The 288,358-nt window shown below is 36.9% G+C and overlaps 4 protein-coding genes and 1 pseudogene across 6 annotated transcripts; 1 reads left to right on the top strand and 4 right to left on the bottom strand.

Moving 5' to 3' along the window:
* Positions 1 to 36,988: 36,988 nt before the first annotated feature.
* LOC148674798 (uncharacterized) lies at positions 36,989 to 38,110 on the bottom strand (annotated as a pseudogene).
* Positions 38,111 to 119,179: 81,069 nt separating this feature from the next.
* hadhb (hydroxyacyl-CoA dehydrogenase trifunctional multienzyme complex subunit beta) lies at positions 119,180 to 130,152 on the bottom strand. 2 transcript variants are annotated; one of them, XM_088625464.1, is made up of 16 exons: positions 130,054 to 130,152; positions 127,662 to 127,738; positions 127,235 to 127,276; positions 126,736 to 126,832; positions 126,162 to 126,206; positions 125,898 to 125,997; positions 124,674 to 124,761; positions 123,921 to 124,108; positions 123,512 to 123,692; positions 123,034 to 123,155; positions 122,725 to 122,804; positions 122,159 to 122,206; positions 121,858 to 121,945; positions 121,534 to 121,608; positions 119,883 to 120,047; positions 119,180 to 119,667 (listed from the first exon to the last, which is right to left on the bottom strand). In XM_088625464.1, the coding sequence occupies exons 2-16, from the start codon at positions 127,726 to 127,728 to the stop codon at positions 119,632 to 119,634; spliced, it is 1,422 nt and encodes a 473-aa protein (XP_088481590.1). In that variant the 5' UTR covers positions 127,729 to 127,738; positions 130,054 to 130,152; the 3' UTR covers positions 119,180 to 119,631. The 2 variants fall into 2 exon arrangements, with proteins under 2 accessions (XP_088481590.1, XP_088481591.1); XM_088625465.1 differs by having other exon boundaries at positions 130,020 to 130,093.
* A 180-nt stretch (positions 130,153 to 130,332) lies between these two features.
* On the top strand, positions 130,333 to 146,337 carry LOC148674796 (trifunctional enzyme subunit alpha, mitochondrial-like). Its single transcript, XM_088625463.1, has 20 exons — positions 130,333 to 130,487; positions 133,249 to 133,290; positions 133,376 to 133,446; positions 134,049 to 134,182; positions 134,392 to 134,530; positions 135,085 to 135,204; positions 135,311 to 135,413; positions 135,622 to 135,744; positions 138,457 to 138,575; positions 138,994 to 139,050; positions 139,583 to 139,692; positions 139,978 to 140,112; positions 140,279 to 140,450; positions 141,517 to 141,603; positions 141,700 to 141,840; positions 142,177 to 142,245; positions 143,114 to 143,309; positions 144,267 to 144,381; positions 145,459 to 145,604; positions 145,767 to 146,337. Exons 1-20 carry the CDS (start codon positions 130,421 to 130,423, stop codon positions 145,910 to 145,912), a joined length of 2,292 nt encoding a protein of 763 aa, XP_088481589.1. The 5' UTR covers positions 130,333 to 130,420; the 3' UTR covers positions 145,913 to 146,337.
* Positions 146,338 to 147,687: 1,350 nt separating this feature from the next.
* garem2 (GRB2 associated regulator of MAPK1 subtype 2) lies at positions 147,688 to 227,548 on the bottom strand. Of its 2 annotated transcripts, none has more exons than XM_088625461.1 (6): positions 225,288 to 227,548; positions 198,260 to 198,400; positions 175,065 to 175,195; positions 167,369 to 168,556; positions 158,802 to 158,986; positions 147,688 to 154,810 (listed from the first exon to the last, which is right to left on the bottom strand). In XM_088625461.1, the coding sequence occupies exons 1-6, from the start codon at positions 225,397 to 225,399 to the stop codon at positions 153,793 to 153,795; spliced, it is 2,775 nt and encodes a 924-aa protein (XP_088481587.1). In that variant the 5' UTR covers positions 225,400 to 227,548; the 3' UTR covers positions 147,688 to 153,792. The 2 variants fall into 2 exon arrangements, with proteins under 2 accessions (XP_088481587.1, XP_088481588.1); XM_088625462.1 differs by lacking the exon at positions 225,288 to 227,548 and adding an exon at positions 199,582 to 199,655.
* Positions 227,549 to 246,308: 18,760 nt separating this feature from the next.
* Positions 246,309 to 286,601, bottom strand: rab10 (RAB10, member RAS oncogene family). Its single transcript, XM_088625460.1, has 6 exons — positions 285,942 to 286,601; positions 258,192 to 258,252; positions 255,497 to 255,635; positions 253,067 to 253,156; positions 252,559 to 252,660; positions 246,309 to 248,294 (listed from the first exon to the last, which is right to left on the bottom strand). The coding sequence occupies exons 1-6, from the start codon at positions 286,066 to 286,068 to the stop codon at positions 248,208 to 248,210; spliced, it is 606 nt and encodes a 201-aa protein (XP_088481586.1). The 5' UTR covers positions 286,069 to 286,601; the 3' UTR covers positions 246,309 to 248,207.
* Between the last annotated feature and the right edge of the window lie 1,757 nt (positions 286,602 to 288,358).

Below are 288,358 nucleotides of genomic sequence, written 5' to 3'. Positions count from 1 at the left end.
TAGGATTCCTCTGCTGGCCACAGGATATGAAACAACAGCCTTCCAGCCACAGGCACAGAGCCTTGGCCTCAGAGCCACCGCACTGCCCTAATTAAACTGATTGATTTAATAACAGGATTAATTTGAACTGTTTGACTGTTTCAGATCTTAAACATGCCTTTTAATGATTGCATTTCATATGTAACATTAAATTAAACACTCTTGAGAAGAAAAACTTTATTGTTCCAACAACAACTTATTTATTCAATTGAAGCTTCAATTTAGTAAACCTTTGCAATCGTCTTTATGCAACGTCTTTGAACACAGTAGTTTGAAACCAAAGTCCCTAGTCTTTGCTTCTGAACATTAGTATGCAGATACATGGTATGGTAAGGTATTGCCAGGGTCCTCCATCCAAATAAAGTGTCATTAGGTTTGACATACAGTATGTTAAAATATACTGTATAACTATTCCTTTTTGTTGTGAATTATCATCAGCCCTACAGTATCACACTTCAGTATATTGCACATTTAAGTCATTTAATTAATTTGATTTATATATTGTTACTGGTAGTAGTCAGTAGTATAGTAGTAGTCATACTGTAGTATACTACGCATAGTAGTAGTCATCTCCATTTGCAAACATGGTTCCCAGCTGTCTGTTATTAGAAAATCAGGCCCATTGTTTTCTTATTTTCATAATTTGTTTTATCTGTTGTGTAGAAATAAATTAATTATTTACCCAAAGTTTGTTTTTTTCCACAGGGTACATTTGCACAATATTAAACTTCAATTGAAAATAAATCAATTGTTCAAATAGCATATACTTTTTAATAATCATAAATTACTCAGTAATTTTTAAGTATATTAATGAATAATCACCACAATAGTAACATTCATTTATTCTGAAAAGAACAAATAATTGTTAAATAAATAATATCTTATTATGCTATCATTGCCAGTCTTCCTAGAGGGATGCTTGAATTGGTCTGTAGCGGTACTGTATTTTCATGGGGGGGGTTCCTGCATATAGTATAGAGAAATATAGCTTCTCGCAAGACTTTCACCTTGTTAAAAATAAAACTTTTTTTTCACTAATTCAAATTATAAGGTATCATTTGTAAATGCAAAAGAAATTCAGGGCAAGTATAAGCTGAAATGCACCCGAGGGCACAAAATGATCTGAAACCCTAAAAACCTACATTAAATTATCAGACAGAGCCAAGTCTAAGGATGTACAGAAGACATGTACATCAACAAAGCTGAAGGGATTCTGTCCTAGGAAAATCATATTTTGGAGAACAAAAATGCAATACAAGCTGATAGAACCTGTTTAAGTGTTTACTTGAAGATGGGATGAAAGCAAGTCTGTGGATGCTTTAAGTCGAGAGGGCAGGACGACATTTTTTCTTCTGTGAAAAAGATGGAAGCTGACATGTCCATGCATCTCTTTGTCAGTAATACAAGTCTGGAAAAAGAGAGCAGAGTTAAAAATTTAATCTGCAAAGCTATTTAGAGAGTGGATAGGCCTTGACAGCCTCCCTTATGTATTAGTAGAACAAGCAATAGTCGAGTTATGGAAAAAAAAGCTGTTGCAGCAAACGGCATGAAAGTAAGTTTTCCTGACAGAATCAGTTTGCCAAATGAGTTTTAAAATGCAATGTGCCTTGTACTTTTTTTTCTTAAATAGCCTTTAATGTAAAAGTCTCTCAGCAAAATGGGTGCACTTTTACTGGATTGTAAAATCTAATGTCCACAGAGAGCTTGTCACCTTTGTGTTCATCCTTTATTGATCACACTTTCCTAGACTCAGAATGAAAAAAGGGCCTTTTAATTGTTTTATCATGAAAAATGTGGAGGAAATCCATTGTTTAGCCAAGTCCTCATAGATATTTGTGATTTACTCACTTGGGTTTTTCCAGTAGGGTTCAATGCTTTCATGGTCAGTATACTTTCATAGGATTTCTGTGAAGTGTTTAGTAATGTACTGAATTTGACAGGACTGCGGTCTAACACAATGCACTACTAGTCCACTTCATAGTAATGGCATAGAATAGTTACTGTATAGCCACATTTACTGCTCTTTGCGCAGGGGGCAAACAGTTGTCTTTTTTATAAAGGAAAAGCTGAAATGAGTTTTAAAATGGGGCTTGAGTGGGGATCTACATCAGCATTTGAGCTGCAAAGGAACAAGCAGAAGTTAATTCCATGTTGAAAAGTAGAAAGAGAAGAAACAACAAAAAGTATTAGTTTGTGGAGCCTTCTCCAGGTATGTGGGAGAAGGTACTGTAGAGAGCACATATATCAATAAGGTAAATAAAGCAAAGGGGCAGAATGAGGAAATAATAATTCTTATTCAGCTTTTATTTATGTCATTGGGAGCACAATGGTAATATACAGTATGTATGAATACCTAATTATTCATATACTTATGAGGGATGTCTAATAAAGTAAATAAAAACCAATTTTGCCCAAAAGAGTGGTAGAACATGACCAGTTATAAGAGAATGCTTCTTAATATCTCAGTTTAACTTTCTTTTGTACGATAAAGCTATTAGTTGATATTATAGAGAAACACTGTCAAACAAGTATTTCAGATTTTCCTCAATCATTTTAATACCTATGGGGTGCAACAATTAAATATTATTTCAGCCCAATAGACACAAAATTGAATTTTATCTGGTGACTAAAATCAATGGGAAGCGGGAGTGTATATTAACCCTGGGAAATTATTTGTAGTTATTCTGTTTTTACCTTAGCCCATGGCCTCAAACTTTAAAATCTGAAATCTTTTATGAAAGAAAGTTGTCTCCATTTTCTTCTGCTTCCTATATACTGTAGGATACCCAATCATCCAAAGACAATACTAATGTGGCAAATGATGAAGGCTACTGTTGGTTGGTTAAAAAAATAGAAATAATTACATGGTCTTATCATTTTCACTTTAGCAATATTTTATTGGAAAATCTTCTTTGTTCACACATTGGTAAATATGTCAGAACAGAGCAAAGAAATATTACGTCATGCCTTTTTACAATAAGTCATCCATCACAGTTTGTCTTAATCTTCTGTTCAATTCCCAATGTTATAAAGATGCACAGGGGAAAGGCTGAACATGGCAGAGAACTGAATGCTGGCTGCTCTTCCTCATCAACTGAAGGTCCAGCTTTTCTGCAAGGCTGAGCCCCACTCCTTTAGCTATATGGACCCACAGGGGCTTTTCCCAATACTCTCTGTTTTTTTTAAAAATCACAGAGTTTCCACTTTAATACTGAAGAATGCATCTACACTGTACTTGAAAAGCAAACTGAAGTGTCGGCATCTAAGTATGAAAACAGTATCACCCTGACCACATGGTTGGTGGTTAATACCATCAGCAAGATGGTTTACATTCTCTATATCTCCACACGAAAATGTGTATTTTCTGAAAATGGAAGCCATAAAGTATTTTTTTTTAAGACAGGGATCAAAAGCGAGTCTTGCTTTTGTCACCCCAGCCACAATTTCCACCTTGGGTTTTCATATTTTCAAATGATATTTTTAATCCAAAGCCATTAGCTTGTCCGGACAGATATTGCTCATTTTATGCATGGCATAGCAATCAGATCAATAGTTTGCTGAGAAGCATGTGCAGGCTATGCTGTCCAGACACTGCACCATTTCAGGCCTAATTAGCAGCTGTTCAGAGCTGGAAACAGGTGCACATTCGGGCCCAGGCCGTGCAGGCCTTCCTGTAATTAGCAGGAAGAAGAAGGGGCAGCTATTGGAAGGAATTTCAAATCTCACTCCACTGGGGATGCCATGCTGACCTCAAAGGCATAGTCACCTGAGATCTTAGGCATGCTAATGTAAATTATGCAAGCTTTCAAACAACATGGCTGCATAATGAATAGAGGCAGAGGAGTAGAATGGGGAGCTTTCAACAGCTCAGAGTATTGGAAACAATTTTGTAGCCGCACCATGCTGCATGCTGATATGTTTAACAATGCATGCTTTAAATAAGAAGAATTCAGATTAAAAGGGAAAATAAATATGTAAGAAAATCATAATGTCCAGAAACTTTCAACAATAGGATTTACTGTATAATACTATACAAATAAATGATCTGTTCTCTGTTCTTTTTTAACAGGTTTTCAACATTTGAGCTTTCAAATTCTGTTTAAAATCAGTAGGCATGGTTTTACCATGGTGTTAAATGCTGTTACAGTCTTGTACTATATGTACAGTAGATGGATGGCTATAAAAACCCTCAAACCTCTCCTTATCCTCATTTGCTTTTAATTGTGATTGTTAAAAAATTGATAAAGGTAAATTTACCAGCAAGGAAAATACCATAACATTTTGCTGGTCATAACAGTATAGATCTATGAGTGGTAAAAGTACAGTATACTGTTTTTTATTCCATTTTTGTGTGATTTATATGTAGGGGTTCTAACAAGTTGGTAATGTTTAATTTAGTACATTGCATGTTTTGTCATGCCAGTAAATTATTATAACAAATCAAGGTTTATGAAATCTTTCAAGATCTACTTCTGTCAGCCCATACATTAAATAACAAAAGTATACTTATCTTGCCACAAGAAAGGGCTTCAGCTCAACATAGAAAAAAAATTTCAATCTTTGTCAGAAGCTGCACAGACCGACAAAGAGTTAAACTGACTTGTGCTATTCTCTGTGCTTGAAAATGTGAACTACATTCCCTTGCTACAGATTGCAGGTAACTGTGGGATTACTTTCTAGGATGGGCCTACTGAATGGTTGTACAAGATCTAATGTTTCCATTGATTTCAGTGATAGTGCTTGTCACCGCCATCTATCTATCTATGATCTTGATTTGGCTAATACATATACTCCTCTTCCAAACTGTGGCACGCACAGATTTTTGGATTACATGTTTTAACGGTAGGACCAATGAGATTGGACAGGACTGTAAATATATACAAGTAGTCCCACCCCCACAGGACCTAACAAGCTTGTTATACTATGTGTGCGATTTGCTGCTATTACTGTTAGTGGGTGTTTGTTCTTGCTTTATCTAGTCTGTTCTTATTTGTTCTCCTCCAGTTTGTGACCGTGCCATGAGTGTGAGAGCTAATGTGGCCCCCTAGTGACACCAACACTAAACGACCCGCGAAGCCAGACACTGGTAAAGGAGAAGCCATGCCTCCAACTCTCTGCCAGGTGAAGCTGCCCCTCCACAGGGATGCGAGAATGAAAGAGGAAGCTTTCCTTAGGAGCGGGGCAGAGGAAGAAGCATGCCCAGAACAGGCTGCCACTGCACTTCCAGAGGAGCAATGAAGCAGGAGGGAAGTTTTTGCTGCTCTCACCCCTGCCTGCAAAACTAAATGTCTCCGTGCCCCTTCATATGGAAGAGGACACTGATCCAGAACAGTCTGAATTACAAGGGGACCTGACCAGTTACCCTGGAAGATGGATGCTAGCGACCAGGATGGCCCCAAGCTTTGCCACCAGCATCAAGCCTGCATCAGGGAGCTGGTCCCATGTCCTCCACCCAAGGGAAGATGGGAAACAGGCTCAGGCTAAGAGTTTTGACAAGACTATGGAGTGAGAGATATATTAGGTCTAGCTTCATATTGAATGACAGGGAGCATGCCCAACTGGTGAAAAAATTACTGGAGGATCCAATGGCTAGTCTTTTGATGTGATGATAGCACATCTGCGAGCCACAGACAACAAAGTTTATTCGCTAGACCAGGGGTCTCCGACCCTGGTCCTGGATAGGCCAAATCCAGTTAGTCTTATAGGTCACCAGTAAGCTGTTGACAAGTGATCTGTTCAATTTAGAGAGCTCTGTTCCTTAAATCCTAAAGAGTTCTTAATGTTTTGTCCTAAAAGAGTTAACACTTTAACAATCTATTTAATTGATCACAATTGAATTGTTCCATATCTTTAGAAATTGTTGCTTTAATGGCGATCTGCAAATACCTGCTGGACAGATAGCGCTGTAGTGCAACTAGCTACGACCTTCTTCTCCTAAATCCTGACTCCACGATTCACTCAGACAACTCATAGAAGTGTGTAGGAGGAATAGGTGAGCGCTGGGACCAGGTAGCTGTTGGTGGTTCTGAGTGCTCCCTCAGGACTCTGGTTCCGCAGACAGCACACAGTCGGCAGACTGGACACCTCAGAGAAGCCGAGGCCCAGCTGCATCTCCCACAATACATTTACGGAGGCCACTGCTGCTAGACACTATGTCCCAGCTCTGCCTGCCTGTGATGTTTATGTAGTGCAGAAGAGCCCCACTTCCACACCCAAGTGAAGCTACCAATAGATCAATTAGGGTGGATATGATGGGGGCCTTGCCTCACGTGGAAACCAGCAATGCTACATCCTGGTGGCTTCGGACTACTTTCCAAAGTGGCACAAAGCATGTGCGCTGTCTGACCCTAACCATTGCTGACTCCTCACATGTTCCTGGAGGGCATTTGTGACAATCTGGGGGCAATGGAGGGGTTTAATAGTAGCAAGGAACATAGTATTCAGTCAATTACGTGTTAGCAACCAGGGGGTCAAGATCTGGAACATTCCTCTGCTTGTCCTGAGTGATGGGCTGTTTGAACTGTTCTACAGAACACTTAGCCTCGTGGCTCACCATCCTGACAGCTATCCACCAGAAAGACTGGGACTGGCGGTTGCCTCTGGTCCTATGGGACTACTAACTATCATTTAGGGTTGTCCCATAGTTCTCATGCTTGCACACTCCCATGTTCTGGTATTCTGCCCCAACAGGATGATCCCAGCAGTAAGACCAGTATGATCTGAACCAAGCCAGATGGGACTTGGGACAGGGAAGGTCAGAGGCTTTGCAGTGGGAGTGGCTCAAACACCATGGGAGTGGTCGTGCTACATCTCCACTGGCTGGCATCTACAGGAAGTGGGGGTAGACAGGAAGCCCACAGAGGAATGTTGTATATTTTACTGGCAGGACACCTGAAATTGGGCAGGACTGTGATAGTGATATTATATAATTTTACTGCATTGTTCTTTTATTGGAGTTAGCTATTGCTGCTATTATTTATTCGTATTCTAGTTTGTTTCTGTTTGTTCTTCCCGAGTCTGTGACCTCTCTGTCAGCGTGCGAGTGAATGTGGCTGTCAGTCTCCCTGGATCTAGAAAGGGCTGATGACAGTGACACTTGATTGTGTGAGTGTGGGAGTCTGCTTCCTACTGTGAAATATATGAGGCATTTCCCCCTGCTGTGGGCATAGTATTCTATTTCTTCTTCAAAAATTCAGTTTTCTCCTGAATAACATACGACACTTGTAACTGGTACAATATGTTTGGAGTTCTTTAATATTGCCTGTTATTGTAACTTTAGAATATTATCGCTGTTTATCTTTCTCAGAAATACCCAAGGGATATTTTTTTCAAAAAGCAGATTATTTTTTTATTCCTGTTACAAAATGGCCATTTTGCCTGTATAACTGTTGTCAGTTGTTCTAACTTTTCATGAAATTTGTGTCATTTAGTTTGAGCTTTTCATACATTAGTAAATTCTGACTGAAAAAAATTCCATTGATGAAATAAAACAAATGAGTCTATGGTTTAAAAATACACCATTTCTTCAGGACACCCAACTATGGTGTGACTTAAAAAACACCTCTGTTTTATTAAATGACCAAGATCAGGCTGTGCCACTCAATTACTGTAATGTGGTGCTTTTTACTCGCACACTTTTGTGTATTCCACAATCTCCCTACAGCAAAGGGTAATTAATTATACTGTAGATAATCATGGGACTTTAACATTAATACTTATTTCAGTCAGATTTATTAAATCATGAAGATGGATAGTTGTCACCATCAACAATGATCGTGTCCAATACTGTATGTTTTCTTTCTTTTACAAATGCTTCCAATACTAACCTAATTTAATTGTTTCTGGACAGAATTTCTACTACTAGGTATAATGTTTCTCCTGATTGAACGACATATTTGGAACATCTTAAAAAGCCTCTACTTCAGTAACACGGCTATTTTTTAACAAGCCACTTCACTCTGAGATGATGGATTTAAAAGTTCAAATGTGAGAAACACTCCTTTGCACTTGTGAAGTTCATCTGGCCTAAAATTTGATTTTGTGAGACTATTATTGTAGATGTCTTTTACAGTTCAAAATGTCCTCTGAATCCATCCATATAACTAGGTGGTAAGAGAATCTAAACCATTATCTAACCGATTCTCCCAAATCAAGGTTGCAGGGGAACCCAAGCCCATCCCAGCAAGCAATGGGCACAAGGTGGAGTTACACCCTTGATGGAACACAGACAAGCACCCACACACTCATGCTAGGGTCAGTTCTCCCAGAAGCCAACTAACCTACCAGTCTGTTCTTGGACTTTGAGAGGAAACAAGATCACCCAGAGGAAACCCAGACAAACACAAAGAGAACATATAAATGCCACGCAGATAGCAAGGCAGCAGTTCTAACCACTGCACCACCATGTCAACCATTCTTAGAATGTACACGCCAATCTAAAATCTGACGGCAGATTACATGAATAAACACATAATCTGGCTTTGCGGCTGTTCCTTGCTGGGTGAGGCTTCGGCCCCCGGCAGCCCTGGACTGGATAGAGCGGATAGAAAATAGCTGGAAGAATGATGCCAGGATCCAAAAAAAAAAAAACAGATGTCAGAATCTCAGATCTCAGAATCAAACTGTTATTTTTAAAATCTGAGATGAGCATTTTTTTATTTACTATGAAAAAACCTCTTCTCAGATGCCATGGTGTGTTTTTTTTATTATACCCTAAAGTTTGAAACTTTTACAAGTAGCTTTCCATTTAAGTCATGTGACTCAAATCCCGCTTGTCTATGACTAATTCTGGGAAACTAGTCTATGCCTGTTTTCAAGATTGACCATTGTAACCCTTTTCCTGCCGGGGTCTCAAGAAATGCAATTGAAAGACTCCATCTTGTGCAAAACAGAGATGCTCATCTCCTCACTAAATCTACGTCAGGTTCTTACTTCACTGTTCCTTTGCAATCAATGCACTGGTTGCCTGTAAGTTGCCAAAAATTGTTCCATAGTCTAGCTCACCTTTATTTGAGAGACTATTTGAAAACTTCTACTCTCACTTCTCATGGCATTCATTCAGCATATGCTGGTCCATTAATAAATTGAAAAACCTTCACAGTGGATCGCGGCATGTTTCCTATCTGCGCACCAAAGCTGTAGAATTATTTTTCTGTTTCCATAAGAAACTCTTATTATACTTATATAATATATTCTATTATATTTTATGTTTTTTATCGCACATTTATTTTGCAAGGCATCCAATAGCACTTAATAAATACAATTTATTCCATTACAATGTATTCAATTTGTTTTATTGATTCATTGATTAACTTTCCTGTGAATTCCACAAGCTCCTCTCTTGAGTGGATCATTTTTGCATCCTTTGCCTCTATATCATAATCATTTGAATTCCACAGGCCATCTCCACAGAGCACTTTATTACCAGCTCTGTTGTCAGATATTCATTTACATCCTGACTTATATTGGTTGCCAATAATTATCGTCAATCTTAACTGTCACTCCAGCACGACATGGCCATAATTTTAGTTATCCTTATGATGTTTTTATGAAAGAGGTAAAAAAGCTGTCAGAGGGTTTTAATGGGGCGATATGGACGTTACAGGTTCATTACAGACACTGGTTTATTTCTATGAATAACCCCGTAAGTGGTTGGAATATGGACTCCGGTGTGTTCACATGTAATATCTAGCCTTCCCACTTAAATAGCTGGGTGGACTGGAGCAACTGGGTTTAAGTATCTTACCCAGAGAAACACCAGCATTGCCTACTGTAGGGATTCTAGCTCACATCCTAAAAGTCCAAAGGTTTACCCATTACTCAGTGCTACCTTCTTAGATTGTCCATCCATCCATTTTCTAACCACATTTTCCACTTCAGGTTGTGGGGGGAGCTGGAGCCTATCTGGGCAAACAACTGGCACAGGGCAGGGTACTCCCTGGATGGGATGCCAGTCCATCTCAGGGCAGAAACACAGACATCAACACAGACACAATCACACTCACACCAGGGCCAATTTTCTACTGTACTGTCAATTTTCCAGTTGTTCAGTTTGAACTTCAACAATAAATTGCATTACTGTCAAAACAACCATTGACTTATTGGAGACCAAAAACTTTCAATTCCATTTTTGTGGGCTTGTCATCATTAAGCTAAGGACACACCTGATGGATGTGCTTTGAAATCCGCCAGATGAATATGAGGATTGTGTTTGTGAGTCATTCATTGCATCTCTTTTCCCAATGAAGTTTGTATGTAAGCCATGCTTTTGGCTGCTATTAGATATGGCCTGCAGTATACAAAATATTTTTAAAGAAAATGATTCAACAATAAGTAATTGGACAACTCTTTAGCTAGGTTTTTAGAGCTGAATTGCTAGATATTATACGTAATTGTGTGCATGCTTTTTCAGATTATTTACAGTAATTACAGTTAAAACCTTCTGAATCTGGAGGCACAGCATTGATTCTCCCTTTTCAGCTATTATTTCCACAAAATATAAATCTAGAAATGAGCTCTGCTTTTTGCCTCTATACCTCATCAACCACTGTGTCACCTTTTCAATGGTGTGATCTATCTGGAGGCCAGTGACCTACAGCACCCTGCCTAAAGGCTTGACTGACGCCAAGCATGACCTCTTAGAAGACTGTTCCCTACTGGGTCTGAGTAGCAGCCCTGCGTCAGGTCACTGACCCAGTGTCTAAAGCACTCACTCTCAGGCTTTTGTCTGTAACAGTTAAACCTTAAAATACAATAGAGAAAAAAAAGACTTGTAACTGCCTGCAAGAGCTCTTGCACTTTGTGTCCTTACCTACACATTTATTAAATATTATATTTTGCATGTGTGAGAGCAGAGGAATTTCTTCCATATCATTATTATTATTAATAATAAATGCTTTGTATTGCGCTTTTCATCCTAAATGATCCAAAAGTGTTCTACATATAGGAGGGGACCTATTGCACCCACCACTGAAGTGCAGCACCAACCTGGGTAACACACGACATTCATAATACAATAGCAGTCCCACTGCACAGCAGATTAGGAGAAGTAACACATGACTTCACTAGTTGATTTAAGGAGGAGATTTAGTCACACCAGACTATGCAAGCCAAGAGTGGAATTTAACCAGGACATTCCTACATTTACATACAATGCCATGGTATCTTTATTGGTAAAGTAGATGGGACCTCACACCTCCTACAGCACTATCCCCTGTCACCATACTGGGGGATTAAACTGGAAACGCTGGTCAAAAGGGAAAAGTGCCACCTAGTGATCCAGCAACACCAGCAATCATCTTTTTGTTGGAGGCATCCCATTCCACTACTGAGCAGGTCTGACCTTGCTGAGCTTCTGAGATCTGAAGAGATCGGGATACAAGGCTGTGACACTTCTGTCTACTGTTATTATGAAAGAGGAAATAGAAAATGATTGAAAGTGAGAATGCGGCAGTAATACACTCGGCGTAAGTAGACATGCACCTACTGTATAAGGTACGATCGAGTAGGGAGCTGTGTAAGCTTGCACAGGCTGCAAAGGAATGAGTAAAGGTTCATTCCATGTTAAAGGTGAAGAAAAGAAACACTATGTTTCAGCTATTGAGTCTTTTTTAGGTGTGAGGAAGAGAGGGAAGTAACAAATAAATATGGCATGAGGGTAGGTAAGGAGGTGGGTACCAGGGGAGAAATGGCCATAAAGCAGGTGAGAATGGTTGCTACTATAAGCTACTATATCAGTAACTGTTCTGGAAGTTACAGTAGTCCTAAACGTGAAGTACAAATATACAAAAAAACAAATTCTTCAATCTTCATCCAATTTGCCTTGATATCCATCCATCTATATTTTAATTGCTTTTTCCCTTACAGGCGTGTGGGGTAGCCAAAGACTATCCTGGCCAGGAACAGTCACAAAGCAGGATTCATTCTGGATGGAATGCAGGTCCATTGCAGGGCACACACAGACAGACTCAAGCACACACACACTCACACCAGGGCCATTTCCCCAAAAGCTAATTATTCTAACAGTTTGTCTTAAGGGTTTTGAGAGGAAACCAGAGCACCAGGTGAAAACCCCCGTGAACATGGGGGGGACACACAAACTCCATACAGATAGCACATCCAGGTCTTGAAACCAAAGTACTGTGTCACCATGCTACCATTATGCTTTGATACATGCATTAAAACTGTGAGCAGATAAAATATATTTAGCTTATTTAACTGCACAAAAATAACAACATTTCTCGATCTGGAATGCAGTGACTTTTGCTTTGCCATCAGTTTTGCAGTTTTAGTTTCATCCCGTTTTTGCCTTGGCTTCTGTAAATTATGGACCGGAACTACAGCGGGTACATACTGTAGAACTTTGCAATTGTTTTTTTTTCTTGTTTTTTCCTAAAAGAGCAAAGGGCATCAAGTAACCTTAGTTACTGAAAGTCTTTGTGTTTTTGTATAAACTCCAGAACAGAATGAATATATGGGCAATGGGAAAAAATGAAACAGACACACAGTCTTGTTAAAGCTGAATTTGATATACTGTATATAAGGTGCATTAAGAATCTCAGTGGAGTTTTTTTCACAGGTTACCTTTCAAAAAGAAGAAAGACAGTTGGGACCTGGTGGTACTGACATTTATGCCTTTATGCAGTGCACCGCTTGCTAAGAATTTTCAATTTTTCCAGATCATACATATATATAACCTAAGTCTTCGAAAGAGATCTTCCGGAAAAGCAAAATAATGAAAGAGAATATTGTGAGCATGGGCTATTTTACCACACATACAAAAAAGAAAAAGAAAAAAAGAGCAAAATCAGTCTCCAAGAACTTTTCTACCGAATATGACCTTTCTTATTTATGAAGTGTCTGTATGTAGTTTATAAGACAGTAGAAGACAACCTAGCTGAATGACATTTGGACATCAATATTTAAAAGAATTTCCTGTGGTGCATCGTAAGAAATCAGATACCATGGGCTGCATCTGCAAAGTGAGGAAGAAAATACATATACAGGTTTAGACATTTTTATGCAGCTTCTGAATGATTTTAATTACACGATTAAGGAGGAAGACGAGAAGCATAGGAAGAAGATTTTGTTTGAAATTATTTTACAACTACATTTGGAAATAAAACAAACAAAAAAAGCTTTTGCCAGCATAATAAAAAGAACTGCTTGCTTCCTCAAAGGCCAATGCCAACAGAATTTGCTGGCCCATTAAAAGCAACATCCCTGTTTCTCTAAGTTGTGAACATATTGGTTTTCGTATGACTAACATAATAGTAAGATTTAATATTTTGCTCCAAGGCATTTTTGGTAGCTCTAAGACACTGAATACCTTATCCATATTAATAGCCTCATTCAAGTAATGGTGTAACAAAAAATGAAAGCATCTATATACATATTCACTGCTGTTACAGTCTCACTGCACATCATTTTTGGTTTTCGATGGCACACTCTCTCTTAACTTTTTTTCTTTTTGAAGAGAACTTTTGAATCAACCCATTGAGTCTATTTAGTAAAACACTTCCTATCACACAGAAGATCAGGTTAAAAAGAATTGAGATTAAACTTGTAGATTTTGTAATCCAAACCAGGTTTTTTAGATGTCTTTTAAACAAGACGATTAAGTATTAAAAGATTAAGTATTTCACTCAAGTGCAATTACGTTAAACTGTCTTTGCCAATCTGAACTCATCCAGGTTAATTTAATACTCATTCTTCCAAGAAAGTGTTGGCTATAAGCTATTTTGGAAAATAGTGTGATGCTGTCCGTGGCTTTCGACTTTGACTTTATTTTTGTAAAAAAAATGCAATGAGACGTTGTAAGACAGTTCTGTCTTGTGAATCATGATTTGATGAAGAAATAATTAACATTTTTATACCCGCAATTCCCTGTAATTAATTAACTCCCACCATAACTTTGGCAGGTAGTCATTCCAACATGTTTTTTTTCTGGTCAATAATGTAAAAAATACTCTACTTGGGTTACAGGCGTCAAAAGTCATAGTGTCATGCAGCCATACTCTTCTGCTGCTGCTGCTGAAGTTAGGGTTTTGTTGCATTGCTTTCACTGCTGTACAAATTCATTCCTGGTGTCAGAATATTTTGTATATTTGGAAAAATGGGTTTAAAAAATACTAAAAATGTATGCATGTTATAATTTTAAGCAGCACAGTGGAGTAGTGATTAGGGCTCTGGACTCCAGACTGGAGGGTCACGGGTAACTGCTCTGGGAAGGACATTGCTGTTCTGCCCCTGAGAAAGATATTTTCAGGTTATGGACTTCAACAACACTGCTGGGACACTTGCTCTATACTCCCACAACTGTTTGTGTAAGGAAGTGCCTTTGTGAAGAATGTTTTTAAAAACCTAAAAAAAACAAATGTGAGAAGGTCATTTGGTCAATCTAGGACATTTCATAGTTAAGATGTCATTTAGTTCATAGATCTATTGTAATGACATGATACAACCTGAAAAGTTCTGCATCCTTAGAGCTGGGCTGAATCCTCATGGTAAACTCAATGACAAAAAGTCAGGCGCGGCCAAGGCAGAGAACACAGTCCATGCACTGTATGGAAGATACAGAATTCGTAGTCAAACTAGTGAAGTTCAAAGGTGGGGGGACACAAGAAAACAAGCCAGGAAAATCCAGAATCACATGCGGGGAAGATGTAGAGGAAGTCCGAACACAGCAAACATGGTAAAAATCAAGGAAGCAAACAGAGCTAGCAGAGGCTGGCTGGGGAGGCGGAAAAACAGAAGGACAAAGCACTGAGCAAGAGCTCAAATACTGGAGCAAGGAAACCCTGTTAATCAAGGGAATACCCAGTTAACGAGCAGCAGGGGGGACTGATAAACTTCCATATCGGGTACAGACAGCCCCGGTGGATGTTTTAGAATGCATGGAGACTTGGCTGGTTGCCGTAGCGATAAGGGGGGTGAAAGCCCGCATTCGTATGGGTATAAAATTTATGTGTTGGGTTTGCATATACAGATGACAGTTCTCTATGACTTTGCTTCCTTTGTTTCTTTTTTCATATTGCCGTGATTGGGTGTGGGTACCTGAGTTTCAGGTAGATTAGCGATATTTGCACTTTCCAGATCAATTGCCTTACTCAGAAGGTTTGGAACAATGTGTATTGTTAGGTAATATTTAGGTAGTTGTGGTCTAAGAGGGAAGAAAACATGGAAAATACTAGAGAATTATCAAAGGGTGTTTCTAATGATGTATTTACATGATTTCACTTCACTGTAAATCATTAAGACTGCCAGATTAAAGAATGAACATTCAACAGTGACCTGGCCATTTCTAGGGAAGTCATGAAGTTGCTTTCCATAGGAATGGAATACAGCATTAAAAAAGAAAGGAATGACAGAAGAAGGAAAGAGATAAAGGGAGAACAGAACTTATAACTCATCATCAGCCATCATCTCCAAAGCTGTGACTGGAAAAGCATAGATTTCGAACCAAAATAGGAACCTGTTATGAAGCGTCTTTCAGGACCCTATGCAGACGACACAATCCGGAAGGGAGTGAACATACAAAGGGAAGATACAAGGAACAGGTTGACCTGTTAAGGTGTTATTATGTTTGTGCTTAGATTATAGTGACAGAAATCTGGAAACACCTAGGTCTAATGTAAAAGAACTCTGAAATGCACTGATTATACATATCTGTATACAGTATAATGTGTGTACTATACTTATTTAAATTATTGTTAAGAACCCTTCATTTGTTTTGTCGAAGTCTGGGCCTGATTATTACTCCATCATCAGAATAAATGACCTTGTGCCACAAAACCCGCAGCAATCACTGTCATTAGGGTACTGAAATTAATTTTTAATATTTGCTTACATAACAAACTAGTGCCAGAAACCTGGTTTTAACACCCATTCAGTTAAACTGTTTAATTCCAGTAATTCTGCTTCATAATTGCTTTAACTACAGTATATTAGTATTACTGTATTACTACTGAGATCAGAAAGACAAAATTGTTTTATTCCCCAATCATTTAGGTGTCATTAAGCATACTAAGGCAACTGAGTAAATATCCAAAAATATCAGTCATTTCAAATAAATTAGCAAGAGAAAAGATTTCGAGTAGGAAATCAAATTGCCCATAGTGTGGACATCCTACAGAAACCATCAGAAACTCAAAAATTATTACGAACTTCTTGGGCTATCAAACAACAACATTACCACTGGCCTCTTGGTAATGTAAATGTAAAATCAATGTGAAATAACCCATTGGGCACATGTGAGATCTGACATGTCTTCAGTGAATCAACAAGGAGCTCATTAAGCTAGGACAATAATGACCTTAACACTATGTAAGCACATTTAAAAATTTTAGCATTCAACACTGACAGACTGGCCATCTCAAGTGTCACGCCCCACACTCTCCCTCACAAACGACGTTACATTCCCGGAACCTCTGCTTCCCAATCTCATCCCTGATTGAACCCAGCACATTCTCACATGCATCAGATTCCTCAAATTCTCACTCCCTAACCAATTATCCAATCACACCCCTTTCCTTTCAGTATTTAAACCCCCTTCGCACACCTTCCCACGCTCACTATTGAGAAGCCTATCTTAGTATTCTCCAGTGCGTGTTTCCTAACCTTTTTGACTGATCTCCCGTTACGAATCTTCTGCTTCTGCCTCTTGACCTCGCCTTCTGGATTTTGCCTTTGAATTGTTTGACTATCTCTTGTTACCGGACCCTTTGCCTCCCTTATCGACCCTGCCTTTGGATTTTGTCTTTTGGATTGTCCCTTTGCTACTCTGTGTCCTGTGGGATTCCGGTCACGCATAAGGATCCTCCTATTCCACGTATTGGTTCCCTGACATCAAGGTCAGCAACAGAAATCATCAACCTTTTTGCAGCAGACTGTAAAGGAAATAGCCTTCCTCTCTGCCTTTGCCATTTCTGCTTCTCAGACAGTTATAGAAGCTTTTTGTTCTTGAAACTCGTTGTAGTTTGGGCTGATGTAGCCCACCCTCTGTTCCCCTTTCACTGCTTTTTTGATGTAACTTGTCGGTATCTGAGAATGAGCACCCCCAGCTTAGTTGGCTCAAGGCGAGAACTAGCTCACAAGCAAACTTAAACAGCGAACTCCAAGTGTGGCTTGACTCTGGCAATAGCAGTGAACAGTATGTCATCTGACATAATATAGAAGAAAATGACTACGCCCAGCCTGGTACACTTGTATTATATTGTACGGTCACCTCAACTGCCATCTTTAATAAGTAAAGCTGTTTTTAAGCTTTTCTTGAAAAAAAATGTTCAAAATGATAAGATTCTAAAAACATAACAAAGTTTATGATTCCAAATACACACCACAGTCCCCTGTTATCCAATTTATTGTTTCTCCACTACTTTTTGTTTGAAACAGACATGTTGCCGTGTTTTTTTGAGAATGAGGAAGAATTTTGTAATTCCCTGAGAAGTCTCACAAATAACAGGCAGGAATTTATTGTTGACTATGCAGCTAAAGGAAGCATTGTCTTTCCTCATTGCGTAACAATTTTAATACTCCTGTGACAAATAAGATTAAGTTATTGTTATTGATATTTGTTTCAGTAGGTTGCCTTGAATTCATTTACTCAGTAATTCAAATAAAGAATGCAGTGAGCCTGTACTAATTTAATGCCCTTAAACCTACAAAAAGATCAGATCATGTATAATAGTGTAATTGTAAGCCTTAATTATACTCACAATGTAATCAGCTGTTGAAATGATTAACAATTTCTATTATCTTACAACAAAAAATAATATTCTCACCATAAAATCCATATGTCAACAAGTAAGTCCTGAACTGATTAATTAGTTGTATCTGTGTAGAATGTGCTTTCCCACTTTTATTTGGATTAGAATGTTTCCATTTTATTAAAGATTTAGCTTTTTCTTTTTTCTTTTTTTTTTTCTTTTTACACAAGGCATTGGATGTGGTATGGAAAATGGTCTCCCAAGTGGAGTCAGGGCATCCATCTTTTCTCAGAAGTTTCAGATCAAGGCTACTCGTGAAGAGCAAGAGAAACCAGCCACCAAAAGCCTGAGCCTTTGATAACTGACAGGTACAGGCTCCTTCAGAGGCATGAAAAGGAATGTTAAATGATCTCCCTGACAGGCTACATCTTCTGTTTGTTTGGTCTGGACCAGTTGTGCTACAGGCTGCGGTAAAATGTCTGCTCATGCCAGCCTTACTGTACATCATTTCTTTGCCGCAAGTGAAGTCATAGAGGTAACACCCATATATAGACTGTGAATGATGGGTGTCTCATCCAATGAAGTTGGTCGTGGTCTTAACTCTTCTTGTGATGGCTAAAGTCTTCAGCCTACTGTGTGGAAGTTAATGGTTCAAATTCAATTTAGAAACGTATGAATGTTATTTTCACGTCTCAAAATAGTGTGTGTTGCAATTCTCAAATGTATTATAAATATGGTTGTATGAATGTTTTTCTTCACTTAAATGTGGTAGTGTTGCTGAGTTACATTTCTGTGAAACTTTGATGTGTATGTGGGTCCGCCTATATTGTGATGTTACATACTATTGTGTCCTTGTGAGATACACTTTACTGAAAAAATAACTTCTTTCAGACAGGGACAGGTGTGACAAGGTGATATCATACAGTATGGCATTATGAGCTTTCACAGATAAAAGAATGATATAAGATGCATGACAGACACATAACAGTTCACAGGGTGGTTCAAGGTTTCCATTTTGGAAGGGAGAAGCATATAGTCTCCAGCCATGAATGGGCTTACATGTAAAATCCGTGCCTTGAATGACAATAAAGGGATGCATTATTTGAATTGCTGGGCTTCTAGGAGTATTAATACACCTCTGAATTTAAAAAAGAATATTTCTTTGAATTGAAAAAGAATGTCAAGTACTGAGGAGACTCAAGATAAAAATAGAAATAAACAAACACTTTGTACAGCAGATTGATTCTAAAGTTTACAAGGTGTAAAAGGAATAAACATCACCCTGTAACAGTTTAGCATTCATCCAGTGACAGTATACTATGTACCTTGACTAAGCATGTTATTTTGTCACTTCTGACAGGTGTGTACTTTAGAAACAAGTGTTTTTTTTCCCTTTGATCATTGCTAGTGGAAGTCTGGTTTACTAACTAGCTTAAAGAAACATATTTAATGCATCCTGCTATACTAAAGGCAGCACCGATAAGTATTGTCTTTACCACTTAATAAATCAAATAAAATTTGAATAACTGCAAATTACTCTGCTGAAGACAATTTATTAGATTTTTCACATTTTTAAAATAAAAGCACAGGTAAGATTAAAAGAACAGTGGCTCTGATCAGTAAAAGCAGCTGCACAGTATTTAAAAAAATACATATAATTTTATATTAATTTTGAATTAAGGAATGCAATTTTAAAAAATATAATTATCACTAAACATGAGCTGTATAAAATACAATAAAAACTGCCTAGCAGTCAAAATAACACCAGGCAGATTAATATGTCATTCACAATTTAGTTTTAACTACACACCATTTTCTTTGTCAAGTTTCCGATCCATAATAAAAACACTATTCTGCTTCTACTAACAAGCTGCTTATCACTTGCAATAAGAGTTTTTTTTTCTTACCCATATTTCAAATGCAGTTGTGGAAACTAGTCTTTTTTAATTATTCAGTAAGTCAGGGAAGAGTGTGATTCAAATGAGTTGGATTTATTTACTTAAATCAATTGTCGCCATGTGGATGAACTTTGGTATAACTTCATTAATAGTGTACAGAATACAGAATTTTTGGCAACTACACACTTGTAGTATCACAATTGCATCATGTGATATTTATTATACCACATAATGCAATTGAATTTGTTGCACCACTGTTTTGAACTATTATTCCAGAAGTTCATACTGTACTTTGTAGCATCACGGACAATACTTTGCCAAAATGTCTAAATGGGTTGAAAGGCCTCCAGTTGTTTGTAATGTTTCATAGGCTCTCATGGTCCTGTATTCCCAGTATACTCAGGAACTGTGTTTTGGTTACATATGGAGTTACAGAGAGATAGTGTTTTGTTGTTATGTCCTTTTACAAGTCATTTTCACGATGCACTGTAGAACTCTGACAAAACCAAATAAACCCCTTAAGCATTTCCTTTATATGAACCCTCAATAGTGTGTATGTTGGCCTTGAATACTCCGTTTTTTTCCAGTACAGTATGTCCATGGATTCAGATCTTAGATGCAGGTGAACAAAGGCCTTTTTACCATGGATATTAGGAATGTGTCTGAAAGAACCCTTGTGTCACAAATGTTGTAATATTTTTTCAAACACCAAAAAAAAGTTTATTACACACTCAAAACCACAATCCACCATCAAACAAAACTTTTTTCATTGAACACATTGCATTCACACTTTAGGTTAGGTTATTATAACAGCTGTTATGTTATCACCCTGCAACTCACAACTGGCAACCCACTGAAGCTAAGCAGGTGTGAGCCTGGTCAGTACCTGGATGGGAGACCTCCTGGGAAAGACTAAGGTTGCTGCTGGAAGAGGTGTTAGTGGGGCCAGCAGGGGGCGCTCACCCTGTGGTCCATGTGGGTCCTAATGCCCCAGTATAGTTATGGGGACACTATACTGTAAACAGGCGCCGTCCTTCGGATGAGACGTAAAACCGAGGTCCTGACTCTCTGTGGTCATTAAAAATCCCAGGGCGCTTCTCGAAAAGAGTAGGGGTGTACCCCGGTGTCCTGGCCAAATTTCCAATTGGCCCTTACTAATCATGGCCTCCTAATAATCCCCCTCTATGAATTGGCTACATTACTCTGCTCTCCTCCCCACTGATAGCTGATGTGTGGTGAGCGTTCTGGCGCACTATGGCTGCCGTCGCATCATCCAGGTGGATGCTGCACATTGGTGGTGGTGGAGGGGAGTCCCCATTACCTGTAAAGCGCTTTGAGTGGAGTGTCCAGAAAAGCGCTATACATGTATAAGTGTAAGCAATTATTATTATTATTATTATTATGTTGACTGCTGGTCAAATCTGGGGACATGATATCATTTGTTATGATTCCATGTTCACCAGGATGCCTTGAGACAGAAGGTGATTTCAAAATTGACCTGAATCAGATTTGTGCTAACTTTAAAAGTGTTTCCTAAATTGAGCATAAATGCCTAATTATCTTATAAATCTTAATTGAAAAGCATTGTTTTTTTTCTATTTAATTGCTATTTCCTGAGATAAATTTAATTTTATTTGTTAGTACTATGATAAATCACTACAGTATGGTAGCTTTTCTTAATAATAAATTGAATTAATCCTAAATCCTAAACAGCAAAGACACTTCTGAACATTTTCAGCAACTTCAGCCAGATCTTCACTCTCATTGTCAGAGGGGATAAAGAAGAACATGTGCATTAAGCACCAAATGCAATTCAGCAAAGGTGTGATGTTTAATTTAAAAGTTAACATCATTGTTTTCTAGGGCAAATTTGAAATCTCATTATGTTAAAATTGAGTCATACGGTCTCGAAGCTTCTGGGATGCCAATTTCTGAAAAAAAAAGTATTTTTTTACTTCATGTGAATCAGTTCTCCTAACTTAATCTTAACTTTCCTTTTTTTTTAAATGTATAATGGTTAGTATAATAGAAAATCACCATGTACCCTTTCATTTTTGCAGTATTATAGAGTACATCACAATGTGATTTATTGTTCAGCTGAGTGGACAGCTCAAAGCAATTGCTGCATAAAATCTTTCTTTTTAATAGAAGCCATACAAGCCTCCCAAAACAGACCCAAAGCAAATCATACCTAGACCAAAAATACTACTGACACATATAGATATACTATACTAGTCATTAGCAGTTTAAAACCTCAATGTATTTCTCAAGGTAGTGGCTTCACACTAGTCAGAACTAGTGAGAAACTAATTCAAATGAACGTTCCAAACCTCTTCATCCAGTACAAAGTAATGGCTTGAGTTTTATTGCGGTGACTAATGATTACTTTCCTCTGGTTTACTTGACAATAAATTAGATTAACAAAATATTTCAATCAGAGTATAAGCACAAAAGAACGACTACAAACAAGAGAATGCCATTCTGCTTTTCTTGATCTTCGGTAGTTTCGCAGCTACAGTAAGTTTATCTAAAATATCATCCAGTCATATCCTGATGAAAGCTAAAGTCAGGGTCTTGAACACTTGGACAAGTGAAGCCTGTACCATTTCTTTATGTAAATAATCAGTTGCTATTCTTCATCGTATTATCATATTTTAGTTTCTAATTGTGACACCCATGTTTTTATTTCACCCCTTGAATTTGAAATACCCCCTGTATGCACAGCTTTGGATTGTATACTGTATACCTGGATCAATTCTCCTCTGCATCTCTTTTTCTCTAGACTGATTAGTTTAAGCTCCATTAACATGCAAATATTTATTGCGTAGTATACAAACAGTATGTGAGCTGTATAAGTCATAATAGGTTAAAGAAATTTTTTTTAGCACAGAAAATAGGAATTTATTAAGGGATTTTCCAGATTTGGACTTCCAGACTATAATAACTCCCTATGCTGCAGGCTATTCAGTGGTCTTATCACTCAAAGAAGTTCTCTCGTAATTTATCAGGCATTCAAACCCATCAGTGTCTATTCACGCACAGGTAACAAGACGTGTTATTTTTTGAAGATCAGCAATATTTTTTGTCTAAATACATTTAAAGATTAGAAATGAGAAATCAAAGTGAGTATTATAAACTAATTAAAATAAATTTGAAAACATAACAGAAAGCCAATGAATTATTTTAGAAATACAGTACATCGATGCAGACAGTACAGTATATACAGTATATATTGTCAGTGTGGGTGTTTGGTAAATTTTATAAATAGCTTATAAAATGTTGCATTTTACAAGACAAAAAGGCAAAGCTCTTGTCATTTTAAATGGCATTAGTGGATTTTCCTAAATTAAAAAACAAATTCCTAAAGAAATAAATGGACCAATTAAAAAGGAATGGCTCCGATAAGAGTAAAAAATACAAAAGATAAGATTCTTGCTTCCCAGTAGCAAACAAAACTCTAGCTGAAGGTTTTCTGGTGTCATTCTAACTTAGAATCAGGGATCTCAGACTCAAAACCCTAAGCAATTCTCCCTGATTCAGGCCAGTGGATCAAAAGAGGATGTGATCCAGTTCCTTAGAGTCACAAACTGTTTTACAGGTGCCTCTGACTTCAGTAGCTGTGGCAAATACTTGGAACTTAATTGGTGATGTAGACCAGTCAAGCTGACAAACTCAGTGGACAGTATGTATTGATGAGAGACTTAGATAAGACAAGACCATGGGCTCCTGCTAAATCAACAACCTAAGTGAAACAAAATGCTGAAAAGTTGAGCTGAATAAAACAAACAAATCTTGAAACTGATGAAAGTTCGAGAAGCTTAAAAAAATCACTGAAAAGCCCCAAAGAGATATTGTAAAAGCTTCCAGCGTTATGAAGGAAAGTACTTTGACAGTGAATGTATTTTGTGATTTTTTTTAGTTATTAGAACTTATATTAAGTAACAACGAAATATTTGTTAAAATATGCTATTAATTTGTTAACTCTTTCTGATGTCTAAGTCTAAAATGACCAACTGTTTTTCAACGTGTTCAATGTGTATGTACTGTAAGAGCAAAGTGCACAGGGTCCCACATTGCATTGTGTAGGTGCAAGGAACACAGTTACCTCAACAAGCCTATTCCAAAACGAATGGTTATAAAAATGAATACAGTGAGTCTGAATTAAAAATAAAATGTAATACAACATTAAGTAAAAACAAGGACTTGGTTTAATACCTGGTCGTCACAGCATCTTTTCAAAATTGTAATATACAGTATGTTATAAGCTGGAGACAGATTGTCTGACAGACCGATGTTATTTCTGATACTTACAAAATTGTATTATACAAGCATATTAAAATAGGTCAAACTGGCCTCAATTTCTGTGAAGATGGTGTGTGGAGCTTTCATGCTGGTAAATGTGGAGAAGACATGGACAAGCACAGCAGGCAAGTCTTTGCATTCACCAACCATGAACACATTTTGAAAGATCCCCCTGCACTTTATCTGGGCTCATGATCCTTACCTTGAAGGTTCCTCCAAGCAGTGAAATATCCAGATTAGCACAGGGATTTGTTACCCAAACCCAGAACATGGCTAATAAAATATGAAGTGATTAGCTTGTTAATTTACATTATCCACTTAGAGTATTACAGCAACCTTGCTGTACAATAATCAATTGGCAATATGACTGAACCTGTAAATCAAAGCAACATAATAAAAGAAATTAGATAGCCCAAGGGAGAACAATTAAATAATAATAGAAAAAAAACATAATGAAATAGCAATATATTTGTGTTAAAATCAAATGTACAATAAACCATTTTAACTAAGGTCTATTACATGCTGTATTGTACATCTTTAATGTTAATTTAGCTATTGTTTTTATCCTCACCCCTGCACTTATGGCTTAGTAAAAGCCTGCCTGCCATTCTAACTCTCTACAGGTACATCCAATTCTGTTTGAAGTTGGTGATCTGGGTTTGGCTCATAACATTCAGACTTGCTTCACCTGCAAGATCAATAAAGGTCTGTTCAAAGCTAGATTGGCTTCATAGAGCCTTGGATTTTTATTAATTTATAGAAAGTTCTTGAAACTTTCTCAAAAGGGAATCAGAAAACTTTATGTAATAAAAGGATGTTTCATTAAAGTGTCTTATAAATTTCCTAACATTAGTTAATATAACAAAAAATTAAAATAAGAAAGATTATCTTATTTCCTCTTAACTGCAACAAGAGTGATTGCATTATTAAACAGACTTCTTAAAAACAAAAACAGAAAATGGAGCAGGTGTTACTTGAAGACAGGCAGTGCATTAAAAACATCAGAATAATCCACAACGAGTACAAGTTATATTTTATGGTCACATATATATAAAACATATATTTGTATCAATATATGTGTGTGTTTTCACACTGTGTGTGAAAGCTACCATTTTGGCTCAAAATGCCAGCCCTGTGTTGGGGCCTTGAGCCAAGATGTCCATCTGTTAATTGAAAGAACCCATTGAAACAGACACAGCTAGTCTGACTGAGTAATTAGTTCCCAGAGGGAGTGAAATTCCACGCATGGGAAATGAGGTGGTATATTAGACTCTGCATGGAATTAGCCACTCTACACCAGGCTAATAAAGAGGCTTATAAAACGAACTAGGAGGAAAAAAAGGTTGTTTCTAGGCGTGAGGCATGATTAACAACAATGGGTTGAGCTGGCTTACTATCCTGCAGGAGTCAATGAGTTAGAGGCTTGAGATACTGATAGTTGGTCATTTGGTAGTTTGCTGGGCTCAATAACAATCCAGCTGGGTGGGCCAGGTAAACCCGGTCCAGTCTTTATCGCCACAAGACTTTTCAATGCACCGATAATCAGCTGTGAGGTAGTTTAAGGAAGTAGTAAATGACTTCTGAAAGTTGGCAAGAAACTAATTTGCAAGACCAAATATCTTGAATATCAGTATAGCCATACCATAAGTATTGTGGAAATTTTGAGTTTCCAAGCTGATGTCTGTAACCCACTGTGATTTGTGTTAGTGAGAAAATCCGAGGAGTGGGTGAGAAAGTGGCTTTAGCAAAGGCTGGCAAAGTATCTCAAATGATTAAACAAAATATTTGGTGGACTTAATGGGTCATACTTCCTGCGCTTATTGCCTCAGAGGAATATGTAACAATATGCTGACTTGCGTTCTCTGAGCTTGACTTAATGTGCCCCATCATCAATGGGACAAACCCGAAGTATATTTTTTACTAATGATCAACCGTACATTTTTTATTCCACAAAACATAATGCATTAGTTTTTACGTGTCTTTTGTATTAATATTATCATGCATACAAGTTTATTTTTGCTTTAAAGTCAGGCCGTTTTGCCTTTGTCCCAATGTTTTTAGAGAACAACACATCGCACCCTCGGTAGCTTTTCAGAATTCCTGGGCAGTAGTAATCGAGCTCCATGGGGAAAACTGCCAAAGCAACTTTTGACCACAGAGAAGTAGAATCCACAGAGTTTGATGAACACGAAGGAGAAACCGCTTTGATTAAAAAGGTGATTATGGATGATGTTTAGGGTATGACAAGACAGCCGATGGTGAATTTTAAAGTACTGTTGAAACTTGTGGTACTCATGCTTAGAATACAGATATTTTCCAGTGCTATATCATTCCCCCCACATTAAAGCAAATAAAAGGAAGTCCAACAAATATTCAGTACAAAAAATGAATGAATTCTAAAGTTATACCTTGTTTTATCTTATGATCCCCTTCACAGGTATATTCCCTTTTGGGCATTGAATCTGTTTTCTCACTGTCTATGAGGCCCAGTATCCTTGTGCTTATTCTCTCTCTGAAGAAGACTCCCAGCTGGGAAGGCCATGACCCTTGTGCCAAACCCTTGCTATTTTGTTTTTAGCTAGCTTCAGATTAAGCTCCAGCCAGCCGCAAGAACAACATATGACAAAGTAAAATCCCTCATGCCTTAGAGAAAAGCTGGAGTTTCTCTTTAAAAAAAAATACAGTTGTCAACTATTTTTCTCATGCACACAATCCTTCAATCCCCCCTGCCACTTATCTTTAATACTGTATGTCACATGAACCATAACTCCATACTGCAGGTTCAGAGCTCATTACAGGAGAGGTGTGTACCCTAATGAAAGTATACATGAGAGACTGCAGGGGATGCCAATAGCCATGAGAAACCTGGCTGATAAATCCCTCCCTTCACCTTGCAAATTTCACCCAATTGTATATGTATCAGGCAATCCTAGTCGTAAGCAACTACTGTACAGACATAAGCTAGGTTCAAACCCAAGATCACAGAGCTCAAGTTAAACTCAGGTGAAATCTGTTATTGGTTGAGCTGGAAAAAAATAGAATCTAACCCCTGCCCACACACACACACTTCTGTTATAAATTAAATTAGGCTATTGCACCAAATATTACATTGATGGGCATGTAAAAAAGCTTAATTTTAGTTCCATCTGATTAGAAGTCATGTTTCTAACTCTCATTCAGATGGAGTTTGGCAAATGTTTTTGTGGTCTGTCCACAGAAGAGGCTTCTTCCTTACAATATGGCCACGAATGTCACATTCGTGCTGGTAATGTCAAATGGTCGATTTAAAAAAAATATTTTGTATACTGTTGGTTTCAGTTTGTGGTTTGAGTTAAGATTTGTCAACAGTTGCTACCCAAAGCACTTGTTTCACGAACCATGGTGGCAACATACGCTTGTGTCCTCTTCATGTTAGGGTTACCACTATACCAGTAGCCTTAAATTTCATAAAATGGACATTACAGTAGGGAGTGATAGAATTAACCTTTTTGTGGATTGTTTTATAGAACCCCTCAGCTTGTGGTTGTCTATCACCATTTGTCTGCAGTCTTCAGGGAGGTCTCTGATCATTCTAGGACTATTTAATTTGTATTTAACCTCCTTTTTTATACCTCAGTGCAATAGGAAGCCTTCAGAAGCCTCCATAAACTGTAGTTCCATCACTCTTCAAAAGAGTAAATGTGTTTTTGTTGAGATTTATTTAAAGGCATGCTTAAATAAATGTGACCTTCGTGCCTTCTGGAATTACATTATTTATGACTAATCTCACTTCTCTGTGCTTCTCTATTATGATTGCATATTGTATTTTTAGAAAATGAAGCAAGACATTTTCCAGAGACATAAAGTAACTTTACCTTTATATGATGCTCCTACTTTTTCAGGCAGTAGAAATTAATCTAGGGATCTGTAAGTATGTAATAATTTTATCCTGCTGGCTTCTTTTTTAAATCACTGATGTAAAAGTTAAATACATTTATAATGATTTGGAAAAAATATTTCTTACACTATAATGTAATCAGTAACCAATTTAGACCGAAACCTAAACATCCTGTATTAATAAACTAAGTTTTGTCACCAATGTGCTGTATACATTTCTTGTTGTTTATTGCCAAATGTAATTCACAATTACTAAGTTGCTACTCTACAAACACATTTCATTTCTAAGCATACCATATTTCATTAGAGCAATGACTACAGAAAGAAGCTGTTAAAATGCTGTATTATCTGTTTACCTTATTGTACAGTATGTACAATAAGTAGTTACATGAGGCAGAAAAAAACTCACTCTTAAGAACAAAACAATTACAAATGAGACTATTCGTTCCATCTAACCCGTATGCTAGTGGATAATTGATCCAAAGATCACATCCAACTGTTTCTTGAAAATATTCAGGGTCCTAACTCCAAGTCCTAGCAGGGTAGCCTGTTAATCAGTTTTGTTGCATCATTGGGTGGTGATCCTAAAAATACAGCAGCTGTAATTTTTAGATGTTATAGATGATGAAATTTAATATTCAGAAACAATTTGTCATAATAAAGCAACCCACCCACCATCCCAAATCCATCCAACCACTTTCTAATCCCAGCAAGTACTGAACACAAGGCAGGATACACCCTGGATGGTCCGTCATAGGGCCCAACATCCCAAATCCTCCCACACAAGCATTCCTATTACCATATCTGGAAACGATCACAATCTCAAGTTACATTAAGGCAAGTTGCTGCAATATATTCCACACGCCAAAGCAATCCTACCATTTCTAGACAAATGTTAATGAAAACAAATACAGTGGTGTTCATAATAAGGTTTGAACTTTTTGTGAAAAGTTTATCCATCGAACCACAGTTGAACACCAAGTTTTTTCATATTCTAGGATTTCTTAGAATAAGGGGGCATGATGGTAGTGTGGCAGTTAATGCTGCTGCCTCACAAATCTGAGGCTGTGGGTCTGGGTTGGACTGGATTGTTTTCTGTGTGGAATGTGCGTGTTCTTCTCATGTTAATGTGGGTTTTCATTATGTGCTCTGGTTTCCAGTCCTACCTCCAACAACATGTTGGCCAGGTTAATTGACATCTCTAAACTGACTCTAAGTGTGTGAGTGTGTGCACAGCCTACAGCGTACTAGCTGCTTCCCTGTCCTGTACTTCAGGGATATACCCTGAAATGCCGGAACCAGACTTAAGCAGTTTTCTAATAACACATAAATTAAGTTTAGAATAAATGAATTATTTTATCTTCCTATAAACGAATTATCAGGACATTATATTGTAGTGGTTCTTGGGATTTCTGCCCTAGCCACCCCTGCCCCAGTTCTTCCACCTGCCTCAGGACCAAACCCGGGTCTCCAATGTCGTTCAACAAGGACATTGCCGGCTGAGCTAAATAAAGGCCTTCCTCTGCCCGGTCGGCCAAAATAATTGTAATGCGCAGGGGAGAAGAGGGCAGTGTTGTCACCAAACTGCAGCCGGCTTGTACAACCTGTGTGTCGACCGTTTGTTACAAAACAATATCATTCTATATGTAAAAATATTTTTTTCTAAACACTTAATACTAACATTGTATTCCCTGCTGTGCCCGTAATTGAAATTTATGATTCATCTTAAGACTCCAATCATTCTGACTTTTTCCAGGGTTTGGATTTCATCTCTGAAAGAAAATATCATTTTAACAGGAATACAGCCTGTTTTTAAGAAGATTGCCAATCATTTCCCGACAGCCCCAGTGGCCATGGATAAGTGACTAACTGTCCAGGCAGTTGCCAAACTTTAGCATCTGCCAGGAACAGATGGGCATTTTGTCAACTTCTACATCCAACTGTGACATATTGTTTCTTTATATTACATTTCCTGCATGTTACACACAGGATGGTGGTGGAGCCTGTGCTTACTACACAAAACGACCCTCTGCTTTAATTTTTATATCATGCATTTAATGGGGTTTATGAGCAAATAATTAAAGTACCAGTAACATTACAGCCTTTATAGTCCCTCTTTCATATTCCTCTCTTTATCTAAAATTCCAAGAAATACAGAAAAAAAGCACCCTCCATGTAAAAAAGCAGGAATGGATCTGATTCATATGGTGACAAGATGTGAACAAATATTATATTGTGTTAGAGGTATAAACATTTAACAGTGTATGTCTGAAGACTTCAGGCCTGCAAACAGAAATCTTGACATGAAACTGAGCAAAATACAGCACCAGAAATAAAACTCATCGTGCTTCACATGTCTCAAGGTCATTTGTAGGATTAAGTAAATTTTGTTCTGAAGACAATGGGATGCTTTGCTTATAGGCACCTCCAGGTCAAGAAGCATGCACAATCCAGGTCAGGTCAGATTTAATTTGTAAAAGCACCCAAATCCCAGAGTTTAAACCCAACTGGAACAGCATCCTGCACCTCCATGAGATATCAGTTTAATGCTCTAATTAAGTGCAAGACAATTGGGAATAAAATGCATTCCAAACGGAGGATTCTTAATGGGAGATATGACTGAGCGGCACAGTATTTTCTCGATCTGTTACTTCAATGTGAGTGATATATTCTAATGCATTATTTATACAGAAAATAAAAAGAAGAAGGAGGGCAAGAAGGGGAATATTAATTAGATCACAGCTTGTCACCAAGACTCAGAAAGTTGCCCCTGTTTACATTCCATTAAAAATTTTAGATTTAACAGGAGTACAGCAGAACCAGGGCTCTCATGCAATTCTGTTTTCAGGATATTTTCCCCCATACAGTTATTTTTAAAGCTTTGATTTAATTGCACGTATTCTGCAAAATACACAATCCATGGACAGTTATTCTACATGTTAAAATAGTGCAGTGTTTGAAAAAAGCTTTCATAAGATTTAAATAGGAGAACAGAAGTTATAATATTAATTTCTGAACATTTTCCTGTGGATAAATATGAGCATTTATCCTTCTTTATATACAGTAATCTTTATATTCAATTTTATATCTGTAATTAGCATTTTCTAAAAACATTGAGAATTATTATATATTTTACAAAAAAGCACTTATAATGACTGCTTATTTTTCAATCAGTCTGATATTTAGGGGGTGCAGATTTAAATATTATTGTTAATCAGAATATTCTTTTCTGACTGACAGGCCTTTATAAGCAAAAATCTTTTAAAATCTAAGTTCTATGTGGGTTATTTTCCATTACCGAAACAATCTGATTAAATGCATAATATAATAAATTGATCATTCTTCTCACAATCACATGCAAACGTTAGAAGATAAATGCATAGTGCTCGTATACACTATATCTGTCCAAAACGCAAACAAAAATTGAAACTGTATGAATATCAAAGTAACTTTGACATTTGAAATTAAAATATTCCACTCTATAGAAGAAGCAGGAAGAGTCCTGCTTTTTTCCCCATTTATTGACTTTTTAAATGTTCCTTGACCCTACGGAGGAACATCTTAGGGATATATAAATTGTCCTTCCTGACAAAGGCTGTTAATGTCAGTCTGAGAGACACCGAGACAGTGCCCAGTCCACAGACATCAGCAAGCCCAAGCTCTTGATGTTTCTTGGCTTTTTCTTGGTTTCCCGGAGGCATTTTGGAAAAAGTAAGGAAAACCCACATAGTCTTCAGGGAAACTCGGTGACATTTAAAAGCTGCTGGGGCCTGTCCCGTTAATATCTAAACTAATTAGAATCAAATTGTAATTGCGGATGATTGCTCACTAGAATCCTAATCAGCCTTGTGGCAGTACATCCAAAGTGTTATTTTAGGCAGAGGTATTTTGGCACTAGCAAAGCAAACACTGGCTATCACAGAGTCCTCAGAATTTAAATCAGCAGGGTTTAAACCTTCTTCTGGGGCAACATAAGGCTTAGTCTTGACAGGCAAGCAGTTTGAAAAAGACTGAGAAAACTACTACTGTATGTCTCTTCTCTTTTTTAGATTCAAGCAGGAGTAAAGAAACAACATCAAAGAATAATATTCACCTTGTACACACAGATAACAACAATATGATGTGTCTTATAACTAAATAATAATGCACAATTACTTGATATACAAGTTATAAAGTCATTATCTCTAGCTTAACACCTTGACTTCAGTATTAATTATATTGTAGCAAGGGGACCCTTAGGGTCCATTTAATATTTAATGCTTAGGGAGGTTGTTTCTTGAAAAATTCAAGGCCACCTCCACCTCAGACCACACCAACAGGAAACAGTTAAACACACTTTGCACAATGATAAAAAATGTGATTTATTGGAGCAAGCAGCACTGTTTTGCTTTAACATCTTTTGAAATGAGATTTGAAAAAATAAATATTTTATTTTTTAAATTTAATGCTACAGTATATGGGGCATTTTGTGCTACAGAGTCAAGACTGAAATGGAAGTGACAATGTTTACTGTAGATATGCACTGTATAGAAATCAATAGAGTGGATACAATTACATTTTGTAATATAAGATTATTTTTCTTGCAGAAAAATCTATTTCCCAAATGTACAGACATATTGAAAATAAGGGAATACTGATTTCACACAACACAGAGTGTACAGTAAAAATTCTCTAAAATACTACTGTATATATCTATGTGATATCACCAGATGGGATCTAAATGATATACAGTGGTCTCCAAAAATATTGATACAATAAAGTGAAAACTCTAAGTTTTGTTTTACAGTTAAACAATATTTATTTGTGATCCATTAGACCATATAACAAAAATGTACACTGTATTTAAACCAAAGTGATCATTAAGTATTATGACACATCCAATACAAATTAGCACTGTGAAAGTCAGTATCCCGTTGAGGCAATATCTGCATGAAGACTGTGACCTACCTATATTTTTGCATAGAATTATAAATGCTTGCTTGGCTGTAAAACAAAAATAACTAAAATAAAATAAATAATCAATGAAATATTTTGACTCTGGAAATACTTTTGGAAGTTATTATACATGCATCTATCCTCTGCATATTTTTGCCCTAGAAGTTTATTTGCTGTAGCGAAAACACAAATATATTTTTATGACATTTTTATGGATCAAAGTTTTTATATTAAACTTATTCTGGTACTTTTTCACATACAGTATTTTGCTCTCTATAGGAGAAGTTATGTATTTGACAGCGTTTCCTCTTTCCAATAAAATCTCTCTGATGGTTTCAGAATTTACCCCTACTCTCAGCCTCGTTAGTCTATATCTTACAAATAGCAGACCTTAATCATGACTGAAAGAGCAAATCAGATTTTACGTAATCCAGCAATGCTTTTGCTGAGCAATGAGAAATACTGGTCTTGGATGGGTATTTACAGTAGGTTTTAATTTATACTTTTCTGAATGTTTGAGCATTTATTTTTCTGTTGGAAGTTGTGGGTTACTACAGAAGCTTATTAATCACTGACACTGTGTTGTATTTCATGTATACAAGAGACAGTACATGTGCTCCTTTAGAGTAATACTATCTTGTATGAATGCAATAGGTTTCTTGTTTAAATGCAATCATATGTCATATAAAAGCAATATTTTAATAAGCTTCCCTAGATTACAATGTGCAAATAAAGATAAAATAAATTCACATACAGTATTAAAATGATTTAATGTGTTGATTTCAGGTTGTTAGGACACAAAATCAAAGGGAGTTATCTTTCTGTTCTGTTCATTATGGTTACAGACCCTCATAGTCAACGTTGTTCTATGCTTACTGTCACCAATATCGCCTACTTATTTACCACCTTAAGAATTCAAGTACTGTAAGAGCACTTTCAGCTCTATGGGTCTAAAGTTCATTAGAAAGCAAGATTTATGTTACAGGATGAAAAAAAGAAACTAATTCCCGGACCTAATGCAATCCTGAATACAGTACAGTGCCTACACAGCCTTTCCACTTTGTGGCTTAAAAGCCTGAAATCAAGACACATTAAATAGGAATTTATCTTTCCTTTATTTACACATTGTAACATACAACTTCCAAGTGAAGAAACGAATGATCAAACATTCTGAAAGTAATTATAAATATTAAATTATATTTTATGTGTGATACAACCTGCTATACACAACAGGACAAGCACATACTGTAGCTTTTGTCTGGGCTACATACAATATATTTAGGGGTTTTTTTATATTTGAAGTACTTATGGGTCCAATTGCCAACATAGTAAAAAAAAGTTAAACTTCAAGATAGTCTTCCAGAGTGATAAGATAAAACAGCTATTTATGTGTTCTTGCTTTGAAAGAGAGGGGGGAGCTTGATATACTTTAGAGAGGTATTGTGCTTTTGGAAAGTCTTATAAGACACTGTAGTAGCAAGTTTTTCTTTTCCTATGGGAGGAACATCTCAGTGACAGATGCTTTTTGAGTATGGTCCCAAATTAAATGAAAATCTCAATTAAAAAAAAACCTCAAATCTGAGTGGATTGATAAGGATTAAAGAAAGGACACAGATATTCACGGTCTACTGTGTTGAAATTGTTTAACCCAGCATAAGAATGTATTAAAAAAGAAATCATCACCTGTTTACACAGAGGTTATAGGGGGGGAAAATGAGAAGGGAAAAAAAAATCTTACCTCCTAGCCTGCCAGGGTACATATTTCCCTCACAGGTCTGATTTGCAGTGGAAGTTGATTTGAGAGTTTGTCATGGTTGTTTTGACAGCCTGGTCAACCTAATCCAGAGATCTGGTCCCTACGGTTTGTCAATTATACAGCTAACCCTACAGCGAGAGCAACACTTCAGGCACTGATCTGTCAACCGCCAGCCCAGAATGTCAATGTAGCAACTGAGAAGGCGGCTAGAAGATTTTTTTTCCTAGGCACCACAGAACAGACTTCATTTCATTCATTAGGAGGCAATGGCTTTTTTCTGGTACTCAGGAAGCTAATGATACTAGAAATTTCCTATTAACGGTCTAGTTTCTAATGAGAAGTCTGAGGTGTGGGCTTTTGGGAAATGCTAAAAAAATCCCATTTCGACATAAGCATTAGGTGAACTATGGAGAAAATTAATAAGGGTGCTCCCAGTAAGGTTACTTAACATACAGTTTTAATATTCTGGACATCTAAACTTTCCATAACAAGGGAAAAAGAAGTTTCACAGAGTCTGTCAAGACATGTTCCAATTGGAGAACTGACATAATAGGAACAAGTGCTTGGTACCACATAGAAAAGATATCCCATGTGTAATGCAAAGAGCGTAGAAATCTGTCAGGGGCTAGCCTGTGACTGGGAAGTTTGAAGACCATCAGGTTGAGCAGAAATTGCTTTTGTCATCTGCCTCCACCTGTCTCCGCTGTGGGTAGAAATGAAGTCACAAATGACATTCTGGGTGAGGTATCCATGGCAAAAAAGCAAAGTAGCAAAACTCCACATAATTTTAGAACAATGCTGTAAAAGAGCAAAGAGCTAACCTCTATTTTTGAAACAATTCAGCACAGGAAGCTTTTCATCAGTCTTATTTCAAATGGCTTTCTCTTTTTACACTCTTCACTTATATATAGAATGGATATATAATACAGTATAGCATGTGAAGAAAGAATAATATATTTATTTGCATTCATCATTGCACAATGGGGATAGAGTGCTATACAGTATATATAAATCAGTGGTCCCGTAGTTTTCTTAAAATGTTTATTGTAACAACAATAATGCATTTATTTTACTATGGTTATAATTAAAAATAGAAGTGTTGACTTGGTTTAGAAATAGTTCAAATAATGAAAATTAGGAATAAAATAAAAAAATCTTTAGCTGTGCTCTTAAAAATCTTCTAGAATTATAACAAGGCTGTATCCCAATCATTCTTACAAGAATGAAGACCACAATCTTGAAGTTGTGATCATTATTACATTGTGTAACTTCGTTAGTACCGTAAAGTTGATATGAACTTTGTTTGAAAGTTCAAGTTATACCCAAAATAGCTGAAAATAAAGCTGTAGGGTCTTAAATTTGCAATTTAAGTACAGTACAGAGAACAGCCACAAATCACCATATTTACATATAACGAAGTCCACACCTACACCATTGCATAATGTACTGCATTTTATAGCTCATATGGTTAAAAGACAGAAACTAACCCTCCCTATATATTAATTAAACTACTAATGTATTGGCTTTAATTTATTTAAATAATATTAATAAACTAAACCATGATCACAAACTTATGGTAATCAATAATAAACACCATGAATCCTTACTCTGTCTCTACCAAAAGCCTGAATTTTTCTCTCTCTGCCTTCCCAGCTATTCACCTGCTCTGTAATTAATATGCCCCACTCTAACGAAAGGGACAACCAAACTGTCAGTGAGCCTTTAAACTCATGTCCAGCCTGTCATTCAACACATACAGTAACAGACACCACACCGGGAGCATGTGTTACAATATGACAACAAGACCGCGTTCACGTGTGGATTTAAATCTGCAGATGTCAAGACCATGCTGTGCTTTCCTTGATACTGTTTATATTCTCATATGATATACATAAGTTTAAAAATGCTTAATGGTATTCAGAGGCACTACAAGCACAACAAATGAGTATTGGAGCCAATATGGGATAATGGGGTGGTAGCAAGTGTTGGTGCTTCACAACTTTTGGGGTTTTGTCAATGTGGAATCTACAGTAAGTGTTCTCCCCAGGTGCTTCAGCTTTGTCCTACAGTTCACAGGTCCTCTGGCTGATTAACCCCTCTAAATTGTCTCTTGTTTACATCTGCATTTCTCCTGCCGTGCAATTCTTTTATTCACTTTGTTACAACAAAGCCAAGATTGGTGGATAGATATATTATATACAGTATATTATAGAATGCAAAGGAATAAGTAATAGGTTTATTCCATGCTGAAAAGAGAAGAAAGAACACTCGACGTTTTGGCCATGGAGCCTCCTGCAGGGGTGAGAAAGACAGGGCAGTAAGCAAAGGTAATATAGTGGGAGAACAAAAGCTGGGAGAGAGGAGGAGCGAGGGGTGGGAGTAGGGGACAGAAAGAGAGGCCAATCAGGAGGTGTGAAGTCAAGGATAGATGAAGAGAAGTGTGAAATGAAACCTACTGTACAATGAAAAGAGAGAATTTAGAAGAAAAGTAGTCTGTCGTTAAGAGAAGGCGGAAGGTGTGATCCTAGCTGCAGGATAATTTTGGTTTATGTAGTCTTTCTGATGTATGAGTTCAGGAAACCGTCTTTCAGAACACAGACGGAGAGATTAGAGTGGTAATGGCCATCAGAGGTGAAATGAGAAACAATGGGCTTGGAGAGGTCTTTAATCTTCACAGCTCTAACATGTTTTCTGGAGCCGTCTCCGAGTCTCCTTCCTGTTTCTCCAATGTAGATGGCTGGGCATTTACTGCAAGAGATACAGTAAATAAGGTTGCTGGAGGTAGAAGATGCCATCTGGGTGATCCGGAATTGTTCTGAGGGGCCTAGAATGAGTGTGGTGTTAGATGTGTACTTGCAGGTGATACAGTGAGCTCTGTTGCAAGGGAAAGTGCCTGGTGTGGATGGTTTCCGAGGGCGGTCAAGGGAGCTGTGAAGAAAAAGGTTACGCAGATTAGGTGGTCAGCGATATGAGATGATGGGGCAGTCAGAAAAGAGGGCCCTAATGGAGGGATCATCCTGTAGGATGGAAAAGTTGTTGTTAATAGTCCTGGGGATAGGAAGTTTGTTGGGGTGGTAGGGAAGCACCAAAGGAATGCAGTTGTTACAGCAGGAGTTCCTGATTGAGTTGATGGTCCGAGGGGTGTTTTTGGCTCGGGCAAGGGCCCTGTCAATAGCACTGCTAGGGTATCCTCTGTTGATGAAAAAGGAGTACATTTTGAGGGCTTGGTTCTGGAAATCGGTGTCGTCACTGCATAATTGTCATAGCCGAAGGAACTGTGAAAAAGGGAGAGAGTTTTTAGTGTGTTTGGGGTGAAATTAGCTATACAGGAGATAGCTATTTGAATCTGTGGGCTTGTAATAGACCGTGGGGTAGTTAATGGAGACGTTGATGTCTAGAAACGGTAGAGTAGTGGAAGATATGTTAACTGTATATTTGAGGGATGGGTGGATGTTGGCGAAATGATGCAGAAAGTGCTCAAGCTGGTCGTTAGAGCATGTGGCAGCACCGACGCAGTCATCAATGTATCGCTTGTAGAGGTCAAGGACATAGCCAGTGTAGGAAGCGAAGAAGCGTTCTTCTACCAAGCCGACAACAATTTTACACCATCATTCCCCATAATGACGACCTTACAGCCTTCAAGCACACGCTGGACAAATGCACAGTGCTTGATCCACCCACCCACACCCTGGTACGCCTTGCAGAATTGGTTCTCACACTGAATGCATTCTCATTCAATAACCTTTTTTACCAACAGGTTAGTGGAGTTGCCATGGGCACCAGCTATGCCAATATTTTTGTTCTCCCGCTACATTACCTTTGCTTACTGTCCTGTCTTTCTCACACCTGAAGAAGGCTCCACTGCTGAAACATTGTGTTTTCTTTCTTCTCTTTTCAGCATGGAATAAACCTATTACTTGTTCCTTTGCAGCCTATACATGCTGATGCAGCTGCCCACCTGAACTACTATATTATAGAATGGTGGTGGAAGGATGTCATCAGCTAGATTGAGGTCCTTACCTCCCTCACATTTCCTAGACGTTTGTGAGGAATGAACCCACCCATTATAATCTGACCAATTAAAGGAAGACAATTGGTAGAGAGATGATTAAAAAACTCAGGAATTCCAGTGTCCTGAACCTGCCATTTGAGATCAAATAGCAAGTCCATCAAAATGTGCTACATCAATGGGAGAAGAAGCCAAAAGAAAAGCTGAGTGATTGAGTGCTCTTTCGAACCAGAGGTTTGAATGTGATACTGGTAAGGGAGAGGCTTTCTGTTATAATGCCAGTAGTTAGTTTAGCTGTCCTACTTTCTCTGTAAAGAGTGGCTGAAAAAGTGAACTAGTGCTCAAAGTGAGGCAGACTTCTGTTTTATGGCTTGGATAATTTCTTTGCATGGGATAGTCACCAGTTTTTGTACTTTAATGTCACCTTACTGTCTCTCCAAGACCCTGCATTCTTTAAAGTTCCTGCTACTCCATTTCCCCCTGTGGTGTTACTATATATAACTGTAGAAAGTAAAACACAATATTGGAACTCAATTTGAACACTACTAGTTTAAGTACTTGTACTTGTACTTCTACTTCAATTGTATTAAGAGTCGTGATGGAAATAAAGCATATCTTTAGGAAAATAATTTTGAATTGCAGAATGTCAACGAAGCATTAATACCTAAAATAATAAGCCACAAAGGAAGCTCATATTTATAAAAATGCTTCATTATATAGTTCTGGATGTGTATACCTATACCTCTGCAGCCTTTCTCTAGGAGTTGCAGGCATCTGGAACACATTCTGGAGCCATTTGTTGAAACTACAAGAAATTAAAGTTTATAGGTTTAAAGTTGAAAAGGCTTGACACTTTCATGGAACATTTAAGCTCCTAGCAACCATGCTAACAAAATTACCTGCATGATCTCCACTTGCTTGTGTTCTTTTTCTCGTTACTTCTATAAAAGATTTTTACATGACAAGTATAAACTGTGTCTAGAATGCACTTTTAGTGCTCAAGCCTGGAAAGAAGAATGTACAGTAAATGTTACAAACAAGAAGGGGCCATTTGTACAGTTTTGTTCATTTGCTTGCTAGTAGCTTGGTAATCCAAGCAAACCAATAAAAGATCATAAGAATGGTGACGAACGAGAAAAGCTCATTCAGCTCTTTAAGTTTTCTTAAAGCACGTAGATCCCAAACTTTTCTTGAAAGAAGTCAGGGTATTGGCTTCAACAATATGGCTTGTTCCAGTCTCAGACAATCCTTTAAGTAAAGAAAGTGCCTCCTGTTCTCAGTTTTAAATCTTCTTCCCCATAAGTTCCACTTTCCTCTATGTAGTGTTTCAATGCCGATTCTGAAGTCCTTCAGAGATGACGTCATAAATGCCTGTGAGGCTTCTGAATGCTTAAAACAGGTCCCTTTATCATTTGATAAATTCTAAAAAAGATTTGGTCTTTAAAAATATCAGTGTAGGATGTTCCTCTTACTCAAGAATGTATCTCGGTGTTCTTCACTGAACTGTTTCCAAAGCTCCAGTATCTACAGTATAGTTTCGTTATGTGCAATTAGTAGGATATCATTAGGATTTGGATATTTGTTAATGCTGAATGCTTGTAATACTCAAAACACTTTTGCCTCTTCTGTCGTAATAATATTTAATGTAGGACTTTGTTGCGCTGCCTGAGGCATGTTGTTGATTTCTTTCTTAGTGAACATCTGAGCGAAGTACTCATTTACTACATCAGTCTTTTCCCTTTCATTATAAAGATGTTTCCCTTTTCAGATTTTTTTAATTGCTTCCCACTCCTTAAATTAGGAGCAGAAATCACTACTGAAATGCTATATACTAGTATTAGTTATAGTCTTAGTTACAGAACTGAACATGTTTATAAATGTCTCTGTTAGTACAATTTTCACTGGGGCCACAAACATCTGAAAGGAGGATCCCTGGCATATAGAGTACATATCATGACCTAGTACATTGACTGAAAGTGTTTTTGGACAAAACATTGGTTCTTAAAAGAGCTATGTTGAATTTCAACCGAAATGCTGACAAACAACTGTTGTTTCATACAAGGGCTCTAAAACATCTTGATGTGTGAGGTGCAAAGCTGATTGGTAAGAGTTAATATTAACAAAGGTAATATTAATTTTACAGAGACAGAAAATCTACTTCTAATGAAGCACAAAGAACAAAACCTGAGCTTGCAGATAAGAATAAAGTGCCTAAGTTAGCTTTTTAAAGCTTTTGCTGCCATCTGAAGAATTAGGTGATAAGGTAAGATTCACAAAAACTACAAGCCTCTAGACTCCTTCCATTCTATACATCTATCAAAAAATCTCCAGTAACGTAGGGAATAAGCTTATAGCTTTCATACCTAGTGTGTGTAGCATTACAGGGTAATTGATTCTACACGCAAGTGGACAAACATAAAATATTGCTGAATTTCTAGAAATATTATACAATCTTCCATCTGACTTCCATCTTAAATTAAAACAGGATCTAATAGGTTCAAATATCCCTGTTATGTCTGATACCGGCAGATTTCAGGGTTATACTATATGCATGTTGTGGGCAATAGAATGGACAATAAAATTACCCGTCAGAACATACAGTATGTTAACATTATATACAGTGATTGAAAATAAAATGAAAATATGTTACAAGTCAAAACAGTATTTAGGATATTGCTATCACTTTTAGTTTTCAATGCAAGCAAGCATATCTGTAAAATGTGCTCTTTGAACCCAGTTTGAAATGACTAACCCTAATAAGTATTTCATTTTTTTGCTTTATAAACCTCTCTTACAACTCTAACCTTTGTTCATTATGTTTGGAAAGATAAGGATCAATGGAACTTTCTCATATTCGCTATCTGAGCTGAAAGTTCTTTGTGCAAGCAGGTGGTTCTGGACCTTGCCTGGAGCAAAAGTCATTGAACAGTTAAGGGGTTCTCGATGCACCCCAGGCTACTACAATGACACAGCTATTTGTAGCTGTTTAAAATTACTGCCTTTTAAGATAAAAAATATAACTCAATTCGTATCATGTATAGCATAACAGACAACTGATGTCCTCTGCTTTCAGTAACAATGATATATTTTTTTAACATTTTGATTTATTATACATATAATGAAACATGTACACCTAGTTTCAGTCTTTCATAAGTGAAATACAAATGTGCATTTTTTGTTACAAATCAAGAATAATTACAATTACAAAATCAAACTCAAGAAATATTTTCTTGAAAGTGATGCACTTTTAATAAAGTTTGTGTGATGTTCTGTGACATTCTGTGCATTTGAAACACATGTAAGTAAAACACTGTAAGTAACCTGACTGTAATGTAAGAGCTATAATGCAAAATCAATTTGATTTTGTGGTTATTTATTTTTTCTATTCTGTTTAATTCTTTATGCATTGGTTCTACTGGTTTCTCTTATATGCCTTCCTTCATTTGGAATTAACTGTTGCTATCAATTCATCTTAATATTATAACTGCTGTACTATCAACGGAGAATGAGAACTAGTGTATACATTGATCTAATATTCCCAGCTATCAGGGCCATTTTGGCATTTGACTTTCTAGGAGCTCCGCAGTGCTGAACTGAAGAGTCAACACTGATTGGAGAACCAGCTGTCTCTCTCTTACACCATAGCAAGCTTGCAGGCACCCAGATAGTTGAGCAAGCAGTGGTGTTGGATGCCTGATCATGCTGCTTAGCAACTCAAGTCCACACATGCCTGGCATAACTCACCCAGTGTCGTGTCACCATTGGAAACTCTTGTCATAGTGATTTAATTGCATGGCCTGAAACCTAAGATACAGTATACAGTATGTAGGGATCACCCTTCACCACTGAATTTGCTAGTAGCTCCTTAGTTTCTGCTTGTGTTGTTTGGTGCTTTGCTGGAGTTGTTAAAACATAACTTAAGACTTGGCCTTAAAATGCAGCTGTGTGTAAAGAGTTTGAATATTGCACATTCAGCATGGATGACAATATTTTGCACTAAATAGCCCTGTCATTATAATAAGGGAAACCATACAATAATTATTCATTTCACACATTTCTTGGATTAAAATAAAATTGTGTATGCTTGCCATGTCCTGCACATCTTTACATCTGCTTTTCACAACAACAAAAAAATCAGAAAACAAAATGGTATTTCAAAGTTGTTCATGGCTGACCTATATAGCACGCCTACTTTTGTGCAACAAATCGTCATCTATGCTCAATGTGCAATATGTGATCTCTTAACAAGGTCCAGTCTTTTGTAAGGTTTTTTAATACATTTTAGAGCTTCTGAAGCAATTTCTAACATGCACAAGGTGTTTGAATAATCATTCTCTGACAGCGTCATCATAAACAAATGCTTTGACCCTAATCTGCATATCAAAATACAACAGGCATGTGCCAGTTCTACAAATACATAAAAGTCTCTAAGAGACATTTTTAATGCCATGTGTAAGCCCAATGCTTAGAAGTGCAAATTGAACAGCTCTTTCTGTTCTGCAATTTCAGAATCAGCATATCTTCTTCTTTTGGTAGTGCTTTTATATATTTAGAATTACCTTCTCAATGATGCTGTGGCAGGTTTTTTTTTTTTAAAATGCCTCAAACTGGGCTTAAGGAAATGTCAGAGGCAATATAAAAGAGGTACAGTTTTTCTTATCTTATTTAATTGCTTAGACACTATAATAGATTTTCTTTTCACACAGTTCTTGTGTTAACATAAAATTGTTTATGCTGGCATGTCCTGAGTGTATCATGACAGTGGTTTTTCAGAACAAAAAAAAAAGCACTGTAAAAATATTCCCGACAATGCATGATTTTTTTTTCTAAATGTATGGTCTTTGATGGTGCGATCTTCTTCTCGGCTTCTATTTTACTTGTCGTTCTGAGCCTAACCTTGGCTAAGCCATTTGCTGCCCTGTCAGTGTGCCCGCATGGCTCGGCTTTGATTTTCCTTGAGTATCCACATATATAGTCACACATACACAGCCCACGGTAATATCTCTGCAGTGTAATAAAATCAATGGGTACATAGTCCTTTTTTGCCTGACAGTATTGTCATGGTATATTATCTGGTTTAGACTGTGGCTTCAAATCATAGCAGTCGTCAGTTAAATTTCATCCTTCTGAAGCTGAGCAAAGTGTGGTAATGTCACAGCCACAGGCGACTGCCGTTCACAGGACGGTTTACCAGTGAGGCACAGCCTCCCGGCCTGTCATAGTGTATATATCTCAGGGCCTATGTCTCCCTCCTAGTCAGGGGTTTTCAAGAATTTTGCCTGGAGCAGTCGCGGGACGCACCAAAAGAGGGATTTTTGTTCAACACTTAGCAACATTACCACACTTCACTCAGGCTTTTGATAGGGGAAGAATTTAACTGACTGTTCTAAACATGGCAGCCACAGTGTATACCAGATAATGTGCAGTGACAGTGCTGTGGTATGAGGCTGTGAAATCTATTAATTTATATTTTATTCTCGGCAGTCCTGCCCAGTAGCTGTTATCCCCTTTTTAAATACTTGTGGCATGGGGTAATCAGGGTGGAAAAACGTATCCTATGTGACTAAAAAATTAGCATTCAGCTAATGGCAATTTTGCAGGCGAAAATGATGGTCATGAAAAATAAAACCACCATTTTATAAGAAGAAGCATCAAAGGGAAATGAAAGAAATAAGCTATTGGAGCTGAATTTAAATTGAAGCTTGCTGGCTCTTACTTTCTCTGGACCACATTATATTCAGGTTTCGTGGAATCATGCAGATTATATCAAAAGTGCTATATACTGTATCTGAAGAGAATTTTCCTTCACTAAGAGCACACACGTAATCAGAAAAGAAATTTGCAATGGCGAAGAGCAAGGAATATTATTTGATGCAATTATCGTTCGTGCTTTATTTTCTTGAGGCAGACGGTTTGTTTCTATCTTTCACAAAGCATGTTCTGTAAAGAAATTATTTTTATATAGCAATTATTGCAAAGTTAAGGGGAATAGGCCTGAATATACAAAATGTTAAAAATGATAAATATAAAATTGTATGTCACATTGTTCTCCATCTCAAACTTTCTGCTCTTTCCAGAAGAAACAAGTGCAGATGTTCCACAGAGGCTGGGGAAGCCAGACCCTGGGTTGTTTTCCATCTGAGATTCTACTTGTCACAAAGAATAGTACATGAGCATTAATGCACTAGCAATCATTGGAATGAGCATCTCAAACATGCACACTACAAGTGATGTAGCAGCAAGCTGTCAGTCACTATAGCCTTTTAACCAACAGAAGGCCCTTACCATTAGGAATCGGTAACCTTCAGGATGCAGCTTTTCATCTGAATGAATGAATAAATAAATTAAACTACTTCTTGAGAGTGGCATCTATTTTTAGGTGAAGGAAAAAAAAACAGATTGGCAACATCAGGCGTGAATAAATGAATGACAAGTCTAATCCCTTCCTTGTAACCTTCAGGAAACAAAATAGAAAACATATGGAGATGAATGGGATGGGGCATGTGTGCCACTCTCCCTTCAGTTCCCCACGATGTAAATTGAACTTTCTAGAAAAAACAATAGGATCTCCTGCACTGTCTTTTGGAACATAAATACATCAAAAACAACAATACAGAAAATTGTCTCTAAACATGGTATATACCCATCCTCTCTGGCTTGTGGACTTGAGGTCTCTGTGACAATTAGTTTCTTTGGAGAAATCCGCTGTTTGAAGTATCTCCAAATGTTAAAAAAAAAACAAGAATGTTTTTTTTTTAATGAACATCATACATGATTCCAGTAGTGTTGAACCTTTGCCCTGATCTTGTGTTGGATTCATTGTTAAGTTTCTCCTCAGATTGCCTTTAGAAACAATATTCTGATATGAGTGCCAATTACTTAAGATAAACTTGGCACTACTTGCCATGCCCTGCACTGCTGTACTGGTACCTGAAAGGCATAAAATGACATCTTTTGAACAGAGCCATACCAGGGTCACTACACAGAAAAAAAAAGCCGACTTCATGCAAGGAGAAGCCCTAAATCTCCTCAGCAGAGATTACAACTTTACTGATGACACAACATTATTACTACAAATGCTTCTGCTTCTGTCTTTCACTGACTTTAGACCCTGGATTCCAGAAGTCACCACCTCAGGGCTGATACCTGTATCAGTGACATACAGCTAATGGACTAATGGACTTTTCATTTTAAGAAAGTATGTATATTTTCTGAAGATGAGGGGGTGGCACTCCAGCATATATTAAAGTGTAAACTCCATTACATGCATTGAAATCTTTGAACACTTAATAACTCCTTTATATAAAAGGAAAGAAAGTGGCAGCTATTATAAGATTAAGGAAAAAACAGATGAACCTTGGCTTTAATACAGAAAGAGCTGTATAAGATCCTTGGATCAATTAACTACAAACTATCATACAGGCAAGATAGGCCAAATACCCTTCACTTGTTTGTGAATATTCTTATGTTATGTTCATATAAACATTTTTATGACCACTTCCCAGGATGTAATCATACATAGAAAAACAAAGGAAAATGATAAATTACCATGATGAAAAAAGGATTAATTAAATTATTCTTAATGGGTTTGTCCAGTTATAGCATGCATGTATGTCACAGTTAATTATAATAATTCTGTCTTTATCCTTAACAAAAGCTTGGAATTCTAGAATTCAAATGGCAAATGAGGACCTGATCAAAGATTAAATGTATGGAACAGCAAATTATAGTTCTGTAAACTTTTTGTTTTTGTAGCATAAACAAAACCACACTCACAATATTGAGAAAGCTATTTAATATTATACTTTGTATATGCCCATTGTAAGGTTAAGTTAAACATGCATTTCTACATTTTGCTAGCAGAGAGTAGGAGAGAAACAAAATGACATAGCAGCAGCTTGCAACAACAGCCCCCCCACATACAGTAAATACACACCAAAAAATGTTTTATACAATAGCAGAGCATTCAGGTACTGTAGTTGTAAGAGAAATAACATTCGGCATTGTTTAAAAAGTGATAAACCCTGCAAAAAAAAGGATAATATCAAATCGAAATATCAAGAATGTTGATGAATGAGAACATAAAATCCACAATACTTGAAATCGACTTTTTTAAAATTTGGGATTAATATGCCATCTATCCATTTTCTAACAACTTTATTCAATACAGGGCTGCAGAAGAAACACCCTGGATGGGATACCAGTCTATACCACAACACAGACACACAGACACACACTCACACCAGGACCAATTCTTCCAGAGGCCAACTAACCTACTAGAGCTGTGAGGCGGCAATTCTAAGCACTCCTCCACCATGCCACCCACTGATTTTCCAATATAACAAAAACTCTACAAATGATGGTTAGACACAATGCTATACGTGGATCCAGGCCTCACGAACACACGAAAACTGAAACTTGTAAAATTCTTAACTTTTAAAATAGAGTAACTCAAGTAGAACTTTTTTCTTTGTTAATGAAGATGTGTTGAGGACTATGTGGAACTAACTGCATTTATTTGGAATTGGGTCTGTGATAAAATCATGTATACATAGTGTTTAGTGAATGTATATTAATGATTGTATTTTGATGTCATCTTATGGTCTTCAGGTTAACCAATCATGCAGAATTCTGTTTTGCTTTAATATAATAACATACCAAGGGATGTGTATCTTAGTAGGAGAGCACAATAAACACATTTTTATTTGAGAAAAGGTGTTAGTCCACAAAAACTGTTCTCAATGTAAAACCCCAGCCTGTTTTCTGCCTGGCACTGAGGAAGTTTGGTCATTCTTGACTGTGCCAAGATGCTAAAATAATAAAATAATGAATTTGTAAAAACATTTCCATCTTTGAAGCAAGGTATAAAAACAGATATTCTCAGTGCTGATGTCAATAGCTGTAGTTGATGCAGAGTGATGTGAAACTTTTGTGCTGCTTAGGTGTAGAACTCCAGTGAACACAAGGATGTAAAAGCGGTGTCTATTTAAACTGCTCAAGATGGATTAACTGGATAATACTGTGATGCAGGATACCTTTGAGTAACTTTCTGTTGTTTGTGACCAGCAGTGAAGATGAAAGCAATCTTTAATTTTTCAACATTTATCACACTTTACAACAGAAATGATATTTTCTAATTGTAAATCTCCAAATCTCATGTGGGTGGGGGTGCACATAGATTGAAGAAGAGGCTACTGCCTCACTGATGTGACCACAAAATCACAAGTGCCCAGGAAGCTGTGGGGTTGTTGTTTTACTAAGAGCCAAGAAAGATATTCCTAACTATTCCCAACCGTAGCCCAAATAGCTCTGGATTACCTGTATTGGAGAGTATATTAATCTAATGATATTTGGATCATAAATCTCAACCTTTGCTTGAAATTAATACCTTTATTGGTTAAATCCTTTGTAGCAATAAATATACAGTATTTTAAAATTGCTGTTCTACACTGCTTGACAATGAAAACAATATTCCATGGATAACAACTGAAGATTCCATAAACACACAACATGTTCTATATAACAGCTCTACGATACAGACTTTGTTGTGTGTGTGAGAGACAGACGCTTATTGTAATTTAAGGGACAGGACATTAACTTTGGTATATTTGGAAAAACTATGTTGAGCCTGATAATCTAATAAGGTTTTGTTTTTTTCACCTGAAATGAAATAATTGAGATGACTCGTCTTTCCATGAAAATTGCCCAAGGACACATTTCTGACAAACTCAGTAGAGAAGGTTAAAACCACCAAACTGCAGTCAGACTAATATTAATTAATAACATTAACATACAACTAGGTTTCAGGTTCCACAACTGCAGAATAAAATGACCTGAGGCAAGTGGAAGGTTCAAGGTTATTAAATTTTAAAAAACCCAACCTGAAGAGACCCTGGGGGCTGGAGGGAAAAAAAAGTAATAAAGTTAATTTATGAAACTCGGATTTATCAACTCCAAATATGTTATTGTAGAATTAGAAATGGGCCAGCATTTACATTTTATAATTTTGCAGTGTGTGATGGGTCTATACACACAACATTCTTTTTTATATACTCAGGATAAACAACAAAATGCAGAAAACATTAGGTATAATAAATAGAAGACAAGTGGCTCCATCCATTGCCTAGGACCTACAGTACTCTTCCATCAAACTCTCACCGACTGGTGGGACTGCACCATTGACCATATAACTTGCCCAGATTGCATAAAAAGAATCTTAGAACAAGAAGAAAGATAAAAAGAAGGATCCAGAGCAAATCCCACCTAAGAACAGACATTAAATGGAATATAATCTGGACATGACACCAGCCTATCACAGACATTCACCGACATAAACATGCACACGCTCACACCAGGGCCATCTCTGTGAGGCACGGGCCATATACAGTATATATACTGTATGCATGCGTGCATAAGAAACCATGATGCACACCTAAAGTTGTGACAGAATATCTAGACACTCTTTTTTCTCAATTTGATTTTCTTTTACAGAAACCGTCTTTTCTTTAGTTCATTTTAGAGAACTAAATTGTTTTTTTTAAAGTGATATGATAATGTGTGAAACAGTTCTTAATTTCCTGTAGATTTCTTGGGTACAAGATTCGGTGGTGGCAATCGAAGCAGAAAACTCAGCATTTTGAAGGCAGATGTTCGCTAATGGTCCACAGCTGCTGATTATCCTGTCATTCCGTATGAGCATTGTATATGTAATAAATTCTAATACACGAGTGCTCGAGGAACTTGGTTTAAAAGACTGTGCACTGCTTTGGGTCTGCGTAACTATGGAGACATGTACAGTACCACCACAGCATTATTGGAAATAATTAAGAAAACACTTAAGACATTTTACTGCAATAAATGTACTTTATAATTGTGTTGTTTTTCCTCCTATTTTTATTACAGTGATACCATGTTTTGCCATCACTGCTGTTATTAAACCTCACTATGCTTTTATGATGTTTACTGTAAATGATGACTGAACATGTATTACATTATTTTACTTTTCATTTGCCACAATACACTAGAATAAAAAAGCTTACACACACTTCATTTAGCTCTCATCATTTCCTATAGCAGGTAAGCATCACAGTATTTAAATTAACATTTCAATTTCACATTTAATTAAAACCTTGTTTTCCCACTTTTGCTGTGGTAGAAAGTAAGGTTTTTTTTGTAGAAATATTCTGACAAACACATGCCTCAATCATATTATTTCTATATACAGTATACTGTACACTACATCCTAATTTTTAATGGTAGTTGCACCTGGTAAGATACTGTACAATACTCACCAAGAAAGCTAGAATTCTTCTCGGTCTTAATCGCCCTTTTCTTTCTGATCAGCACTTGTGATGGATGGTCATTTTTTTGCCTAAGAAGTCATATCCAGGGTACCTCATGGCATTGTGTTGGGCCAATTACCTTTTCAACTATAATGATCGCCTGCCAACAGCAATTCCAAATGGATGTCTGTTGATCACATCATTGCATAACGGTCTGGTAATGTGGTAAATTGACTGTTTAAATAGCCTTTAGCAAAATGAATTTCCCTGTCCACCAATTACCCAAAGTCCTTTAGATATTCTTTTTAAAAAAAATGTCTGTGGTCTTTAAGAGACATTTTACCAGGAGATGTTGCAAAAATGGAATACCACAAAATGATTTCTGCTCGAGAGGACACAGTCGTTGTAGGGTCATTTTAAATGTTTTAAACACCTTTCTCTCAGACTCATCTTTAACCATTGATCCTACTCTTTACTCTGAGTAATAATACATTAATTGATTTCTAGGTTTCCAACTTTTTATACCTAATTCCAGGTGAGTCCAATAAAACCTTCACATACCTACTAAAATGGAGACATTTTTTGCAGGATCTACAGTACAACTGCAATCTGTTACTGTATATCTCTAACTTGTACATCTACTAATAACATGTAAAGGGTTAAAGAAACATATAACTTTTTTCTAACAGCATTTCAAAATGTATAAAAATTCCATATAAAATATATAGTGCTTCATTTTTTGCTTTTCCAAAAATCCATGCACTTGATTCACTGTACAGTAGGTGTCATTCAAAAAAAGTTTTTTGTGTTTTGCTTTATTGGTTATTTCTGAAGCATATATTTTCATATATTTAATAGTTCACTGCCAAATTCAGACTTCTCCTCAACAAACGGTGTATTACTTAACTCTTTGTTCAACACATTAAATCCTTTAGTTTTAATATCCAAGTTATATTTTGGATGTTTCATATTTATTTGAATTGATAGCTTGGGTCCACATAAGTCAGTTAAGTTCATGAACTATTCCACAAACCTAAAGCAAGGGTGATTTGGCCTAAATTCTATTCTTGTTTTTCTTTTTTCCTCTTTGTTCACTGTCAATCAGGATAAAGGCTTTCTTGTCTTGAGATCTGGTTAATATCCAGTTATTCTCGGTTCTTGAAGAGAAAATACAAACCTCATGGGTTATCTGCTTCTTCTGAGAATTTCTTGGTGTTTGGAAATGTATTCTGCATTCTGGAGAAAGAAAAAAACATGAAAACATGTTTAAAAAGAAAAAAATCCGTTTTCACTGCATTGCTTCATAATTCTATACCGAATTTTATTATGGTCTTCATTTATAATACTATAAAAGATCTAAAAAATAATCCACAGAAGAAAGGAGCATCTACACTATTTTTTAACTGTGAAACTGTGAAAGGCTGCCATCACCCAATGCTTTTTTGCAATATAAAAGCACAAGAATGATGATTCATCTAGGAAAACTGGGAAAAATAAAGAATAGTGAAATAAACAAATGTGTAAGATTTATAGTAGGAGAGAAGGAGAAGGAGTGTTTATAGAAGGAGAAGGAGAAATGTCCATATCTACATTTGATAATAGATAATTAGACATTATGGTCTTCACATATCATAAGTGCAATATCCATCCACAAAAATGATGACTTTAATGTTAGTTATATGTTAGCAAAGTTATATATATACAGTATACAGTACAATATATATGACAATATGAAAAAGGAAGTGTTTGAGTCTCCTATCCCTCTGGCTCACAATTCTTAAAGATTTCTTGAAAGATAAATAAATACAGTTTGTATAGTGCCCCTATCACTTCAAAAACTAATGATTATTGACTACCCTCAAGCAGGCATCAGGGAGCCTAGCCTCAGGGCCTTTCCAACCACCCCCTCCCCAACACACCAAACATTAAACACATGTTTTCTGGATTCTGCCAGCTATTGGACACAAACAAGGCAGACGGAATCAGCCATTTAGCATACAACTCATCTTGACAGATTCCCTGCTTTACACAAGAAGGCAAGAAATTCTCCTTTTATTAAAGCAGGCAGAAAAGCCTGGGGTGCTTTCGCCCTGTGACTCTCCAGCAAAAAGTGCTCGTGTCAATACGCGTCTGTGTCACCCGCTCAGAGCTGCCACACTGTATCGTGTCCAGGAACTGCAAACACAAGAGCTTGCTTTTGCTTTGCCCTCTTTATTGGCTGTCTAATGCTTCCATGTTAAGTGAAGTAGAATAGGGTAGAGAAAGGAGGAGGGGTTGTGCCAAAAATGCTGTCTTCAAGATGTGCACTGTGTTATTTTCCTTTCTATTTCTGAGAACAGCAACATCGTTCATTGTGCATTGCTACTGCCTCAGACTTTCCCCCCTTATGTACTGTAAATATATACACATACATACCTTCCACATTAATTGGGAAGCTGGGAGAGTCATAAAATTTAAAAAACACATACTGTGATTAAAAACACTAAAGAATGATTTGAACATGTTTTAGTCGTATTCACACAATGTACTGTATGGATACGATTATTATGACAATTATCAGTACAGTTTGATGTCTAGAATACTGAAATTGAATGAAAAAATTAACTTCTTTCTTTGATAGATTGTATTTATATATACAGGAAGAAATAATGTACAGTATCTGATAAATAATCTAGTCCTGAATATACAGTATGTCATATACTGTCCAGTACCTGAATAACAAGTTAACTATAGTGTGTTAATTTTCTTTCTACACAGCTGAAGAAGAATGTTGGCTTGGAACAGTCAGTAACAAATTATTTTTTAATCATTGCAACTTGTTTACAGGACTTTCTTGTTTCTTCCATTCTATCTTTTAAATCTATCTCCATACTTTATGACTGTTTTAACAGCCACATTCAAAATTACAAATTGTCTTGCACTGCTCAATATTGATAGCCTTCAATGGATTTGTGAGGCACTCTGCACAATACAGCCTACATGGTCAGTAGATTAAACATAGTGAAGTGTGATATGGACAATCTACAAATTGAAAACAGTGTATCACCGCAATCTTCAGGTAAAATGATGGGGGGTTTTCTGAAATTAAAAAACTCTGAAATCTGACAATCTTTTTCTGAAATCTGAAATCTTTAGTTCATTTCCACATCGACGTTGCAAGTTGTCAAGAGGAGCCGCCCAGTGAATCTCAGACATGATTCTTTATATACTGTAACACTTGGTGTTCAAAGCTAAAGGGGGCTTCCATTAATTAAGATCATTATATTGTACCAGTATCTTGCTCAGGCTCAAGTTATGATCACAAAATGTAAAGCACAAAAATTACTTTGATTTCCAGAAGGTGGAATGGAGAAATCACTTGCAAGCTAAAGTATTACAAGCCACAGATATTAGACTGACAGACAGATTTACTGTATATATACAGTACTTATACAACCTAAGACAAAACAATATATTTTTAACTTATCATTTATTATTTCATAATTGATGAAGGCATAAGCCAGTACAAATTCATCAGTGCCAATAGCTCTTTCTTTGATGTGGAAAAGAAGCATATTGAAGGGGGTAAATAGGGGGAAATGTGCCTTCTTTTAACCATTTTAAATCTGTCAGAGGAAGCTGGTTAACCCCTTAAGTGTTTTGCCCCGAAGACAAACATTAAAAGTTAATTAGCACCACCTGGGACAAGCACCTCAAGGACAAAGTTAATGTGAAACTGTTACCAATGAAGCATGCAGCGTGCAGGAGAAATGATGCATCAAGGAGTGCATCTCGCTGAGTGAGCACTACCGAATTTGACAATCCCACGTTGCAACTAACTTGACAGCACTTCCTGCCGAGCAAAACCCTGTACACAAAATGAAGTGTGGAATGCAGTAAAGCATTTATAATTGATAGCAACTTTCATTTGGAGAGCACAGGGAATGAAACTGGAATTTAATTTCATGAGAACTAGAATTCTGGTGGAGGCTGTGTGCTTCAACATGTTGGTTCAAAGCCTTTTATGTCTTTCTGTCTAGGTTAGGAACCTAGGCCAAAGTCTGAGGGCATCCTGCACTGCAGTATCTGGTAATGGGCTGACTTTTGACCTCTGTGAGTCAGAATACGTACAGTATGTGTGGTGTGGGGAGAACGATACATAGAGCTATTTTAGAAACTATATTGATATGATTTACTTAGTTATGACAAAAAAATGAAGGTATTGAACCATTTATAGTTTAACTCTATAATGTATAAGATACTGTATATTATGTCCCTTCTGTTCTAAAATGTCTTATTATTTTCATAATCTTGCATTTCTGTAACTTCTATTGATTTGAGAATTGCTAGCATAAAATTAAATAAGCATATTCATTACACACATAAAGTAAACCCATTCATTATTCATATATGCTTCTATGTTTTAATTAAGATTCCATAGAAACTAACTTCTAACATTTTCCCTTTTATTATACTATGCAGCATAAACTCCATGCATTTATCTTACCTTTGTCAGACTCCTGAGTTTTTTTAGTGTCATGGGTTCTTTGAATTCATAATATCCTCAGCATTGTCCTGAGAACATTTCATGAATAAAATTATCACCTTCTCAAAAAAGCAAAGCAAAACAATGATTAATTTGGGACTAGAATGTGGGGTGGTATCTTTCATATTTGCATGCATCAGATATAGACTGCCTTAGTTAGCCTTGATTTTATTGTTTTTGCATGTGCAAACTCCAGATATTCTCACAGGTGGTGTAAGGCATAAACCTCTTATGGCAGAAAGTGGAGAATGCCCTGAGGCTGTGGGCAGTTCAGAGGTGGCATCTTGATCCCATTTATCGACCGCCATTAGCCCAAGAAACCTTTCATTATATTTTATCCTACAGAAGTAAATACATATTTAATCAGTATACATTTTTAAAGACAAAGATCTTTACTATCAAGTTTCTGTGAATCTGACCTGAATGCTGAATGGAAATAAACTAACACTGGAAAAATGCTTATTAATGTATTTCTTTTACCTTGCAAGTAAAATTCTTAATAGTAAATGTGCATAGACATTACTTACATCCACATGTATAATTGTGCTATTTGGAAGTATTTATCATATCAGTACCTTGCCTACTCTTCTGAATCTATTTGTTAATGTGGAAAAAGTCTTGCTCATTTCAATTTATTTAAGCATTTTAGATTTCAAAGATTGATTCAAACGTGGAATTAAACAGATTGCTAATAACGCTGTAAGAATGTAAGAGAAGCTTGGTTCAAATTCATGTTTAACATTAAAAAAAATCAAATAACAGTATATAGTTGACTTTCATGGCTCAAATTATGTTGGTATCTACATTTTTGATAGTCCATCCCTTGAGTACTGCAAATACTGACAAGTACATATACAGCACTGTATAGCATATCTTAAAGGTCAGGAGCAAGTAATGATAGGCTGTATCCCAGCTACTAACTGGCTTGCCTTGAAAACATTTTAACTTTTGTAGCTCGTCAGACCACATTTGATGTCAGATTAAAAAAAAGCCTCATTTAGATGAAAATAATTCAAATATCTGTTGTAAACTGGAGGCTTCACTAAAATGTGAATTAACCTTCACATAGATATGACATGGGTCTTTGTTAAAGTCAAATATTTCTGAGGGATCAGCAAGTGACAGAACAGATCCAGCTGTATTGTACTGTATATTGGTGGGCAAGAACTTTTGCTCCTTATGTGAGAGAGTTTTAAATGAAATAATGGTTGGGGTAATAGGAGTTGGGAAAAAAAATCCTAGCATTATTTTCATAACTATTATTTTTTATAATTTGTAAAAAAAAGAGCAGTTTGGAAGCTTATCGCAGAAAGAGTTGGAGTGTGTGAGTTAATGGATAGCAGAGAAGGAAAGCAGAGGGAGATGGAAAAAAGTTTAAGATGCATCACTATGTATATTTAAACCTGCATATCATTTGTGTTCACTATGTTTCCTTGTGACAATGGATTTTAATAGCCCACGATGAAACACAGTGGCAGTCAGATCTCCAAGTTGGATTTTTTTTCCCATATACTGCACAAAAGCTTATAGCCATGCAAAAAAAAAACAGGCTGCGTTGTAATATTATCACAACATACTGTATGTATTGTCATTTCCAATATATTCTCAAAATTAAAACTATATATTTCTCTGATCTTATTCCAGTTACATTTTATTTCAGATAATAAATAACTTGTATTATTAAACTGCCTATCTACAACATTCTATAATTGCATTGTGGTGCTATAGTAAATCTCATCTTTGTCCATTTTTCCTCTATTTTGAGATATAAGCTTATCTCTTAACGTAACATGTTGTAAAACCTTTCAACGAGCATTGAGAAATTATTCATTATTTTCAAAATGCAGCACCTGCTCAGGTGACAAGCAGTATTCAGGCTAAAACATTATGCAATTTCTCCGCAAACCTCTGATATACTCCATCAGCAATGTAGGGGCAGTGCCAGAATGTTTGTGAGACATTTACATGAAGGACAAATCCATGCTGCTTGACTTGTTCAATTACTTTCTGTTGCTTTCAGTCACACTTAAACTCAACTTCAATGGGCTTCCCAGCACATCTGATAGAATCAATTTCAGTGGGCAAATGTGCATTTCTGTGCCTTTTGTAGATGAATTAAGTTTTAAATCCTGTTGAGAGCTAAGAACATGTATTTGTCAGGTTCTTGCCTTTTAAAGGCAACCCCAGAACTTTGCAGAGCTTGAGAAAGAACCCAACAGAAGAGGGAACACATTTCTCAAAGGTCAGAACTGAACCCTTGTATGTTATGACTGGTGCTGACAGATTTTGCTTCTCCTTGTCTTGACACAAACAGCAAGTTTACTGCTTAACCTGAAATGAAATGTGAAATTGCTTATGAATGAGTGAGGTTTACATTACAGTGTCATGTATTACTATGGAAAAACAAAACATCAGAATGCATCTGTGATATGTATGGTTTATATGGTATTATACATTTGGTAAAATGTGAATTGTACCTAGTGTTTTTCTTTATTCTATTTCTAAATGTATTAACAAAGATGAGGAAGGCTGCATTGCATTCAGATTATGTCATATTTACTTAACATCAATATACTCCTTTGAATATTTTTTAAAGTTGTCAAAAACCCCATTTCAAAATACATTAATTCTTAAGGCTGTGCACATTAATATCTTGCTAACCATCTTAATGGACACCCGATATGTAAATGAGTACTTTAAGATACACTGAAGACTTTAGAAAAAGATCTGCAGCTCATGGTAGAAAATCCTGTTTCTCCCATAAGCGTTTTTTTTTTCCAGTCTAAAACCAGACCATAATAACCCATAGGAATCACCCTCCAGAGGACAATATCTTCAAGTACAGTTCGCCCCTGACAGTGTAAAAAATACTGTGCTCACTTGCTTAATATTAACACACGCTTAAGGGCTGATACACCAGTTTTGATAGATAAAAGCAAATTTATGGAACACTGGTAATTTCTGCCTGCAAAAAAATGCATTTGGATTAATATTCAAAACTAATTCGTCACCTAAAGAAATGCAAAATGCAAATCACATGTTGCATGCTAATGCAGAGCCTCTGTTACTGACAGCTTTATGTGCTGAAATGCTTTACAATGACTGCACTCTCAATTACACAAAAACGGGACCTCTGTTTAGAATTAACAATATTCAGAATTATTTTACTGAATACTAACAATGGGATTTGTCTGTATTACTGGTAAGGAGCACATCATTGGACAACCATATTAAGAGCAAGTAAACAGAATGTAGACATTCTCACTATAGGAATTTATCTAACAATGCCAATTGTTCCTAAGACTGCTCAATTTCCAAAATTTGTTTTCTTTAATGTGCAGGGCGTGGTACATGCTTACTTAATAATTTCTTAGACCTATTTATGATTTAATCTCCAAAGACTGCTATTATGTCTTTCAGTGCAATTTGTACAAACATAATGTATTTTACTGTACATTTCTGAAGTATAATCTTGCATGGCATCACTAAATCTGCACATAGCAAAAGAACAACAACTCATAAGCAGGAACATTGAGTTGTAATGTAAAGTTCACATGAAGAGATGTTAACCTGAATATTCTGATTATATAGTTTGACAGGCTGCAAGGACATCCTGTCAGGCTCATATGTTCTCTTATCATTCAGTCTAGACAGATAATACACAGCTCAAGAGAACATGACACACAAAAATGTCTTTAGGATATTATGTTCTATTTCCATCCCTGGGAATGATGATATTTAAATTGGCTAAAAATGCAAATGTATTTTCATAGGTTTAAATAGCAGAGTCTCATTTAACATGGAAAGAGTCCCAGATGCAAAACATAAAAATAAATGCCTACAGTTAGGTTACAGTATGCAGTACAGGAAAAGCTTTATTGGACAGCCCCAAATTACTTTAAATATAACATACTGCAGTAATCAACAGCCAATAAACTAACATTATTTTAAACGTGTTCATGTTCATATTCTGCAAAATAAAAGTACAGTATTTGTTCTGGTTTCAAAAGTGCTTAAAATGAACATTTTCCAATTCCAGTGCACTTCTTCCAAAAACTAAGGACTTACTGTGTGCAGAGCACAACCTAAGAAACACTGCTCTTTTCGTTAAAGAATGGTACTAGGTAGGAGCGAACAAAGCAATCTCACACCGTAGGAGAAATCATATTTCCATGGGAAATCTTCAAAATCATGGGATATCTTCATGCAGGGTTATCAACCCCATCTTGGTTTTAGAAAAGCATTGGTAGAATATTGGAACACTGTCTTAACAAAGGTAAAAGGCTATGCAGTAAGCATATTTAACTGCATGCAGGTTTTAATCTGGGCTTCCTACATGGAACCGTTTCAAGCTTCTTTGCTATCTGAAACATGGTTTTACAGCCTTAGCTGTGCATTATTCTACCACAGAAAGAATGACAAATACTGTGAACTGGCTTACTTGATTGTATTGTCATTAGAATTAGTACTTAAATGCAATCCTTGGGGAGCAAGCCAGGTGCTAATTTAGCAGTCAGAGAGAAATGATTTAATTGTGTGACCCTTATGGTTCAATAACTAGGAAGTTTATTACATGCAAGCCACTTACTGTGCATTTGCAATGACTACTAAGTTGTCATCAAATTGCATTACTTCAAAGCAGCTAAAATAGAAGCAGCTGTTGATGATACTCAAGAATGGATATTGTCTGCACTTTATACTGTACTTTAAAGCCATATTATATATGTAACCACAAACATAATTGCATATACTGTAAGTGAACACTTACATGTAAGTGAAAAGTTGCATGCACTACAAGTAACATTCTGACAATGGCTTTACTTGCCTGTTAGTTTTAGTAATGTTTGCTATCATTATGTATTAGCTAAATTTTTCAAAAGGTGCTAGCAATTCACTGTCAAATTAAGAGAATTCAAGTGGAAAAGAAAGTAGATTTTTACATGTTTATACTTGGCCTTCAGTACTTCAAACATGAACGAAGTTTGTTTGATGAATTGATATACTGTAATGGTTAAGGTAGGTTGACCTTAAGGTACATCACCTACTGTATACCTACTCTTTACCCACCTTGGCATTAAGAAACAATTTTGCTTGCGTGTTCACTAAGCATTTCAATAGCGTTAATTAGTATGAATAATATTGACATAAACCCAGAAAGATTAAAGTTAGAGTTAAATGGAGATTTTAACTTGAAGGGTGAGTGAGAGAACACATGAGAGCTATTTTTATTAAAAGACTTCTGCATTACATCTTGAAAATGAGGCTCAAATCTGATGAGTGGTGCAATAATACTTAATTTTCTATGGTATTCTTCAGTCTTGCTTTTGCAATACAGCTCTTTAAAAGCTGTGAGCTATTTGCTTTGTGTTTATCACACAACTGAGCAGGACTTTCTGTCCTATATGAATTAGTCTGAAAATTGAAGATTATCCATAACACTGAAGTAATCGGGTGAAGAGTGCCCCGTATAAAAAGGATAACGGTTTTATAGACAGAAATAAAATGGCTTTTGAGGATATGTCACTATTACATTGCAATAGGAACTCCAAAGTAGTTTTACTTTAACTGCCTGATTTGATTCTCGACTGTGACATTATTGTTGATAACTTGCTTTTTGATGAGAGCTGTGCTGCCAGAAAAACGGGATTTAGTAGAACATTAAGCCATAAACCAGTATGCGGAGTGCAATTCAGGGCAGCTTCATGGCATCTTGTCCAACTGATAATGTACCATCTTTTTATTTTCCAATTTTTTAGAAACAAGAAGTGAAACTGTTTCTAATCTCCCCCCATGTCATAAAAATAAATAGGGATGACATTTCCACTAATTCCTGGAGACCTGAGATTGTACCTCTGATGTAGTCAGCCACTCATCTGAGAAAAAACACTTTAAGATCAAGTAATAGAGAGACACAAGGTGCATATTGAGAGCTTACAATGTTGTTATAGTTCAGTTTTTAATGGGGTAGGAGATGGCATTAAAAGGAATGAGCTTCTTTGTGTAGGTCAATTAAATGTACTATTTCATACAAGAGAACATTTATCCATTCATAATTCACACAACCATTTCAGCTTCAGCTCCAAGTATTTTTGTGGGTTTTTTTTTTGGTGTCCTTAAAGTAAATGCTTCCTAATATTAGTTATGGCTAAAATGTCAAACAATGTTTTACTTTTCCTTCCCACTCTTTATACAACATAGGTTGAAAAGTAAGTAGGGTTAAGAAGGGAATTTTCTTCAATTAAATACAGTAATTAATATGTGAATATTGTACATACCATTTGTGTTTATCCAATTTCCAGCTCAACATATTATTCAAAGAGATAAACCACCCTTACAGTAAAATATTTAAGTAGTGTTTGGATTATATACAGTATATATTATATTGTTTCAAATGCCTCTCAGTATTAACACTGAAATTAAACTAATTACAGCTGACGGTTTCTTTGGATAATATTTCCTACTTAGGTCTAGCACAGCTACAATTATTTATTGCTCAGAAATGGTTATAGCTAAGAAAGTTTTCTTTTCACTGTTATTGCTTGTTAATTATCCCTTTAAATTTTGATGACACAGCTTCATATTTAAAATTCCTCAAATAATTGGAAGGGGATTGAGAGAGTTTAACAGTACAGTGGGGGTCAGTTCCTTCTCTGGTGCCAACAGTGTTTTTTTCCAGCTCTGTATGAGACACAAGTCTGTCCAACTTGTAACGAAACAGAAATTATTTCAGTCATTTCAGTCTGGGCTTGTGCCTATCTTATGCACCAGAGGTGAAGGGGCCAGTGCACAAAGACTGCACATTAATCAAAGCCATTATTCCGTTTCCAAATAATAGAAAAGGAAATTAAAATATAGACATTGTAATGTCAATCTCTTCTTCCTCAAGGGGAGCAATTATTATCTGCATATTTATGTATGCAAACACAATATGAATAATTTTACTACCCAATTTTTCTCTCCGAAGGTTACAGTCTATTAATTAGTGTAAAACAATTAGTGCTAAAGTTTTTTTTTCTAAAGAGCTCCCTTTCCATAAACTAGATATGAAATTTCAGTCACCTCTTCAGTCAGAGAGTAGCTGTAATTAAAACTGCCATTATGATTCATCCTTTCGTTAATTGCAGTCTTTTAACATATATATCATTTTCAACTCCAACACTTCTGAGATTTTTTTGCTAATATTTTTGTCTAATATGTAGATTATCCTGATGAATTCATTTAAACAAAGTGAATTGCTTGCATTACCCTAACACCAAACTGCCATATTGGGAACAGAAGAAATGAATAGGTACTGTATTTGAGTAATTAAATTTTCAGATTTATGTTTTTTACTTCTATCTTTAACATAGTGGATGTGTTGACACTAAAATACATTTTCATTAGTTATCTTAGTTCTTATGTAGCGATAATTCTTTGAACTCTAGTATTGACTATAACTCTGGTTGCTCAGTTTGAGCAAGGGATCTGAGAATCTGACTCCAATTATCTACATGATCTTCAGACCTCAAAAGAAAAAAAAGTACATCAATGATTTTTTTTTATTTCATCTGGAAGTCCATCAAGTCATCAAGTATGTGAAGTCTCTCCTTAGTACCCACTTTTCTAAGCTGTCTAAATGCCTATAGTGTTCATATTCTTTAAAATTATTCAGCCAGCCAAACAGTTTGAAAAAAATATATGTGCATAATATTGATGAATACCATCAGACCAAGGACATTTCGATCAGTCGCTGTCTGATTTCTTTAACCACTCAGTTCAATCTAGAGCTGTGCTACAAATGTAAAAATATGGTTTCATGGAAAGATATTATGCACTTTTTTGGCATATAAAGAACTGTACCAGAATTAAAGGTCTATTTTTTGCATAGTACCAAGATTAGCTTCACGTGAAAAATCTGAAAACTTATTCAAGCAATGGTGCTACCCATCAGGTTTACAGGCTAGACAGACCCTAGCAGTAAGATTCTGTGCCTTTAGCTGTTTGTGACAATGGATTCCCCAAACAGTGATGCATAATTATCTGAGTTCTGGTGGGTTTGAGCAGGCCCAACTAACCTCTTACTTACCAAAAGCAACATGTTGTACCTGTCAGCCCTTCAGGGCATTTGAAAGTAGAATTCCAGTCTGAAATTCTGTGATTAGAAGCACTAAACCCCTTTGTAAGACTCAGTAGAACCATTATCCTGCAGCAATGTCCTAAATTACTTTTGTGTTGCCTAGTTTTTCCCGCAATGCCAAAATCAAAATAAACGGTTAGGGAGCTACTGACAAAGTTAGATTTTTTAATTTGACCATTTATTCCATAGGACAAGATTATGCTCATGCTAATATTTAATTTGTGGCAGTGTGGTGCATTACATTGTCCCCTGAGTTCTTTTAAAAATATGAAGTCATAGACCAAACCACGTAGGGCTGACACAGCATCACCATTAATAACTGTATTAAGTAGAAACATGGTCATGGTTGCTATAAGGGGTATTTCAAAGGCAGCTCAGCCAAAAAGAAAAAAAAAAGAATGAGTCTTTTAAAAATATCATCCTACTTGGTGATGTTACTATCTCTAGTGGTTGTAGGGGAGACATCTGAAACTATTTCTCATAGGATGTAAAAAAATAGAATGATTTTTAATGCACATTTTTCCAGAGGAATGCAATGCAGAATTGCATAGATATCTTAATTTTAGTATTTTTTAAGAATCCAGCTGTGTACTGTATATGTGTTTTTAATAATTGTATCAATGATACAGAATCCATTCATATCTATAATGGTTACTGAATCAATATGATATACGGCCATTTCAAGCTTGTTGTACTTTTATCATTTTAAGTGGGTTTTGTAAGATAAAATAATTGAAGCTGCCCATGGCAATGAAGTGTAAATAAATCAGAATGCTGACTTCATAATTTTCTATCATGAAACACTGTAATATTTCACATTTTGAATCTTGATTCAGGGTTATAAAATAACACAATTACTCTGTTTTCTATTTGTTCTATTTGCTTGATCTCTAAACAGATAGCTTGTAGTATAGAGAATTAGTTCAACTAGGTACTGTAGCTGCGTCAGACTGCAAAGGAGCAAGTGAAGGTTTATTCCATGCTGGAAAGAGAAGGAAAGAAACAATGTTTTGGCTGTGGAGCCGAAATGTCGTGTTTCTTTTCTTCTATTTTTTAGCATGGAATAAACATTCACTTGTTCCAGTATAGAGAATTAAACAATGCCTTGTCAGAACTGAGAAACTAAACAAGGTTGTGTCTGGTCAAAACTGGGATGAAATTTACATCATGCTGTTGTAGGCAGTGTTTGTAAGGAGGACCAGCAGTATTCCCTCTGTACCAGAAAGGTAACCTGGGAGATTGTTCTTTAGGAGGCACTGGACTTCAGGTGAGACATTAAACTCAGGTCCTGATTACTTAGTCTTTAAGGATCCTTTAGAGCTGCTCCTAGAAATAGGGGTGTTAACCCCAGGGTACTGGCTAATTTCCACTCTGGAATTTCAGAATCCAACATCTCTAAAATTCTCCCTTAATTCAATGGATGTATTATTTTCTCACTTCTCTATCCTATCTGCTATGTAAAGGACTACATTAAATGATTCATTCTTCTCATGATGGATGAAGCGGCTCTGCTCATATACTGTAAACGCAAGTTGTTGTTGTTGTTAATAACAGTATTAATAATATAATTTGAAATGTTCTTAAATGCAATTACAGTACCTTAATTGTGGCTTATATTTAAAGCAAATCATAGAGCTGCAACACATTTAGAATATAAAATGTTTGATACTGTTTGATTCAGAATGTGTTTTTCTTTGAGATGGGGAACTATAAAATTATGGATTAATTAAATTCTGTAAGTTATTTTTCACTACAGTGGTGTGGCTCATTAACATATCTAAATAAATGTAAATCAAAGAGGCAAAATATACCCGGTGCAAATTGACTTCTTATGTTTGAGGTGCTATCAGGGAGTTTGTATGTTCACGTGGGTTATCTCTGAGTTCTCTAGTTTCCTCCCACACTCCAAAGTCATATATGTACATTGGCTTCTGTGAAAATTAGTCTTTATGTGAGTGTGTGTGTTTGTGTCTGGGTGTATCCCTCCTTGCGCCTGTTGCTTGTCAGGTTAGACTCTAGCTCCCTCACGACCCAGAAATGGATGAAGCGATAAGAAAATGGATGGATGGATTTTGGTATCATTAAATTGTCTGTTCTTTGGCAGCTAGGCTTTCTGTGTGTCTACATTCATTTTAACTTAAGACATTAATGCACATTGGGAAGCACTATTTGCAGTTAAAGTAAACATCCCCAGGGAAGGACAGGGTGAATATCATTTACTGTATGAAATTTGAAAGCAAAATTTGAAATCATTGACCACTTTTCTCATTTGCATGCCAAATTTACATGAAAATCTTCACATGCTATACAGTACTTGTGCTGTTTCCTTATTTAAAACTATTAAGGACACAGGGGAATAGGTACATTTCCAAAGTATAAGGCCAAACTGTCCTTTGACTACGAATTAGGAATCAAGACCAATCTCGGAGACTGCGTGGACAAAGGATATCTGGAGTTTCACTATCTATTAGCAACATAATAAGAACAGTTCTCAATCCAGACAGCCTTGAGAACATATGAGGAAAACATCCTTGCACAGATTTTCAAATAATTGATTTTTCTGAAATACAGTACATGGGGTGGATCATTTTACATTTTAGTTTTACAAAATAATTTATTGAAACATCCTGTATTCCATCAATAATGCCACATGAAAAATACATCTGGACAACATATCTAAAAATAATATTAGATAGCTAGGAGTGAGCCACCCATCATTCACATTTTTTGTTTTACAGTGCCTTGCAAAAGTATTTGGACTCTTGCACAGTTTTCACATTTTGTTTACTTTAAAGTTTTCTGTCATTAAACTTTAAAGCAGCAATCAATATTTATTGCATACACAACCTCTGTATTACTCTATGCAATCATAGGAAAAAATAAAAAGAAGGAAGTAGATACTGTAGATAATTAAGATGAAAGAAACATTCAATGGTCATAATCAAATAAGTATTCAAACCCTTTTCTGTGGCAAACCTAAACCCATGTGGGTACACCAAGTTTCCTTAAAAACAATACAGTTACAGTAGTTGAGTGGCCTCAGTATGTGGGCATAAATGGTGGTTCTGATGATTTCACAACAAAACACCTGTCTTTATAAGGTTCTTCAGCCACATAGTGAATTTCAAGCAAAGATTCAATTATGTAAACCAAGGAGCCTTCAAAACATCTCATGGATCAAACGGATTAAAGGCTCAGATCTGGAAAAGTGTATATAACCATTTCTAAGTTCTTTTATATCTCTTTGAATGTGGTGAAGTTGATAATTAAGAGGGTTAAGACACAACCTAAATCAGATGTCCCTCTAAACTGAGCTGCCAGGCAAGGACGACAATAGGGGTGTGACTAGTGCCAACAGTTATTCTGAAAGACTTCAGTGGCTGAGATGGAAGAAAATGTCCATTATTCAACAATACCCCAGTTAATCCACATAGGGCGCTTGTATGGAACTAAAAACATGACTCAAATCCCACCTGGGATTTGTAACAAAGCACTTAAGTGATACTGAAAAAACGTGTAAGCATAATTTTGTAATTACACAAAATGGAACAACATAGAAATACTTTTTGCAAGGCACAACACAGTTAATAAGTAAATAAGAACAACAATATTTCTGTTATTATGGCATCACAATCAAATAAACCTTTATTTGCCGATCAAGTCATACAAAGTGACAACAATTTTATACTTTTTGGTTACAGTTTTGTAATTATTCCACAGAGGGACTCACATCAGAATCAGGTTACATACCTATGGGCTCTTCCACAAAATACAGTACACAATAAAATACACAACATACTGATATACCTGTGCAGTATTGGTGTTGTGTATATGTAAAATATAGAAACTTTAAAACCTCTTTGAAAAAGAATTTAATGAGATCACATGTCAGTTCTTCAGTCTGCTGAAGTTTCTGACAGCTTTAGGGTTAGATTTTCCATATTGATTGGAGATGTATGACGTGTGAAACCATTTTATATTTGATGTTTAATTGTATTATTATGTACTATGTTGACATCTGAGAATGAGCACTCAAATCATATAAGGGAAATTTATGCTTATTGTATATGTTGTTCCAAAAAAACATTGAAGATCAACTTCAATTAAGTAACCACTATGTCTTCTGAAATAAGGTTCACTAAGTTAATCCATTCATTTTCTAAACTATTTTACACTCTGAACAGGACACCAGTCCATTGCAGTGCATAACAGATGCAAACATACACACTCACACCAGGGCTAATTTTACAGAATACAATTAACCTCCCAGCATATCTTTGGACTTACGGGAGGAAACAATAGCACCCGGAGGAAACCCATGTGAACATGAAGAGAACATACAAACTCCATACAGCGCACCCCAGGAATTGAACTGTAAACATCTTCCTTTCAAGTACCGATGACAGATACCGAGTCACTCCCCACTGCTGTATGAGTCGGGGGTAAGGGTGTCCAAAGGTCGGCACCAGTGCTGTGAGGCAGCATTGCCAACTCATTGCTGTTCCTCAATGAGTTAATGCCCTTTTAAATCTTTCAAGTATCTCTGAAGCCTCACTAATCATAAATTTTGTGCTCTTGGATTGTACAGTAGCTCCAGTCCTTTGCAGCCTGTAAACAAGATCTTAGGTCAACTAGGTATTGACACATGGGGTGGACACATCTAGAACTGAAATTTTGACCTGAGGCTAGATTACTTCTCCTTCCTCATCACTCTTGCCTTGACAAGTTTTTTATATACAGTATGTGAAACATAGCATTGAATTACACCTAGTTGTTTTTTTAAATATTTGAAATCGCCAATTATTTTTTGCACACAACCCCTCAATTTGTAATGACCAGCTATCACTTAACTCTGCTGATAGATACAACCAGTAAGGAGAACTGAGGATCATGCATACTTTCCCTCAAAACATTTTCTACATTTTTTAACATCTGTCCTCGTTAGTTGGAAACGACATTTCCAAGACATCTGTCGTTTTTCACACTGTGAGCCTCTCAGCAACAATATAAGAGATGGTATCAGCTGAAGGAGTGACAAAGTTGTCAGTGAAAACCCTGAAAATGCACACGTGCCTGTCAGCCCTGAAAGATCAAAACCGTATAGCAAGCTGAGGACTCCTTAGCCAACTTAAAACCACCCATTAATTGAAGAACTTAACCATTTCTGGGCTGTCATTTAGGGAACCCTGGTCACAGTCAGCTAATGATAAAGCCAAGACTGTGCTGTAGAGTTCCGCCTGTACTTTAAAGATGAGTTTTTTATGGCATGAGCCACTTGGGAACTCTGGGTAAAACCGTAAAGCCTGAAACTGATGCTACCTTCAGAAGAGAACTTCCCTGTCTCACCATTGCCTGTTATGTCTCACATTTAAACTTACAGTTACATTAATCCCCACAGAATTTACCAGAAACCTTCAAATACATAGCTTAAAATACTGTGTACTACGCAAATGATCACATTTCTCTTCTAGTAGCTAAATCTTATGCTCATATACTGTAGCACTTCTAGTAGTTACATCTTATGCTCATTGCAACATATGTAACGAGTACAAATAGAGAAATAAAAAGAGAATGGTGTAATTTTTAATAATTGAGACTTTCCCTGATTACACTGCTAATTTATTAACTGGTAAAGGTGAATGATTCATAAATATCGTGTATGAGAGGTTTCTACACTGAAGGTGGTGTGAAAGGAATGTAGTCTTCCGCTCCTCATTTTAAATATATTTGTACATTTCAGTATGAATAATAACACCAAATCAATGCCATACATGACTTCATTGAAGAAGTCTTTGAAGTCTTCTTAATAAATTACCTCCCACTTTACAAAAAAAAGTGGTGCAATATTTATTAAGCTTCAGAAAATTTCTATTTGAATGTGGAAAAAAAAATCCTTGAAATTTTCATCAAAAGCATTCAAATCAGACTCTCCTCAGGTCAGCTAATGAGTTGGCATGAGCCTGCCCCTCACTGCAGTGTGCCTCCCGTAAAAAAAAAACATAGAAGATAGTTGGCCATGTTTCATCAAAGGAAAAGCTCATTAGTAGAGCTTTCAGGAACTGATTTGATTATAGTTTCACTTTTTAAAGTGAAAAATATTTCGCTCATTAGGATGATTATGATTCAAGGTCATCGTTTGAAGCCAAGCCTGTCAATATAAGATAAATCGACCTCTATCTTTCTTCACAGTACTTCTTCATTCCTAGGCCTTTTTAAACACCTCTCTATCCTTTTGGTCTAAAAAGTTTCATAACTGTAATTACTCTTTTTTTCTCCTGCTATTTCCTTTCTGTAACAAAAGCTGATCAGAAAAGGCAGCAAGAACAAAGAGTGGGGTTGAGGAACAAAAGCCAGAAAAAGATGAGTGCGAGAGGAATGATTGTTTAGCTCTGGCAGAAGTTGGGGGGGAACATGCCTGAAATAAAGATCTTGTAGGAATTTGTGTGTGTTCTTTTTTTACTTTTACACTAGTTTATACAGTATGATACCCTTTTCCAAATTGCTTTGAGGAACTTGAATTAAAAATTGCAGAAATACTCACCCTAGGGAACTATTTCTACATCAGGTAATATCCTATATACAGTACATTATCACTCACTAAATAATTACATGAGGCACAAAGTGGCACCCTTTTTAATTACATGTCCATGGCTGTAGGCATTCTGAAAAAACCTGTATACTTACAGCTACTGTATATCTGAACGACACCTCAGCAATACAGAAGCAGAAGCCCTCAATGAAGGCTGCATACAGATAGAATGAAGGTACAGTACCATTTCTAATCACATGGATCCTTCTCACATTTTTACATCTCAAAATATGACGCAAATTATCAGGATCTGGAGAAGCATTCAAATATTATGGCTTAATATGAAATACATTTTTAAACGAAAAGCTTATGTATCAATTAGGCATATCAGTACAGAAAAATCCTGAAATCATGAAATATAAACATAGCCCTAGTTTTTTCTTGATACTTTGTGAATCCACAACCCCAAGAAAACAACATGATTTACAGATGTAATTGTGAAATCAAAGCTGAATTGCTTTTTAATTAACTTTCACATGTGAATACCTTTGATTGAGTCAATTCAGAAATATAAAGCTTTGACATCTTGGTTGGTAAAAGTTTGTCTGTCATTGTATTGTTACAGTGTGCTGGAAAACTAATTTCATCAAATTTGACAATAAAACTTGAATTGGATTCATATGTATTAAGTGATATTCCTATTTTTATTTTAAAGAAGATCTCTGGGAAGGTAAATGCATGGTCTTAGCTCCTTTTATTTAATTTATAGATTGATCAGTAAAGAGGTGAGTTTATATTTTACTACTTCAAAGTAATTTACTGGCATGCTTGTTAATTGTATTGTAGATTTAACAGTTTTAATGTAATAGTCCACTCATAGTCCGGGCGGAGCGGTGGCTCTGTGGCTAAGGATCTGCGCCTGTTGCTGGAAGGTTGCTGGTTTGTATCCTGCGGCCGGCAGAAGAATCCTACTCCGTTGGGCCCCTGAGCAAGGCCCTTAACCCCAGCTGCTCCAGGGGTGCTGTATAAATGGCTGACCCTGTGCTCTAATCCCGTGCTTCTCTTTCTGTCTGTGTGTCTCATGGAGAGCAAGTTGGGGTATGCGAAAAATAAATATTCCTAATACAAGAAATGGAATATGTCCAATAAAGTGATCTTATCTCTCTTATAATGTGATAACAATTATACAGTTTTTGTATTAGGGGAGTCTATATCTTAAACCACAAGTCGTTATAGTAGGAAATCCTCAGCATCCATGTCATCTTGGTGGACCATGTCTCTTTTTGGTGATATAAAACTATTGCATTAATCCTTAACATACACTGGCAGTTGTTAGCACTGCTGGTTCACAGTGTGGGGCCCTGGGGTTAATTCCCGGGATGCTATCTGCGTGATATGATGTTCACATGTTTGTGTGGATTTCTTCCAGGTGATCTAGGTTTCACAGTCCAAAGACATGCTGGTATGTTAATTGGTTCTGTAAAAAACTGGCCCTTGTGTGAGTGTGTCTGCAATGTCTGCAATGGACTGACACCCCACCTGGCATTCCCCACAATGTTTCCTGGGATGTGCTGAGGCTCCCCACTGACCCTGAATTGAACGTGATGTGATGGGATGCGATCTGATGATGAACAGGATTTTGTCATAAACTTTACTGACAGAATATTATTTTCTTGGACCCAAAAAGTGCAACTAGTAAAAATTTATTTCAAATTCAGATTGAGATCTATAATCCAGACATCTCCAGTTTGAGGCTGGGATAAGACAAATCACCAGGTTTACCCAAACAGTGATTAACCAATACTTAAGAGCTGCTGGGTTTGTGCTAGTTATAGTATCCCATGCTTACCATAGTGCGTGACCACTACAGAGGGTCAGTAATATGTACATTTTAAGTAATATTAGTTTTATCTGCCCCACATCCAAGATTAATCCAAGATTACAGCACCAGTGTTAGGTGCTGTAGAACCTGTGTTGTGATACAGTGCTCATCTCATACGATTCCTCAGGACTCCTTTTTAAATCATTTCAGCTGTGTGATCATTCTGGTGAAATAGAATAGAAAACAAATGCTTACCTTTACAAAACTGAACATGAAAAACAAAGCATGTATCTTGTTGACACACAATAGTTATTTGAGGAGCTTCAAGTCACATGAACACTCCAAAAACTTTTCCTGGTACAAGTGTTGCTCTCTTTATGTGCATACGTGTGATGTTCATACACATGCAGAGATAAAGACATTTATTTTTTATTATAAAAAATACTACGATTCCTATATTATTCCACTATTTAGCTGTCATAGTTTTTACAGTCGCTATACATGTACAATAGTTGCATATCTGGCATTGCGTAGGTGAAAGCCAGGTCTAGCATGACATTGCCAGACAAGTTAAACGATTGGTAAACGATGGATATCTAGGATATGTCTCCAGTGGTTGACCTAGCCAGCATACACAGATAATTTATCTGAAGAGAGAGATCCAGGGAAGCCAGTGACAAGCCTGGCTCTTAGGGCTTGCCCCAGGCAGTCAACAATGGTGAATGCTCTGCATAGGCTCACATGAAAAGTTTCCTAACCAACATAAAGCTTAATGGAAGTGAACCTTGACAAGTCAGACAAGTCAAGTGTAAGTGACATACTGCTTGGTTTGCCATTATGTATCATGCCCCCAGCACAAGGTGTAAACCCTCCTGTGGGATCTGTTATATTCAAATGCCACTACATTGTTTGACAAGTTTCTTTTCCATTAGTGTTTAAACTATAATTAAACCAATGTATATATAGCTTTAATACTTGCTCAAATATCAGCATGTAATCTTGAAATCTTGAAGATTATTTGCTACAGTGGCACATATTGTTCTGTTGCCAAATTTTTGCAGTAATTCTTGTGTTCATGGGTAAAATAAATTGGATATTTCTGAAATAAAGTGATGCAGACAGGTAAAGGTTACTCAATTAAAAAGAAATGGCCTACAACACCTTTTTATCACAGTGTCTCAAAATGAAATGTATCCCACATTAGCACCTCTGTTCAATAACTTAGCAAGGTTAACTGATCAAGCTGTTTGTACAGTATGATATGAGTGCCTGTGATATCCCTGATGAAAAAGTTATAGTTCACAGCCCTTCTTTTCATTACTCTGGAGTACGAATAGACAGAAACTGTAGCATCAAATACATGGCAAGAAGAGGCGCTCTTGTGAGTTACTATTATTGATAAACTATAACATGCTTACAAAAAATGATGATAAATTAGAAACATAGAAAAGACTGCTTAAAACAAACAAACATTCTGTAACAGCAGAAGGTGAGCTCAAAATGTTTTGGATTTATTAATAAAAGTGTTTTTGTTGTACATACTTTCAAATCTGAAACAGGTATATCTTAAAGCTTCTAATATCCAGAAATGCAAATTCAGTTCAAACCAGACAAAAAATGTAATTTATATGTTGCTACATACAGTATACATATAGTGTGGATACACTAGGGTTATGCTCAAGCAGTTTTTACACTGAAAATAAGAAAGAAACACACCCTCTTTGCAAGAAGAAATGATTCATTTCAAGCACTGATTTGTGGGAATGGTCAAGAAAGATTTAACTTCATACAATTAATGTACAGGCTATACATGTACCGACGATAACATTAAAGTGTACAACATATTAAGGCTTTTAAGATCCCTCATAAAAGGTTAATCCACCAATTAAAAGCCAAGGCAATTTAGGAACATGGACCATGAACTGCTTAATGGACAGGAAACAGGTCATTGCTTTAAGCATCATAACATCAGATTGGGTAGATATAAGCAGTGGTGTACCACAGGGATCTATTCTAATCCAGTTGCCTTTTCTATATCAGTGATTTAGATTCTGGCTATCAGGCTAGTTACATTTGCAGATGATACAGAAATTGAGGGAATGGCAAAAACATAAAGCAGCAAAGGAATTATGGAAAGACAAAAATCACATTGGGCAGGCAATTGACATACTGTACAGCGAGGGAGGGCCCAGTTTGAACAAAACCCAGTGGACACAGGGGGGTGCACCAGGACCAGGAGTGAGAACCCCTTGTGAAAAGAATGACATTTCTCATGTACTGGATATTGTGGTGGCAGCACAATCACTGGGGTGGCTGCAGGTCTATAGTCACTCAGGCAGTAAGTCAGAACATAATCCAGCAGGCACAGGATGCATGGTGGGACTATAGCCTAAACAGGACACCAGTCCATCCCAGGACACAATCACACACAGAAATTCAGACGTGCCAGTCAACCTGGAAAACATGCCCTTAGACTATGAGGAGAAATCTGAGTGCCAAATTGAATTCTGTACTGTAACCTCTATGGAGAGCATACAAACTCTACACTCTACCCTCAACACAGGACCCAGGGGCTTTGAAATACAGTAGCAGAGCTAATTGCCACACCACCACGTCAATTTAAAAAGAAGTGCACAAATTCAGCTTTGGCAATCAACAAGCAAACATCTGACAAAGCATGTAAGTTCCCTCTGCAAAATAAAGATTAAAAATAATACCCTTTCCATTTGAAACATCCTCTCTGAAGACTGAATTGAAAAACAAAATTAAGCTAGTGTTTTACCTTGGACAAAAAAAACACAAAATGAAAGAAATCCCTAGAAGGATTACTTTTACTGTTTGAATATATTTTTCTATTGAAGAGAAAACATTACAAGATGTGGCTCCCAGTGCAGTGATATGTCTACAAATAATAGAACAAATGTATTAAGCTCTACATTACTGAATGAATTATATGAGTAGGAAAAAAAAAGCTTCCTCAAATTAATCTTTTTTTTTTCAGGTAAGTGGGACTGGTGCTTAGAACAGAACACATATAAAATGGCTTAAAATAAGTTATTCAATTCTTACAAAGTTACTTGGATCAAAGTACACAGTAAGCTACAGAAGTTAAAGCCACAGCTACTCTTTGCTTTACATCAAATAAAATTCTTCAGCATACAGTATTTGCAACAAATTGTGAAAGTCTTATACAGTCATTTAGTGTGAATTTGTTATGAATAGTCCATTTATGCCACCAGCAATCAGTTTGAAATAATAAAATAATGAAACAGAGCTAAGCAAGCACGCAAAAACAGAGAAGACTATACTGTATCTGGGGGTACTGCTGTCCCCCTATTCTGTGACTCTCACCAACACTTACACGTTTATCCAGTAAATCCTTGAAAAGTCTACATAAGACACTTAACATTGGTGGATTCATGAGTCTCATTGTGTGTGTTTCTCATTGGAGCTTGTTTCAGGGTGACCATGGAAATCAGCGTGTTGGAGTGATACAGATGGTATTGACCAGGCATGACGAGTGTAAATTGCAGTCCCACCTAACGCATGCTCCCTCACTTGCTGGAATAACTGAATTTGAGCTTCTGACTGCCACAAATACTCGTTTTATATTTAATACATATATTTAACACATCAGAGCACCAATCTACTGTCCTGTCTCTGTATCTTTTAACATTTGGCAGTAAACGCTGATTACTTGCAGAAGTTTGCTCTGAATGGTTGGTTAGAAGAGCTGACAACTGGCCGGTACAAAATTAGGAAGCCTTAGAAGTGTGAATTGAAGTGACTCTTATCGGCTTGAAACAACTTTTGGCTATGGGGATGGAATAGCAAAGGAAAAACGGGATGAGCTGCTCATTTATTAGGGGATTGTCAGAAACCAATTTTCTCAAGACATAATACAGGTACCTTCAATCATTCCCTTCGTAGAATAGTGCAATGTCCAGTGGTCCAGGAAACTGTGTATTATGGTGTGCGTGTAGAATTCAATCTAGTTAAGCATCGTGATCTTCCTAAACAACTGCTTTTTATCTAAGGGAACAGAGGATGTTTTAGACCTAAATACCCTTTAAAGGGTTTTAAGTGCAATGATCTGGATTCTCCAATTTTAGAGATGCAAGTGATCCCTTATTGAAGGAAGAGCTTAGCCACTAGAAAAGGCAATACCAGCCTCCTGCATCACTCAAAAGTGCCATTCACCAACTGAATCACCAAACCAAGGCTGCAAGACTGGTCACAAAGCATGCACAGAAGACAGTGTGATGTACAAGAGGAAGCAGGACCACAAGCTTGCTCTAGTACGTTTAGCTTTGTAGAAATGATTACTGTAAATTGTAATTTTATATTGTAACGCTCTGTATTGTATGCGCCGTCGCCTCTGCCGCCTCGGGTCAGCCCCCCACCGTTGGGGACTCAAACCCGGGCCTCCGGCTTCACTCAACGGGGACGCAGCCACTTGAGCTAAAGGGAAATCTCCCATCAGCCCGACGGTTGCGGACCCTCCTATTCACAGGGAAGGGCGGTGATGTCACCGCGCTGGTAAGCCGGCTCGAACAACCTGCAATGCTGGCCGTATGCATTATGATATTTTACAAATACTGTACATGTTCCATCCCTTGGTAATCCATTCTTTAGTAATAAAATGAGGATAATTGATTTATTTTGTATATTTGCTGTTGTATATGTCCACCTCCCTTTCTTTTGTCTACTTTGAGATTCTGCTCCATCTGAACATTTAATAATGTTAGCACACCAGATGTTACTGTCTTAGCTTTTCTGTGTGAATGTGCCTCAAAGATACAGTAACTTTACTACAGAAGGTATTGGTTACACGGCATTAGACACAGCACACTCTGGTTATTTGAAAAAATGTATCCATTATTTCTCTAAAGAATGAAAACAAACACATTTTTTTTTCTTGAATTTGTCACTAATCATTTTACTTTTCTATATTCATCAGTGCTTGTGCATTTTTTAAAAGTGACTAGTAATTTTTATTTGGCAGATGCTTTTATCTAAAGTGGTTGACATTGGAACCCATTTACATATACAGCTCTGTATTTTACTTGAACAATTCAGATGAAGTACATTGTGCAAGTGTACAGCAGCAGTGTTTCTACTGGGAGTCTTCCCCACAACCTTCCAGTCATGGGTCCAGAAACCTAAACTCTGCTCCACTTTGCTGCCCCTTCTAATTGCTGCTAATATGCCATATACAGTCTGTAAATACTGTGATAAACTATACAGACCTATTGTCTTTCTCTAAACAGTCTTTTTTTTAAAACACTTTGTACTAGCAGTGTTAAATTACACTTATATCAAATGATTCTCATTTATTTGAAAAGGCAACAATATTTAGGTCTGCCTCTACATCTTATTTTACAATGTAGGCATTGAACAAAAAAAGAAATTCGAGATTGTGCACTCTATCTTTAAAAAGACTCTAATTTCAACTCCCAGAGTTAGGGATTAAGAGCTTCTGGATTAATTATTTGTTAATTGGTCTTAATTGCCATTTAATTATGGGAATTATGCATACAATGATGAGAGACAAGTCCAGCTGAGTTTGGTGGCTTGGCTATGACACTTAAAATGTCAGGGCCAATTGTATTTGGCCTTGCCAGCCATAATAAACTTTTTTTTGGTCTCAAGAGGATTACAGCCAGACACGCACATTCGGTATGCTATATTTTAATTTTAATTGTGCTAATAATGAGAGCCCAGACCTTGTAAAGCACTTATTAATTTACCCAATTAGTCCCACAAAAGGACAGAAAATCTATTTAATGCTGGATCAGATAATAAGGTAGAAATTGTTATTGTAATTATGCACGGACATAATTTATTTCTTCATGGTTGCATGTACAATATGGCTTGTGCTCGACAAAACAAGGTTTGCATTGAATTTCACCACTAAATATCTGGTAAAATGAATATTATGTGCATTCAAGAAAGGGAAAAAAGTCAAATATATCTTTGCATAGGCACTGAGAAGCGTCCACTTGTCATTTTAATTGGTATTGGAAATGTTTTCCCCACATTTCAGTGTTAAGTAAAGGATGAGATCATTAGAAATGTTCTACTCTGTATTTGGTTTGGTTTATTGCCGGTTGGGTAACAGATTCAGGGCTGAGAGTCAGGATTTTACTGATGTACTGTATATACTGCACATATATTATATATCTGTTAATGACAGATTGAAGTGTTCAGTGTGGTAATCTTTGCTGCCATCACTGAAGTATGGTTGAAATCCTAGGTCACTGTTCTTCCTTTTTCATCCAGGCCCCAGGCAGAGATGGACAGTTGAAATTTATATAGAAATAATGAGAAATGAGTGGCAATGATAAGCAAGTGAGACTGATATTTTTCTCCAGTTGCCCCAACTTAAATAGAAAGTAGTAAGGTTCCAAAATCCATTAGCCTATACTAAGTGGAAACCTATTATACACCTTGTTCCCTGTGATGAGCTGGCATGCCATCCAGGGTTTGTCCTGCCTTGCTCGCATTGTCTGCTTTGTTAGTTCCCGGTGTTAAGTTCTGTACTCCCATGATACGGCACCTTGCATCTCTTCAGCCAGCACTGGGGTTTCTCACCTTTCCAGGTACATCTACACTGACGTTACATACTGTGTACCAGTATTGTAGCAGTTTATGATATTTAAATGAATATCCCTGAAATTTCACTTAATTACTCAAATTCAGAAAAGAGAACTTTTGATGTATGAAATATTGATAAATAAATTGACATATGAAAGCCAGTACATATAAATGCATCCTTAGTTCTAGTTTTAAAAAAGCAATGGATTTTTCTTCCAGAAAAAAAATGAAGTGCTTGTCTTTTTTTTTCCTTCAAACTGGATGAGATCTTGTCCTCAGCAATAGGTTTATTTTACATTTTTTTCAAGAAATAAAGATACATTTTTTCAGACTTTTTTTCAAGCATTTTGGTTTCTCATGAGCTTCTGTTTGAGGCATATCCTTCCATTAATTCACTGCGCGGTGTGAATTAAAAAATGCAATAGGTGCTGCAATGCATAATGCATTCGAGGAAAACTCAGTTTACCCTTTTTACATTTTTGTTTTCCCTGTTATCTATATCAAAAGTTGAAATTATTGTAATGGATTCTGAATTGAAAATGTGAATGGGAGCTGGAGTGTGACCTGGTTCAAGGTTCAATATGTCATTAAAAGCTGTAAAGGGAGCTTATAGAAATCCTGATTGTTGACTGAAATCAATCTATTGAGAGTAAATATACTGTATAAGTGGCTCACAAAGCCTGTTTTGTTATGTATATCCATAATTTTTACATTTAATTATAGTTTTGCATGTTTCCATTTGTCATTTCAGTGTCATCACAGTAGCTTTGTGCTTGATTGAAATGGCTGGTGACAGTTTTATAATTTACAGATTTTTATTTAACTTATGTATTAGATAAGCTCCTGTATAAAAGCTTCCCAGATCCTTTACCATGACTATGTCAGTCTGGTATAGAAGAAGGGAAGAGACTCGGAGGAGTTCTGAAAATCCCAAGACTTGTAAGTCATGAATGTTTACTGTAGGTGGTGCAGAATTCTGCTGCTACTTCACATCTAATTAAAGAAAGACAGGTGTAACAGTACTGAAAAAGCTCATTTAGATGTTAACACATCATTTGAATCTTCTAAACAACACCAGAAGCAATCATTGTAACAGAATGTTATGATAAGTTACTAAAATTCTAGAATTTAAATATGTGATGTTACTGTATATTCAAATTGTAGGATACACCGGTAAGATCTCATTGAGAATATTGACAAAAGTTAGTAACCACCAATAACAAATCAAACTATTCTGCTCTGGAATCACTCCAAAAAAGAGCAAACAGATGTTTGAGAGGTTAAAATAGTACCAGATACTTTCCTGCTAAGCTGAGTAGTGCTGCTAAAATTGAAACTGAGTCCTCTGGATCATTTCCTTGACCTGCATGGCTGTTTGTGTCTGACTCTATAACACAGAATGAGCACAAACATGCACTTTTACATGTTTTGGGACAGAATGACCCAACTGTCTTGAGCTACAGTATATACCAGGGGAGAACAGCAAAATTAAGATTATATTAGGAAAGAATTTCCTTACCTGCACTGTTGTGAGCACATCATCAATTTTATTGTCTAAGTGTTTGTAGATTTTATATTCAATATGTGTCTCAGACTTGACATCAATAGAGCTTTTGAAACTGTTGTCAATGATTTTTTTTTTTTAATAAATTGTCTGGCACCCAAAGATATAACCCTGAAAGGACTGGAGTGTTCATTTTATTGTGTCTGATCACACAGGTACAGTAGCAGTCAATTCAGTGTTTTCTATATTAAAATGAGTTCTGACTTGCAGTGTGAAGGCCTAAGGATAAAAGGACTTGAATGTTCAGTCAACTTTACATCTTAAAACTAGAATAACTTTAACTTTGAGATTAACCAAATTGCACCACTTACAGAACATTAAAACACGTCAGATTCTGCAACGCAATATTGCGGCACTGCTGATGTCAATCAGAAGTGGAGTTAATTCCTGATAGAAACATCTTAGTCTGATGCAGGAAGGACTGAAGCATTAGAGAAAAAGAAAAGGCTGGTTCATGCAAATGTCAAGCCAGTGTATTGTTTGATTATTTAGGAGTTCATTACATTATTGCCTTTAGGCAATTTCTTTACAATTATGTAGTTTAGGCTGGTCCATAACACAGTGCAGTACTTTTGAATTGAAGTACTTTTTTAAATTACATAGAACAAAACCAAAACCTTAGGTCAGCAATTTCCTCATCTAATAAACATTTACTAATTATAATTATACATATTATCACAATTGGATTCGTTGGTGCTATGTGAATTTGTAGTCATCTTTGGATGGTTAAAACATATCTACTGTATATGTTCATCCAAACAAAGACCTCATATACTGTACATTTTTGTGCAACAAAAAATAATAATTTGTTTGGCTATATGGACTACTACTATATAATAATAGTGCATGACAGAAAATCCATCATACTGTATACTGTATATCAAAGTGCCATAAAGTCAAAAGGCATTATTGTTTCCCGCAAAAATAATGAACAATGATTCTGAAAAAGCACCAACAGAGATTGGTTGAATAAACACAACTCCAGACCAAGGCTATTATACCGTTTTACTGTTGCACACAGGGCATCTTTTAGAAGAGTGAATGGTGGTTCACCAGAACTTAACCTGACTTGGAATGCAAGTTGCATGTTTTAGGCTAAACATTATTTCTTTATTCCCTAAGGCACACCAATCAAATGAGCCTTTGGGGTGGAAAAGCAAGGATCTCAATTTTTTTTTGCCTGAATAAATTTAAAGTCCAAAATGGAAATGGAATAAACTGAATCTAATATTCTTTTCAATCCTTATCCTTCCACTACACATATCCATGACTCCAGACTTGGTTTTTACTCTTCACTTTTTCAGACAGTGGCCCATACTGATTTAAGTTTTACATAGCCGATTTTACCATCCATTCCTGATGAAAAAAAGAGTTTCCTTTAGAAACTTAAATAACTATCCAGAAAGATTTGTGTTATTTATTAACATTTTTATCTTAGAAGGAAAGAATAGATGTTAATTTAACACAGCTGTACAAGTTGTACAAAAACAGCCCAATGGCAGTCATACCACTTTCTGTGTTTTTCCCTGACATTTCCATGACTAAAGACCATAACTGTCCGACATGCCTCTTTTTATTCATCTACATAAACTTCAGGTGATTCATTACAAAGTTCGAGGACAATAAAAAGCTTTCACCCACATCCAAATAACTTGATATCCTTGGTGGTAAAATTACTAGCATTCCAAAGGGAAAAGTTTGAAGTTATTCATTTGTGTTTAGTTGGTTCCTGCCATATTCAATTTACTTTTAATTAAAGGTTCTTGTGTGTGTGTCTGTGTGTGAGTGGGGGGGGGGGGGGGGGGGTTGGGGGCAATAGAAAGAAGATATTAGGTACTCTTTTTCCAATTAAATTTAGAAAAGCATGGTTTCATTATTATTATTATTATTATTATTATTATTATTATTATTATTATTATTATTATTATTATTATTATTATTATTATCATTATGTGAGACCTTTTTATTTCAGAGCACCTTAAATATTTCTCTGAAATTGTGCTTTCTTAAAATAACTAGTAATTTTTAAAGAAAAAGGGAAGCTTTTTAATTTAATTTTCTCTTGGTTCATTTTTAAATTGACTGTATAAATCATTCAAAGGCAACATTAAACAGCTTTTTTAGATGCACTTCCAGCTGCCAGTAGGTTTCTAAATTACCAGTATCACAGATTTTCAATTCTTAAATGGCAAACTTTTATAAACAGGGGGCCTTAAAATGGAGGCTTCATTTCTACAGCTGATGTCCAGATGCTGCACTGTGGGATATCAATGACGATCGCATTTAATTACTGACAGGGAAATATCAGTCAAGAATAAATACAGAATTAGCTAATGACTAAGACATGGACAGAGTTTTCCCTCTGTCAATGACTGTTTGACATGCACAGCAAGAGATGCCATCTGGACCTAGCATTGATCCAGAGGCAGGTGGATACCAGCAGTAATTGTAGGGAGGAGGTTGTAAAAGTAATAAAATGAGTGTGGGAATACTTCCCTATTACTAGTATACTCCCTGAGCACATGCTCACACAGTGGATTTACTCCTTGAGAAAAACTAGATACTGATAATTGAACTGACACTGCTCGCTGTTTCTATTAGTTTCAAGATTTCATCTAATAAAACTAAATTTTTATTTAATTATTATATTTCATTAAAAAATGATTATAGTGAGCAAAAAATAAATTGAGCTGGAATACATAAAATACAAAAATACAGTTTGATCATAAACTGTTATACATTTGATGCTACTTAATTTTTTTTAGTAGGATAGTCTAAGCTACAGAAGTGACGGTAATAGCAGTAATAGAGGTAATGGCAGTAGGATAAAATGAGAATTATTAACCTACTATTCCAGCTAAAATTAGCCACTTGCAAAGTGTAATATAATTACAAAATGAGGGGGACGCAGAAAATAATTTTAAAAACTGAATACACAAGTGGTAGGTATTTTGAGGCACATGAGTTTTGGCACGTGGATTCTTTATTCTATCACAACTTTGATCAAAGTGCAACTAAATCAGGGTCAAACGTAGTCAGACAAATGTTTAATAGCAAAAGCAATAACACAGGTAAATAACTAAATAATAATAGCTGTAAATAACTAAAGCATTAAATAAAAACACATATGCCGGTTACGCTGTATACAAAACAATGTGTCTCAGAGGCCTATTTTTTACAAACTCAGAAAACCATAATGCTGGTGCTATAACCTTAAATCTTATGCAAAGCCTTAACAGACCAACAAGAGAAAAAATAATATGACCCAGCACTAAATCTACCTTCCTGAACCCTGGATGCCCACATGTACAGTAAATGGAAATCTATCTCCCTATTTTAAAGATGCACCACCAAACCAGGAGAGAAGGTCTTTAGCCTGAGGATTACACAATAAAGGAAAACAGAATTTCTTAAAATTAAATAGAACAACAAACTCTCTAAAACAGGATTCAGATTACCTAGCCAGAATCTAATCTTTAAAACAGATCAGAACAATGTCCTCTCGCATAGCACAAACATAGATAAAGAATATAGTGATGGTGTTCCATTGTCTCTCAATCTCGTTCTTTTGCTTCCTTCTTCTACTCCTGTTTCCTTTCTGTCTCTTTATGCTGTGTTTCTCTGTGTTAAATGTTTATCCTTTATTATTATTGATCAATGAGAGCAATTCACTCTGGACTCCATCTTTGATCATTTGTTTTCACCTACTTTTAGCTCCCATGCAGCTAGGTAAACACCTCAAATTCGGCCCTTTTTTTCAGTCTCCCTGTTTAGGCCCCGGTTATTTTGGTTATAGTGTGAACTGCATATTGATAATGATATCATTATCAATGATAGACTGTATGTCTGTTATTCTTCATTGTGTTTGAAAGTGTTTGACAATATAACTATCATCTGGTAAATAAAGTAGCACAGATATGGTCTATTCCATAGTCATTTTATGTGATAAAGAAGAAAAATAAGATTAAAAAGACATTTTTACCAACTTTCCCAACAACTTAACAACAAGCATAATTCATGTGAATGTATTACCTACAGCATATATTACTTCTAAAAAGAATGCAGAGTGAGTTCAAGAATACACTGATAGTGCTGGGACAATAACTCTAATAGGAAGAACAATACGTGCATTGAATAAATGTTCAGACTTGTTTATTTACTTTACTTATTTATTCAGCCAGAAAATAACTCTCTGACAGTGCTGGCTCTTTCACAAGGCCAGGAAAGACCTTACATACTAATTGCAACAACTGGGAAGAAGCAAAAAACTAAGCACCTCATTAAAAAAGTAACCTTTTGTTACACTACATAACAAATCTATGAAACTCTATTGTTAAAATAAATATAACTTCAGATAAGTGCTTTGAGTGTCAAAAGGTTTTTGTTTTGTTGTATTTTCTTTATTTCTGTTCTAAGAGAAATGCAGCAGTGCAAAATGTTTTAAATTGAAGTACTAAATTGTTTCCCAAAATGTGACATATAATTAGGCAAGGTATTTGATTAAAATATACATATTGCTTCATAATTTCAGTCTCAAATATGTTATACTGTGTGATCACTTAAAGGTAATTATTAAACAGAATGTACATATGTACATTCAGATCTAAATTTAAAACATAGTTTACTGCAAATATAAGCTTTTTTAATTGAATATTGTGGTATACCTACTACTTATACTAAAAAGTCTTCAATATAACAATTATGTACACTTGTTCGGAATCTACTGGGTTAACTAAAAACGCAAATCTGAAGACACCATGAAAATAATTATCTTTTATTTACTGTTAGGAGATAAATAATCTGAACAATTACTTGTAAAATATTTCCTGTGTTCCAAATGCAAACCATTTTAGTGAGCTGTCAATATTGCTCTTAAAAACACCACTGCTGTAAAGTATCGTTTTTTGTGGCGTATCTTTAAAAAAGCATGAAAGGAGCTTAAACCCCAGCTATTGATCTTGCCAGCCCTCATCTCTGTGTGGAGTGCCATTTTAACCTCTTATAACTGAGTCTCATCTGGCCAAGAAGAGTCCTTTCTCCCTCATTTGCCTGCACTGATCCATGAACACTAATTGAAGCGAGTAATCCAGTGCATTGTAGGGAGGGAATTGAGGGGTGTGTGTGGGGAAAGGGTGAGGGCTGTGGAGGAGGGGGGCGGGGTGGAGGCAGAGAAAGCTGACAGCGAATAGTGTCAGCTGCACAGGCAGCAGAAAAAGCCGACATCTTAATAAAACAGCCTCAGGCAAAATCCCATTAAAGCCTTCAGAAGCTTGTTTCCCCGCAGTTGAGCAGGTAGGCGGCGAGTCGTGCGTGGCAGCCCAGAGCGCTCTCAGGGAGCCCGGTTCAAAAATGTGAGTGCTGTAAAAAAAAAAAAAGAATATTATCCATCCAGGCTGGCTCCTCAGAGTCATTTGCAAGGCAGAGAGAGAGAGTGCCTTGATGTTCAGGGACCGAGTGACTCTGCAGTGACAGCACTGCTAGGGCTGTTAGCGAGCTGTACTCTTCCATTAACGAGGAATCCAGACCTCAGTCTGACCTTTGCTAAAGCAAAGTGAACCAGCAGGACACTTTGGGAATATGAATGAGCAACAACATATGTATAAATACAATCTGTACTATCCTCTCTGTAATAACCCACTGCTGGTTATTATAAGAACCATTATAATTAAATACCCATTCTTACCAGTTATGTTAAACTTATAATGTGTGGCATTAAATATACCAGTCCATCTAAGTATAATTAATTTATGCCTTATTGAATTGGGTTATTGTGTGAATGTGACAAGTTATCTTTTCAGAAAAGAAAGAGTTATTCGAATGCCTTTTTGAAAATGGACAAGAGGACAGAAGGAAAATAGAATCACCAACATAATGTAATATAAAGGATTTTGTAGATAAGGCGAGATCAAATAGCTCCCTTATGAACCAGGAGCCAATAAATATTTTAGTGAATTTGTCTCAGTGATGTCCAGTGACAAGGCAGTTCTCACATCCTGATTCTCCGTAATCTGTGGTTATATTTAGGCCACAAGTCAATTATGGAAGGCCGGTGGTCTAGAGAGCAAGTGTAGCTTCTTTCCACCCTATCAAAAGCCTCTGTGATGGACTTTTGTTTGACAATACGTTTGATTTTTTTTTCAAAGGAGCAGTATTTTTATGGAAGATAATGCCCCAGCTCATATTAACTACACAGGGCTTCACAATACTCTGACAGCCATGTTGTTCTGTAAGTCCTTATGAGAACAACCCAGCTATCCATTAACCAACTCCGCAGTCATGCCCAAGCAAAACTCAATCATGCCGAAACGTGCTGCAGCCCTGAAGGCAGGGATTGCTGATCTCTTTCACATAATCAGGGCAGCACCATATTACTCTTCAAAGCCAAGTCTTGTGTTTAGATTTCAGTGTCCATTGATTCATCTACAATTCACATTAAATTCAAATTGACAGTAAAAGTAATATTCATATCACAAATTACATTTAGGGCCATTCTCAGTGCATTGTTTTTACAGTTTAGCTGCCACTGTCCCATAAACAAGGTGGAGTGAAAAACAGAGAAAAAAAATCACTATTCAAATATTTAAAAAATGGGTGCATGTTTTAAGAACAAAATTGTATCCATAGGTATTTTATTCACGTTAAGGATCAGCCATTTACTATGATGCTGCCTTTACTAACATTCAGCTATTTATCATTGTCATATAAATTGAAAAAAAATAAATAGAAGATTTTAAACAAAATGTTTTTTAATAAGAGTTCAGTCTATGTACTGTGTGCAGTTTTGTTGTGTAAATGTAATTGTTTCAGTTTGGAGATGAAAGCTGATCTGATCTAAAATTCTACACTACAAATTCAGGCTGTACTTTGCAAAAACGGTCAATATTAAATTAATACTCATGAAATAATTATCATAATAACTAATTTAATAATTAAGCATTTAATTATTATCATTCCAGTGTGACATTTTTAACAAAAACATAAGACTGGATATGGTATGCAGTGTTCAGGATCTACTGAATGCTACTGTTAACTCAGTCTTATCAGGAATTATATTTATCAAATAATATATTCAATCAATATTATACAGAGGGATGGATTAATACTAACACCTATATAAATTCGGTGTACCTCATAGTTGATGTGATGTGCTCATATACTGTATCAGATACATCTGGCTTTACAATAAAAAAACTGAAGCCTGTTGAGGCTACCAACATGATAGCATGCTAAACTTCAGACCATCATTAGCTTATTGGTCAGGAAAGGTGGAAAACTCAATGATTTTATCAATGAATGATGGGTGTGTATGTTACTGAAGCCACAAAATACTCCACAGTGGTAATAACTATTGGCATGATCCCTTGAACATGACCTAAGGTCTGAACACCATTGTCATCACAGATAATATGTTCAAAATCATGTGTTCAAGATCAGTCACAAAAGGAATTAATCTATTAGTTCCTAGATACAGTATAGTGATATACTGTACCGTCCAGGATAACTAGATTGAAAAATGAGCATTCTTGTAGCTTTAGCCCTTGTATGTACATTTTGACATCCCTGTACTATAAGTCAGCTTTGTCTTTATTGCACATACTATATACCGTATGCTATGTGCAAAAGTCTGAAGTGTGTCACATACTGAATATGTAATGAAACACGATAAAACACAAAATAATACTTTGGCACCATGTTTTTGCCCTTACGATAACGCACAGTTAAAACAAAATATCCACCCTAACACCTCTGTTGAGATATCTTCACAGCATTTGGTGTAGCTTGATTACAGGGATGGGCAATTAATGGTCTTGGAGAGTCTGTCTGTATGTTTTCTAAGATCTGTCAAAGCCCCTGAGGTTATGGGAGAACATGTAGGACAGGTTACATTAAGTCAATATTAAGTGATGGGCTGGCCTCAGCAAACAAATCCTTCCAGGATGAGGACTGATCGTGCATGAACTAGGTAGAGATAGTGTACAATCATAAAGAACACCAGTATCCTGGAGCTGTTACTCTTTGACAATGGCTGGCTCCTCCCACTTCTACTATATATACAGCTAATGGTAATCACAACCAAACCAGTCCTCAAGGTGTTGTCACCATCTTGCTGTCCAGAATATCAACATGATGTTTTAGAGCTGATATGCAGGTCAGAATTTCACCATAAAGTAGCTCATATTCCCATTCCTCCTGTCATTTCACATTAATTACATTTGTAAAAGATGCAGATTTTACATTTATGATTACAAAGAGAAAAATGATATTTTCTCTAAGTTTAAATTGTGATGTTAAATACATTAAATACCACTTAATTCAGTAGATCTCTCTACTAAATTCAGTAATTCTCCCTCTTTGTTTCTGTCTTCATTTTAAGCATCACTGAAATAATCCCTTTCACGGTCAACTGCAACAACATTGTATTGTAAGAGTTGTGTCTGCAGTGTTTATTTATTTACATTTTAGAAAAACACCTCACAATTAAAGAAATGATTAGGTTTATTATACATGTTTGTGCTGTATATGTCATTTCAGGATCATCATTTCTAGATTAGTTCCTGACAAGCACTGTAAATTTGAAAGGCACATACTATAGTCATTTAATAATAATAATAATTGCTTACACTTATATAGCGCTTTTTCTGGACACTCCACTCAAAGCGCTTTACAGGTAATGGGGACTCCCCTCCGCCACCACCAATGTGCAGCATCCACCTGGATGATGCGACGGCAGCCATAGTGCGCCAGAACGCTCACCACACATCAGCTATCAGTGGGGAGGAGAGCAGAGTAATGAAGCCAATTCACAGAGGGGGATTGTTAGGAGGCCATGATTGATAACAGCCGATGGGGAAATTTGGCCAGGATGCCGGGGTTACACCCCTACTCTTTTCGAGAAACACCCTGGGATTTTTAATGACCACAGAGAGTCAGGACCTCGGTTTTACGTCTCATCCGAAGGACGGCGCCTGTTTACAGTATAGTGTCCCCGTCACTACACTGGGGCATTAGGACCCACATGAGCCGCAGGGTGAGCGCCCCCTAACACCTCTTCTAGCAGCAACCTTAGTTTTTCCCAGGAGGTCTCTTATCCAGGTACTGACCAGGCTCACACCTGCTTAGCTTCAGTGGGTTGCCAGTTGTGAGTTGCAGGGTGATATGGCTGCCAGCAATTAGTTCCTTTTAAGTGATGTACATGTATGTAAGTGATCAATACATTCCCTAACGTGGTCACCATGAGTGGAGCATGAGTGGTGTGAATTAACAGAAACATCACATGGAGACCACAAAGATGTCCTTCTATTTATTCTGTAAAGCAAACAACTAAGCAACAGTGTCACTTCTATGCATACTCTACATCTGCCTGGAGCATATTGCTGCTGTACATTTGGATTAACATTCAGTGATATGCTGGATGGTACATAACATTGATCCCAGATTTAATCCGAAAATGTTGTCTGACCATTGCTGTGTCAGAATGAGCAATATCAGTCTCAAAGATTGAGGAATTATATTCACATAGGTGTTATAATGCATCAGCAGATGGACCAGCATCCATTATGCTGAAATGAAGTCAGCATAATGCTCTCACATGGGATTACCATCAGCAACAAGCCAAATCCCCAATCTCTCTTTCATGGTCCTCCATACAGTACACAACTGCCACAGTAACAATGCTGTCCCCTTAAAGGCACCTCAGCAACCTTTCACAGAACAAAGAATTATCAAAGGGTGCCACCTTTGCCACAATCCAGAGTTGTTGTCAGTGCAGATATGCATATTGCACTCATGAAGTCTACATACATTAAATCAACATGTCAGACAATTCTTGGGGGGCATTACACACAGTTGTCTTGAACTAGGATCACCTATGGGTGGTTCATCTTAGTTGCTACCCCTGCAGAGGTCTAGTGAGGATGGATAGTTGGATCCTGAATGTCATACTGTAGCAACATTGCTGCTCATTCTCTCTCTCCTTCAGTAAGTCACAGCACCATTGCAGTGTGATTAAATCAGGCAAATCTGTGTGACTCTAAATTCACAATTCCACTTTCTTTGCATATCACAATCTCTTGTATCATACTGAGTCAAATTGTTTAGGAGAGTCGTTTGTTTCCTAGCTGGTATCAGATACTTCAATCAAGTGCATGTTGTTTTAGGACTTAAATTATACACGAAAACATTTTTGCTCAGAGAATAATACTTTTTAACTTTTTTCCCAACACAAACAAAAAAGATAACTGGGAGTTATGAAGTTGAACATCCTAGAAACTCACTGAGCAAGGTACAAAGTTAGGTACTTTAAGAAACTAATACTGTACATACTGTGGTTTCTTAAAAGCATTTATAAATTAGAATAATGTATGCATACATATTCAGAACACTGAACTTTATATTGAGTATAGAACTCAAACAGAAATACTACTGATATAAAAGAAATACACTGCACTACAAATGCTACAAATACACTGATATAAAAGAAAAGAAAGGAAATTGTGATTGAACCCCCAATACCTGTAAATGTCACATCAGCAAAATGAGGAAGCACAGATTTTGAGTACCCATGGAACTTTGGTGAATCAGGCCCTAAGGTACTAATTATCAGTTAGGAAGGTGAATAAGAAATTGCACACAGACCATTAACCTTCTATACAGGTGTAATGATGTGCCTTACCAGTTTCTATTAACCCAGAGTTCATGGTCCAAATTATAGATTTCTTGCAAATATTTTAAGATATAACTAGAATCCTGGTCTATTCACTGACACTAGATGTAAATTGTCTAGAGGCTCCTGCTCTGAGAGTTTTATTGACTATGACCTTTGTGATTGAGCAGACTCCTATAACTATGGCACAGAAATAATGAGCTAAGATGAAGCCTGTTTGACTGTGGTAGATTTAAATATTGCTACAATGGGCCTGAAAATATTCACTTAAATAACTGATATAATCAAGAATGTCAAAGACATACTGTACCTACAGTAGTGGGTTTTTAAAATATCTAATACTGTTTCCTATAAGTGTAAATTTAACTGTGTTGTAAGGCATTGCCACCACCAACTTTGTCAATTTTCTTCATATTTCATTTTTATAGAAAGTTTGAATCCGTTTTATACAAGTTTGAAGCCAGAATTTAGAGACATCAATTAACCTGGAAAGCACCATGACAGAAAACTGGATATCAGTTGAAATATCATGAACACGGAGAAAACACAAGATTTAAAACCAGGATTCTGGAACTTTAAACAGTGCAAGCTCTACTCCCTATGTCAAACATACATGAAGAAGAATTAATTAATATTAATTGATCGATTGATCGAGTGGTTTCTGTGGTTCAGAACTACTCTACACTAGGGATCAAACAAGTATAAAGAGAAAAGAAAGGATTCTAGTAGTGATCTCTGTATATGGAGAGAGTGAAGTGAAGAGAGGGAGTCACACCATGATACCCTGAAGAAGGACAGAGAGGTAAGAAGAGAAGTGGTTTCAGAAATGCACAATGGTGAGAGTGGAGGACAGAAGCAAAAGCAACAGAAATATCAGGGAGAACCAGTAGAAAGGAGAGAGAAGCAGCATAAATTACAAGAAAAGTTTAAATCTGGGCATTTCCGAGAACAATTTATGCTACAAATACGTAAAAAGGAGAGAAAGAATCCTACACTCCACTGTCCATGTGCAGTATCTTCTTTTATCCTCAATGTTGTAGTCTTACTGGAGAAGCTGCCTGCCTTGACACAGAGAATCAAGGTCGCTTGTGAATAGAATAAAACATCCCAAATACTACTAAATAAATGATGACTATCAAGATTTTGTTAAATTCTTGAATGAACATTGCTTACTTTATACACAATCTACATGAATTTAATACGCTTCACCTTCATACTCTGCACTGACCTTTAAATCCTTAGACACATAGATACCGTTTGACTGGTCACATTTGTAGTCACTGATCTCATATCCCTTTGAGCAGAGTTACACATCAAGCTAAAGACAGAAACAAGATCGCCATGATAATGTGCATTCCTGCACGTGCTTGGGAAGTTACTGCAATACCCATTTATTTACATTCTTATGATTTCATACTTGACAATACCCCACCCAACCCTGAAATAGCTTTTCAAAGTTTTTGCCAGTTGGAAGCCACACCCCCTAAACTGGAAAAATTAGTAATTCAAAATATAAACTCCTTATTCAACACTTAAAACTAGTTTTAAACATGAAATTTGTCCGATATTGGATCTCTAAATACCCAGTGGTATGATTTTTTTTCTCCTCTGTCATTTCATAATGTATGTTGCCTAGTCAGACAGAATTTGTGTAAACCCATTTATTTGACAAATACACCAGAACAGTTTTATTCCCTTGTAAGTCCAGCTATCTGTAATAAGTTTAGAAGTATAATAAAAAAACTATTGATTCAATAGCAAGCAGGGGAGAAGGTCTTATTTTTGTGACCCCGTAGCAAGCATACTTATGCTAGTGTTTCTTGATAAATATAGTGTAGCTTATAGTGCCAAAAACAAAATATTATACTTCCCATTATCCTGTTGACATCTGTTTCATTTCATTTTGCCTCTTCCTGAGCAATGCATTACACAAGTTGTCAGTGACAGCTACCTAAAAGTCAACACAATACTTTCCAGGTACTGCCAATGTTGCCTGCATTTTATTTTTATCTTTTATTTTTGTGCTTCTGACTAAGTTCTTTTTCATCTTCACTGCTCCAACTTATTTCATTATGCTTCACTGTAGTATATGAATAACCCAGGAAACTACACTTCATTCATCTGCAGCTCGATTCATCACTCAGCAGTTAGAAGTCTTCATAAACACACACAACTGTAGGTACAATGCTAAAAATAAATGTTTTAAAACTGCTCCCTGTTCTGTGTGTGAAATTTAGTCACCTCTTTAAATCAGGACTGAAGAAGAGAACTCAACATGCTCTGGTGGTTTGTTTTTGTCATCAGCAGGGAATCTAGACTGTTTCAAATATATGTGCCTTGCCTATGGTGAAATAGTGATTAATGATCTACAAATGAACCATCTCTATCTACAGGTGTTTGTAGAAAACCTAATAAGGGGCAGACATTCTGAACAGGGAGAAATTTCTTTAATAACAGTGCTGATTAACTAAGGCAAGGAGGAGGACAGTATTACAGTATTGTCGGTATTTACAATAATATTGTATTAATGAAGAGGTGCAATATAAATGCAAGAAAATAAGTAGAAGAACTCAGACATTCCCCCCCCCCCCATCTTCCTTTCTTACATTATGAGATTTCCCACCCCATTGTGAGCAACATGAGCATTTTCTCTCAAGAGCTAGGACAGTTTTCCACATTTAATAACCACTAAAAATCGAACTCCAAAATGCCATCAGCACAGTACTTCAGCACTAGTAAGGAAATGGAAGGGTTGGTGTATATTTTTACACAACACCCAGTTGTCCATTTCCATTTTCTTTATGCTGGGGAGAGTAATAGAATGCAGTTTTTATTGCTTTGGTCTGCTTTATAAATTAAGTGATCTGTGTAAGAATTCAACAGCATTTAACATAAGAATAAATACAGGAAAACATTTAAACAAAGTACATTACATATTGCCACAACCAGCACTTGTTGCATTTATAATGTATACAGTTTGAATGAACATTTATCAAACATATCACAATAATTTTAATAAAACAGCAATGCATTTCAGGGCCAAAAAGGTCAAATCAAAGAGATTTGTATCTGTCAGAAAAGTGCAATTTTACTCAGACTTTCCCCCAATTTGATAAATGGAAATGCTTAAATTTCTCACATAAAATGGCATGACTATCTGCAACAGTATTTGTTCATTATTGCTGTTATACCACATTGTTAACCCTAAAGCCAAAAATTAATTTACTAAACCTCTACATTTTAACTCTGGAGGATGTTCTTCTTGTAAAGACAAAAATATAATTGTGCATACATTGCTTTCAAAGTGACATGCTTTTGAAAATTGTCAATGTTGAATTGAGTGAATATTAAAACTGTAAAAGTCTATAATGCAGTTAAAAAGCCTACTGTCCGTAGAATTAATGTTTTAGAGAGTATAATGGACCTCTGCACTTAAGAAATAGCCAAACCCAGGCTCTACTTTCAAATAGTTCTTCTTAGGATAACATTAAAATCATTGCATGTGGCGGTATTATATCTTATCTCTTTGTTTGGAATACTGGCAGTTCTCTATTGCCTTCACACCCTCTTTGAGACTTTTGGCAGGGTTTTGTGAGAAAAATGAGCATTGATGCCTTCAGTCACTTTGATTCCTTTTGCCACCAAAGTGCATGTTTCCATTGTAGGAAACACACTGACTTTGCATGTTCAATGGCAGGCCCAGATTCCCACCTCACTGTATTCACACTCACTGGGAGGTCAGCCTGCAACATGATGTACAGCACAGAACGATTTCCCCCAAAGAAATGTCTACCAAAACAAAGTTCAATAACATAAAGGAGCTCCCAAGCTCTGGAGACCACAAAAACAAAATACTGGAGAGTAGGCTTTAAGTCCCAAGTAACACCGCTAAATACCACAACTTACTTTTTATTGATCTTAGATTTATCGCAATAAATTCCTAAATTAGACTGATGCTAATTTTTTTTGAGTACCTTATTATTATTTATGTACACGTTTCACGTGGTGAGAGGATTTAAAATTTTTAATGTACTGTGAATTATTAAAGAAATGTATCAGTTGCAATTGCAACAGATAACCTGAAAGTTATTTCAGGTTAACATGAAACTTTAGTGGATGCACTACATTCATTTTGCTGAACAGTAAATTAATTATTGTAATTTGTCATCTACCATGAGTCACAGTTTAATAGCATGTGTGGCGGCTTTTGGCAGCAATACAAGCTGTACATCTGCAATGCAAACCTTATAACATGTTGCGTTGCGGACTGCAATGCATACCTTATACCATCTTGTGGGATTCTTTCCTTTTCCTTGCAGAGACCCTGGACAAGCATGTGTCTGTTCACCGGTCTCTGGGCCTCGGATTCTACACATCACCTCAGCTCCTCTGACCTGTACTTCATGGGCTTCAAGGCTAGGAAATATGGCATCCATGACATAACTGTCAAACTCTCAGCTTGTCCAACTGGAATGTTGTTACAACAATCAATACAAATCGAAAGCTGTAGAAACAAACCTCACACACAAAACCTTGAGTCATTGCTAAAGTGGTGTTGCTCCACCATATCCACGACTCAAAAACACTGCTGTCTTGCTAATAACGGTTTATTGGTTCCTAACTGCTCTTTTTCTTTCTTAATGTTTGATAGGCATGACATTCAACAGATTGAATGAACTTATCACATATGCTCAATCAATTCAAATCACTAATGAGGTGATTTAGTGCTTATGGAACAGTCATTTGTCACAGTAATAAAAATGACAATAGAAATGTCTCATCCCATGTAGTGTGTCATTCAATCTGTGTGCTTGACTTTCCTAAAAAGATACATGCATAAATAGAATTAAATAAATGTTGTTGTTTTTTAGTATAATTTAACTTATAGACTCTTAGGCGCATAATGCCTAATTGAGTTGGTGCTTGAGTTTATCAAAACATTTTCTAACACATTTTTCAACATTATTCATAACAGAACATGTCTTATCTTTCTTCTCTGACAGTGATCAATGTATAGAGCAGCCTGTTTACATCAAATACCTGGTTTTATGATTATTATTAGAGAAAGGATTCAAACTCCAAGATGACCATGCTAGTAGCCACAAAAAGGAAGGCTGCATAGATTATACAGTACTTTCAATACCTCTCTATATCTGCAATCTGCTTACATTCTGTCTCATTGGCTATATCGTTTCATGGAAGCATGTCCAATCAACCACTCTCTTTCAACTACAGGTTTTGACCTTGAAAAACATCTTACATACTGGAATATTCTTCATGCCGGTGTGCTTCATTTATTCAAACAAAGGCAAATTACTGAATTGAGACAGTCTAGACATTTATTGACAGGTGCTAACTTGTGTAGTTAATATTTGGAAGCTTGAAGGAATAGTTCTTGAGGCACTCATGAGTTTCATAGCACATTGCGTCTACATTGTATATCCACATTGTGTTGCAGAATCTACTCTCAGTGAAGTGTATTTATATTCTGTATAAAGCATTCTACTATTCAGGAATAGGACTTGCAGCTAACAGGGTAGCCTACCAAAAATATCTGTCAAAACCAAGTGAAAGCCTTGGCTATTGCAAGAATCTCTTTCCTTATGATTGATAATGATTGATAAAGAAATAGAAAATTTGTAAAAAAAATAAATAAATGATGAAAAAATACTACTCCCCCCTTCTGGTGGAATGCAGTACTTCACATTTTTGTAAACTATTGTTTTGACAAGGTGTCATTTCAATTGCTGCATTAAGTATATGAGAAAATATAGTACAACAGTGTGAAAACGGCACAGTTATCTTTATCTAAACCCTTAGGCTATTGTCATAAAGCAGTGGAATACTAAGAAGGGTGAACTAATTCAGTTGTCAGCTGCCTTGCCTATAAAATAGTGCACAAATGCCATTTTAACTGCATCAGCTAATGGGGAAGCTGGTAGGTCTGTTGATGGGGCACTCAGACTGTGTAGTGTATACAAGGAAAACAAAATGGTGTGTTTTGTGTTGTGTTATGCAAATCGAGTATTTTAGTAGCCTTTTCAACTTCTAAACTTCTGTAATGTTAAATCCCAGTGGGTTTAACTCTCGAGTCAGATAAAATATGCTTTTTTTTACTATTCATCTCAGTAGAAATCTACTGGGAACTGAAATGAAAAAGGTACAGTCTTTTGTAAAAAATTGAGACTATAGACATGTCAAAATAAGTGGCCACATCAGATACACTCCCCACTTTGGAACAATGCGTTTTGTTTTTTTATAATGATCGGGTTATAAAAAAAAGTAAAATTGGATTGTATAAGATGAACATTCCATATTGTGCAGCGGAAGAACAGCACATTCCATATTGGGCAGCTCTAACTTTCACCCAAGCAATTATTTTAGTAGGGATGCTCTTAATATACTTTCTTAGAATCTGTATTTTAAGGGAAAAGAACATTCACACAAAACTTTTATTTTTAATAAAAGTTGGTAATCTTACCAACTGTACATTCATACCATTCAAAGATTCCACACAATACCATAATTTCATTTTGCCTGTCCTTTAAGGAAACCAGTTAATGAAGAGATGAAAAGCTAAAATGGTGACCATAACACACAATGATCTTTTAACCTCTGTACTGAAGTTGTATCCAGTTGGTCTTCATTTTAAGCTAACACTGAAGCACAGAGAGATTAGACATTGCTGGACCATTCTTGCTTTGCTAGACCTTTAGATTATGTATTTTGTACATGTAAATATGTAAATATTTCACCTAACCTGAAATCTTTCACATTTTCTATCCTAAAGACTCTTCCCTACTTGTATGCCATGTGATGTTGTTCTTACTGTTGTGACCTTTCCTACATATTTAACCTTTCCATAAATGCCATATTCTGTATTTTAGCCCCTTGAAATGAATATTTTATTTTTATATGAAGTGGGATTTTAATAAATGAGTCTCCTTTTTAACTCTGTATTAAAAGGACATTGTCGCTACCATGTCATGTAAATTACATATATTGGGTGCCATTAGGCCCATCAGTCAAGTTAGAAGCTTGGTATTTTGAAACAGAAAGGACATTTGTTTTAATGGGGAGCAAGGGAGTACCTAAGGTGGCTAGGAAACTGCCTCTGGACTCTTTTCAGTCCTATAATGTCCTGAAGTTCCATGTGCAATAGATTTTTACTTTTTAAAGCTCTGCACTAGGCACAATCTTTCTGTTTCATTGCTGGAGGGCTTTGGACTCTACAGGTGGACAAACATAGTAAATGGTTGACCTCCGTCTGTGATAGGATCTATCTGGTATAAATGCCCGTTTCACTGATTGGGAAAACAGTGCTGGCAAGCACCCAAATGGAGGGAAGTTAACTGAGTGTACAGTATTTAAACAAGTTTCTGTTAAAGGGTGGAATAAAGTCAACTTCCTGGAAATTGGACTTGATTTGACCATATGAAATGAAGGCAGGTTGAAAGGCTAAGAAGACCCCCTAGGGCCGGAATTTAGCATACTGAGGATGATATACAGTACAGTAGATGTAATCAAGAATAGCTAAGGTGACCGGACTTTGCAATTTGTGTGAATATACAGCAGGGCAGTATCTGTTCTTACACAAATACAGTACCACCCGCTTTCTGTTAAAACCAAAATGATTCAAGTTTTTTGTTTTTCTGCAAGATTCCATAACAGGTTATTCATCACCAAATAATACTGAAATTCATTGAGAACTACATATATCCAATGTGAATAATCTCTTATTGAGTATTTATGTTATTCATGTAAAGTTTCAGGCTGAAGCAAAAGGACACATACTGTATAAACAGATTGTTTTTCTGAAGTCTTTATGGTTTATTGTTTTGCTTTTCTGTAAGTTTTCTTTTATCACTGAAGAAAGTGTACATTTTGTTTAATTAATTTATTTCCTTTGAAAATCCCTTATTGACACATCAACTAAAGTAATCTCTACAATAGAAGCCCTGCAAATTGTATCATACATACAGTACATAAGATATTCCTTTCTGTACATTCTCTTTTTTGTACTGCTGCTGTTTAGAAAAGCATTAAGAGATGAAAAGCTATCAATGCACAGTCATTTGGTACATTTGAGACATTCTTTTATACCATAATGAAATATAGAAAACCTGTTGTGTTTCTCTAGATTTTTCAAATAAGGCTTACTACCAGGAAGAGACACACTGTATGTTTTTATAACTTTTCAAAGGACTACAATCGAAATAATATAAAACAATATACTGACAAAAATATCACAAAATAACGAGATACAGAAAATTAAAATGTTTTGAAGAAGCTTGAATATTATTTTTCCCAGGTTCTTTTAAATGCATTGCAATGTAAACTACAAAGAAAAAACCCCAATACACTTCCCAACAATAGGATTCTGGATGAAAACACATCGCATCCAGTGTCAGAAGGAATAGATAGTCATATTGTTCCAACAACAGTTCTTATGCTACCATCTAGTGGCACGATATTAGAATTCATGAGGACAAATTAAACCTAAAGTGTAATTTAATACTACGGCTTGCAATACTTTGGCCCCAAAGGCAGATTAGGCACCCAAGGCTGTGGCAGAATCTGAGATGTCTTTTGATGCCTCCGGTATTAAGAGATGCTTACAGGCACATCTTGTTCTGCTGAGAATGCATACCCTGCAACAGAAACAGCTTATCAACAATTTCAGTAGTAGATTCTCCATGAGCACCTGATTTCAGACTCTGTCTTGCCATACCTTCTCTGTTTTTAGTGGTGATATCTGCAGAGTTTAATGAGCCCCATTTGGTCCATTTTCAGCGACATGCTTTGGTTTTCAAAATGGTATGGGAATATACCGCATTCCAGAAATACCTCTCTGAGCCTCAGTAAACTACAAGAACATTACTGGAGCAATATTGACACCTACTGGTCAATATATAGAATGCAGCATAGTAATCTTGAACTCTTCCAAAGACATTACTGTGATTATAGTCATCATAACAGAATCAGTGGTGCAGTTAACATCATTATTAGCAATAGTGGAAACTGTAACGGTCAAGTTGTTTCAACGTTTTTGAATGCTATACAATCTCCTTTAAAATATAATAAATGTATGAAATAAAACAACCCTGGTTTTCTATTACAAAGAGTGAAAAATATGAAATACAATCAGTCATATTTTTTCCCATACAATTATACCTGTGCAAATGAGGCACTCCTGTTCTTTCCGTTTCTTTTTTTATGATCAAACTATGTTTTGTTCTTCAGTCTAAACTAGCTACATTTATGAATAATGCGTGCCATAAGGAAAAGGGCTCTATCTTTTTAGCATTTGATATATGGATGTACATTTTAAGTAGTCTTAATCACAACACAGTACCAAGTGGGAAAATATATAAACTATCGTGATTACCATTGGACATTTAAATAAGGCTAAAAATGCCATCAAAACTTTTTGGAATTATAAACCTAAAATGTTTTGTCAGGCAAGCTACAGCATTTACATGAGAATTAAAATAACTAAAACACATACTGTACAATTCACACCTTGAGATTAGTACAGTAAGTGGAGAAAATCAGATATGATACATAGATTCCTCTTCTTGCCCATGAGTCACTGTGTTTGCTGACCAAAAATGTACATGGCACAACCTGTTTTTATTTCTTGTTAGTTTAAGGGCACAATTAAATTAAATGTGATGTCATGTAAATTTGAATGGTGTTAATATACTTCTTACACATAGTATAGCCCTATCTGTTTTAACAATTGTTACCTGATTTATTTTCCGTTTTCAAAATATGTGGCAAAGCATGATAGAAAAGCTGTCACACGATCTTTCGATGATTATACTTATTCTTTTTTACTTAAAAACTCACTGTCTTTTTTATTTCAAAATAAAGGTATTGTACCTTATATAAAATGATGGTTTTTGCATTTGAATCTCACATATTGTGAAGTCACAGACACATGGTCAAACTGAACAAATGATACACATTATCTATTTAAACAAACAGACACAAATACCATCCTCAAGGAAGAGCTTTACCTGAATCTTTGTGTAATTATTCTTATAACTATCCTGTTGAAAAATAATGCTCTATTCTTTTTTAGGATGTATAGATCGCTTCTTACGGCTTACGTTTCTCTACAAAAATAGACAGTAAATCCTGTATACTGTACATTTAATTCTTAAATTAACAATGTTTGTTGTTCTCTAGGCAATTGATATTACACTTTTAAATCTCTGCTTATTAATGTTTTCAAGGGGAATAATAGATACTGTGTTTTAAATTATCTATATGGTGTTTTAAATTATGTCACATAACATTGAAAGAGAAAAAAGATATATCTATATGTAATGGGCATGTCTTAAATACTATTTATGAGATACTAGAAAAAGACATCTGATGTAGAAATATTGTAGACAGATTATACAAAGTGCTGTAGATAAAATTGTATGCACTCAAATACTGCTTACGGATCATGTCTCCCAGACTTTTAACAAATAATGTTTTTTAAACTAACAGAGAGGCAAACTTGTACACTGCTTTTCATCAGCAGTCCATTCACAGACTGGATGGAGTAGTAGCTTATTAATATTCAATGTATCTGAATGACAATCAAAATTGATGATGAAAATCATCCCACATTGATGTAAGATTTGTTATTTTTCAAGAAACTAAAATGTACTATTGTTGTCATATGAAAAAAATAATAATCTAAAATAAGAAATAGTGTTGGTACCGAAAAAGTTTTAAAACTGATTGCTGCTATAAAATGTTTAACTTTGAAACTTTTGACAAATCAAGAATTTGTACAGTATAATACAAAGTAAAGTCATATGCATATGTAATATAAAAATATAAAAAGATAATCCCAAACTTAAGAATCAGCAAAAACCATGATTAAAACCTGAAATAAAATAGAGTGAACAGATTACCATTAAAATGAATTTAGATATGTGAAAAGTTAAAGAAGATTGCATGAATTTGACACATGCTTATTGTTAGCTGCGTGTTTAGATGAATAGTAACAATTCAAAAGGGAAACAAAATATAAACTGTTGTTCATTCAATCGATCCAGAATTTCTTGTAAAGCCTAGAAATGTACTTTCCATTGCTCTGTGTTTGATAATTACCAGAAAAAAAATGTATAAACATTTTTTAAACATTGTCTAAAAACTCTATTATACATATCTTGAGAAATGCCATCAGAGGCATCAAAATATAATGTGCATGGGTAATAAATTAGGAAATTGTTGTATGTACTGTATGTATTAAACAATGAAACAGTAAGTTGAAATACTTGATTTCACCTGCCATGATCCACTAAAGATTACTGCATTTCAGAAAAACTGAACTATATTATTTACTTGTATTTGGGAAGCAAAGGCCTATAGAGTATAAAACTACTAATATTTTTTTTTTCATCTGACTGATGGCTTTAGTTGAAACAAGTTCCATTTATACAGCTGGACATTTAACTGAAGCAGTCTGAGTGAAGTACCGTGCTCAAAGGTACAACAGCAGTGTTCTACCTAGGATTAAAAAACCACCAGCCTTCTACAGACTTAACCATTCCACACTGCTGCCTCCTTAAAAGTAAAATCATACGGACTGTTATCAAATTCCTAAATGCACCGAGGAAGCATAGCACGTTAGGGGACCACAGTTTCTGACAAAGTCGAAAAATTGATTAAATAGTCAAAAAAACTTTTATTTCTATCCTGAAGCAGTTGAAGCTAGAGACAGTTATTATTTAAGGTGTAGCTCTTCCAAATCATTAATCATGTTGATATTGTAATGTAAAATCAGATCTGTTAGAAATTGCCTGTGGAAGCTGTTACATATGATTAAATAGACACTTATTTATTGTTTCATATTTTGTTTACAGTACATACAAATGCAATAATATATGTATAGTATATTGTAGTTTCTAAATGTAATTAATCCACAAGACAGTGTATATTTTATTTCGGTTTCATAGACTTTCCTTTATAATGCCTTGCCAGAAGAATACCACAGAAAAGACTACTGTAATGAAAATGACACTTGAAAAGACAGAAAATCATTTGAAAGACATCTGTTTCTTTCTGATTGTGAAATATTGTCCATTATGTTCATATTGTTCATATCAAAAGTGCACAGAAGCTGAATAAATATAAACAGAGTAAATATTCCAGAACTACACACAGAAAGGGGCTTGTGGATTACTTTACATTACACTTACTTCACATTTTTGGAAATTAATATTTGGGGGAAGATATGTACTGTATACCAAATTGTGCATTGAATAATTGCCAATTGCACTGATCCACTTGACAAGATAATCAGACTGATAGACATGCAAAATACAAGGATCTCTTTAAACAGCTCTTGGTGAGGAAGAAAAAGCTAAGCAGAGAATAAAAGGAGGTTGCTTCAATCAGATATACAAAGCAGTACTTCCATGAGCTCTAACCAGTCATCCAGCTTTTCTTTAAAGATGAGATTAGACCAATATTAAGAATAAAGACTCAGGAATAATTTGTACTGCCTTCACATGTTCTATATTCCCACTTCGTGCTTGTTAAATATCTTATGGTTGTGTACTGTCTTTCTGTTGCTTTTGCTTCCTGAAAAGTCTTCTCAGAGTCTGATTGTGATGAAGTGTGCACTGAAACCCATTGTAACCCTGATCTTCCTCCCAATCTAATTACTCTCCCATTCAGCCTTGAGAAATGTGAGATTATGAATAAGGCACAAAATGTAGCATGGATAGCCGAATGAAATAACCTTTTCCCTTAAATAACATCAATGTCTTCCTGCATGTATAATTTTACCACCATTGGCAGAAACAGTCATCTAGAATACACAATGCTTGTATATTGTACTCAATTACAGAAAAATGCATTGAGTATCTTACATACTCTAAATAACTGAAGAAGAGCCAATACATTATAAGCACAAGCATCAGAGAAACAGACACCAGAGGGACAGCAACCCTAGAGCAAGAAAGATACAGCACATCCAAGACCACAGGACAGAGATCTGACCTACGGTCAGAAACTAAATCTCAAGCTCCTGCTGAGGAATATTATACAGTTTGCTGAAGGGAGAAGTAAAGCATTTTATGACTTTGCATGGTGCTCAGAGACTAATTAATTGAAGGACAGATGAAGAAATAGCAGAAAAACAAATTTGCGCGGTCACCAGGTCTTCCAGCGAACAACGCCAACTCACTACTTCTTCCTCATAGCTTTGTCCAGGTTTGAGGAACTGCTGCCCTACAGCATCAGCTTCTACTCCTCTTTTATAACCTTCCACCTTCTCCAGCTACCACCTAACCTGCTCCCCAAATTAGCACTAGAAAACAACCCAGGGATCATCAATGGACTGCGAAGGAACGCACATCTTCCCCAGACCAACGCTATAGGGCAGTGCTTCCGATAACCTGCCCAAAGACACCGAGGAGGGAATCCTACTCCATTTTGTCTGAGTTTCCATGAGGTGACTGAGCTTCCTCTCCTCAACAGTGATAGTTTTTATTTTTTTTATTTAAACTGGTTGTTTTGTTTTGGGTTATTCTCTTCATTTTTCCCCACGACATACAAATAAACAAGGTAACCACAAAACCTGGACCTTAGCAGCCAGAAATCCTGATATTTCTATACTGAGTATCAGTATCAGTAGCCCTCTGATCAAACAAAATATACAGATATTGGATATTGATTAAGTTGTTGGTATCATTTTGATTGACTGGGTGTTCATGCCTGACCTTCAAATGCTGGAGTGACCCTGACTGTTACGTAAGCACCAAATTATTGATGAAAGTGTTGATCGGGCACAGGCGATGAGCTGATTTAAACCCCACAAGCTTGCATCCTGGTGCCAAGAATGTGCCCCATACATAGAGCTTGTTCTGCTTCCAGTGGTGGTCACACCATTTCACAGCAGAACCATTACTGACCAGCACAGTTAATGACTAGTGCCACTCAACATAATAAATTTACCTGTACCATGTCTGTTCAATAAAACGTTAGTGGAGTCCAATTTTTTTCTGATAATAACTTGTTATTCATGGAAGAGATATGTTTGTTTTGAAGATTAGTCTACATAAGGGACAGCCATTTCTGAAAAGAGAAAGAAGAGACTAATTCTCAGCAGCAGAGAACAGTTTGTTTCCCCACAGGAGTGAAAATCATCTTAATGCGTATGTATTTAAGGAGCTAACAGAATTGTTTGGCAAATTTTAATAAGAGGGAAGGTAAAGAGACGTACTAGAAACAGTAAACATTTCTGATTCTGAGGTCTATAAACAGACAAAAAAAAACTAGACTTGTTTTTTTCTGTATCTAAGAAGGATACAGGACTAAAGAACTGAGGACTTTTATTAAAACCTATTTTCTTTCATTTCATAAAATGCAACAAGATGTAAATTAAATTGCGGTATTCCGGTCGAGATGTTTAGAAAGATGGTATCAGAGCAGAAGTTTGCTTTTTCATTTTCATAAAATAAAATATTTGTATTTTCAGGACCATCAGTTTGGAACTCAAGCTGATAGCAGCCTCTGGAAGATTGATTTACACCTGATTATCACAATAATGACACAGCTGGATCAAAATGTCTAACAAAGAGGTGGAAAGATTATCTAATCTATGGAGAGGTTTCATGTAGAATTTGAAATAATTAAAAATGTGGAAATATTTAAATGTAATTATTTTGTCTTTATTATTATTAAATTTATCATAGATCATTTATCTCAAACTAATACACTGTATACAGGTATATGCATTTTACAACACCAGGTTAAAAATTACATTTTATGTAAGTGTTCACTTTCATTATTAGAAATAATTATTTTGCTTTACAACCACTAACTCGGAAGAAAACTTTTTTTATTTATGGTTAAGTGAAAAGAAATATTAGCAACATTTTTTAAAAAATATACAGTACAATGAAGAACAACTGAAAAGCATGCATCAGTCTGGAAAAATGACTGTATTTATAAGCACCCTTATATTAAGAGGCAATTTATTAATGTGTTGCAAAGATCTTTAAGTCAAGCATGTGGTGAAATATGGTCAAGAGTTGGCCAAGGGTTCAACATGGGATCTTGTTGTTCAGGTGTTTTTAAGAACAGACAGAATTAAATTCTGTATCATCTTCCCAGTGGGAAAAGTGTCATAATCTTGGCAGCCTGTGTCTCTAGGAAGGATTATGTGTATTTGCTCTTGCTGGGTTGAATGAGACCATTTTTAAAATATTGTCTAAAGATGCCTGTCGCAGTGTTTATAAGAAACAAGCAAAAAATGTTAGTCAAAGGAAATGTTTTTCAAAGATGTATTTACCGTATGTACAGTACGTGAACACAAGTTATTATTAGTATGATTTTGGGCATGCCCTAAAACTAATGATTGAAATTTGCTGAAAATTTTTGACAAGCAATTACAATCTTGTTAAAAAAGGTTTGTGAAGGTGTTTTCTTTTTCAGTTAAAGATGGAAAATTTGATTCCTTTGATTATCTTATGCGTGAAACAAAACACCCAGCTGAAGAATGACATTTTCCTACATCATTAGAGTAGTTCAGAGTGCTCACTTTAAAGGCATTTAACTCCATTTAACTATGTAGTATTAAATGAGGTATGTTTATGCAGTTGTGTGAGCAAGAAGAACCACTTCAAAACTGAAATCATGTTACAGTAATGCTTAGAAACAAAGAGATTTTCTATATCCTCATGCTTTGAAATGCTGTGAAAGGCATATTAGCAAGTAATGTTAGACTTTAATCCAGGACATTTAGCAATTCAATATGAGTGACGTATCGTCTCCTGGTAATATCTGCCTAAAATCCTTTGGTTTCAATTCATTATCAGACCTTTTCCTTGTTGTAGATCACATATGTTTCTTTTCATACTATTACATATAAACACTGTGGCTTTCTTATCATGTTTCTTCAGGGGCTTATATGCACTACACCCACACAGATAAGCTACATTGTATCTTATGTCTTGGTTTGCTTGTTTATTAAACCTGTAGTATATTTTTGCACCGCAGCATTTAAAGATTTGGGAATGTCTAAAAAGAGTTGTCCACTATTTGTTGGGTATCTGCATTAATACTGAACAGAGAGGCTGAAGTGACAAGCAAAAACACTTTTTGAGGGAGATTTAGAATATTGTGCATATTTATATTGTTACACTATACAGTAATTACATTTCACAATTTTACAATGTGCAGCAAACAGTAACAGATATACAAAGTATCTCCTGACTCAGACTCAAAGTCTTGCATCACCTTTATCTTCATTGTACTTAGAACAAAAGAGATACTATTTGGAAGAGTCTGTGTCAAGACTAATATGTTTTGTTTCCCTGTGGCTCTAGGGGAAATTAGTGTATTTCCTTTGTCTCAAAGGTAACCTTTTAACACAGGGAGTGCAAGACGAACTCCATCCAGAACATATCTTCCCTAGATACCTGCTGCTGAGCCGCCAGACAGCATAGTGGCTGCAATGCTGCATGCATCTAAATCAATAATTATGAGACAGATGCAAGAAAAAAAAGGCTTCCAGGTCCTGACCTACAGGTGCTTCAGTTTAGAAACATTTTATGGCAGCTGGAATGATGAACACAGCTCAGGCTGGCAGAGAAAACACCATAACACAATCAATATTTGGTATCAGCACCCATGAAAACTGGAAAAACAAAATGAAACACAATACTTGTAGGGGGATAAACTAATGCCTAAACAAACCTAAGCCCCTGCCCGGTATACAATGTGATGATGACGTGTGTCCAAACATTCACAGGACCAAAAAAAATAAATGAATTCTGGGATTCCAGTACCAGAGGGCTGTCAGTCAGCCATCCATCCATCTGACTAATTGGCTTCTTACCCTCTTTCCATCATGTTTTTTCTTAACTGGTTGCCTCTGGCTAAAAATGCAAATGACAAGAAAAGGAGCTGTCTAAAAAAAATTGCAGCTTTGCTTAATTATCTGTCAGAGTAAAGACCAACAGACTCTGGCCCACACAGCAGAGTTATGCTAAGCAGCAAAGCATCATGGGAATTGGAGTGACAGCTCATTTTCCTTCTGCAATTTTATATGAAAGGCAAGGCAGAAACATAGGTTTTTCCCACACTCCCTCTGAACACCTTGGCGAGTGCTCTGGGGAGCACAGTGCCAAGCCTGTCACTTACGCAGACATGGTCTATTTGCCTCCATGGTGACAGGATTTGTTGACAAATGCCAGCAGTCATCTCACTATCATGGGAAATATCTGCCATGATTTTGTCAGCAGCCTGACAGAAATTGTTAATGTCTCAAATCCTTCTAGTGACAGAAACTCGTCTTGTTGACAGTAGTTGACATACCAGGCTCAATGTATTATTTTTTCCTCAAACTTACTGAAAAATTATCAATTACTCATTTTCTTTGCCTTCTCTTGTAGAACAGTGATGATTTCTAGCTAATGAGAATTGTGCAAGTTTGGGACTTTAAAATAAAATAATTAACCTGACATGCTGTGAGCATTTCATGTTTAATTCAAGGATCTCCTTCCTTCTAGCAGTGATCAATATACTTTACAAATTTTAAAAATATTCTTCAAAAACAAGGGAGTAATTATTTTATTCCCTTTCCTATCCTTCAACAGAACATAAATAACCTTGGATGGTATTATCATGTTAAACTCCTGTATATATAATTAAAATTTCAGCAAGATAACCCACATGGATGAAAAGCAGGAAATTCATTATCCCTTCACTCCTTGACATTGAAATCTACTTCTGGACATGACCAATAATTAGTAATCACTGAAATCTAACTTTACTACTGAACTTAATACAAGACCAATTATTTTATGACGTGTTTTCAACTAGAGAAAAAAATATATTTTTCTTTTCACTATTCATAAAATGTGTCCTACAGAAACAGGGACAAAAAAGTGGACTAAAGTAATTAAGTTACCAGTTTCGGAGTTTGTACTTCAGTATACAGTTCATGAATATGAAAATAAAATGCTGTACAGAATATTTATCAGGTGCAAAGTTAGTTCCTAGCAGATGTATTAAGAAAGTAATTATTATCTTGATAAGCAAATACATAAAATCTAAATAGTCTTACACCCAGGAGTACAGAATAAATAAATGAACTTCTAATAGTCTCTTCTCATTTTTGAATGTGTACTATTCTACTGTTTGCCACCAGGGAGCTCTGGACTCCAGCCTTCGCTTCCCTTAAGTCTGTTGAAAAATACTAGAACAGCAACAGTAATAAATCTGTAATATTGTGCAATAACAATGTGCTTCTTTGCTATCCATAAGCTTAAGACAATTTCCAGAAACTCCAGGGACCTCCCTTCAGTTTGGTCCCACCCACAGGTCTGTATAATGTGGGGTTCTGGTTCTCTCCCAATTTAAGTCTATGAGGTTTACATAATGGCTTCCAGAAAATTCTAGAACTGAAAACTAACAGCCATTTATTCAGATACACTAACATATTAGGAAAGTCTAATAATGTACAGAGAAAATGAAGAACACACTGAAAAATGACAATTAAATAGATAATAATAGTTATTAAATAGAATTACCTTTAAATGTTAGCTTTCCAACTAAACATAATTCCAGATATATGCTATTTAATATAAAAAAACTTAAGTCCATTGGTGAAGTGCAAATAAATTGAAATTCGCTGGAGTAAAAAGAGCTATGTTTTCAAACATACCATAGCTTAAATAAGATAAGAAAGGTGTATCCTCACCCTTCTCATCTCTTACCCTCTAACAGGTGTACCTCAAGGATCTGTTCTTGAGTACCTTATGGATTTGATTCCTTAGTTTTTTTTTCTTCACTGGCTATGACAACAAGTATCTCTGTGCTTTCTTTACTTTCATGAACACATTATCTCAAATGCACCCTCTATTTTTTACTTAGCATACAGGAGTGTCTCATAATCAAAATCATCAATGCCCTGAGCAACTCGAGCAACATGTGTTAAACACGTTTCTTGGGCATGCCTAAAAAGTATTAAAAGATGTCATTTGCAACCTGCGTTTATATTATTTTCAATAGCATAACAGCACTTATTCTTCCACATCACATCATATTGCTAGGAAACAGCTATTTAAAATCAATTAATGTAGTAATACAGTGTACAGTATATGCTTACTGGACCCTGCATTTATCTTGTTTTGAGATTATAGAAAAACATATTGCTTTAGTTTTTTTACTGTATAAAAATCCTATACCATGTTAAGAATAAATGACCAAATGTCACTGAATACCATATTCAGCCAAATAATTACTGAAATGAGGCTTAATAAGTTATGAAACTAAGTAACAAATAAGGGAAATTAGGAAACAAGATTATATTTTTGTGAATGTCTTAGTGAAAATATCATGAAAACATTTTACAGACTGAGAGCTTAGCCAGTTTGTTGAGCTTAGTTGTCTGTGGTTTAAAGTAGCAAAACGTAAATAAAAATTAAAAGTAGTGAAACCTACATTGTTTTTTATTATTATTTATAAACAAGTTTCTAACTAAAGCTAAGGCAAAATACGTTCTAAATGGAGAAATGACAGAAAATAGTAACATGATAATTGTTAAGCATATCAAGATTATCAGAACATTCTTTAACAGTGGAATTGTAATTGAAAACTAAAAAAGCATAACATCACATTTGTTATGTGCATATTTATTGCATATTACATCTTCAGTTCTTTCACAACTGAAGATGTAATAATTTATGCATTCCTGAAAATTTATATAATTTTATAACATATATCATTACGCATTCTACTTCTAGTGGGTATAATGTATCCAGTGTTTATTGTTCTATTCTGATGAAGAATTTCTGCAAAGCTGGATCAATAAACCATCTGAAATAAGCAAAAGAAATGCTTTGTGACAGACATTGAATTAATATAAGGAAAGGTGTGTTTTTATTGAGTCTAGCCATTTATGATGGCTTAATACTCACTCTCACTTAACTCATTAAAAGTTTCCAAGTTCATATTTTTAATCTCTGAGCTTTGAGACTAGAACTCAATTATCTCCTGTGGTAACTCACGAAGCTCGATGATTTTGTGTCATTGAGAGGAAATTGAATGAAACAAACAAATCATCTGGGGACTCAGGAAACAATGCATTAGATTAATTGAAATGATTTGTTCAAAAAGAATTGTTTTGAACTGCATGGCTCTCTTTGTAAGCCTGATCTATGGTTATGTGATGCTGTTACTTCCCATATTGTTGTGTGGCCCAACATGTTTTGTGCATGGGATCTTTATGAATACTGCTTCTCTCAATCATTTTCTCCAAATGTCTCTCGGAAGTCACTGAATGGATGGATTTGTCTCAGACTTGGTCCAACACAATAAAATTTGAGCTTCAATATTTTTCACTAACCTCATCCCAAGCATTTGGCCTCTACAGTATATCCATTTCTATGGAATAGCTTGGATTTGCCAAACGTTTCCTTCTATAATGAACTACTGTATCACTTTTGGATCTACCATCAACTTCATTTTTCATATTTCATCTCTGGTCATGCTTGCAGTCAATTGGTACTGTATATATATATATTACATATGTTGTGGCAACCTAAATTAAGCAGGCTTGACTACGTCATTGTGTTTCTTCTGTTTTTAATTAATTTCTCTCTTTCATATACTTTATACTGAACACCACCTTCACAAAGATCCAAGTGTCTCATGCCTTTCCTGCAATGATAAGTAACACCATCTCCGCTGTGTAAAGTTCCCAGCTTTCATCTTAATTTTTATTTTAAACCCTTGATCCACACCACGTGAAATCACAATCAATATTGGTCCTTCCACATGAAGAAGCTTTTCTTAATTGCCCCATGAAAATGCCAATAATGTATTGGCCTTCCCTCAGTTCTTCACACCACTTACTAGTCTGTTTTGTTTCAATTAGAAAGAAACACTCTTTCACAGTGAATTTTGACCAGTAGCACTTAACATGGGTAATATTGGAGTTAGGTTGGAATAATGAAGTAGCATTTATGTCACGAATCATACTCAGCGTGCACCTCCAAGCGTACACACCGGCGCCGCTGTTAGCAATTAGCATGGCACTCTCCGCTTTCACATATAAACCCCTTCACACCGTTCACTCCTCGCTCACTGTTGAGTTGGTTTTTGCCTTTCTCTTGTGCGCCTTCCTTCTACTACTGCTTTCTGGATACCGACCCTGCTCTGCCTTCGCCCCCGACTCCGTCTCTGCCTCGCATCTTTTGGATTTGTCTACCTCGCTGCATAGACCTCTGGACTCCCGACCTAGCCTGGTTACTCTGACTTCGCACTCCGTCTCCCATCCCTTGGTAGTCTGACCTGTTTCTTGTTAGCACCGCATAGGGTCCGAAACTCTACACCATTAGTCTCCTTTGCGTTGTGTGACAATTTAGCACTGTTGCCCCATACTCGTTGAACTTGGTTCCTGGGTATACAGTACGTCTCCTCCCCTTGTTTTGAAAGTGCTGAGTGTGGCCATTCATGCTGACTAGGTTTGTTTGGCTATTTTAAATTTGTCTCCTTCTCTTTGGCCCTGCAGTGGGTTGGTGTCCTGTCCATTGTGATGTGAGAACCATTTTGTGTTTCAATCTTCCCTTGCATCCTATCCTTCCAGGAAAGATGTGGGGGTTGCCCTAACACTTATGTTGGATCGAATACTGGTGTTATTAAGCGCATCTACTGTATGTGTATCAGATTGATTTTACATTACCATTTCGTTACGGTGCTCCTTGTACCTATCTTCTTGAAGATATATTCTCCAGCTTATAGCCAATGCTTTAAAGTATCTTCTAGGTAAGTCTTTCTCTCCTTCTTCTTGCCCACACTCATGCTAACCATTTAAGTTTGCCTTTGCTCTTTGCTTTATTATTCTGCTTGGGATCTGTTCAAAACACCTTGGTCTTGACAGCTCCCTCTTAGCACTTTTCTCATTTGACTGGGGTCAATGTACGATGCCTTGTCTAAGTTCTCTGCTCTCCTATGCTTCCTGATTCCTGCCTCAGCCCCACTTGGGTGGACATCACTACTCATCTTCTCTCCACCACCTTCTCAAGACACACCAGGCCAGATTTGCATCCTGTCTCCACACAAATGTTTTATTTATTGCTCTTTGTATTTAAAGTTGAACATAGTTTTCCCCAGTTGTACTTGTGAAATTTTAAGTTATTTGGTGTATAATAATTTCAGAAAAGTTTGTTAGTGGATTATTTTATCCTTTGGTAATTGCCTTGGTGACCACAATTCTGTAAATTCTTTTAAACTCATTTTGTTTAGTAGGCTTACAAAAGTACAAGATACCAATCATAACAAATCATAATTTTGTTGCAGGTTTAAGTAAAAAACCCACATAATCAAACCCATTAACAGGCACATTGAATACACATACAGTATGAATTAATACAACTGAAATTTCTGAGAGTCTGTTGTAATGTATTATAGCCCTAGAAAACTGAGTAGCACAGAATCTCCCAGAATGCCTTTTGGTATAATGGAATTTACCACAGAAGAGCTATTGTGTGACTTGGGGCTGGGAGATGCCTGAAATACTGTTATTGTATCCCAGCAAAGGATAAGCTGTACACATTACCCAGTGGAACAGTAAATGACACTAATAAGAAATAAGACAAGCCATGTTTTTACATATGAAATAATTTACATTGCATATTTACATTGTTAAATCCTCATTAAAGATCTATCAGCAAGGGAAATAAATTTCAACCACCAATTCTACCACCAAAATGTTCTAATTCTAAAAAAAGTTCATCCCAAGCAGTTGAGATAATTGAACTGTAATAATTGAATTTTAAGCAGTCTGGGTTCAATTCCAGACCTGGGATGCTATCTGCCTAGAGTTTGTATGGTCTCCCTGTGGTCAGGTGAGGTTTCCCCAGAGTGCTCTGGTTTCCTCCCACAGTCCAAAGACATTCTGGTAAGTTAATTGACTTCTGGGAAAACTGGCCCTGGTGTGAGTGTGTGTGTGTGTTTGTGTCTGTGTATGCCCTGTGATGGACTGGTGTCCCGTCCAGTGCGTAACCTACCTTGTGCCTCTGGCTGCACCATAATGGTGGTTAGACAATGGATGGATTTGAAACTGTCTATTTTCCTGTTTCTAGTGCATCTCATACTGGATAAATTGTACAAAAGGTATTATCATTAAACATGTATGAAAAGAACTGAAAATGCACAATATTAAAGGAAAAGAGTTTTTGCAGACTAGTGGGTGCACCATATTCTCTAATTATAATGAAACTAGTTCCTGTCATAAAGGTTACACCTTTCATTTAAATGAAATGCAAGAGAAATGCATGTCTCTTGTGCTTTGCAGGAGCAAAGTGGGACCTGCAGCAATATTGTGTACCCTGCATTGAGTACAGGGCAGTAAGATTAAAGCCTGTCATGTCCTCTGCTCAATTAAGCTTCAAGCTCTTATCCATACACAGCAGCCAATGTCTAATTTAGTAAGCTGTAATAAAAAGTACCCACCTAATCAAAGGCTGCTAGTCTAGAGAAAATAAGGCATTTATTACTTGGGTTATGAATGTCCTGGATATGAATGTTGAATGATGGTGAAAGATTATATATAAAATGCTGTACACTATTATTATACTACAAGTATTTGATAAGGGAAACTTCCACTAGAACAGAGCGTTGTACTTTAAGTAAGTACTGTAATATCTTTCAGACTCTACATGACTCTACAAGCCAAAACTACAGGTTTCTGCCAAGTTTGTGCTTACCTTACTGCAGTAGCTCTATCCTGGTCCTGGAGTACCCCTTCTTCTGCTGTTTTCTGTTCCAACTGGGCCCTTAATGACCAGCACTAATTGGTGTCTGTAGTTGACCTGCTTGCCGGTTCATTTTTTGTTTGACTGCACTCAGTCCTTGGTTTCAAAACCAGAAGTAAAAGTGCATTATTTCTGACATCTTCAGCACACAGAATGTCATGCAGTCTTTCCCAAATTTGCTAATTAAGATTTTTTCCCCGAGTTCTGACTCAACAGCTCTTAAGGTGATCATTTGATGCTGATAAAGACACAGGTGACAATGACACTGTATCAGACACTCCCACTGTGAGTCAGTGTTTTTCCTTCTGCTTTAAGTCCAGTTAATTCTATTTTATCTTGAACAGCTGAACTAGGACAGTCCTGAAACAAATAATTGTCTCAGGCTTCACACCAATTATACGTGTCATTCAGCAATTTAATCCTCAAAAAGCAAAATTAAATAAATCAGCAGGTGTGATTAAGGGCCAAAGTGAATAAAAAACAGCAGCCATAGTAATTCTTCAGGACAAGGACCAAGAAAGACTGCTCTGTTTCCTGAGTGGTATTGGATTAAGAACATATAATATTGTCTTATTATTGTTAGGTTATGGTGATAATTCTATTTTGGAAGAGCTTGGTCTATAACCATACACAAATATTTGCGTTTCATTGTTCCATTTCTGGGCAGTACGGTTGTACAGAGGTTAGCTGTTCTGCCTCACATTGCTGAGGTCCCGAGTTCAATTGCTGTGTACTATCTTTGTGGTGTTTGTATTTTCTCCCCGTGTTTGTGCGCGTGTCCACCAGGTGCTCCGGTTTCTTTCCACAGTCCAATTGGTAAGTTAAGTGGTTTCTTGAAAAATTGGCTTAGTATGAGTGTGTTTGTGCTTAAGTCTATGTGTTCCGTGTAATGGACTGGTGTCTTGTCCAGGGTGTATACTGCCTTGTGCCCACTGTCTGCCATGATAGGCTCCTTCTCCCCCACAACCCTATATTGGATAAAGCAGTTAGAAAATGGATAGATGAATGTTGCTTTTCTTTGGTGTGATAATACATATTTGTATTTGTAGTACATCCATCTACATTTGTAGTACAAAGTGTTATTTTTTACTAGATATTTTATTTTCTTGGAATTCACATTATACACCATTTGATTTTTTTATGTGACTATGTAAATAATTGTTGTTTATAGAAGTTTCCAAACAAGTTAATCTTTCTTTTCCAGTTAATCCACAGGTAAAAATAGCTAATTAATGCTCAGATGAAATGCTAAACTGTAGAATTTGCTATTTAAATTGCACCTGAAAACTAAAGACCAAAAACAGCACTTACATTTAAATGAGGAACAGAATATTGAAACATCAAATAACAAGGACAGATGTTCAAGGAACTGGCATAAAGCAGAATTTCTGAAATGAAAAGTGAAGAGGTTAACTATATTTAACACATCTCTACAAAGATTAATTCAGCAATTTTAAAAATCATCAATGCTGACACTCTGTAAGTAGTGCAGAAAAGTAACTTTTACTGTTGCTTATATTTGCAAACGTTTCATAACTTACTTTTGGAAAACAAAAACCTAAAAATTTCCGTAAATGTATTCAAAGCAGCTACATAAAAGTCCTTGTAGTACCAGAACTCTTTTAAAATAATCTGTCCCTTCGGAATTGAACTGTATACAGATTTGTGTTAAATTGGGAGGTAGCTGCATGCCCATTGACTTGTAAGGCCAGAAACTAAACTCTTTCATTCCTGATTTGATAAATGTTTCTCCTGCTTCCGCCTTGCATGCCTCCTCACCTAGAAGGAAGGGAATCTCAGCTGCCACCCATCCAGCCTATGGACAGTATCTTAGGAGTTTCAAATACATCAGCCACAGATGTTCCCTGTTAGGGTAAGGATGTAATACAGAACACAATAGACAAGGACATGGGCCAAATAAGCAAACATTTGTTATCATGGTCAATATTAGAATCAAAATGGTTTTATTGTATCGTATCTTTATCCTGAAACGTATGAAATAAATACATTTGATTTCAGGGGACTGTATTATAAAAATCTATATCATTACCGTATTCTTACAAAATTAATTTTTTCTTGAATAGCACTTTGGCTTTGATTAGGACTTCGGTCTCCTGCTTTACTTTGCTTGAATTTTAGGAAAAAATAGCTAATAATACTGTATTTTTAAATTATGTGACAAACAACACTGCTTGGAGTTAAAACATACAGTTATCCTTGTTTTACTCTTGTGCGGCGTTTTCTAATCAAGCATCCAAGAACAACAATGTTTTTTATTTACCAGTTTTAAAGGAAGTGTTCTAAGGTCTTGGACTATAATGTTTAAAATAAAACAACTTTTCAAAAAGATAAAATCATGTCAAGTACTACTACATCTAGCCCAAATAAGTGCATTGTGTATATTCAAGTGCTGTATTTTGAAAGGGAAAAAATATTACTGTTGAGGAGTATTTGAAAACAACAAAACTGAAAACTCTCTCGAAGATGAATGAGATACAAACACATGGGGATCCTTAAATCTCACATGAAAGCACTTGAGGGAGTGGGTGAATTTAAATGTGAAGAACAGTTTGAGTCCATTGGCAGTGTCTGTAGTTCGTTTCAACATGGAGTTGAAACACTGTTATTTACAGATAAGAGTTCTATTTCTGAGATAAATAAGTGCAGCATGCTGAATATCATCAGCAGCTGTAGCTCCTATGGGTACAAATTAAAAAGAAATGCCAAAAACATTACATTTCAGCAGTGTGATTTCCCACTGGAATCACCACTGATTTGGCCTGGTGTTTGTGGAAACAGAAAGCTCTGATTCCCCCACCAAAGGAAAGTGAAAACCAGTTCGAATTAAACAACCTGAGTGTCAGTTAAAAAAACCTAGAACACAATAAAAGTAGGAGTCACAGAGCCCCACATATAGCATTTATACTTACAGCATGTTATACTTACACCTCAATAGGTGTTATAATAATTAGTAACTCCACAACATTGTAATACTGTGAATAAAAATAATTATCCAACTATGCTTTAAAAATATATATGCAATTAAGAAAATGTGACATAATTCAAATACAACAATTAGTCTATAATTCAAGCTTCATCCTGGAGTAATTTGTGTTGTGCTAAGTAAATATTGATTGTGAAATTTACAATTCTTGCCAGTATCTAGATATCTATATTTAATAGTTCAGGTGGGTAGCTGCGTCAGCATGCATAGGCTATAAAGGAACAAGTAATAGGTTTATTCCATGCTGAAAAAAAGAAGAAAAAAAACAACGTTTCGGCCGTGGAGCCTTCTTTAGCTCACACCTGAAGAAAGCTCCACAGCCAAAATGTTGTTTTCTTTCTTTTTTTCAGCATGGAATAAACCTATTACTTTTTCATCTATATTTAATGTCTGGAATAAAAAAGTCACTATTTTTTATACCAGATTTTGGAATAACCAATTCTTAGTCAGCTCAGCCTTGCAATTCCTGTATCAAACATGGAGGATGAGAAATTGGTGAACAAACTCCTCTGACACATCTGTGAGCCAGAGGTACATGTCATTTGACACACTGTGTGTTCCAGTGTCTTTACAGGACAATTAAGTTTCAACTTCATGCTTTATTATGCATTCCTGAAAAATTAATGAAAGAGATTTTAGACACTCGTTGGATAAGACTTTTCCTTATCTAGTTGATCCTTTATAAGTAATTTATTGTCTACGGGAGAGCCTAATGATTGTCAGTATGAGGCTCACAACAGTTTAAATGAATGACAGGAAGCAGGAAAGTCATCTTGATTGAACTGAGAAGGCATGCATTGTAACATTTCAAACAAGAGAAGCCCGTTAGGTAGGTAGTAGCTAACTGATCCCGATTATGATTTATTAATTATATTAGATATATTACTGATTTCTTGAAAGCAACCATGGTATGAGCCACAACATTGCTGTAGAGCTTGTTCCAGACCTCCACAACCAATTGTGAAAATTATTGCCTCAGTTCTAAGTTTTAAATGTATTTCCCCATACTTTTCCAAGTGTGACCTTTGGTCCAAAAGCAAAAAATTCACTAAACCCTTCTCAACTGTTACCAAATTTGAGAAAAAAAAGAGCACCACGTTCCTTTTTTACTTAAAGGACTCCCCCAATTTAATTTTAATGAAAAGGAAAACAATTCTCATAAATATTAATATGTATAACAAAACCCACCTAAATTCATTTCATTTACTGGCATCTCTTCCTTTTACATCTCTTTCAACTGCTTATTTTAGGTCCAATACACCAGGTTATTTTTCTTTCAATATCTGGATTCATTTTTTTTGGTAGTGTGCAGATTCCAAATGACATTAGATGAAATAAAATAATGTCAAAACTCAACCCGGCTCTGTTCCACTGCACGTTGTCACAATCAATCAGTCGGTTTGTGCAGAGCATGGCTAGCATGCCACAAACCAAGAAGAAAAATAAAAAAAATAAACCTGCCCAATTTTATGCAGGTTTGGAGAGTTTTGTTGGCTGACATTGAAGCGCACACCGATCTGTCAGTTTGAGTTGTGTCTTTTCGGTTCATGGCCACTTATTCCAATTGCATGTGACAAGACCTTCAGCCACTTTTTTTATTTTTTACAGTTCTGCTCATGAATTCTTATTCTACTCATGCTTTATCCCTAAAGATTTGATGGTTAATACATAATTTGATTCACAATCTGGTCCTCCACTTTATTCATTGTGCTTTCCTTTGAATGTTTAGTCATTAAAGAAAAGGCAACTCCTGATTAACTTTATAAAAAAGTCCTGACACAATTTACCAATGTTTATGTGAGTCTGTAACAAGTTAGCAGATTCTCTGTAAGCTTTTAGCTGCACCTTTTCAATGTTGTCATTCCAGTTAAAATTTAGTTTTATTAGCTATGGCATCTTATTTTTAAAAGATTAAAATGGCCTTTTGCATCAGATTAATCAGTTTACATTAGAGGGTTTGACTCTCATTTTGCTTTCAGTGGTATGTTGAATTTGATACAATCTTATTTTTCACCCATTAATTTGGAATAATTAATATTCAAGAAAAACACAAGTCCTGAGAAAGCCATTAATAAATCACTCAAAAGAAAACATACAGACACAGGCATGAGTATTCATGCAGTGTGAAAACGCCCAGAACCCAAAACACAAGACCACCCACTACTTAGCTGCAGTGTACACAGACTACAAGTAATGGTGATTTCCTGGGAAGGTTTAGTCAAGAGATGGCAGACTTTATAGACATACATGTACTGTATACCACACATACCCTGGAGTTGCACACTTGTGCAAGAGCATTAAAATGCCTTGGCCAACATCATTTAGGGCAAAGCTAAGACCAATTATTTTATTCTATTGGACACTTATAATCTGGAAATGAAAACAGACCTGTCTATTTACATAAAAGTTAATTACATTTTATCTAATAAATGTCTTTATCACACTGGAGTTGGCAATTAAGCAATAATACTGAACAGGTACAGTATAATGCTTAAGTCATTAAGTATTTATTTCTTTCAATACATGAGCAATTTTACAATTAAAACTTGTCAGAAGTGTCCTAGAAATAATAGGCCCAGTGAGGTCCCTGAATCTGTAGTAAAACTTCTTCTCCATTTTTAAAACATTGTCTTTCGATAACAGAAAAATTAGAAAATTTGCTTCTAAAACTGTCCTTCTCCAATTTTACGGCTCATCACACTTCATTAATCTGTACTATCCTGACCAAAGAATTAAGCAAATGTTAGGATATTGAAATTATTTGAATCTGTACAAAACATGTTTTACTTTTTTATTATTTCTACATATGCATGTATTAAGATTCATTTCATGTGCTGACTTTTACATTGAAAGCTTTATTTATACCTCTTTACAAAAAGAATGGTTAATGCAGCATATTAATTCACAATGTTTTGATTCAACTGGTGATGTTAACTGTACCTGCATTACATTGCTGTAGGAGAATGCCATAACAGAACCACTTAAAACATCTCACTCAGAAGAACGTACTGGACATCTCCATATCTGCTACCCAGAAACCCTCTCTTGATGGTGCAAACTGCGGACATCCTCAAAAGCAATTCATGACATCAAGGCAATGTGGTATTACTATTTACATAGATATCATTTCCATCTTAAAATCCACCCGGCATTCTTCCTTCTCTGAAGTTCAAGTGCATTGGAATTGTTCTTCTAATACTAAGGCATCTCCTAGTCCATTTTCCTAGATTTATTGCGGATAAGCTTCCACAATCATAGCATGGCCCTAAAGAAACAAAGGAAAAAATTAGTTGTAAATATTTGACATCATTCACTAAAACACATTAGTTAAAAAGATTCTGCACCACCTTTGATGATCTATTTTGGCTGCATGTAAATATCTTTTAATAGCTCCATTTTGTGAATGTCAAGACTATAAAGCAACAGAAAATGAGTATGGCAAGAGTCAAGAGACAAAAAATAATTCAAAGACGAAACTACCTGCCCCCCAGCAGCACAGGCTGCAACCAGGCCGTACTGCCCCCCCTCCTTCATCAGCCTGTGAGCAGCTGTCGTCACCAAGCGGCAGCCAGTTGCTCCAAACGGGTGTCCCAGGGACAGAGAGCCTCCCCATGTGTTAAACTTCTCCATAGAGGGAGCGCCAACCTATACACACAAAATAATCATGTCTGCAATGAGCGCTTTTGTGCTTAATTTGGGCTTCATAAGCCTAGGAAACTAAAATGTTCAGTCTAACAACCAAGAGTTGTTAGTGAGTTTTAGTGGGAATAATACAAAAAGCAGGTCGGCATGGTGATGCAATGGTTAGGGTTACTGCCTTGCAGAGCTAGGGTCCTGGGTTTAATTCCTGACCTGGGTGGCTATCTGCATGCAGTTAGTAATCCTGTGTTCTCACGGGTTTCTTCCAAGCTCTCCAGTTTCCTCCCAGTCCAAAACATACTTGTCAGTTAACTGGCTTTTAGGAAACATGGCCTAGGTGTGAGTGTGTGACTGTGTTTGTATCTGTCTGCCCTGTGATGGACTGGTGTCTTGTATCAATCGTACCCCACTGTGTGCCCACTGCTTGCCAGGATTTGCTCCGGCTCCTTAGTAATTAAAGAGTTCCAATCTGACGCACTAAACATGTTTACATTTTTACTGTCTTACTGAAGTGACTCAACTATATAATTTAAGACTTTCCCTACACACCCAAAAAGCTACAGTATACAGAATACTTCACGAGCTTGTATCTCCAGCTTGATAGGGTCGAACTACTGACATCTTTATAAAACACATTGGAAATTTACAACACTAAATTCACAACTATAAATTGACCCACAATGCAGAATTCTATTCAGCAATACCAATCCAAGAGTATCAGTGGATTAAAATTGAACTGCATTAAAAGACAATTAAACGCAAATTAAACAGCGAAGATATCGATAAGATTATTTTCAAAATGTATTCATGTATTTCTACACCATGGATGTTAAAGGATTAAGTTCAATAGAAGCCAGTACTTGAGCTACATCATGTCCTGTTTTCACAATAAAATTTAATTTTATATTTGATGACAAAATAGAGAGTAACAAGATGTTGAAGGGACAATTCAGCAGATTTGAGTTGAAATTTACATAGCAGAACAATGGACTGCAGATTTCCATGATGACATGTTAAAAGTGAAGCAATATTCACCAACAAGGCACATAACACTACCTTGGGGATGAGTAAAACCAAATGCTAATGTTTTCTCTGAGCTACACACACTTTGCAGCTTAGCATGCTATTCAAACTGCTTCAATTTAGAACATTTTTACACAGTGCCAGGAAATGATAGAATTCTAAACATGGTCCAACTATTGGCAGAAAAGTAGGTATGACTATTTAATTTTTATAACGATTATACAAAGTCTGTTTAATAATTTAAAAAGTAACTTTTATTAATAAGTTGACAATAATGATATTAAGTTCCCAGTAAATATCAAGCTATTTTAGGCTGCTGCTAATTTCTAGTGTTTAATAAAGTGTTACCGTACAAGGTGACCTCTTAAACATAGGTTAATCAACTAACAACTCTCACAAACTGTAAAACTACTTAATCAAATTACAGTCCCAAAATGAAAGATTGCAATGTGTTGACATTTAAACATACCTTGGATTTTCTCCCCATATATGTTTGTGCAAACCAATCAGAGTCCATTGCTTTAATATTAGCCATAATTTGACCCTAGAAAGAAATATTCAAAACTTGATTAGACATTTTAGGTAACTTCAATACCTATGTATTCAAAATCTGAAAAACTAAATTGTACTTAGTATACAACTGAAACTCTAAAAGCTAATAAGTGAAAATGCATAAAAAATAAAATACATTCTGATTTCAACAATTAAAAGTTGCAAATATGATAAATGAAAACAAAAGTGCTTAGACACCCACCTACAAAACTTTTCTTACTAGTACAAAAACAATACTTACCGCAAAAGCTTCATGAAACTCAAAAACATCAATGTCAGCCAATGTCAAACCACTCTTTTCAAGAACTTTTGGTGTGCCGTATGTTGGGCTGCAGAAAATTGCATTTACAAATATCTGTTGTTAATTTTTATAAACTTTATAACTATTTTCTTGATGACTACAGTACTTTGCAATTTCAAAAATCTTAAAATATCCAAAACTTTTTAAAATTGAAAAACTATAAATACTCATTACAAACAATGTTTAATTTATGGAACTAAAATGTTCTAAATGTAAGCGGGCCTAGTAATGCAAAACTTACCCTAGTAGCAGCTGATCTTTGGGATCTTGAGAGACATACACAAAATCTCTGTGCAAATTAAAAAGAATTATTAAAATTAAAGTTATTAAAGTTGCAACAGCAAAAGATAAAATAAAGGATATAAAAGATAAAATGAGGATGCCAACATTTGTGCAGCTACATTCTAGATCAAAAGGACTGTTGCCTTTTATGCAAACTTCAGATACTGTACAAAATGAAGACCTCTGTCCACATACTACCAAACCTAAGACAAATGTTGGTATTAAAATTATAAGAAGCAGTACAGCAACACATAATTGTAAATCAGTACAAATTGTTTAAGAGATCAAAGACTGTTCAAAAACTCTCAATATGTGAGGTTAGCAGTATTAAAGGTTTAGAAAGATACACGATTAAAAACTAAAAATGATACTAAGCAAAGTCAAACATCATATAATACAAGAGTTGGAGTAAGCTATTCATGTTCAAAAATCTCTCATACAAATTTGGGTACTTTTCTGATGTGAAGCATTCTTGTAATTCAAAAGAATAAAAATGCATTTTCTTTCCTAATAAAGGTTATGTACCTCAGGTAAGCTTTTGGCTTGTATCCCATTGCCAGAGCTTTCTCTTCCGACATGATGAGGACAGCTGAAGCACCATCGGTCTTTTTAAAAAGAAAAACAGATGTAATATTTGGGGCACTCTTTGCATTACGTCGCAGCACAAAACAAAAATTAGATGTGTGAGATTGAGGTGCAGAAATCTTCAGAAATTTCAGACCTCCTCACATTACCATGGCCGGGGGGAGTTTTTTTAGAAGCAGAAACACAGAGTGTGGTATGTTTTAGTTTGCAGAACCAACCAATTTGCAAAACATTTGTCATTTTACTTACCAAGAAAGAAGAATTTGCTGCAGTGACTGTTCCATGGGGCTTCACAAAAGCAGGTTTCAGCTTGCTCATCTGCTCAATGGAGCTTGGTCTAATCCCATTGTCTTTGCTAACAGTCTCCCTTCCTGTTGAATTAAAACCACCAAGAATTAATGATCACAATGACAAATATTATATTGACTGATATGGTACAAAACAATTTCAGAGCAGCAACAAAAAGTGACCTAGCTGCAAACAAAAGATATTCTGGACAGCAGTATATCCCTTAACGTGGAAATTGAACAGTTCAAGCCTGAAGATTGTTCTGGATCTGGAACTATAATGATATCGGTGTAATTTGAGATATAAGCATTAAAAACAGAGACAGAATGTCTGGTATAAGGGAGTAAATATCTGCTGAAGTGCAGAAACCACAATAAATCTTTTCTTGTTTACGCTGGCCATCATGAACAGAAAGCACCATACTCAGCACCTTATCTACCTGGTACTTTGAAGCTGACGACGTCACTGAGAAGGCCTGCGTCTTCAGCCTTCTTGGCCAGTGTGTGGGAGCGAAGCGCGAACTCGTCCTGCTCCCAGCGTGAAACTCCAAAGGCGGCAGCCAGCCTGTCAGCAGAGTGGCCCATTGTCTCGCTGGTGGAGAACTCCGCTACAGCTGGAAGCTGCAATAATATCATTTACATTTCTTTATATTATATATATAATAATTCCGTCCGCCTTGTAGAAAAAGTTAAGAACACGAGTAACATGAGCTGATACGCTGGCAAAGCACAAGAAATAAGAGAAAATTGTTCTCACTGTTTAACTTTTCATTCCAGTAGAGTATCAGCTAGGTACACAATAATGAGTTAATTTTGCCCGCATTAAGCAAACAATTAACAGACAATTACCTCAGGGGCAAGGTAACTGGGGCGTATTTTTCCAAGCAATGCCAGCTTCTGGCCCATGGTCTTGGCCTTGTTCAGGGACAACATTGCCTTTCTCATTGGTCGACTGTGGCGAATAGGAACATCAGACATGAACTCTACTCCACCTGCTACTACGGTGTCACACTGGCCGGAAGCTATCAGACCCACAGCTGCACAGAAACAGGACCAGACTTAGTTTGCAAGAGAACACAAAATGCACACAACGTTATGCAAAAATCCCAAACACCATACCTCCTCACACTTTCCCTTAATGTTTTTTTACTGACTTTTTCTCTTTATAACCTTTAAATGGACAGATGGCTCCAAAGCTATAGGTAACACTTAAATCAATGGACTGGAAGGACTGTTCAAGACAGAATTTCTATATGATTATTTTCGGTATGGGATAATATATTAAATTAAAATGTAATGATTATGACATTAGAATGTCCTTTTATCTTCAATAATACTAATGCTTTGACCTTTAGAGACAAATTACACTTAATTAATGCCAACGAACTGCATTTTGAAAGCTTTGTTGTTGCTTTTCTTCCTAAATAAAACATTCATGAAAAGCTTCAATTAAAATCAGAGAAAAGTGTTCATTTTCTTACATGCACAAGGAACCATGAAGAAGACGCTCAGATAAGAACGCTACTGCTATGTTTGAACCATTGGAAAAATTGAATTTTGTGTGTAGTTAAACGCATTTCTACATGTAAGTAGCGGAGATACCTGTAGTCATTGCCTGATTAGATGAGATACAAGCCATGGTGACTGTATGTGCTGGAATTCTGTCTGAAAAACCAGCTCCCAAGGCAGCCTAAAACACAGAATTAAAATAAATTAGACATGAAACATTTAAGTGCACAAAGTTTCATATTGGTAAATTCAACAGAGGATTTCACAAAACTGCCAGCACACCTTTCATTACATTTAAATCATAAAGGGTAATTCCTCAAATATTTCTGAAACCTTCAAGCAATCAAACAAACTTTAGAAGTCTAAGAATAGTATTTAAATGAAATACTGTGTTAATGAGAACAGTTTAATTTACCACAGCAATACATGGAAAGGCTGGAACTAATTCAAGACAGAGCCACGTGCTGCCAACTAGAGCAAAAGTCAAGCTGTTGTTAAAAATACAGTTAAGCAAAGCAACAACTGCATGAGTATTTTCAATGCTTGGCTAATTGATATCATATTTCAGAAACTTTTTTTATAGCTCACATGAACGATCACTTTTCAGTTTCATTTTAATAATCTTACAAACTAGGTGCCTTTTTGCTGGAATGACAACTGGTTATTAGAATTAATCAATGAGTGTTCCCATAGGAGTTCCCATGAAGCTCCATGATTAACATGGAATTCTCCTCTGCATGTAGTGCGGATTCATTTTCGTTCAACTACACAGATAAAGGGAAGCACGAAGGAATGGATACACTGGATGGCATTTGAGGGGTAACATAGGGAATTAAGCACCATAACACTACAGTACATGGAAAAACTGTAGATTCAATGGGTTTATTATATTAAGACATCACTTCAAAACATTCCCTTGAAAAACACTCAGCAAAATGGGACAAGACTTCTGACATATGTAACCACTCTAAATTCTGATTTAACTATGCATTAAAATGAGTATGCAATGTTTCTAAGTGAACCCTGCAGACCCATGTAATGCTGTACATGTCCAAAATGTTTCTTCTTGTGGTGGTATGATTATAGAGGCTTGAAAATACAGGGTAAATGTACAAAATGAAAATACAGGAAAAATGTATTTGTAGGAACAGAAATGGAAATGTTATTATATCAATATTACCCATAGTTACAAAGCAGCTATGCAAGAGATACACAGGAAATCCATGGAAAACTGCCAGAGTGCTTCTCATAGAAGCACTCCACATGCATGAACAAAAAGCAAGGAGGGTTGAGATCAATCTGAAAGTTGATCGTTACCTCTCTGGCAACATTGCTGGTCTTCACTTCCTGGATTACTGTTCCATAAACAATATAGTCTACAGCAGTTCTTGGGATGCCAGTCTTGGTGATGAGCCCCCTGTTGAAAGATGGTTTAAAACTGTACTACTGATTTTACATATATTTAGTGTTACCGAATTTTCATATTGCCGTTTCCTGAAATCATACCCATTACCAAAAACATTTTCTTAAACGTAACCCCAAAAGGAATATTATTTGAATTTTACAATTCATTTTACTTACTGCAATGCTGCTCTGGCCAAGTCATGAGGCATCAAATCACTATACCTAAAAAAATGTCAAAGAAATTTAGTCTTAACTTGAAGGTAGATAATGACTGGCAAAACATGAGCTCTAATTCCCAACGTTAAGGGTAAAAAGATCACTTAACACTCAAACAGCATAAAATAAATACAAGCGTGTTAAAATAAAAGCTGAAGGGTACAGCTGTAGCCTCAACTGTTAATACACTACTAGGCTATTTCACATGCATTTGCTTGTAGGCCTACTATCACAATCTATTTAAAATATTTAAATGAGCAGCACTTTTATTGACTTCAGGAAAGAAGAATATGTACTGAATGAACGGATGGGTGGACGGAGTTTACAATTCAGGTGTGTTAAGCTGGATTGTTCTTTTTCAGGGGAATAGCCTTGTAGCATCTTTTGTCCCACCCCATCAGAAAATAAAAATAAAAATGTTCTGCACGTGAAGAAACAATTATGTTTTCTTTGGGAATTAATCCATTAGTTTGAATTAGTTTGTGCATTAACAACTTAGAAAGATTATACTAAAGACATTTATATTTTTACTTACGTTGTTCCAGACTGCAAAAAAGGGGTGCGCACTCCTTCAACTAGAACGATATTCTTCACACCAGGTTTTGCCAGAGTCTTTTTAGTTTTGGGTTGTACTACAATAATAAAGACAAAACATTCAGAACATTTCCATTCTTACTAATACTAAACAAAAATAAACCAAAATAATTGATGGTATTGTCAATCTAAATCATTAAACACATCTTTTGTAAAACACTTTTAAACTTTAGGCACAAAAGCACCGGTAAAAAAGTAATAAGGATCTAGCAATTAGAACAACACAGATTTAAAATATGACATTCTGTCCTTCAAAAAAGGATTTTGAAGAATCAAAGATTTCACACCATAAGAAAGGATAATTTACTTTTAGTCTTCTGGAAAGTACTGTTATTATCGAGAAATTATTTTAATTCAAAACCCCCAGAGGTAAAATAAACATTTTGCTAAAAAAACACTTGTCTTTTTTGCACAAATGGCACAAAAGAATTAGACTATACCTTGAGCTTGTAAATGTGATGTCGTAGTCAGTGATCTAGCAGCTGATAAGGATGGAAAATACAAAATATTTCCAAGATTAATTAAAACATCCATTGTATATACACTAAAACCTATATTTAAGAGCTTTCCAATTTCTGTCCTGATATTAGCTATTTTTAATTAATGTAAGAAATTGAATAGATTCAACTCAATGCGAATGAACTGAACAAATTCTATGCAAATGGCTTGACGTTATTTTCTGATCATGTAGTTACTGCAGAAATAAATTAGCACAACAGAGCAAATGCTCTCCTCCTGTTCTAAGGTTCTGATCTGATAATAGAAAGGGTAGCTGGAGTGAAACCAGAAGATACCAGACTGGAAATCCCAAATGACAGACTGATTTATTCTGAATTTTATTTTTATAACCTGTTCTTTTTTTCTTACCAAGTTTAACAACCCAGGCAGAATTTACTGGGCAGTTCCTGATGCCATGTGTCAAAATGGATGCCATTTTTGCTGTCCTAAAATGCAAAAGAAAAAGTCGTCAACATTCATTCTCCTTCTGTAAGGAAAATGTAATAAAACCCTGATCTTCTTCACAGTAAACCCTAAGATTGTTAAACAAAGTATTTCACTTACACTGAATGATCATAAAAATCCAGGTATAATATCACGACGTTCCGTTTATGAAGGATTCACAATTTTAGGAAATGCAAAGTTTACCAAACAAAAAGCAAAAAATGATTTAAAGCTTGTTTGTAAATGCAGATATATATAGAGGTCTTAAAAAGAAACAAAACACTAAACTAGATAAATAAATATCTAATAATGTTTAGTGGGGTACAAGTCAAACAGCCCCCAATGTTTTCTGTAGCATTTAATGAACATAACTACAACTTGTCTTCCCTTTTCATAAACGACAACTTCACAACAGTATTAAAGCTTTAAATGCAAAACAATCCACCTGCATTATTTCAATAGTTTTATTTAAATTCAGCATGGTAAGTGTTTTTTTCCTTGCCTTTTACATAGCAACCACATGAACCTAAGTGAAAGGTTGTTCTCAAGATAATAAGCTTGATTTCTGTGAGAAGAGTCATTTCTTCACATAAAAAGCAGCAGTGCTACAAATGCAAAACTTTATAAAACTGTACCAATCCTAATTTATTAAGAAAGAAAATAAAAAAAATCAGTTCAATAATGGCCTGCGACTAGCCCATTTCGTGGTTAGTACTACAAGTACAAGAATCTCAACCAGCCATTTATTTAAAGAATCTAAGATATCTCAGCTTCAGCATGGCTGGGTAGCTTGTTCCAGACTCCCACAACCATTTTGGTAAAGAAGTGTCTCCTGTTCCTGGTTTGAAACGCACTTCTGCTTGTGTCCAATGGTTCATGTTTCACTGTTCATTCTGAAGGATTCTGCTGGGTTGAAACTGCCAATGCATGTGAGGATTTTGAATCAGGTTCTGGATAATATCCCCCTATAGCCTTCTCTGATCATAACTAAAAAGTTCACATTTCTTCAGCACTATAGTGTAGGACAATCCCTTCAGCCCCACAATGTTATTAGTTACTCCTTTCTGGATGGATTCTAGAGTAGCAATATCTATTTTATAAAAACATGGCGAGTTAAATTGTATACCATATTCTAAATGATGCTGTCCAGCACAGCAGACATGTGACAGGTTTTGGTGTCAAAATTGTTTGACTTCATGGTTGACCTTAATGACATCTTTGAAGTGTTTCTTTTTTGCCTTCTGCTTGAGTGTATGAAGTTGTCTATCCAACTTCACACACACAGGGTATTCCAAATGAAGTCTGCATCACACAAATGTTAACATAACCCCCTGAGTTAAGTTCTATTCTTTTAAATATTTATCCTGCCATTTTGATTGCATTTTGATAAAACGATAAGACAGTAAACTGTTCTGCAACGTCACTGCCGCAGTCTACACAAAGAAGCTGCATTCTGTTCTAGGAGACTCAAAAGCATTTTAGTAATTTCTCAAGCATTTCTATATATTTTACATTAAACTCCACCTTTTCAGAAATTCAAGGTAGTAAAACGCATACGGAATTCATATTGTACATTATATTCATAGATCGGGTGTTCCGGAGTGAGAGTTTCCTATCTGGGTGGAAGCACCGCCCACAACTACACTTGACCTCTCACCTACTTCTCCAACCTCCATACCACACGAGCCTCTGCAATGAAACAATACATTGCAGTTCATTTTGGTTGGAAAAGTAAGGTCTGTGATAATCCAATCCACAAAATTCAAGAACTGTGTTCCCTTTAATGGTTACACAAATTCCGAGATTAACAAAAAAGTGGGGCACTTCTTACTGGTAAAGAGAACTTTCAAACGATGTTGGAAATGCAAGGCGCTTGCAAAAATAATACAAAATCTGGCTCCGACAACGCTTAATTTGGCACGATTTTCTCGTTCTAGAATAGAAAATGAATTATTCACATAACGTACCAAATCATTTCACACGTAACCAACCTTTAAAAAAATATTCATCAGTTATCGAAAACAGTACCGATTGCAACTTATTGATCATTGTATTTCATTCACATAAAGATAACATCTATACGAACGATGCAATGTTTAACTATTAAGTAAGAGGAGTGCCACTGATATAGAAGCGCCTGAATTTGAAATTACTAATGTGAAAACTGAAACGCAATGATTTGCACGTGATGTTTCCCCATGACTTAAAAAAAACAATGCATGCAGCTTTACATACTTCTCTGCTTTTTTACACATGTTTTAGCGCTATGTATGAAAGCATAACCCGATTTTATTGCTTTCTGGCGAAATACGCTCACCTTGACCGTAACGGAATCCTCACACGCAACACCCAAACCCTGACTGACCCGGACACAACAAGCCTTACAGTTGTCTCTCTCTAAGGACCTTCGACAGGTTGTGCTTTCCCAATCTGCGCCTGACATCCTTGTGTGGCTCGTTACATTAAAGAAATAATAGTAGGAAATTGAACAACAGTACAAACTGGAAACCATAATAATTTAGAATATTTAGACTTTTATATATATTTGAATTTTACTTTTAGAAGCTTTCTCTTATGTTTTATCTCAGGCTTATCTGTGGTGTCCTCAACAGATATTAATACTGAAGGTCCTAGTCTGCTTGCCAAAGGTTGTTCTCTCCCTTGTCTGAACTTGACTGGCAAAGATGGCTGGCGTAAGAGCGCTTGGAATACTTTCCAGGTTTGCAACGAGCAGATATTCACTCTTTTCAGGTAACTGAATATGTTAGCTTATTAAGATGCTGGGTGCCACCTGCACCTTCCTCTGTTGCCATTATTGTTTAAGAAAAGAGAAGTTTCTTGGTGCTGGATGAGTGGGCGTACAGTATGCAACTGAAGCAGGTCTGCATTGACCTTTCACCTACTTAAATAGTGACAGTTACTTTGATAGAAATGCACACAGAAGTCATAACATAAGGGTTTTGTTGTGTCTATTGTAGCTGATGTATATAAAATTGAATATTTTTTCTAAGGCAATTTGTTCCTTTATGCGTTTTGCAGTTTTAATTCACCCAGACGTTGCTCTACTTTTTATTTTTTCGTGATTGATTTGCTTTCTTTGAGTCTTAAAGGCAATTTCATTGAATTTAATCATGATTATTAGCGTTCTTAATAGTTAATGTTTTGGATTTTTGTAATTCTTTGAAGTAAGTGATTATAGTGCAGTACTACAAACAGCAACGCAAGGAAAAATTAAGACTTTTTCTACACACTGAACAAACCTTTTTTTCCCCCCAGTTGTGATCCAATGTACTCAGTCTTACAGTTTTTGTTTATTCTCTGTAGGGTGTGAGAGTTTTCTTTCCTTATGTGTACTGCATTCAGTTAGTTGAATATGGAGATTTGGAAAAAATACCAGAATGCTGTTAATCACTCTGCAGTAATTAAAGTTACCTTTAAATATGGAGGAGCATTCGTTCTACTTGACTACTCAAACACAGAATTGCTAAAGTATTAAATGGGGTGCCATGCAGTTTAATATTCAGTGTTAATTATAGTGATCAACTTCTGTGCCTCTGACTTAAAGTTCATAAATAGCCTATAAAGTATATTCATTTAATTTTTGGAAGGCAAGGGGAAAATCGATTTTATTAAGGCACACTGAGCCTATGTGGAGTGAAAACGCTGTTGCTGTACCTTCTTATACCTTAACACTTATGTCACTGTGGCAAGAGAACATCACTGCGGTCTTCAAAACCCTTTCAGTTTTAGGCACTTTTTTTATTCTGTAAAGATGGGAGAAATCAGTTCTATACGAGGGAATATAGATATTTCATGAAAGAGGTCAGAATATTAACAAAAGTTGATATTGTATGGAAAACATAAAACTGCTAAAAAAGCTATAGGAGCTAAACCATGTAGTGCTCTTATGTCAGTGCCAGTTAAACTTTATTAAAGTAGTAAAATATGATTATTACTCTAGTTTAATACATGTGTTTTATGGTGTTAACATTTAAAGGTTATTCAGGTAAAGCTGTGTTCCATATTTCATTTTTTGGATTTCCATTTTAAACGGTAATTTGATGAACATACTGCAGATTAAAATATTCTGTAAAATATTTCACTTGTGAATGTACTGTAACCTTGATTTAAGCAGTGGCCATTGCTAAGCAGTTGCCATTGCCAGTGGTATTGATCTTGTGCTGTGTCACATGTTAAAAAGAAGGACAAAGGTCACTTTCTGCAAGCTTTTTATCTTTCCACCTAGCATAAAAGGAATTTGTGTCAAAGTTCATTGCCTTCTTGCATCAAGTTGACCCCAAATATTGACCCCCAAGGGACCACTTACTTCAACGTGATTTTTCACTTGACTTTCCATGTTAAGAGTTTTTTTTACTGTTTAGCATTTGTATTATTGAAATGCAAGCTAATTGACTATATAAACCTATACTAATGCAATATTTTAAAGCATTTAAAATGCTTCATTAAAAATAAGTTTTTTTTATTCCTGAATGACAACAGTTTTGAAGGTCTTCTCATTTATACTTATAAATGTGACGCATTTGTTTCCCTCAGCCTTCTATATTTAACACTACACATCTTGCCATGGGTATTTTAGGAATTTAGAAAGAGATTTGCCCCCAACTAGAAGCTGTAGTGTGTCAGCGGTCACTGGGTAAAATGAATATTAAGGTGTTGAAACAGCAACAATTATCCATCAAGGTAACAAACTAGTCTGATCAAGTACCACATACTGGACTTAAAATTTTGTTAAATTCCAGGAAGTTCTAGAAACATCCAGCAGATAATGTAACAATGTTTTGCATTTAGGGAAAGTTAACAAGGACTGTAAGCAAAAAGCATTTGAGCAGGTGTGGTTGAAGAGCACGAGACCAGACTGAACGAGCTATAGCCGAACAATTCAATGTTAGCACTTGATTCTGCCTTGATGAACCAGAACTTGTGAAATACAGGAGCGCTAAAAGGACTTCTTTTAAACACAGGGAAATGAGCTGTACGGCCAAATTTAAGGAGCTAGTTAAGAACCCATTCCGAAATCCACCAAGCAAAGTTTGTTTATTAGGATTTTTGATTGGGACCAAAATGTGTCTCTTTTCCTCCGTTTAAAGGCAGGCTTTGCCATAGATAATTATTTGGTTTGTGAAATTTACTCGGTTTATCTTGATTGAGATGTATGTATCCTTTAACATGAATGATGCATTCATAGTCTTCTATTTAATTAGCTTGCATTTTGTGCTTCAGATAGTGTGATAAGTTTGTCACCTAAGCTATTGCCTATTTCATTACTACCACCTTGAGCATAGTACATAAAAAAGGCCACATGACCTTGTTCATGTGAGTAATTCACCTGACGAATAAGGTGGGTTATTATTCATCTTTTATAAATGTGCTGTTTCTCAGATTGTACTGCCTTGTTTAAAAGTGAATCTTAATGTAAAACCTTAACTACCTACTTTTGCTATTAATACCCCTTATATTATTATTCCTCATAAGTTTTATTTTCTTTCTGTAGGTTATGCGTGCCGCAGCTTCACAGTTTCTTCTGCCATGCTAGGTAACTATGGTCATTGTCTGTTATGTTGTACAGTATGTTTTGTTAATATTTTGTAAAATGGTTACAAATTTTGTTTTCCCTACAGTTCGAACCCATGTCAACTATGAAGTTAAGGGAGATGTTGCAGTTATACGAGTCAACGACCCAAACTCCAAGGTACAGAGTTTTCTTCAAATATATCATTAGGCTTTTTTTCCGACATTTCCAGCAAATTGTGTTCTGTGTTTTAAACGCCTAGTTTTCAATTGAATAACGTCAAGCTTTACTTTTGATATTAATTTGACACTAAAAACACAATAGCAGCTATAAGTGGACCTTTGGTCTCATTCACTGTCAGATGACTCTGAAATGGTCATTTTTTTTTATCCTAACCAATAAGGACACCCGGTGTAACTGCTAAAGACTGGACATATGCCAGCAGAATCACTCTTTTATACCCACCTACAAAACAAAGTAGGAATGTATTTGGTTTATGAAAGTAAAGAACAATTATGAATATTGTGCTTAAAGCAATGCTTCAAATATAAATGAATTTTTCTAAATAGTTTGTCCTATTTTGAGACGTACTTAAAAAAACTAAATACAAAAATAGACATGTAAAAAACATGTAGAAAATATTAGTATAATCTTAATGATTATATAATATGCCATAAAAAAAGTGACTTAACTAGCTTTTATTTGTTGCCTATGTAAGGCAGATTACATAGACGACCGTTTTAATACTAAAGGAAGCTTTGATTTGTCTTTGTCTTTTGCAGGTTAATGCTTTGTCGGTGCAGATGCAGTCAGAATTAACACAAGTAATGAATGAAGTCTGGACAAATGATGCCGTCAAAAGTGCTGTGCTCATCTCCTCCAAGCCTGGCTGCTTCATAGCCGGAGCAGATATCAAGTCAGTCCTAATTAATAGATTAAATTGAAGCAATTTATCTATGTATTTGTTGTGTCCTTTATTACCGATAAAAATTATTTTGCAACGCCATAGAAGTGACCAGCGGGTTTTTTTTTCATTTGCCCATTTTGGTGTAACTCTTGTTCAGTATTTTATGTCCAGATCCTGTCCGCTTCTCTTTTACTTCATTTTTATTCCTTTTCTTGCAGCATGATAGAGGCCTGTAAATCTGAAGCAGAAGTGACCAAACTTTCTCAGGAAGGACAGAAAATGTTTGAGAAGATTGAAAAGTCCCCCAAACCCATTGTTGCTGCAATTAATGGATCCTGTTTGGGAGGAGGCCTGGAGGTTAATTTTCATTCAGTTACACACTCTTCTGCTTTATCATACCCAAACTACAGAAGTGCTTGATTTATGAAGTTTCACTGCAGCAAAGCTCATAGTTTAAAACTTGTATTTTACTGCAGACTGTGATTTTTACAAGGTACTTCCCTTGTGATGTCAGTTATTTTGCTCAGTAATTTTTGTAATTACAAAGGGATCGATTGTAGTTGTACACCTGATTTTTAACATCATGCCAGCAAAATACATTGCAGGTGCTTCAGTCGTAACAAAAGCAGACATGAAGAAGAAAGCAGTTCCACTACTTTAAAGAATTAAAGTGATGGAAAAAATCCAAGCCAAGCAGTTGAAAGACATTTTCCTTACCATGAGATGAGCAGCACTGTGCTGATCTTCATCGGTTCGCCATTTAAAAAACATGTTAACTGCTACAGCAAGATAAATAAGATACCGATGAGAAACCTGCATAAGTGTTATTATTTTGACAATTTTTATTTTGACTCACTTCATTGGTGAGTGCGTTTATGTTTTGTATTTTGTTTTTGTTTTTTCTTTTCAAGTTTGCCATTGCTTGCCAGTACAGAGTGGCAACAAAAAACAAGAAGACAGTTCTTGGTACGCCTGAGGTTATGCTGGGCTTATTGCCAGGAGCTGGAGGAACCCAGAGACTGCCAAAAATGGTATTGACGGAAATGCATCAAGATTCATTCTTCTCATGCATATTATGTGCTGTGTGTGTTCCACCTGTAGATTGACTAAATTATTCTTGGTCCTTTTGTTGGACAGGTGGGTCTTCCCTCTGCCTTTGACATGATGTTGACGGGAAGAAACATCCGTGCTGATAAAGCTAAAAAGATGGGGCTTGTTGACCAGCTTGTCGACCCACTTGGTAAAAAATTCTGTCAACAGAAAACCTGTTCTCCCATTGTCAGTGCTTGTCTTTTTTTTTTCAAACAAAGTTTTTCAAACTTCAGCGGGACAGTTTTCAATTTAACTTGAAGTATTAATACTTATTTGGCATCTCCTGATTTATCCTATATGTTCTTTGTAAGTATGCAAGGGACTGGGTACTGATCTGTTTCTTTTTTGCTTTTAAGGCCCTGGGTTGAAAAGTCCCGAGGAGAGAACAATTGAGTACCTTGAAGAAGTTGCTGTGGAATGTGCCAAAGGAATAGTCAATAAGAAAATCTCCCTCAAGAAAGACAAAGGATTGATGCAGAGTAAGTCTGAGGAAGAGTCTTTGACTGTACACCTCTACATGGTCTGAGAGGTTATATAACAAGGGTTCTATAAAATAGGAACAAGTAATAGGTTTATTCCATGCTGAAAAGAGAAGAAAGAAAACACAACATACGGATTCAGAAATGTTTAGTCTAACTATGCAGACCTTTCTCAAAATCATTGATTGTGGGGAAAAAGTTAGATTCATTTTTTTTGCTAAAACAATGAATGTGTACATAAGATTATGTGAAAGGCAGTGTTCTGTCTGCCCGAGCAGTCTTGTGGCTTTAGATTAGGTTTTTAATTGGCGTATCTGGAGTGCTCTGGACTTCAGTTCACCCACAGAGCTGGGTATTTATGCTTTCCTGTTTTTCTTTAAGACACAACAGTCCCAGTCATTATTGTCTACTGCTTTTTCGACCCAAGACGAATCGTCCCCAGAAGGAAACATAAAAATCAGTTTCAATACCTGTCTCTCTTTTCTTAGCAACATCATTTACACAGTAGAGAAAGTTTCCTTTGTAATCATTACACAGGGGACCCTTCAGTGGTCTATAACTCTAGATTTCTTCCCTGGTCTTGCAGGTAGAAGGCAATGTTTATTGTGTTCTCCTGGCCATCCAGGTGGTAATAATCCTAGTGGGTTTTTCACACAACACCAACCCGTACTCTATCAAACCACCACACATCTAGGTGCTCTCTTGCATTTAGACCTACAATGTTACCACTTTACAGGAGAGCCTCCACCAAGCTCTTGGCCACTGTGAGGTTATGGTACTTTATCTAGTTTACCTTCTCCGTGGGAAGATGGAGATATTAAGAGCCAGCTGTTATATTTTCGTCCTCTAACATCACCAGTCTTGGTACAGACTGCAACTCCACTCTCCAGTTCTTGGAGGATGAATTCTGAGTGTAGCTCTGGGGAGGGAGATAGCACCCTCGTGTGGCCCAAGGCAGGACTGTAAGCCTCTTGCCAATGTAACATTAAATGTTTAAGAATATAATGTTGAGTCTCAACTGTCCAGCTGCTGCTATTAAAGTGTTTACTGGACCTCATCAACAGCCCTTTAAGGCATCACTTGGAGTTCAACATACATAATCTGAGGACAGGGTGTATTATGCAAGGGTTGGGTTCCACAAGTCTTTACATAGCCTAAATCTTGTTTAAATCAAAAACAACCCATTCTTAGTAGTTCTCTGAATACATATCAATAATTACAATATAGCAATTAAACCCTGTAATTAAAATCAAATATAATACACTTAAAATATGCTGTACCTTAAATTAGAGAGAATTACTATTTAACAAATTTGTAAATACTGTATATTTCATTACCCTGTACTGTAAATAAATATTAAATACACCGTGTATAATAAAATCCCGTAAGTGCTACCCTGACACGATTGCAAATTCAGATTACTGAATTTTTATTAAAAAGGTGTATGGTAACTACTATTTATTATCTTGCGTGCATGAAAGCAAAGTGAGACTGAAGTGTAAAACAGAGCCCTGGTAAAGACTGCTTTACATGTACCCTGTTGGAAAAAATGTCACATAGAGGTTGACATTTACAGCAAAGCTAACCAAGAGAGGAAGTAGTGAAGATGAACAAAACAGGGTTATTGGGAATAATAATTTTTTTCTACAAAATAGTGGTTTTAGGTTATGTGTTTATAGGTTTTGATGAATTCTGTATAATTATCCAAAAACACTACTAAATGGACACTTGTTAGTGACACTATTGTCCAGAGACGCAGTTTTCTCTTCTGATTAGAACACAGAGCTGCAGTTTTCAGTCGTTCTTGAAAATGTAATATGCCGTGTTCAGTAATGTTTTATTTAATTTAAAATATTATATATGCCGTAAGATTTTTTTTTTTGTTCTTGACCTGTGGATTCATGAGAATCGTGTACTTAAATGAAAATGTTAGTTTGTGAGTGACTGTTACATTGTATTGTAACATATCTGGTTGTACAATATATGGCATGAGAAACGGTTAAAACATCTTTTAGACTTCAATACAGCTGGTTTTTAAAATGTAGATATTGGTTAAGTTATTTAATACTTGCTAGAATATAATCCATTCATATTAATTGATCAGTAGGTGAAATTAAGCTTTTAAATGATGCATATACAGAGTACTTTTATTAAATTCCTTTATATGGTGCTCCATAAGTCTTTTATCTGTGAATCATATAGCAATTAATGTGAGAGAATCATGTTGTAAAATACAGAACCTGCTTCAGTATTGTGTTTTGATTGCAGTAGATCCTGTAAAATTGCATTTCAATTCCTGTCATATGCTGTCAAATAAAACTGTAAAATCGGTATGCAGTTGATCAGAACAGGAAAGGCATAATGGACAGTACTGATGATTACAAGTGTGAAGAACATCACAAAGACAGATATTTCAGGTTTCAGCAAAATGTTATTTATTCAAACATGCAGGGGAGAGTAACTTTGGGAAAGTTACTTTGACCTTAAGATGTTTAGTAGCTTGGTTATGTGTTAACCTCATGTACCACATTACTTTCCTTCACCCTCTGGTTATTTACAGTGTTATAACATTGCCACTAGTTTCTTCTTCTTTATGTTCAGCCATGTAGCAGATCGTTCATTTGTCATTATCTGAAGGAAAGGGAACTGTAACAAAGAATGCTTTGCAACCACTTACAATGTGTTTTTCCGATGTTTCAAAATGCATTACAGAAATAACAGACTATGTTATGAGCATTCCATTTGTAAGGAAGCAGATCTACAAAACTGTGACAAATAAAGTTATGAAGCAGACTAAGGGACTGTATCCTGCTCCTTTGAAAATAATTGAGGTACGTTGGATGTCTTATATCAGGGATTTTAATTTCACTTTTCCTCTCCCATTAGTTTCTCCTTTTGAAGTATAAAGTCCTTATAACAGGAAGAACCTTTCATAAACAGCGCAGATTAAATTTAACTATTTGCTCTTCATACAGTATGTTTTAGGAAGTAACATTCACAAGTACAGTTTTTTTTTTTTAGAGTTTGGTTTTATAATGTAACTTGAATGTGAAAATTGAATCATTTATAATATTATAGTTATCATTTAAAACTTAGACTTGCTTAGTGCGGGTATACAAGTACACCATTTAGTGGGGTTACTGCCACATTAATTACAGTAGTAATTAGTAATAGTAACACATTAAAGGATGCAGAGATGCAGAGTGCCAATTTATCAGGACTTTTCTATTTTTTTCTGGATTCCTGTAGGCTGTCCAGACAGGTATTGATCAAGGATCAGATGCTGGCTATTTAGCTGAATCACAGGTAAATACAAAACTATTAATATAAGGTATTATTTAATTAAATTAAATGAATATTTTGGCATTATTTTCACATATTAAATGTTTCTCTTCTTCAGTTGAGCCAATTAGCTTTTCTTGGGTTCTTCTTGGGTTAGCAGTGGGACTATTAAGGGTAGAACATTGTATAAATTAATTCCCAAAAAGAGTGTGGCACAATGATACATCTTTCACAAAATGCTCTTGAAGGGGAAGTGCAATGCTGTTTTTATATTTAGGGGTGAGAAAGAATCAGCATTGATGAGTGCAATTCAAACCACAATGAAAGTATAATGTTCACAGTAACTTGTAAAACCTCCATATTACATCACGAAATAGACAAACTTTCCAGGTATTTGCAGTTTAATTGGGACTGCAGTTCCCCTTCAAGTTCTGATACCTGCAGTCAAAGTTGGCATGTCCCAGAAGTGTGATTGCCTCATATACACACCAGCCAGCAAGAAAACTATTAAAAACTCAGGCTCCTAACAGTGTTATATTGTTTTTTATGTTCAAAGGGTTTTGGAAAACTAGCCATGACCAGTGAATCCAAAGCTCTTATTGGTCTCTACCATGGTCAAGTTACATGCAAGAAGAACAGATTCGGGACCCCACAGAAAGAGGTCACGTAAGTGCCCTTTTTTACATTTTCAGTCACAGTCATTTTGACGTACTCAACCTATGCCTTATTGTTACTCATCAAAACTAAGTCCGCAATCAAGACCCAATAAGTTCATTTAACTATCCGTTTTGGAGCCGTGCTTTTATATTTTAGGTTTTCAAATAAGGAATACTGCATACATTTTAAAATGCTATAAGATAAGTACAGCTCTTTTGAAATATCTGAATAAAACACTGTCAAATCTCACCATGCTGTGGGTGAATAAACAAGTCTTTTTTTTTTCTGTTCTAGAAACCTGGCCATTTTGGGAGCAGGTCTGATGGGGGCTGGCATTGCCCAGGTCTCTGTAGATAAGGGTCTCCAAACCATTCTGAAAGACACCACCATTGAAGCTGTAGGGAGAGGGCAGCAGCAAGTCTATAAAGGGTTCGTGAGATGCAATTTTTTTCCTTTACCAACAGATGGCACTACTTCTCTATAGTGTGAAGTTATTGTCATTGAAATTAAAGTGGAAATAATAAACTGTTAGTAACTTCTGTATATGAATGAAGTATAGAAAACAATTCATTTGAAAGATTTTCTGTGTGCCCAGGTTAAATGACAAAACTAAAAAGAGGAACATCACATCCTTCGAGAGGGACAGCATTCTTTCTAACCTCACCGGCCAGCTAGATTATAGTGGATTTGATAAGGTGGACATGGTGATTGAGGCTGTTTTTGAAGACATCAATATCAAGCACAAAGTCTTGAAAGAAACTGAAGCGGTGGGTGTAGCTGTGCGATACTATTTTTTGTTTGCTTGTTCTGTAGCCGTCATGCCTTAAATTAGACTTACCACAGTTAGATGAGAGAATTGTAGAACTCAGATTTGTATGTTATACAGTGTATATATACGCACACTAAGATTTGGTACAAAACAATGCCATGTCATTTGCGAAACTGCTTTATACCATACGGTGTTGCGGGAAGCCGGAGCCTACCCGGCAAGCAAAGATCACAAGGCAGGGTACACCCTGGATGGGGCACCAGTCCATTGCAGGGCAAGTGCAAACCAATCATACATGGGGACAATTTGGAGGCCACGGTAAAGGCTGAGGGGGGGAAATTTGGCCCAGTCGCCGGTATAACTTCCTGTTCTTATTGAGAAATGCCCGTGGATCTTTATTGACCACTGAGAGTCGGGACCTCTGTTTAACGTCTCATCCGAAAGACGGTGCCCACTACAGTATAGTGTCCCCACTACTATACCGGGGATAATAGGACCCACACAGACGGCAGGGTGACAAAACAAATGTATTCAGACATAAACATGATAGAGAACTAAATGCTAGCGCCCCCTATCAAGTGCTCATTGCAATTTAAACCTGAAATACAAGTCTAGAAACACTAAAAGGGAGGGAATAATTATTAAATTGGTGTTTATTGTATTACAAGAAAATAGAAAGTCCCTCCTCCCTTTATCTTTCATGGAATGATGGAGTTATCGATGCAATATCTAATGCTCAGTCCGTAATTGTTGCTTAAAGTAATTTTAATACTGGTTCTCTAAAATGTTTGTGCACACAATTAGGTTTGCAGGGCTCTTAAAAAAATGTATTTTCTTTGGTGGGCTGAGGAAATGTTCATTGTAAAAAAGTTCCCCAAAATTTAAAGCCAACTTTATAAGACCTTACCGATTTCCTAGACTCAGAAATTACTGACCATGGATAATTTTGCTTACTTGAGGTTTTACTGATTTCAAGAACTGGGCTTTTGAATTTATAATTAACGTTATGCAAGAGAATGGCAAAATGTCTTTTCTTTCATACAGTACACTTTCATTTTTTGCAGGTTATTCCTCCTCATTGTATTTTTGCCACTAACACTTCTGCCCTACCTATTAAAGACATTGCTGCCGCTAGCAAACGACCAGAAAAGGTCAGTATTTTTTTATTTATTTTGTACATCCTGTACATTTTTCTTTCCTCCTCATCTTCACAAATGAATACATTCTGCATTGGATGTTTTGTCCAGGTCATTGGGATGCATTACTTCTCTCCAGTGGACAAAATGCAGCTGCTGGAGATCATAACTACTGATAAAACCTCTAAGGACACCACTGCCTCTGCTGTTGCTGTTGGCCTTAAGCAGGGAAAAGTCATCATTGTTGTTGGGGTAAAAAAGATTTCCATAATGTCTGCAGAAAAACTTTTCTAGCCGAGTTGCTGTACTGACTTCTTTTTATACATAAAAAAATGCACATTTTGTTTTTGAACATTAGAGACCAGATCTGTAATCATTGATATTATAAAAATAGTAATTAATGGTCAGTTTGCCATAGTTGTTGTATTGTTTATGATCAAGATTGTATGTGAGTTGATTTAACCTCATTTTAAATTTCTTAATAATGTATGGTCATCCAGCATCAGTCTTTATTTCTATGATCACTGCTTGAAGCCAAATGGACAAAAATGATCTTTTAATGTACAATTTTGTTTTTCTGCATTTCAGGATGGTCCTGGTTTCTACACAACTAGATGTCTGGCTCCCATGTTAGCAGAAGCTGTCAGAGTCCTACAGGTTTGTTTGCTTCCTTTTTTAGGGTGCAACCAATGATGTGATCTTTTTCCTGTCTATCTCCAACCGTGGCCATAGAATTTAAAGCATTTTTTTAAGAACAATTATGAACAAAGGGGCACTTTTTGTCTTTCACAGTTGATTATGTAATCCATTGCCATTGACAATACAGGGCAAAGGAGGATTTTGAATGCTTGGATCAGGTCAACTTATAGTTTTCTCTGGTCAAAAACGTTCAATTCTTTCACCAAGCAGTGTAGGACATTCTGTTAAGCCTGGGGATGTACTGTATCTGACTGCTCTTTTGAAAGCAATAGAGCAGATTTGGTGAGATTTAACCAATGGATTGTTAATTGATTTTTTTTTTAAGTCTCCAATAAACCTTACTGGAATGGTATTTCATTGATAATAAAACAAGTGCTTAAATAAAAGTTGAAGTCCCATTTGGGTTTTATTAAAATGTCATAAGTTGTACAAAACAAATGAGCAATCCTAAATTTATTGTTTATACATTTAGAACAGTAAGTTATTGCAAGCAAGAATCAAGCTAGAAGTGTGATATTAATGTGTGTGTGAATGTACAAAATATATATATACATATGCTAGTACCATTAGTGAACTAAAGGTAGCTACTGAGATCTCAATGAAATTTCAGAATGCCACAGGCACTGTGGCAGATTCAACTATGTAAGACTCAGTTAATAATTACTAAGAATGAATGTCAAGAAATACTAGAATTTTCATATTGGAAAAACGGAATTTTCCGATTTCTGTGCAGTACATTTGCGTGGTTTGGGGTGTGTGCAGCCTGTTTTCATTATCTTGCGGATAAGCTGTCATTTACTAGACATTTGCTTTCCTGTGTATACAGGAAGGTGTTGACCCAAAGAAGCTGGATTCTCTCACTACTGGTTTTGGCTTTCCTGTTGGCGCCGCCACTTTGGCAGACGAGGTTGGCATTGATGTGGCTGCCCATGTAGCAGAAGACCTGGGCAAAGCCTTTGGTTCCCGATTTGGTGGTGGCAATGTTGAAGTTCTGAAGACCATGGTAGAAAAAGGTTTCAAAGGTAAACAGAATGTACAGAACATTTAATGATGTAAAAATGTGCATTAGTCTAAGAACAGGTGTAGTATGGGTTAGACTGAAAATCTTCCATGCTTTTAAAGTTACCAAGTGATGCTAATTAACAGGAAAGTAATGCCTTGAACAGTATTAAAAAGTATTAGCAGAAAATAAAAGTGAATACATTCTGAAATTAATTAAGAATTCTAACATACTCAGAGTAGAGGTACTAAGAGGAGATTGCATATGAAAATGTGAGCCAAGCTAGTAACCTGGATGGGAGACTTCCGGGGAAAGCTCACCTTGCAGTCTGTGTGGCTCCTAATGCCCCAGTAATCGTGTCGGCGTCGCTAACTGTAAAAAAGGCACCATCCTTCGGATGAGACGTAAAACCAAGGTCCTGACTCTCCAAGGTCATTAAGAATCCCAGGATGATTCTCAAAAAGAGTAGGAGTTTTAACCCCGCTATCATGGCCAAATTTTCCCCTGGGTTTTACCACTCATGACCTCCTAATACTCCTCATGTATGACTTGGCCTCATTACTCTGCTCTCCTCCCCACTGATAGCTGATGTGTGGTGAGTGTACTGGCACACTTTGGCTGTAATCTCATCATCCAAGTGGGAATTGGAGTGTAGTGTCCAGAGAAGCACTATATTACAATGATAACTTATTAATTACAAATATGAAATGTCACCCATATATCCAAAGCTATAATCATATATGTTGTATATACATATATGATCAATTTATATTCAGATCATTTACATTTGTTTTGGAACTATAGCTACGTATAGCAAATTCAAATTTGCTATTATAAATGTTTAATCATCACCTTAAACTTCCCTAAGTAAAATCAATCTGAGCTTTTCATGATAAAAAAACTATGAAGTTATCCATCTTATCCATTATATAGTGTGGTTTGCTTTTAATGCCTAAATTGCATTCTTTTTTTTTTTCAGGCCGCAAATCAGGAAAAGGATGTTATGTCTATCAAGAAGGAGTGAAAAACAAAAATGTAAATCCAGGAATTGAAGCAATTCTTGAGAAGTACAAGATGCCAGCTGACCCTCAAGTGTACGTTGGACTTTCTTTGGATTTTATTAAATGTTTTATAAATCAACAATTAAAAACATCTCTCAGAAAAGGCTCTTGAACGTTATTGAGTAATGCCAGATATTTGTATAGTTTGTATAGCTAGAGGTCACCCTTTAGCCAAGTGGGTTAAAACCCGAAGGAATAAGTAAAATATAACTATATCCAAAAAGGTGGAAATTTGTCTTAAGGCATCACCATACAAAACTACAAAAAACAAAACTCAAATTACAAAATAAATACACATTAAAACAAACAAAAGTCCTAGACATGCAACAATACAAATACTGTACACACATCTCAATCTGCCCATGTTACTTTACCGTTATTCCTCATCCCATAGCTCATACATAACTATAATTTTAAACATATTTGTTGATACAGGGTTTGTCTGAAACTCTTGAAAGTCTAAATCTGAGACTTAGCATTTACAGGTTTGTAGTAAATTTAGTTATTTGTTGTACCCTTGATTTTAACCATTTTATTTCTTGATAGAGACTGATTTCTGTTTTGTACTGAGCTAAGAATCTTGCAGATTGTTAACACAATTTCCCAGAGGCCTTGAATGAATGAATCCTGAATCGGACAAAAATTGCACTGTTTAATTCAAGCTACAATACTTTGTATATATAAATGATCTATGGCAGTTACAGAGGAATTGCCATTTTCAGAAATGTACTGTAGTTTTGTTCACACATGTAAAAGAGTCACAAATGGAAATGTAGCTTAAATACATGACATTTAAAGGGTAGATGTATTAAAGGGTGAAACATGCAGGAGAAAAATTTAGACGCCACGTACATTAATATAAAGCTCAGGTCATGTTAGTCAAACACATTGCTTTGTGAGTAAAGGTTAGGTATTTTTATCTAGTAAATTGGTTTTGTAAATACTGTCTGCCTTTCTTTATATCTGCTTGAACTGAGCTAAGTGAAACAAAAGGATTAAAAATCTGTACGTGTTTGTAGTGGGACTGATTTTACTATAAAATGGTAAGTGTTAACATTTCTTGGGCTTCCCAGAAGTCTTTTGCAAATCAAGGTTGTTTTTCATTCACAGGTCTTCGGATTCCGATATCCAATACCGCCTCATCTCCAGGTTTGTGAATGAAGCCGTGATGTGCCTGCAGGAAGGTATTCTCAACAACCCAGTGGAAGGAGACATTGGGGCTGTCTTTGGACTTGGATTCCCACCTTGCCTAGGAGGTAAGAGTGTAGCTCTTTAACTGGCCATTGAAATGCTGAGTATTAGGAAATAAATGCATTTAGGAATCAAGAAACAAAAGATGACTGGGGTCTCTTTTCAAAGTCTGCATTTCAGGGTTTTCTCTCCAGTGTGAATTTTTACATTTGCATCTCTCTTTCTAGGTCCTTTCAGATTTGTTGACTCCTACGGAGCAGATAAACTTGTTGAGAAGATGAGGAGGTTTGAAAATGTCTATGGAAATCAGTTCACACCATGCCAGTTGCTGCTTGACCATGCGAAGGATGCTAGCAAGAAATTCCACAAATAAACTTTGCAGCAATTCTGTTTATTTTCTAATTATGCTAAAATTTTGGAGCCTTTAAGATCTAACATTAGTCTTGAAAGCAATGTAATGGTAAAATCTAGGCCAGTTTAAACCATGTAAATGCATGTGTCATGTACAAATGCATTTAAGTGTTTAACCAAATTAAGCATTGTCATCGCAGGTCTGTTTTCCAAGGTGCCTTAGAATTACATGTGACTACTCAGGCACTTCTGTTTCTTTTAGCAGGGCTACAATTGTTTTGGGAGTTAATGCACTAGTAACTTGTAAAACCTGTAAAAAATGTTTTTTTTTTTAAAGAAAAGTCAAGCTTAGAAACCCATAGATGAAAAGGTTCTGAAAGCAGTGCACTTGAGTGCAGTGTTCCATTGTGAGAAATCTTGAATAAAAATTTAAATTGTTTAAACCTACTGACCTGGATTGTATGAAGCAAGTGTTTAATTTCTAGTCCACATCGCTTTTTCCTTTTTGAGTTTCTAATTTTTAAACAGGTTATTTCACCACAGCATGATTTAAAACATACAGACAAAAAAAGAAGCATTTGAAGCATGTACATCTTTCTTAACTGTTTAAATTCTAAGCATTGAAATAGCGATATATTTCTGTATGTTTTTAGAAAACTAAAGTATTTTTCTGGATATTGATACTTTAGGTACAGTATCATTAAATTGATTAATTGGTAATAATTAACAGGGTTGCACTTCATTTTGTTGCATATTCTCTCATTAGTGAGCATTGGATGGATACAGGTCATGAGATAACCTGTTGAAGCTCAAGCTTGGTGGAAAAAAGTAAGTAAAAAGTGGAAAAAGAAAAAAGTATTTTGTTAATATCAAGAACAAAACCCTTGCTAGCCACTTATGAAACAACATTGTGTTGATCACTTTGAAGTATGTCAGACAACAAAATTATTGTTCTATACAAGAAACCGAATGATGGGGAAGTCTGGGCAAGAGTGTGGTTGCTGTTGGAGTCTACTTGTAGTAATTGATGGTAGCCTGACTGTGCAGTGATCAAATCCTAGGACCTCACTTACTGCCCATCCTACTTGCTTACTCTGGCACGACACCAATCCAGCAGGACAAGGCATGTCTTCGTGCTGCTTGTGTAGGAACCCTCTTCTCTGGCTTTGCCGTCCATTGAGCAAGAAAGCCAGGATGAGCTGGGAAGACATGTGGCATCCAGGGTTCAAAAATCAATGAACTGGCACCTGGTTGTCCACGTTTTACGCAAGAAATGGAACCAAACCGGAGAAAACGGCCACCTGCCAACTACAGTAGTATAAGGCATATATTGCAGATATAGTTTCCTTTCCCTCTAAGGTGGCAACACACACTACTAGTCTGTAAAGCTCAAGTTGATACCCTGCTGATCAATCCCACTGATGAGAAATGTTAAGCAGCATTGTTAATTTATCTGTGCCCTGTCTGTTCAATAAAAATGTCAGTAACCTAGTGCAAAAATATATTTTTTATAGAGAACTGGGAATTTGTTGCAGTTACAAGTGGTTGCATTTGAGGCTCAGGGCATATATGATAGAAAACCGTGACATTCTATATTTCAGGCTTAGTTTTAGAAAAACTTGGAAAGCTCTTATGAAGACCATCTCTGTTACAGTAATTTTGTTACATTTAGAAGAAGAGATTGAAATATGAGGGGTTAATACTGTATGTGATCTGCTTCAGTACAGTTCTAAGTGCACCTCCACCAAATATTATTCAGAATAATACAGAAGAACAATAAATAACCATTTGGATCACTCATTGTTTAAAAATGTAGTTTCTTGTGCTCTATTTATTTTGCTAATCCATCAGGATTAAATCATACAAGAAAGAAAAAAAATCAGTACAATTGAAATATCACTACAATTGTTAAATATTATTATTTTATAACAATATTCTACTGAAGGAGAATGGGTTCTGTTCCATAAATATACATACACAAACTTTTGGGCACACAAATGTAGTTAAAAACCAGTCATTAAACTGTATCATTTCGAGCCATCTGACAAATAACACACTATACATCTCCAGAGAGCAGTGATTAGTAAACTCAAATTACAGTCTTTTAATTCAATGTATTTAATTACAGGCATGTTCAGAACAATTTACAAAAGGCAATCTTTATTTCCCTTTAAAAGTTCTACTCTAATAAGTAGAAAGTTACAATATTTTTTATACAAGTGCAGGTAACTGCACAGTTAAATGAACCCAAACTTCAGATGTGAAGGTTTAAAAAATGAAATGTCTTATTACATTGTTACTTTTCAAAGAAAAATTGAAGAGCAGGTTTCAACAGAAAGGGATTATATTGTCCTGTATTTTCTAGTGTATTTGCTAACCACACTGCTTCTTATAAAGTCAACTGTACAGAATACTGGGGAATTCATGTAGCTCATTAAATATTGTATTAAGAGTGAGTAATCCATTGTCTTTGCTTCTTATGAATTAAACAGTCATACTGTAGCTCACACATATTAATGGATTTTTATACTGTGTGAATTTGGTATGAAATGAAGCTTTCAAATCTCATTGTCAGCATCTGACATTAACAGACGAAAAAATGTAACAAATAATAGGTATCTGACAGCAAACCATGTCACAATTGAAAAACTGCAGTATTTCATTTTTGCTTCACCGTCCAATTCGTAAAGACAGAGTTCACCTGTTAGACAACATAATTCCATTTCCATTAACAGCTCTTCAGCAGGGGCACAATAACATTTATAAAAATAATCATCAATAATTTCTGGACACAGAAATGAAGCGTTTTATTGGTATATTACAGATAAAAGGCAACATTGCTTGTACTTCCCCTTTCTGTCCAATCCTTTTAATTTTTTGTCTAAGATATTCAATAGGTATAACAGTTGGTAGCTGCAAGATGTTTTTTTTAGGTTTATTGCAAGCAGCAACACAATGTTAAATGTAAACTTTGCTACTCTAAGGTAAGCACATACAGTAAATCTCTTAATACTGTGAAAAAGGCTTCACAGTCTCGTTTTGGTTCTTTGTTGTGAAAGAACGTGGCAAGAGCTTTAAACTGTTCACTTCGGTTTCAAGGATTTCATACTTCTGAGAACTGTAGCAATCACATGAATGAGCGTTTTAAATGAGTTTCAAAATGTCAGAGAAGAGTCACAATGCTGTTTTACTCCTACAACTCTTCTAATGTCCTCTGACGTCAAAAAGGATCATTATAATTCATCAGATGATCAACCGTTTAAGGCAATGAAAGGTGATATATCCTTTATATCCTGCTGCTATATAATGGTGTTTTCCAAGTAATGTTTAAACTAAGCTCTATTTTGTGTTTTACATGCATTGTATTATTCAGAAATTACATATCCGCAACGTCAAAATCTAAATTTCTCTCATTTTCAAAAGCAATGTACTGTATTTTATTTATCGGTATGTGCTTTCAGACAGGATCAACATTGTACTGTAACAATGCAGAATACAAAATGAAAAAAAAAAAACATTTCCTGCACTCTGTAGGAAATCAGTGAACTCTACAGTCCAAACAAACTTTGACTTTTCTTTTTCCTTAAGATATAAACTTCTGAAAGTGTACTATGCAGACATTATTTAACAATGACAGAAAACATCACTTCCGGATTTTAAAATAAAGGGAAAACTATGTTTGACACTTGCCTGCAACAAATGATGTAAAAGATAATACCTTTGTTGCCTGGGGTAATGTAATGAGAGTTAGTAAATGATGTGAAAGAGAAAATAAATTCTAATGAGGATCCTGTGATTCTATTTGAAAAAATCTCAGAAAGTCATTGTGCTTGATTTGTTGAGAGAGCTAACCCTGGTCTTGATTTTGTATCTTTGTGTGTTTGCACAAGCCTGTGCAATAGAAAACACAGTTGAATGCTTCAATGCACAGGACAAAAACACAGAGATTCCATGCATAATATTAAGTACTACAAGTGTTCTCAAAGATTCATAGTGCATAAACCTCAGGGTGCAGCCCGTACTGGTATTATTTCTGTCTAATCAAACTATTTGAAACACAGCAGAACAAGACTCTGGTAGTTGTTCAATATGCAAATGTGTTGTCATATTCAAAATAATTCTATATTGAAAACCATGGACTCTGATTAAATGAAAATGGGTTCAAATATAAATGGGCACATTTAAATGGAGGAACACACTTCCATTGACAAAACAGCGCACAACCAAGGGCACCACATCCGTCACCCATAACGACCAGAATGTAAACACAAACATGGTACACATCTGCATGAATCTCCATTATCTATGTCCATACTTACGTGAATTCATGGGGTCACCTCGTTCTGTGTAAGTACCGGATTTTCTCTCTCCTTACAGCAGTTTTCTCAAAATTGTTATTTCAGTAGGTATTACACACTCTATATTATTTTTGTAGTTTAAACTGTAACAATCATCTAATAAATGCACTTTTACAGAAATTTACTGAGAGCATTTCAATTAAACCTTAAACTCACACATTTTTCATTCAAACCTGATAGAGAAACAGCAATGCCAGTACTAAAGACTTAATTTGTACGTGTGCTGTACATTTTGTTTAATGTTGTTCTTTTAAGATTTATAGATGTTCTCTAAACTGTTTGTATAATGCAGAGATGTTGCATTGGTTAATGAGAGGCATAAGCATACTGAGGAATAAAACTAAAAAATCTTCTGTAAGTTTACTGAAAACTGTCTTTCTGTAAACACCTTGACTAAGCTACAGGGAAGAAGGGAATTGTGTTTTTTATATCTAAGCCATCAAAAATCCAACATACATTTTGTCCCTCTGGAAGTATGATTTTATTTCACCATCTAACTAACAATCAGTGCGGCAGAACAACGGGTTGATGAAAATTACTTTTAACCATAATCCTGTTTAATTTACAGCCTTTATGTTTCTAATTAATTTGCCTGGTTTTGTTTCTACTTTGTTTATATAACACAGCAAGCTCAGAATTCATGAAGGGCATAACTTATCGGTCTGTCCAGATCCAAGCCTGAATCACCAAGCAAGCGTGATAATAGCCTTTCATTGTTGTTTTCTTAAGTTGGATATATCCAAAATAGTTCTTTCTAGAACCTTCCGAAGTTATTTGAATACTGCTTCTGGCCTGTCCGAATCATATTATATAAAGATAGTGCCATCCTGACAGAACTACTATGACTGCTCATTTTATATGATGAATAATGTCAATTGCATGACTACTGCAATGTTACATTTCAGTACAACATCCAATAAAATTGATATTTAAGTACTGTCAACACTGCTGTACTATTACATGCTTTTAATACTCCAGCACATATCTGTGCAGAGGTGTCGAAATACTGTCAGCAACCTCACAACAAATAACAAGACAGCAAAGATAATGTATCATTCTTAATCACATCATTATCCTCTGTTGAGTACTTTGTAGCAACAAATCGATTCACATGACTAAAGACACCACACCATGCAGAGATTTTGTCAGCAACACTTTGTTGTTGTAGAATTGGGCCATGCTCTTAATGTTAAATCATCTGTTATTGTCAAGAAAAGAGAGCCATGTCCATAAATGGCAATTCCATATACAGTACCTTGTAACAGGTTAATTTAAATCTACCAACAAGGACTAACTATGTTTTTAAAATGTGATTTTTACGTTTACATGTGAAAAATTCAGTCTGCAGTACAGCATTGGAAAAGCAAATCTGGAAAAAGGTCCAAATTTCCACAATTGGATACACTAAAACGATGGTTGAGTGCAATACTTTCTTGTAGAGGATGTATCCTAGCAGAATTACTACAGACAGCTCCTTGTGGTACAGTTCAGCTATTGAAGAGCTTTATAATGGCACAGCCTTTTCTCCACCTTATTAAGCTATTCTCTAATGCCATGGTTCTGGCTAGCTTACTGAAGATGTGGGTGTAGGCCACATTAGTAGCTTGTGCAGACAGTCTCTCTACTGTACCTCCATGGTAAAGTAATTTGTTTTCATTAAGTTTGCTTCCTCTTAATTTCAGGAAGATGTGCTTTTGACCTACAGAGGTTGGCTAGGAATTGTGAGGACAGTAATAGTAGTAGGAATGTTTTTTTTTAAATGAAAATCCCTTTATATGTTTTTTTAAGGAAAGTTATCTTTAACTTTCTTGCATTGCTGCCTAAAGTGATTTGAAATATTACATTCCTTTTGTCTTCCACATTTCAATTAGACAGTCAGTGCCAACGTAATGACTGCATGGATGCCACGCCAATCTTTTTAATTTGGTTGTAGTGCATGTCCAAACTAAAAAAAAAACAGGAAACAAAACAAAAATATTACAACAGGCGTGTCTCTGTGTAGTACTTGTTTTTAGAAATATAGACAATTGCAGATGATACACTGAAGCAAATAACAGGGGAAAAAGTAAAGAATGGTTATTGTCTGCATGTAAATAACATGTAAAAACTCCCTGCCATGTTCATTTAAATGTATAATCAAATCTAAAATTAGAACTTATTTTGTTTTTATAATTATAGCTATTGACAACAATGACAATGTCTTGAGCAGGAGCTAAGCAAATGTTGAGATGATAATAGTGCCTAGAATACTATTACTATGGGGGTCTGCAAGTCTCTTGTGATGTCTCTGGGGGAGAAACAAATACATGAGAACTACTGCCCAGCTCATTTGGATGCAGGTAATGAACTATTGTCAACACCAGATTTAGTCCATGGTGGTTTTTAGGGACTTCAAACCTAGTACAATGTCAGTCCATTAGATTGTTTTTTGTCTGTTCAGCTGCACTTTCATACTCAACCTTGCATTTACAAATGCAAGACTGAAATTATCCTGAGAATGGTCAGAAAAGCAAAGCTGTCATTGTTAGTTTTGAAATGTAGGTGGTTAGGGGATGTTTACTGGTTGTGCTTCGCTCCTAGAATATACAATTTAATATTCACAGTTTATGTGCTTTTTTTCTTTTTTAATTACAACATTCATGCATTGCTGGGCATTCCATACCACTGGATTTAGGACATTTTTCACATGGGTTGCAAACAAATAAAAATACAGATATAGTGATATATTCAAGAACATTCTTGAATTTACAGTTTTAAACTTGGAAGCAGAAAATGAAACTCGAGATTCTACTCTATCAGTAATGATAATAAGAAGATATACATTGTCACCATGTGATAAAATAAACAGCCACATTCTCAAATCTTTTCGTACCTGAGTCAATTATACTGTAGCAGGACTTCTTATGAATAAAGAGTTCTAAAAATGAAACATCCTTATTAATGAAGGGTCGTCAGGGCAGAAGTATCAAAAGTGAACCACTGTCATCAGCTATAGCACCTTTTGAACTTTTTTACACTTGAAAAACTGTAATATGGAGACAGGGATTGTGGTCTCTACTGGGGAAAATTAGTAAAAAAGTTTTTGCTTTTTGTGTACTTGGGAAACTTGGGAAAATTCTTTAAAAATAGAATACAGTACATTCCCAACAGGATCCCTAAAGTTTTCTGATACCTCTCTTAGTTTGTTTGAGAGTGTTGTTTTGACAGACCTTTGACAGAAGGATTGACAGACAGGGGATTGTGACTGGACTCATGCCTTTGTAGAAAAGGGTTTTGAAATACAGTAAATGCTATGATACTAAATTAGGTCATTATTCCATAACAAATCACATCTGAAAAAAATAGAACTGTTACAGTTCTTTATTCCATAAAACCTTCAAATGTGGAAAATCACTGTAAATTCTCTTTTGTAACAGCACAATTTCCTATTTTCTATGTAGGACATTTCTCATCCCTACCAATTTCCCGCAGTTTTTGTTACAGGATTTTTCCTCTCCTCTGCTACCAGATTTCTAAGCTTGTTCCCTCCGGGCAGAGTGTGGATTTAAATTTTGGGCCTCCAGCCTTTGATAAACTGCATGATTTTCTTGACCTGTAGCTTCGTCAGCTTAAAGTCATCTGAAAGTATCTCTTCCGTCAGCTGCACGAAGATGCTCCCGTCAATGCGTTCCCGGACGAAGAATGTCACCACGTCTTCCGACAGGCCGATGAATCTCAGGCACTTGGAAACCTCTTCCACAGAGAGAGTGGAGAGATCTGAGGGAGGGTGCCACGCTGACCCATCACCATTGACTCGGGCCACTCCTGGCGCCTCGGTAGAAGGAGTCTCAGAATTGCTCCGGGCAGATACAGGTGGTACTTCAATTACTCCTTGGGTGAGGTACACTCTTGTGATGCCACCTTCTGCACCCCTTACAATAGTTGGGGAGAGAGGAGCTGTGCTTCTTATGATGATGTTTTCAGTGTCAAAGCTTTTAGGTGGACGGGGAGGGGGCGCAGGCCCCACGTTTCCCTCCCCACTCTTAAAGATCAGGTCCTGGTAGCAGTTCCGCACGTCCTGACCGTACCTCGCGTCGCCTGAGTTCAGGGAAGCAATGTCCGGAGATGTGCTCCGGCTGTTTGTCGGGTCGAACAGATCAAAGGGATCCGAGGCCAAGGATGGGGATTTCTGGCGATCTCCAGGCTCCAGCCACTCTGCTGGAGAGGAGGAAGGACTGCAAGAGTATCCCGGATTGGCAAAAGGGTTCAGAGCCCCAAAGGGTGCAAATCTTTTCTGAGAATGGGGAGGTTTCAGCCTCGGGCAGCTGTAATAGCTTTTATAAGCCGTGTCGGCGCTGAGGAGGGGTGTAGAACGTCCGCTTGTGACACTGGGCATGCTCTCTGCATAGGCCCAAGGGTCTGACCAGGAAGTCTGTACTGGCTGCACTCCAGGGGTCCCGTTGCTGCCAGTATACTGGCGGGTGGATGAATCCACAGCCTTGCAGTCACCCCAGGTGCAGGGATAGCAGTAGAGAGAGTAGGAGTCTGGGGAAGGAGAACAGCTGCCACTGCGAGTCCCAGCACTGGTGGGGATAAAAACAATCTGTGTTACAGAACAGCAGAATTAGGCAAACCTTTCTAAAAACAAAGAATTGTTTTTTTTAATCATTTCTATTTTTTTTTTTGTAAAGATATCATGCCTTTTTCATCACGGAACAAAACAACAGGTGAAGCAGTACCTTCTCTGATTCCTTCTCTAGTTAACAGTCTATAACAGTGGTTCCCAATCCTGGTCCTGGTAACCCAGACCACTGTCGGTTTTTGCTACAGCCAAGCCCTCAGTTACACAGTCAAACTCTTCACTGATTTGATAAAAAGATTGATCTGTACTGTTTGTTCCCAGCTCTTACACTTGTTGGAGCTTTAACCGTTGTTAAACTTCTGACTAGAAACTAAATGAAAACTTTCCAATGAAGCAACGTCTTAGATCAACTAGGCTTCAATGATCTAAAGCTGTGATGGAATAAAAACTAGCAGGTGTTTGGGTCACCAGGACCAGGACTGGGAACCGCTCTATAAGATGAGCCTGCTCAGACAGGTCTATATTTTTTTTACCAGTTAAATCACCATTTTCTACCCATCACTTCCATAAATGGCATTTCAGATATTTAAAATGAATAAATATAATTTATTAATCAGTTGGTGTTACATTCAACTTTGCAGTGAAATACAGGTATCTTATCCAGTGGGGGCCTTGTACTTTCATTTGACTTCACACATCATTAACTGTGATTCACCTCTTTTTAAGACAGATGGACTTGTGAAGCACATTAAACTATAAGCACCATAGATTACAAAATCACATATTTACCATTTAATGTATAATAGCTCCTGCTCCTTTTTATAATATTCCCCACACATTTGTGTTGAAATTTCAAATGTCTGTGAAAGATCTTGCAGTGTGTGGAGAGAAGACTGATTTTCCTATCACTTCAAAAAGAGGGAGTTTATGTCAAAGCCCGATACCTGCAATCTCTTTCATGATAATGTAGAACTCTCCATCGTACAATTCAGAATCAGTTTATCCTAAAAGCCATTTGGTGTTAACAAAAACATTATTTTTCATGTTGTTTTAACTGTGTGAATAAGGAATTAAACATGTGCAGTTTATCAGTGCATGTCTTTCAGGATGCATGCCTCACTGCCTAGTATTCAATGGCTAAGATACTGGTCTTGGTTCAGGCACGTCAGTGTAAGCTTGAACAAAAATTGCTGACTACAAAAGTCAGTCAGAGTCAGAAAAAAATCAAGTGCTGCTTCTAAGAATAATTCACATTAACATTTAACAGGGGACAATTGCATTTTTTTCAATTTTTTAATTCTTAAATAATAACTTAAAAATCAAAGCATACAGTAAAATGTTGGAAAGTACCTAGCAGGGAACTAAGTGTTATTTGAAAACATAGAACCAGTCATTACTAATGACTAATTTTTTTTTTAAGTGTAACATTTCATTCAGAAAGATTACCCACTGTGTTACATCAATACAAATCTACCACTACACTATGTCAATAATATGTCAATATGCCATTAAAAAGCTTCACAGTAAATTAAACACTGCTGGTTCCTTCTGCAAAGAAGAATTTATTTTAATATATTATGGCTGTGAGACAGGAAAAGTCAAAACTGTTTTAAATGTAACAGGAGTTATTAGAGAAAAAAGTCAATGGACTTATTTTCTGTAGAATCCAAGAACTATTTCCAAGTAACAAAATAGAATTAGCAAAGGTTACTGTTGCATGCAAGTTTCTTTATGTCACATGTCACAGGATGTCTCAGTGCAATCTGGCACCATTTCAATGGAAATATTGTGTTCGCAAATGAACACATTGAAAGTTACATTTACTGAAATTCTACACAGCATTATCTTCCAACTTAATTATATAACCATATTAACCAGAACAGAAGTAAACGTCAAACCACAAACAAGCTTTACTTCTGTAGAAATTCTGTGAAAAATAAAAGTGGTGCTGGCACAGTATTACACGGGAAGTTCTCTGGACTCTTGAATGTTAGATATCCATTTTGTATCTTTACTTAGATTAATCATGGTGGTTAGCACTGCTGCCTCACAGCTTCTCAGTTCTGGGTCTGATTCTGACATGTCAGAATATTCTCCTCATATACATGGGTGTTGTCCAGCTGGTCTGGTTTCCATATGGATGGATAGTGTTCAAAGAAGTAAAGGTAGTTCAATAAAGAAGATTACATATTTTGGACTGCTTCTGTTTGCCATCTGATAATACTGTACAAAGACGGAACACACAACACCTGGAGAATAAATGAAACTGGTATGACAGATATGGTATCTCAGACAAGTGGTTACCATATGCAACATGTGAAAGCCAGTTCAGGACTGAGACTGAGCAGCTCTGATTGGCTCAACTACTTGATTGAAATGCCAGTCGAGCCAGCTCGTTCAGATGTTGCAGGCCATTGAACCAGACAACCAGTCATTATCCAGCTGTGACAGGGATTCCTCAAACTGAGGTGCTCAGTGTTTAAAAAGCCAACTAGACTTGTAGGGTTGAGCTGTGTGTATGAGACCTTGTGGTGTGATTCATTCCTCCAAGGTACAGTATGTTATGTCAACTTCAGATATTGTAGCAAAAAACATCATCGATGGCTGACAAGAACACATTTAACAGAGGATACAATCCTCACCCCTCCTCTAATGGGAAAAAATTAATCTGTTAAAAAATGCAGATTGTTCTGAAGAGAGTAAATGGCCTTGGAAGTAAAACAAGTGATGGAAGCCCGATTGTAATTATATGAGGATTCCCAAACCTTTGACAAAATGTGTTCCAGTCCAACACAGTGATCACTTCCAAATCTGATATTTCCCAATGTCAACAAAATAATTCCCAACAACATCATTAGATTTACTTTCCCATCCAGAAAGAATCCAGGAAACAGCTGTGTTGCTCCTGTACAAATCTGATTTAAAAAAAAACAAACTTTGTCAAAGGACTTGTGATATCCACCACATTTAGGCTGTTGTATAAATAGTTAATAGAGTTCTTTGAAATTACTTAGAAGTGTATTAACAACCGTTCTAATTTTCAAATTTTGAAATGAATTGTGAGGCAAGTGAGGAAAAGCAATTAGTTACTATGCTGAATGCAGTCTATTCTTTAAGACATCCAACACGACCTAATTACAGTATCACACAATATTCATTTTATCTAAAATCATGCTCATGATGTTTTTTACTTTTTGTTCAATTGCCATAAGGGGAATATTTCTAATCTTTGGAATTTTACAGAAACGCCATATGTAATATACAGTATATATATAATCATCTTGGCAGCACATAATCAGTAACAAAACACATACAATATATCATGTCAATTTCTCTGGAAGGACAAGTTTGGAGTCATGCGAAATGATAACCTGTAACAATAATGAGTTCCTCTGGGACTCTACATTTGTATTGCACTTCAGACTGCTGTCAGAATCAGAAAGGTGTCCAAGATGTGGTCCTTAGCAAGTTTTGTACATAGACAGGTAGGAATTATTTTCAGCCTTTGTTTCTTCTGCTGTTCTGTGGCTATGGACTGTTCTATTAAGAATGGGCCAAGAATGGAAAGCGCTTCTGGACAACAGGAGTAATTAGCAGGGTTATTGTTTTAAAATACATAATAATGTAACAGTGTCCCAGCCAAACTACTGTCCTTACACTGCAGAACACACACCTCAAGGATGAAATATGTTCTTCTGCTCTAGTGCATCAAAAAGCCTTTAGAGCATGGGAACAACACAAAAGGGGAAATGGACAGGAAACAGATTTTAATAGCGAAGTCATTTGTGCGGGGGAGAAGTCATAAAGGCCAAATCTGGATATGGCTATCACATCTGTGTGAATACTTTCACTTTTGCAAAAAAAAAAAGAAGTCCTAGGATTGTCAGGTTTAAATTGCTGTATGGATTTCTACTAACAATTTCTGCTGAGAACTCAAAACATTTCACATCACATTTCATTTAGACTGAGAAAGACTGTGGCGAAGCGCTTACATGTCGTGAAGACCGGAGGAGTAGTAGGAGAGGCTGGGGTTTGGTGAGTGGTTGGGTTGGGTCTGGGTTTGATGGAGCTGGGCCTTTGGAAATCGAGGAGGAACTGGGGGGCTGGGAGCAGGAACTCCTTTGCTGCCTCTTGGAGGTACTGGGGGAGCATTTAAAAAGCGGCACTCTTCTTTCACCTGTACAAACAAAGAACAAATTGTCTGTAATTCCACTGGAATTCTTTCTTTTCATAATATTCATGTGGACACAGTTCATTTCTACCCATTAGCTGTGCTTTTAACCATTTATTCTACTCTGCATACAGTACATCATCTGAACATAAGATATCAGACCAAGTACGGTACCATAATATTAAGAGCATATTCTTTACTTACCAAGCAGAATCTGATTAATTTAGTTTCCCTATTTCCTTCTTTAGAAATATAGTGTAATATATAAACAGAATGTGTTTGATTTCTTATTTAATTGGATGATTGATTTATTCAAATGTTTTTATTCCTGTTCTTGAAGTCAAGCTTGAAGTCGAATTCCCATCAATATTCAATTTTAGATAGGGAATAATCTGAATAGAGTTCCTATTTTGAAAATAACAAAAGGCTTATTTTTAAGATACTCTGGAGACATAACCATATTAGGTTGTTTAGGCCCTTCATTAACAAGCACTCATTTTTGGTACGTTCTGGGTTTGGTTGAAACCAAAGCTATTCATTCTCAAGGTCTGTGGGAAAGGGAGGAAACTTTCTTCAATGGCAAAGCATATATTGCTGGATTTTACAATAGAACAAATGATCTTTCTGGTCACAGAGTTCCACCCCCAGAAACCTAACAGTTTTAGCCATCTGGATATAGAAAATGACACAGACATGAGTGTTTAGGAGCACTGTGGGAAATAAATACTGTATGTTAAAAAAAACATAAGACAAACTTCACACAAATACAGTGATCTGGGAAGGAGTAGAGGCATTTGCTCTGAGTGTAGGTTGAGCTCTATGTTTCTAGTTTCCATAGCACTAGACTGTGTGCTGTGACTCCCTCCTAAACAGTAAGCTAGGGTACAACAGCAGTGTTCACAGTTCACTCAAGTATTTGAGTACCCAGTCTTACGACTGTGAGTCCACATCTTCCCTACACTGCAGTGCAGTAACATTCCAGGGAAAGGCTTCTCTGCTCGGCACTGTACCCCGAACCAAATAAGATGTACAGTACAGTCATGTCTGAGCAGCAATATGCAGTACAAACCATTTTACTATTTGCTCATTTATATTGCAGTCACCTATGCCCAACAGCACACAAGAATAATAGGTTGTACAGTATCTTCATACCGTTATACTGTAATAATAGTCATCATCTTGGTAAATACTAAAACTCAATAAAAAAAACCTGTACTTTAGCTTTACAATGTAATCATGCTGTTTGTGTTGACATATGTCTACCATGCCCTGGATTCAGTGCGTAAGATGGAAATTTGTTGACAGGAAGTGTGTTTACTCATCACTATAGAAACCATCCAAGCCATTAAAAGGCCAAGGGCTGAAATACACACAGAACACAAAATATCTGAGTTTGAAAAAAATTGAATTTCTGTTCCAATATTTTTGTAGCGATCAAATAAAGGCTTGCAACCCTGTTATGATTTTTCCTTTTTTATTTCCACATTAAACTGTTCAAAATTTAAATAATGCATTTAATTCAGATTTTCAGTATTACTTCAAATTGCTAGATACTCTCACTAGATATTATGCACATAGCTGAATTCCTTAAAAAATAGCAGTAATATACAGTACAATGCACAGAACAACAAAAATGTAACAATATTGTTGTCAGAAATATAGAGGGAATATTGGCATATTTTAATTGATCCAAGAGTTAACGTGGCCTCCACTTGCTTTTAAATGCTTAATCTGAACCCTATTCCTGGTTTTTAAAATATTTATACACCTAAATGAATGATCCTTTCCAAAAGCTGCTGAAAAAAAACAAGTAAAAGCAAATTACTGCAATAAGCAAGGAGTTGCTGTTCAGCGAAGGAGATACTGAAAATTACATTTCCTCTCTTTTGGAACTGCATTAAAAAGCTATTTTAAACTGTGTGAATTATTTATTATGGCTCACTGGCCATATGTCAGAAAACTATAAAACTATACTAAACTATCTATAGTAGCATTCTGTTTACATTCTGTATACATTTTCCTCCAGTGATCACTATAATCACCATCTTGCAGTATATTGTAACACATATGGCCTCCATTGCTTGCGAGATCTGAGCTGGCTTACCAGAGTGGTGACGTCACCGCCCTCCACTGTGAATAGCAGGGGCCGCAGCCGCTGGGCTGAGAGGAGATCTCTCTTTAACTCAACTGGCTGGGTCCCTGTTGAGTGACGCCAGAGACCCAGGTTCGAGTCCCCGACGGTGGGAGGGCCGACCTGATGTGGTAGCGGCGAGGGCGCCCACGTGAATCCCGTAGCGTTACAATATACAGTACTGTACTTACTGCACTGCAGTTTTCCTATAATCAAAGTATTTTGTTGCACATTAACACAAGATTAATGGATATTATTTTAAGTGAAAGAAAGCCCTTCACACTGAAACAACTTTATTTTTTTCATACAGAAGTAGAGCTTGCAGTAAGCAATGGTTTAAGTCATTATGTTAAAATTCTAAAAAAGAAAAATAATAAACAAAGCCATTGTGAAGGGGAAAATAAAAATGTGGTTTTAAAATTTAAGAAGCATTGAAAAAAGCTTGGAGCGGCTCGGTAGCGCGGTGGTTGGTGTCGCTGTTTTGCAGTTCTGGAGCCCTGAGTGGGTGCTATCTGTGTGGAGTTTATATGTTCTGCCTTGGTTTGCATGGGTTTCCTCCAGGTGCTCCTGTTTCCTCATTGAGTCCAGAAACATACTGGTAAGTTAATTGGCTTCTAGGAAAATTGGCCCTAGGTGTTTGTGTGTTTATGTCTGCCTGCCCTGCGATGGACTGGCTTTCTGTCCAGAATGTACCCTGCCTTGGTCCTGTTGTTTGCTGGAAAAGGCTCTGGCTCCCCCACGACCCTGAATTGGAAGAAACAGTAAGAAAATAGATGGGTAGATGAAAAAAGATCACATCACTTCATTTGACAGTACTAGACTGTACAGGAAGTTGAAACAACTTCATGCCTCCTGAAGGCTTTCTGCCAGTACAATGAAGTTTAGAATTACCCAGAATTAGACCCATCCAATCATAACAAGGTGGCTCCTATCTGTTGTTTTTTACTCTGAATATCAGATATCACTTTAAAAGAAAAAATGGTGATTTTACCAACACAACGTTAAATAGATAAATATGCTCCATGGGACATAGATTAAGATGCATTTCTGATCAAACAGGACAAAAGCTTCTCTGTATAACATGTGGTAAAGACTTCAAACGACAATTCTACAGATAAAAAAAAGAAATGATTTAACTGAATGGTCTCATGAATAACACTGTCCCATACTGTACACACAATAACATAGGTAAGGCAACATAAGGAAAACAGTTCCTTATAAGCTTTTAAAGCTCTTTTCCTCTGCAGAGAAAAACTCCATTGTCTACTGTATATAAAGGGTAATAAAAATATTTAAATATCCATAGTTAGAGAAGTAAAATCTGTAGGTAAATTAAAATAATCGAACATATAAATTGTGTTTCAGCCAGTATTGCAACCAACTCAAACCTTTATCCTATTACAAGAGATAGTGTACAGTACATAATCTTAAATCTTAAGTCTTAAGGCTATGTATATTAGGGATGACTAGTACAGTTTAGAAATAATCTGAATAAATGGGATGTAAAAACTCAATATAGAAACAAATACCATTGCTCAGGTCTATAGAACATTATAACTGGCTGACACTGCGATCTAACCTCTTAATGGTATGATTACAGAAAGAAAAGGGCAGGATCGCAAGCCAGTTGCAAGCATTCATATTATAGTTTTGAAATGACAGACGTGGGAGAAATCTGGGCAGTTTCATGCCAGGTTCTCACTAGATTGTGACACTGACAAATTATAGGGGAACATGCAAGGCTTTGTGAGGAAGTCAGCAGAGGGTATAATTCAGAGAAGAGCAATATGCTGGAAAGTCTGTTCGCTATTGACAGCCAACTCCTCTGCTTGGTTCTACACAGAAAACCAAACTCAATGGAAGACTTCAGGGCTTAGGCACCGTGTACAATGTTAAGTACTGCTAATTATTTTTTGATATTTTTATTTTTCATTTGCTAAATGATTTCAAAATGCAAAATCAAAGCACAGGAATGCAAATGTAAAAATATAGTGATTCTGTGTGTTGGCTGCAAAAGACCAGTTATATTAAAACAAAATCTCCTAACTTGCTTACCTATAATTTTCTCCTTGGCCATTAACACAGAGATTGTTCTATTGTATATGTGAGAGTATCAGTTGCATGAATTATTACAAAGGATTTTATCCCTGCTCTTGATTTTATATATAATAATTGATATATATATAGAGAGAGATGTTATATAAGCTTTACATGTTTGGCTACAATAGCTAATTAAATATACATTTGTTATATAAAGTATACTGTAATTCTATATACTGTAGAAAACTAAACTGCTTTGGAAGCATGATAAAACTCAGAATTGAGAAGTCCTATACTGAAGTTGTCTGTACCATTTATTTCCAAACTTTTGTATTAATTTTGAAATTAATAAAACAAAAAAAAATGCAGAAGCTCACACAACAAAGACAAAAGGAGCTTAGTAAACATGTTCTGAATCAAGAAGTTGCAATTGATCACCCATCCATGTTTCTACCCTAGTAAAATTTAATAATTTCTTTAGTTTTCTTTCCAGAATAGTTTCCACAAATCAATATAACCAAGTGTGAGTTAAAAGTATCTATCTCTACCCGGCTTTATAAAACAGATTTATTTAGCTGCAATTAGTTCGGCAATCAAAAATGTTTGTGCTTGAATGTGCTTGATAATTGAGTGCTTATGGGCTCAATGGAAAAGTCACACCATTATATCCAAGGTCCTAATTCTGAATCCTAAAACACTTAAAGGTAGGTACCAGATCTGGGCAAACCTAAGCAGGAGATATCGTCATCACAAACCATCAAAGTGGGGTTTTGTAAATACATACAGCTGGTATGTTAGGTTTTTTAAAGAAAGAGAATCGTGCCACACTCAATAAGGACTAACATCCAGTTTCTGAAATTCTTTATACAATACTAAGGCACCTGGGTAGAGACCAATTTTTGACAAGAGATTAATGTCATATGGAGAGGAACATCCTTGTGGTCACATTTGAAACAACCACATAAGCCACTTGGTGACAGGTTAAAGCAGTGCCCCGTGGCACTCCACTGGGACAAAGGGCAAAAGAGTCTGAGATAAAGCAAATACAGTAGGTAAGCTGAGGGAGTGAGGAACTCCCCCTCAGTTCTTGAAACATGCACAGGCCATGGTGATCAAAGACATCACTAAGGGTGGGTAAGTAAAGGACTGACAACCTGTCAGCAAGAGGAAATTGTTCCAAATTGGTGAAAGCTTCGGAAATTTTTTTGGGGCTGCCAAGAAAGCAGTTGACTTTCCTCCAAATGTGAGTTTGCAATGACTGGTCCTTTTTGAAAAGAGACAAAACCTCTCTTACAAGCAGAATTTAAGACATCCCAGTGCCTAATTGACTTCATTAAAGCTTCCTCAGTTAGGCTCCCTGAGGCTAATGCTGTGGAATCCAAGCATGTTCAAAACACACTCTACTGGAAATACCAATTGTTGTTATTGAAATTAGGTACAGAAAAGCTACCAAGACCCCTGATGCACTGTACTGTCATCCATGAGAGCCCTGGCTGTTCCCTCTCTAAATGAAACTAGGTATAGTATAACAGACTGGGTCCATTACTTGTCTGCTGAAAATTACAGGAAATCTTCAAATCCAGGTAAGTTAAACCTGAATGAATAGAAACATGGGGTTGAAAGAGAAGCTGTCATACAACAGGGCTGTAGAGGTAAAGGATTTTGACCATTGATTTTAACGTTATGTCCAGAGCATCTACTAAAGTTATCAAATGCTGAATATATAGGGAACTGAACTAGGAGTAACAGAAAGAAACATTAAGATGTCACCACCATATTGCCATCATATTCCCAACATTTGTTTTATGCCTTGTCTTATACAACACTGAAAAGAGTGCACCATATGGGGCCTTATGTGAAAGCTAAAATTCTTTCAGGCTTATTGAATGTATGTGTATCTGAGTGCTAAGCTATGACATTACACCCCTCAATCCATCCACCCTTTTACTAACCACTTCTTCAAATTCAGGGTCACAAGGAAGCCGGAGCCTATACCAGCAAGCAATGGGCACCCAGCAGAATACAACCTGAACAGGACACCAGTCCATCGCAGGGCACACACAGACTCAAACACACACTGTTACGACCCCAAGTGTCTAGGGGAAAAGGGGTGTAACATTTAGGATAATTCTTTTGGAAGCAGGGGGGTTTTGGCGAGGGACTAGGAAGCGTGATAACAAGAGTAAGGAACTAGAGTGGTGCCAAAGAAAAGAAAATAACAAACAAAATGGAGCTGGCTAGGACAGTGAGGGAAAGCTAATTTGACTACAAAAGAAAACCCGAAACACATGGTCTTCGGCGTCTTCAACACCCTAGCTAATCTGTAAAACCATACAAGACAAACGGCACTCACCCGTACTAAACTAGTGTACTAATACAAAATCAACTAAGTGTGTAAGTGTACCCAACAACCTAAACTAACCTTATATACAAAAGTTCACACAAAAACACAAGTGAACCAGGAAGACAAATAAGGGAAAACAAGAGTAATAAACAGGAGCAGGGTACAAAAGAACACAAAAGTTAAACATGTAACACTGGGGCAAGGAAATGACAAAACAAGGATGAACACACAAGCAAACGAAAATACAAAGAAACAAACAAAAAAAACAACAAAACAACAAAGCCGAAGCTATACGAAAATACACACACACAAAGCAAAACAAACCGACAAACGAAGCCGAAGCAATAACCAGGAGCGAAGCGATAACCAAAACCAAACAGGACCGAAGTCAAACGAAAGGCCTTTTCTTTCTGAAAGCCTCCATGTTATATAGTGAATAAGATGTGTTCTGATTGGCTGAGGGCTAATTAATGATGACATCATACTGAAACAGTGGAGTGATGGTGGGCCAATGGGGAAGGGAGAACAATCAAGGGTCAGCAGTGTGGAACATAGAAAAAACACACACAGAACACACACTGGGACGTAACACACACACACCATGGCCAATTTCCCCAGATATCATTTAAGCTACCAGTACGGTTCTGGACTGTGAGAGAAAACCCGTGCAAACATGGGGAAAACATAAAAACTTCACACAGCATCACCAGGTGCAGAACTGAACCCAGGACCCCAGCACCACAAGGCAGCAATGCTGACCTTTCTACTCTAAAGAAGACAATAAACTAACTAAGGGACAGGTTTTAAAGGCTCCAAAAACTTAAAGCAAAGAACAGTTAATATTAATACTGTTCTGGTACTGCAGTCCTGTTTGAAAGAAACTAGTATCTGACTGATTTAAAGATACACATGCTGATTGCTTTGGAAAAAGAGCAGTATGTCAGTGCATTAATTTCTGAAGGACATGAAAATATTGTATGTCTTGTAATTGAAGAAGTATTACAGGACCACTGTTTTTCTACTAATTCTACTATTCTTCACTACTCCTTTATATTGATGATCTAGGTTCTGGTATAGTTAGAACACTAGTCATGTTTGCAGATGATACCAAGTTAGGAGAATTGGCAAATATGTGTAACAGCAAATGAAATTCAAGAATTAGATAACATTTAAGGCTGGTCAAGCACCTGGCAGATAATGTTTAATGTAGGTATCAAAAACCAATTTAAATATAAAATGGACCTTTTTAGTTCTGGAAATAGAAGACCACAAGGTGACCTCATGCAAGTATTACAAAGTCTCAAAGGTGTTGACAAGGCAACCCAGCAGATTTCTTCACAACCAGCAGGTACAAGTGGAAACGATGGAGAAATACATTTCACACCATGAACAGGAAGTACTTCTCTACACAAAGGATTGTGGGAGAATGGAATAGGCTACTAAGTTGTTGCTGATACCCTGGCTTCTATTAAAAATTGGCTGGAGGAGATCCTTGGATCAATTAGCTACTAAATATCAAATGGGCTAAATAGGCCTCCTCTGATTTGCAACCGTACCTATTTTATGATATCATTCTTTTCAAAGATGAGATATGGTGCGGATAAGTATTCATTTGTTTAAGTTATAATATTTGCTTTTGCCAATCAATTGTCTTAAGAAAAAGTAAGCAATACAAAAACAAACAATGGGCGAAGTACTACCAGATGCACTAAAGCTTGATTCATATAGACATATTTATTTTAGTCTGAGACTCAGTCTCAGAATTACTTATATGATTAACTATGTACCTATACTGTAAATAAAAGAAACTGATGTGTTACTGACCCAAAACTACCATCTAAGGATAACGAGCTAAGGAGCAAGCAGTACTTACAGCTTCAGATTTGGGAGGTACAGGAGGTGGAGTTGGCACTTTGTTCTCTTCCATTTGCTTGACAGCAATGTGTGAGGGTCCCATAGTTCCATCTAAAGATGATGTGGATGAATGGAAGGAAATTAGATTTGGTTCCCCTTTTCCTCCACATTCTGACACCGCTGGATTCCCGCTGGCTTCTGTATAATTCCCAGGGTTTTGATTGGTCCATAATTCCTCATAGGGGATCTCGGGCTGATCTGCAGTTCGGAATTCATTTTCTACCCAGTCAGGCGTCATATACTCCCGTTCGCCTTCCCCTCCCTCGTTGGGGGTCAGGAGTTCGTGTGGCATAACCTGCTGCTCCCCTAAGGAATCCCTACAGCCCTGAGAGTGAAGGTCCCCATTGGTGTGCATCAGCGTGCCACTGTAAACACACAGGGACAGACGCTGGAAGGACTGGGTCAGCTCCTCACGTGCGTAGTTCAGCGAGTTGGAAGTAAAGCCCTGAAGGCAAACGCGGATGCGCCGGGGGCTGGTGCACTCCTCTGTGAAATCCGTTTTCACTTCCCGCACCGCCTTAGAATACTCGTCGGGGTTGAAATGCTCTTGACAGAAAAGAGAGGTCTCGTGAGCAGCCTTCTCAAACAGGGGATCCCCCCGGAGCAAGCCCTCGGGAAGCAAGAACCGGGGCATATCCGTCAGCAGCAGGAAGTGAAAAGGGGTCACTTCCTCCTTCCTCAAAATGCAACATAGGACCACCGTCTTGGAAATGATGCTCACCAGCTTATAGCGGTGGCCTTCCCGGATAATGTGGAGATCGTAAAGGTTCCTGGGAGGGCGACTTGGTACCATAACATTAACCGGCAGTCGGACCTTCTCGATGATGCTGCGGATTGTGTGCTCGCCCTCTTGCATCTGGATCTCCAAAGGGCTGCGTGTGCTGAACTTGCCTTTGCACTGAAAGGGCAAGCTGATGCTCTCGTTGGTCCGGTGGTTCATGCAGATCAGGCAGGGCATCTTGCCTTTCACCTGCTTGCTCAAGGTGTTGGACTTGCCCAGCTTCCGGAGGATGGTGTTGAAACGGGATTTCTCCTTTACTGTTTTGGCACACAGGATTTCAGCCTGGCCCATTAGTGTAAGTTCGTCACCAGCATGCAGTGTGAAATTATACGCTTCACTGTCTTCACTGAATTCCCCTGAAACAACCTGCAATGAAAGCATACACAAGTGAGGCATGGCCAGTTTCAACTTTACCTGAGATTGAATTGCCAGTCAAATGGGGCATTTGACACTGAAGTCTTAAACAAAGTAAAGCCACAACACAATAAAATGTGGCAAATGGGGAGAAAATAATAGATGATAAAATTCACGTAAGAGCAGTCCTTCCAAATGAGGGATTCTGTTATGCTGTTTGTGTTTCATATTTGTTGTGTGGCCTTCACCTGCAAATTAACTGCAACAAAATCTGGGTTTGCATAACAAACCTGCACAGAAATTAGAAAGAAGAAAAGCAAATATGCATGAGGTCGTGATGAAAGAACTGATAAAAGCAACTTGGAATCTTGTGACTTACTACAGCAAAGGGATGGGTTTTGAGATCTCAAGGCCACTGTTGCATTTGTGATCAAATCTCTTTATTTTTGATGTCCTGAACCTCAGGAAACAGACTGTAAATAATCCAAGGAAGCACTAATAAAGTATATGAGATGGTCAGAACATTTTCAGAAACATAAAACAGATATAGGTATTCACAATATACTATTTTATCACATTTGACCAATAAAACATCATTAAATTAACAAAGCACAAGCAAACAACAAAATAAAAGCCAACCCATTACACATATATCACACATATAACAAATATTTAATAAATCCCAATAAAGAAGTGACCCAACAAAATAAATATTATATAATCTATATAATATAATATAATCTATATGTATTATGAAAGTATTACAGTAACCATGCACTGTTCTAGAGGCAAGGAAGTAAGTAGTTATCTGAAGTGCTTCCTGACAAAAATACAGGAAGACACGTAAAAGGAGAATTTTGAAAGAGGACAGGATGCCTTTAAATAGTTCTTCTTCTTTTATTCAGATTTAACAGTTTATACAATTCCTTTTCCACTCGGAGGCAATATTGAACTGCCACTTTTTCCTCCTAAACGTGTAATTGAAAGTGACAGTAAATGCTCAGGCATTTGACAGTAATGCAGATTTTAAAAGGTTCAGTCATGTGGAACTTTTAACAGAAATATTCTTGTAAAATGGCTGATGCACCATCTGCTGGAACAAAAGATCTAGGCTGCATTATGAGAAAATTATAATATACTTCTCAGGAAAGTCTATCACATATTCCTTCTAACACCACACAGCCAAACACCAAAACCCATATAATTCTATTTGTAGTACATAATGCTGTTGGAATGTATTACAGGAACTGTGATATTCCTGCTAAAATAGCTCAAATATATCATAACAGTAAGTGTTAGTAATCTTTGAGAAATGCACCTACATCATAATCGGAATGCTAAAACTACTGTATGCACCAAACAAAAAGACAAGTCTGCCAATGGATCAGAAAAAAGTACAACCATGCCACTGGCATGCCACTATGTCAATTTGGTAGTTCAGTCAAATTCTAACAATGATGAAATAAGACAGCCAATATAAAGGAGTTTTATAATTTGGTGCTAATTATCCTGGCTGAGGAAATTCAGGGCTTTCACTTCCAAGGAATGAGCCAGAGAGCAGCTGTAAATATGGAGTTGGGGTGGAGGGTGCTAGAAAAGAGGTGTGGAGAGTGGGCAGTACGAGAGTTTTTCTATGTACAGTAGGAGCGTAGAAGTTTAACATTAGAATATGACCATTTCAAGAATGTCTGTTAAATAATACCACTTATTAGTTTTATTTCTTTATAAGTATCTTGGGGAAGACACAGTTGTACAGAAGTGCCACACATTGCACAATTTAGTCATAAACATTTTTTTCCTGTATCACAAGTATTTTAAATTTACTTTAGCTGCTTAAAGTATGCTATTTAAATCAGAAAAAAGTTGGCGGCAAGCAGCAATCACTATGTGGGCAAACCACTATTTAACAGTCAGGAGTGTGTTTTGACAGAACATTTATGGATATTCCTGTCTCAGAATATCCATGACCCTCTTTGCAGTCTCAAAGGAGCTATAAGACTGTTTTGTATTTCACCTTAAGAAGAAGTCATAGGTCACAAGCAATATTATTTCTGAATTCAGCACTGATGGATTTTTGTATCGGACCATATGACTCTATGTTCACCAGGTCACTTTAAGGCAGACTGGGATTTCAAAAGCTGCCCTGAAAATTGAAAGACATGAATTAATAAGTTTCATATCATGCTTTTGTTGAGCTGAGAATTTATCATATCAATGAACAGCTGAACAATGTTGTTGAGAGATTTGAAAGTGCCCATTCTATTTAGGTTTAAGAGTGAATAGCTGATGAGTATTACAGGTTTATTGGGCATGGGAATTAAGCACCAGTTTTAATCTCGGCAAAGGTAAAAAAATTGCATTCACGAATGAATATCTATCAATTTAAGAGCAAGGGTGGCACAGTGGTTAGCATAACTGCCTCACAGTGCTGGGGCCCTGGGTTCAATCCTGGACCGTGGTTGCTATCTGCGTGGAGTTTGTATGTTCTCCCTGTATTCACATGGGTTTTCTCCAGATGCTACGGTTTCCACTCACAGTCCAAAAACATAAACATAGCTTAACTAGCTTCTGGGAAAACTGGCCTTAGCAGTGAGTATGCATACCTGTGTTGTTTCTGTGTGTCTGTTCTGCTATGCACTGGTGTACCTTGCCTTGCACCTGTCGCTTGCTGGTATAGACTCCAGCTCCCCCACTCCAATACAACCATGAATTAGAAGACATGGTTAGAAAACGTATGGGTTTTAAGTGCAGTTTTAAAATCTCATCGTGTCTCGATTCCAGTCCAAGACTCATATGCTTATCCTAGTTACACTACTGTCTATCACAAAAGTATAATGCAATATGTCCAAATTACCTACTGTATGCCTTCAATTTAAATTATTGCATCTATCTTATAGATATAATCTTATTGCAGCCATATTTTTTTAACATAACATCTTGCCAGGAAAACTCTTGACCTACTGTATATATATCATGTTTTGCTTTTGTTCATCCTAAAGTTTTTCAGAGAAAGAATTTATTTTTACCAAAACGTAATACAGTGGCAGAACCAGATGACCAATCACTTTGTCATGATCATCATTTTGTAATGGATTTGACAAAGAACAACCCACTAAGTTTCAAACGTCTGAAGATTCAGTTACAAAAAAAAAAAATTTTCAAGATTTTGTCAAGAATCCAGTACAATGCCCAAGTCATAGGGCATGCTGATGTACTTTCCACTCTGACACAACTTCCAACTTTTTAAAATGATAGTAAAAGGAAAATAGTATAACAACTCTTACGTTCTTGAATTGTGGGAGTATAGAAGAAGCTACTCAGCAATGTGATTGTCGATACCCTGGCCTTTTTCAAGAAACTGCAGGATGAGATCCTTAGATCAATTAGCTACAAACTACCAAGCAGAATAGATAGGCCAAGTGGTTTCTATTCATTTGTTGCCTTCCTTAAGAAATTAAAAGATATTCATTAATTTTAAAAAAATCGAGTTCCAGCAGCTTTGTTCCAACAACAGGGTTCTATCTATATATTGTACATAATCTTGTGTTTCCACTACAGACACAATAAAGACCTACTATTACTTCACTTTATCCTTGAACTAAACCGAAAATGACTTGAGTGAAATGTCTCAACAACCAAAATTATAACGGTAAAATGCAGTCAGAAAAATCATTAGCAACTGAAATTAGAACATTTATTATTGTATTTCAAAACTTGCATGTAAACTTGGTCTACACAGGACTAACTCATAAAAATCACTTCTCCGCATTATACATTTTAATGTCCCTTTACTTCAAATTTACGGACAAGCCCTGTCTAAAGAAAGCCACAGCCACAAAGCCCCTTTCAGGAGACTAAAAGGACACTGACAGAGAGGATCATCAGCCAGTTACAGTACATTACTTCTCACGAAATGCACATTCACAGAACAAAACCCCTAACCTGCAGTTACTGGTCTCAAAAAAACTATGTTCAAAAGAAAAGCTCAAAAGACTCAGAACCAGCACTGCAAAAATCTTCCCCTTTGTCATAAGCTCACATCATTCCATTAACATGTTAGGGTTTCCTGAAGTAGCCCAAAGCTGTGTAGTATTCAGTTCTGTGAGGCGCTGGGATTTCTTGGCAGGATTGGAGAATGTGGAAATCTAAAGTAAATATGCCACGGCAACACATCCCACAGAGACTAGCAGGGAGTTTTTTAAAAATGTTTGGTCCAGAGCAGAATTTGTTCTCAATTGGTGTTTTTGGAAAAGCATGATCGTGATAGTTGTTATCATCTAGGCGATCAAGCTGGAACGGCATAGCGGCGCCACATGTCAGTGAGTGCTGCTTCCTCACTGCTCTTGGGTCCTGGGTTCAATTCCAGTCTAAAGAGTCTTTTTGTGGGGAATTTGCATGTTTGCATAGGCTTTTGCAAGATACTTTGCTACTCTGCTTCTCTCCCCGCCACTAAAGGTATAAGAGTCAGGGTGATTCTCAGAATTATCCCTGTATGCTTGCTGTGCACTTTGCAATGCACCCAAGTCCTGTGCACTTACTGACACAAGTGGAAGTAAGTGGCTTTCTGACAACTGGTGGGTGTTTGAATGCTATAAAGTTTGACATAAAGTGGACAACATAAATTAAATTAATGTTTTTCTTTTTCAAAATAACTAATTCAGAAGAACAAGCAGAGCAAAATTGGACTGCAGGGAAATGCTTTGAAAGTTGAATTCCATCAGAAGGCTTTATCTCACATATGGAAACACATGTTGGCTAATGGTTTGTCATTGTAAGCAATTTAGAAATAGTTTGCATCAGAAATTGTCGAACCTCTAGGATGAGGGTCTAATGAATTTCTTGTTTTATAAATCAATAATGTATAAGTATTCCCAACATTAACAAACAGGTCATTTCAGTTGGCCTATAAAGCTTACTAGACTGGGACTTTGTAGGACCGAGGGTGGGAACTCCTGGCCTAGACTATTGCAAAATTGAAAGTTTTGGGGAATATCCAGTGTGTTTTAAGATGACCTGAATTTGTTCTATAAATCTGACTATTCTGCCTTTGGAAACATCTCCAAATTTGTATTATTTTGATTTGGCAATTCTATTCTTATCCTGACTCCCAAAATAAAGTTTCCTATTGTTATTTATCTCAGCTCTCCCATTCAATCATTGCAGCTGTACCAACCAGTGCGAGATGAGGGACTTGTAGTTGACAGAGCCAACTGCTACAGTTTCCATACTGGCAACACCTACAGGAGAGTCAGCGTTGAGTTATCCTTTCTGTTACATCCAGGTTGGGTCTGACACACATCTTAGTGCTGCCCCTAACAACCAGCGCTTTGCACAGAAACTCAGTCTGTGTCTTACCCTGTGCAGACTCACTCAGGAGGCATCTCCAGGCCTCCATTAAGTTATCAATGAGGTGTACCCCATTCTTCCAATGGAGCTCCTTTTTCAAGGTCAATTCCCTGTTCAGCACTCAGACATTAAGCGAAATCTCAGTGTCACTACCTAGAACTGAACTTTCTGTATTCCATCACCGTAGAGCACTGACTGGAGAGGGAATTCTCTCTTTCCTCCTGTCGCCTTCCCCTTGAGCCACACTTACTCTCCTCCATAGCAAGTCTGCTCCAGAAACTCAGGCAGAGTCCCTCTGAGAACCTGCACTTAAGAGCTGAGCTTACCATTCATCATGGTCCCTACTGTATATGTCAGAGACCAGATCTTAGCACTTTCTGGCTGCAGCACACCCAGGCCTAAAGTGGACTGCTAGGACTGCTCATTGCACAGCCCAGACCTGTACTGGCGACATCTGGACAACATGTAAGAAACATACAAGTCCCTGTAACATACAAGTCTAGTCCCTTTAGCACCCAAATGCATGATAGGTTTGTATTATCAACTAAGAAAGTGTAGAAGATTGAGTATAATGCTGGCACTCTCTGTCTCTCTGGTTTTGTTTTGTTGTTGCTCCTAGCTTTTCTCTTCTATATCTGACATCCTACACTCCACACACTGTTATCAACAGAGACAGACCTTCAGCAGGTATAATAGCTTGAGAGAGAAGTCACAAACTCCAAACTTATTAGACACCAGGTGTGGTCCCTCAGCTGGGGTTGCAATTTGGTAAGGTTAACAATCAATGCAGATACAGTGATATAAAACAACGCAGACAACTTTGTTAACATTCCAAAGTTTATGTTACTTCCCAGAGTGAAGCGTGTCAATAAATGTCACTGGATACTTGCTAAATCACACCTTTTTTATCCTTAGACACTAATTTATGAGCATGATTCCACATTAATTAAAAGTCACAATAATTACACCTCACCAAAGGAGTTAGAAATCAAATGATACAAAAATGTGAAAATCCTATGTAACAACAGTATGCAAGGTATTTAATAACAGACATTAAAGTTAAAAGAGGCCCCTGCGCCCTCACTATGCACTCAGCCTCAACACATCTACATGCTTATTTCATTTTCTTACATTTCTGCAACCAAAATACAGTTGTATGCTTAGCATCACCAACCTTCACACTAAAAGTAATGGCCTCCATCACAAATACTCTGTCAGGAAACACACTTGCTATTTCCTCCACACTGCTGAAGTACTGTATAGGTTCTCTCACATCCCGGTCTTGGTCCAACAGTTTAAACTTCCCTGTAACAAAAAAAAACATGGAAATTAGAGATAATCCAGTCTTTGGACAGAAATTATACTTTGTATTGTACTTGTACAGTAATATTATTTCACTAAACTCTAAACATTTGTGTGTTTTGTTGATCAGACAGAATGAAAAGCAAAGAATGTATCTATGATTTTATCATTTTTATAGGTTTATTCATACATTTTCAAGCAGAGGTTTCATTGTTCATATGGAGTGCTCTGAGGATGGAAGGAATTCATAAGAGACCAATTAATAGTGCTTTGAGTTTGCCATTATTTTTATAATGGTCTATAAAGAGCAGTTTGCGTAATGCTGAAAATTAGCCAGACTATTCCTAGAATTAATCCGTTAATTTACAATTAAATGGCGACACACTCGTTCTCAAAACAGAAAAAAGGTCAATGGATCGCAAAGAAAAAACTGTATATAGTACTGTCAAAATTAATCCTTTGATTGTTTTCTGACTTTACCGTTATTGAAATGATATGATTGAAAGATCGAAAGAAGAGCACAAAGAAGTAAATCAGAGCCATGAATGAAATCCTTCTGATTTCAAGAGCTGCTGTAACTGTGATAATGAGCATGATAATGATATTCTGAAGAAATATAAATCAATATAAAGGTATTACAGAGATGCCAAGTGCACATACAAAGATGAATAAGATGTAGGATGATAGAAAAACAAGAGTTTCCCTGCCTTGGATTAAATAACTGAACATTGGTACCTGGAACAGTGAGTACACACTCTAAGTGAGAGTTGGGATTTCTTTGCTTTTTGTCCATTTTATTAGTGCTTTATTACTGCAATTGCGCTTTAGAAATGGAATCTTTGTGTTATGTAGAAGAACTCTTCACAAGAATTTCAGTATTCAAAAGCAACTAGCAATGACCAATTGAAGTGCACTACGAGCTATTCATTACTCTTTATATGAGACCATTAATATTGAGGGAAATTCCAAAGTTCAATGTCTGGAAGTAAATCAGCACTCTGTACTGGTTTGGTAGGATACTTGGTTGGAGATAATGGTGCATGTTTACTTGGTGGAAGAGAATGAGAAAAGAAACAAGGGAACATTGTTGTTTAACCATAAAGATCTTGAACAATTAAAAAAAAGTAAAGGTCACTATAAAAAAATAGACTTTGGAACTTACTAAAATTGTCATTAAATTTTAAGAGCATTGTTTGCATAATAAAATAAATATATATATATTTTAAATAACAGGAGAATATTTTCCAAGGACTTAAGACCAATTACTTATTATACGAAATTCCTGTGGTGTTAGTGAGTTGCTAAGTTCTCAACGCCAGTTTCCAAGTTAGTTGTCACAGGTAAATGATTTCCCATCTGTGACTGCAGCTAAGCAGCCCAGTTGACCCAGGAGTTCAATTCTTTGCTTTTAATGAATTTTCTTGCAGAATATTTGACAGTGCTGATGATGTTTATCAGCTGTGAGTGTAGTTCACACGACTCTGAAGACCCTTCAAGTTCCATTGCCTAGCAACAAGTTTCTTTCCCATTTCCAAAGTAGCTCTCTCCAACCATGGAGCATAATTAAAAAGAAAACTATGCAGACATTTAATAGCAGATTGATAGAAAAGCTCATCGGCCTGGCAATGCACAATGCTTCGTCTTGTCACTTTTTTGATCTGCACTGTTCCTTGTAATCACTGAAAAAAATCCACATTCCCTGTATAGTCTTTAAATACTATACATGAAAAATATGAATATGATTATTTCAGAATATGATGCATTGATCCAAGATCTCATCTATCGTTTAGATAAATCAAAGCATGTGTTGTATATCTGATCTGCTCCCACAAAGTCAACCGCACTTGTATTATTAACAAGAAATTCAGTAGTTGGGTTAGATCTTTATACAAAGTGAAGGAGAGACAAACTTTGCCGAGTATATTTGGCGTAGTTTGTCTGGCTGAGGGAGCTTGGCAGCCTCGCCCAGATGCTCTCTCTGTGTTGTGAAGATTGAACAAGGTAGTTCCTGGGGGGGGGGTGTGGAAGTGGTGGTGGGAGAGGAACAAAAGAGATCTGCTAGGTGAAGTCACAGGCTTACCTGATCTAACAGACTTACCATATCTAACAGACAAGTGGAAGTGTGCAAGATTAGAATCTACCCAAATTTCTACTAAAACTTCTATTCAACCTGTTAATATTCCACTAATGCATTCCGCTATCATTACCCTCAATGCTAAGATATGAATAAGCAGAATTAAACTTTTGGTGGAAGAAAAAATATGACTTTGAAACCAAGATACCTACAGTACTGTACATGTGTGTGTCCTTTGCAAATTGTATCATCTCTGAATGTGTAAATAGATTTGCTTACTTTTTCATAAGCAGAGCAGTTGCCTGATGAAATCATATCGTTCCTCAATGGAAAAAATGTAAAAATGTTAAAATGGTATAGAAATCTGGCACTGGCGTGATCATTACTCCTGACCTAGCTTGAGTGAATTTTTAACACAGCTGTTGCACATGACATCTCAAATATAGCTGAAAGGTGGAGATAACATCATCTGGAATTGCCACAAGACCAAAAGTGGAAGCATTTTGGTAAAAGTCACCCAAACCCTCATTCGTAATTATAACATAGGAAGACCATGGCTGGACAACCCTCTGTAACACCACTGAAATTTGAGGCACTGTGGGAAATGCACCTTGTGTGTGTCTCCCTCAGTTTTCTCCAAAAAGGCCATTTACATCACAATTAAACTTCTTCAAACCTTCACTGGACTGTGCTGTGACTCCAAGCTTCCCTATAAACTCTTGATTCATTGTGGCCTTTTGATGTTCAATTCCATTCAGTTTTTTATTGAAAGAAGCAACTTTCAACAGCTTTCAACAGAACCTTGAGACTATCACAGAGCAGGTGCATTTATACAGAGACTTGATTACACACAGGTGGATTCTATTTATCACCATCAGTCATTTAGGACAACATTGGATCATTCAGAGATCCTCGCTGAACTTCTGGAGTGAGTTTGCTGCACTGAAAGTAAAGGGGCCGAATAATTTTGCACGCCCCACTTTTCATTTTTGTATTAGTTAAAAAAGTTTCAAAAATCCAATAGATTTCGTTCCACTTCACAATTGTGTCCCACTTGTTGGTGATTCTTCACATAAAATAAAAAATTTATATCTTTATGTTTGAAGCCTGAAATGTGGCAAAAGGTTGAAAAGTTCAAGGGGGCCGAATACTTTCGCAAGGCACTGTAAATGGTCAACTTGTTACACACTCCTGTTCTCGCTTTTAAATGCATACAGTATAGTGTCCACTTGTGTCCTCTGGTTCAATGTTTCACCGTCTATACTGAACAGTCGACTATCTCCACCTTTGATGATTCTGAATGCTTGGATGAATGCCTTTTAGTCTTCTTTGTTCAAGACTAAAAAGGTTCAGCTCTTTAACCTGTCACTACAGTACATTCCCATAAGCCCTAGAATGTGTTTGGCTGCTCTTCTCTGAACCCAATTCCAGAGCAGCATTATATATTTTATAATGTGGTGACCAAAACTGTAAAAATAATATTCCAAAATGAGACTAAATTAATTAATTATACAATTATCATAATCTTCTTTTCCATCAATCTCTTGGTGGGTTTTTTTTGCTTGCAGTTTATTGTAGTTTTTCAGCCTCAGTTTCAAAGTTTACTTCAACCTCACCACTATATTATGTTATTATTATGATATTATCAGTTCCCTATTGGTTCTCTCACTCCCTTTTGCATTACTCTGTCTTGATTGCTTGAAAAGACTAAGTCAATACAAACACTTTCTCTGGTAGATGCTCCAACAAACTGAGTAAAAAACTATTATTAATAAAAATAAAGATAAAAAGAAAAATGTAACAAGAAATAAAAAAATGTATTAATATTAATCCTCCTTCAGTTTTCTCCCACTAATGAAATGATTAACCCACTAAATATTTTCAGTTTCTGCGGCTGAAATTCCTATAGGATTTTACCAGTTTATGTGGGAAAACTAATATACTACTATAAAAACAAATTTAGTTTTTAAAACAAATTCTAAATTACATCATATTACATGTTGAATAATAATGCCTAACACTGTACCTTTAGAATGTTTTTTGTTTAATCTAACCCATGTAACTTCAGAGACTTGCTACTGTACCTCTACCTTTAGTTCTTGAGCCTGAATACTCTTTTTGATATATTGTTCTACAACTTCTAATCTCCTATCTCTCCTGTCTCTTCAGAACAGTGTGTATTCACTAATGTTGCATTCATCACCATTGTTTAAAGTTGCAGTAGCGGTTTCTTTACTACAATTAGAAAATTAGTAAAACAATCAGAAAGTTCCCATTAACTGTCTAATCATATTTTTATGTAGCGCTACCTTAGCAGGAGAGGGCAGATTTGATCATTAGTATAAATATAGTATATACTGTATGTAGCTGCCTAGAGCTGACCTATCCAAGTTAAGAAAATGCTTTATCAAAGGAATGTTACCAGAAGATGGAACAAGTACAACAGCAAGATAATCAATATGAGGGAAAATTAATACTTTCTTTTCTGTCTTGAAAACAGTTACTTTGCACTTCAAAAACTACCAGATTGAAATACTACCAGTATCTACAAATCTTTTTTGCACAGATTTTGCAGATCTGTTGCTCATTTTATTGTTTATGATCTAGAAGAACCACTGGTAAAACTGATTTAAAACATTACTCTGCTTCTATTTTGGATTCGGGATTTTTTTGTTTTTTTACTCTTGCCGACGTGGCCACAGTTACACCACTGCTTGCTTAACATCTACCATCTAATTTGCTAATAACACTGCTGTTTTGGAAAAAGTTACCCACTAAATCCTATTTCGGAAACTAATTTTAAAACACAACTCTAATGCTAGTTTGGATTTTGAATCTCATTTTGTTTTATTGCTGTTGGCAACTATGAATCTGTTACTGCCTCAATATTTACCATACAATTTTCAAACATATTGAAAATCTTACCATCTCTATGCCACTGAGGAAACTGCTTCTAATACTTTTTTTCTGCAATTTTTCTTTCAGAAATTCACAGTAAATGACCTTTCACTAATATTTTGAGTTTAAGAACATTCTTTAATGTAGACATTTTGGAAACAATTACAGTATTTGCTGCTTAAAAGTTATTATTAAGGAGCCCTTTTTACAGGCTGCATTATACAGTATATGACTACCTTTGTCTAAATCTTTCTAAACCAGAAATGTATGAACTGGGATTGTCCCACACTCCTTGCCTTTTGATTTGAAATGAGTCTGCAGGGTGAATGGGATTCTAACGCTCTGGTTATACTTTACTGACTTTTGGCGCAGCTGATATTTATGGTATAAGGAGATGACGTCATAAACGCAAAAACCAAAATTGTGGTATGAATCTCTCAAATTGTGTCCTCTTTGTTGAGCTGACTACTATAATTCAAAAACTAGGGAAACCACAAATTCTAGCCCTAACATACTTACAGGCCAGCTGAATGTAAGATCTATGTCTGGTAAGTCATTGTTACTAAATGACTTATTTTCCAAAAAAACGTATTGTTTTGTCTTACCAAGTTTTTGAACATGGTCAGTTTGACACCACTTACAGTGGGTAAAATGTAAAAATAAAAATTTAAGAATATATTTGTATTGCCAGATAACATTGTTGAGTTGTTTACTGCTCTCAGTAAAGTCATAAATACCGAAGCTCCAGTTCAGACTCATTACACTTTAACTTCATTTTCATGGACATCTCTAGACATCATTCTCCATGGTTTAAGGATGACCCCAAAGCCCTCAGACATAAAGGTTAAGTTGGAGCAGCAATTTTGGTCAAAAGCTCATAAATAAGTACTTTAATTTAATTTGAAATGGGATAAATCAAACTGCTTCTTTGAAATTATTTTTTCTCTGAAAAAAATAGTTAAATTTGAACTCAGTCATCTTCTGTTGTTTAGGATTTTTCTCCCACTTATAACCCAATTTCAATTTCTGTTTACCCTGCAAATACTGTAGTTCAGCTCTCAAGACTTTTGAAAATGTGACTGTCTGTAATACTGTGAAACTGATATGTCACTTTAAGCTACAGTATGTCCAATTTCTATTAGCTTAGATCTTTAGCCAGACAGGATTCTTAAAGAGTGCATGCCGATTCTTGGCCAATACTATGGACCTGCAGATGGATGTAAGGTCAATACATGATCTATGGATTCTACTGTTATATGAATATGATCTTTAATGTGGTTTGCAAAGTTTCTTCTTGCACTGTTGCCTTTTGCTGCCTTGGTTCTTGTTTGGACATCTTGATCCTGAAAAATTCTCCTCCTAAGCCTGACAAAAGCCCTACTGGCACTGCTTATCCTGCAGCATATCTCCATCTCCATGTCAGCCTTAGCCAAGAGCACACTGTCAAGGTAACATATTACATAACATTTTTGTTATGTAATGTTAACATATTTTTTAGAGTGTTCTTGTCAATATCAATGTGAATTATGGAGATTTGTGGATCATTGCGAGTTGCAGGTTAATAAAGATTTTGGTTCTTTTTAATGTTTCCCTCAAGATCTAGCAGGTTTTATACAATAGTAAAGGAAATTATGCATTGGAGGTTTGCCTCAATAGGTTACAATTGCTTCACCCCTTAAAGGATGTTTGTAATTAAGATAGCAAACAGGGTTGAAACCAAAATACATGCCTGTTTAACCCCAGTTTCCACTTTGAAAGGAGCAGTCTCGGCTGTGAGACTGCTAACTACAGCTACTGACATTCCTTCATGCAGTAGTCGCAAGATCCGAATTAATTTATTAGGGAAATCAATTTTTGACAGTACAGTATTTGCCAGAGGACATGACAGTCTACAGAGTCAAAAAGGTTTAGTTAAATCAATAAACGCCAACGTAGAGTGGTTGATTTTGTTCCTGGCATCTTGAAGCTGTCATGCTATAAGGATCATGACAGTTGTACCTCTGGATTGCTAAAAGCCATGTTGTGACTCAAGTATTTCCTCTGACAAAGGTAGAAGCCAGTTTATTAGTATGCAGGAGAGTATTTTGCCAGTTGTGGATAGAAGGGAGATACCTCTGTAGTTGCCACAGTCTATTTAATCCCCCTTCTTAAAAGTGGTGACTATAAGGGTATCCCAGCAGGGATTTCCTCCTTCTCCAGATCATTAATAGTCCCTCACATTTGCCTTGACGTTCATGCTGGGAGGTTCACCCTTCTCCTCCTTTACGGGTCACTGAGGGATTCGGAGTGCTATATTTATTTCCACAGTGGTATTTCTATTCAGCAGCTCTTAGAAATGGAAGCGTTTTCTCCAGCAGGAATTGACAACATCATTGTCCTTCAAGAGGTCTTGTCCATCTTTAGAGCAAAGGGAGTTTAGGTCACGGTAGCTTGTCCATACATTGCCTTTGTGACATTAAAAAAGGCCCTGGTGTCACCTGAGTCAATAAAATTCGGGATCTCTAGGGCCTTCTCTGTCCACCAGCTGTTCTTATGTTCCCTCACTTTGGAAAGAGCAGCAAGATCTATCTGAAATGTTTTCGGCTGCTTGCAATGACTGCAGTTCTGCTTTCAGGCCTGTCAATGAGGGTCTGCACATTCCGGACTCCAATATTCATTCATTTTCCTTTGTTTCTAATCACATTGGGGTGTTCCCACTGAACATGGTAATCCAGTTAGGATTATGAGGCAGGCTATTTTAGGGCACCTTAGCTAGCCCCTTTCCCATGTGGGGCGAGCAGAGCGGTTCCTTAACAGGACTGCTCAGTCATGGATGCAGCTGCCAAAAAGCTCTCTCTACCTCGGTCCAAGAGCTATTGTAGATGACTGAATCTGACATCCACTGCCTGTGTGCCAGTTTGTGGCTAGGAGCTCCTGAATCACACTACTCTTCTCCCATCACCACATCATGATTGCCACAGCACTTTGTTTGGACAGTTAATTTGGGTTTCCACCGGGAGAACACCTGTGTGCGACATCTTTTAATGAGGATAAACGTTTAGAAGAAAGATATAGCAATTTTTCTAATGTAGAAAAAATACATATTTTCTCCATGGAACTTGAGAAATAATACCTTCCTGTAGACAGTGCAACTTTTCTTCTGCCAACATAAGGTTCCTTTCTCCAATCACAATGTGAATTCAAATTTACAACATGTCCTTTGTCCTTTGACGGATGCTATTGTTTATCCATGGTATGTTTTCATAATGCTAATTTTTGTACCCAACACCCAGTACTTGCCCCAAGATGGTTACATCTGTCATCTAACCCATTAGTAAACAGATGTTGTACCGAATGTTTACTGATTGTGCTGGTGAAGTTGTCTTTATTATTTCTGAAACTAATTTCACAGTCTGATGATTTATTACATGCACTTTAATAATGTGAGGCTGCGTCTTATCAGGAGAGGTAGAATACTTACACAAATAAAGTTATTCAGCAAAAAATTGCTATGAAAATGACCAGATTTGGATGAGTGGTAAATAATTACAGTGATAACTGATATCTGACTATTTTGCATTAAGGATATGTGTCCAAAAATATAATCACTATGAAAAACTTTCATTCCTTTGCTTTACCTTCACAGGCTATAAGGTCAAATGGTCTCTCATTTGTAACCATGATAAGATAAGATTTTATTGTCCCCTGAGGGAAATTTTTATGGACACCCAGCACTCCTGTACATTTAAACAGAATGCAAACAAAAAAAAAACATTGCACATTCTATTACAAAATATAAGAAAAACATTGCACATGTACAGTATAATACATAACAACATGTAACATTTATAACACATCACAAGAGTCAAAATTGTGTTTATCCTTGACATTTGCGTTGACATCTTTAATGGACAGTGGAACAAAAGAATGTTTGTATCCGTTTGATTTACGTACATTTGGGAACCCTAAAACATTTGCCAGAAGGAAGAAGTTGATATTCAGAGTTGAGGATGTGGGAAGGATCTGAAATAGTTTTTCCTGCCTGTTTGATTATGGATTTTTCAAAGATTTTAGTATGGTGAGTTTAGAAACTGTACTTATGAACAAAGGTATAATGTACCCAACAAATATTCAAACAAGAATACAAATCCAGGTTTATGGTAAGTAATCAAATCATTCAGTAAAAAGTGTGTGCTCAAATATAACAGTTATCATGACTTAAGACGTACACAGTAAAAGTAAGTAGATTTTTATGAAACCAGATAAGATTTCTAGCATTTGTCTTGAGGAGAAAACTGTATCCTTACAGTATGTCAGTCCTGCCTGTAGTTTCATTTCAACAATTGTGGTGGTCCTAAACAGATCATGGGTTAGAAGTTAGAAGTACTGTAAGCAGTCAATGTTTAGAAAAAACTTTTTTTTATCTTTATCTGTGACTCTCTCTATATATATGAATAAATGTATGTTTGTGCATACAGTATATGCATACACACAGTGACTATAATCCACAATATCCTGTTGATAAGGAAGCATGTCAGTTCACACAACTAGCTGCATTTAGGCAGAACAATGGCTACAGCTATGTCAGTGATGCAAAGTAACCACATTTAAAGACATGGAAATCACTCAAATCCTAGTCAAATTAGGCCCTGACGGCATAACTAACATAAATTTCGGTATCTGTCATAAGTTAAACCCTGTGACCCACCAGCAGACTGTGACTGCTGCATAACAGCTTCATCTCCAGACAATTTAACCCTGTGAAACTCAACCATATCTCTTCTTTCTTATTTGGATCAATCACGCTTTCAATTTCTATTTAATTAATGTAGATATGCAACACAGGGTCATGTCCATAACCGTTGACCTCAAAACAGCTTCATTTTATTAGATTTAAAGCCTAATAAATTTCTAAAGTATTCCGTTCTCAGAAATTCATATTGTGTCCACTTATCAATAAAATGTTCATGATATTCATTATACAATATTACACGCATTATTGCAGATCACCCTGAGATGATGTATCATGAAAGGTGGTATATAAAATAAAGATTATAATTCATCAAATTATCTATCTGAATATAAAGCTTATGGGAAACGGAGTGCACTCTACAGACAAAACACACTGATTGTCATTCATGTTCATGACACGAACTGGAAAAAGCTAACCAGGTGTGTCTATAGCTATTTTATTTATTGTTCATACTCCCAGTGCACAATGAACAAAGTAAATGTTATTTAATCCTGTATGAAATAGGTATACTGTATGAAACTTCATGTATTGCTACTAAAAATACTTCTAGTTATGGATCAGAAATGTGAGTAAAAGGAAGTTATATCATTAATGTTACATAAATAACAGAGATGACAAATTGCCATTCATGGCAGTGCCAGAAGTGGTACAGGCCTTACACGGACTATTGACATGAGAAAATCTGACTTCCTGAACTGAAGAGTACTTGTAATTGAGAGTGGCAGTGACTAAGACTATGCAGTCATATTTGACTGATATATGAATGCAGTGATGTGTTTAGAGTTCTGTACTGTCTATACCAAAATAGTGATAACAAGCAAGTACCTCCAATAATCCATTCATGCTAGAAGATGCCTTTTGCACTAAAAGCATAGATATGATCCTAAAGATTGAGAAAGCATCAGAATGGAAGAGCAGTCTTGTAGTTAAGATTCAACCCCAATTTGTGCCATGGCAAGTGGTAGGTCCATTTACCATTAAACTCCTTCAGTCTTAGAGCTGCTCCGCCTACCATAAAGCCTATTAGGATTCTTGCAAACAACTGGTAACCAATTTCACAACGTTCTTCTTCCACGATAGGTTGTAGATGTACAGTACTGTACCATCGGGATTACTGGCTGTTCTGGGGAATGAAGGCTGCATCAGAATGAGACCTACTGTTATCTTTGTCTCCATGAACCTAGCCTTTCAGATCAAGGTCGCATTCTGTCATCACATGCATGAACAGTTTCTCCACAATAAGAGCAGTCATCCACCCCCAGTACTCAAATGGATGGTATACATGAAGAAATGTGACATCGGTATCAGCTAAGAGATCATGTCCCTCTTCTGAATTTCCCCCCAAAAAATATGGGGGGTGTCTGAACAGGGAAGAAAATCATTTAAGAAAGCTCATCGTGGCAAGATCACCCAGATGAACGACAAAATACATCCCAAGACACCACCTTCTCAATCTAACTGAGACTGTGTGGATACCAAATCTGAGTTATTAGCCATCTTCGGGTTCAAGGATGACAATCATCCTAGACCAGGAAAGATAGCCATTGAATCATGTGTTAATGTCTAACCATTGTCCATTTTGTGTCTACGTTCAAAACATTTGCAATCTCAGTCTCATGACAGTTACTTAAGTAACTGTATGTACTGTACTTGTAGGCTATTATAGAAGGAAAAATAAAGTGTTCTTTTTTTAGATTCTGAGTGTATGGTATTATGATTTTCTAAATTACAAGCTATATTTATCTTTTTTTTCTTATTGGTTTTATGTTAGTAATGTTTTTTCCCCACTTTCACTTGTATTAGCTATATCCACCATTTTCAGTAACCACTTCACCCAATACAGAGATGCAGTGAGCCAGAGTCCAACCCACCAGACAATAAGCACTAGTTTAAGTTCTCTAATAGACCCTACTCTGATGAAAGTGTCTCATTAACTTTAGTCATGATCATTGAGATACCAATAATGTAGTATTTTTGGAAGACCCTAATTCCCTGATACTGGTGCTACATTTGAAAATGGAAACATACTCTGCCTACAAAATAAAACATGCTGAGGGCAGATGTCAAGCATTAAATTCACAGTGATGAAAAACTAGACAAACCTTTCATAAGTGAAATGAACTTCAGACAAGTAACTGATTATTTGTGTTATGCATCGCTTACAAAACTCATACTGCATTTCTTTTTATTAAATGTCTTTTATAACTTGCATGTTCTATTATGTTCTTTCTGCTCATAAAGCTTTCAATATTGTATTTCCATAGAAACCAGACCCAGGCCTGAAAAGATCCAACAGCTAGGCCCCATTCATTATCTTGCTATTCTCATGCATACCCACTATGCAATACCCCACACTGCTACTGATCTCACAGTGGCAGACATTTGAATTAGGGTGCACTAGTGTATAGATCTATCAAGAAAAACAGCAGCAGAGGATGTAATTACAGCAGTATAACAATAAAATGCAGATACTGTCACTCCTTCTCTTATAATTTATGGTAAACATTTATAGAGGATGCCACATGTACTTACACATACTTGTTGTGGAGTTAAACAAAGGAAATAAAGAACAGAAGATGCTGGCAACAGGTTCTGCAAAGGATGAATTTACTTATGAGTATGAAGACCTGAACCTCCTGAATATAAGAATATTACACACAGAAAAAAAACTGCAAAAGAAATAAGAAATTATAAGTTAATATAAACATCTACTTATACTTCTATTTTAATAGAGACATACTGCATTAGCTTGGTTATAAATATAAAGAAATGGAAATATTATTTTATTCACGTTTAACTGTTCCCTCATGAGATAAATGGCCCATACAGTAACATTGTTTTCCTCCAGTGCAGTTGTCTTTGTTACACAATGAGAGTAAAACTCAGAGGCCACATACTGTAGAGCAGATCATACAGAGAAGAGAGAAATTAAGGGGGGGCTTTAAGAAGGCCAGCTTGTACAAACCTAAATGTAGCCAGGATACCAGGGCCAGCACTCCTACTCTTATAAACAGTGCAGTGGGATCTTAAATACAAAGTAATCAGGAACCTAGTTTAATATCTCATCTCAAGGCTACCTTCTGAAGAACAGTTTCCCATGTTACCATACTGAGGAATTGGTTCAGAATGTCTGGCTTTGTTACTCCATTGTGACTTGGAGCAACACTGATTTTCTGTAGCATTTTGCTCAGATCAGCTTCTGGCTCTGATGGGATCAGACCAACAAGGTGGTAATACTAAGTTCAAGAAAACAAGAATGAGTGACCAAAGACAACTCAAAGAGAGAAAGGGTCTTGGTCAACTCGAATATTTTTGTAGTGAAAAGCAAATGTGTTTCTTAAAAGCACTAACTCAGCTTTGACCCTCTCATTGATCAAATGGCTGTTTATTTTCATTTTTTAAGGGGAGAGGTTGAAGAAAACATTGAAATGTTCTTGCACTTCTTTTATTCATTTACTGATGTTTGACTGGAAAAACACCTTTCTGTATTCGAAATGTATTGCAGATGCATCTGCCATCCTGTAATTCAAGATGGAGTACTTTAGTCAAACTGACCCTCCCAAGAGCAACAGTCACTTCAAGCAACTGACTGGTATGAACTCGAGAGTAAGTTGATAAATATCCACCTTTGTGTATTAGTGCATTTTAAGTCATATGATTGAAATGTTCATGCACTTGCGCACTGACACTTACTGTAAAATTAGGATGTCCTATTGTGTTATTTACATGTATTGATTGTTTGTTTTTTGCGCAACAAAAACCGACTAAGAAAATTAAGAGCTAAGAATAAATACCAGCAGAACCACCAGTTTCTCCCCAGAAGTGAAAATGAAGACTACTGCTCTACAGATGAAGCCAATGGATAGTGTGGAAAGTTATGTCATGTCATTTGCCAAACCGCTTTATACAGTACCATACAGTGCCGCGGGAAGCAGGAGCCTATTGTACCTGGCAAGCAATGAACACAAAGCGTTGAATTTACACTATTACAATTCAATTTGAATTATTCAATTATTTCAACAATTACTATTTCTATTATTGACACAATATCTAGCCTATTGTGGCCCATTTATTTTTCACATTTCCAGAAAGTGTGACTTCACTGCTTTTCACTGCTTCAAAATTATAAAAAATAAAATGCTCTATTTCAGCAATATTTTTCCAAACAGCTTTCAGCATTCATATGCAAATTACTGTATAATCCTTCTATTTTAAATAGCAGCACCAAATTTCAAATCTTATTCTTTTCATACACAAGAGCTACAAGCACTGTATAGACTGGTTGCTATAAGTAGAGAAAATAGGGCAGCATATGGAAGATTATAAGGACAATTGCAACTATTGATGAAGCATTTATGCTCCAAAGAACACTAAAGGAAAACACATTATTTATGCAATAAAGAAATGGTCAGAGTTCACTCTCACAATTCCAGGGAACAAAAGAAGGGGGCTGTTATTGTTTCTCTGTCACTATTAATGCCTTTTGGGGAGGTTTTCTTTTTCTTGTCAGACTTTCTTTTTCTGAGCTGACCTTTTTCTAAAATTATTTAAACTTGTTACATTTCCTAGTTTCCAATTTTTTGTTCAATAGGGCTTCATAGTTAGTCACATTGAAGATGAAAAGAAGAAAGATGATAATAATGATGATGATGAAGCTAGCTGAAGAATGTAAAGTTCCAAATAACAATGTAAAGCCTTGATTCCATATGAATAACTGTTTTGAGCATATAGGACATACGTAAAACCCTTATTTAAAAATACATCAGGAGTATTGTTTACCGAACAATATTAACACAAATCATTATCTCCTTTGCATCATTTACTTAAAGCCGTTATTGTTATAGTCAGATAGTTGTGCCTTTGTTTCAGACAAAGTCATTTTAGAAAGCTAAAAGCATACAGACCCTGTATCAATAAGACAAGGGCCTTGAAAAATCCCAAATATTGAAACTATCTGGACATTGTAACAATGTTAAGTAAAGCATCAAGGACTGAATTATGCTTGATTTGATATAATTAGCTTATGTCTGGCAAAGGAGTTTGTGACAAGTGAAGACTTGGCTGTAGTTTACATATTCTGAGAGAATTCCACATTCCCAGCCTGTATGACTGCAGATTTTTTTTAAATTGAAAATATGACTAAATATTTTAATGTAATTAAAATATAAATTGATGAGATAGATGGTGCTTAGTTTTGCTGCCTCACAGCTCCTGGGTACTGGCTTCAATGTCGGACAGGGGTGCCTTCTGTGTTTGTCATGTTCTGTTGTCCATGTTGTTTTTTCTCCGAGTGCTCAGGATTTCTCCCACCTTGTTGCTAGGTTAACTGGTGCTTTTAAACTATCCCCGTGTACATGACCTGCAATGGAATAGTCTGGCTCCGCATGTCTGCAATCTTTACCAGGAATATGTCACTTTCTGAAAATGGACAGAATATGCATGTATTTATATACAATATACAGTATGTACATATATTGAGCATCAAAAGAAACCATTTATGACTGCCACAAATGCATGAAGTTATTGCCAGAAAAATCATTATTTTACCATTTTTTGTAGCAGGTGCTCTATAATTTTATTGAACCTAAGTCCTTGTGTTGATTAAAGCCAGTCACCAGTGGCGTTGGGGTGTACTGTGAAAGCTGCAGGCATAACAGGCCACCTTTCAAAAGGAAAACAAGCTGTGTAACAATGATTCCTGCTGTGTACAAAGTTTCATTGGTCTCTGAGCCCTAATTGCCACACATCCTCCCACCTCATCCCACAAATATTCAATGATACACATGCAGCTTGAACATAACACCTTGTCCTCCTGGAAAGTTTATCATTTCAGGACGAGCACAAAGGAAGGGTAGCAATAAGGATCTAGGACTTGATCTACTCCATGTAGCACTGTACAGTCAGAATGCCATTAGTTGCTACTGGAGTTTCGGAGGAAGTAGAGACTTCTGCCCAGATCATCACTCTTGGGGACCTCCTTATCCTTATATTGGACACAGTCTTTCTGCCCTTCTGCATTACAAACACTGCCATCAGGGTGGTCCGTACAAAACTTTGATTTCATTGCTAAAGTTTCTTTAGCAATCAGTCAAGGTTATAGCCTCCTGAGGCCTTGCTCCAGCATACTGCTGGCACACAGGAAATTTTCTCTTGCTGAGGGAGGCCTATTGGATCCTTTCTGTGTTTTCTGTGTCTTGATACTTGACCATAAGACAATATTGACAAATAAAATCTGTACATATTGTTTTTCTAAACACAGATGCATAAATTGTAATGTTTCTTTTTATACAGTATAGAGACTTAAGAGCTCTTTCATCTGCTCAATGAAATGATGAATATGAAGAGCTCAAATGTGTGATTAACCAATAGAATTGAAGTCCATGATACACCTCTTGCTTTTACCATACGTCTGTCTCCTATATCCTGTGGAGTCTGCTTTTTTAGTAGAGGGTCCCCAACATGGTCCTGGGGGATCCCTGTGTGGTCTGTTTCCTTTCTAACTGACCTGTAAATCACTGGTGCTAATTGATATTGCTCCAACAACTATAGCCTACATACCTTCATACAAATTCTGATGTATCCGTGATGTTTGACCAAAAAGCTCATAACAGTTGATCACTTTGTGATGAACAGGCACAGATAGGAAAGACAAAGTATCAAAGACTCCCATATTCAGCAGGTTTTATGAAACTGGCACTAGGTCAACATCAATTACAAATTCCATTTAAAATTGTAAAGGCTGAAAGCAAATTTTAAAGTATTAAATAGAATTGGACCCAGTCATCTCAAACAGAAACTGGAACCAATTAGCCCGTGATTAGGGATTAAGAACACAGCTGGAACAAAAACCAAAAGAAACAGAAGTTCCCCAGGATCATTGGAATCACTGGTACAGTATAAGGTAAATAAATGTGGAAATAGAACAGTTCCTTGTTAAATGAAGAAAACACAAGAAGGCTTAGTGGACAGAGTTGTTCAGGGTTTCTAAAGATGTGTCTGTCTGTGCATTAGCTTACATCACTAATGGTCTAGTCTCTGAAAGCATATTGTGCTTAGCCTAGATTGCACTATTCCCATTGGTGCCTGGGCCCCAGCTGGGCAGGGTTCACTCGTTCTCAGCAGAATAGGTCATATGCTGTGAACAGAGGGACATGGCAGATGGAAAGCACTCAGGTTCGACAGGTGGCATAAATGAGTGGGAATCTTGCCTGACTTGGCAGCGTTCAGGCTCGGTTTACACTCAGCCCCTCCGGAGCTCGCACTGAACTAATTAAGAGTCGCGTTTATCATCATTTTGTCCAGTGTAAATACTTTATCTCTTACTTCACCTCCTTCCCCCAGACAGGCTCCGTTCAATCTGTAACAGAAGTACGGGGACTGAGGTTTTGAATGGAACAAGCTGAGAAAATCCAGTTTCATTGGCTTCCACTTTCAAGGTTACAAAAACACTCTCAGTCTCCCAGATATTCACTGGCAATATGAGAAAAGCTACACCAATGCAAATTTAAACAGGAGAAGTTGCATGTAGCAGATCAATTTTAAGCTATTTTATTTTAAAAAATAATCTATCCCCTAAAAAGCCACATGTATCTCAAAAACATTTCTTCCAGTCTTTCAGTACTTCCTTAAGCTTGTATTGAACTGATCTACAAGATAACCAATATTAAAAAAAACATATATACTGTATTACATCGTGGGTGGTTCTTAAAGAATAATGAGACTTAGAATATTTTAATATCATGTAAGATTAGGTTCTTTGATTCAATTAAAAATTGTCAAGTGGAGCCAAGTATACAAAATCATTTTTAATTAATGAGAAAATCTGGAACTGTAGCAGCTTAGTTACTGTATTCAAAATTTTAGAGAGGTTATTCTAATCCAAACTAACAGTAAAAACATTTTTAACAGGCTTTATACTGAAATACCTGATTTTTTTTTCCTTTTAACTATCTACAGTATATTAAAATCATGTACTCGGCCGTACATGTCACACAGCAAAGCTTACTTAAACATACCCATTTCATGATAAGTCTACAAATTTGCTTTCGGAGAGATCATATCACCAATAAAATTACAAGGTGAGATATCAAAGACATTCTGATGATGGAATCATCGGGATACACGATAGGCTCCATTCTGTAATAACGAACCAGTAACTAAGAAAAGATGTGTAAAAGCTGCGATGAGCTCATTGCCTGCCATGACTCATCAATGAGGAAATTCTATTCAGATCCTTCATATTAAGGACTAACTGGCCAAAAATAAGTGAATTGGTTTGGACTGATGATCTCATCAGCCATGATGGTGTCATGGAATATTGGGTAACACCCCCTTCCCCCTGAGAGGAAGTGCTTTCCATTCAACTGATTCCATTTTGAGAGAAATCTATTATCGCATTACAGTGAGCAAATATTTTGGGATATATAGTCAGCTACAATACAGCCGGCTCTTCAAATATTCCCTAGTGACTGTGGGAGATGAAAGTTCATTCTTCGCCAGCCTGCATGAATGAAGCCTTGCTTTCATGTTTTCAAAGAGTTACAAACACTTGCATTAACATTGTCTTTTTAAATTAAAAACTGCACACCTTGGAGATAAAACATATGCCGTCTACAACCTCCACATCTCTTGGTTTACTATTGTCACTGGCAGCCGCTGAATCAGAACCTGTGATACCTACTTTAGACATGAGACAACCTGGAGCACAAGGCTTGCGTGAAAATGAGTTTTTTTTTTTTCATAAAAGCCAAGAACAACACTGTTGGGCAACTTCAACTGGGACTATACTGTAAATGGTGGCAATGTGTCATTTTGGTAAAAACCTACAAATTAATAAGTTACCATCCTTGCAAAACTACTGACAAAAATGTTAAAGGTGGTTTTAGAAAACCCTTATGTGTTTCAGCTTTAGTGATATCATTATACTCTGGAAGACTTTATCTTCAGTCAACACTATTCTCAAAACAATCTCCTTAATATGTTTTATTACTGTATAAAAACCTATGAATTAACAAGTTTCAGGATTGGACAGAAGACTAAGTAAACAGCATTACACTTCTAGGGAAGTAGATAAGGACCAGATAGTGTTCTATGTGTTTTAATAATGTCTTATCAATGTGAACACATTAATACTATTAATGTTAAACTAAAAATTAAGCAAGGTTCCCCTATTAGTTCAAATGCATTTTGCAATCACAGCAACGTTTCGGAAAACTCTCGTTCTATCTTGGGTGCAGAATGAATAAGGCCCATCTGAACTTTCTGACAAAAGTGCAGTTCAAGATTCATTAACATATTATTGATCTGCTTATAAATCTTCTTTGAACACTCCTGTAGAGGACACGTGTGCCACAGTAAAAGCAGATTAACCTGTATTAAAGCAAACTGAAATCATTAACAAAGGTTTTGTGAAGTGCAGATAATGTAAAAGGATACAGACCTGGGGGACCATGAAGAAATGATTACATGCCATAATTAAGGGAGACTCACTGGAAACAGAGGTAATGCTGTGTAAACATACCAAGGTAAACTTGCACATAAGAACATAAGAAGCAGCTCACTACAATTAAGGTGACTCAAATTACCCTCAATTAATGCAAATGGTTCAAACTAACAGTTTTTCTTTTACATTACAATTATAACACTAGCCATCACGTCAGTTTTATTAAAGGGCTCCCTTGGGCTCTGGCAGCATAAACGCCAACAAAATCACACTAAACATGACTTTCTATGAGATGCAGATAAACCCAAAGATCTGACTTTTTCAGTTCATTCCCATTTTGAACAACCACCGCCGCTGCCACAGCACTCCTCACAGAAGAAAAAAAAAAGGAGAGCTGCTGCGGGCTGGAGTGCTTGGAGGCCGTTTCTCAACAGTAAGTGAAACGGTGTTTACTTCAGTGGTTTCCTCCGACACATTCAGAAGTATCTCAGTGGCTGGGAACGGAGTGAAAATCAGCGAGACGTGACAAAAAGCCATCTGCCCACTGAACTCATCCTCAGTAGCCCAGCCAAATGGAAAAGTAAGGTTTTGTTTAACGAACAAGAAGGCTGGAAATCTCCAAAGTCATGTAAGAAACAAAAAAAAAGGAAGACCACTGAGAGTAGCTGGTTGTGTAATCCCCTCTTCACCAAGAAAACACAACAATAGCTTGCCAGCACTTTGTGCTAAACTTAATCTGGCAATAAACCAGGACTGTCAAGAGAGTGTCAGCGAGTGACAAACTGAACCGTAACCCTTTCAGTGCTCAAGCAAGGTAGTTTGAGGCTATCATATCATGGCTAGTCAAGTTAAATACTATTGAAAAGACTGAGGTGGTAAATAATTAGCTTTTGTAAAACAATATTTTGGATAAGTGAAAATGTATTTTTTTAATTGGGAACACTTTTCAAATCTTTTCTGAATACACCTTTGACAGCCGAGCAAGAAAGTGATATGGAAACTGCTACTGTAAATTTCAATCACTGCATTACACAACTGTTTTAAATAAATATACAACTGTACAGATACATTTCTCTATTAAAAGTTTAATGCACTGAATATATTCTCTATTTCCCTTATTAAAAAGGAAATAAAGATTAAATGGCTGTTTGTAACACTTAAAACAATAGCAAACACTGATATGTATGAATATCATATGTATGTACTGTATGAAGACGAATTTCAACTTATTTGTTGTAGCACCAGAAAAATGTGTTCCGAATTCCTTCTGAAGCAGGAATTCATTTTCAACAGCAGGTATTGTTTTATAAGTTTGTAATGTTAGTTTTATCCTGCTTACCCATTATGGGAAAAAAAAATCAAAATACAAATTCTGATGTGACAGCTATGTCTCCAGCTGCCACAAGTTGCAGCAGATAAGCATATCTGACTCCCCCCCCCATTTAAAAAGTCCATCGTTTGGGGTTGGAATTTAAAGATGGCGCAACAAGGCAGAAGCAATGGTGGTGTGGCTATGACACAGTAGGCACATGTCTCAGCTGAGAGACAAAGAGGAACTAAGGGCTGAAAAATGAATTTGTGTCAAACATCCCTGCTGCTAGAAAAAAAAAAACTATGAGAGAAGTTGACTGCATACAATCCTTTAGCCACATTTGAACAGGGAACAATTGATGAATCTTTTCTGCGTAAACACATGTATGAATAAACTGTCTGGTACAAGAAGTCAATATATTGTTAACAAGCCTCCCCTTCGCTGAGGACCCCTTCCTGCCTTTCAGTTCACAGGCTCCCCTTAGAGACTAGTGATTAAGTACCCTGGATCTCCATTACACATTACTTATTTATTAGGACGCATCACAGTCAGGATGGGCAGCACTTAGGGCGCCCATTAACCCATCAGCTATTGTAGCTTTAGTGATCTCAACTCCTCAGAATAAAACTCAAATCAGCTTTTCGCCATCTGTCAATAATGGCTCCCACTTCTGGACCACTAATCTGGCGCCGAACGTTTCACAGTTACCCCCATTTTTGTTTCAACTCTGACCTCATCTTTTGTGTAGTTCTGGATTTCACACCACAGTTAGCATCCCACTGCCATTCCACTTTTTGGGCACTCTATTGGATTCCCAGATTTGTGAGATTTTGGCCCTCTTACTAAGCAAGGCTGCTCCCAAAACATGTCCAAACACACAAATACATGAGGAGTGATCAGTAAACTGTTCATTATCCGACTGAAAGTGCAACCGTTTCTAAGATGCTCAGTGATAATTCTGGAGTTTGTTTTAAACATGTTCCCCTGTTAAAACTGTATGAGGAGAAAACCACTACACTTATAACATTTAGCACATAAACCTTTTTGAATTATAACTATGGGAGTGGGTCTTTATCTTACCCCCACACAGATTGCAGGGGATGAAGCTGCTACAAGATAAAAATGGACATTTACTCTGCGATTCCCTTTGGGAGAATTGCATCCCCTTTCTAGTTGGAGAGCACACTGTTCTCTCATTTGTCTTCCAGGTGAATTTTTAAAAGCACTATGGCAGCATTAAGAAGGACATTTTTGAAGACCGACACACCCTTACCATAAGTAAAGATATCTTCAGTGGAACTACTGGATTATCCAGCCTTGATAATAATGGCATATCACCAAATTTAAAATCCTTTTTAATGTTTTTTTAATAGCGTAAATGTAACTGAGTCTGCTTCATGACTTGACAAAAACATGCATTCTGTTGTGTCATTACAGCTTTACACTATTTTGAGAGTAAAACTGTTAGGCGTGTCATTGTTTTTAAATTTCCTCAGATTTTGTCTGCTACAATCACACCAGTTTACAATGGGGTAATTCCTTTGAACTTGTACGGTTTTGAATATATGTGAACAGTAAACACTGTATATTTGCAGAAACCTTTTAGCACCACAGAGAAAAAAAAAACTTTTGCATTCAAACTAGCTACTAAAATACTGAGTTTAAGGGAGAGAGATTTTGCATTTAAGAGAGTGTTAAAACAAGAAAAAGTAATTTGCAAATAAATTCTTTAGATAAGTGGGATTCTTTATTCTTTAGAGAAACTCTGTGATATGTTAAATTCACCTGGCTGTAAGCATTGATACATGGAAAGTAAAGATTTTAAGCAGTAAATAAAAGTAAAAGAAACACAGCAGTACTACTACGCAACCAACTAATGTATGTGAGGTTTATCACAACAGGAAAAGCACAAGCCTATTTTACTGAACAACACCATCTCCTTTCCCCAAGACAGAAGTAAAACAAAAAACCGTAAATCCCATTACAATTGCTGCTTCCGCAACTTTATTTGCAATATAAAGGGCATCACTTTTCCATTTACAAGAAAATATCCCAAGTGGTCTGAATGAAATGCACATCAATAGGGGACTAAGCAAATGGGAAAAAATGAAAATGACTGGAAGCTATTCAACAACAATTAGATAAATCAACAAGATTTAAAGATAAGTGGTAATTAATGAACAGGTATACAGTACCGCTTGACCATGTTGAGCAGAACAGATAGCATTTGCATCCAGCCATTCCTGACTTTCACCTCAGTCAAGCTTTTTGGAAATATATTGCCTTCATTTTTTAAGTTATGATTCCATATGAATCATAAACTTAATGGCTTTGATCTGTAGTTCATGGACATGTGTGCCTCACACAATTTTGACATGCTGTAAAAAATCAATGCATTGTTGCTATAAAAATACAGCTTTCAAAATAAACCAAATCAGAGTGTGACTTTCATCTGTACAGTATCAGCATAATTTTTAAAATGCAACCAAGGGCTGCGGCTCTGAATTGGAATTGATATCAGGAGAAACACAGAAAAAGACTCAGGATCCAGAGGTGAAATATATTTCACTACAAATCGATTCATGATGAAGGAGATATTCTCAACCCACCTGGATATTGTAATGGAATGTCAATCTTTGGCCCAATAACGTAATGGCCTTCTTCCAAGCTGTGTGCAGTCACTGTGGTCCATTGTCTGCAGGAGTGAATCAGTATCACATCCTGCTCGGTCAAGCCCTCCACATGATCACCTGAAAAAAAAAACAGAAGTCAATGAATTGCAAAATTCAGGGAGAGTATAAACATGTTAAGCCTGGCCGGCCTTAATATAAATTGGATCCTGTGTGGAGTAGAGGAAGAACTGCTGTTGGAAGATGAGAGATTTCTTCAGGCAAAAGAAATTCGATCTGTGAGACTGAAGCCGTGGTCTAAGGATGAGGTCGGGTTCAAAGCTGCGGTTTCCATTCAGAAAAGTTTTAGCGAAGGCGAGGTATAAACTCCAGAGAGAAAGACCAATACCAGGCACAGTGTAATGTGAAGTGAGGGTTTCAATGGAAATAAGCTGATGGTAGAAAACGAGCGATAATTAGTTACCTCGTGCGGCGGTGTTTAGTGTTGATTAGGTGCTTGCGGCGAGTAGCAGCCGTAACAAAACAATGCCCCTGTGTCCGACTTTTCACAGAGGAATGTATTACAAAATAAAATAAAGGTTACTACACAATGTGTGGTCTGCAGATGCCATTGGGCACTACTGATAAATAAGTTGATGCTCGTCAAGTTTTATTTTTTTTTCCTGTAAGACAATCAACTGTTGTGCTATAGTTTTGTGAACAGCATGACTATTTCAGGTATTGCAGTCCCACTTGATCCATTCTGCTGGGTGTTCGAATTATTTATGTTGATTGTTCAATGTATTAAATTGTTCTGTTGAGTTCAAACGGCTCATCAAGTAAAAGCACTTGTCTAGAGGACCGCATTTGATCTAAGAGAGTTTACTTACAGTACTGCTCATGGTGGTGTACCCAGGTCTGAATTAATGTAAGCAAACTGGACATATGCCTAGTGTCCATACATTAAAAAGGACAGTTGCCAGATGGGTAAATTGCTTTTAATTTTCTAGTTTTTTAGATTTAACTGAACATGTTTTATATGTTACCAAATTATATAAAACCAAATTATATTTGTACAACCATGCCATAATTTATTTACATATACAGTGCAGTATATGCACACTTCCACTATGACCTGCCTACTGCTGGTGAAGGATACAAAGACTGTTAAATGAGTTCTGGTTGATTAAGTGTTGCTGCTAGCTACATAGAAAAACGCACTGTGTATTGGCTAAATTTGCTCATGCTGGGCTACCACAAAGCAATGTGTCTTTTGAGAGCAGTGAAGCACAAAGAAAAATAAATATGCCATTGTAACTTACTTAATTAATTCAGAAACGCATCCGAAAAGCATTATGCCATCTATGACTGTCTAAACTGCAATGAAGACTGTGAAGAAAAAGAGTAAAAATGGATTTTGTACACAAATTCTTTCAATATTTTCAAGGTTTGTACAACAGCATAATGTTTAAAAAAGCACATGGATGTTCTGAAATGCAGAGACATCAGTAATGACCATGTGCAAACTGAGCCTGAAGAACACATGTGGAGACACTTGCCTTTGAATGGACACAAAACCTCCAGCTACATCACTCTCTAGCTGCTCTGAGACCTATCATTTTCATTGTTGAAATAATTAAAGAACTGCCCCTGATCAACGGCAAAGGATGGAAAACTAAAAATGCTGCTATAATTGGTAATTGAAACCAAACCTCGGAGTTGAAGAAAGTTATTAAAGAGTTTGCCAGGAGAAAAGAAAGAAAAGCGTTTAAATTCAGCACAAATAATGTTTCTAATTCAACACTTTCGCAGCTGTTGTGTGATTTTAATATATGCATCAGATTTATGTCCTCATTAACCACTGCAAATTCAGTTTTTCCAACAGTAAAATAAGACTATGCATGGCTGAGCCATGGTCTGATTTCTTCATTTAAACTGTGTTAAACTTGTTACAAAATGGTGCTACAATAATATTCCTTCAGTAGTGTATAATAACTTATTGGTGTATAATGACTTAAAACTGAGAATTAATCCATCTGTAAATGTGGTGTAAATACCTGTTCGCACCTTGGTGGAGATGTGAAGATGGAGAGTCTTGTCTGAACCACATTTCCCATAATACCCTGGGGAATGAGATGCTGCTGTCAATCACCTGACCAGATCTGATGAGATGACTGGTTGGGGGATAATCTAAAAGCCAGGAAGCTGAGGCTTCTGCGGTCAGTCTTATCTGCTGTCTGGGGGCAGTTTTGGGAAGACATTTCAGTGAGAAACTTGAGAAAGATTTTGTTTGGATTTTTTTAGGAGAAGCTTTGGGAGAGTCTCAAAGTGTGCACTTGCTGTGAAAGATGGCAGGCAGTTTAGCTGTCCAGCTACAAAAAGTGAAGAGTCTGTGAAGAGTCATTCATAAACTCAAATAAGATCTTAAGTTTTCGTTTATGATTGGTTGGAGATGTTTTGACTTTCCTCTAACTTCTCAGTTACTCTTCCTGTACTGTTAATAAATGTGCTGGCTTAATACTTTAGGGTGTCTTTCTGTCTCTTTCCTGGGACACCAATGTAAAAGATTGCAACTATAGCTATGGTACCCAAACCCCTACATTTCAATAGAGCCGTCAGAGTTAATCTGGACCTGAGACTTTCCTCCTTGTACAGGGATTGTAGCAGTGGGTCAAGTGGAACCCAATCAGGGGGATCAAAAATACATGTACCTGGGAACATAGACAGGGTGGAGCGGTTCAACACTTGTGTTTGGAGATTTCTTTGTAACCTTGTCAAGGGATTTTAGATGTCACTTTTTCGGCCAACTCTTAAAACACAGAAGATTGATACAGAAAGAGTAAGTGAGTCTGAAATGTAATAGCTTACAACATTACAACACCTAATTGATCCAAAGATCACATCAGAACCCTTTCTTGAAAGAATACAGGTTATCAGCTTCAACAACATAGCTGGTTAGAGAGAAGGTGTTTTGTGTGTTTTTGCATTTTTGCACCTTTCAAGGATCGTCTCAAATTGATATTCATGCTCCCACAAATCAGAAAGGAAATATAACGAAGAACTGTTTCACTTTTCAGCTTGCCTCATGCATGTTTAAAAGAAACTTTTTATCTTTTAGGATTGACTGCTTCAGAATGAAACCAATGAGTCCTTAGTTAATATTAAATGTTCACATTAAAGTCGTGTTCCTTTCCCATTACATATTTTCTTACCATGTGAATTAATTAATACATGTTTACATGTTTGTTAATTAATTTAATTTTTTATATCTCCAAAACAGGTTACGTTACATTATGAAAATGTATATTTCAGAACACATTGTGAGAAATAACAAAAGATCAATGGAATGATCTTTAAATCTGGAACAGTAGTTCACAAAACATCAGAACATTGCTTACAGATATGAATTCACATGTTGGTGGAATGTTCTGCCATGTTTCTAAGTCCTTTTTCATTATTACAATTATGGGCATTTAGAAGAGCTGTAAAACCTTATTGCAATGTTCTATGGGCTAATTGTGCTGGAAAATTCCGGTAAAGCATAAGAATTTCAAAATGAAAGAAACACCTTTGACGATTGTGCTGAGTACCATCAGCACAGAGTGCAAAACTGTGTTTAACTTAAGGGGTGGAGTAGAGCTAGACTAGCTAACTAATTCAGTGTTTTCATGTCTCAAGCGTCTCAAGAGTTCAACACTAGGTCATGTCAGTACACCAAGGGAGATCATTAATGATAGCATTTTATGATATAAAATGCAAATTATATTACTGATTAATTTGAATCGATTATTCGCCTGCTTTTAAATAAGGCATAGTTTTGTACATTTTGCATCATTGTGTATTCTTGTAAGGAAAAAATATCAGTACACTGCATATTCAAAATTGGTGCTTTGGTTAATGGTCACTCTGTAGATTGAAAATATAGAAATGTGAGAGTGATTACTTTAATAGCTCTTCATAAGATGTAAAAGACTTTATTAGTTTGTTATAGATGTACTGTAGTTTGCATGTTATGACGCTGAAACACAACAGTGTTAGAACAAAAGAGAACATAAAAAATAAACCATGTCACACAGACTTAGTTGTAAAATAATGTTCCATACCTACAGTATGACATGAAGGTGTCCTTAAATGCACTTCAAAACAATGCACAACTGAGTCTGTTCCTTCCCTGGATATGGATTTGAAATTATTTGATGTGAAGGTTCCCAAAATCCAAAGATATTTTATCTGTTGATCTCAAAGATTTGTTAAGATCGTAAGTAAAAAAAAATACTCGTGGCCTCAATATGCTGCTGTATTTTAATCTGCGTAACCACTGTCCTTAATCAATGTCGGAAGTCCACCAAACATGAAAGGTTAGTAAACGAGAGGAATTAATTTGGCCTACAGTATCTAGATACTTTTACTTTTTAGTAACTAATTGATACAAAAGTCTTATTCAGCCGTTTCTTAAATGAGAAGGAATTTAAATTATGGCATCAGCTTCAACAACATGGCTCGGTGACCTATTCCAGACTCTTATAACCCTTTGTTAATTCACCCTTAGTACTGTAAGTATAAAGTGCAGGTCTTCTCACAGTCACAGCTAACATTCTCCTTTACATATTTTCCAAGAGCTCCTCAATCACCACCACCAAAAAACATGAAAGGCAAATCAAAAAACTTTACTTAATTGCAAATGATGCAACGCAAATGTTCTGACTAACTGTTAGAATCTGCCTTGTTCATTTTAAAAATCCTGAATAACTATATTTAAAAAAAACGAAAACCTTTCTTGACTGGTTTACAGAGCTCTTCATCTGAACGTGTGGGCTAACTATAAAAAAATCATGTTACAAATTTATGCGAGCCACTTCCCAAGTAGTGTATCCAAAATGAGACCTTTCTGCTGTCTTATAATGTGTCTATCATGATTTCTCCAGCTGCATCTGCTGTATCTAGAACAGTAATGCTTTTTGCTCACTATTACTGTATCCTATTGATCATATTCAACACTCAATACAGCACAACTACCCAGCAGTATAGCAGGAAACAACAATATAAAGTGTTTTCAAAATTCACACATTCTAGAACTGCATTAAGCCAATATGCTATTTTCAGTGTGCCATATGCAATGTACACATAAAAAGAAAACATAAAAAACAAATGCAACATAATGCATGCCCCCAAGTCATGAAAATCAATTCAGCATGCTGAGTTACCTAAAATAAAAATCTATTGATTTTCCCAGCAGCATTATCTACTTAGAAAGCAGAAGTGTCATGAAATAGGGTTTTCTTTGTCATAGGATTACTTTACAAAAAGAAAGTTGATACTTGTGTTTATATGGTCAGCATTTGAGGGGAAACGGTAGAAATTGTAAGTGAAAAATTTAGTTTAACGTGTAATCTTCCTGAAACTGCAAATGTGTGGGAATGGTTACAGATATAGCCTGAAAGGGCTGGCTTTTAGGATAATATATTTTACTTCAGCAATGTAACAGCCTTCTAAAGGAGATTTACAAATGAGTGTATATTGTGTCCTTCAGATTCCACTCCTGGTTAGCAGATTTGCAACCTGACATTAAACATTTGACCAAAGAAATAACTTACTCTCTTCTAAAGAAGTCTGTTGGATTCACTCATCATAGTAGGCGTAGTTACATTTAGTCACCTTAATGGGTACATCGCTCTTATTTTCAGTCTTAAAGACTACCGCTTAGCTGAGGACAGATAGAAATGCTATTTTCGTTTACGAAAAGTGACACACATGTTCCAAAGCACAATTTAAAACAACTGCTAATTTTGGCAAGCTTCAAACACAAGGAAAAGGTAAATTCAAACATCAGATTATAAAGTGCTTCCAATGAAGGCATTTCTACCAATACATCAATATCAATACTGTACATTTTTACCACTTTTAAATTATATTAAACAATTATCTTCTTCCTGGTTAACTTAGCCTGTCTTAAATTACAAAATTGCAGAACATTGCAATTCAATATCAGTGAATGAAAGTACATCTTAATTTAATCTTAAGTGCATTAAGGATAATAACTTAAAGGTTAAGAGTTTAAGCCGTTCAAAGACTTATGAGTATGTATGACTGGGTTACACTATTTTAGTCCATAAATGCATACAGGAATAATAATAATAATAATAATAATTGCTTACACTTATATAGCGCTTTTCTGGACACTCCACTCAAAGCGCTTTACAGGTAATGGGGTCTCCCCTCCACCACCACCAATGTGCAGCATCCACCTGGATGATGCGACGGCAGCCATAGTGCGCCAGAACGCTCACCACGCATCAGCTATCAGTGGGGAGGAGAGCAGAGAGTAATGAAGCCAATTCATAGATGGGGATTATTAGGAGGCCATGATTGGTTAAGGCCAATGGGAAATTTGGAATGGATGTAGAAAATGAAGATAGTGTGTTGCCACTTGATTTTTGATACTAGAGATCAACTACAAAAAGAAGAAACTCTGAACATGCACTGCGGTGAATGCTGGCCCCTGGGCCACTATAATTATCCCAGAGACTCCATTAGTTTAGGAGTGCACAGTTCAATGCTCTGTCACTGCTATTGGCTTTCTAGGCTCCTGTGATGTACTGTACAGGTGGTCTCCATGGGCCTGCTCAGACCCAAAACCAGTCTGTTCCTCAGAGGTTCCATTTGCACAGTCATTCCAGTTCCTCTTCCTCTCCTATTGAACAAATCCCTTAAATGTCCAAAAAATGAAACTCAAAAGGTAGCATTATCCTGCCCTGGAACACTCTGACGCTTATAAGCTGGCTCGGCCCTTTACGGTCAGTCTTCCCTGCTCTGCAAGATTCATGGCCCATGTCTCTTCGGAGACCTTCTGCTGAGCATTACCTGGCTTAGCCCCTTTCATGCCCAGATTCCCCACAACATTACCCTAATCAACTTGCTCAGAAGCTTCAAAACGAATTTAGAAACCTACTATTATCAAATCAGTTATACTCTCCTTTGACTCTTTCAATCACTAATAAAACTAATCCCCCCAAAAATCATTGCCATCTTCTCAGTGCTGTAAGCCATCATTAACACTGGAACTGCTGGCTGGTCTGCTAATGGAACAGCACAGGAATCATAGCTGCAGTTCTACTACTACACACACTCCCTGAACTACAGTAGCCTAGACACTCCCTGCGTCAGCACACCTGCCTACTAATATACTGTATGCTGTGAGTCAAGCCTGTGGAATGTAGAATCACCAACTTGACCAACCAAGTCAGTTTTTTTTCTTCCAGTGGTATTCCAGTCACACACGAAAGGGAAACTGCAGTCCCAATTTCTCAGACAGGTTATTAAATATCAGTTACAAAATAAGTTAATTGATTGTATTGAATTTGTTTTTACAAATTCCGAATTAAAGACAAAATCAAGAACCGTATGGTTGTCATGTTGTTGTAAACCTCTGGTCTTGCCACAGGTGAGAGCGAGAGTTCAAGAGAACTGGCACGTAAAACCAGCCCTTCCTGCTCACAAGTCACTGCAATGACTTATGTAAAGCAGAGTTAACAAGTAGCATTTGTCAGCAAAATTGTCTGGAAGTCGAGAGCAATATTTCTCTTGGATTAAAAGAGACGTATTCACAAGACTGCTTGTTTACAATGTAGTAAGGCCCCAACACATCACAGGAAGTTTTGTTGCTTTGTTCTAAATCTCAGACAATGACGGCAATACAGAGCTGAGCATACCTGGAAATTTCATACAGTATATTTTATTATGTAAATTGGAGGTTTTACAAGTCACTGTGTATATTTTACTTTTATTGTGGTTTAAAATCAACTCATCAACGCTGATTCTTTCTAAGCCTGAAATATAGAAATAGTGTTGCAGTTTCCTTTTAAGCCCGATGTGTCCAGTTTTCACTCCCAGAGGAGAACCTGGCCAAAGCCTTGACTTGCACTGTCACACACACAAAATTCACTCAGAACTTTAAATTGACATAGTTTGACAGAGTGAGTTAACATGTTAATTGTACATGATTATAATCAAACTGAATAAAAAAATCATTCAAATTCAAAATAATTTGGGAAGCATGGTGGCACAATGGTTAGCAGTACTGCCTTACAGACCTGGGGTGCTTTCTCTCTGGAGTGCATATGTTCTCCCTGAGTTTGTGTGGGTTTGCAACCCACAGTCCAAAGGCATACTGATAGGTTAATTGGCTTATGAGATACTGGCCCTGTTGTGAGTCTGTGTGTGCCCTGTGAGGGACTGGTGTCCTGTCCAGGGTGTATCCTGCCTTGTGCCCTTTGCTTGCTGGGATAAGTTCCAGCTTCTCTGTAACTGTAAGTGGTTAGAAATGGCTGGATGAGCTCTTTATAATGTCACACATCTGCTGAGTCAGTTTGCCTAATGAAACAAACAAAAAAAGGAAAATAACATACAGACACTATGCTTCTGCATCAAGGACATGCACCAATTTGATAGTTTTAATGAAAACAATACATTTAACTACTCTAACATCTTATTGAATGGGCCTATCAACAATCAAACAGTTAAATGCACTGAACAAATCATAAAAAGACTGGAACTGTCTTTAACATAAAAAAGATAAATTACTCATTCCTCATTCACTCGCTCCATCACTTTCGTTGTTTAACTCTACGACCTTGACCTCTGTACTCTCTCCAAAAACAGAAATTACAGCAGGCATTATAAATCGCACAAGCCAGGGACAGTATAGTATTTGGCAAATACTAGCAGTACATCCATTCGTCTGTTTTCATTAAGCTTTTGATAATTACAGGTTTATGGCGAGCCAGAGCCTCTCTTGGAATTATACCAGCAGGATGGGACGTCAGTTCATTGCATGGCACATATCATACACATATAGCATGTCTTTACAGTATACTGTGGGAGGAAACTGGGGGACTTCGATGTAATCCATACAATGAGAATATACAGTCTCCGCACTGAAAAAGCCAAAGGCAAACCCGTGTAGCTATGAAGTGACTGTGCTACTCCCTTTACCAATGTGCCATTCAGAAATGTGCCAGTTCAGAAACTGCTACCTTTAGGGAGTTGTTTTAGAATACCTATGGCCAAGAAATTGTACACAAAATAAATATTGTTCGCTTTGCAATTAGTATATTAAACACAGCTAAGTAAGTACTTCTGGTTAAATCTTTCAGATTAATGTAATGATTGTGTAATATGAGTATAGTTTGATCTGTGTATATGTATTTTTCCATGGCTAGGACTATTGTTTGTTTTTAATGTGTGTTTATTTTATGTTGAAAGGTTGTTCTTTATGGTGATGCCAAAAACAAATTTAAACCTTTTTGGATGCCCAAGAAAGTTGTATAAAAATAAAGAATAAATATTTTCAACACAGTATTGTAAAAAGACATATTGTATGTTGATACATGCATAAGAAAGCTTCAGAATAATTGGGATAGAGCATGTATAAAGACAGCAAATCACTTGGTCAGACTGAATGTGCTGTACATGCAATTAAGTACTCTTCAATTAACTAAAATTGCTAAAAATATCTAATTAGAGACAGGAACATTACCCCCTTTACTGTATATTCTGGTAATGACAGATCTCAGAAGCTAACAAGAAAGGGCTTAATACTTGGATAAGAGACCTCTAGAGAAGATAAAGTTGCTACTATAAGTGGTGTTGGTGAACTAGGACACAATACCGTTCTTTCCAGATCAGAATTTTCAAACTTACAGGTATTCCTCGGATGAGACACCCTGCAGTCAGAGGTACTGTTGCTTGAATGAGATGCAAAAAAACCCCAATGTTCTCACTATTTACAAAGGATCCTTGGTCCCATGTCGGATACAGTGGGACTGTTATTCCTGGTGTCCTGATTTACTCCACTGAAGGCTTGCACACTACTCCACCTGATCTGCACAATATAGTTGCAACAAGTCACCCAAATGGGTGCTGAACTTTTGTGGTGGAAAACAGGAACTGTTGAGATTTTCCAGATCCCTAAAACTGGGAAAGAGTCAATGCTATTATACATTTATTAAAGATTATAATATAGTAAAAGAAAACTTCTCAGCTTCATACAGTATATTTTCATTGTGAGTATAGTGAGTGTTCACAATCTCAGAAGACACTGTCAAGAAACCTACGATCACCTGTGATATGACATCCACCAAGACCATTTTATCAGAAAGCATCTGAATGCATCTTTGTGATCACTTACAAAGTGCTCAGCTGCCTGGAAAAACTGTTAAGTATCCTGACATTATTACTGTTCTACAGTATGGAGTCTATGCGAAAAGGGAATACATGTAATACAGTATGTTCATCAACTTCTTGACAGTATTCTCAATTGTTTTAGGACAGGAGTTGTTTGTTTTATTTTCTTGTCTTCTCCTGCTTCAAAAATCATATAAAGCCTGTTTTAAAAAAAAAACAGCCTCTGGAATTAAATGATGTGGGCTTATGCCCTGCAAATTCATGCTCAGCAAATGAAAGCCCAGACCTCTGTTTGAGCAGGAGCTCACCAGAACAGGGAAGGCTGCTTGCAGGGTCAGATTTTCACTCTCATTGGGTCAGTGAGCACTTAAGCAGCATGGTGGACAAACAGTACCCCACTGATATTGGATACATAAAAAATGTCTAGGCAAGAGGTGCTCAAACAGCAAGGGAGAAATGAAATTTTAAAATGAAATATGAATGAAATTGTTTCTAAACACTTGATTTGTGCCAACATTATAGTTTTATTGGGAGTTGCTGACTAATTAAATACCATAATCCATTAACAATAAATGCACTGTTTGTTCTGCTGTAACATATAAATGTTTTTCTGGTGTTAAAAATAAATTAATAATCCATTTTATAACTGCTTCATCCAATTCAGGAGCACAGACAATCCTGGCAAGCAACAGGCACAAGGCAGGATACACTCTGCAGGGGACAGAAGGCCATGACATGGTACACTCAGACACAAACACACACATACTCACACTCACACACGGGCCAATTTTCCCAGAATCCAGTTAACCTACTGAAACCCACACAAACACAGGGAGAACATGCGGATTCCACAAAGACAGCACACCAGGTCTGGAAATGGACTCAGGGCCCCACCACTGCAAGGCAAACTTATCATCTTTAGAACTCTCTTTGGAAATAATTAGGATTTTTTTTACCCCTTGGATACTTAATATTATTTTCAGTTTGGGTGTTCAAGCACACGGCTGTGGATGTCTGAAAACAACTAAAACAGACAAATAAACAAAACAAATATAGATCAGACCAAACAGACGGACACCCCAAATAACTAATTGTAAGAAATGCCTCGTGACTCTTAAGTAGATTTATTATTTGCTTTGTTTTTAAAACAGCCCCTCAAATTCCGCACGCTGACACAGTTTCAAAACTGTTCATCCCCAAGCTGCTGCCCTCATGACCCTATAATTCTAAACCTCTGCTAATCTTTAAATCAAAATTCAAGACATGTTTACTTGGAGTCAGCCAGGATTTAGAAAAAAATATAGTTACTTCCACAATCTAGTAGCTTCTACAATGCGTTCAGGCAAACCTGACAACAGCCTGACAACTCTGTAATCCTATCCCTAAAGTTAGGGATTTCGTTTTTTTCATGCTGCCTGAGGCATATAGCAGCCATACTTCCTATTGTGCTCAAAGCTATGGTCCTATTCATATGACTTGCAAATAACTTCAATCTGCAAACTAATTTGCTTTAGACAATGCGTTCTATTGAATATTTGTAGAGCATATTCTCCCTATTGTGAAATTGGCTTTCTTATATTTGCCACTAATATGCAGAGAACAACAAAAGTTCAAAATGCACAGGGGCTTGTATGGTTTGAAGACACTGTTTCAGTCCCAGAGTAGCAAAAACAATTCAATATCCACTGGTTAAATGGAGTGAATTACAATTCCTTGTGGATAGCAGCAACTGTCAAGTGCAGGCCTATTCATACAAAATTATCCTCACACTAAACTGCTGGAGAACAGCCAATTGCAACTGGCCTGAAGTCAGACCAAATGTTGGCAGCTGGACAGCCAGCACATCAGTTTTTAACTCAGATTTGGTAGTTACTTAGAAACCACTGTTTTCTTGTTTAATGTTTTAGACTATTTTTAATTTACCAAGTATTGTATCTATCTGACTGGGAATCAATTCAATCATTTTTTCAATTTCCTTAATAAGCCTTTATTTAATTTCCTGTGTTACTGGAGATACCTGGAATACTATATTACATTATATTTTCTTGCATTTTCTATATTTAATACAACCCACCACCACTGATACTCACTGATAAACTACCCAGCTATGTTGTTGAAACTGATACCTTTGCCTGTTTCAAGAAACATCCGGAGGAGATTCTTGGATCAATTAGCTACTAACTTCCAAAAGGACTAGATGAGCAGAATGGCTTTCTCTCATTTTGAACCTTTCTTATGCTCTTATGATAGATCACATCTGTCTTCATACAGGAAATAACACTGTATATAAACAAAATGAATGTTGTTGGCGCTTATATGATGTTTCATTTCATTAATGAACCATTAATATTTTTTTGTAGCTAAAATCTAGATTACACAGATATCTGGGAGTGACATAATTTTATCACAAAGAAGATTGTGTCAGTTCCCAAAGAAAATATTCATGAGATCAAAAAGGTAGCAAAAACAATAGGAAAAAATCCTTCTTCAGGCTTAAGTAGTCCTAGGCATCGTCAATACACAACAGCTCAAAATCATTTCATGAAAGGGTCATCACTAGGGTATTTCTACAGCAGACATGATTCTAACTCCTTCTGCACACAATTACAAGGTCCAAAAGTGTAACTGGATGGCGACTTTTATTGTGTCTTTGTGTTTGACAGATTGTGGAAATCTTCAAGTGGCTGAAGATATCACTGTTTCCATTTCATTTAGGCAAAGGTGTATCTGAAAAATAATATTTCCCTAACTGACAACTGATGGATTGAAATGAAGCAGCATGCCTTCCCGTGACAATAAGAGAAATGGATGTTTTTCTGAAACAACCAACATCATGGAGTTATACTATATACACATCACACTTTACGATGTTGTATAAATATGTCATAATCATATGGAATGTTATTTCTACATCTGTGCATGAATATCATGAGCACAGTTACACTAGCTTTTGCACCGGAGGACCGCAGTCCAATCCACATACAATACAATGTACGCACACCATAGCTGCTCAGTAAAGCCTTAATTTCTGCACACAGAATTTAATTACAAATCAGCCTCATTGAAAGGGCTTGAATCCAGCTGCAATAAGGTAATACAGAGAGTCCTGAGCAATTTACACAGCTGAAATGCTGTCAGCATTATGCCGATATAATCTTTCTGTTAGAACAGTTTTAAAATCCCAAGTGACAGGAAAACCTTCACTTTAATAGCTTCTAAATCAGGAACAATAACATTGCATATCAGATTTGACTGGAATTTAAAAATACTTATTTTGAGTAAGGGATGAAAGCCTTAGTAAAGAGAATCCCAAGTGTGTCCCAAGATCAAAGAATGCAAAAGTCTTGTGGTGCTTGAATGTATTGGCACACCTGGCTACACACATATTGTAAGTGCACACAGATGCACATATATTTAGCCACGGCAATTTAAATTAAAAAAATTCAATTGACTGTATAACATCATAATGTATAATGTACAAAAAAAACATACTTTCGGAATACAATATTTAACATCATCTAATGTGTCTCATTCCCTAAAAGGCAGTAATATATTCTGTGGATAGTAGGAACCCTTACTATAAGTGGTGTACTCTTCCACTACTGAGTGACAACAAGCGGTGTGAGGCCTAACAAACTGAAAACAGTCCCCCAAAAATGACCACACAGTAAAATGTTCAAGGTGTTTACATTTAACAAACAAGAACAAAATTAGAAAAGCTTCAAACAAGAGGTGGCCATTTAGCATATAAGGTTGCTTTTCCAGATTGTCTAGATGATGTAAATGATGTGTCAGCAGAAACACCTAAGACCTTTTCATATGAACTGTACTTTCTTCAAGCAAGTTTTTTCATCTTAAGTTTATTTTTGCTAACTGAATGTAATACTCTCACCTTAAACACATGAAATGATGAGTGCCATGTGCCCAGTCTTGACTTCTATCTACATCTTAGTTTCTTTTGCAGCTTCTACAGTGTTTCCTAATTCTCTTATTTTGGTATAATCTGCAAATATGGTTAGTTTTCTAACAATACCAGAGGTTAGAGTATCGATATGAATTAGGTCACGGTATAATTTCAATTAAGATCATTGATATAATGGTTTCCTAAGTGGCTTAACTGGTAAGACGGCTTGCTTGAAGCTAGACTGAGCTCTGTGATGCAGGGTGTGAGCCTGGGTCATGCCACTAGCCAACTGTGACTGGGATATCCCATGGTGCTCAGCTACCTAAGCTTGAGTGCAGGGTGGGATTACTTGGCAAAGGCCCTCCTGATTCTCTTTGACCTCAGTGATCCCCACAGCCTCCCTGGCACTTGCAGGCATGCAGTACTGTTGGTGAAAAAGGTGCCTTTCTTCCAAGCAGAGCTGAACCTCCAGTCTTGAGGCGAAAATGCCTGTGATGTGTAAAAAGACAAGTGTCTGAAAGCCTCCTGAAATCCTTCCCTGTGTGCGGTTACAAAACACATCAGTGCTATAGGGCATCACAGTGGCACAGTGGCTAGCCTTGCTGCATTGCAGTGCTGGGGCTCTGAATTCAATTCTGGATCTGCGGTGCTATCTGTGTGCAGTTTGTATGTTTTCCCCGTGTTTGCATGGGTTTTCACAAGGTATATGAGTCCAAAGACATGTTGGCAGGCTACTTGCCTTCTGTGTAAATTGGCCCCAGTGTGAGTGTGTGGGAGTATGTGTGTGTCCTGCGATGGATTAGCACAAGGGTCCACTGGCAGTACACTGCCCTGCTCAGGATGGCTGCTGCTCAGCCATGCTAAGTCATTGGGTTGCTTAGGGAGCAAGGAAATGAGCCCTGTAGAACAATGATGCAATTACTGTAACTAAACACCTATTTGCATAATTCCTCCTGAATGAAATGCTTTCAGAAGCACTTTTATCAATGGTTAGCCTCTATACCTTCGATGAAGTAGTGAATTTGAATTAGTGAATTATTTTATATGAAAATAAAGTGAATTTCCAATTTTATTGGCTTTTAAACTATTTAAATTTGAAATTCCATAGATGATCCAAGGTCACCTGAGAGTATGTTATGAAAACACTGCAAAAAAAGTAAACAACAGATTCTTTCTCCCCAAAAATCTGTAAAGCCAGCAAACTGAATTATATTTCAAAAAAACAAATGCACCATTTGAATCATAGTTTGAAACTAAATGACGGCACAACTTCAGTGTAATTTCATTTTAATTATAGTTCATCAACTTAGTTTAACACAGACAAAGAACAGCCTATACAGTGTAATCTTCCAAATGATACAGTTTGAAACAAAATCAAATGCATACTGTACATGTTATATGGCAAATGGTTATTTAACGTACTGTTTGATGTTATCAAGTCTGACATTCAGCCTCAAACAAATTCCTTAGGCAAAATCCAGATTTCTCATGACTGTGGTTTGTCGGCTGTCAGCCTTGTAAGAAACACTTAAATTGTTGCTAGAGAGCATTTCTGAGAACCATGTTTTCAACAAGCTGCTGGTCATGTTTACTGTATGTACTGCTTCAGATCAGGGGATTAGATTCCTCTGCTATGTATCCCAGAAAATTTCAGTTTTCAGCTCATGCTGAGATAACTTTATGAAATTGAACTTCTGTGGCCAGAAGTTTCTTTAAAAAATATATATTGATTGTGTTGTGTTGTGTTGTATTTTGAAAAGGTGTTTCTTAAAGGCAGCCGCAACAGTCTTTATCATTCCAATATTGAGAATATTACTCAGCTTTTGACTGCGGTCCATGCAAAAAGCATTCTTTGCTCAAAGCTTGTCCCTCTGATAAACAGTGTCACAGCCCCCATCCTCCTTCGGAAACATGACCTGGGGCTCATTATCTTAGTGGTAATTTCTTCGCATTTCAGATTTGGTATCCTCTATCCTACAATGCCTGCTCCTTCTTGCTACATGTCCAGGCTATTGCTGTTTAGTTCTCCTCATTCTTACAATGATGTCACATGCACTTTTGTGCTCTAACCTATTCACTGCTTGTTTTGTTTCTCCTTGTTATTCAGATCATGTATCTTTTCATGGTTCTCGAAGCTGTTTATAGTTTCACTCCAGTTCTGAAATACAGGCAGCAGACTTAGATCAAAACCTTCTCTTTTCAAGAAAAAAGGCAATGTCCCTTTCAGAATTACTCCTAATCTCCCCAAGATCCCCCATCTGTTTACATTCATCATTAAATTGGGACTTTTGCTTATCGGTTTATGATCCTTTTTTTACCCTGACAATTAATAATAAATTATATTATCTTCTGGCATGATGGTGTTTACTAAAGTTTGCATCTATTGTATATCTCTTTAGATTTCTGAGACATTATTTTCATGTAAGTGTTGTAAGTGTAAAAAACCTTTTGAGATTGGAGATGATTTAATTTTCTTCTTGATCATTTGAATTGAATATTTCATATTCATTGGAAAGACAGTCCAAGGTACTGGAATAATTTAAAAAACATTCCAGTTTCATCTTTTGTCCAGACAGAAAATGGTTTTTCTTGCAGTCTGTAAGCAAGCACTTTGGTCTTTGATAAAAAAATCTTGTTGATTACAGGAAGTCAGCTAATTAGTCAATAATTCCTATGGTCTTCTTTTTCTCATTGTGCAAAATGTCTCTTTTTTCAATTCAATTCAAGTCAATGTACTTTATTCATTCCCATATTTTCATTAATGCCTTTACCTCTTTTTTCATGACTTTACTATATTGTATTCCCCACTTGCTTTCCTGCTTTCCCATTTAACATGCACTCGATAGTACCATTCACACACATCTTGTCTGATGTGACACTGACAGAATTTTGGGTACTTCAGCTATGAGGAGGGAACTAACTAGCATTTCTTTTTTATTGGAAATTGTCACCATTTTTGTATTCTTGATGTAATGCACGAATATTGAGCTCAAGCAGATCTTTACCAAACAAGTAAGCAATACTGGAAAACACAAGAGCCATAAGAAGTGACTTACAGTACAGACAGAATAAAACTCGCTCATGTTTTATATTCCATTCATATTCCCTTTTTATTACAAAAGGGACACTGTTTTTCCCATATTGGAAAATCTGTGACCTGTTTGATTAAATTTAAACAAATTACCATGTCTGCATGTTAGCTCTTTAACAAAGAGACATTTTAGCTGAAAAGATTGCATGATAGATCGAAACAGCAGTGTTTTGCTCATGTGGGAGGACAAATCCCATATACAGGCTTAAATATAATTTTTGAACTATTACAGCTTCATTACAAAACACCATATAATATTGATGCCTCTACTGCCTACTCAGAAAGATTAAGTAGAACTACATCTGGTAGAGCTAAATTTATAATGATTTGAGTGAAATGTAAATTTGTTTTGTGACATATTGTTCAAGTGGGACTTGCCTAGAAAAAGTAACAGATTCAGCTTTCTCTTTTTGTACACTGAAGATGAACCCTGTTTTTTGTTCCTACAAGAATTACCAATTGTAGAAACTCATCTCACAGACAGAAAAACAGAACTGAAAGGTTAGGTTAAAGATTTTAGGTGAGCCGAACCCAAGTTATGGACTCAAACAATAACTTATCATAAACAGATTTCCAGAATTCTATGTGCTTAGACATTAGATATTGCTCACCACATTGTTTGCTACATCCAGTCAATTTCAATAACCACTTAGTCCAATACAGGGTTGAAGAGAACAGGACAGACAGACAATGTTCAAAAGGCAGGACAGACCCCGAATGTGAAATTAGTCCCTCAAAGGTGGTACATTCTGGTGACATTTTTAACGACATTTTTTTTTGGGTTTAAGCTGCTTCTAAACATTAGATTAAGGAAATTCCTGTAATAGTAATTCAACAAAATGAACTGACATCCACTGGAGCAAATATGTGTGATTATGACACTATTGCAATACAAGTATGCCAAAGAGAGGTGTAACTCTGCTACAGCATTATAATAACTATACTGTTTAATTACAGCTACATTCTCTTGGGTGTGTCAGAGGTCAATTAAAATTACAACTACTGTATGTAATCACATTAGCTGCAATTTTTTAAATTACTCAATAAGAATAGTAATTCACCAGTGATATACCTAGATGGTATGCCAAAATACTTGCATTTTATTGTAATATTTTGGTTGCATCACTAACAAAACAACAGATAAGAACACGTCATTCAGCGCTAGAGAGATATAACATCTGCATACCACCAAGACCATAAGTCAAGACCATAATCAAGCCTTGCTAATGCACATTATCTTACTTCTTTAACATGCTGTATCTGCTCATGTTTATTTGCAAGCTTACTTTAATAGCCTGTACCTCAACAAAGCTTTTTTTCCTGTATATTACACTCTAAGAGAACACAATTCTGTCAAGAATTTGGTTTATTTCACATAATGATCACATAGAACATGCCTGTCCTTCATTGAGGAGGCTAGAAATGGCTGAAATCCACCTGAGAACAGTGAAATACAGGCAGAGCAAGAGAAACAGAGCAGCTGAAAACAGTTTGTTGGCAGCAATCGTCTACTTTATATGTGGTCTAAATACCAGGTCTGCCACTCCTGATTGCCCTCTATAATTATGTCTGCTCACGCTCTCTTCTTTTGCCCAATTAGGCATCACGTACCTGGGAAGCACAGACTTGCTCACCTCATCAACAGTTTATCTAATGCTCCTCATGGCAGCCTGCTATACAGATTTCAATACCCTGCAATTAGAGTTTTGGAAGACTCTCCAGCACAGCTCAAGAAGAGTCTTAATTGCTATGATGCCACTGTCAACTGGAAATACATCTGAGGCAAAGATTTTCATTTTGTTTCCCCAACTGAGATGGTAGATGAGGAGTTACATGGTACACCATACATGCCTCTTACAAATAAATTATTCAGCAGGCAATTTTGAGAGTCTAATATAAAATTAAAATAAGACTGCAAGACAAATCTAGAACATAGAAACAAAGGTAAAAATATTATCTTGTTTCTCACCCGTGATCATTGCCTACTAAATGGCAGATACCCAAGATTTACTTATTTTATAGAGTGATTGCAAGAAGAAAAGTTTCAAAAACGTTTATATGAGAACATAATGAAGTCAGTGCTGTAGACGAAATTCTATCCTCTGATTTTTTTTTATGAACTGGACTTAATCAGTACACCAAATCTCTGAAACCAAAAGCTGCAGGACACACATCTTAAATCGCACTTCTGGAACCTGGAAATTAAATAAATAAAAACAACTGGCGATTACCCACAGTTTGGAAAAATACTCTGCCTTTGATTCAGAGCTAAGGTGTTAAATAATAATGATCGTCTCTGGGGGAAATCCTATTCAAATCACTGCATTTTACACCGCACACACAAAAAAGGAACAAACCTCTTATTGTCAAAGATCTATACAACAATTATCCATCACTTGAGATGAAGCAGATGAAGCAAGAGTTTGAGTTCCCTTTATTGTGGTTCTCACAGAACTAGCTTAATGGCTAGTGCCAGATGTATATTTTTACTGTAAAAATAACACTGATTGAAGTGTGGTTGTGCTAACACATAACAAACCTGTAATGATTTCCAATGTCAAGAACTCACTGTGGTTAAAAAAAAAACATTTGTACTAACTAGATGGCTGCCAATATAAAGTGGCCAGCCTGCATAGACCAATTTTAAATGATGATCATACGCTTGTAAGGTAATGTCTAATATAAAGGGATATTATTTATAACAGTAGATTCTCTGATTAATGTACTATGCTAAGGAACTAGTGTTCATTCACTAATGTGGATTATAGCCCCATGAACATTTTGCATTATGTAATCTGACAGTGCTGAATTGCTAAGGAGAATGTTTTCTCTATTGTCTTGCACTATTGCACTATTGCAGATTAGATTTTAGGTTAAAGCATTTTGGAAAGTGTTGTGAAAAAAAAAATCTTAAGAGATTCTCAAGGTCTAGAATATTGGGCATCATTCCATTTATTAATTCATTTATTTGACACTTTATTTACAAAGCTTACAATGAGCTAATTGCAACATTCAATCATCAGTACCCCCTTTAGATGGGTTAGTGGGAACCATTAGAATTAAAGCCCTATATTCCAGGGTACTGTAGCTATGTGCCACATGGCTTTTGAACCCGTTACCACTTCTTCACACCACCACCCACAGTAAGTAGCTAGGTAAATAAAATGCAAGATCATTGGTGAAACACAAACCAAAAGACCCAATTAGAAACCAAGGAAAAGTGTGTTAAAATAGGGAACAGAAGGCAGTCATTTACACATAATGGTGTGCGAATGTAGTACAAGCTACATAGTCACATTTTTTAAATTGATACTCTGGTTTCCTTGATGATTGGCTGGATACGATTGATACAATATGATTGAGTGCAATGCATCTCCTAAAAGCAGGTTGATTCAGAAAAAATGAATGAATTTGTTATAACATAATAAAACAACACACTTTAACAAAAAGCAGTACTCAGAAGAAAATAAACACTCAAGTCAAATGGGGCACATGTTCCATTACTAGAACCTTCCTCTCATGGAAAAAGCACACATTATCAAAGTACAGAGGCTTTTTAGTACAGTACTGTAAGTGATGTGACACAACCACATGATATATACAGCTATTAAAATGCTTTATTTATATGTTTTAGTTACACTTGTAAGAAATTAACAATCGCACTCAAGCTTCATGTTGTAAAGTGCTAAGCAGCTAACCAGCCAGCAGTTATATCACCCTGCAACTCACAACTGGTACCCACTGAAGCTAAGCAGGTGTGAGCCTGGTCAGCACCTGGATTTGAGACCTCCTGGGAAAATCTAAGGTTGCTGCTGGAAGAGGTGTTAGTGGGGCCAGCAGGGGGCGCTCACCCTGCGGTCCACGTGGGTCCTAATGACCCAGTATAGTGATGGGGACACTATACTGTAAACAGGCGCCGTCCTGTGGATGAGATGTAAAACCGAGGTCCTGACTCTCTGTGGTCATTAAAAGTCCCAGGGTGTTTCGTAAAGTAATGAGAAGGGGTGTAACCCCGTTGTCCTGGCCAAATTTCCCATTGGCCCTTACCAATCATGGCCTCCTAATAATCCCCATCTATGAATTGGCTTCATTACTCTGCTCTCCTCCCCACTGATAGCTGAAGTGTGGTGAGCGTTCTGGTGCACTATGGCTGCCATTGAATCATACAGGTGGATGCTGCACATTGGTGGTGGTGGACAGGAGTCCCCATTACCTGTAAAGTGCTTTGAGTGGAGTGTCCAGAAAAGCCCTATATAAGTGTAAGCAATTATTATTATTAATTAACCATGCTACAAAGACACTTGTACATTTAGTACTTCAGAGGTCAGGAACTCCACTCTGACTGGCCTCAGACACCCCTGCACAGTTCAGGTTCAACGCTAGGGGGTGAGAAGGGGTGTTAGTCACACCACAAAAGACCTGCTCAAACATCACTTATCTTATGAGAACTCTTCAGAAATGGCTCCGAAATGGTAAGAAAGAGTATTGAATCATCCCGTTACGAATTTGAATCTAGGTGAAACTAAAGCACTACTGCTTAAAATCAGAGAGGCAGCCTCTGATATGGTGGTTTAACCACACTGTGAAAAAGTCTAAAAGGAAACTACAGTGATTATATTGTCAAACGGGGGTGGGGTATTAGGTGTTAAATTATACCAGCTGTAAAAAATGTCAGGCAAGGGAAACAATAGAGCTTCAACAATTAGAGTCATAATGACTTCCCCTTTAAAAGGGTAAAAAGAAATGCAGCTCACGTTGTTAGGCCGTTAACATTTTCTACAAAGAAAATACAGCCAAAAATAAATATTCAATATGCCAACAATGTAACTTTAATGTAAGTCCAGAACGTCTAGCAATTACAGTTCTTACAAATCACTACATTATACCTAGTTATCTGTTGTAGCTATAAATATAAACAGCTCAGAAAAGTTCAGCTTTCAGAGTCATCCATGTAAAGCCTACATCCCCAAAATTAAAAAAATCAGTATTAAAAATGTAGCGGCAGAATTCCATTAATGATATAGTAGCATGCATTTTTTAAAAGGCTTCTGTGGCCTCCCCAGGGGCTGGATCATTGAAGGGCATTTGTCCACAGTGCAGCTTGAGATTTATAGTCCAAACATCATCAGTTTGAGTTTAGGCCACATCATCTCCCAACAGTTAGCAAGATTTCCCAGGCAACACATCATGTCTGCTTAAGCCTGAGCATCAACTTTAGGAATAATAATCATCAGAACTTCTGTTTGCTAAAAAGACATGAAAGTGATTTTTTTTGATAGCTCTTTAAACTAGAAAAATTGCTCTGGGACTTCCAGCACAGCAATACTACAGTACAGAAAATCACATAAGCAATTTTAGCTGTAGTAACAGTATTAACACCACTGTACAGACAGACTTATAACCTGATTGATTTTTGTTTGGCTACAGATGTTGTTGATCAAAAAAAAATATCTGACAGCATAATTCTATGCATAATTAGGCCCTTCAGTCTCCCTGATGGCTGATGTCTGATATGAGTATGACAAGTCATGACAAGTATGAGAGGTTCTGCTCTGTAGTTGACGGTAGTCTGAATGACTGCTGCCCCTGACTCCAGAACTTTGATTCCATAGAGCAACCTTAGTGCATGCCTATAGCACTCTATTAGCTGGAGTGTATCTTTGGCTCAGCAAGAAACTGCTTGTGGTACCTGAACATTTTTTTTTGTACAGCAGATCTACAACGTGAGAGGACAGAAAGAAGAAGACTTGATTTGTTTTTATGGGGAAAACGGCCTCAGAATAGTTCAGACAAAGAAATTATGGGGCACAGAAGTTAAAAACTAGCAGTTACCTTCTCCTCCCATTCTGTATAATGAATCAGTGCATCCCACTGAAATCTAAAAGGTCTCAGGATCTAAAAAGTCTAGTGGAGTGACACCAACTCCAGCAGGCCCTGAGATTCATGTCTGAGCTGATTCTTGAGGCTTAAAAACCGTGAGCCACTTAGGCTTCTGAGCAATTACTCCCACTGAGAAAAAAAAGGTTAAGGTAATGAGACAGAGATGTGCTAATGTGTCATTTAGCTGATGTGATTTTTCATACACTGACCCAGAATAAAAAAAGGATATGCATCAGGGTTTGAATTAAAATTGCAATAAGTACGCCCACTGGCTAAGAATTACAATTTGCTTTTCTTTTAAGAACACAGGGGATGTAGAGTGGCTCTCTCAGTAGAAGTGCTCATTTTGAGCGCCTGTTGGAGTGTGGGCTATGTTAGCTTACTGCACAACAGTGGCCTTTTGGTTTTCTGCATGCCTGTGGGTTTGCAATGTTCCCAATGAGAGCTGTCTTCCTTGCAGTGCCAGCTCTACAGCAGGTACAATGGGGCTCGTGGCTTGAACAGTGACAGATGGCCCCACAGTGCACATTTTAGAGCTCAGTCCTCTGCCATCTCCTGCTAGAGCAAGGGTCAAAGCAGTAAACCCCACTGACTTGACATGTGGCGATTCCATAATGGGGAGAATTTAACAGAAAACAACACACAGCACGACTTAGCCATCTCAGGTTATAAAACATTTTTCCGTTCCTCCAAGAGGAACCCATTATTCTAATAAAAGCCTGTTTATGAGACCACAGGAAAAACAACCACAAAATTTCTGGGAAGTAATAAAAAATGTAAATCATTATTGAATCAAAGGCAATAATAGCGCACTAGATCTTAGTTTACATTCCCAACAATAGACAGTTTGTGAAGTATTAAAAGATACAGAACTAAACTCCAATAACTGTATTCTACCATGTGTCCTTTGAAATGAACTTGCACACTAACACAACTCAACTCTCTAATTCCCATCATAGAAGCACATAGATTATGACCTGGTTAACTGCTGGAATACACAATCCAGATTTATACAAACCAACAGTTATGGCTGCCTACTGGTTTACCTAAACCTGTGCATACCACTTGGATGGCTATTTTGTCCTGTACAGTTATTAAAGGCCAGTTTTACAGATTAGTATCAGAGCAATGCCACTAAAACACAGTATATAACGTCAAAATCATTTCCTTTATAATCATACACTCATAACACAGCCATTGTGAAATTAAAATCTGAACAAATACTCAAACAGATAGTACTTGATGGTCAGTTAGACAAAGAGACTAGCCAGGAGTCCTCTTGTAAATCCAGTCTAGTTTTACTCTGGGATACAGTACTAGATCGGCCACACAAGAAGACACAGAACAAGCACAAAAACTCAGCAGTTTGGAATTTATTCTGTAGGAGGATTAGAGATATACTGCACCACAAGTTTACCAAACTTCTAGGACAACTCTCATTCATATGGTCTGCAATACATATGACTGAATGTTGTATCTAACTCAAACCTGAAACCATGTCTCCCTTTCCTGATGTGTGACTAATTCGAAAGAGTTTGTGAAATTGATAATGAAAGTGTCACGTTTCCTTCAGCTGCAAGACATTTTTATTCGACTTTGTACAGTTTTGCATTTGAAATACTAATTTCTAAAGCTACATTTATAATCAGAACCCAGAAGAACCCAGAGTGAAAAACCTTCAAAATGTTTGTTTTATTCTCATAGGTGTCTGGTGAGAGAAAAACTGCCATGCATGAACCCTGAAGGCTTCCCACCATATACTGTGCATATCAACTCCTACAACGTAGGCATATTTATACACAAAATAAATTAAGCATACACTCATTTGAAACTGTTAGAAAAAAATCCCGAATTTAAGGAAATGTATATATTTTATTTGAATTGTATTAATTTGAGTCGACTGAAAGCTAAAGATAATCTACTAATAATTACCTTATATTTGCTTATTTAGAGGTTGGTTTCTTATTCTCTGTTGGTTTTTTAACCTTTAGTTTTCTACCAACTTTAGGAAATAAGGAATATGCTAAGATCTAAATATTATGTGGTCAGTAATATACAGTGAAAAGACTGATAAACCCTTCATCGTGTGTTAGGTTTGTATTATTGTTTTAAAAAATGTAATAAAATATCAATTTTCTGAGGAACTCTTAGGAAGAATCGGTAGTTTTATTCCGTTAACTTGAAATATCGTTTCATAATTAGACTTGTAAGTTCAGTTTTGGTTTTGTCTCCTGCCCTGTCCAGCGCATCACAGCGGGCCAGCGCGTCTCTGGTTTCTGTAGCCTTCAGACTCGAAAACACGTGACTACCTCCCCCACACAACACACATCCCCCACCCACCGGATGGGATACTGATCCATCACATGAATTAAACCCCAGCAATGCTGTTCCCCACTTATTCAGCAGGGTAGCCTGGGCCAACTGGGGTAAATTACCTTTCTCAAGGGAGCGTGATCTTGAACCCCAGTCTGTCAGTTAAGAGTCCAAAAGTATACGCACTAGGTATTAGTTAAATCTAGTTCTTTTCTTGATGTAGAGCTGAAAGAATCACCACGGAGCAGGATGAACTACATACAAATCTCGTTCATCACAAGTCCAATGTGCCCCCAAGTTTAGTGCAAAATAAATGTACCACTTCGTAACTTCTTCGGGTTACGCTGCAGAATGTAAACGTGAAAATATGTTCTGCAGCCTATGGCATTTAAATCTGGCATTATGTGTCAAAGTTATTCACGCATAATAAAGATTAATATCTGGACTAATCACAGGTGTGATGTGCACAACCAAAAGAAAGAAAATAAAACGTGTAGGGAGTGGGAACTATAAGTGAGAATAAAAGCAAGAAGAGAGCTTCATTCTTAAAACAAACCATATCTGCACTGCACCTTTAAGTTTAAGCATGTGGAAAATAGCTGCAGTAATTATATCAAAGCCAGCGCACACCGAGATAAAGTTTCACTTGGAGAAGTGCTGAGTTACTTATTTCACCGCGGTACGCGAAACAAGGATGGGAAATGATATGCCTGTCTGTTTTGAGAATATATCCTTGGAGATCATTTAAAATCACAAGTGAAAAATATTTTATTTTACTTCTGCCTGTGATCCCTCATATACACCCTCAAGTCTTGTCTCATATTTACTTCAATGTCGTTTTAAAGCACACACATTAATGCAATGTGAGTAATATTAATTTAATACAATTGTATTGCTACAGAACAATCATCTGTATCTGACAACTGAAAAAGAAGATCGCATGTCTGAAAATGGGAAATCTCCGAAAAGCACATATGACTGCAGCCCCAAGCCTTTTTAAGTAGAAGGGGTTTCCTTCTGTATGCAAATACAAAAGACTGGAAATCATAACCACGCAGAAAACAGGGACTCAAAATTGCAATCATAGTAATTTAAAGTAAATATTTGTATCTCCTCTGGGACGCGTCTATGGAAAAAAAATAGCGGATAATTGTTTTATCCGCTATTTTGTTTTATAATTGTTCAGATAATTGTTTTAAACTTGGACGTTTGCTCTCGCTGTGCTTCTTAGTATTCAGGACACTCGGTTGCCGATTACAAGATTTCCATATGAATAGCTGTAGATCACTTCTGGAATACAATCATAGACACTTTGTCACCTTTGGTGCCAAGGGCGAAATAATCTTTTTTTTTATATACAGGATGTCTTAAATAGGTAAAGCAAAATGTGATGTCAATAACGGCTTTAAATAACTAGTTGAGCTGAAATACTATGTTCCCATTTGTGAATTAAGGGAATTTTATCTAGTGCATCATTTTCCGTTGTGATATTCATTCAGCATTGCGTCAAGAAAGATTCATGCTTAACTAAAAGTGGGTCTCAAATGTACAAGCAAGTGTCAGCAACTGTCAAAACCTTTGTTAACCGAATTGACAGCCCTTGTTTTTTTCACTCCCTCGAAAAAGGTGCACCTTTGAAACAAGTAAACTTTTCTTACCTTGGCCGAGACGCACAAGCGTCGGCAATCTGAATTTGCTGACTACTAAATCCAAAGGCAAGGACACCGAGCTCCATTTGATCTCGGAAATGCTGGCCGAAAACTTGTCCATTTTTCCAACATCATAACCGGCTGGGAGTTCGGAAGTCTGGTAAACCGCAACGGGTCATCAGCATCATCTGAGGTGCCCTGTATCTTTTCTGAGGAATTCCTACAGGCTTCGCCATGTTGAGAATGAATGGGTTTTCATCGGAGAGAGAGAGCTTTTTCCCTTTGGAATTTTAATAGCACCACCTACTCCCAGAAACTGTCAACTGAATACTGCAACACGGAGCACCACCCATTGTAACACTAAGCAAACCAGCTTCTCTACGATTCCCTCTTGGAGAGACGCTCAGCATCTCCTTTCTATAGAGCTACTTTCTACTTTGTCCTCTTTGGCAAGACTTTTCCGAACTGGTCACGAACTAGTAACTGTAACGCTTGTTTTTCATTCCAGAATCTGTATCTTGTTTAATTTTATTGCAGCAGGTGTCATCAACAACCATTCGTGATTTCTCTCTCTAAAAAGTAACAGAACATACAGCTTATTGAGCAGGAAAGTATTGGTAACATGTACTGTACCTTTGTTTAATTCAGTAAAGGTTTTTACATTCATTTAACAGACACTTAGAACATTGTACAGTACCTACTATTTACTAGGATGAATGAATTACAAAAAACATTGATTATTATTTAGCACAGTTTCAAAATACACTCATTTAGGCCAAAGAATTTGTAAACAGCATAGTCAAAATTGTCAGTGATTGCACAGTATCGAAACCTACAGTACATGTGCAGAGAGAGGACAGACAATATTGATTATACTTTTCACTGCAATGCCTAGATTACTAATTTTTTATCACCAATGAACGATCATCTTCTTAGGTAATTGTACACAATGTATTAGAAATGTGGTGGCAGACAAATCTGTAATCCTAGTAAAAATAAATGTAAATAACAGCTGGGAACAGTATAAACCTAAAAACCATGCATGGGTACATATTTGGAATGCTATTTAAACTCTGGGAAAGACTGTACTTTAAAACCTCTCCAATAATTAAATGAAACTGTGACTAGAGAAACCAACATAATGTGCAGTACAGATAATCTTCAGCTGTACAGGTGTCAAGTAAAAAGAGGACACGTGACATATTCTAACAACTGTGATCTTCTGTGACGGTGAATATGTCATGTTTTGAGGACATGATGCCTGTAGGCTGTACAGAAGTCAAGATGTAAAAAATATTTGTCATCTAAAATATAATTATTGTAAACAGTCTAAATGTACAGTACTTAATCAGACAGCATTTAAAATGACTGAATGAACTGGTCTTGTAATTCATGGAATGAAGTGACTCTTAAAAGGAAACCACCTGCCAGATGTCATAGCAATGTGTGTTTCAGGGCTGTGCTGGTGGACCAGTAGGTGATGCTCTTTCCCCTGGACAAGAAATTCCAAAGGATAGTGTGCAATAGGTAGTGCTGTCCTCCAGATGAAAGGAGTAAAGCAAGGTCAGAATTAGTTGGTTGTTAAAGATGTAACAGCATTTTTTGAATGGTGTTAACCCAGGTATCCTGGCCAAATTCCAACAGAGGCTTGTAAAATTCAGTTGAAGAAACATTCAATTACACATGAACTGCTATAGCTTGATGTAGCTTGCTGTGCTTGACCGAAAATGGTGTTGCACTAAATAGTCAATTAAGTGGGTCCCCTCCTATCTGTTAAATGCTTTAAGACATTTTAAGATGAAAAGCATTATGTAAATGGAAGAAGTTGTTATTTTTTCTTATTTTGGCAGTGTTTAAGAAGTCTTTTGGTAGCTTTTGGTGGTCAAAACTAAGACTGAGCACTGTGCTTATTTGACTGGTAAACATTTCTTATATTTACAGTAATTTGCACATTATCAACAGAGAGAAGGGCTATTTCAATGTTGGAGTTTTCCAGCGTAGGCTCAAGATGCCTGGACATTTGTGAATGACTATGTGATCAATGATTATAGGCTTATCCCAGTGTCTCAGCGTATCTTCCAGTATGAATCAAGCACCCTTGAGGATCCATCAACATGATACTGTTAGATCATAACTTCCTGCAGTAATGCATGTCTACAGCAGTCAGGCTGAGGTCACCGATCCAACATAAGCCAAAAAAAAAACTGACCAAAAACAAACAAATGAATGAACAAATGAGAAAGTAGATAAATAATGTGACTTTAGTTGCATTGTTGTACCTCACCATTAGTGGTGGTGAGATCATTCACAAACACTAGAACATTATTTATTGAGCTTCCTGTTTTATTAAAAAACAACCAAGGGCTGCAATAATTAATGAGCTTATGTCATTCCCTTAAAAAGGACATGCATGACAAAAGATGTGCTTTTCAATGGAATAATATTAAAGCCTTATATTTCTTTACACTAATGATTTAAGATGAATGTAATTTGTCACTCACTTCTTGGAGTGATGTTGGTGTAACTAGCCAAGACCAATTTTGAAATAATTTGTTTTATGAAACAAAAGGATTTGGAAGGAATATTAAGAGTCCTATAGTTTAATTTTCTCATTATAGCATGTAAATTTAGACACACATTTCAGTCACTCTGAAAGGAGACTACTAAGCATCTGAAGCTGTGTCCTCTCTCTTGTTTTTAATATACAAAAGAGATGCAATATGGAAGCTGGGGTTCAAAACTACTTTGAATTTGTATTGAACTGTGATAGGAAGAAACTTTCTTAAGATCAGTTTTTCATGCTTTCAGAAAGAGTTAGTGTTTAATTATAAACATTGATAGTGTATAGTAAGTAGTCTTTTACAATAAATAGAGATGAAAAGTGGGGGGAAAAAACACTTTTCTTTATGCTGCACAAATTGGAGGTTTTGAAAGCTTAATTATTAACAGGAATGACCCCTCATGACTCTAAAATAACATCAGCCACAAGCCATAAAGATGTTTAGAATAATTACAATCCCTTAACATAGTTCTGTAAGGATTAGTCTTTTAAAATATGGCTGACAAGGCGAAGATTTGCAGACAGAATCTCACTACTCCATGTTACAAATGGAGGGTTATAAAGCTGGTGAAAGAGCCTGACCGTGGGGTTTTACCAAGAAGTGAAATAATTATTCATAACCCCCGACTAGTAGGTGACTTCTAGCAATATACCAGAGCGGCTGGTATAATTGAAGGCACATGAATTCTTTGTTCTCTGGCACAGCTTTGTTAAGAGGAGTAATAATTCAGGCACACTTGGTTAAATTTGTTACAATGGCAAGACACAAATTACACTACATACAACACACAAGTTACTTTATGTACAGTATTTACAAGCAAGGCATTTCAGAGGCCTAACATTCTGATCACCCAGAAACACCAGACTGCTACTAAGCATTAAACTCCTAAAGCCTGCAGAGGCCACACAACAGATCAGTCACCTTCTAACTAAATACAACACAACCTGCAGTTAAATCTCTCTCTCTCTGCACCCCGGATGCCACAAAATAAATGGGAGCCTATATCCCTATCCATAAAAATGCACCCTTAGCAGGAAAGACGTTTCTAACTGAGGTATCTTTGACCCAGGAAACCAGAGTTCCCTGAAACACAGAACAACATGCTTTCTCTAACAAGGTTCAAATACTCAGCTGAAGTCAGGTTTGATTTAGATGATCATGAAGCAGGGGCTCTCGCCTGGCGCAAGCTTCAAGTACCAACTCCAGCGGATTCTCCTCTCTTCTCTCTGTTTCTTCTTTTTTCTTCCTTCCTCTTCACTTCCTTTTACCACCTTTCTTTCTGTGCTCTGTTAATGTGATCTTACTGTATATTACGTGTGTCTGTACTGTCAGGAAACCAATTGGTAGAACTGGAGGATCCTTATGCATAACCGTGGATCTCGCAGAATGCGGAGTAGCACAGGGATAATCCAATCCAAAAGACATAATCCAGGGGCTTGGTCAATTAGGGAGGCAAAGAGTCCGGTAATGAGGGGAATCCAAAAACAAAATCCAAAAGGTGTGGTCAAAAGGCAGGAGAAAAAATTTGGTACCAGGACATCAGTCAAAAGGCTTAGAACCACGCACAAGAGAGTTCTACTGGAGGCTTCTCAATAGTGAGCATGGGTTGGTGTGTGAGGGAACTTTAAATACTGAAAGGAACGGGATGTGGTTGGATAATTGGTTCAGGAGTGAGAATTTGTGGAATCTGATGAATGTGGGAAAGTGATGGGTTCAATTAGGAAAGAGATTGTGAAACAGTGGGTTTGGGAATGGAACGGTGTTGGCGAGGGAGAGCGTGGGGCGTGACAGCAATGGAACAGTGTTTGCGAGGGAGAGTGTGGGGCGTGAAATGTACTGCTCCTTGACAATCATTAATCCACAACTTACCTTAAGGTAAACTTTACCATTGTTTCTGCTCCAGGGGACCCCCCCCGAGCTCTGCAAACATCCTCCCAGTTTGAAGTGTCAACCCTTCCAAGTGTCACAAACTTTAACTGAAACCTAAGATACACTTCTGTCATTAAAGCTGTAACAATATTAATACAATTTATTTTCTCACACTTGTCAATGTCTCAATGTCTCGGCAAACACAAGTTTTCAGAAAAGCAGTTTTTTAAAGGCTGAGGTATTTGATTATATAAGCAGCCCACAAAGTCAGGGTTATGTAACTACTGTAGATAGCAACTCCAACTGAGTGGAGGCCAGATGACTCAACAACTTATGAGGCCGAAATTTCCTCAGACATTCTCTATCCAGCCACAATGCAGCCTTTAAAAAGACAGACAGCAGTAAACAAGAATGAAACAAAAAGAAACAAAGAGAAGATAAAACAGGAGGGAATGAGTCTAAAATTCACCTTCACCTGTATGATGTATTAGGCACTGAACTAGGACCCTGTAAAATAAATGCAGAAAAAACAGTTATGTTTTTACATATTTCTGGAAATGATTCTTAAAACCTCATGCAGACTTTGTTACTCTGTTGTGGATCTATTTGTATTAAGGACAAATCCTCTGTGCTCCTTTATTGTCATTTTCTTATCGTCAGTCTAGAAGGCAGGCTACCCTATGGATAATTCTGTATTTTATGTGAGACTTCACATATCCTTGTAAAGATTTATGTACACTTCTTAGTGCACGGTTTCTAAAATATCCCTTATATTGTACTGATACAGTAAAAGCCATAATTGCCTTATTAACATGTTTCTCCTCAGTTAGCAAGGTATTCAACTGACACTGTGATGTAATAATGGATTGTTCAGCACAGAGCCCATATAGCTGTCACATATTGCATTAGCTGATCCTAACTACAGTGTCAGACTGCAGAGTGTCAGTCAGAGTCATGTATACTAAGAAAACAATCATATTTCAGTCTCAGATTAAACAAGCCCAAGAGCAGAGATGATGATGATCAATTGAGTACAATGAACTTTCTCTTAACTTAGGACACATAAGCCTGGTAGGTCTTCTATAAATCATCTATCCTATGTACAATGTTTAACACAGACCCATTTCATCTTTCACTTCCAGTTGAGTTCTGTGTTTAATGTTCATCGTTTGCACAAACCCTGTTGAAAAAACTCAAGAGATATAACCCCCAAGCCGTTGTCCTACACCCACTTTTTTCACCCTGTGACAAACTTGTACAAAGTGTCTGTAAAGGCAAGATTAAAAGTTATGAATTATTAAAGGCTCATGTGATATGAAATGTCAGTACAGGTCTCAATACATACTGTATAAGTAGAGTCAAAGTAGAAAATAATATTGAACCTTTTGAAATTAAGGTATATTCATCTCACCATTTTTTAATTGATTGCATATCTATTGCATTCAGGCCTGTCTATCAATCTGTATATGTAGAGGTGCGGTATTGTGATAAAGCTTATTGAGATACGAATATTCACACATTATTGTCACAATTGTAATCCCTCCCCCTTAAGGGCACTCCGGCTCGTTCACATTTTAGAGGATTTTCTGCACCTGCTCCCTGTTCCAGCCTCCCTACAAAAGCCAGACGCTTACTCTGTTCCTGGCTCTGCCATGGAACATGGACACCCGGAGGCCCGCCTACCACCGAGTCACCCTGCATCTGCGGCTCAACTGAGTCCGGGACTTGGAGCGCCTGGTCCCGTTACCCCTTTTTATCTCCTTTTTTATGTATTACCTGTTATCTGCAGCAACTCCCTCCCCAGGACTCCTTCTTTTCAGGACCCCAGGTCACTCCAGCAAAGATTCAGCTCTCGTTTGCCCCCCAACTAAGTGGTCTTTTCCTTGTTGCTTTCTGTCTGTCTCCTGGGATTATTCCACTTCTTCAGGTCTATTATTTTTGCAATCCAGTCCTTTCTTCTTTGCTCTTGTAGCAATGTTGCGGATCATTGTTTGTTCTCTGAACCATTTATTTATTTTTCTCTCTTGCCTTGTTACCTTGCCCGTTAATCTTCCCATGGTGCTTTGTGTTTTGTATCATTTGTGAGTTAAATAATGCTGGCGTCACACTACACGACTTTTCCTAGGATTTTCAGTCGTAGCCTTCATTTACATAATCATAAGAAAATCACAGCGAGTTGTAGAAGGTCGCAGTGCGCGCCCGTTATTGTCAGTTGTGTAGTGTGACACCCCAAGCGAATTGGTTAGACTGCTCTTAACAGCCCCTACAACTCTCTGTGACTCGCTACGGAAAAATCAAATTGGTTTGATTTTCTCGTAGCAAATCGCAAGTCGTAGGGGAGGGTTCTTGTGTCTGTGACAGTCAACAGCCAATGAGCGCTCAACAGGAAAAACAATGCATACAATGCAGCTGCAAGGAAAGAAGCGAGTGTTTTGGACTGTGCAAATGGAGGAAAGGCTCGTCGAACTTTGGAGCCAGCACAGATGTCTGTTCGATGTTTCTTGTTTGTCGTTTCGTGTTTGTTGTTTGTTTACTTTCGTGCGGTTCTCCTCCTTTTATTCCGGTGTGCTCCATGTTGATTGGCTGCCAAAATGAGGTGACCTCGCAGTACTTTCACGGCACAATGCAAAATTTGGAACCGTGATGAAAAGTCATGAGGGAATCGTGTAGTCACATCCTGTGATTCCTAGTCGTATAATTTGACACCCTCTAGGACAGAAAAGGCAGCGAGATTCAACAACTGCAGTCGTTAAATTTGACATGCTCTCCGACTAGAAGTCGTGTCGAGTCATGTAGTGTGATGCTGGCTTCATGGGGTTTCACAAATTCTAGGCCAGTACTGGTCAGTATCAGTGAGAGGCTATTATCTTGGTACAAACAAGAAGATTTCTTTTCAGAATTGCAGCGTTCCTTTCATACAGTATGCACACCATTTCACCTGCATTCTTCTTTTCATTTCTCCCTTTTTCCTTCATCTTCCCTGATATATTACCTATATTTAACTCTTGCTATATCCTTATTCTAGTCACAGGTACTGTTCCTTAAAGTTTTTATTTAATTTGAAACTTTATGAAATAAAATATTGTTCCATTTTGTACTATGTAGGCTGTGCATAGCTCATAAGAACATAAAGGTTGCGGATGAGAGGCCATTTGTCTCACCTTGCTTGTTTGATTGCTAGTTGCTAACAGATCCAAAGATCTCACCCAGCAGTTTGTTGAAAGAAGTCCCTCTGTACGTGGTCTATCCTCATTTAGGCTCAAATATCCTGCTTGATCATACGTGCATTGAACATCATATTGATTACACATATTACAACAACATTATGAGGAGATGTACAACTCAGAAATAATGTCTTCATGATTGAAGGTCAGTCCCTCACGAGCAAGTAACTGATCATGTTTCTAGGCTTCAACACATTCCTGTTTAAAGTGGCAGAAGAATAAGCCTAGAGTCTGAATAAGATTAGAAACTGTCACCTTTCACCCCAGTGAAGTATCCTGCTTAAATCATTGTTATGGCAAACAAAAAAACAATAAAGGGATGCCTAGCAATAAACTCAATGGTTTTCAACAACAAAGTGTACATGGGGGAGGGGAGGCAAGTTTCAATGTGGTGGATTGCAAAGAGGGATCTGTGAGATCTTTTTTTCCTGTTCTGGGACTGAACTTTCTGAACACCATTATTCCCATTTTGGACACAAAGAACTCTCTTAATTCTTAAGTGGGATGAAGTGTTTTAAATGGATGATCTCACCATGTACATGTAGTTGAGTCTGGCTCCTGATGGCAAAGCAAGGCAAACTACAAGTATAGCACAATTAATAAGAAAATGAATTGTGATATTGTGGACCCCCAAAACAATTTACATTTACTTAGAAGTTGACAGCCATAGTCTCTTCACTGTCCCAAGTATCTTGATTTTGTCACTTCACAAAAGATGAAATGTTTTTTAAGGAATTTCATTAATTAAACTTTTTTAATGTTGAGGCATACTGAGTTAAAAGCAGAGATCTGTCAAAGTTATAGATCAGAGTGCAAACGTCTAGTAAAATCAAATATAAATATATATATATATATTGTACTTTTTTAAGAGCCTTAAAACAGAGCTTAGATAAGACCTACTGTACCAAGCAAGTCCTAGAACTGGTTAGTGCAATTACAGATTCAGACATGGCAAAAAATGAACTTCTTAAGCCTGGACAACATGAAAAGATCAAAGACCTTCTAAAAGACAGATATGACAAGTTATTAAAGGGCACATATAAATTATTACAAGAATGAAATAGCAAAAGATTTTCAGAAGCTGAAAAGAAGTAAATCACTTAAGCAAAATTTAAATTTTCTGTATTTAACTAAAATAGAAACATAATTAGATTTTTGTTTTGAGAAGTAGCTTTACTAATACAAACACAATGCATTGAACAGCGGTGAGATGCCAAATACCTGATGCTAATACTGAGATAGGGGCATAGACTAAAAAGGCACCTGGACACCAAAACATTGTTTAGGGTGTGACTGATATTCTGCAAGCACTGGACACAGGTATGTATGTATTTCTAGGACTTGCTGGGTATGTGTGAGGATGCACTGATATCACTGAGAGCAGTGTCACTCCTCTATTTGATACTAACTCTCCTCTTGGTTTTAAAACAAATATATAAGTCCAGTGAGCAAGGACCTGCCTCTGGTGCTGGTAGCAAGGTAAGAACAATGAGCAGATTCAATTAATAAGTAACAAGTGGTGGCTCCAAATCGGGGAATATAAAAAGAAAACATCTGATGATTCTTATATTTAACATAAAACAACACATTTAGGGCAATGTGTAGGGAAAAGAGTAGAAATAGACTATTTCTTGCAGTGGAAACCAGCAGGCTGGAAAATGCACTTTGCAGCCAAAAAGGAAAAGCATCACCCACCACTTTCCTCTGTATCACAAACAAAAGAGACAAAGCCATTTCTCAGAATTACTGATGGTGGTCTGCCAATATGAGCTCACAACAAGAAAATACGTATGTGCAGTGTACTGTACATATGTTTCAGTGATGCACAGAAGAAGTGTACTGTAACACTCAGGGCTCCTGTATTTGATCAAATATTGTAAACATAATATTATAAACAAAATAACCGAACATAATATTTTGAGCTCAATCCAGATCTTTAAAGCATGATAAGTATTCATTATGAATAAACTTAATATTGGGCATGACATCCCTCTGCATTGACACAATCCTGTCTGATACATAGACCTGATCAGCGTTAAAGAGGAACTGCAATGCTATCTGTATATTTCAGGGTTAGCCAGAATCAGCATTGATGTGTGCATTTTAAGCCACAATGAAAGTAAAATGTACACAGTAACTTGTAAAACCTCCAATTTACATCCCAAAATAGATTACATTTCCAGGAATGAGCAGTGCCTTGTTTTGCAATTCAGAACAAGGCAACAAAACGTCCGGTGATGTGTGTAGCCCTGTGACATTGTAAACAAGCAGGCTTGTGAATAAATCTCTTTTAATCCAATAGAAATGTTGCTCCTGACTTGGAGGCGGTTTTGCTGACAAATATTACTTGTTAACTCTGCATATAGATCACATTGGAACATATCTGTACTAAATTCCATTCCATCCATTATTTGCTTGGACATCTCATTACATTAGTCATTGTAGTAACTAGTGAGCAAGAAGGGCTTATGAACTCTTGCTCTTGCCCCTGGCAAGACCAGCAGTTTATGACACCATGGCAACTTACAGTAATTTCAGAAAGTTCGTGATATTGTGCTTAATTTGTAAAATTTTGTGATACTGTCAATTAATGTCAAATTAGTTTGTCACAGATAATTAAGAATTGGTAACTGAGAAATTAGAACTGCAGTTCCCCTTTAAGATGGACTGCTGTGGGATGTCTTACTGCTCTTCCTATGCAGATGTGGATAGCTGACAAAAGTTGGCCAGCAACTGTCTCCCATGGATGGCATTTTTAAATTGTTCCAATGGATTTACTGCTGGATTTAGGTCAGGTGAACAACATTGGTCATGTTATGACCTCTTCATTGTTTTATTGAAGTTGTGTCATTGTCTTAGCACTGTGTGATCTTGCACTGTCCTGCCAGAAAACATAACACTTCTGGACTGACTGCCAGGATGGGAAGAACTTTTGGCTCAGTGCATTGCTGAGCACTGCAGATGATGCCAAAGGCAGCTCATGTTAAAGGAGGTTCATCTGCACCCTACTAGCTAGCTTGCATATCCCAACAGTCAGCATAATGCTCACCATCTCTCTGCTTGCCAAGCCAGGGTTCTGTTTAGGAAGAAATTACATTCATCTGTGAATAAAACACTCCATACCTCTCCCTGCTGCCACCTTCAATATTCTCTGGCCCACAGAAGTGAACAATTCCATCTTCCAACTGTAAGTATATTACCTTTGAAAGGCCTCCAAACATGCAGATCATGGTCATGCAGACAGAGAGCTACAGTACAGTCGTTCTACTCATGCACGGGTTATTTCTTCCTGGCATTTCTTTTGCTGTTACCACCACAGTGTGAAAACGATTACACAGATGGATTACAAGGATTTGTGGGTGTTGGACCATGTGGTGACCATCTGCCTTTCAGGGGGTGACCAGACCCTCACAGTACTGGTTTCCTGGTTGCTCTAGACAGGCTTGCTGATAGAGGAATCTGGGTATCTTATCTTACATCAATCATACTAACGGCAACCAGGTGATCATCATGACATAGGTGAAGTATGATCATATCTTTTGGTGTATTGGAGTAAATTAAAAATGACATTGTGAATGGTTATTTACAGTATATACCCATTTTAATCAACTAGTATTGTCCATTTTCTACTCTGCTGAAATTCCAAACATTGCACACCCTATGCCTTTAAGAAACCACAAGGCTTGAGCTATTATACCAAGGAATCGGACTACTCAAATATGCAATACACCAATTCAAAATGCATGTGAACAATAAGTTATTGATGCCTTCAATAATTGTTGGCCCAGCATGCCTATAAAGTCATGCTCATTTTCAGAAACTTTAGAAATATTGAAAAGGTTGAAGTATTGAGGAAAACACAGGCGTATAGGAGCAGGGACACTACAGTAGGTGCAGCTGAGGATCCTCATCCACCTGATCTTCAGTAGGTGACACTTGCTCATCTCAATTTGTTCTTTTCTCTTCTCCCTGCAGGGAGCTGTAGAGGATATACTGTACCTTTCAAACAGTGGAACTGTAGAAGACTGGTCCAATATGTCTGAGAGAGACCCAACTTTCTCTTGGCCTATTTGATCATTTTTTCTATTTTATTTTTTGTTGTTTAAATATGGATCCCCCTCCATTTATTTAAAACTGCTTTTTGTATTAAACCAACTGTCCTTGCTCTGGATATTTTTGTAAATGTTTTTTTCATACAAGAGTGGAAAATAAAGCTGATATGTTAAGTTGTAATGTTATTAAACTGCTTTTTGAAAACTAAAACTAAAAAAAAATAATATAACTAAAATATAATATAACCTTTTTATAATTGTATTTATATTTATGAATAAAATTATTTTTCTCTGACTGAGGACAACTTAGTAAATGATTTATGAATAGTTTTATGCTATTCATAAGCAGTCTTTACTTATTCAAATCAACAGAGGTTATTGATTGAAAGACTATATTAGATGAATAAGAGGAAATGTATAATGTGCACCTGGTACATTAAGACTAATATCTTTTTAGAACCTTTTTTAAAAAATTGCTTTCCTGCTTTAAAGACAACTAGTTTAACGTATTCTAACGCATCAGTGGAATACATTTAGATGTTGAAATATTATCTCTAGAAACAGCAGGTAGCAAGGTTATCAGAACAGTGTAACTTACTGCATCTGTCTGGAATGGAGTATGAATATGTCCTATTTAATTAATTAATTATAATTTATTTATATATTGTACATGTACTGTATGTTCAATTATCATTTTTCTGTACAAATTCCAATTAAAAAAATTAAGAATGATTAATTTTCATTTATAGCTGGAACACAGGCCAAATTCATGCCACACTGTTTGTTGGGGATTTTTCACTGTTTCTATTGTATTTTTTAATATTTCTAGCATTAGTGCTATTCCTCACTAAATAAACTGATTCAACAGGTTTTAATTAGTAGTCAACAGGAAATGTGAAATGCGCAGCCAAATTTAACTGAATAGTTTGGACATACTGCTGTAGGACACTTTGTGCTACAGCAGTATGGGGAAATATTGTAACTTCCACCTGCAGAATTTATTTTGTCACCCTAGAAAAAGTAAGTTGTTGTTTTTTTCGGAAGCCTACTGAGTTCTTGAAATAGTCAAAATGCTCACCCAAGCACTGGTTGAGCTGATTGAGCTGATTGAGCTGATTGATACTTATCCTGGCTTGGAATTTCCTCAGAGAAAACCTGGGTGATGAGGACCCCAAAACCACTGGTTTGCCACTGTACTTGACACAAAGTTGTATCCTCTGGCACCAGACATTTGGCACACTGAGCCATAGGAGGTGACATATTGGGATGGGGTGTTAAATGAGATCCTGACTACTTGGTCATTAAAGATTCTACGGCACCATTTGTAAAACTAGGGGTGGTAACCCCAGAGTCCTCGGTAAATTATACTGGGCTTTTCACAACCTGAGCTCCGAAATTTCCCCCTTGATTCACTCAGTAAACCAATTTCTCCTTTATCTACATGACTGTCATGCATCACCATTGATTGAAATGCACTGCATTTCCTTCCTATATGTCTGGAATGAAAGGCATCATTTAAATTTGTTTAATTATTAATTATTACTGTAACAGAGTCGGAAGCCCCTAAAAGGGGTGGCTACCGCTATTATCCCTTTATTAAACTAAAGACAGCAGGATAGACTCCAAGAAGGGGGTTACAGCAGGGTAGGAAGTGGATCATGAGCCTCATCTGCAACATCTTTTCAGCAGAAGACTGACTCTGCACAGTAGCAAAGGAAAATGAACTGCCGGTCACCTCACAGACTTTGCCCTAGAGACCAATATAAACAGGATAACAGCACATTTGGCTGTAAGGTAGAGGCGGCGTATTGTTTCAGATTTCTTCACTGTGGTGTCCAGCTGGGATCTAGGCAAAGAACAGCCTTAAGCAAATGAGCAGCCAAAGAACACATGGGCATGAACTTCCCCTCTGAACTCCCCCAGATTTGACATGAGCGGTCAGGGTGTTCTGGGGCCAGGTAATGTGATTGTACTGTAAAAGACTAGAACAATCTTTTGAAAAGTGATATTCTAGTTTTTTACATAATTTGTATTCCGTCTTCATAATTCATTTTTCAATAATATGTTGATTGTCTGACCACTGCTAACGTGCTTACAACTGCCCACTGTGTCTGAATATTTGTTTCTATGGTGGACTCTGTGCTCTTAGTCATTAAAGCCCTCTCTTCCCACATAGCTCCATTCCATATTAAAATCAAGTGTTCAGGAAATTGAATGTAAAATTTAATTAAAATGTAATACAAATTGAATTATCTATTTCCTCAGCCTTCCATGCCATAATGCCCTCCATGATTCATCATTTTAAGGCATAGTACAATAAGACCAATCTAGAGCCAGTATCCATCAATTCAAACATCAGTTTAACTAAAATCTAGAGTGTAAAAGTGACTTTTCAGACTCAGACATTTTTAAGATTTAAAAGTGATGCTCACCCAGAGGCCTCCAGTTGGGAACTGGGCCAGTGCTATGTACATGTATGTCTACAGTGGGTTGAATAGTTCACTGATGTTGTCAGGAGCCAAACTGTTCAAGCCCTTAAAGGTGAGCAGCAATACTTGGAATTGTATTCTTCAATACAGCGCAATGAGGCTAAAACAAGAGCACTCAGGCACTTACATTTTTGTTCGTATCCCAACAGATGAGTTTTTTCCATGCTTCCACATGTTACAAACATGTTTGGATACACCTGCAAAAACTCAATTACAAAAATCAAACCTGGAAAAGACCAAATATTTCTTTAGTATCGGATACAGGGAGATGTGTATGGATATGAGCAATGTTCCTAAGATGAAGAGACCCCTCTCAACATGGGAAAGACATGAGTTACAAGGATAAGGTAGAGTTCTTACCTGAGTGGATCGATTCCAGCACCTTCATTACTCAAAGCAAGTTGTAATAATGTGAATATGTCTGATATCTGGTGGAGAGTCAGTCAACATAACTTCAGTCTCGTCAAAGTTCAGATGTAAAAAGCACACTGATTAGTCCCAACGATGGCAAAACAACCATAATATTGTTACAAATGGTGAATACGAAAATGGTGAATTTCAGGAATTGACCAAGCAGTTTAGTCAATGAGTAAAACAAACATTCATAACCCCCAACTTGTAAGTGATTTCTCTAGAAAATACCTGAGTGGTTGGTATTATTAGAGGCTTGTGAATTCTTAACTTTCTGGCACAGCTTTGGTGAAAAGAGAAAAAATCCAGTAACAAAATGGTTAAGCAAACATTAATTATCAATTACAAGACAAACACTGCGCTATACACAACAACCGAAGAAGGCTCCGCAGCCAAAATATTGTGTTTCCTTTCTTCTCTTTTCAGCATGGAATAAACGTTTACTTGTTCCTTTGCAGCCTACACATGCTGACGCAGCTACCTACTGGATATCAGTGATGCTTTATAAAGTATCCCATATGTGAGGATGCTTTGTAAAAAAAGGGGTTACATACGGACAACAGGGAATTCTAAAGTCAGTGCTGGAAGATCCCTAAACACTATTCTTTATTTAATTACCACTATGAGATGAGAAATACCCCCCACGTGCTGCTATTACCACAGGGATCGGGGGGCCATAACGTCATGGAATTACAGAGGGGAAGTAATTGAAGGATGAAAGAGGGAGTTTGGAACTGGCAGTATCCTGTGAGAGGGAATCAGATGTCAAGCCTGAGAGAAAGTATAATACAACAGCAGGTGGGAAAACTGAAGTACAGCATTCTTGTTTGGCCGCACCTGATATTGTTTGACAATGAAGACAGAAAAATGAAAGTTAATAAAAGTGTGGAATGTACAAATTGTGAAACTGGAGTGTCTACATTTTCTACTAAAAATAGACAAATAATTAAGGAGATAATTGGGTAAGGAATCAATAGAGTAGTGCCTTCTTACAGCAGTGCCATTTATTAAAGGGAAAGAAAGTGTTTTCTTTATTACTTCAACTGTAAGAATAAGAATTGTTTTTTTTCTTTTTTGCTTCCATCAGCATGTGCTACTACTGCTAATTCCTTAAATACTTGTGTCATGTTGTAACTTGTGTTAATAGCTCATACTGTATATGTGTATATTTTCTACAATAATTGAAAATTTGGCTTTTTTATCTAGCACATTCTTCAGTATTTATCTGAAAACAGAATCTACATTTGTATATGAGCTAATTTGTCAAATATTTTTGGAGGATGATGTTCAATTTTTCTAATGTTTCTAGTGTTCTTCATTACAATACATTACAATTTTACAATGCATTCTGAAGGAGATATGAACAAATACATTTGAGTTCAACAAAAAATCATCAAACCCTAAACACCATTAAGATGCACTGCTGTAACCAATTCCCCTAATTATGATGACAGAAACAATTAAGATAATTTATCCAGATTAAAGTTACTTATGTACAGTACCATAAAAGAATTGAACAACAATTCAACAATTCCTATTATTGTAATTAAATTGATTTTATTCTTTCATAAGAAAATCCATTTTCATACTTCATATGGTCCCAGAGCAATACATGGATCTACAGTAAACGTGGAAAAAAAAAGCTAAATTTTCACTGAATTTGGTCACATGCTCATGAAACAACAAAAGTCATAAATCTTCTGTTCTCTGATAAAAAGACCTTGCCTATAACTTTCAACCTTTCGTATCAAAATCAAATAACCCCTTGTAGAATGCAGACAGGGCCTGTAATTATCAATAGCACATTTTTTAAAAATGTTCTTGTTTTAAAATATGCTTACCTCTTTTAATGGTCAGATGCAAAACGTACTCAGTATTAGAAAGCCCGCATATTGTAATGCTTACTATGGAATTCAAGTAAAATAGTAATACCTACTGTAGTGAAAAATACTCTGGCTATAATCTTGCCACTCTTGGGAATTGCGACACATGAAGAGCTGTCTGTTTCTGGTTCAAACACAACAGAGTTAGCAATGATCAGAGGTGTTCAGTGCATCTCTCTGGCAATAACACAAATTTAGAGACACCTTTCAGGACATAATCGCAGTAAGCTTCTGGCTTTCTTGTATTTTAAGGAGTTTCCACTCACCCAGCTAAAAGAACCAAAGTAACAGCATATTAGTGAGCAGTCAGCACTCAAAATATTTACTACAAATTAACAGTAGAGGGAGACATTTTAAATTTTTTTTAGTAGTCACATATAACCTGTACATTGTCAGGACTATGCTTATCTGCTATTTGCATTATTCTTAGGATTTCTCATTTGCAACACAAGCAAATATCAAATTTTAAATGGAGAGCACAGCACCTAAAACAGAAACAGAAAATGCAAATGCAAAAGCTGGCCAAGAACAGGATAGATTAAAATCTGCAGAAGGAATTGGTGATAAAACTGTACAATACAACAGCACAATCACTATCAGAATATTATACCACATTTACACCAAATGTGAAAAATATTTTAGTGAAACCAAATTAATAAAATTGAATAAAATGTTTCAAATTCTACAAGGGAAGGGCAAAATCAACATAAACTACACAGATCAGGGCCTGAGCATGCAAATGGAAATGAAATTCAAGAGGAGAACAGCAAACTCTTTTTTACACACAGCGATTGGGTGTACCAAACTGTCAAGTCATGTCACAGATGCCAAGTCAAGTTTCCAAGTGGTTCTTGGGTCATTGCTAACAACCAAAGGAGCAACATAGATTGAAAGGCCTCCAGTTGGAACCTCATACACACTGACTTCTCGTGTACCAGTCCACTTAGTTGGCAAATTTCTAATGTAATTTAATGCATAAAGAAACTCTGCATAGTATTTATTCCATATATTTTCATTTAACATCATGACAGGCTTAGGTGAAATTTGAGACCCGGACAGATTTAGTATCTACATATTTAATAACCTACTGTAGCAAAATGTGTGCCTACTGTGCATTTGTGTGATCTTATTCTGTAGAAGAGAGCACCTGATCACATTCTAGGAGAGAACGTCTGACAATTAAAAAAAAAACTGTATAAAAATGAAACATCCTAAGAATATAATAAAATTATTATATATAGAATTATATAATTATGAATATTAAATAGAACGCTATAGAGTAATATAATTGGTTACAGTGTGCAGAATAGTCAAATGTCTTCCACCAATAATAGCTTTTAGTAGATTTGTTAATTCGGACTCAAATTCATATTAGCTTTTCGGAAAATTTAAAAAAAAAGTTAAGTTGTGAAAACCTTTGGCAGAATGCTTGGGAAGACAGTTAACCAAATGTTTTCCAAGTGTTTTCAACTTCCAACTGCAGCCTCAGACTGAAGAGTAAGGCGCAACAAAAATTAATGTCTGCAACTGTCCTTTGTGAAGTTACCGGCATTAAAACGTATTGATGACATCTGCTGGAGAAAGTTGCGACTGCAAATTCAGATAAATAGAAAAAAACCTTTGACGTTTGTGCCCGTTTATTTAGTATTTTCTTGTGCCGTAATATTCTTTTAAAATGGTATAAATATAAACTGCTATATTATTTTTTCCCCATACTCCAGGTAGCCTTCACCTACCGCAGCAGAACCTTGACGCTCCAACGAAGTACTGGGCCAACTGCCGGAGTCGGAGTAGCCCTTTTTAGAGCAGCGGTTATTGTAAAACAATTATTGAATATCGAATGTATGCACTTCCACCCTCAAGGCTGTAACTGATTCAAATATTTATGCATGTTGAAAAGGGCATGCTGCACATTGGTGGTGGTGGAGGGGAGTCCCCATTACCTGTAAAGCGCTTTGAGAGGAGTCTCCAGAAAAGCGCTAGATAAGTGTAAGCAATTATTATTATTATTGTTTGTTGCACTGGAAGGCAGTTTTCCTGAAGCTGTAAGGAGCAAGATAAATGGGTCACCAGTACAGCAGAGCTGCAGAAAGCTCACCATCTCAGTCAGGCTGTATCGACCGGCAAGAACATGAGCTCTTTAAACATGCTGCCTCTATTCCAAGAGCTTGGAGCTCACTTCAAAATACACAATTGAACAACCGATCATAACTACAGAACCATTACACCTACAGTATGTGTCCCTTGCTCTGTATAGTCAGGTCAGTGTGAAAACTTGTTAAAACTCAAACTTGACTTTCCATCATCACAAAAAAGAATTCGCCACAATTGTTAATTGTAATTTGCAATCGCAACATCAACCGCACATGCTCTTTGAAAACGAAAATTGATATCTGTTACAATATTGTATTACTGACCTGTTAATACTGTCCTTTAAAAGCTATATAATACTATGCCTTTAATGACCGTTAATGTTACGCTAATTACCATGACAGATGGAAGTTAAACAACTTAGAAACAATTTAGAAAACGTTAATCTAAAGAATTTTAAAGTAACAGCCACTACAGAACAAGTCACCACTCGAAGATGTAAATGTCTATGGTTATAAATTCTACAAAATCGAATAAACGTAGAACCTTTTACACTTAAAATTTCCATTTATAGTGGAAACCACAAGGGTCCTGACTCTGGCTGCAGGTTTATAACATGGAGAAATTATAGTAGTTACGTTTGCAGTGGTCTCAGATTGAAATGTCAGAGACAATGGGTAAATTACAGGTTAAATCGTAATGTATCGGTTATGAACCAACCAAGTTCTGGTTATGAATCTTGTGAATTTTTCTCTCTTAATCATTCGTGAGCGCAGGATCGGTTATGAACCAACCAAGTTCTGGTTATGAATCTTGTGAATTTTTCTCTCTTAATCATTCGTGAGCGCAGGGAACACTTCAGGCATCTTGTCGAGTTCTTACCCAGAAGAGAGCGGATTTAGGTGGCAAATGTGCTTTCGAAAGCTTTGAAACGTCACAGGAAAGGCTGAAGCGGTTTAAAACGCACGGCAATAAACACACGGTTTAAAGGACAAAAACTGTTCAAAGAGAATTTGGTTTGTGAAATCAGAAATGCCAGTAACGGGGAAATGCAGAAATAACATAAGCTTAAAATAAATACTAAACAGATTTAATATTCAGTAATTTCAAAGGTGAGCTATAGGAGTAGGTCAATTGCTTACAATAGGTGATGTGCTTCGTATGGTTTAGCGATTTTTTTGTATATTTACAATAAATTAAAGAGCTGGTATATTTTTAATAAAAAGCACGAACAATTTTGATTTAAAGTCAAATATTCCAGCAAATATATGCTATTTAACATATTTCTCGTAATATTTTTTTTCGATCAGGAAAACGTCATTCATTAACAGCTATTTAGCTTTCACCTGGTTAAACCGATGGTTTACAGTAATTGTTTAAATTCCAAATTCATGTCTTTATGCTTTATGTTTGATTACTGTAGCACAGGAGTGAAGGTATGAAGGAAAATTCCTTTTCTTAGACGCTGGCATAACATTCCCTGCACCTTCACACGGCAAACCAATATTTTAGCACATCTTTTTTCCCCCAATGAAGACATTTAACATTAATGAAGGAGCTATTTATAGGTAACTAGGTTAGAGCAGAGACAGGAAAAGGCAGGCATCATAACCAGGTAACAAACGTCACAAACATTTCAAAGTTTTGAGATTCCATGAGGTTTTGCAACACGGAGTTCTGATCCATACGCCAGATTCTTCATTCAACGTATTTATTTTACTTAAAAAATGCGTTTCTCTCCTGTAGCGCGTATCTTCCTCTTTCTAGATCTCCAGCGAAAACTTCACTCCCCAGCTCATTTGTTCTATCTTAAACAATTCATTGGCAAAACATTCGCTGTGAGCGAATGGAAATAATGCAAAAGAAAAGTGGTCAAAGAGAAAAGTGAATGTGTTCAATTTGCTAATGGAAGCCAGTGGCAGCATGCTGGGAACTACAACCATCCAGTGCAGTTGAGGCTATAAAGAATCTCCTTCGATGTTATTTCTTTACGCAAATTCATTTCAGGTGTTAGGAAAGGTATGCCATCTTGTGGTAAGCACAAGACACGAGTGTTCCACACCGAAAATAACTTTACGGCAAAATGCTGATTTTAACTCAGTAACGGTTTTCATAAACATTACCATGCAATCTTACTTGCCATTTTCAATTTTATGAGTAGAATGCGTTTGGGTGAGTGCCAAGTACTTAGTTAAATCTTTTTCTGACACGACTTGTATTGGTATCTTTTAATAAGAGCAACCAGTTAGAAATTTCACCACAAATTCTATTAAGTGCCTTTCAACAGATCATTGGAACGTACTAGAATGAGCATTTGAAAGTAGTTGCTGTTCTCATTTTATAGGTAGCAAACCAGATTAATCAACACCACATGCCATTACATCAATTCAAGAAAATGTTTGTTTGCAAAACTAGATCCCAGCATGAAACAGCAACAACACTGGACCATCTAGAAAGATTTCAGTTTATTTAACATTTTTAGTCATATTAGTAAATATTAAAACTAAACCCTTAGTCTCCAGTACCAGAGCAAATGGCTAGAGTATGGTTCTATGCAAGTGACTTGTTGGTCTTTACACTGCTGCTACACAGGATCCCAATGTACACACAGAGAAGCTTTAGCCCTAAGAAAAAAAAAAGGCAGAAACCCAATACATTTTAAGGAGCCTCTAAAGATTAAGTTAAATTATATTCCCTTACAGTTTTAATGGCAGAAAGTGCAGATATAACAGGAAACAAAACACTGCAGTGCATTATTTACAAAACACTGAGCAGCATGCTTTGTATGTCAGAAACACAAATCCTATTCATCCTTGGGTCCATCTTTGGTTTTAAGAGGAAAGCAATCGCCTCGGATAAGAGACAATTTTATGAAATCTTATGGGCCATAACCATTCGACAAACATTAACACAAGTTTACTACTACCACCAAGTATTGGTTTAACTAAATGTCATTGTCATCATGACTGTAACAAATGTTATAGGATTAATTTTTGCTTACAGAAATATAACACAGGATTTAACTAGCCTATTAAGGATTCTGTCAAGTTTCACAAATTGTGCAATGTAAACCAAACATGGAACCAAACATGCGACAAGAAAAAAAAGGTGCAAATTCAATAAGGTATCTGCATAGGTTTTCAGCACTTTGTAGTACGTATTTTGAAAAGTCATGTGGTGAATACAGCAGGATAAGTGGAATTTCCTGTGGGATGTTCTCTATATAGTAAAATTTGATTTTCCATAATGATCCAGCTTCTGCAGAAACTGTACAGCTTGTTCAAACACTACTGAGTCACAAGAGCAACATCAACCCAGTGAAAACACAGCACTAGCACATGCAAAAAACCTCCAAGTCTACCTTAAATGAACCATAAAATAAAAAAAGAACTTACAAATAAAGAAACCACAATTAACATAAACAAGCTTATTTTAATGGATCTGCAAAACTGTTTGAATTTCCAATGAAATATTCAAACGTTACCCCCCCACTTTGTGAATTAGTGCTATTCCTTTGATGAGCATCTTGGCAAACCCAGAAAGGTTGTCCAATTCAAAGAAACGAGCACAAAGAAGTACTTGAAGGAAACCATACATGTAAAATAAACGGTCGTGGTAAAAAACAAAAGATTCTCTTCAATCGACAGCAAGAAATTCAAACTTTTCTGCACTTCCTTGTAAGTTCATATACTGACACTGTTATGGAGAAGCAATAAGAACTGAATATTAAACTATGAAGTTATAAATGGTTGGTCGATCATGGACATGGCTCTACCATCAAAGATTATGCTCCTTTTATTCCATGTAAGGCACAGGACAAAATAATCCCACCTAGAAAAGTTCAAGCAAGTTCTACACAGGTGTTTGTCTTGTCACTTTTACACGTGTATACAAACGGTAATGACCAAATACAGCTATACATAACAGAAATTCCACTATTGTACAAAATTGTTAATTCTAATTTTTTTTTTAATTCTGACTTTTTATTTTTGCCCGTTTCGAAACCATTATAAGTCTTGAGGTTGATTGGGAGTTTTGACTGATCCCAGAAATAAAAATAAATGTAGTGGTGAGTCTGAGCAACTTTTTTTTGTATCCATTAAAAAAAAGGAGACAAGAAACACGACATGATTTCTTTTTTTATCTATACATTTTTTTGAAATAAAAATTATATTGTCAGCAAGCAGTCATGAATGGAAGAACAAAAAGAAGATTAAAGTTTTCAAATGAGGGGAGGGGGAAGGGGGGAAAAGGGGAAAACAGGAGGTTAGATTTAGGTGGGTCAAGTGGTTTATTTCCAGAGTTTAGAAACTGAAAAAAGGAGAGGAGGGGAGAGAGAAGGGAGTTGTTCAGCTGCAGCACTTGCTCTTCCAGCCCGTTACTCCACTTCCGCTGCTGATATCTACGTTTTCACTGTTGGGCTCTTTTACGGGTGTCTGCAGAACAGGAAAAAGAAAAAAAAAGTTGCATTAAAAGCCTCGTCCAGATGATGGAAACCAACTTGTCAGCACGGTACAATGTATTTCCAAGACAATCTTTTTTCTTTACTAAAATCAGCATGTGACATATAACAGTTACCATTTTCTCCTCTTCCCACATCCCTGCAACTCTTGCAAACCATACAAACAGGGGGAATGTGAATGTTAACACCACCACATAACAGAAGGCTGTTTTACGTCAACTTTCTGGGCTGCCAGAGTACAAAGTTTTGTCATGAAAGCACAAATTTTCTTAAGTGGATTTTAAAGTTATTTGCATCACAGCTCACAGGGGAGGGGAGGTAATGATTCTAAAATAATATATTTCTACTGTATTACAAGAACCACAGTGTGAACACATAGATCAACATGCAGAAGAATATGGCACATGCATAACTGTAACTAACTCTTTTTTTAAACTGTATACACTGCTGCTCATATTTAAAGTCTTTAAACAGCCTTGCCTTCTGACTACTTTAGTGAACTAGTAACTCTCTATACGTCTACACATCATGAACGCTCTTTATACCATGGCCCTCTCAGTCCCCCAAATGAAGCACGGGAAACAGGGAAACCACAGTTTCTGCCGCTCCAAGGATGTGAACTCATAGCCCATATCAGAACTTGCAAGTCAGCCTTCAATTGCAAATCCAGTCTGAAAACTTTATATCCTAACTTAACTATTGATTTGTGTATGCATTTACGCATTATGGAAGGTGCTACATAAAATAGTTAAAAGCCTTTCTACACATCTACACATAAATGTCGGCTGGATGATACCAGTAGATAATCACATTTCCTTTCCGGAATTCTTCCTCTGAGATTTGAAACTATACCAAGAAAACCATTACATGACATCACAAATATGCTGCACCTTCAAAGCAGTCATGTAGAACTGTTAAAGGGAGCATCACTTCCTGTACAAACTAGGTGTGCAGCGATGACACTTCCCCGATATGAATACACAAGATCAAATTATTACTAATTATCTGTATAAATTATTGCATATACGCCTAAATTAAATTGGCAATAATATGCAGTAATTGAGCATATTGGATTTCTACAACTTCCTAGTAGTGTACTGTTTTTCTATTTGAAAAACAGAACTCCTTCAAGGGGCACCTCTGCATGTTAGAGAATCTAAGTCTGGGCAATTAAGTGAATGTCAGGCCCTATCAGACCAAGGGCATAGCAGCATAACCTGTCTGCTGTGCCTGATATCTCTCAGTTACCGGAGCAGAAAGGTTCTGTGGCCTTTCCACCCAAACCACTAAGGTATCCAGGCATTAATGTGAAGTAGAGGCACATAAGCACAACTAAGGTTGCTGCTGGAAGAGGTGTTAGTGGGGCCAGCAGGGGGCGCTCACCCTGTGGTCCATGTAGGTCCTAATGCCCCAGTATAGTGATGGGGACACTATACTGTAAACAGGCGCCGTCCTTCGGATGAGACGTAAAACCGAGGTCCTGACTCTCTGTGGTCATTAAAAATCCCAGGGCGCTTCTCGAAAAGAGTAGGGGTGTAACCCCGGTGTCCTGGCCAAATTTCCAATTGGCCCTTACCAATCATGGCCTCCTAATACTCCCCCTCTATGAATTGGCTACATTACTCTGCTCTCCTCCCCACTGATAGCTGATGTGTGGTGAGCGTTCTGGCACACTATGGCTGCCGTCGCATCATCCAGGTGGATGCTACACATTGGTGGTGGTGGAGGGGAGTCCCCATTACCTGTAAAGCGCTTTGAGTGGAGTGTCCAGAAAAGCGCTATATAAGTGTAAGCAATTATTATTATTATTATTACTTTGTTTCAACAGACCTAGGTATTTTAAGGTAAGATTTTAAAAATGTAATGTTTAATTCTTAATTTTACTGCAAAATGAAAATGATCATTCTAGTGTTATGATATATCTTTGATTTAAAGAACTGATCAATGATTTTAATAAGGGTTGCAAGACTATTTTAAGAACCAAAGGGGTCCGGACTGTAAGAACTGTAGTAGAAACTAATCTTAGCAGCAAAACAACATGATAACTTTACACTGTGCAGTAATTTTACAATTATACATGGTCTCTTTAGTTTGATTACCACATTTTTATAAGCCACATCTCTTAAAGGCATTATATACAGTGCTAAGAAGAAGTTTGTGAACCCCTTAGTATTTTTACAAATGATTAATACTGTATATGAAACTGAAAATATTATACAATCTTTAGATTCCTAATAATAGAAAACCCAGTGAAACAAATGACACAAAACATGATATTCTTGCAAAATATTTGAATTTTGCATCATTTGAGAATCAAATCATGTGACCAAGTTCGTGAACCTTCAGATTCAATAACTGGTATGAACCTCCTTGAACAGCAACAGCAACTGCAACTAAATGTTTCTTATCATTGATCAGTCTCTCACATTGGTTTGGAGGAATTGGAGCCCACTCCTCACAAAACTCCTCAAATCTGTGATGCTGGAGAGAAGCCTTGCATGAAAAGCGTGCTTCATGTCCTGCCACATTTCCATAGGGTTTAGGTCCTGACTGAAATTATTGTAAAACGCAGAATTTTTTGCAGCCACTCTTCTTTCAATCTGTATAGTGGCCAGTAGGGGGCTCTCATCCTCCGGTCTAGTGCCCCAGTACAGTGACAGGCACAGTATATACTGTAAAAGGGTGCCATCCTTTGGATGAGGTAAACCCAAGGTCCTGACTCTCTGTAGTCATTAAAAATCCCAGGGCGTTTTTTCTCTACTCTTTTTGAGGTGTTACTCCAGCATCCTGGCCAAATTCCCCATTGGCCTTTACCAATCATGGCCTCCTAATAATCCCCATCTATAAATTGGCTTAATCACTCTGCTCTCCTCCCGATTCCTGATGTGTGGTAAGCGTTCTGGCACACTATGGCTGCTGTCACATCATCCAGATGGGGGCTACACATTTGTGGTGGTGGAGGAGAGTCCCCACCACCTGTAAAGTGCTTTAAGTGGAGCGTCCAGAAAAGCGCTATATAAAAGTGTATGTTATTAATTATTTTATTACTATTATTATTTAGGATCTGTCTTTCCACAAACTGGTCTACCATTCTCGACTATAATCTTATGATTATAAGAATATGCAGAATTCATGGTTGTGTCAAGGATGTAAAGCTGTTCTGGTCCTGGGACAGCAAATCAACCTTAATCCACCACACTCCCACTCCCTGCTTGACAGCTGGGATAAGGAGGTTTTGTTCAAAAGCAGTGTTTGGTTTTCTCCAAACGATGTTTCTCATTTATGCTTTTAAACTTGTCTGCCCAGTGAACTTTGATCCGGATGCCTTTTGGATCATCTGTGCACTCTATGGCAAACTTCAGACAGGCACCTGTCTTATTTTTGGAGAGCAGCGGGTGTCTCCTTTCTAGCCTCTCCATGAACACCATTCTTGTTCAGTTGTTTTCTGACAGTCATGAACTGTCGCATTAGCCAAGGAGAGGAGTGGCCTGCAGTTCCTTGGGTGTTATTCTGAAGTTCTTTGTAACTTCCTTGATTTTCTGGCTTGTTCTTGGAGACATTTTGGTAGGGTGACTGCTCTTGGAAAGAACAAGTGTGGTCTTGAAATTTCTCCATTTGTAGACAGTTTGACAGTGGTTTAGTAGAGGCCCAAATCCTTCTTCTAATCCTTTCTGGACTGAGGAGCATCAAATAACTGTGAACCTTCCTTAGATCGTGGTATGACTTAATTTCTGATTTCATAGGGTGGGGCCTTCCATACTCAGTCCCCAATATCTTCTAATTTAAACACCTGATTTTAATTACAGAATGACTTTGGATTTAACGGACAACCTCCTCAAGGGAAATTTTGTCTATAAAACCAGAAACATCTTACTTGCCAGTATAACAGGCAAATGCACAAACAAGGTAAAAATGACATAGTACATACATTCAGTATTGCAAAAGACATGGAATTGTTTCTGTAAACCCTATTTAAAACAAAGATTAGTTTTACATACAGAATTGTGCAGATCTCTCTTTGGGATTCATCAATTTTTCTAGGCAGTGTACGAACACCCGGAAACTACGCGTTATTTCATAATGTTAGTATTTTAAACAAGCAACACAAACAACAAATGGTAACTTGCACATTCTTTAGTACTCATATTTTATACAAGTTAAAATGAATCAAGAAAACATTGTATAGCTCAAGTAGTGAGTCAGGTCTCACAGTTAAGCTGCAGGAAGAAAACCCATACCTTTCGAAGTATGTCTTCTGCTAATGTGAGGAATGCCTTCTCAATGTTGATATTTGCTTTTGCACTTGTCTCAAAAAACCTAATGCCATGTTCTCTTGCAATCTGTAAAGAGAAATTCAGTTAACTGGGATGCTTCTGAAGTGGGTGTCAACAGGGAAAAGGATGATTTTCAGATTTAAGGTGGTTTTATCCATTTAAAGCTTAAAGACATTATCAATATTCAGGAAGAGAACACAATCAAACCCCTCAGAAAATAGCTGGAAAGAAGTTAAAAAATGGCTTTCTGTCTAAGACCATAGGTCTGATTTTGTACTTGCCTTATACATACGTAAAGCAAGCAACCCAACACCTACAAAGTCTGTATAATCTCACTTAGATATTAAGCTTAATAAGGTACTAAGCTTGATTTAAATTAAATAAAAGGTTTGAAAATGTCAAAAGAAAAGTATCTAATTACTTAGTCCTTATGATACTCAATGTTAGTAAGAATGACAAGTGTCCCTCTCACCTGCTCTCCCTTTGCCTTTGGTACCACTCGCTTGTCCTCCATATCACACTTGTTGCCTAGCAGCATTCTCTCTACGTCTTCGTTTGCATGCTGGAAGGAAAATATGCATTTTATCAGTGCAAGAACATCACTGCTTGATGTTTTTTTTTGAAAATGTATACAACTTTAGCCATGAGGAGAAGCACCCCTTTACTATGGATACGCTGAGAGGCAAGGAAGACATTTCCATCAGTGAAACCATTTCGATTCCATGAAGGGTTACATAGTAAATACATTCGTTTGCTCATTTTATCAATGCAATAAACACAGGTAACACCTACAGACAGCACTGATATGACTTGGCTGTGACATTACAGATGTCTTGGACGATGATGGCGACAATAGCTTGTAGGGGTTGTGGTGGGGACAGTGAACATGTCCATGACTGTTTTAGAATAAAATTAAGGTCATAACCATACAATACCTCCAGAAACCGCAATTAATTTTCACTGAAACAATTTATTCCAACTCTAGCATATGACAACAAATTAAGAGTTCTGAGAGTGAGATTATAAAATTGAGAGTTTTTATAATGGCCGACAGCTTGAAATAACCAATAAGTCCAAAATGATGGCAAAAAAATTAAAGAAAAAAGCAATATACAAGTAACCTATAGACAAATTTGAATAGAATTTCATTTCATTCTTGTGAGAATTTCATTCTTGTGACAAATGCATATAACTTTAAAAAATATTGATAAACTACAGTGACATTTTACTGGTAAATTATTCATAGGTTGTATTTGTTATACTGCTGAAAATAAAGAGAAGACTGTAATAATCACTTAAGGGGAAACGACCAATAAAATGTAAACAGCTTATGTCTCAAAACACCTGTAGTCCACTTATTATAGTAAAGACTATATTCTAGCTGACATGATGAATACAGGATATATGGGTTTGCGTTTTTACAAGCTCTTAAAGGAAACTAGTTATACAACAAAGAGTTAAATTAGCAATAGAAGCACAAGGTCCTTTTTAGTCTAGTAAGCTTCACCGATTATGCTAATTTATATTTGAGGTTCATTGCAAAGAAACTGGGTGCTCTTGGTTTGCAGAGCCGACACAGAATACAATATTTAAGCTCCCATCTTTCTTCGACTACTCATCCAGTCTAAAAATATTGTTTAATACCTGGAAAATAAAAACCTCTCAGAGCACTGAGCTATGGTGTCGAGTTGCTTAGTTTCACCTGCTAAATAAAGCTTAACACTTCTAAAGCTAAAATGCAGACTGTACTTGTACAATGAGCAACCCTTAGTTAAGTTGCAAGTTTGACAGTTTAACTGGATAAAAAAAGGCTAATTTGTTTGAGAATAATTGGGGGGTGTATGAATTATGAATTACTAGTCTTCAGTTTCACATTACCGGTGCAGTAATGCAAAAAATCAATTCAAGTTGAGTGCCTGGAGAGGTGAATACTTATCATATCAAGACATTACAGAGTTTTCTTTTAAATTGCATTTTAAAAAAAACTTGTTTTTCTGTATTTGTAGAGGAATTTGTGCAAATCAGCAACAAAAAATCCCATATAAAAGTAATTTCTATTTGAATTTGATAAAATATTATGGAAAAAACTCAAGAATGAGGGAGGGAGAGTTCTGAAGTCATAGTTCTGCTTTTAACTGTCAGGCACTGGGAAGCTTGTGAGGCTTGAGGAGAATATAGATGGAGCAAAGTACAGGCTAATCTTTAGGGGAAAGCCTGCTTCAATCTTCTAAAGACCTAAACCTGGGAATGTCCGCAGGATACTGACTCAAGCACCAGGTCAAAGCCATACAGGAGTGGCAGAACAAGAAATTTGTGAATTTTTGACCCATCAGATCAAGCTCCTAACCTGAAACCAATAGTAAATCTGTGACAGGATTAGAAAATTCATCAATTTAAGTTTGCAAGAAGAATGTGTGATTCTGGAATACAACGTTGGTAGAGTCTTCTCCCCCCAAATAAATTCAGTTATTACAGCCAAAGTAATGACAATAGATCATGACTGCTAAAGAAGTCAGTTTAGTTTGTTTTTTCTATGGATGTCTTAATAAAATTTTAATTTTCACCACTAAAAGTGTTCAGTTTGAGCATTCAAGTTTTAATTACAATACTCATCGGACACATTGGAATGGCGCTGAATACTTTTGCAAGGCACTGTATTGTAGATGGATAGCTGTTTTACTTACAGTATTCTTAGTACATATATTCTAAATATGACCTACTCAACAGCAAAGTAAAAGGATCACAGTCACAGATACTTAAAAAACAGAAACCCATTTAAATGAACTCAATAGCAATTGAGAGTTTGGATCTCTCCCTACAACCGGCATCTGCATAAAACTATTTTGTTTGTTTAAAAGTATGGAGAAGAGAATCAATTTCACCACCACACGAACTGTCTCACCTCGTCAATGTTTCGCAGCCACTTGCTGATGTTTTCAAAGCTTTTGGCATTTGTGATGTCATACACTAACATGATCCCCATGGCACCTCTGTAGTAGGAAGTGGTGATTGTGTGAAACCGCTCCTGCCCCGCTGTATCCCTGTGGAAATGAAGGGAAGAAAAATTACACTTCTAACATTCGGCAACTTGCAAAACCTTCCCCCCTCGGGAGAAAACTCTTTATCCCTAAAAGCTCTTGAGGTCCCTTTTATTTAGCCATTCTATGTTGGGTAACCCAAAAAAACAGACCAATTTAGTGCTCTGTCAAACCACCAAGTGTGTCAAGTCAGTTCCAAACTGCATTTGATTTTTATAGTTCTAGTGGTAGTTTACTTGGTGGGGTGTTCTGTAACCCTTTCGTAAGATTTGAGTGAACAATTTCACATTTAATACTTGTACATGTACATGTTAGGTTTAAATTACTACTTTTGAGAAAGGTGTCTTTCTGGAGTAAGTGTTATACTTAGCTATACAATTCAATTGATTTTTTTATTTAATGCCGATTTGTATTCACTACCTCACAAAACTGCTAGACATCTGCGTGTTGTAAAAGCAATCAGAAACAATTAAATGTTTTGCACCACCTGAAAGAGTATGGAGAGCTCCTTTAATGGTTTTGAAAATGCAAACAGAACTGCTTTAAACCAAGGAAAACCGTAAAGGGATTCCAAATTCTTTACTCCTTTACACACAACAGATACTTATCTTCAAGGTGACATTCGATCTCTATCTACTGTATGCACTGCTTCAAAATCAATGGTGATGTAAAAGGTGTCTGACAACTTGACAGCAAATTTAAGCACTGCCAATTGATATGCAATAATTTAATGTACATGCTGTCATGGACTTGACTATAAATTAAGAAGCAGCTACAGCTGGAATCCAAAAGATAAAATCAAAAGACCAGTCATCCCCTAGACACCATTTTCTTTCAAGCAAACTTCTCTCCCTGTATGAAAATTCCAGTAAAAACAGAATCCCACGCAGTCCTAGTCCTTTGTGTTATTTATTTCACTGTATAAATCTTGTGGAGTTCAAATTAACAGATACAAAAAAAAACATTTGAGTTACATTCTGTAAAATACATTTTTCTAAACCAATTCAAAAGATGAACATGGAAGCTTCCCTGACGTTTTGGAAGGTTTCCCAATTACAATCTAGTTTAACAATTCATTTTACTAAACAGTTCTTGGCTCTTCACCTGATGAGGTCAGACTGAATGTTTTTGTTAGATAAACTATGTAATGAGGTCTCTTTAAGTGACTGCTGAAGAAAGTCATCTGCCGCCATCTGCAGAACCTAACTATACACTAGCTAAACCCAAGAGACAGGATCTCCCTTCAAGCCCCCTGATGAAGCAGATGTCTGAAGCAATCGGTAATATAGCAACAGCAACCCAACTCCACAGATGGGCTTCTGGGAAAAGAAAACAAAATGAACACACTTCTGACATAAACTCCTACATACATGTGCATAAGGAAATCATTTTTCTGGCTTACAGTTTTGAGTTCTTTTCACTAATTCTTTCATGATGTCATTCTTCTACAAGTTACCTTTAACTTGTGTCATTTTTGCAATCTGTGAATACAATTTCTAAGGTCTCTCCCTTATTAACACCCAAATGATTCCCCTATATAATGGGCAGCTGACTCCTTGTTGCTGAAAAATCTTTCGTGAGGAAAGATTTTTCATACAGACCTCAGTGGGATGAAACTTAGTTCAACACTTGACAGCTTAGTGTTCAACACTTGACAGCTAATTTGCATTTGAGTAGATAAAACCGCATACTGGGGTGTTATTTGCTTAATTAACACTAGCCAGCCTCTGTGTCAGGCCTTGCTTTGAATATACTGCTTGGGTTCCTCATTTACCATGGTGTTTCCTTTTTTTATCCATTACCTGTACTTTCCTCAGAGTGCCAGGCAGGCCAATGCAAAGGTTCTGTTCCTTAAGAAACACTCCAACCCAAAATATAGATACTGACAGCACACGGTTCAAACCATGCGCCTGCAAGCTCCCTGGCTGCCACAGCAATTCAGACAGAAGATCTAAAACAATTCCTGAGATGTGTTTCTTGAGATTTCCTCTCACCCCCCATCTTGCAATTAAAACCAATTGAGCAATAAGTGAGCAGAAAAGCTATTCTAAAGACATTGCTCTTAAACCAGCAAACCTGTAAATCGAACAGATCTTCTCTTTTCCTTGGATTCTCATGCTCCATAAAACCAATGTAAGAAAAATATTCAAAAGAGCAGCATAAGGACATTAAATACGGCCTCAACACAACCGGAGAAAAAGACAAAAGGAGTGAGAAATGGGCGATTAACGCTGCAGATGGGTTTTAAATATGACAGCATTTTTCAGCCGTTAACAGTGGTGCTTTCTAAGCTGCTTCACATTCTGCCAAAACACAAAGCAGCCCGTTCACAGGTAATTTGCATGGTTCATCAGTATTCTGCGGATTAAGCCCGTTGGTATGCTTCTGCGCCCCAGGTCTTTCCACTGACACACATGCCAACAAATTCCAGCAGGACAAGCGAGAGGAGATCTTTCTCCACTGCAGATCTTTGATTTGGGTTTTCATATTTCTGAATGACAGGCCACACATACAGTCTCTAATAATAAGGGCTAGCATAGTAACAGGATGCATACTCACCATATCTGTAGTTTTATCTTCTTCCCTTGTAATTCAACTGTTTTGATCTTGAAATCAATTCCTAGAAAAAAAGGGGAAAACTACATTTCAGTTGTGTGGTACATATTTAGAAATGAAGGTGGCAACATGGGCAGAAAAACTGAAGCCTGAAAATTCCTAGATATCCACAGTTTTCCTACAGGCTATTTAGCCATGTATTGATCGACTTTAAAACTATCAATAGAGAGTGCCTTGCAAACATTTTCACCTCCCAACAATCACATGCAAAATAATTAGAATTCCCCCCCAAATGAACTTCAAAACTGTAATGATCAAACTGAACAGTTACAAGTGAAATGGACTATATGTCAGCTAAACACGCAATGAAAATATCCCAAGTAACGTTTATTATTGCGTAAGTATTCAGCCCCCTATCTCAGCACTTGGCGGAAGCACACTTGTCTTTTTATAGAGGTCCCTGATGATTTACTACAGTGGGATGGTTTAGGCTTTGGATATTCCTCAGCGGTTTGTCCGGGATCGCAAATGTCTCAACATCCATTTTCTATTAAATTCAAGTCAGGAGTTTGACTGGGTCACTGAAGGACATTCACTCTTTGTCAAACCACTGCAGTATGGCCTTGTGAATTGTGCCTTTGTCCTGCTGAAATGGGAGTTTTCAATCCAGTTTTGGTTGCTGCCTGACTCGAGCAAGTTTTTCCTCAAAGATTCGCCTGTACTTTGCACCATCCATCTCCCCCTCAGCCCGACAAACTTGCAAGGTCCCTGCCGATGACAAGCAGTCCCATGCTATGATGCTGCTACCACCATGTGACATAATGCAATGCTTAGCATTTAGACCAAATAGGTCAATTTTGCCTAGTCTGACCACATCTGCTGTACAATTTTAATGCTTTATTTGCAGACATGGCTTCTACTTTGCCACTTGCCAATACAAACTAGCTTTGTGTAGCGATTGGGATATTGTTTATTTACGAAGCCCCATCTCACAGCTAGAACTTAAAATTGTACACAGCCAATGGGTTCTGGGCATTCTTTAGCAGTTTCCTGCCTGACTGGGTGTTCAGTTTGGAAGGGTGTCCAGATCTAGGTAGCGTTAAGAGACACATTCAGCTCTTTCAGGAGGATCAGTAACTTTGTAACTTTCTTGCAAGCTTTTCCTCATCTGTGCTTCTGTTCCACTTTAGCTGTGACTTGCTTCAAAACCTTCCTTGGCTGTTATGAGAGCTTTGTCATATCACCATGTGAACTGTAGTTTAATGACTAATGCAGGAAACAAAAACATATTTACTCTAATCAGGTTAAAACACTGAGTTCACAGAGAAACCATCACACTTACTCTGTGACCTTTCATAGTGATACTGAACTGGTTTAGAGTTGAGGTAGCAAAGAGTTTAAAAACATCTGGTATTGAGAATACTTTAATTCCCTTTGACTAACGTCTTTACTCAGCACTTTTTAGCTTTCAGTTGTGATTGCGTAGAGTCTAAATATCAAGTTCGATGAAAAGGCCTTAAAAATGTTGAGTTCAAGTGCAGACTGCAACAAAATATAAGACTTGGCAGGAAGGTGAATGTTTGCAAGGCACTATATATGTTTGTATGTAGCTCTTATTCTCTTTTAAAAAAAGTTACTACTGTTCCTTGTTTTTTCACTGTAGTATCTTAGAATAAATGATGATTAGAAATGATTAGAAAATCATAAGAATGATTAGAAATTCACTTTTTCTTCATTTTTACATACGTTTCTTTGGATTCATTCCACACCATATGTAATGAGCTAAAGGCTTGTTATGAGTGTTCAGTCACCCTCTTCTGACCATCCCAAAAGAGTAGGACATCACATTCACCCACTAAAACTCATTTGTATTCACAGGGACTCTTGGCCTCTTCTAGAGAGGTCTGGGCAAAGGTTACACTGGCTTAACTGCATGGGGTCCAGGAGGGCACACTACAGACACTATGGAATTTCAACTCCACAATGTTTCTATGAATGAGATTTTTAAGAGGGCCATGGAAAAAAAAAGGTCTCTCTTGCTGTGCCTGGATTAATTCCAGGCACAGAATTTGTGCTGACAAAGACATTGACGTGGACCTTAAAACATCTTGTGTGAAAGCCAATTGTTTCAGGCGAGGCTGCTGTGGAAATGCTGAATGTAGCCTAGTTCACGGTAGCTGTGCAATAGGCACTAGTGCTGGGATTAGACTCCAACCAAAGAAAACTCCCCAAAGAACTGCAGTACTAGCAGCACAGTCGCGCTGCCTGAATATCTGAAAAAATACTTTAACTATGTATTAACTATGACTCTGAAAAGAACTGGAGTACTTTATTTGGTGATAAATGTCTTTGCCACTTTACCAGATTTTCTACAAAAAGTACAAGTAGCTTTTACAAATTGTTAAAGACCTGCAAAAATCTTTGAATTATCAGCCACACTGAGTCGGTAGAGATCCCAAAACACTGTGCATACGTTTGATACAGCTGAAAATACAAGTGGATTAACAATCAGAAATGTTTTATCTATGTAATTAAGGACAAGTAGCCACATATTTTGCACCATTTTTATGTTTTGCACATATTTAAGTCGGTAAACAGTACTGTGACATTAATCTGGAGCGCCGCAATATTCCGTTTTGGAATAGAATATGTAGGAGTGACAGAACTGAACTAAATCCCTAATGGTCCAACATGCATGTTAAAATGAAAAATGAAAGGTTCGCTGCCAGTTCCTTATTCCAAGTTTTTAAGGCAGCTGTAATATAACATAGCCGCAAGAATCTTGTTTCTTGTTACATTCTTCATTTAATTTTCCATATTTTAATCATATTGTACGAGGTATTGAAAGCCCATTACAGGAAAACAGGGTTGACTTGCATTTTAATACAAGACAAAAACAATCTCACTGTACCAACTTGCACTTTACTCCTGCAATGATAAATGAACACAAACTTTTAAACGATTCTCCACAGAAAAAAGAATGTTGCTTCTATGCTTTACTTACCCTTTAATTCACCATCTTGAATCAGCTTAACATTAAGAAAACAATTGTCAATTGTGAACGCTGCAACCGATGTTGCTTGGTCATTGCTCTAGGTAGCTGGCAGTGCAATGCACATCAGTCACTGTCTTTATAAATTTCCTTTGACCACTATCCGTTTGATTAATCTTGTTGGCAATGGATTTCTTTGTAATTTAACACATCTTAAGATCTTAATCTATGTTTGGATTCTAAACAAAAATCCATCCATTTTCAAATCCCTTTATCCAATACAGGGTCATGGAGAAGCCAGAGCCTATTCTAGGAACAGGCACAAGTGCACGCACAGACACAAATATGTACAAAATCACACCTGGGCTAATTTTCCTAGAAGCCAGTTAACCCACCAGTAGGTCTTTGGACTGTGGGAGGAAAACCACACAAACACTGGTAGAACATACAAATGTTCTCAGTTGCTTTTTACTCTGTACCATGGAGAAAACTCAGCCAACACTAGAACTTTCGTATTCACCCAGTTACACCTGGTTTTTTATAGTCTTCACCTCCAATCTTTGATAATTACCAGGTACCTGAGGGTTCATTCCATGACACTCTGCTTCTTGTACTTTTCACTGTACAGCAGGCACTGGAGAATTCAATTTAATTAAGCCCCTGCTGCCAATTTCTCAATGTTCACCTCACTAACCACTTCTCGCTTTACACATCGAGAACACAGAGCTTTAAACGTAGCTTAACCCTTTCAATCTTCAAATTTTTCCTTTTAATCCAGATTGCAGTCTTCACTGGTGTCAGGCTACCTTGGGACGGAGAATTTCAGAGGCAATCAGAAGCTGGAAGCTGTAAAAACTCACATTTTCAACACAATGACAAAATGGTGCCAAACCAATAAAACACGGCAAGCCGTGGAAGTGGAAGTAGGGTTATGGGTCAGCAAAAGGTTCTTTTTATACAACATGAGTGCAAATAAAGCTACTTAAATTACGGCATACAAGTAAAGACATTAAATTTGCTTGTTCAATGTTAACAGTTACAGTAACATTATAGAAGGCTGACAATAATACCTTGTCCACAGAATATCACAAGGAATACTGGATGGCAAGTTCAAATCAACAGGGACACATGGCTAAACATGTTCATTAAGAGTGCTTCGCTAACAGATACTGCACAAATTCAAGTATTTAAAGGAGGGGGGATGACTTCATCCACCACTGCAGTGATGTGTGGAAGCCATTTTACACTGGAAGCCCCACTACACAACAGGTCAAGTGCAATTTACTCCCAATAGACACCTCACTTTTTATTAAGGAGAACAGGTGACAGAACATCTTGTTTTACTGCTGGTAAAGTATTTTCTCCTTCTAGATGTTCTAAAAACTCCCATAATATCTTATTTACATAATGCAACCTACTCAAATCTGCAACAGAACATGGCTAAAGGAGCGTTTTTCAAATTCTCACTTTGCAACATTAAATGATAAAGCCGTTTTTTTCTTTTTTGTTAATGCATATGCGTTTACAGAGTTCATACATATCATTATTGGAAATATACTGAGCTTAAAAAACTGAATCCATGTTTTTTTGGAAAAACAGATCATTTCATGACTTGATCATCAATCATTTATGATTCTCATAATAATAATAATAATAATAATAATAACCTTTATCTTATATAGAGCCTTTAAAGGTGGCTCCTCAAAGCGCTTTACAGAATGACAACAATAAAAAGAATACACAAGATAAAACACAATTACAATATACAGAGGAGACCGTGGATGGTGGTACTAAGAAAAGCAGACGGGTGAAAAATGAAACCAGTTAAGTGAAGGCTCTTCTAAAGAAGGTTTTGAGTCTGGATTTGAAGGAGTTTAGAGAAGGTGACTCTCTGATATCCTTGGGCAGAGAGTTCCAGAGCTTGGGGGCATAACAGGAGAAGGCCCTGTCACCCATACAATGTAGATGGGCTTGGGGGACAGTAAGGAGACCAGAGTTAGAAGAGCAAAGGTTGTGAGGTGGGGAGTAAGGCGATAATAGTTCAGACAGGTACTAAGGTACAGGTACTTCTCAATCATTCATTGACTATAATGCACTTTAGTCTAGTGATACAAACTAGTGATACTGGTACAAACTCAGGGGTATCACAACTGCATTGAGATAGCTGTTGGCCATTCATATTATGGACATTTCAAGATTTTTAATTGACAGTTATATGGCAACAGAAGATAAATAAGATGGTTAAACTGAGGATGGATACTTCCTATGTAAGACTTGAGGTAAAGGTTTTGTTCTGAAGATATTCACTTGAAGACAATGGAGCAGACAGATGGCCAGTATGGATTCACTGCATGAATACTGAATGCTGTCCAGGGTCCTGAACTCCATGAACACCTTCTCTATCGACTCACAGGTCAAATGTAGGGCTACTAAACATTTGTCTTTTCCTGCATTTCTCTGAAACATTTGTAGCAGATTATCTCCATGTTCTTTTTATACACAATTTATTCTCCCAAAATGTTTAAAAGTGACTTTCTAACATCAACACAGAAAATGTTCTGGTGTATTCACAGAGAAAACTATGAAAATCCAAAACTGTTTAAGGAACTGTTCTAGCAATAGTGGACCTCTATATGGTCTAAATTTACACAAACCCTACATTACAGAGAGAAGTCAAATAGCTGAATTAATCCCAGTTTACATTTTACAGAAAAAAATATTTAAACAAAGTTGTCAATCTGAAAAAAAGTGGAAAACAAGTTTTAAAGAAAGCCATGCAATATTCAGAAATTGTTATAAAATAACTGAATACTTTTATGGAAAAAATTTTTTTTCCATTTCATGTATTATTGGCATTGTAGTTCCGTTTTGTGCTGGGACTAATAGCCCGTATCTGAACAAATGTCTAGTTCATCACTATTCCTAGATATGAAAGCAAAGTATTTTAACTGAGGGGTTAACAAATCTACAGACAGGTTTCAGATTAAAAATTTACAGTGGTGCTAGAAAGTTTGTGAACCCTTTAGAAGTTTCTGAATTTCTGCATAAATTTGACCTAAAATGTAATCAGATCTTCATCCAAGTCATAAAAATAGATAAAGAGAACCCAATAAAATAAATAACACACAAAAGGATATACTTTTTCATTAATTTATAGATCAAAATGATGCAACATTAAATGTCTTAGTTGTATAAAGCATCATGTCAAGATCAGCAATAGACCACCCCAATGCTTTCTGGGCATTAGCAAGTGTGCAAGTGTGATGATCTGGGCAGAAGTTTTCAGTCACACACAACACCACTGCAAAATCACAACGCATGTCATTATGCTGTTTGCGTAACAGACTTATTGCAAAATGAGAACGTACCAGTTTTGCTATGGGTGTCCTACACACTTCAGCCCCACAGAACATTTGTGGGACAAGCCTGAGACCACCTGTACACAAGCATGGGACATCCTCTCCCAGTTGGTAGATGTTATACATAATGCATAATGAACTTTGTTAAGTTATTGCAGCATTAAGTGATAAGTTTTCTTTTGATGTTTAATATAAAAAAGATACAGCAAGAATGCATGAATTCACTACTGTCTTGTCTTCAGGTGTCAGCTTACCTAAAATTAGAATTAGCTGATTCTGCATAAGAAATAGAAACCTAAGATGAGTGGACAGTGCAAAACAACACCCCTTTGTGATAAAATGAGTTTATATGTAAGCACTTAGATGATATGGTTAGATAAAATTAAGATATTCTATTAGGTTTAAACTGTTAAAAGATAACTGTACACTGACTCAGTGCTCACTTAACAGAAAACAAAGCCGTGAGGCTTCTTTCTGTTAGAAACCCACAGTATTTCTTCAGGCTTTGTGAAGATCCGTTTAGGTTTACGTTTATAACAACACATGGCAGTTGTATGGCATATAAAATTCACAATTCATATTTCACAAAATAGTTTCAATTTCAAAACATTAATACGAGTGACTTTTTAAAATTTGAATGTGATGGGACCACAGGTCTCATTTTATGGCTGCTTCTACTTTGGTACAGTAAAAAAAACACCATAACATTACACAAATTCTCCTGCTCTTTCAGTTACCATTTTCTTTTTCTGATTAGAAAATTACCGGCATGTCAAGAATGTCAGTGTGAATATTCATCAGTCTCCCGTCAGTGTGACAGCTGTAGGGTTCATCATGACGCCTAGAGAAACAAGCATAGGCTCAGTCCACACAGCAGGAAGTCCTAATATGAGGACTCTTCGCTGCTTCCCTTACGATTGAATATCAAGTCAACATGGGAATCCTGCTGTACAGCTTTTATTTGTGACATGCACACTGATACCAGAGAATGGAAATTTCCAGAAGACTGCAACTGTAACTGCAATAGATTGACCCAAAACTGTTCAGGATTATACCATACCTCTTTTACTAGACAGTTGTAATGTTGCACATTTTAACTAGCAGGATGTGATGTGGGAAAGCAGAAACCAGCTAAATGTCTTTAAAAAACACAAATAAAAATAATGGAAGTATTACTATAAGAATTAGTTAAAAAACTATTTGCTTTTTATACAATTTAGTATTCTATTTTTAAATTTTATTCTACCACAGGACTGTTCCGTGCCATGCCTTAAGGATTTGGTTCTGCTGCTTATTACAAGCCAATTGATGTTTTTTACTCCTAGATTTTAATATTAGCTCTCTGGACACTGGCTCTTCATTATCAACACCTATGATGCCTTCAATGCAAGGGTACAAATGTGCTGTAGAGAGAGTTGTGCCCCAACTACACCACATTACACGAGACACTCGTTTCAGTTTTGGTTTCATATTTTAGTTAAGCTGAAAAATTATGAATTCTAGTTTTCAGCTACACGGTCAGGGTCCAGTAGTTTATGCTTCATTTTTACAGGACACCTGTCCATCACATGGCAGACGGACAAGTACACACTCACACCAGACCAGTTTTCTCAGAAACCAAATAACCTGGCAGTATGTCCTTGGACTGTGGGAGAAAACTGGAGCATGCGAACATGGGGGAGAACATGCAAACTCCACACACATAGCAAAACAGGAATTGAACCCAGGGCTGTGAAGGAGCACTTACTACTGGACTACCATGTCACCCTAATCAGGATTGTAACTACATGAAATCAAGATAGAAATACAAAAAATGTATTACAACTCAGTTCTTATAAGACCTGTTCTTTTACATAAATGTTTGCTTCACTGCACCCCCTCCAAAAATGCTTCCTTATCTGGGTTTACAATTTTTTAAATTGAAACCAACATGTAGTATATTACAGATTGCTACACGCGTGTGACATTTATTTTTCCTGTCAGTCACAACTGTTTAGTTGTAAAAGAAGGAACTTTTAAAGGAGCTGAGAAGGCAAAATGCCGAAACAATGCAATTGCAGCAGTTTTAAAATGCTGATTGGGGGAAAAAAATTACCACAACAGAAGATATAGAAATATACATGCAACTTTATATGGGCTACTAAGTTGGACTGGGTCTGAAAAGGTTAAGAAACAACCTATTTACAGTAAGTGAAATAAGGTCAGATATTTTTAATGAATCATCAAAGGTTACAAAAAAGATCTGTTGGCTGTAACTGACATCTGGATACGCATTCACAGATGCACTGTATACCATTATCAGCCTTTTCAACTACGAGATAATGCAAGTAAACCACCTTCTTTGCAGACAATGGAAGAAAATTGAGTCTACAATTCAGTTTGTGCGTAAGAGTGCCATTCTTCTCAGCTGTCTGAAAATAACAGCTCATTCGGAAATGCTGCTGGGATCCAGAAGTTTTTTAGAGGGGATTCTCACTGCAATTTACACCTCCTAAGAGAAAGGCCACAGATCATAACATCGTACAATAAGAGAAAGCAGTTTATTGAATATGTTCAGACATATAGCAAATCATTTTTTAACTGCATAAAAAACCCACAAAAGGCACAAAGCCCCTTCATTTAAGATGTCCTTCATATGGACTGTTCGTTCCTGAAGAAAGTACCTGCTTTACTTTCTACAGGAGACCCTGTACTTCCTCTGCCAACAGAATCTGTACGGCACATTCCTGCATTAAAGATAGCATGTGTGCCAGTTTAAAAGCATCCCAAGTGAGATAGTGGCTTTTTTAAAGAAGGCAGAATAAAGCAAACAAAAGTTCTCTGATGAAGAAAAGGAATCACGAATCATCAGTTTGTACTGTACTAATAGATGGGCTGAAGATAACATGGTGTTCAAGGTACAATAAAAATGCAGTATTTCCATGTATTTTTAGCAGGTTCAATGGACTGAAACAAGACAAATTAGTTCCAATATATTCGGCAATGTATTCTGCAAAAAAAACTCAGCTGAACTTGTGCAAGGGCTCAGCACCATTATGCGATTAAACGCATGATATTGTATGGAAGTTAAATTTCTTTTTTCTCAATAATCCTACTTAATACAGTCTGAAATTATATTTGTGTTCAACCTCCAGAAGTGTTTCATAATCACCAAAATTGTCTGGGGAAAAAACACTTTTGAAAGAAATGAATAGTCCAGCGTTATGAAAAGTGAGAATGTTGTGCAGAAATGTAAAAATGCATTGTTTACAATTTATTGTGCTTTTCAATTCATGGTTCTGTGTATGAAATGAGAGCTATGAATTATGAAAAGGAAACCTCAAACACTAATGAAATAATGACAGTTATGGTAAACGGTATGCTAAACGTTATGTTATGTACATCCTGGGGTCACCACACAAAACCAATTTAAGCCTAGATCCCATTTAAGTAGATAATGTTTATGAGCTGAAAACAGTCAAATATTTCAAAGGAATTAAGGGTATAGTTAAAGTTTTCGAACAAAAGTATTTTGGAAAAAAATACAAACAGGATCCAGCACCAGGATTGGGAACCCCTGAATTAGACTCTTATTGGGTTTAAGTCTTTTTTTTCTACCCCAACTAGATGTATCAAATCTTCTAGCAAGAAGCACTTTACGCATTTACATAAAACGTCTATAAAGCATTCATTTAAAATACACCTGCAGTGAAAAATAGTTTTAATGTTTCCTCCTCTATTTTATTCTATGCAAAGCTATCACACAGTTTTCAAAGTGTCAAAGAGAGTTTCCTAAGCTCAGCCACATTATCATCAGTAAAACACCCTTGTTATACTTCTAGGTTATATTTTGGTACCGTGTGATCATATGCTAGACTTCTAGAACAGTTTAATATATGTCTGCTAAACCAGCTGATACTATAGTTCTCGTGCATGAACCAGAACAGAATATACAAACTATGGTTGCAGAATATCAGCCCCAGTTTCAGATATTCTGAACATGGTCCAACTTCAGCCAGACACAGTTCTTAGTTCTTGGGGTGGTGATGGAAGATGCTAGTGCTTACGTGTTTTAGCAGTCATTTTCACAGAGCCTCACCAGGTGTTCAACGTGTGACAGTGGAAGTCCATGTGTCACTATGCCACATGACTTGGGCCTTCATGCACAATTGTGAATGGTAACATTTCACAAAGGATGCAGTTCTGCATAAAACACCAAGCTGTGCCTTAAGAGGAAAGATATCGTGCTGAACAGTATGGCATCCGGCATGAATTTATCCAAAACAATCTGGCTGATAAATACTTGTATAGTCCAGATTATACAGAAGATGCAAACACAGGGTCAGGAGAGCCACAATCAGCAGGTCTCAAAGATCACCTGTAAACTGTTCATTCACAAAGACGCTGAACGCTTGAGTTTTGTCCAATCTTATAAAATAATCGGTCCACGTAAATATGTAATGCACTGCTGGTGTACTTAAAGGGCTAAGGGGTTTTGGCTTTTGTTCCCAACACCAGTTGGGACAACATCATCTCAGTGAAGCAAAACCCAGATAATATGACCATTCATTATCAGTAGATGAAGTCTAGGCAGTCTTTCATGTTTCTCGATTTAAATGGTATGTTATTTTGCAAGATTAAATTTGTTTAATGTTACAGAAAAATTTCAAATTAAGCACAAAATCATGAACTTTGTGAAAGTTCCCATGTTGTCACAGTCCGCTGGTGTGGCCTCAGGTGAGAGTTCCCACAAATTGCAACATAATGCAGCCGTTCCTGCTCACTAATCACTGTAATGACTAATCCAATGTGATGTATAAGAGAATAGGTACATTTTGTGCGGCAGATATTTTGGATATTCTGCAGAAATGCTCCAACGTGATTTGCACGCAGTGTTGACACGTAGTATTGGTCGGCACAACTGTCTCGAAGTTGAGAGCATTATTTCTTTTGGATTAAAAGAGATGAATTCACTAGACTGCTTCTTTATAATGTAATAGGGCTGCTTCACGTCACCACAAGTTTTGTTGACTCATGAATCACAGAACATAACTGGAAATGTTGTCTATTCTGTGAGGTTTGGAGGTTTTACATGTTACTGTGTACATTTTACTTTCATTGTGGTTTGAAATGCACTCATCAATGCCGATTCTTTCTAATCCCGAAATATAAAAATACCATTGCAGTTCCCCTTTAATCCATTTTTCCCCAGTAAAATAAAAACATGTACTTGCAGTTAGAATCTACCAATGTACCTGAGATGCAACAGCTCTGGAAACAGCAGGTACACAAAGATGAGATATGAGCTCAATCTCCAGCCCCCAGGCCCAGGGCGTAACAAAATCTAGAATCCAGGGATCATCTGCACTCAAAAGTAGCTTCAGAAAGTGTCCGCAGCAGTCATGAGCAATGAGTCATGTACCATGAACACTCTCCCCACCCACAGGGAAAGCAAACTGAATGCTACTGCACTACACTAACAAAACTACCCAACCAGCTCTTAATATCCAGTTATAATAAATGTACTAACTGCCCCCTCTCCTCGTTATTCACTCGCAAAACTGAATTTGTAACTCAATGTTGACATGCCAAACACTAAAAATTTCCATACTGCAAGATCACTTCTGCTCTGAAAGTTTATACACCAGGGAGGGAAAAAAATCCCAGATATGTTTTCCCCACATAGGAGGAGACCACAAGGAATGAGGCTAGGAATTCTGTTTCAGCTGTGCTGAACTCATACTTATAAAAAAACGTATGGAACGTTTTCACTATTAATATGAAAAGGTTCAGACAAATTCAAATCACTGCAGTTAAAAATTCTAGACAAGGTTTTTCGTTAACAATTACACTGAGCTTGGACAACATTTCATACACATACAACGTCTACTTTATGGATTAATCTACGTTTCTTAAACTTTTCATGATTGGTATAATAGTGAAATGATAGTTTATTACCTAAACACTCTTCACCAGAGGAAACAATTTTCTAAAAATTCTAGAAATACACTTTAGATCTTGTTCATTACACCATTCCAACTTGCATCCTTAACTCTGCATAAATTCAGCTGCTAAGAAGAGTTTGTATACTTCACAAATACAATACCAAATGTTTCACAGTAAACTTATTAACTAAAACTGATTAAGACTACACTCCCAAAGAAACTCAAGGGTTATCCTTCTTGCAGAAACCTCATGGCCCAGACATCCTGAAAGGGAGTTTCCAACTATATTTTAAGACACTGAGCTACCCCCACAGCCTCCTGCAACACATTTCAACTGGCATGGCTTTGCAAGGTTCACAGAGTACCATGTCAGCATGAATGACACAGGTTCCTAAAATACCCTCCCACCCCAGAAATATGTACTTGCTAACCAGAGGACAAGTGGCTTTCCTGTCAATTTCACAGACCCTTTAACACTCTCTAGTATAGCCAAGTACAAGCAGTGGCTATGAAAGAATTTCCCCCCCAACTAATCACTGGGCAAAGATGATTGTCCTAAATTCAATAATACTGTACTGCAGAAAATGACTTGAAGGTTCCCATTCAAACATCTTTGGCACCGAACAGCACTGAATCAAAGCTCCATTGTAAGCAAAATCAAAAAGAAAATAACAGAAGAAAAAAAACTAAACAGATAATAATCCTCCGAATATAATGTTGGACAAGAAAAAGTCAATTGAACAATATTGATAATAGTGCACCTTTAACAGAACAATAAAACATTAACTTAAAGTAAAAATGGGAATAAAAGCAATAAATAAACCAAAGACTGTAAAAAGAAATGCAATAAAACAACAATGAGGGAAAAAGAACAACACCAAAACTGGCAATAGATCATGGTTTACAATAGCAAACACTGGTGCCTTACAAAAACAGAATCATCGATGGTAGGATTCCCTAAATTGTGGAATGACTGCTCCTTCGCCAGCAGAAAGTTACAAATCCAGCACCTTGGGATCAAAAAGGCCATCTAGACACTAATGAACTAAAAAGACTATCTGTATAATGAGTTAGAAAGACCCAACTACAGCAATTTATGACCCAGAAACCAATCCTGAATTGTACTGGAAGCCAATGTAAGGCTGTCAACACAGATGTAATATGGCCATACTTGCAGTTGAAGGGAAAACCTTGGCAGCAAAATATTTTATGGAGACAGTTGCTGGGCAAAATCAGACAGACTGTCTGAGAACAGGGTACGGCAATAATAATAAACCCTAGAATCTAAAAAAGGCACACAGTCTCAGAACAACTGAAGTGTTGGCTTAACGTATACATCACTGGATCATTCTCGATGAATATTGGTCTGAGATACTAGTTTATGTTTAAAGCAACTACACATCAGTTTAAAACAATAGTACCGTTATTACAGATTCTGAATGATACGTCGGCAGCATGCCAACCTCAAGCCAAGCACAAAATATTGACAAAGCACTCGTTAAGCAGATGAAGGTCAAATCTGCCTTGAAGATCTTACGATCCCAGCTCGCCTTACTCCCTTTCAAAGCATTAAATCTAACTTAAACACACTCATAGGCAAAAGCCTATGTTCACAGTGAGAGTTTAAAATGCATATTAACACTGTAATACCTGTGCTAACGCAGGCCCGCATCCCCATGTCTCCAAGATCACTAACACTTACACACAATGAAATCGGCATATACCTCGTTTCCTTTATGTATTAAAGTCGTGCTGCATTTATTCTTGGTTTTTCACTCTCCTCTGTGTACTGGAGAAGGTCTTTTGGTTTTTGCCCTCTGTGATTCAATCCTGTTCATTGATCACGTCCTGGACAGACTCACGTGCCTCGAAAACTTGCCCGTTTTTTGGATTCTCTTTTCTTCATGGCACTTCAGTCAGTCAGTCAGTGGCTTTAGCTTTCAGCTTGCATGTGGACCCAGTCTCATGGCCACTGTACCGTCAGGTCAGTGAAGCGGTTTCACCAATAAAAGGTAAAAGCTTTTCAGGCACTTTCTGACAAAAACATGCACTAAAAAGCCAAATCTAAATGATCAAGAGACTGAAGACGACTGAAACAGTAGATTTAAAACCACCAACTCTGCTACGCACAGAAGTTCAGCTTCACTGTTTTACCAAGCTTCCAATGACATCTTGAGGGGTTCCTAAACTTAAGACTCACCTTCCCTCTGGAACAAAAATGTCTTTTGATGAGACAGGGCTCTCCCATTGCTTAAGGCAGAAGACCTTGGATATTTCTATGAGTAGAACCCCAAAGTTCCACAGTTTTCAAACACAAATAATTCGACTTTCTCACAGCATTGTTCTCCACCCAACACCCCCAAAAAAAAAACAGCAAAAGAATTTGTACTTCACAGTCAGTCAATTTTGCAGGTCCTTTTCCTGTTACAATATATAATTTTTAAGGTATTCTTCACTCCTGGTTCAAAGTTCTTTGCAGCCAAGCCAACAGGATGGGCAGAGCGGGTTCATTTGTAGCTGTTATCCAAACAGGAACATCTCTGCAGAGAGACGGGCCACCCAGCCACCTGTTACTGACCAGCTGGCTGAAGATCTTTCTTCTGATTTTTCAACACTCCACTTCCACAATTCCTCTTCCAGCAAGATCATGCTCTTTGCCGTGCTAAACTGAACTGACTATCACTAGTAAGAAATATTTTTTGTAACTCTCTAAATATACCTGCATTTCGAAACCCTAGGTACCTTGGTAGTACCATCAGCGGAAAGCTACAACACAGCTTGGTGAATATATTATAAACATTTGCTAACACATTCACTACTCTACTTTCAAAGAATAAAGCAATACCATGGGCAACAAAGATTGGAATTAAGTGTGAGAAGCTTACAAACATTTGTGAACTCTAGATGACAAAAATATGCTTCTAAAGAGGTTCTTTAATTACAATTAAATTACTGTATATATAAAGCATATTAATTGAAGACAGTCCCCCCCTCAGCATGTCTGAAAAATATTAAGTGCAAAAAAAAAAGCCAAAACTCATTTTGTGGGGGGGAATTTGAAGACAAAAGATTTTCCGTGATTAAAAAAAAGAAATTACTTGTTCATAGTCAGACTGGATAAAATAACACACAGGGCTCTGCTGGAAAAATACAAGAGGCCGAGGGGCAAGAGAAATAATGTAGCCAAGTCTGTTTAATATAAGGGCGGAAAGTCAAACACCATGCCAAGAAAACACAAATGTGCACAGAGGAGTGGTTGCAGGTACATCAGATCTGGCATGCAGGCAGTACAATTAAAACCCAACAAGAACTGAGGGCAAAATGAACAAGAAGCCAAGACTAATCAAAGACTGCACACCTACATTAAGTAATACTTTACAGCATTTCCATTTCAAATCCTCATCCAGTAAGCACTAGTTTGCTGCTCAGGAAATGCTAAAAGAGGGTGATGAAAAAGTTTGTAGTGGTTTTTAAGTCTGTTTGCGATCACATTAATCTAGGTTTAGACCAGCAGCTAATATTCCACAAATCTGTTTACACTGAATTCCTAGGAAGAGATCTCACCATTTTTTTAGAAATATTGAGAGCAGTAAAATTCCCCACTATCAAATTGCTTATCTACAATTACCCATTTAAGGGACAGATTTAACCATAGATCACGGCTTTTAAATCCTGAAAAAGTGCTCAGGAGAATGTGCCACCAATCCTGACCTAAAGTCTTTTATGAATGTTAATCCAATGTTAAAAAATGAAACAGGTGATTAGAAAGTGAGCTAAATGATTGTGTACCAAGAAATTTAAGAAGCGCAAAATTGTAAGTCTCTTAATTGACTGGACAATTTCTTAGGGGAATGTAATTTGTCTGGGTAAGTGGGGGTGGGGGGTGGGGGGGAACTGCATTGATTTCTTACAAGAAACATAACTGAAACTGTACAGCAAAAATCACTGTGTCGGGGAAAAAAAGCTCAACTGAACAACTTTATATTCAAAGGTCTCAAAGCCACAAACAAGTACACATTGCCGTATGCATGTCTCGGTTCCTTAATTTGGTTTTCCTAATCCCTCACTTGAGCATTTTATTATCCTGATCTCAGCTTTGAAAAATTCAAGGAAATGTCTGCTCAAGAGGCAGGTTACGTCACGAAGTGGCCTCACACAAAGACAGCAGGGGCTGGGAAGCAGTCCCTTCCTTTACCAAGACAAAATGTCACCCCACCCCCATCAGCTTTACATCCACCCACTCCCTTCCTCCCCCTGAAATACTAATACTTCATTTTTAAATACGGGCATGTTTTAAAAAGATTAAGACGGACACTGATAAGACATTACTAAAGCATCCTTTAGCGTCAAGATTAAAATTGTCTGGAATGGGTACGGCCTGTCACAGAACATTTCTCTTTGTTTGTACTGAGGCACCTGTGCGGCAGAGCTGACACTGCACTTGGAATAAAAAATATCCTTGAAGCTGGCACAGCTTCACTGTGTGAAGTAACAACCACAATTGCGAACCTCTGCCCTAAAAGAGTTCAGATCCCAAAACACGTACATGGAATTACATATCTTGTGAAACGCTGGTGTTTGTACTTTTCCCACGATTGCAGAGAATCCAAGATGACCGGTCAAAATGCAACACACGTGATCAAGATTTTCAAGTCTGCCAGTTATTAACATCTTTCCCTATCCTGGGACAGTTCGATTAAAGTATAGTGCGCACGTTAAAAATTGAGAAATGCACAGCTTACAGTCCCCTAAAACAGCAGATGGTTGATTTTGCTCTAGCTACATTCTTAACTACAATCTAACTGATTTCATTTTTTTATTTGAGGCTCTTTTTTAAAGAAAACTTTCAGATCTTAAAAAAAATGAATGTGATGTTTAATCGGTATGAACCCTGCGCTAATTAGTGAGTTTCAGTATTGGCTTCATAAGGGTTTGCAGACTAAAAGCTAACCAACTGGAGTTTGTGGTACACCGTTACCCCCTTCGGTCATCAATTGATCACGACACTGCTGCCTCTATGGCCCTGGGTGCAATTCCTGGGATGCTTCCTGCATGGTGTTTTGTTCGTTCTCTTTGTGATTGTGTGGGTTTCTTCCAGGTGCTCTGGTTTCCTCTCGCAGTTCAGAGATACACCAAAAAGATTAATTGATTTCTGGGGAAACTGGCCCTGGCGAGTGCGTCATGAGATGGACTGACGTCCCATCCAGGGTGTATCCCGCCTTGTGCCTATTGCTTGCCAGGATAGGCTCCAGCTCCCCCATTACCCTGAATTGGATAAAGCAGCTAAAAAATAGATGATGAATTAATATTGTATTAAGAGCGGTTTAGTAATAAATAATCAAGAAAAGTATGGAGCAAACACTGTACAAAGTCCTGTTTACGGAGGATGCTGGAAATAATGCACTTTAGGATATTTCTGAAATCAATGATTGAGTACAAAAAAAAAGACTTATCCAACAAACAGGTCAGCTACAGGCACCACATACCGCTGGTGATTAAAGGACCATCAGCAACAGGAGTATTTCAGGACAAAGGTTGAGAACCACTACTATTTTTCACACTGCATGTTGACTTTTTGGACTCATTGTTATTATACTGGAACCTGTATTTACCTTTAACTCACCAAAAAAAGGTACTCAAAACTTAAAACAGTTCACATGCTGCAGAATACTTACTGTACATACTACAGTGCAAGTCTCTAATTCTGCTTCTTGTACAAGAGGCAGGTTGTGGCCTTTAATTATCTTTCACTGTGATTACACAGAGCCTTCTCCGTCACAAAACGTATCTGTACAGCCCTACTTGATTTAAAAAAACGACAACAGTAGATTTACAAATTTAAACTATAACTATCCAAATTCAAAAGCCACTATTATTCTAAGGGGAAACAATTCCCCATCTTACCCAGATCCAGGACAGCGTTTCCCCCCCCAAATCAGTAAATACCGTTTATAAAATACTTTTTAGAGTAACACACCTGGCACTCTGCCATACCAAACATCAATAGTTTTACTTCAAACTTTACGTTTAAAAATAAAGTGCAAATATAACGTATGGAAGTATATTTACTTTTCTGAAGGTCACCAGACCTTTATGTTGGCTTCTGAATTCACTACTTGGGAAAAGATAAAAGCAGTTTCTCCTTCAGCAAACAGGCCAACCTGGCCACACAGCTAGTTAAGCGTTCGTGTACAGTAGCACACCTTAATCAAATTCCATACGTTTCTAGATTCAGAGGAACAATTCTGAACATCTTCGCCAAGAGGCAGACAGATTCCCCCCACACACACACACACAATCTCCTGCCCTTACTGTTAATGTCTAAATAATGGCACTGGCTGCTACCATTTTTGAACATGTGATAAACCGATACACTTAAACCTGAAATCTGTGCACACAGATGCTGCTGACACAAGGACAGAAACGGGTTGCATGAGAAAAAATTATCAGAAGAAAAACCACAAGTTTAATGTGTATGGCAACTGACTACATGAAAAAGCAGCGAGGAAAAAGAGATTTACCCCTTCAAGTCAGGATGGATGTCTGTTCAGTAAAACGTTGGGGAAATTCACAACACTAATGTTTACCATTATAATAATTTCTCATTTATTATTTTGCTTTTCAGTGTCACAGAATCAAAGTAGTCTTCAAAGCCTTGCTGACCTTGCATTTTGTAAAAGTCTTAAAATTGTTTACAAAACAAGAATTCAGGAACACCTATATGATGTACTGTTTAATGCATACAGTAAGAGCAATTTGTGCTACACCTCAAAGGGGAATGGCAAAACTATCTTTATATTTTGGGGTTAAAAAGAATTGGCATTGATGGGTGCATTTCAAACCACTATAAAAGTAAATAGTGCCCAGAAACTTGTAAAACTTCCAAATGACATCACAAAATAGAACTTCCAGGTATGCGCCTACTCTTCCCACGTTCTGTGATTCAAAACGAGTCAACAAAACTTCCAATTATGTTTTGCAGCCTTATTAAATTGTTAAGAAGCAGGCTTCTGAATACATCTCTTTTAGTCCAATAAAAATATTGTTTCCGATTTTGAGACAGTTTTGCTGTAAACTACTACTACTTGTAAACTCAGCATGCAGATCTCATTGGAACATTTCTGCAGTGAAATATCTGCTGCACAACCTGTACTTATTTGCTCCTACAGTGCTGTGAAAAAATACACCCCATGAAAAGGTGAGTTTCTCAACATATGCATCTATGGATATTTGATCTTCATTTCAACAGTACTGATAGACAAAGGTGACCTAATTTAAAAAATAATAATTATTTTTGCAATCATTTATTCAACAAAAAAAGGTCAGAAATGCAATTGTCTGCTGTGGAAAAAACAAGTACACCCCCTAGCTTCAATGGCTGGTGTTGCCCCCTTTGGCAGAAATCACTTCTTGGACGGGTTTCTTGTAATTGTCCATCAGTTTCCTACACCTACATGGAGAAATTGTTGCCCACTCCTCCAATGGTGTGATGTTTGAGGGCTTTCTTGCATCTACTGCCTGCTTTCCTGTGTGTTCCTATGCATTCCTACGGGGTTAAAATCTGGGCTTTGACTTGGCCATTCCATAACCCACCATTTCTTCTTTTTGAGCCATTCTTTTGGGGATTTGCTTGAGTGTTTTAGGTCACTGTCTTGCTGCAAGGTCCACTTACGGTTCAGTTTCAGCTTTTTGACAGATGGCCTCACATTCTCCTCAAGTACTCTCTGGTGCAATGTGGAATTCATGGTTGACTCTATGATGGCAAGCTGGCCAGGCCCTGAGGCAGAAAAGCAGCAACAAACCATAATGCTTCCACAACCATGCATTACAGCTGGTAAGAGGTTCTTTTGGCCAAAGGCAGTTTTACATTACCTCTGGCCAAACAGCTCTTCCTTTGTCTCATCCGTCCAGAGCACATTGTTCCAATAGTCCTGATCTTCAGCTAGGTGTTGTCTGGCAAACTTCAGTCATGCATCTATATTCTTTTTTGAGAGCAGAGGCTTCTTTCTTCCTGACCTCGCATGTAGGGCAAAGTTGTGCAGCCTCTTTCGGATGGTTGACTCATGCACTTTGACATTGACTGAGGCAAGACTTGCCTGTAAATCCCTTGATGCTATCCTGGGGTTCTTGGAGACTTTCTGCAGCATCTTTTGGTCAGCTCAGACCTGGCCTGGATAGACTGCCAGTGGTTTGAAATTTTGTCGATTTGTAGATGATCTTTCGGACAGTGGAGTGATTGACAACAAATTGCTTGGAAATGGCTTTAAAACTCTTCCCAGACTCATAGGCATCAACAATCTTTCTTCTGAGAGCTTCAGACATTTCTTTTGACCTTGGCATGATGTAGCCACACACCTCAAATGCTAAAACCAAACCAGACCACAGGTTCATGATGTTTATAGATGGCAGTGCCTCCACGTTACTCTCTAATGATGTTCTAATCACTTGCACCCGTTTTGGTGCACCTGATTATAATTTTAGGCATTTGATGCAATGTACTAACTTTTTCTGCACAAGGAAATTGCATTTCTGTTGTTTTAAATACTACAAATGAGTGCAAAATGTGAATCAATGTTATTTTTAAAAAAATAGATCACCTTTATCTATCAGTATTGTGAAAATGAAGATCATATATCCTTTTGCCCAAAAATGTAAAAAAGAAACCTTTTCATGGTGTGTACTGACTTTTTCACACCACTGAGTATCACATTACATTAGTCATTACAGTGACTAGTGAGCAGGAACGGCTGAATCACGTTGAAAATTGTGGGAACTCAAATGCAAGCTTGTGACATGGCGACTTACAGTACTTTCACAAAGTTCAAAATTTTGTGCTTAATTTGAAATTTGGAAATTATTTCTATAACGTCAATGAATTTATTTTGCTTCCGAGATTTAATAACCAGACTGAGAAATCGGGATGGCAGCTCCATTTTAAAATTGAATAAACAGCTGAATATCACATTACGGCATTTCTAGCTTGAAAGCACATTCTAGACAATATATGCTGTGCAAAAGCAGTTGTGCACCAGGATGAACAACGAAGCCTGGGAGATGCACGACAGCAGGGTAATCTGTCTCCATGATTTTGCAGCCACTGTTCACCTGCCTTTGTTTCACAATGTATACTAAATAAACCCAGAAAAAGCCTTAGCCTGCATGTTACATTTATCTTTTGTAAAACCTAAAATAAATAAAAACCCTCAAAGACCGTTTGAAAAGAAGTCCAAGAACTAAATTCCATGCAAAAAAAAAATGTTTTTGAATAGATTCTTTAAAAAATTGTCTACCTCAGATTTGAACAAATAAGAGTTCACTAAAGAAGTCCAATTGGCTAAAAACCTCATAAAGGAAAATAATGTTCACAGGTGCAGAAGGGTGAGGCCAACAGACTGTTGATAGCAACACAATCTCACCTATGGGCAACTCCAGCACTTTCCACCCCCATTAACAGTCTTCCCTTCACAGTTTACTCAAAATTAAGTTTTAGATTTTAGTACAATGACACATTTCACATTTCTTATTATTTATGAGTTGGACACTCTGGCTGGGAGTGGACCCATTTCCATACATTCCTGTGGGGAACCAGTTCTTAATTTACACAGTTTTTTATTAAGGTTTAATTTTTCAGGAATGCTTGTACTGCCTAAATTAAGACCTACCTGCAAACATAAATTATCAGTAAAAATAAAAAATTGGGCAAGAAACAGAACTACAAAAACTCACCTTGGTCACATGTTCTTGTAACACTGTATTTATAATGGAATGCCCCGCAGGTGGACAAATGCGGATGAGATCATGGAAATACTCTCGTTACTGCACCCCTGACCATGGGTACAAAACATCAGGGAAACGTGCACTGATAACGGCTAAACCAACATGCTAAAGGAAGCCACCGGGATACTGAGGGCAACAATGTCAATGTCCAGAGAGACACCAAGTATGATATCACTGACGAGTGCACACTGAAGTCATAATAACTTTAGAAGGGTTTGACTCATGACTGACAGTGGTCAGGGCGACAGTGCGTCACCAGTCCTGAGCAAGAATGGTCTATCTAAATGACGGGTCACAAGGATCGCAATTTTGCTTCAATCTGTCTCAGCATGCCAGCTGGTAGAGAACGTATTGCAGACACAGATGCAGGGAGAGGTATCAGCCTTGTTGTGCTGCACGAGTGGACCAGCCTAGAGGTTGGCGAGGGGATGGCGACGTATGGGCTGTTACAGTATGGATGGAGATCACAGTGCTGTTTATTAAGGCTACATGGCTCTTTACATAAAATTCCTCCTTCATATTTCCGCATGATGACATATTTCTCGTCTCTGCCATGCCGTAACATGTACAATGGACCGGGCACCCTGTTCCCCTGACACGAACCCACACAGCACCTGAAGGTCACGCCGAGCCGCTATGCGCCACCTGGAGCCAAGGCCAACAACACTGACCGAGCTGCCTGTAGAGGATCTCAAGCTATACGCAAATTCCCTGGGATAAAGGAAACACTCTTAGCATTTAGGACCCATCAGAAGTGAGCACCACCGACAGCAAGCACAGGACACGCAAGACACTGAACTTGTTGACTACATGGAACCCCTTTGTATCAAAACATCCTTTGATTTGTGTAACTGAAACAGTAACGTATGTTGTTAAGTGCTCCAGTGTTCTGTGTGGCCCATTTTCCTGCCTACAACATAAGACCATAACATATACCTGTTTTCCAAAATTTGACCCTTAATTCAAGGCCGCACAGGAGCGCAGTGGTTAGCAGTCCTGCCTTACAGCACTGGGGTCCTGGGTTCAATATCAAGGGTGCCACCAGTGTGGAATTTGTATTTTCTCCCTGTATTCATGTGGGGTTTTGACAGGTGCTCCGCCCATAGTCCAAAGAAAGTCCCTGGTGTGTGTGTGTCCTGCAATGGACTGACGTATCCCTACTTGCACATGTTCCTTATTAGGATAGGCTCTGGCTCCCCCGCAACCACGTTTAGGATAAAGCGTTTGAAAATGAATGGGCAGATAGATCCTCAACTCAAATGTTGCATTTACATTTTCTCAGCTCATTGGGTAAGCATGGATTGTGATCTCTTAACTATAATTAACCATTAAACAATGGTCATATCTTTATACATTGCCTGCACCCCTAATGGGACCTTTAATGAAGTAATCGGGGATCACAGTTTAACTCTTCCAAAGGACATCTTTTTTAAGTTTCTTGGGTAATAAATTAATTCCTAGTTAAACATTGCATGAAAGAATATAAAATGTGGAATATTCAATTTTCTCACTGTATGTGCACTATTTTTTCTAAATCAATGACCTGCATTATTCGACATACTGCCAAAATGCTGTAAAGGGGAGTTGTGATTGTCACAAATTCACCATATTTTATTTTAAATTTATGTTTTTCCCTTACTAACCTGAAAATTCAGACAATCAAAACCATAAAACCTCACCCCATATTTCAGTTATATCCAAACCCTAAGGGAGTTAAAACTAAAAGAAAAAAGCATAAAATTAGAATTAACCTACAATCCAGGGGAAAAAAATAACAGCCTTAAATAAAGAAGGGACACTCGCGATTAATAAGTCTTCCCTTGTGCAAATTAAAGTGTCAGATGGTTGTACTAAAGAAAACTCATCTCAAAAATTAAAAATGTCAGCAGTTTCACCAGAAAAACTCGAGTCGCATGTCCAGACAACAACTCCAAAAATCCAGTTTCATTTCCAAAAGCGGCACGCCTACCACCGTCCCAGAAGACGGCCTTCTGGTGTCAGCATTTTGCCAGCGTCGTCATTTTTAAGAAGGAGCCTATATTAACACCAGCACCTCACATCAAACAGTCAACTCAGTTCTGTTCCTTACACTTCATCACACTGCTGTCAAAGGAAATAAAGCACCTTCAGAATGGAGTTGCTTAAGATGGCATTTAGTTTTAAGATTAGCCTTTAGATTTCCACATTATCGGGATGACGATGACGAGGAACTGTTGATTACATGACCAGACAACACTATTGATCAAATATTTTGTCACACAATGTTCTCAAAACCACTTGCTTTTCAATTAAAGTGCATTACCAGGTCAGTAAAAACAATCATAAAACTTCAACCCACTGCCTTCCCATCCAGCCATATATAATTGAATTTTATATTTTACATTTAGAGTGAATTAACCAGTTAAGCATTTTAAAGTGCAACACATGAAAACTCCAGACTTGTCATGAAGCAGTAAAACACTTAACTCCAGTTTTATGGCAGTCCAAATCTAACATCTAAACCTTTCTATATTCTCTCTCTAAAGGGTAACCAGAGATTTCTTTAAGGTCTCAAGAGACAGCTGAGGAGCACAGGCCTATCTACTGTGGTAGATAAAACCTTACACCTTGCTATCACTGAGCCATTGGCTGCTTTGTTGTCATATGAATGCTGCCCTGGCCTTAATGCACAACGTGAATCCAGGATATCAATAATGGTTGGCCTGGAATACATTACATCTCACAATAAAGAGATATCCAATTTCTCAGTCATTTGAAACTACCCAACTGCTTTGTAGTCCTAAAAATTGCAACTGAATGTGCAAGAAATCCAGAGACCAGTCTGGACAGCTTGTGTGAATGAAGTAGTGGTACTTCGACGCATAAAATTTCAAACTTCGACTCCGAGTCACTTATCTACAAAAACATACAATGCAAACGTCTGAATATCATGTAGTGTAAAGAATTAAGTAGTATTTGGCAATTTTTTATACATATCCATATGCCACATAACAAGCAACTGCTGTAGATGGCAAATGTGCCTTAAAAGACTCAAATCAGAAATAAAAAAACAAATAAGTCTAAGTATACTAAGCCTTGATGTGAACAGCAAAATATTACTATGATAGTTACAAACTTAACCCCTTCAGCTATAACTAAGCTCCACCCTTTGACAGTGTGATTCAGCAACATTTACCATGAAGCGAAAACATCCATTTTCTAACCGTTTTATTCAATACGGGGTCATGAGGGAGCTAGAGCCTATCTCAGCAAGCAACAGACACGAGGCAGGATACACCCTGGACAGGACTCCAGTCAATAATACAAATACCCACACTCACGCCAGGGCCAATTTTCCCAGAAACCAATTAGCCTACCAACATGTTTTTGGACTGTAGGAGGAAACTTGAGCACCTGGAGGAAACCCACGCAAACCTGGGGAGAACATACAAACTCCCCACAGATAGCACCCCAGGAACTGAACCCAGGGCCTCAGCACTGCAGGGAACCAATGCTAATCACTGCCCCACCATGCAGCCCTGGAGATTACAATGCAGTCTGAAAGCCTTATTTGAGTAAACAGTTTTTTTTAACACACAAAACTATTACAGGAATAATCTGGAGGGCAGGAAACTTCTCCCATCTCATTTCTTTTTTGTGTTGGTTTTTATCTGCTATAAAGTAATGACCTGTTGTGAAACTACAAGTGTTTAATCCAACTGATTGATTAAACTAGGAGCCTACATCACACAGCAGCAACATGCTGAGCCAAAAGAGCAAAGCTTCAGAAAAATAATGGATACTTTTTCATAGCATGCAATTAAAAAAATACATTTTACATATATACTCCCAATGACCTATTATTGAAACTAAGGTCTGGAAAAGTTGCCTAAACAGCAACTTAAAGGTCACCTGTTATCCATAACCAGTTTCCTTGCTGAAAATGTATTACATTTTAAAAAACAACATCCATCACCAGTAAACCACTTAGGGTATCAGCTCCACAGTAATCTGGAAGTGAAGGACACAGGACAGGATGAGCTACAAGTTCAGGGCACAAAAGGACCATTTCAAGAGCACGATGAACTTGCCCAGCATGTGATGGGGAGTAAGAGGAAACTAGAGCAGAGAAGTATATGTGAACCTGGGGGGAACATGCAAACTCCTCACCAAAAGTGCACCACACCAGCATGAAACCAGACCCCAGGGGGTGAGGCAGCAGCACGACCCTCCATGCCCGCTGAATTCGGACAATCAGATACAAACTACAATATGCAACAAACTGCCCATACCTCATAATGAAACTCCACCACAAAAACACACACTGGAGGCTAGCAGGACTGGGCAGCACATATCAAGGTATGGATCTACGAACGACAGCCAGACCCTGAAGTCTAAGGGCTTCACCTTCCAGGTCTTTGTCACCCCACTGTCCGATGGGTTTTGTCACAACTGAATGTGTAATTTGAATGAAACCCATATTTTGTTTTTTACTAAGCAGAGATGCTTGACCTGTTTCCACTACTATAAGATGTTTTTTTTTTTATTTAGCCTACCAATAAATAACTGTAGGCAACCCAATAATTACATTTTTGGAAGGAGATAAAAAGATATCATCAATAACATTATCAGCACCTAGTACGCTTAGCTGGATTCCCCAAATCCTGATATTTACAGCAAATAGAAAGACCACTGCTGAAGGCAGGTTACCAAGTCAGATTGTCTTCTCAGCCAATGGATCCCCCTGGAATCACTCTTTCCCTGACTAAAGGGCTTGATTAAAAGGGACAATAAAGCACAGGGCACTCTAGGTACAGTAGACTGTTTGACCAGGAGTAAAAACAATTGTACCAAAGCTCATAATTCTTTGCATATTTCAGGGTAAAATTGCTAATCTCTTAACCGAGAGCATTAAAAAAACATGCTGGTCATTTCTGGGAGGATGCAAAACGTGTTTGGAGGTATTAACTTCACACATGAACAGGTAAAAGAATTAGCGTGCATTTTCTGGACTATAAACCATAGCAGCTTTGACTAAACTTTCCCCAACCAGGTACTCCCAGAAAACTAACAATTCGGAGGCAGAAAGCTGGAGAAACAAAGACAGCAGGGCAATTCCTGACGAACAGAAAAACTCCGGCCGCTGGCAGTCAATGTCAATGTCATTGCCCACGTAGCGCCAAGGAAGGTCCAGACCGACCACAAACTAAGGCCAGTTCTTACGTGGACGATCTGGAAGCAGGTTCTCTTCATACTACCCCGGTGGCAACTTAACCGGGCACCTCCAGACCAGGAAAACCCCAATGACTGTGCGATCACCAAGGGGAATCCATCACTAGCTTGTGACTTTTAACAAGGCCTATGCTGCTGTAACATTATATGCTTCAGGGCAAACGTTACAAGGAGGGGTTCTTCAAACTAAAATGGCAGCTCGCAAAAATGAACGCTACTTTTCTATTTTAAACATGGATCACACTCCCTGATCCACGGTCTGAAAGCAAATTTTGATTTATTCCCGTTTTTCCCGGAGCCGATGGGCAGAAATGCTTGCATTGTTTAAGGCGCACGAAGACACCGAACCCATCGCGGTGATAAAACACCATTTCCCCCATCAGTCCCAACACAACACTGAATTGCAACACAACATCCCGGTCCTCTCCGTGTGTTGAAACGTGTGTCAGAGAGTGACACGAGAGAAAAAAAGGCCGCACTGGTCTCTTACCTATGGTGGAGATGAAGGTGGTGTTGAACGCGTCGTCGGAGAAGCGGAACAGCACGCAGGTCTTTCCCACGCCCGAGTCTCCAATGAGGAGCAGCTTGAATAGCAGGTCGTACGTCTTCTTCGCCATTTAAATCAAGGTTTGTGGGGTTTGGGTCGTTTTAAAATAGTGACTCGATCGAAAGAAAAGAACTGCACACACACAAAATAAGATTAAATGGATCGTTTAAAAAAAATCAATCTACCGATACAACTCTTCTCCTCGGAAACTACAAAACACGGGGCGCAGCACGGAGTCTTTCCGGATCTGAGCTACTCTTGTCCTTGAAAGGCGTTTTATTTAAATATTTTCCTCCCAATTTTAGCTCCGTTCCCCCCACTTTCTTTCTCTCAGTCGGGACAAAATGGCTCCCCCTCTCAACCCGACTTACTCTTTCTTCTAACTACTATTAGCTATTTCAAATATTCGGCGTCTACAAACATGCCAACCACTTCTGATCTTGGGATCGGAAACACGATATATTTTTCGGGAAAAGTTTGCAGTGCGATTAGCGCTATCCGCAGCTGCGTTCGCCCTTTTTATCTTTATTCGAAGCTGAAACACAGACGACCGCCGTCGCCTTCGAATAGAGCCCCCTAGGCGACACCCTGGATTCGAGAACACGCCTCCTCCCCGCCCCTCGCCTCTAGAGTCGGAAGCTGACTTGCTATTCATCCTGCCTTTCAAAGAGGCGTCGCATTATGATGGGCAGTTCAGGTCAGTCGTCATGCCCCCAAGTAGGCGTAGCCCCCGAGCTCATATGTTACAAAGGGCAAATAACTGGTACTCGCCCATTTCCGACATGTCGGCTCTGTGTGTTTTACGTGGGCACGTATGCAAGTATGTAAGTGGGTTGAGCCAAAATGGCTCCTGTTTCGCTAAGGTCTGTATTGATCTTTGAAACCCCGTGGGGCGTGTTGTCTCAGGTTTTTTTTCCCGTATCTGGTGACGAATTTAACACGAACCGAGCTGAAATTAAAACTGAATGATGTCATTCCATAATGTAACTTACATTGTAAGGCGCAGGCGTGTTTCAGATCAGCAGACACGTTGGGGCGGATCATGAGACCTAGAACGGGTTAGTTAGGTCTTCTCCTAGGTAGCGTGGGGGTGTTTCCCTCGAAGGTAGTGACAAAAATCTTTGGCTGGATTTTTTGTGTGTGCATTTTTCTCACTTAAAGTATTCATTACCATATCACAATACAGCAGTTGCAGTGATTGACCACGATGCATTGTAAATTCCAGTTTATTTTCATGCAAAATATTCCAGCCTTTTGACTTGGGATTCAATGTTTCATAAAAGTAGTTTTGTCTCCTCCATAAGGCAAAACCTCGATAGTCTCCAGTCAAATTTAAATTCAAAGATCAAAGTAGTCATTATATTTCCAAGATTGTATTGTTAAGTGTTTGAGTTACCTTATAGAAACAGTTATTGGATTAAATAAAAATAAGATAAGATCACATAATTAACCACATACAATTTCTTGCATTAGGAATTTGTCTTTTCGCATACCCTAGATTGCTCTCCAGGAGACACACAGATAGGGAGAGAGAAGCCTGGGGTCAGAGCACAGGGTCAGCTATTGTACAGCGCCCCTGGAGCAGTGGGGGTTAAGGGTCTTGCTCAGGAGCCCAACGGCGCACCCGAAACTCATACTGACAGCTGGGTTCAAACCCTTGACCTCCAACATGCAAGGCACACGCCTAAGCCATTACACCACACACGTAATAATACATTGAAACAAGTTCCATAGTCCCCCTCCCCTAGATGCATTATAGCTGTATTAGAAATGAAGTGATGACTGATATTGCGAATCTATGGTAAGGTAACATATTAGTAATACATGTATCCTGGGTAATTATTTTACAGTCGCCTTTAAAATGAAAAGTATTGAGATAAGGAGATCTGAAAACGACTCCCCGCATGGTCACTGTAAGGCTAGAGCGACCACAGCATTTGACAGAATAGTTTCAGTTGCTTATTTTTTCAGTATAAAAATAAAGTCAGGCCTTTCCAACACTGGCCCGGCCTGGTCATTCACCAGAAATTAACCTGTGCACTTAGAAGAGGATCTTCACCCATTTCCCCCTTTCCCCTACCAAATAAAAAAAGAATAACATGGGCTTCAGATTCTTGTTCTGTCCCATCACTAAGTACTTTTAATTCTTGATGTCTGTTCATTCATATCTAGCTTTGAGTGTATATATGTGATGCAGTGTGTAAATAATGACCACAAATTACTGTCATCCCTAATTTCAGATTAGTTGGGGAAAGTTTGGCTGGCAGTTATTAGCAATTTTATGGCACTATAGGCCTTTAATATGTAACATTTGATATCCCCAGTATTGCAGTTTAATGCCAGTTACTGAACAAAGTTAC

Source organism: Lepisosteus platostomus, chromosome 3, assembly GCF_059453375.1.
Source record: "Lepisosteus platostomus isolate fLepPlt1 chromosome 3, fLepPlt1.hap1, whole genome shotgun sequence".
Classification (NCBI taxonomy): domain Eukaryota; kingdom Metazoa; phylum Chordata; class Actinopteri; order Semionotiformes; family Lepisosteidae; genus Lepisosteus; species Lepisosteus platostomus.
Note: the sequence above shows the minus strand (reverse complement) of the source record. Positions and strands in the feature narration are given on the sequence as shown.

Excerpts from the sequence above, each read along its gene's own strand:
- LOC148674796 (XM_088625463.1), top strand. The coding sequence starts at position 130,421 with ATGGCTGGCGTAAGAGCGCTTGGAATACTTTCCAGGTTTGCAACGAGC. Across the intron at positions 142,246-143,113 it reads AAGCTGTCAGAGTCCTACAG|GAAGGTGTTGACCCAAAGAA; the intron begins GTTTGTTTGCTT and ends CTGTGTATACAG. Across the intron at positions 145,605-145,766 it reads ATTCCCACCTTGCCTAGGAG|GTCCTTTCAGATTTGTTGAC; the intron begins GTAAGAGTGTAG and ends CTCTCTTTCTAG.
- hadhb (XM_088625464.1), bottom strand. The coding sequence starts at position 127,728 with ATGGCATCCATTTTGACACATGGCATCAGGAACTGCCCAGTAAATTCT. Across the intron at positions 125,998-126,161 it reads TTGGCCAGAGCAGCATTGCA|GGGGCTCATCACCAAGACTG; the intron begins GTAAGTAAAATG and ends ATCTTTCAACAG. Across the intron at positions 124,762-125,897 it reads CCAGCAATGTTGCCAGAGAG|GCTGCCTTGGGAGCTGGTTT; the intron begins GTAACGATCAAC and ends TCTGTGTTTTAG.
- rab10 (XM_088625460.1), bottom strand. The coding sequence starts at position 286,068 with ATGGCGAAGAAGACGTACGACCTGCTATTCAAGCTGCTCCTCATTGGA. Across the intron at positions 258,253-285,941 it reads CACCTTCATCTCCACCATAG|GAATTGATTTCAAGATCAAA; the intron begins GTAAGAGACCAG and ends CTTTTTTTCTAG. Across the intron at positions 252,661-253,066 it reads CAAAGGCAAAGGGAGAGCAG|ATTGCAAGAGAACATGGCAT; the intron begins GTGAGAGGGACA and ends TTCTCTTTACAG.
- garem2 (XM_088625461.1), bottom strand. The coding sequence starts at position 225,399 with ATGGACAAGTTTTCGGCCAGCATTTCCGAGATCAAATGGAGCTCGGTG. Across the intron at positions 175,196-198,259 it reads CATTCCATTACAATATCCAG|GGAAGTTTAAACTGTTGGAC; the intron begins GTGGGTTGAGAA and ends TTTTTGTTACAG. Across the intron at positions 158,987-167,368 it reads TACCTCCCAAATCTGAAGCT|GTGAAAGAAGAGTGCCGCTT; the intron begins GTAAGTACTGCT and ends TTGTTTGTACAG.